The 251,983-nt window shown below is 47.0% G+C and overlaps 4 protein-coding genes and 3 long non-coding RNA genes across 13 annotated transcripts; 4 read left to right on the top strand and 3 right to left on the bottom strand.

Annotated features, from left to right (window-relative positions):
• The first annotated feature begins 51,096 nt into the window (after positions 1-51,096).
• On the top strand, positions 51,097-74,885 carry GPR20 (G protein-coupled receptor 20). 2 transcript variants are annotated; one of them, XM_040547380.1, is made up of 2 exons: positions 51,097-51,188; positions 73,538-74,885. In XM_040547380.1, the coding sequence occupies exon 2, from the start codon at positions 73,553-73,555 to the stop codon at positions 74,618-74,620; it is 1,068 nt and encodes a 355-aa protein (XP_040403314.1). In that variant the 5' UTR covers positions 51,097-51,188; positions 73,538-73,552; the 3' UTR covers positions 74,621-74,885. The 2 variants fall into 2 exon arrangements, with proteins under 2 accessions (XP_040403314.1, XP_040403313.1); XM_040547379.1 differs by lacking the exon at positions 51,097-51,188 and adding an exon at positions 62,437-62,817.
• A 10,326-nt stretch (positions 74,886-85,211) lies between these two features.
• LOC121065004 lies at positions 85,212-104,029 on the bottom strand. Of its 3 annotated transcripts, XR_005816860.1 has the most exons (5): positions 103,496-104,029; positions 103,241-103,337; positions 87,991-88,318; positions 86,221-86,367; positions 85,212-85,569 (listed from the first exon to the last, which is right to left on the bottom strand). It is a non-coding gene; the product is annotated as an uncharacterized LOC121065004 (long non-coding RNA). The 3 variants fall into 3 exon arrangements; XR_005816859.1 differs by lacking the exons at positions 85,212-85,569; positions 86,221-86,367 and having other exon boundaries at positions 86,386-88,318; XR_005816858.1 differs by lacking the exons at positions 85,212-85,569; positions 86,221-86,367; positions 87,991-88,318 and adding an exon at positions 100,059-101,851.
• Positions 104,030-109,406: 5,377 nt separating this feature from the next.
• On the top strand, positions 109,407-112,446 carry LOC121065003. The gene is made up of 3 exons (XR_005816857.1): positions 109,407-109,817; positions 111,104-111,276; positions 112,098-112,446. It is a non-coding gene; the product is annotated as an uncharacterized LOC121065003 (long non-coding RNA).
• An 8,199-nt stretch (positions 112,447-120,645) lies between these two features.
• On the top strand, positions 120,646-202,833 carry SLC45A4 (solute carrier family 45 member 4). Of its 4 annotated transcripts, XM_040547374.1 has the most exons (10): positions 142,291-142,495; positions 159,847-160,039; positions 162,736-162,962; positions 169,540-170,168; positions 190,194-190,382; positions 192,372-192,551; positions 193,919-194,994; positions 195,093-195,192; positions 196,004-196,215; positions 197,020-202,833. In XM_040547374.1, the coding sequence occupies exons 4-10, from the start codon at positions 169,925-169,927 to the stop codon at positions 197,380-197,382; spliced, it is 2,364 nt and encodes a 787-aa protein (XP_040403308.1). In that variant the 5' UTR covers positions 142,291-142,495; positions 159,847-160,039; positions 162,736-162,962; positions 169,540-169,924; the 3' UTR covers positions 197,383-202,833. The 4 variants fall into 4 exon arrangements, with proteins under 4 accessions (XP_040403312.1, XP_040403309.1, XP_040403308.1 ...); XM_040547377.1 differs by lacking the exon at positions 159,847-160,039; XM_040547378.1 differs by lacking the exons at positions 142,291-142,495; positions 159,847-160,039; positions 162,736-162,962 and adding an exon at positions 120,646-121,384.
• LOC121065002 lies at positions 120,699-125,120 on the bottom strand. Its single transcript, XR_005816856.1, has 2 exons — positions 123,887-125,120; positions 120,699-121,856 (listed from the first exon to the last, which is right to left on the bottom strand). It is a non-coding gene; the product is annotated as an uncharacterized LOC121065002 (long non-coding RNA).
• Positions 202,834-205,304: 2,471 nt separating the features above from the next.
• Positions 205,305-242,974, bottom strand: DENND3 (DENN domain containing 3). Its single transcript, XM_040547373.1, has 23 exons — positions 242,780-242,974; positions 237,612-237,888; positions 236,718-236,833; positions 236,087-236,226; positions 230,289-230,400; positions 229,249-229,368; positions 227,985-228,203; positions 227,280-227,401; positions 226,654-226,809; positions 224,438-224,534; positions 221,062-221,165; positions 220,568-220,749; positions 219,598-220,119; positions 218,113-218,375; positions 217,400-217,570; positions 216,340-216,469; positions 215,778-215,885; positions 214,016-214,155; positions 212,602-212,762; positions 211,261-211,394; positions 210,376-210,491; positions 210,107-210,244; positions 205,305-207,613 (listed from the first exon to the last, which is right to left on the bottom strand). Exons 1-23 carry the CDS (start codon positions 242,861-242,863, stop codon positions 207,413-207,415), a joined length of 3,813 nt encoding a protein of 1,270 aa, XP_040403307.1. The 5' UTR covers positions 242,864-242,974; the 3' UTR covers positions 205,305-207,412.
• A 77-nt stretch (positions 242,975-243,051) lies between these two features.
• On the top strand, positions 243,052-251,305 carry LOC121065181 (protein NYNRIN-like). The gene is made up of 4 exons (XM_040547783.1): positions 243,052-243,082; positions 244,089-244,231; positions 247,122-248,907; positions 249,133-251,305. The coding sequence occupies exons 1-3, from the start codon at positions 243,052-243,054 to the stop codon at positions 248,103-248,105; spliced, it is 1,158 nt and encodes a 385-aa protein (XP_040403717.1). The 3' UTR covers positions 248,106-248,907; positions 249,133-251,305.
• The last annotated feature ends 678 nt before the right edge of the window (positions 251,306-251,983 follow it).

The following is a 251,983-nucleotide window of genomic DNA, read 5'->3' as shown; positions in this document are numbered from 1 at the left end:
CACACACATGCCCTGATCCAGTGCCTAGCATGTCTCAGCTGATGGAGTTGGACAAATGCTGTTGCTACTGATGCTTAAAGGTCCAGAGATGCCTTATCCCATATAGAAAGATCTGGCTTCACGGCAAGGCTGTAGGGTAGCAAAGCTGACCACCTGATGGTGCTGGTTGAGACCCCAAAGGACCATAGCTACTAAGCCATACTGTGCAAAACCCTTCAGGTCACCTGTGCAGCGAGTAGCCCTTGTACCAGAAACACCAAATACTTGGATCAATGATGACTGGCCTCTCTGGGCCCTATAAAGAAGCAGCAATGGGAGGAACCAGCTCCCAAATAACCATCACCCACCTGCATGACCTGGCATGGGTTGGGAGCCTGGGCAGGGACTGCAGCTGGAGATGTGGTGGCTGCTTCTCCCTTTCTTCTTCTCCCATTATAGACCAGTTGAACAGCTAAATCTACTGGGTGGAGAGCAGCCACTGCGACTGAAGGCTTGAGGCAGCATCTTCCAGTTGAGCAACACCAGTTGTGTTGACCTCAGTCCACCCAGGAAGGCAGACTGGGTGGACTGGTCAGCACACCATCAAAGAGGAGACAGGCTGGATGTCTGGGCAGGCTGTCTGCTGGCAAGAAGAGGACTTTTGCAGGGAGGCCATGGTGTCCAAGCCCTTGGAGGAGTTTAAGAACAGAGCTTGTGTTTTGCCCCATCCAAGTTCAGGACAGGAGGATGACCTCCGCTATGTGATTTTTATCCCAAGCCATGCTAATGCTCTGGGGTCAGCTGTGGTCAGCCCAGCTCCTCTCCAGGCTCAGGACACAATGAACAAATTAAAACTGCTGAGATAACTGAGCTAGGTATGACATGGGCACTCAGAGACGTGATGGGTACCTCAGCATTGCTGCAAGAACTGGAATGTGTTTTCTATGGGAAAATATCTTCCCTCGACTGGGAGAGGGAAAAGGCTGAAATGGTCAGGACTCGTAATGTTTTCTGCAGGACGGGCCTGCTTGGAAAGGAGCTTTGGAAGAGATTAAATGGGTTTTACATGCCCACTCTCACCATCCAGGCCCAACTCTAAACCTCTCAGCTATGCCCATGGGGACTCCTTGAGGAACCCAGTCACTATGATGTATCAGTTGAGCAGCAGAAGAGGTGGGCTTTAGAATCATAGACTCATTAAGGTTGGAAAAGACCTCCAAGATCATCTGGTCCAACCACCCCCCTACCACCACCGTCACCCATTAAACCATGTCCCCAAGCACCATGTCCAACCTTTCCTTGAACACCCCCAGAGACAGTGACTCCACCACCTCCCTGGGCAACCTGTCCCAATGCCTGACTGCTCTTTCCGAGAAGAAATGTCTCCTCATTTCTAACCTGAACCTCCCCTGGAGCAACTTGAGGCCATTCCCTCTAGTCCTATCACTGGTTACCTGTGAGAAGAGGCCGACCCCCAGCTCCCCACACCTTCCTTTCAGGTAGCTGTAGAGAGCAATAAGGTCTCCCCTGAGCCTCCTCTTCTCCAGACTAAACAACCCCAGTTCCCTCAGCTGCTCCTCACAGGACTTGTGCTCCAGGCCCTTCACCAGCTTTGTAGCCCTGCTCTGGACCACTATATCTCAGCAGGGCCAGCAGGCCCAGGAAAAGTTTTGACCCTCTCCAGTGAGTGCTGTGCTCTGCAAAGCTCTGCAAAGGGCAAACCCCCACTGGCCTCAGCCCCAGTTAGGGCAGGGAGCACAGGCCCGGGGCTCACTGCACAGGAAGCTGCTGCAAGGTGGGTGCTGACATTACTACTTCAAGGAGTGTCATCAGTTTTCCTTACACTTCCACTGCCAGACTGATGGCTCAGAATTGGTCTTGATGATTGAACTGTTTGAAACAGGGCTTGTAAGGACCATTTGTCCACCTCTCTGCCCCAATAATCTGAATCCAGGGATTGATTACACCCCACAGAGCATGAGAGCTCCCAACATCACCACGTTCCTACAAGGCCAGTAACAACAGCAGGTAAAGGAAAGACATTCTGAAGAAATTCTTCACTCAGAGGAAGGTGAGGCATGGGAATAGGTGCCCAGAGAGGTTGTGGATGCCCCATCCCTGGAGATGTCAAAGGCCAGGCTGGATGAGGCCTTGGGCAACCTGATCTAGTGGGTGGCATCCTTGCCTATGGCAGGGGGTTGGAACTAGATGATCTTTAGCATCCCTTCCAACCCAAGCCATCCTAGGATTCTAAGCAGTATGTCCAGTAGACCACAGCTCAACCTTTGTTGGACACATGAGAGTCCACCTAGAAGAGACACTGCTCACACCTCACCCATGTAAGACCTGCTCAGTGCTTCACCATGGGCAGAGACCAGCCATGGGGAACAAAACCAGGCTTTGCTCATGAAACCAGCTGGGTTTTCCACTCTGCCCCCCATGGCCAAGGCAGGAAGGCAAAGACTGGAGGCTCCATGGAGGCCAAGGAACAGGAGTTTGCAAGAACAGACTGGTAAGGAAGGAAGGCTGACGCTAATTGTGTGAGCTCCTGAGTAATTACAGGGGTTTGGGTGGGGTAAGCAAGGAAGGGGGGAGGAAAGTCCCCTTGCACTGCTGTAGGCTCAGGGAGACTTTTCAGCAAGATACCAGCTTGCAAGAAGGGAGAATTGCAGGTCAGATCACACCGGGGCACTGTAGCCAAAGATGTCCTTGGTTCGCCCCAGCGCTTCCCAAGCGCTCTGCAAGGCAGATCTTTATCTCCCCACCCGCTTTGAACCAGGCAGCTGCAAGGGGCACTGCCTCCAGGTTTGTGCAATAAGCAACTGGGCCTTCAATCAGCCTAATTGCTGCCTTGCCTCCCCACCAGAAGGGCCAGGGGGACTTCTTGAATGCAAGCATGTGTGCTGGAGGAACACCCGCCCGCGCTCCTGCCCGTACATGCTGTCTCCTACCTGCCTGCATTCCTCCTCGCCCTCCGTCGCCAAAAATCATGCACCCCTTTGCAGGCCAGCCCCCAACTCTGCTCCAGGCCAGGCTGGTGCCTCTCCATGCACCCGTCCTCAAGAAGAGCACGACAGAAGCCCAGCAAATTGGGGTGTTTGGAAGGGTCTGGGTTGGTCACTCGTGGGTCCTGGCATCTCTTCCCAACTCGCACCTCCTCGGTGGAGGAGTGGGTACCTGTGAGCCTACCAAAACCACATATCTCAGAGCCTTCAGTCATGCCAGAACCAAAATCAGTGAGATCCAGCCAGCTCAAGGTGGGCATCCATCGCGTGGTCTCATCCCCAACTCTCCAGTCAGCAGATATCAAGTCAAGAGTCGATACTGGAGACTCGTGAGGGACCAAACTCTTGCAGACATCCAGCTCACATGGAGACCCACTGTGGAGACCCGCAAAGCCTTGGGAGATGGCCGATCACTCTAAATTCACTCCATCAACATTATTAACCCATGTCAGAAAGCCAGCTCTCAGCAGAGCCATGGAGGAAAAAGCAGCAGAGACTTCAGTGAAGTCCAGGTTCATGAAACTGGGTAAAAAATGCTTCATGAGGGCCACTTTGGTCCCCGTTTGCAGCACACTGAGCTGTGACAAACCTCCCCTTGTTTTTTTCAGAGTGTTATTGGATATCAAAGCCAACACCACCTTCTCTTGGGCATAACACCTCTCTCACTGCTTCCATCAAACTGCTCGGGGTTTGCAACATCTCCACCTGAGGACATGGAGCTGTCTGCAAAGGGACTTCCAACAACAACACCAACAGCATCGGGGAGAGGCTGTGAGGTGATGGCAGGCTGTGGGGGAGAAGGTCCCACATCTCCCTGGGGTCTGGAGAGCTTTGTGGGGCCGGGGCATGTATCAGGCACAGGAGGATGGGAGGTGCTGCCCCACTTGCACTGTGGTATCTGGAAACTCCCGTGTTCCTAAGGACAAAAATGTAGGGCAGATCTTGGGTTGGGAAGAAAATTAAAATGTTCTCAAGAAATGCAGCTAAAAAGTCAAGTGAGAAATTAAGTGCTGCTTGGCAAAGGTACAGGGACTTGGATCGCTGGAGGTGGGTTTTGCCCTGGGAGCTTTCCCTGCAAACAGAGCAAGGAGGGGAAAGAGAAATGCTTTGCCCGGACACATGCCACCAGCCCCACGCTTCAGAAGGGATTTTTGCAAATCGCTGCTCCTTGATGTGACCATGCCAGGGAATCATGCTGCCCTGCTCACTGGGCAGGACCTGAGGGCAGAGAACTCATTTCAACCATCAGGGAGAGAAAATATTTGAGTGGCAGGAGGAGAAGAGGCTTGCACGGAGCCTGGAAAGGGCTGAGTCATTTGCTGACGGTGTCAGCAGCCAAGGAGAAAGCGCCGCTGCCAAACAGCCACCTGGATCTGTGTCAGAGCATCCTTAAAAAAATTATAATAAAAATTTAAACTGACAGCCTCTCCCGCATCCCGACGGAGAGCTACATGTGCAGCCAGGGAGTTCCCTGCAGAAAGCAGCGGCGGTAGAAAATGCCTATCCCTGGCTGCAGGTGCTGGTTTCTGTTGCAACACCTCCCTTGGGGTTTGCAGAGCAGGGGAGGCTGCGCGGCTCTCCCACAGGAACCGGGCAGCCTCCAGGGACGTGTCACGGCCAAGCCGGGGCTCGGGCCAAGGACCGGGGGTGGGAGATAATTAGAGACCTGCCAGCTGGGTGCCGGGAGAAGCACGATGCGAGGGCTGCCTCCTCTGCCTCGTGGGGATAACCGTGGCGCTGGAAGCAGTGCTGACTTCAGCCCGGGACCGATTCACGGTGGGTGATAGAGGGCAGGGATTTGGGCTCAAGGCACTGAGAGGGGTCTTGATTTTGGTGTGTGGATGCTCAGCACCCTGAAGCAGGGCTGTAATCAAGAGGGATCATATGAAAACTCACTGGGTGCTGCCAAATGCCAAGGGCAAAGGTCTTGGTGCTCCTTATGAGTTTTAAACCTTCCACATGTGCTAACTGGAAGGAGATAACTCAACTTGGCAGTGCAGAAAACATCCAAAACCAGCCAAAAAACAGCCTGCTGTGACAGCTGTATCTACCCCACCTGTAGCCAAGTGGCCCAGACACGAAGTGAGGCTGAGTCCTTGTGGGTGCAGCTCTGCAGCCCGTTCATCTGCACTCTCCATCCTGGGAGGGTCTCAGGACAAAGCCCTGAGCAGCCTGGGATGACCCCAATAGCTGACCCTGCTTTGATCAGGAGGCTGGGCTGGGGTCCTTTCCAGCCTGGGCTATCCAGTGGTCCCACGGTAATCCCAACAGAGAAAAAAATATCTTACAGCTTATAGGATGCAAAGCTGCAACAGACTCCAGAGAGATATTCCTCTTGGGACATGCACCTTCTCCTGAAGCTGTGACTGTCTCCTCCAACACCTTGTTTTAGGGTCAAGGCATCCCCAGCTGTAGAGGGGCCTATGTCCAAACTTCATGCTCCCCACAAACACAATTCACCAACAATTATGAAGGCCCATCTAATATGACTTTCTGCACAGCATGGTCCATGAAACAGCTTTACCAAGCCCAGAAAGCTGCATTTGGCTGTGGAGAGAAACGCAGTTTTTCTGTGATCATCATGGCCCAAGGTATGGGCAAACATTTGGTGAGCTGCAGCAGCCTGGTGGGATGTCCAAGTCCTCAGCCTCTCACTGTTACCTTCAGCATCCTCTATGGAGAGCAGACACCAGACCCAAACATTGCACTCAATCCCAGACACCATCCAAAACAGATAAATCACTTTCCTACATGCACCCCGTACTCAACCTCTCATCTGTTTTGAGTTGAGGAAGTTTTTCTCCTAAGATGCAGGTTTACCAAATGCAAAGCTCTGCAGAAAGATGTCTGGCTCCATCAGCTGTTCCCACACGATCCATCGTGCCATCAACAAGGCTGAGCTGCACACCTCAATCCCTCCAGCCCCTGCTGGGGTCCCTTTCCCCAGGGATAAACCTTTTCTGCCTGGCTGGGCTGAACTCTGCATCCAAATGACCACTCCCTGTGGCTATCTGTCCACACCGCTCCACTATTTTTAATCCCTTCCCGTCTTCACCAGGAGCAATTTAGGGTTCATTTCCAGCATGCTGGTGGGAAATACTGCGTGGCTTTGGATTTACCTCAGAAGAAACAGATCCAGTCATTAACGACTCCCCATTGATCACCGCTTTTTGAGATCTGTCAGTTGGCCAATGCTTAGCTCATTTCACATGTGCTCTATTGATGTTGCGTGGGGCTTTTTTCCCTCCCCTGCAATGCCATGTTGTACAAATCAAACATTTTACAAGCATATTGCACATCCAGTAACGTTTATAAACCAATCTTATGATCTAAAAGAACAAAATCAAGTTGGTACAACGAGACCTTTTTGATATAAAACCACATTGACTGGCATTTTTTATATTACTGTTCTCTATGTTTTTATGAATCAGATCCTAGATCAGACTGTTATTATTAACCATCAGCCTGTTATTATTAGTCTGACATCACTCCTAGACGTGTCTGGCCCGTAAAGGCAGCTGAGCTGTTCAGCAGGCTCCCGAGGCTTAGCACCACATTAGTATGGGTCCTAGAGACTGAGAGGAGATGCTGGGCTGCTCATCAAAGCCTTTGCATCTCCCATGGAGCTGAGCTTCAGTCTTGCTCAGGTTGAGCTTCAAGCAGCTGCTCTTTGTCCAAGAATGGGTTTCCTTATTGCGTGCTGAAGTTTTTTGGGAAGCCCAGGTAGGAAGTAGGTGCAATTTGGCTAGGCTCACAGGGGCTCACAGCATCCCCCTGTGGCTTTGTAGAGCTGCCAAAGAGAGGAGGTGGTGGTGGTGGAGAGATGCTCCAGGTGCAGCTGGGTGATGCTGCAAAGCCCTTTCTGGGTGTTAGCAGCATGCAGTGGGCTCTGACCCACAGGCTGCAGGATGGCAAGGATCGGGATGGACTCTAGGGTCGGACACGATGCTGGAGGAGGCCACCCCTTCCCTGAGAAGCTCAGGAAGACATCAGTCCATAAAAGAAGATGTCCCAGGTTTTGGACCCAAGACCGAGACAGATCCTAGTGCCCAGTCCCACTGCTGTCTTGGTGCCTGCACACACCCCATTTTTCTCTTCTCCTCCAGCAAAATCATCTACAACATTAAAAAGCAGCCGGCACAAAGAGCCAGCTGCCCACCCATGCTCTCAGCCTGCCACCAGGGTAGAGAATCAGCGTCCTTAAGGACACAGCCTTGAACAAAAGCCAGGGAATAAACCCAAAACAAGTTCCTCTGCAGCCTGACCTTTTATTGTCCACACAGGGCTGCCAAACCAAACTGCGCCGCGGGGCCCTCCCGCTCCTTGCAAGCTCAGCCCAGATTCCTCCCACCGAGGCTCGCGGGGACTCCCCGGGTGTGAGGAAGACAATGGGGGGGGGGGGGAAGACAATGGGGGGATCCTCGGGGTGGGCAGACAATAGCCGGGGCGGGTCGCTTCCTCTGCCTCCATCCAGGGAGGGGGTCCAAGGGGGCTGGGACCTGCAGCTCCCAGCAAACGGGAAGGTGAAAGCAGATGCTGTCTTTGGGGTTGACCGCGCCAGGAGGATGCAGTGGGTTTAATTTTCTTCCCTCTGGGGTCTGTTTGGGTCACATCGAAAAAATAAATATAATTGTCCCCCTATGAAAGTCTGGTGCTGGAAGGAAAGCTTAGCTCTGGGCTGTGCTCACCCCAGAAAATCAATTCCTAGCTTTGCTTTTGCTGCCCTGCATTTTTCTCCATCACTGCCCCGCTCGGCTTGCGAGCTTCTGAGGACACGAGCAGAGTTCAAGCAGCCAAGGAGCTTGGGGGGACAAACCCTGCTCCCCCCGCCCACGAGCACGCAGCCAGGGCTTGTCCACATCAGTCGGAGCCGGCTGCCTCCAATTAGCAGCGGGTGATAAATCTGGAGCAGGGAGATGACAACCCAGCAAGATGAATCCAAGCGTCCTGCCTTTTCAGTTCTCTTCTGCTCATCATCACATGGCTGGGTTTACCCATTCCTGATGGACTAACCGAACAGGGAACCTGGTTTGTGTCCTCCCACCAGGCAGCAGAGCACTCTCAGCATCACTTGTCCTGCTGTTAGTGGAAGGAGATGCCAGAAGTGTCCCCTGTTAGCCCATGGATGGGCTCAGTCCAGCATGGACACACAGTGCCAGGCATGGGACCCTACTCCGAACCCACTTTGGCTTGGTGGACAGTTTGGGTGAGAAACCACCTGGTCCCATGGTCTCCTTCAACATCAGGCTGGTGCAATCACAGGCATGATTTGCAGAGGATGTGGGCAGCCAAGAGAGGTGATTCCCAACTTTATTCCCTTGTCCAGCCCAGAACAGGAGAGCTGGGAGCCCTGAAAGCCAGAGTGACGTTCATGATGCCGCATGGAGACCCCCACCATGAGGAGCTGTCAGTGAAAGCCCTGGCACCACCGTGACACATGGGAGCCTGGGACAGGGCACCCCAAAACATCACTGCCGTGCGTTTCCAGCAGGAGAGCTGCTGGCATGGGATCAAGGGGAGAGGAAGAGCTTTGGCCAAGCAGACAGGGCGGGGTGGCCCAGCACTGCCCTTCCAGCCCTCCCCGGCTTCTCCCGGCTCAAGGAGCTCCACCCCAGCTCATGTGGAGGCCTGGCTCGGGGCTCAGACCGTTTTTTGGTTTTTTTTTTGCCCCGTGGTTTTAGGGAGGCTTCGCCCTGATCCTACCAAGCAGAGGAAGGTTCCCCTCAATGCCATGCTCCCCAAGGGCAGTGGCTGCTTTTCCCCTGAAAATCTGGAGGGAACATAATCTCCTTGAGGGCTTTTCAGCCTCAGCGTCATTTGGGTTGAAACTGCCCAGGATGATTCACATAAATCTTGCTTCTTTAGGAAAACAAGGGAAAAAAAAAAAAGCCGGGGTGTGGTGTAAAAGCAGCTCGCTGTGCCAGCAGCATCCCTGCTGGGTTTGCTAAGCCTTCTCTGGTGGTTTGCAACCCAGCTCTGCGACTGGCTCTTTTGCGAGGCTATAAACCATCCTTGTGACTGGCATGGCTTTGGGGACTGCTAGCCCCGGGAGTGATGGAGAGCAGTGTCTGCTCTGCAGACCTCTGCAAACTGCTCCATCAGAGCCCAGCCTTGCTATGAATTCATTCCCCCCAAGGAAAAAGGGGACTCATGACCATTTCTCAGCTCTGCTCCCCCTAAACAAAGTGTGCACCTCAGCAGAGAGTTTCATCCCACAGCCTTGCATTTGGTTTATGGTGCATTTCCCATTGTGCCAGCCTTTATTGCAGGGAAAAGAAAAACTGGGAGCGGATGTAGGAAATGCAGCCCTAGGGCTTGGGTCGAGACCAGGGTGGGATGAGTGGTGCGGTGGGGAGAAGAGGAGGAGAACCTCATGGGACGTGGTTCACAGTGATGCCCGGCTCCATCCGGAGACACCTCGTTCAGGACTGGAGGCTTGTGGAGGCACTGCAGATCCTGCCAGCAACCCAGAGAGGCAAAAATCATCATTAGTTGGAGCAGGAGGCAGCGGGTGAGGGAATGGATGTAGAGCTGGTAAAGCCTGGAGGTGTGGGGTGTAGCTTTGAGCAGCTGCTGATCTGCCAGCAGATCACTTCTCCTCTTATGGAGCAGCCCAGCTCCTGTTTTGGGGCAAAAGCTGCCATTTGGCTGTGCTGGGGCAGCGCCTGGCAAGGTGGGGACAGCAGCAGAGCTGTGACATGGGGCACGAGTAGGAAAAAACCGCTCGTCCAGCCATTGTTCCCCCAGCCCAACGTGGAGCTGGCCAAGCACGGTGCATCAATGCCCTCTTCAGGAGCCATGCCGGCACCATCACACCCTGCAAGGATGGGGCTGAGGACTGCAGGGCTTTCTCCCCATCCTGGATGGCCAGGGCATGGCCTTAAGGCAAAGCTCCCTGGGCTGGAAGAGAGAGAATCGAAAGAGGGAGGCAGAAGGGATGCAATTCCTCACGTGCCAAATTCATTTCCACTTCTTTCCTTCCTCAGCAGAAAAGGGTTGGGAAAATAAAATAAAAATTTAAAAAAATTAAAAAAAAAATAAAGGACAAACAGAAAATAATTTTAAAAAAGACCAAAACCACACAGATTTTTGCAGCTCCAAATGGTGTGGATTGTCCTTGGACATATTTTGTAGGGTCTACCCAAGGCCAACCCAATCATCTCCAAAGTGGGCCAGGTGAGCAAGCATATTAGCAAGTTGGCAGCTCTCCCTCATGAGTTTCTTTAAAAAGGAAATTGATAGGATTAATTGTATGCTAATTAAGCATGCCAAACAACCACCGGTGAGACCTGCCACCGTCTTGTGCTGTCATGAAACACAAGAGCCGTAAAACAGGTCCATGACTCCGAGTGGGAGTAACGACAACACGGGGTTTGCCCTGCTCCGGCACCGCAGACCCAGCCCAACCCTTCTGCAAGAACAAAACACGCATTGCAAAACTTTTTTGAGCTGAAATATTTCTGCAGTTTGCTCTCCTGCAAGCATATCTCATCCAAGCTGCAGCTGGTGTGGTGTCCTTGGGGCTCAGTGATGTCCCACAAGCCTGGGGTGGCTTTAGGCAGAAGCAGATTTGGCTTGAGGACTGGTACTGAATGGCACGGGGCTGTCTCGGCACAGTGCCCTCCACATCTCCTGCCTTTCCTGGCTCAGGTGGGTGCCAGTGGCCCAAACCATGGCTCTGGGACGTAGAGGTGAGGCAGATTGATTTGGTTTGGGGTCTGTATCTTAATCCCATAATCTGGATGCTCCTGGGAGGCTTTCTCTGCTTTATCCATTGCAAGTTGATACCTTGTGTTTATAGGTAGCAATCTGAGGTGTTTGCTTATTGGGCTATTAATGGGAATAGATTAATGAAGAGCAGGTGTTGGAATAGTTGTTTCAAGTCTGTTTTCTTTGGGTAAACAGAAAAGGTTGAGTGTCTTCATCACTGGATCCACCAGGTTTGGGTTCCCTGTTTTCTCGGACTAAGCTAACAAAAATTTTCAGACTGGGGCTCAGATTCAGCACAGCATTCAGCCATGTGCTCAAATCTCCTTGGCCTCCGTGGCACTTCACTGCAGCCTTGTGCAGTTTGCTAAATTTGAGGACCTTGGGTTTTTTGGATAACAAAGATAACATGTCTGTGCCATTGCCATGCTAAGGGTCACCAAGTCATATTGCTGGCTAGCACCAAGCTCTTCATCACTTTATTCTCTCTGTAAGTGGTACAATAACTTATAAGAGGATTTTTACCTGTTTTTATGTGTAAAAAGTCGTATGTCCCTTCCATGAGGCTGGTGGAGCAGCAGCAAGCAAGCCATGCTGATCTCTTTTATTAAGCAAGACTCAGGCCTGCCTCAGCCTGTTGGCCAGCTGGCGTTTCAGCTGAGAAATGATGAGAGGTGGCTTCCTGCAGAGAAGGGTTCAAGATCTGAGGCATGACTTCGGTGGCCTATGTCCCATTTGGTGCTCATGTGACACAAGTGAAGAGCACCTGCCCCCCTGGAATTGTCCAGGTCTGAATACCAGGACATCTTCAATAGACGACCAAGTGCCCAGGGAACCTGTGGACCACGCTATAGCTGCTGAAGGCCAAATAGTCTCTCCAACGTGATGTGTGCCCAAATAAATCAAGTATTTCTGGAACAGTTCACCATCATTCATATTTACAGGTGAAACACAGCTTGTGTCCGTAACGTTAATGTCTCTTTGTGTCCTGGACAGTGGTTGTGTCCAGCCTGCCCATTGGGAATGCTGTCTGTCCCACATACACTTGGAAATAAGTGGGGAGAATTGCGGGACTGCTGAGTCAAGAGCATGCTAGGGACTCTTTTAACAGCTTAACATCCCATTCATCTCCCAGGCAGCTCCTAGCACTCTTTCATTTCTTAGTAAGGATGTAACCGAGGATGTTGGGGAGCCCACTGATAATTGTTATTTCTCCAATATCCTTCCAGCCAGGCACTTCACACTGGAAGTGGAGTGATAGTTTGGAGGCTGGAGGACAGAGCCAGCATGGCCATGCTGAGGCCATTTGCCATGCCCAAGGGATGCCACTTATTCTCATCCACTATTTAAAACACGTGGCAGTAAGATTTGGAGAAGATTGTCATCTGTCTGTGGAGCTTCTCCCATCCCAGGGAAGTGATCACACTCTAGAGGTGCAATCCAGACCTCCAGCAAGCATTGGCTTTCTTCTGTAGGATTCGTCTCATTTTCTAGCCAAGGAAAAGGGGTTCTAACATATCTCCTCCCCTCTCCCAGGAAAAGATACTTGTCCACACCACTGAAGTCACTTTTCTCCAACACAGGGTGGCCACATCCTAGTTGCAGCTCTTGCTAAATCCTAAACCATGCTAGGGAGAAATATGCTGGGTGCCTCAGCACAACTCAGGACCCATTCTGTTGTTCACCAGGGTGGATGGTCAAGCACCAGTGCTCAGGACTGTTCCTAGGTGCTGTTTATTTAGCTAATGTATGTGGACCTGGAGCCTCCTAGAGGGATGATACTAAGTCTCCCTGCCACAACAGACCGTGGTCATTTGCTGCTGCTGTCCTTCACCCCCAGCTCTGTGTCCTGTTATCTGAACCATGTTCTTCACTCCTGGAAAAGGAGGTGGTCAGGAGCCTCTGGGTCAGGAAGGCTGGGATGTCTGGGGAACAAGACAGGAGAGGGGTTGTGAATCCTGATTTTCTACCCTCCTGTCCCAGGGCTGTACATGGCTGAGTTTCTAGGCTGCAGTTTACAAGGGCGAGAGAAGGAAATGCCCTGAAGTGGCACCTGGGACTGCTGTTTGGTCTGTGTTCTGTTTTTCACACCCAACATGAAGCAGCATCTCCAGGACTTTCTCCAGGACACCAAGACGGGGTTAACCCAGCTGATTTTCAGGCCAACAAAACCTTCTGATTGCCCAGTGCCAGCTGGCTGAATCTATCTTCCTCTTGCTGTCCTAAGACTTCCCAGTTCCTTCTCCACCTCTGCTGCACCCAGTGTGCTCGGAAGGAGCAAGCACTGTCCCTCTGCTTTGGCTTTTGTCCCCTGCAGATTGGCATCCACCTGGGAGATGAAACCTCTTACATTGTGCGCTCGTTTCTTTTTCCTTGCTCTTGCACTCCCTCTGCCGTCCCAAATGATCTATTGACACAGAAATGCTGGTGCCAGAGCTAAAAAACGCAGGGTGTTTCTGTATAACAGAAAATGAACCCGTTAATCTGAATTGGAGCTTACCTGTCGTTCAGGAAAAACGGAGTGAGAAATGGAGATGTGACAAGTACAGCCCCAAAATGGGAGGTTCAACTTGAGGAAGGACTTCTTCAAAACCCCAAATTTCCCCCCATGGAATCCCCCATCTCTGGACAAGCTCAAAAGCAGTGGCAGCTTTTTCAGTGGTCCAAGAGCCCATCTGTGGGGTTGTCTGAGCTAGCACTGAGCTCCCTTTTCTCTCTAGCAGTGACCATAGCAGGGGCAGAGGATCATGAGATAATCCAAGCTGAGAAGGACCTCAGACAGGTCTGCAGTCCAACCTGCTGTCAAAGCAGAGTCAGCTACAAGGCTCAGCCCAGGTTGCTCAGGGCTTTCTTCAGTCTGGTCCTGAAAACCTCCAAGGTGGGGGGGACGACACAACCTCTCCTCGTGTCCATCTGTCTTCACAATCCAACTCGATCTAGCAGATCTCTTAGGCTCCGTGGTTTGGGGCTGGCACAGCCGAAGCTGTATCAGGCTGAGGACACTCCTGCACATCTGCCTTTCTCATCACTAAAACTAAGTCCTTCTGGGTGCAGAAGAGGAGCTCAGCTGAACCTCTGGAAACAAGCAAGTGCCAGGGTCTAGAAAGCAAAGCTGCCTGGTACACTCTTATATTAGCAGGTGGGGCCATCAGGACCCATTTCCCACCACTAATAGATGCGCCATCAGCAGAGAAAACGGACATGAGCTTATATCAATGCCAGCAGCTTTCCCGTTCAGCTTGCAACTTGAGGAGCTTCACCATCTGAGGACCCTTTGCATGGCATCATCCCCCAAATTCCTCTGCCACAGGGACCCCAGACTGAGGTGAGGTGGTTCCCAGACAGGTGAGAGATGGTGGCCAGGCTCAGAGGGCCAGGAGGCAGCTCTCCACCCCTCCATCTCTCTCTTAGCAGCCCAAAGCTACTGTCTTCTGCTCCTTTTTCCTCTCCCAGTCTTGCAGTGATGGCTCAGGTCATGGTGGCTCTCAGGAGCCCAAGGGGTGCAGTAGAAGACAAGGCAGGAAGGGGACAGGTGGGATTTCCTTTCCAAACCATGGCCAAGGCAGTGACATGTGTCTGTCTTTTATCCACGCTCCTCTCTCTTGGTCCTTTGGAATGGACTTCTTGGCTCTACCACCACGTTGGGCACCCATCCCTTCAAAAACAGGCCCAAAATAAGAAGCCTCATAGTTCAGCTCTGGAGGCAAGCTCTGGAGGCCAGAAGAAACATAACCCCCAGAGGCTCAGTTAACCTTTCCCCAAACCGCTTTGCCTTTCAAAGCCAAAAAGATGAGAACTAATGGGGCTGCTGGGAAACGAGGGAGAGCACGGAGTTGCTCTGCGTGTCCTTCTGAAGGTCCCAAAAGGAAAAGGTCTCTGACAAGGAGTTTATTTTCATTAAAAATGACAGGCCCAGCTCAACCACTCAAATAAACAAAGCAAGTCTGTAGAACAGCAAGTGCAAAAGGTCCTGGGTTATTTATAAAGGGCTTTTAAGTATATTAGGCCTAACACCAAGATAAATCAACCCTGCTAGGATTCCAGAGGCATATCACATGTGGCTCTAGCTGTTGTCAGCTTTGTGCCGGAATATATTTAGCGGGCTGCTATCTTCCAAATCTTCCCTGCTTTTTCCCTAGGGACTCCGCTTTGAAAACTAATACATTGAGACCAAACACAAGTTCCCGTGGTCAGTCACATATTGACCAGCTCAAATCCTTCAGAAGCATTCAGTTGCAATTGCGTTCAACAGGTATTTTGCTGCCCAGCATGTTGCAGAACAGCAAAGGATCTTGTTCAAGACCAGGTTTGCTCGGTCTGGCTGGCATCAACAGGTTGGTTTTTATTTTCTGTGGTAGGCTACTTAGTTTAGAGGGTCTTCAACTTCTAACACGGTCAACCCACGTTCAAATAAATCTGAGGGATTACTTCGCAGCTGGCCATAATGAAGATGAGGATGCTTGGGGTCTTGTGGGAGTTGTTGAAACGACCAGTTTTGTATGGTGGGATGACATGGCATGTCCTCAGCTGTGCAGAGCAGAAGAGGGTTTCAGCTGGAGATTGACCATTCATGTGTCTACATGTAGGTGCCTACTGCCTTCTAGGGGTGCAATTCAGTGTCCTGTCAGCTGTTTCATACTGTATGAGATATTCCCACTGACCTCCAACTGCCACAATGGCAGGATGTGGGTGTCCTATGGCTCCCATACCATATCTGGCCTTTTCTACATATCTCTCAGGTATCCTGAGGCACCTCAAACTGTACCAGATGTCTAAGCAACTGGATTGTTCTCTGTATGTCCCAGAAACTTGGGTGAAACTTGTCCCATATAGTGCCTTGCAAAGTATGGCTAGGGATAGTCGCATTTCTAACTATTGGCATTAATTCCTCCCAACCTCATTTGGAAAGGACTCCCCATCAGGGAAGGGGACTTTGGGGGGAGAGGAATAATATCCTAGAGCTATGTTCAGACGGGTGCCCAACTTTGGGACACCAGTTTCCCTGCCAAAAAACAGTTGCTTGTGCACCTCTGTTGGAGCAGTCTGGACAGTTGGATTCTCTCTTCCAGAAGATGTAGGACAGGTTTTTTATCTTTGTTTGATGATGAGGCCAGAGTGTGTGTGACTGCCTGGGAAAGTGATGACGTTCTTTCAACATTGCAACACCAGCATCGTCGATAAGATTCAAGAAAACGAGCGGAGAGAGGGAAGTACTTGGTTTGGGGAACACTAGTGGAATCCTTTGGATTTGCTTTTTGATGCCACATACCTCATCTGTTTTCAATTTATTGAAATTAACTGCAGTTTAAAAACACCCAGTAACTGCCTAATTGGTTTGAACTAACTGACTACATACAACCCAGAAGATACCAGCTGGTGACCCCTGCCTTTCTGAAATGGCTGTGGGAATTGTCTGCAGGAACAATTGCTCAGCAGGGAAAGCAAGCTTTGCAAAATCAGGCTTCACTGTGAGAAAAAGATGTGGTTTTGTTCAAGTTAATTCCAAATTTTGTTATTAGTTTGATTTTTTTTCTTCCCGGAAAACTCAATTCAAGTATCCTGCTTTGGGTTAGTTTAGTGCCAGACATCTGCTTTTAACTTTGTGCCACGACACACAGCGTGGCAGCAAACCTCTTGCTTCAGCTGAGCTATGCTGGGGTTGCCCAAGAACAAAGCTCTCCCCTTTAGCCAGACAAGAAGCAGATGAAAGAACTGAGGAGATTGGGGAAAATTAAAATTTGGCCGTCTCATCTAGGGACTTCTGTAGCTTTTTGCCACCATGGATGGGAAATAACACTGTTTTTCCAGAGTTTCACTCAGCATTCCTAGCAGCCATCTTAAAGATGACTGTCAGCCAAATTTTACCAACATCACAGACTCAAACATTCCCTATAAAAGACAGGGGTCTGGCCTCCATTGCCAATCACTTTTCTTTCTTTCCTCCATCCCTGCACTTAGCACTTGTAATTTGATGCTCCCGGTATTTCTGAGGGGGAAGTCAGTCTGGAAAATGTCAAGGACCAAGATGATGTCCCCTTGAGCCATTCAGCCCAGCATTGCTGGGCTGGTACCATCAATACCAGCACTGCTCTGACCAGCTATAAAATCCCAGGCAAGTGTTTTCACTCTGGGACTGCTCAGAGTCGGTTAATTCCTGGAAACTTGCACCAGATGGCGGTGCCAGCCCATCTCCGACTTCATCTCTTAAATAACTACAAAGGCAAGCTCTGCAGTTTCCTGAATTGGTGGGGTTTGTGCTGGTTGCTGATGCCTCGTGGAACACCCGGGCCATGCAGATGTCCCACTGCAATGGTCCATGCTAAGGTGGACCTTCTTCGGCACCACTGTCTGCTCTGTCTTCCCAATATCCTGGGAGAAATTAGATACATACATACATACATACATACATGGAAGAGAAATTAGATAGATAGACAGATAGATAAATAGATGATTGAATGATTGATTGATAGATAGATAGATAGATAATTACATAGAAAATTACAAAGAGAAGAGAGAAGAGAGAGAAGAGAAGAGAAGAGAAGAGAAGAGAAGAGAAGAGAAGAGAAGAGAAGAGAAGAGAAGAGAAGAGAAGAGAAGAGAGAAGAGAAGAGAAGATAGAGAGAAGAGAAGAGAGAAGAAGAGAGAAGAAGAGAAGAGAGAGAGAAGAGAAGAGAGAGAGAAGAGAAGAGAGAGAGAATAGAAGAGAGAGAGAAGAGAAGAGAGAGAGAAGAGAAGAGAGAGAGAAGAGAAGAGAAGAGAAGAGAAGAGAAGAGAAGAGAAGAGAAGAAGAAAACCTCTGAAATACTGTCCTGAAAAGCAGCAGCCAGCGAGCCAGGGCTGGCCCGGTTGTCACACTGGGGATATATAAATTGCACCATATAGAATGAAATACATAACTCCCCAGCCTGATCCTTCTCTGCCCAGCATTTTAAGCTTATTATTTCCACTTGAGCAACACTGGGAATGTGATTTATCTGGTCAGAGAGGAGCCTGGCTTCCCCCCCACCCAAAGGTGTCTCTGGGTAGAGGCAGGGAGAAGATGAGGAAACCAGTCTGGCCTCACTGGGACATGGCTTTTGCCATTTCCCACAGCAGTAATGAGCACCTGCTCTGTGTCATGGTGATTTAAAAGCTCTGGTTGCAGCCAACAGAAATTTCAATCCCTCATTTGCCCCTGCAAGCACAACCTGATCCCAGGGGAATTCTGCATCGGAATGAAAATGTGTCCTAACGTTAATGTGTGCAAAGGTTTAGAGAGGCTGTCAAACAACCCCTGATCACTCATTGTTTAGCAGTTATGTATCCAAGCTACATAAATCAGTAACAGAGCACACTGGGAATTTGTCCACCTTTTTCTTCTGGAAACCCTCAAGGAATTTAGGCATGATGTAACTGAGGACCCTGCTCATCTTTCCAGCCTGTCTCCAGGTGGTGCCAACCCTCTGCAGGATGGGATGAGCACCATCTGAGCAGGGAAAGAGTTCAGGGAAGGACCACAGAGGGCAGGATGCAGGCAGCTTGGAGATGGGTACTTGCCCAGTGCCATGCCTCCTGCTCTATTTAATGGGGCAGGTAATAAAATGGTTTCCTTGTTCTCAGAACTTCTGAAGAAATTCTGACTGAAAAGGAAAAAAAAAAAAAAAAAAAAGAACTTGTTGAGTTTTTCACAGAAAATTAGAGTGAATGATGCAGATTCAACTTCTTTTTCTTGGCCAGCCCATAAGCAGGTCACTGACATGCCCTATGACAGCTACAGCTCTGCATCACTCTCATCCAACTCGACTACCCAACTTCCAACCACAATATTTACCCCCACTATTGCCTAATCGTGGGCTGGAAGGCTGCCAACCCTGTTCAAGGGCTCAAAGCCAGAGCAGGTTGCTCAGAGGCCTAACTGGTTAAACTTTGAACATCTCTAAGGCTGGAGATGCTGCAGGCTGTCTGGGCACCTATCCCAGTGCTTAACCACTCTCAGGGGAAACTTTTTTTTCAAGATTTCTCATTGGAAATTCCTTTGCTGACACTTGGGCTTGTTGCCTCTTGCACCTTTGAGACAAGATTGGCTCCAGCTTTTTTCTAAGTCCCCTTTAGGCATCAGAAGCCTCTTAAGTGCAAAATAAAGGAGAATAATCAATTTCCCTGACCTGCTGGCTATGTCCTTGCTGAAACAGCCCAGTATGTGGTTCATCTTCATTACTGCAAGGGTGCATGGCTGACTCCCATCTGTGTTGATTTGCTCCATTTTGTTAAGAGCCAGTGTTCACTGGTGCAGGGATTTGAAGTTCCCTCTGCTATAGGATTTCTTATCCATCAGGCTCAAATAAAACTGTGTACAGCATCCCTTCTTCTCTGGCTTTGACCACAGATTCAGTGTGGGACCTGAGAAAATTTTCTCAGCTAAGGTTTCATTCAAAATGTTTTGTTCCATGGAAAGGCTCAGTTTCAAATAAACCAGCATTTTTTGATGAAAAAAAAAAAAATAACCAGAAAGCATTTCAATCAGTTCTAGACAATTTTATTAATATCTACCTCAAAAGAGACACTCACGGAAGAGTTTTTCTTCATTACCATGATTTTTGGGAAAGGCTCTGGACTTTCAGGTTGTAACCAGAGACCATCTTTCTGATGTAGAAATATGACATGAAAGGTTTGGGCTTGATGATTTTATTGTGTCTGTCTTTATTTCACTAAGAGATTTAGCATTGACCTTCCTTAGTTTTGCTGAAAAAAAAAAAAACCACTCCTGGATTCAAAAGAATATTTACTGCAATCTCTAAATTCTTCATAACAGAGAAAAGAGTTTGAATCCTTAATAAAGTCTTCCTTCCTCCCAGTATCATTCATTCACTGGATAAAGGTAGGCTAAAACAAACATAAATGACTGGTAAAGACAGAAATTTCAGTGATTAAAATATGATTCTCCCATTTGTGTGCCACATAACTTCCTTGATTCTTAGGATACCGTTTCTCAACCTCTCCAGTTCAGTCTGAATGACCCCTGATGGCAAACAAAGCCAGCCTTTACCGTGAATAAAGGTTGCAGGACTTTGGAAACAAAATATTCTGACAGGCATGGATGGTTCCTCTGATGCCCCCAGTTTGTGGATCAGCTGTTCGTCAGAGCCCTGGTTGGATAAAGTTCCTTCTGCCTGAGCTCCTGTCATACTGCAATGGTTGTGTCTGTTGTCCAGCCCTGCTCCTATGTCAAACATTTGTCCATGTGCTCTGCATTTCTGCCTGGAAGGTTGTCACTCCCTGCTTTCCTCAACAGCAGAATAAACATCCCCCTTTGGAAAAGGCTTGATGATTAGGAGCAGAGCAAAGCTGACAGCCTGTGTTGCCTTCAGGGTTGTTCCTAGTCCTTTCCTAAGGAGGACATTGCATGGAGCTCATTCTTTAAGCAGACGTGAAACCCTTTTGGGCATGGGTTTATGGCAAAATACTGATTAGTGCCTGTTGTATGGAAGAAGCATATGTTCAGCCTGGAGTGGTCAGAAAGCTAAAAGGGAAGAGTTCAACTTGAGGCCACTTGAGCAATTACTGGCAAAAACACCTCTTATTTTTGTTGAAGCTTCTTATGTGTTTACTCCTCGGAAAACCAGATTGCCTGAGGAAAAAAAGAAGAAAAAAAAGAAAAAAGAAAAAAAAAACGTGAGCATCATTTGACTTTTGAAAGAGAATAAATGAGAAAACAACGTGCATTTCATCTGGCACATGTCCACATCCAGCTCCCAATCCATTGTGTGCTTTGTGCTGCAGAAACACTGCCATTGCAGAGGTGGAGGTCCTCAAATTAGGACCAGCAAGGGCAAAGCACGGCACACATGGCTAAAAGCAAATGACTGCTGACTGCTAACCATGCCAGAACCCAACTTGCACCCAAAGAGAGTAAGGCAAAGGTTTTGATGCCAACGGAAGGAAAGGCCTTTTCTTCTATGTGATGCATATAATAAACTTGTGGGACTTGTCACAGGATGTCATGGGGGCCAACATTATGAACGGGTTCACAAAGAATTTCTTCAAACTCATGGAGAATTTCAGCAGGACAACTTAGCACAGTGATCTGCCTTCAACTTCTGCCTTAACAAGCCCCTAAAATACCGATTAACAAAGGCAGAGCCTATCAAGTATGTTACTCTAGGCACCTGTGTTTCTCTCAGCCCAAACATCTGCTCTGCTGTCAGAAGCATCATACTGAGATGCATGACAGAGACTGTCATTTATTGCCCAGTGTAGCAAGGAAAGACTGGGGGTTAATGAGATAATCCTTTATTTCACAGGCTGTGGAGGGCAGATTTTCAGCTGCTGTTAATCAGCCTAGCTTCCTACTTATCTGTGAGGCTCTGGAGATTTACACCTGCCAAGGATCTGGCCCTGTTTGTCTTTTTCAGACATGATAGGACAAGAGTTTCCAGCATGCCCTCAAGAGCTCTCTTTGCACTGCAGAGGGTCCTAGCAAAGCCCTTGAGGCTTGCTGGAGGTGACCAGAGGAGTTTCCCCTTGTCCCTTCAGAACTGCCTTCAGCAGGGAGAGAAGGATTTCTTAGAAGTGCCTCAAGAACAGCTAGTCTGGGAGGTTTTCAGTGCAGCATGGGCTTTTCTTAGCAATGAACAATGTCCACCTCTTGGGATCCATCAGACATTTGAACCTTGGGTGGCTGGGCGGAGGTATACATCATATCTGTTAAACTAAACATGGTAATGTAAGCCAATCCTCAAAAACCAATGCAGAAGCATTATTTTTCCAGCAGGAAAAAATATATAAAAATAAAAAATCACACATAGGCAGCACAATAGGGGCGGCTATTTGGCAGCCCCCACCCGTTCTCATGGGACCAGCCTATCTGGTCCTAAAGGAATTGCCACCATCTCGTAACATTATAAAGTTTCTTTCCCTGTAAGTTGCTAAATAAACTTTTCTAATAACTACAATGTGAACTGATCCCAGCTGCTCAGAAGACAGATGGCCGTATCGCAGATCAGTATCAGACCCTGACGTAACACTCGAGAGCTTTGCCTCCCCTGGTTCCCACCCCTTATGATATCCTATTTCACAAGAGTAGTTGCTAGCAATCCCCAGCCAACAGCTCAGAGGCTGGAAATGATATGTGGAGACGAGCTCTGCTCCTGCTCTGAAGGATTTACACCAGCTGGCTGAGTTGCTGTAGGCAACCAGAGAGAAGTGTTGCCTCCCGATGATATTAATGGGGCTGGGAAGTTTTGAGGTTCCTGTTGGTTGACACAGAGTCAGCCTGGGGTGGGGGCAGCCCATAAAGAACAGGTGATTTCAGCCCCATTTCTGCTGGGTTAATTACCTGCAGAGCTCATGTCAGCTACCAAAAGCTTTGGGATGAACGGCTTGGGACTTATTGTCCTCTGAGACCGAAATACCACATTGCTGCTAAAGGCTGTGCTTTCCACAAAGCATTGGCAGGGCAGTATGAAGAGGATGCTGTGAGGAAGGCATTCTGTGCAGCTGTAGGTGTCAGGGCTTTATTTTTGCCTGTGATAACACAATTTGCCTGCGTGCCAAGGTAAAACCTATCAGCTGGTCCTTTGTTGTGTTAAATCAAAGACAGTCAGTGGGCCTTAATGGAAGTGTTATGCTCCCAGCAAGCTTCATGTGGGACTTCCTCCTTCAGTTCATCAGCTGCAGCCTATCAGTCAGCCTCGCAGGGGTCTTCCAGGGGTCTGTCCCACAGAGGACAGCCAAAGGTCTGGCTCCGTCTTCCATCTCCCACCAGAGCCAGCAGTCACCTAGGAAAGTGAGTACAAACAGGGACAAACTGCAGTACAACTCCCCCAAAATATTCCCACTTCAGTCAGAATAGTTATATTTCTCCCTAAGGATCCTAACTGTATTCTCCTTGAATGGATTCATCCAGGCATAGGAAACCTTTTCTGCATTTACAAAACCCTGTGGCATGGAGATCCATGTTCAACTGCACTTTTGGTGAGGAAGGAGCTGCAACCAGGACCACTTTAAATATGAGACAGTTCTTGCTGTTTCCAGAAGGACAAGCCTCTCAGCCCTCAGGAAATGGTGTTAGTTTTATGTATTTTCTGTGCCAAAAGGCACCAAATAAATCCTTAGGATCTAGGATTTCTTAGGAAGGTCTTCTGGGTGTCTCATCTGCCCAGAGGTGATGCTGGGCATCACTCAGGGCACATGGGGAAGGCTGAGCCACAGCAGGCCCATTGGCACTGCAGGGAAATACCTGCTAGAGGATGCTCTAAAGCACCACATCTGCATGAGACAGAGTTGTAAATGTCTACATCAAGAGCATGGCCCACACTATATGGCATTTCAGCTTCCCTTCACTCCAGACTGGTGAATCCCACGCCACCTGGCCACATGCACCAGCCAAAACGCAGATATCAGTGGCACAGACACTAAAACCTCTTCCTGCCCACCCATATGTGTTCATGGCCAAGCAGCTGGACGAGTCTATTCCATGAGCTCAAGTAACAGAGATGTATTTGGGAACTAAACATCCTGCAGTCCAGAAGGGGCTGCCAAAAGAAAAAGTTTCCTTCCTTGCTTCAAATCCTACAGGCTTTTTGCAGCTGGAGACATCCCAGGGTCTTGCTGTTGTTTGTTAGCCTGCTCTCCTTGCCCCCAGCAGATGGATGCATCTCTGAGGTAGCACAGGTCAGGGGTACAAGTATATGGACCCCCTGAAAACCCAGTGCTTAATACCTGGAGACTCTACCCCTTGTCCCCAGTGCCAGCTCTGAAGTCCATTTGCTTTGTGATCACAGAAGCTTTCGTTCCCATTTTCGTACCTCTGGCAGCACCTCCTTTCCTAGGCGTGCTTTGCGGCCCTCACCCATAGAAGTCCTCTTCCATAGAAAGGAGGGCACTGGGTCAAGCCTATGTGGAGAATTCAGGTGCCCTGGCACCTGGCCTGGTTTTCAGCATCAATTTAATTCACTGCACCAAAAGAAAACTCACCATGACACTGTCCACAGCTCTCCAATATCATCCAATTTTTTCTTTAATGTATATACAAAAGCACTTTACCTCCGTGTGGGCTTTACCAGCCTTGTGCCCTGCAAAGTGCTCAGAGTAGCCCCCAGAAAGGTGGAGGCCATTTAATAAGAGACCTTTAATGTATTAACCTTCTCTTCCCGACCATTTAACAAGACACATTTAATGCATTAACCTTCTCTTCCTGACCTGCTTGTGCCAACCCTGCGGTGGTTTCCTACCCAGTCCCAGCAGCTGATGGGTCCTGGTGCAGCCCAGCCCCCCTTCCCAAATGCAAAACCCTGCAGATACCCCTCTTCTTCAATATTAAAGAGGAAAAACCCTTCCTTGCGGACATAGCCAGGACTTTTGGTGACCCTGGGAGGCACCTCGGCAGCCCGCTGGGTCCAGCCACTGTCCCACCAGCATGGGCGTGAGCTCCCCCAAGGGGAAGGAGACCGAGGTGCCAAGGGATATTGCTGCACTGACAGCTGGATTTACACTTTCTCCATCTGGGCCAGACGTCACTTCTCACAGCTCATTGCTCTGCTTTGTGTCCAGCACTGCTTCTCCCTCCCTCCCCTCCCTTTATGTATAGATATTTTATTGCAAACACTCCGGTTTTTACGACCGGATTTTTCACGCTCTGGCCCACTTCCCCCATCAATTCTTTTGTCACTTTTACTGTCAGCTGCTCCTGGATAAAAATAACAAGAAGGGCCAGGTTTTGTGAGCCTGTCTGCGTGCTCATGGGAATCTACAGAGAACAAGGGGAAAATTATTCTGAATAACCAGGCTATCTGTCAGGAGAAGCAGTTGCTGATAATAATAGGCTGGTGGATTGTAACTTACGATTTAATTGAAATGCTGCTCTATTCTTCTTTGAGGTCCTCTTGCTGGGTGTCCATTAGTTCACCCCAGCCTGAACTGGGAGCCAAGAACTGCCGCTGTAATTCCCAGCGAGACCCTGCTGCCTTCAGAGCTGTGCTTTGCCCTGCTCCCACCCAACCATGAGACCAACCTGCACCTCTCCCAGGCCATCTCTAGCAACCAATGTGAAATACATCAGCATATAAAGCCAAATCCAGAGGAAAATTCATCCTTTCCCTGGTTGACAGATGCAGAGCAGGAGGGTTTCATTAGCAAAGGGAAAACCTCCCAAGCAGCAGAGGACAGCTGGTTCTCCTTGGCTCGGTCTGTTCTTGCTGCACTTTGTGAGATTTGCAGCAAAGAAACCCAAATAATCCCTAAATACACAGTCGGAGCAGCTAATGCTGGTTTTCATCCTCCACAGAATAACCATACCACAGTTCTCCCACCAGGAAATTTGCATGCAGCCACCTTGCCTTGGATGTAAGGAGAGTTTAGCAGTCCAGACATGCTTAGATCATTCCCATTGAGCTCAAGGGAATAGAAAATTCCCTGACACTGGTGAATTTACTGTTGTAGACATAGGTAGCGAGTTGGCATTGCAGCTTCTGTCCTTCTGACCTGAGCATTACTCAAACTATGCTTTGTAGGACTGTTCTTACGGGACCAGAAGAGTTACAACCCAGAACTTTGCTGCTGTTTTTGTTTACTTACTACAAAAAAAAAAAAAAAAAAAAAAAAAAAAAAGCCACCATAACTTATTCTTCAAAGCAGTTCCCAATTGAAAATCTGTTTTCTTCTGTGTCCAAGAGAGCTCCGTCTCCCTGCTTGTCCTCCTCACCCAAAGCTGTGCTCCTGGCTTTCTACTTACACCCCAGCCCCAGCTCCAAGACACCTTCTCCCAGCCTGCACCTTTCTGTGCTTCCACCTTCTCCTCTTCTCACTGTTTATATTCCTCCCCAAAAGCTTTCTTTTAACCTTTTCACAACAGAGAGGATGTTCTGCCAGCCCCCCACCACGTGTGGGACACCAGTCCCAAAGCCAGCCTGACCTCCCCAGCATGGCAACGAGGACAGTACCATCCCAGAAGCCATGCTGAGATTTCAGTGAGATCCCAAGACATGGAGATAGATTTCTACAAAAGGTTTCTCTTTCAGCAGATTGCCATTTTCTGATAGAAAGGAAGCCAGCTCTTGTGAAAAGCAACCTGGACACCGCTGCTCCAAGAACAGCACGAACAAAATTCATTTCACTTCACTGCAAGCACCCAGCAGCTAGGCACTAAATCTGTGTCCATTGTTTGAGCTTCTTCTCTTGTTAGTATCTGAACAGACCATCCCGTGCGTATTGTAGCTGAGTCTTTTAAGGTGTTAAATATTTCTGATAAAAACAGTTTCCTATAAAGATGGGAGACCCTCCTTTAAATTTATGACTATCTGCCAGGTAATATGAGCTATAGTAAGTAAGTGAAGGCTAAATTTCTCATCGCTCCTTGCAGGGAAAGAAAGTCTTGGTTTATAGGATTATTTTTTTCCTTGAAAGAGATGCTTAGGAACAATTTCTCAGTGCTTTTTCACAAGCACAGAAGGTGCTGTAGCAGCTCATAAATACCTGGATAATGCAGTAGTTCATCTCCAGGGGTATAACTTTCATTTATATTGCACACTAAACAAATATACTAAAGTTGCACTTTTTTTTTCATTCATATTAATTAGGCTGAGAGCATCACAGAGAGAATGACACAATTGTGATTCTAATTGGCAGGAAAGCACAGTTTCCAAGTTAACAGGAAAAAAAATTTCCTGTCCAAATTGGATTCAAATCAGTATATGTATATTTTTTCATTTCCTGGAAACTGGAAGCTTTCCAAACATGGAGCACACCCATTGGAATTGGCATTTTATCAGTTCCACAGCCAGTAGCATCAAAACAGAAATTGATACCAGTTGCACTGCGTTGCCGCAGGCAGCACCCACGTTCCCCTGCTCCTGGGGTTAATCGCTGTGTGAATGCAACCAGGGCTTGAAAAACAGCAGGTTCAAGAGTTCCTGGCCCATAATCCTGGGCAGGTTCCACTGAAGTCCAACCTTGGACTCAGTTAAATCTCTTTAAACCCAAGCTTTTTTCAAACAGAGAATTTCATGTTTTCTGAATTAGCATTTTCCCATGACCCTTTTACTTTACGAAAAAAAGAAACAAGCAACGCACGATAATCTCAGTGGGTCTGACTGCAATTGTTGGTCTTTCATATGCCTATCCTTGATTTTACACCACCATCTCTACAACCTCTCCTACCCAAGCAAGGGCCAAGCATGCATAATATAATCACATAACTAGTAAAAGTAGTTCAAGTCAGAGACAGCCTGGAAACAGGAGATAAAACCACAGATTAAAAATAACTTCAACCCAGATGGAGTCAAGGTTGAAAGCATATTAGCAGTTTTCAGGTAAATATGTTACAGAATATATACACCACAAAGTATTACAAACATTGGGAATTCACTATAAGTTTAAATTTAAAGAAATGCAAACGTTAATATAAAGAAATGTGAAGGTAGGATAACCAAAAATATTAACTCTGCCCTGTAGAAAGTCTCCACAAAACCCATTTCATTATGATAGGCGCTCTAGTTCTATTTTTCAGTCATCAGATGGATTGAGCTGCCCAAGGTCACGTTAGATATTTTCACTTTCCTCCTTAGTGATGCTTTTCATACAAAATTAACAAACAAACGTCAAGAGCTTTAAAAAAGTGGTTTTGCAAAAGTACGTGTAGGCAGTGGAATTTTCTTGCAATAACAGTCTTATGGCTGGAGTTGTTTAAATGTAGATGAGGCACTTGAGAATGAAACAAAGAGAGAATCCCGTTCTGCTCCTGCCAGGGCATGTGGACAGGATGACCTAACAAGTCTTTCCCATCTGTCATCCCCGTGGTTCTCTGAGAAATTAAATCCCAGGAGACCCCAGGGCCTGATCCTGAGAGGTGAACCCAGCAGACTAGACTTCACCCTACTTAGATTTACTATAAATAAGCTTGTGTCGGGGCCAATTCCTGGCATTTGCCTCTTTCTCAGTCCTTTCAGTCAGCCCCTCTTGGCATTTAATGATGTGATTTTTCCAGCAAAGTATGGATTGCTTTCACTTCCATGTTTTTCCCAGCTGTCTGACTCAGAAATGTGGGCTGTCTTGGTTAAATCTGGGGTGCCAACGCTAGAGAAATGGGCAAAGATGTCAATAAATAAATAAATAAATAGAACAGGCCTAATTTTGCAAATATTTGTGCAAAGGAAAAAATGAATCTGGATCTGACATGTCTACCCTCTTGCTGAGTGTATAGTAAGCATGCCAACGGATGAGTTTTCTGGCAAGAAACTTGGTATAAAGAGAATACACTAAGTGAATTCTCAAAAATATTTCAGGAGGGTTAATTTTCATTGCGCAACCCTTATTCTAAATGCCATTAATCTCATCAAAGATCAAAAACATTACTATGTAATCTGTGTACCCTACAAAAAGTTAACCAGACATGCAACTGTCAGTAACTGAAAAATATTTACTACAAGTAGATGAAAAATAATATCCAATAATTTGTACAATCAAGAAAACCTTCATTCCCTAGGGGACAAATTGAAAACAGAAGAGGAGACTAGATTCCTGGAATGTGTTATTTGACTGAATTACGTTCTCAGCATTATTTTTTTTTTTTTTTTTTTTTTTTTTTTTGTATGTGCCATCCAATCTGGGAAAAGCATTTGACAATATTTTAAAGCTGGTAACAATTGTTGGTGGGAAACTACTCATTTGACTGAAATCAGCCATTTTCTGTCAAACCAGGAGTTTACACATGAACTTTCTATTTTCCATATAATAATTTTAGCCAGAAAAAATGCCCTGGAACAGACATTTCAGTCAATCTCATGGAAATTAGCAATTAAATCCAGAGTGAATTGCTGAGAATTTGGAAATTATTTGCATTCAGCTTTCAAACACCGATAAAAATGGAATTTAAAATAGAATAAAAATTGTATAATGTTTACAAAAAAATTACCTTTTTTCAAGTGCACATCTGGGGGCAGAGGTGTCCTTTCTAGTCCAGAAAAACACCTTCACTATGTGCTGGCACTGCTAGCAAGATCAACAGCAATGTTGACGCCAACATGCTGTATCCTCTGACTAGGAGATACAGGAATCCACCACCCCCAAGGTTACACCTCAGTGCCCTGGATTCCTTCTCCTTCATACTCCACTGGGTCAGATATCATCAAGGTATCAACGGTCGAAAAATCCAGCTGAACAAAAAGATGGCATCTGAGAAAAACAAGAGCTTTCAAGTGTAATAAAGTTCATATGCACACAGAGATATTATATTTTTTAAATAAAATAAATAAAAAAGTTGTGGACGGGCCTTTTTCCCAACCATACATAGGTCTGAACCCTGGCCAGGACTTCCCACATCTCTTCCGTATGAACTGGTTCTGGTGCAGAAGTGTCATATTTTATAGTCCTCCATCCCCACAAGTCAATAACAAATAGCTTGATCAGCCCAAATTCAGTCCAGAAATTCAGCCCAGCTTCTTGTCACCTCAGCACGAGATATAAAGGACTTCTGGTGTAAAGAGGGGTGATTTTCTTCTTCTGGTCTATTCACTGGTTTCCATTTGCCAAGTTCTGTCTACTTTCCACAGGGCCACTGTCCATGGAAAAGGCGATGAATACATGGGCACAGCGTACTGCTGTTTGGAAGGGCCAACGAACATCACATGGATCAGAAATTAAGATGTCAAAAAAAGGTAGACCTGGTGTCCTGACAGATGGTAAAGACCTGGGGACATTCCTGGCTCTCTGTACCCTTCCCGTAATGGATAGTTTTGTGTCCATCTTGGACAGCACCACATCATGCATCCAAAAAGAAGACAATAAAAAGACTGTCCTCCATGTCCTGGTGTGCCAATACTCAGTATCCCCAACCCTCCACCCAGACCTGTAAATGGAAGGCTGAGTTCTCTCTGTTGGCAAAGCAAGGTATTTTATTCCCAGGTCCACAGTCAAATTTCTCAGTACTTCATGGCTAGACCATGCCCTCGACTTCCACCCAGCCTGAGTGGGCTTTGGGAGCTGGCAGCTCATTACAGAAATCATCCATAATAAGCAGATCAATAAACAGCAATGATGAGAAACTCATTTGTGGAGAAGGCCAAGGCCACACTGGGGAATGACTGCATATAAGGAGGAGACAACTGCATGGTCCTCATCTTCCTCCCATTGACCTGGAGGGCAGGCACAGAAGCATAGACATCTCAACACAGTCCTAGACAAGCCATCACAGGGAATATACGGTGCTGCCCAGCACTCCCAAGCCAAGCTATTGTGGACCTGGTGTCCACAATGGCAATGACATGAGTCACGTCTTCAGTCTAGTCTTGCCCTTCCCAAAGCAACCAGTTCCAAGAGGGAGAAACTGATATCCACTTATGTGAGTCTTGAGAAAAGCAGAAGACTGTGAATAGGCAGCAATGGTAGAAGGAATTAAGGCTACTCTGTGCTTGCTAGCTTCATTCCTCTGCACCCATTCTTCTAGCCAATAATGGAGACTACGCCTCTTCAAAGGAAGATCATGCTCCTATCTCAGCCAGTGGCAAAATGCCCAGCAATTTTAGCGAGAGCAAAACAAAGACTTGTGGAAAAAAAAAAAAGAAAAAAGAAAAAAAAAAGAAAAAAAAAAAAAGGGGGGAGCAAATTCACGCTTGCCATAAATGTGCTTGTGTGCCGGCTTTCTATCTGCAAAGGCTTTGTGTGAGCTCACCTCGTCCCCATCACCTCCAGCCGTCAGCCTGCGCGTGGGTGGTCAGGGCAGCGCTCACCGCAGGGCGAGCGTATATCAAGGAGCGATGATATCAACAAGCCGCCCAGCACCAGAGCTCTGCCCTGCTCAGGAGGGGTGGTCCCACGTGCTGAGATCTCCCATGTTGGGTAGTGCTCAGGAGGTGCACACAAACAGTGCCAGCCCATCGTGCCAGAACCAGGAGGAGAAAGATGAAGGAATTCAGGCTGGAAGCTTCCCAGCATTGCCATGCAGCTTCGTCTTCCAATGTTTGCTCATTCTCTGTCGATTTCAGAGCCTGTGCACATTGCTACCCTAACTCAGCGTTAAGCCGTGCTGCTGACACTGTGCAGAGGAAAGTGATGGTGTTGGGGATTTGGATATTATTTCAACATACAGCCTTGCTCCGATTCTTTATTGCCCAGGTAAGGGAATAGAGCCCAGGCTCCAAGGCAGCCTGCCAGGCAAGGGTCCTGGAGTCTCCAGCTCTGAGCAGTTCACCCGATGAAACACCTTGAATGTCCACCAACATGCTGCTCTGCTCAGAAGCCCCCACAATAATCACCAGAGTAATGTGGCAGGAAGCAGGCTGACATCCACTGGAGGCTACCTTGATAGGAGCTAGGACACGTCAGCCCCATGGGATACTCCCAGGTATGGGAGGGTGTGGACTATAATCCCATCTGACATGTAAGGGTAATTATTCTTCATTTTCCTTTCTCATCACCTAGGTAATTAGCCCAGTGGGGCAGAAATGGCTTCTCACCTTTTCTAGTGGCAAAACCTCTCCTGGAAACTACACAGAGTAAATCAGCACACAATAGTTTCCAACAGACTTGAGATTCAACAATTTTCTTGGCAACATTTGAAACTTTTTCCTTTTTTTTTTTTTTTCCCAAGGTCTTGACAGGCTCTAGGGGGAAAGAGGAAGAAATATTTTTTAAAATGAAAGAGAAGCACAGGTGCAACATGAGCCCTCATGTTACTGAGCTGTGGCTGTCAGAAGTGTTAGGGCATTGGATTCTCAGGCATTCATCTCCAACTCTCTTGTATAAACAAAAGTCTAAACAGCCGAGCAAAGGCTTTATGTCCTAGGGAATTTAGCATTTTTCTACAGTGCTCTTCACAGGGAAAGAATGCAGCTCCAGAGATGGACAATTTGCTTTAAACCATCCTCACAGTTGACGTCATCATGGTTAAACTAAGCAATTCTGGGGCCAATAATGACAAAAAGGGCAAATTCTTCTTTGAACAGTTACTCCAAGAGCTATCCCACCTGCTCTGAGGGCAAACCAAGCTCCTGCCCAGATGACCAGAGGGCTCTTTGGAAAGCAGAAAAGACCCTGAGATGGCCACAGCGACCTGGCTGATCACCCATATTTTCACAAGAGTCCCACCATTCTTCTGCCCAACAGGGCAGAAGAACCCCAAGACGATTGTACTTAAGGCCATCTCTCCCACGTCATTTTGCAAAGTGCAGGGTACAAAAGAAAGCTGCATGGTGTGGCTGTGGGACCACAAGTAGATGCCAAAGATAAGGGCATTATTCTGAATAATGAACATATGTTGTGTTCTCTTATCCTAGATTAGTCCGAGAGGAATTAAAAGGGATTAAATAGTTTGTATTCTCCTCACTATCCTCCTGATTCATCTCCTAGGAGGCAGTACAGGCTGAGATTCCCTCCAGATTGTGACACATAAACGTAGCTGCTCCCATGTACGTTTAGTGTCTGAGTTTCCACCAAAGTCACTGCAGATGAGCCAATGGCACCTACAGTTCAACCCATCCCATTCTACAGAAGATACCCAGCTTGGTATGGATTCATTTTCCTGAAAGGAGATATCCAGAAATGCCTGAGATGCCCAAGGGCATTTAAGATGTCCACATGAAGCTGGTGTAGATAAGAAAGAGGGTCCTTTTCAAATGAGGAGGTATTTAGATAATTGAATCCCATCCACAGCTTCCCCATAGTAGTCGATGACATTGACATATCAGGTAGCCAGATATGTCCTCAGGCTACCTGGATGTTCTCCTCAGCATCTGGTCTTTGGGAATGATCTAAATTTCTTGCTGATGCCAAACAAAGTGTTGGCAATGAAAATGTCACCTTCTCTAGGCAAATGTCACTGTCTGTTCAGACTCTGCATACTGCCTCCCGTAATAATGATGCCTTCTGCTCTAATCTCTGTGCTTTCAAGCCTGCAAGCTACCTGCTTAGTGCAAAGGTATTAATTCAGATATCCAGAACATATTAAACCATAGTGGGAAGGCCTCCACAAAGATCATTTAACATTAAAGATTAGAAAAAAAATAATCATTTAAGCAGAAAAGTGTCCCTGTATGTTCCAATGGGTTTTCATTTGAAGCAGCCTGGATATTCTCTCACCTCTCTGAAGACACCCCAGAAGAATCACCATTCTCCACCTCAATGACGTTCTATATTTATACAACCCCTTCATCTCCAGAGTTCAGAAATGTTTTTTGTATACCAGTCTTCTTTGCATTTAAGAACCATTTCCCACCTAATTCTTTCAGTGCCTTTACCTGCGTTGGTGGGACCTCCATTCAAACTATGATCATCATGCTTGCTACAGGCTTCTTTGTCCTAGAAGGCTACATTTGAAAGTCTATGCCTAATCTATCTCAAAAAGAATGACATCAAGAAAGGAGTGATGAGGCTGCCCAGCTGGCCGAACCCAAGCTCAGTATAATCTCAGCGCTATTGCAGCATCTCCATTTGGTGCAGATGTCTCTACACTGCCAATTCCTTGGGTATGGAAGCTGAGATGATAGCAAAAGCCATCCATATCCATTTTTTTCCACTAAAATAAGGGTTTCCTTGCCTGCATCCAAAATGTTTTCGTTCCCCAGCTCCGGTGCACCAAGCACTGCCTCTGGACACATCAGCCATCCCCTGGGACTAACAGGAGAACAAGCTGGGTGAGTCAGCATCCTGCCTCCAAGAGTGGACGCCCAAGAAAGAACATAGGCTTAGGACAAATATATTACAATATTTCCTTAAAACACTTCCCAGCATTCAACAGCCTGGGGGGTGGGAATTTCCCAGGTAAGAGGGATTTCTGCGTGTAGTCTTCAATGAATTTCTCTTCCAGACTTCTCCAGTCTCTTTATGAGCCTACACAAGCTTTCCCATCCATAGCCTCCTTAGCAAGGAGCTCTACAATTTTATGTTATGTGAACCAGCATTTCTTTTTGCTTGTCTTGAACTTGTCCCTTGGTAGCTTTTTTTGGTGTCCTCTAGTTCTTGCACTTCAGAGATTGTGAAGAGTCACCCCCCCAGCCTCCTCCTCTGTGCTGCTCAAGAGAAATATTGTCAGATGCCCCTTTACTCTTCACTTTTTCAGCCTGAGACTTCCTGAAATTGGGCAGCACTGCCTTTTCTCTCCAGAGCAGGTCAGCAGAGGGAGCTGCTGGTCTGAGCCCTTCCAGCAGCTCACGTCTCTGTGCGTGTCTCAGCTTCTAGCACTCAGTCTAAATATAAAACAATACCCATTGTTTCTCCCAGCTGCCTGTCTGCAAGTTTCAGGGGAATGCAATCAAATAGCCAATTAAGGCAATGCACTCAAAAGGAAGAATAGTGGTACTTAAGATAATGCTTTATTCTGAACAAAGGCAGATCTCAGGGCTTGTAGTAAGGCACCAGCCAAGGGAACGAGACAAGCAAGAAAAAAACTCCTGAGTCAGAATGACCCCTGGATCTTTCCATGTTTTAGGGAAGTTGTGTTCACCTGAAACATCAGAGCATGAAAGATTTTGCCTTGAATATCAGGTACTGTGGGGATTTGCAGGAACACAGCTTGTGTTTTGCTGGAAACTGTTTTTTAAGCCTTGGAGAAATCACCCGAGCTCTCCGTGCCGCCGTTTCTCCAAACACCTGGGCTTTGACCACCCTTACTGTAGGTGCCCAGGACAGGGAGCATTTCTTGCCATGGTGGTTAGAGGAGGCCTCAGCTGATGGGACCCATGTTAACTTTCCCACGTGTTCAGCTCAGAGGAAAAAAATAATCTGAAAATGTCTGAAAAGCTCAGTTTCCAGTGTATTCCCCTAGATACTAGCACATGTTTCTCCCAGAATTTTTCTGCAGAATGAGAGAACTTTGCCTTAGGGTGGAGGAAGCCAGCATCTGGTGGAGATTGCCCCAGGAGAGGTGATCTTCATGGGGTTTGCCACAAGACCCAGAGCACAGAAAGCACCAACTGCAAGTCCTGAGCTCCCCACGTGCCCTGAAGCTGAGCCTGGAGCTGCTGGCTGAAATGAGCTGAAGTGGAAGCCGAGTGCAGGAAAAGACCTAGGGGCCTGACAGCTTCCAGTCCTCCGGAAACTTCAGGGGGAAAAAAAGAAAAAATTAAAAAGTCTGGTTTTGGTCTGATTTGGAGCCAAACCAGCCCATAAAGAAAAAGAAAGAAATAATAAAAAAAAAATAAAAAAAAATAAAAAAGCCTTGATGACATTTCCCGTTAACCGGAAAGTCTGCTTTCTTTTCCAGCAAGCTCTCACTCCCCCATCACCTCTGGTTCTGGCATCCTCCAAAGCGCACGTGCTTTGGCTGGATTTTATTTGATCCTCAGCACAAAGAGGAGCCTCACGTCTTGTTTCTGGCAGCTGGATCCCACCACTGGGTAATTCTGTGGCTAAACTGTTTAAATAATGTTAATGGCTTTACAAATTCACTTTCAAAACAGCCCAAAGTGTAAAGCCAATGCAGCTGAAGCAGCATGCTGGGGCTTAGGCGTGTTTAGATAAGAGTGGGTGCAGTGTAAGCTTTCAGAGTGCTCCACACGAGCTATTCAAAAGCTGGGAACTGGGGACTTCTGCCTCTTCACTGCATCTCCTGGGCTCTGGTGGGGTAGTTTCTTACTACAGCGGGGCAAGATTTGAAAGCCAGTGCAGCGAGAGGCTTTGGGGGATTAGTATTTTTATTTTTCTTGGCAGCAGGATCCTGCTCTGTGGCAGGTGCCATTGGAGAAAACAACAGCAGCTCCATGTGTTTTTTATTTTTTTCCAGGTTCTTCAAAACAGCAATAAATAAAAAGAAAAAAAAATCAAAGGCTTAGCAGAGGGCGCTGAATTTATGATAGAAGCTCAGGCCTTAGCATGGGGCAAATCTGGCTCATGCCCACTTCTTTGAGGCCAAAATCGCAGTTGTCTGGAGCCAGGTCATGCTCTCAGCTTTTAGCCTGGACCTGCCCTGGCTCCCCGGCTGTTAAGGAGGAGGTTGGGAAATGCAGTGCGGCTGCTGGAGGTGGCAGGACTGAACCTAGGCAGAGTGCAAGCCACAGGGCTGCAAGCCCAGAAGGTGGAGGCAGGAGCATGGTGATGTGGGCAGCGCATTTCCAAACTCGGACCTTTCCTGGGTGCAGCACACAAAGCTGTCAGAAGAGACATAAGAACATATAAGAACATCAGAGCTCTCTGATATAAGAACATCTCTATAAGAACACCAGAGCTCTCCATGCTTCATGGTATCTGCACACCTACGACTCTCCAGGGCTTGCACAGGCTTTGCGTCCCCCACATGGGTCCTGCTGGTGCTGTGATAGTCCTAACAGCATCGCGCAGGATTATCCGTGCCTCGTAGCAGCCCATATTTCACAAGGGTCACACGCTGCTTCCACGTAACTGCAGCTGTGCTCAGTAATCTCCCCTGGACAAATAAAAATAGGCTGGGGCTGCGCGTGTGCTGTGATTTACATCGGGATAAATCAGCGGTTCTGCCCCAGTGGTCGGCTGTGTACCAGCAAAGTGAGATAAGGTCGGTACAGACCTTTGCAGCGTGCTGCAGGAGAGATTTAAAGTGTGTCAGCATGGCCAAACTCCATGTTATGTGTTTAGGAAACCAAACAAATTCAAAGGAAAAAATTAAGTGTGTGTTTTAATGATGGAGATGATAAACGACTAAAACTACAGTACAGGAAGGGGTGGATTCACTTCTTCTTGATGCCTTCAAGATAAATAGCTCCTCCCAAAATTGCTTTTGGGCGATTTACTGAGCAATGATGTAAAACACAGAGGCTGCGGAAGTCAGAAGAAGGTCTGCCAGCGGCTTCGAAGGTTTACAGTCTGGTTTTAGCCTTGATGAATGAGAGGGATCGAACAGGAAAGAGGGTTTGGGAAGAGAGACAATTTCGGGTCAGCGTGGAAGGAAAACCAGTCATATGATACCGTGGTGTTTGTGGGGACCACACTGCAGACGTTGGCCGTTGCAGGATTTGATGCCATGAGGTCAGGGCTGGCTGAGCTGGGGTCATGAGGACGAGGATCCCCCAGGTACTAAGCACAGGGCTCTGCATCCCACAGCATCATTATGGGATAATTTTGGCTGGAGGGGACCTCTAGGGTCCAACCTTAAAGCAGGGTCAGCTCTGGCCATCAGTACAGGTTGCTGTCCCCCAGGATGGGGACTGGGCAAGCTGTCTCCTTGCCAGCAGTGTTAGGGTCACCCTGCCCAAAGCACATGCAGAGGAGGCAGCCCAGGAAGGATGCGTGAAGGAGAGGAGCCATATTCACTGAAGCCAGACACAGGGGCTTTGCCCTTCCCACACCCTCATTCTCCAATTCCTCATGGCCTCCCTCAGGCCACAGGAGCCCCAGGGCACCTCTTGCTGCCATAGGGTGGCAGCTCTCGGCTCACTCTCTATGGCAAGGGTGCTCCCCTGCTAAGGCATGGGCAAGGGGCTGTGGTGTAGCAGCCTCTCTCAACAGGGGAATTCACAGAATCAGGATCACAAATCCCAAACTGGATGAGGCAGGAAGGTACCTCTGGAGCCATCTGGTCCAGCCCCTGCTCAAGCAGGGCCACCTCCAGCAGGGTGCCCAGGACCACGTCCTGGTGGCTTTTGAAGGTCTCCAAGGAGGAGACCCCACAACCTCTCTGGACAACCTGTGCCAGTGCTCAGCCACCCACACAGCACAGAAGTGCTGCCTGATGTTCAGAGGGAACCTCCTCAGCTCCGGTTTGTACCCATTGCCTCTGGCATTGCCTCTGGTCCTGGTGCTGGGCACCACTGGAAAGAGCCCAGCTCTTTGCAATGCACCTTCCCCCCACATACTGAAGGTAGCACTGAGCGCTGAGAAATGTGGCCGCAGGTTTTCTCCAGCCTCTCATTTGCTTCGTTCCAGGTGGCTGAAAGACTGCAGAGTCAGAGCGGGGAGGAACACAGATGGACAGACACCCATTTCCTTATGAAACCAGGCTAAAAATAGGGTGAGATCAGCCCTTGGAAGCCACCCGGTCCATCCTTTTGTGCCGAGTTGGAACCATTTCTACGAAAGCAATTGCGACAGAAACTATTTTAAGCGCCCTCCAGCTCCTCCCCGAGCAAGCTGGTTGCGTTTGTCCCCATCACCCTGCTCCCTTGTGTCACGGGGCATACCACAGGGCTGCCCGTGTCGTCCCACCACTCTCCTCCTCTCTCTGCTCCTGTTTCCAGACGTGTGCCAGACACACGGACTCTAAAACCCAGGGATTTGAGCTCTTACACCTCATCGACATCGGCCACTGAAGAAACGAGTCCCTCCTTAAGATTTTTTAAAAAAAGTAAACTGGATTAAAATTTCTGTTTATTCCACCTGTCTTATTATGGGTGATTTCTGCATCTTGACTTCATGGTTGATTTCTTTATTTCCATAGATTTCCCTAGGAGATGTTTTCCTACAGTGAAAGCCATCTGCTCGAGCCTTCCCTGCCTCCTCTGCACCAGATACACCCCGATTTCCCCAGCCTCCTCCTTCTGCTAAACATGAAATTGTTTCATCAGCCATATCCAAGGCAAGGAGGATCAAAGCTGATAACCCAGCAAGAGGAGGTTCTTCAACCCACACTCTCATGGGGGGTACATCCTTTGGAAATGCCATTCCTGCTCATTTCAAAATCCTTTTCCCAAACAGTCCCTGCCCTGGCAGCGGTGTCCACACTGTTTTTGGTCAGAAAGGTTGCCTTTCCCCTTTTCCTTCCTTTATCTCATTCTTCTTCTATTGACCAGCGATTCCAATGGATGTATAATCCAGATTAAGATGTTCATTATACTTTAATTGCAGCAAAATCAGAATTTCTTTTTTTGTTTTTATGCTGGGATATAAGGCATTCTCTTTTTGAAAATTAATTAATTAATTAATTAATTAATAACATTTATTTAGAGAGCAAAAATGCAATAAAATAGGAATAAAATAAAATATTAATAAATAATTGCAACCATGAAAGAGTGCAGTAGCTAAATCTCAGAGCTATTAGACCATGTGCTTTTTGCTGTCTGCACCCTTGATGGGAAGATTTTGATCTGTGATGATAATTCACTCCCTCAATGGCCCTTTCCTGCCCAACAATTTCCTGATGTGAGGATGTTGGTCCTGACTGCACCAGGCAGCTTGACAACAGTTTTGTTGCAGGCAGGGGAACTGAGAGACAGCAGATATGGCGAAGAGGGAATGGCAGTACTAGGAAGGCAATTCACAGAAACATTCTTCTGGCTGGTGAGAAGAGCACAGAAGGGAAAGCTCTCCAGGGACAGCAAAGCCCATGGAGGGGATACAAGATGATGCAGAGCTTCAGACACTTCAGCTCTCCCCAGACAACTGGTTCTCCTGAAAATAAAGACTAAAGTCAGGGAACACAAAGGGATAAACAAGTGTTGGGTAGTACTGAGCTGGGCAGAAATTCTGGAAGAGGAAAAACTAACGGATTGGAGATGAGAAGAACATCTAGCAGGCACGCACACAAATCCAGCAGGATGGCGGTTTGCTGAACAGTTGCCCTTCAGTTCTGTGTTTGCACTTTACAGGGGTGACAAGACAGAAAAGGGGACATCCAGCTCTCCCCCAGTGTCCCTGGTGCTCCAAGTGACAAAGCCACCCATCATTTCAGGCAAGGCTTGTCCATTCTTGATTCATGCTTTTTCTCACCCTGCTGGAACAAACGCCTTCTTCTGCCTGCTCTGCACCTATAGGACAACTCCACCATGTTCCCGCTTCTTCCTGTGCAATGCTGAGCATCCCCTGCCCTTCCCACTGAGCCACGGGGTCGCAGAATGGCTGAGGTCGGAAGGAACCTCTGGAGGCCATCTGGTCCAACTCCTGCTCACCTAGAGCAGCTTGCCAAAAACAACATCCAGACGGCTTTTGAAGATCTCTAAGGAATTGTGTCGTGGGGCTGCCCCACCAAGGAAACATTGCAAAGAGGAAGAAGAGGCTGAGCAAAAGGAAAAATGAACTGTAGCTTCCTGATCCAAACAGTAAAATGAACCAATTTGCTTTTTTTATTTTTTTACATTTCCTTCTTCATCCCTTTCTGTTTTGCTGCCCCCAACATTTTCCACTGCAATGTCTCCGTGTAGCTTTGAGCTGTGCTCATCCCAGCTACCTCCCCATAGGATAAGCCTTCCTCCCTCTCTGTGCAAAGCCAGCTCGTCCAGATCCCCAGGGGACTGAGGAGGGATGAAAGACACTACAGAAATCCCCAGGGCCCTGGCTACAGAGTCATGTTCCTGGAAGGAATGGGGGGGTTTAGCAGGGGTGATTCCTGTTTGCAGATCTCACACGCACAGCTGGACTTTGCAGTTTCTGAGACTTGGCTGCAAAACCCTGGATGTGATTTCAGATCCTACAGCCCTTGCTGCCTCCCCACATTGCTGTTCCTTTTCCCTGTCCCTGGCAGGTGAACAAGGAGAAGGTGACACATGTTGTCATAGGGTGATTATTGCTTTTGCTGCTCACATTTAACAGCCACATGTTTCCACTGACATTTATTTCAGATGACTTCCGTTTCTTCACAGGATGATCACGTCTCTCTGTGCGGAAAAAAAGCTGCCCTAAGTAACGAGCTTGTTCCATATGGGAAGGATCGGAAACAGCTCGAGTGGGGTTTCAAAATGCAGATTAAAATGATGGGCCGGAACTAGATCTTGGTTTTGGACGCACCATGAAAACATCAGCTCAGGTTTCGGCAGGCTGAAACTCAGAATTGAATAGCATGCCAGGATTTTTCAGGCTGGAAAAAGAGATGAGCAATAGGAGAGATGGGGGAGGTTTATAAAACCACAAAAGGGTAAGCGCAGGCTGACTTTTCGTGGCCTCTTTTAATGCAAAAACTAGGCCTTTAATCAAACCAACACGAGGAAGCTGCAAAGCAAACGCAAGGCAGTTCTTTGTGCAATGTGTGGTCAGACTGTAAAAATCCTCGCCACAGGACTCCGTGGGTGCTAAACGTTGCACGAGTCAACAGGACAGTAGGTCACGAAGAGAAGTCCACTGGGACTTGCTAAATATGTAAAACCCAGTGCAGCTCCAAAAACCTTCAGTGCACAAGTACTGGGTCAGGGAAAGAACTCAGAGGAAAAGCTTCAAGCATGTTTGCTGTTCTTATATGGTGTACGTACATACCATAGAGCTTTAATTCCCCTGTAAGCACAGAGGAGATGCAGAGGTCCCTCCAACCTGAACTACCCAAATACCCCATGACCTGGTGTTTATTTGCAGCCCTGGCTGGATTCCTCCATCACTTCCTTGGCAGTGGATTGGTCCAGCCCTACAGGGATAAGCTGACAGCAATGCAACAAAGCGTTTTGGTGCAACCCAATCACAAGTCCAACCTGTAAGCTTGTCCTGATGTCAACTGTATAGATCACATTTTGGTCCCTGGGATGACCCACTACAATTTAAATACCCTGTGCATCCTTCTGGCTGCAATGATGAGAGGTGAGACCAAAATGGGACGAAGACTGAGCTCCAGTGACATCGGGGTCCTGGGCAAGGTGGGTTCAACTGGCGACTTAAGGTACTCCCCACTTTTCCCCACTGGACACACAGGGAGAAGATCACATTTTCCGAGTGACCCACCCCTGCTGCCGATGCTCCCAAGCCTCGACTGTCACTCAACATCAATTAAATGCTCCCTTCCCTCCGAGCGTGTCTCTCTCCTGCTCCGCGCCCTCAAGTTCAGTCTTGCCTCCAGGGAATTGCAGCCCGACTCAGCTCTAACCAAAATAAACTATTCTGGCACGAGTCCCTGTTTTTCAAGACGTAGCTTTAAAATACTCAGCAGCAATTTTCCCCTTTCCTTGCTCTTGCAGGCAGCACGGGCTCGGTTGTGAGAGCTTCAAAGATTGTCACCTACAACACCACAGTGGCCCTGGCGTACCCATGTATTTATTTTCTCATATTTCCCTGGCTGATGGAGATTTAGAAGCTGAAAACAGATGAGATTTTCCATGGCTTGTAAACTTGTGGAAAAAATCAGAAAGACAAAGACAGCTTCGGGCTTCGAAGCTGTAAAACAACATTCAGCCCATGTGATTTTAAATGCTTTAGACTTTATATCAATATTGTTCTTCCGTCGGGGGGGGGGGGTAGGAAGAGGGACCCAGCTACCCCAACAGCAGGAGAAGTCTTTCAGAAACAACAACAAAACCACAGGCCTGGGTAATCCCTGTTAATAAAAACAAAGCTGCAGTGCAGATTGTATTTATAAGATGGAATCAGGCAAGTACTTTATTCCCATGGTGCTGTGAGACCAAAGGGATATCAGAGTGGTCGTGGACATATTTTGGAAGCTCCCCAAGTGCATCCTTTCGTTGTCTTCTCTTTTCTCTTTTAATTTGAAGGAACCAAGCCCCGAGTGCTATGATCTAGCCTGGATCTCCCACTCTGTCCCTCCTGTTATTTTAACTTTAGGCACAACAGTCCTTTGAAAAAGTGCCCCGTTCCCACTGCCTGGGAGCTATGGGAAAAAGCTATCTTGGTCCTATCAGGAATGTGCCTCGCCTCTGCCCTGCGGTTGTGCTGCCTTCGGAGAAACTGGTGTCACAAAGCAGTGTGGAAGGACAGGCCACGACTTTCCCTCGGAAGAGCTGGGGATGAGGGGGGACAAGTGGATCAGGCTGTGCTGTCCCTTGGCTCCTCAGAGCTGAAGGAAACTCAGTGAGACCTGGGTGGGTTTTTTTCCTGCTTCTTGGGATGGGAATGTTTCAGAGAAGTGGAAAGTTTAGGTCAATGTGCTGCAGGACTTTGGAAAACCCATGGCCTGGGGAGAAGCTGGAGGCCAAGTGAGATGCTGGAGAGCTAGAAATCTGCACATCAGCCACTGAATCAAGACCTTTCTGGCTGGTCTCTGCTAACTAGCTCTCCAGAGGCTATAAGGGGAGCTTAGAAACCTAATACACAAGGAGACATGGACATGGAGGCTCCTACATGTCTCAGTCCCCATCCATTGCTGAATCCCACCCCAGAGCTGGTGAGATGAATTCCCACCAACATGCCCAAAGGTTTTCATTGGGTCCACAGATATTACCCAGCAATAGCTGGGTGGGGAAGAGCAGGTTTTGTAGCTTGGACCTGCCTGACACAGCTTCTGGAAAGCTCATCTTTAAATCCAAAGGCTCAATCCTTTTAAAGGTGGAAGAGCTTAAGCCAGAAAAAAAGGAGCCCGACGAGCAAGTATTGACACCATGAAGTGTGCATCTTCCTGCCTTTCAGCCAGGAAGGTTGTTAAGCTGGAGGGTAATACATATAGAAAGGATATATGTGGCATTTCCAAAATAGATCCCCTACCCATGGAAAATGAGAGTGTCCTGCCCCAGATTCCCTAATAGAGCTGTAGGGAGTGACCAGGAGGGACATGCTGAGACATCTCAGAGGATGATCCTGTGCATTAGTTCAATCTTCCCAAACAGAGCCAAAATCTTTAACACTTCAGTGTCAAAAGCCACTGTCTCCCTCTCCCTCTCCCCTCTCCAACCATTTTACCATACAGAAGTGTCTCACACCATTCAACCTAACCCAGGGTATCTAAGAGGTCCACCTGGTGATGGCAGATTTAAGTCCCGTAGAAGCTGCAGGAGCAGCTTCTTTTGAACCAGCCAGGCAATATTCCCAAGGGCATCTCAAGTACCAGTACCATGCCTAACCAGCGTCTCATACCCCCAAATCCAGCATCTCTATCTGATTTATTGGCTCAGGTTGCAATGCCTGGCTGCTCAGGGTCCAGAATTGGGCAGGTCTTGCTTCCCTTGGTGTCCACAGCAAAATTCTCATTGACCTCAAAGGAGAGGACCAGAAGTCATAGACTTTGGTGATGGAAAATGCACAGACAGGTGAATATCACACACATACATAAAAAAACAGTTTACCCAAATTTCCTCTTAGCCACCGCCCCTTTCACCTCAGTCTCCTCCTCAAGCACGTGCATCCCAACCATGGTTGGGACTGCCAGCACCATTGCATTTGGCACCTGATGTGCAACCCTCAAGCACTGCCAGCTGTGTAAAATATGTTTGACTCCAGTCTGGAAACATGAGTGACCCAGAGAAAAGCTCTTCCCCCTCCAGCTGCAATTGAACAGGGCTGGTTAATCCTTTTGTAAGGGTGCTAGGCGAGCAGCCAGGCCTGCCCCTGGGGAAGCCATCCAAAACAGACTCATCCTCAAGCGATTCAGATTGTTCCTTTCAGTACTTTGGAAAAGGTTATCGGTCTTCTTGTTTCAGGCCAGAGCGGATTGATGGATAGGGGGGAGAAGGCAACATGCACTGTGCTCTGCCTCCTTCAGAGATGACTTTATCTGTTGAAGGCAGATAGAGATGTGTGATTCGGGACTGGCTAGTTGTTTGCCCTCTGCAGAAATCCATTTTCCACATGTGAAAAGAAGGTTTTGTGCTGCTCTGCAATATCTGACCACCTTGGGAGATGCCCTCAGGCTGGCCAAGCAGCCCAGCTCCATAGGATGGGGACTCCATAAAAAGCAAAGCAGGCGGTGAGTCAGGCACTTGGCATGCAGTACATTTACTCTGCAATAAATGCATTGGCCAGAGCACAAAACCCAGCTGAGTAAATGGCACATCCTAGAGCTGGGATTGTGCATGCTCTCCTTCCCACAGACATCCCCAAGATCATGCTGGTTTTTAGGCGCTGGACAAATTCTGGGTGAGAACTCCTCATCTTTACTGAGCTATCAAACCCAGGAGAGGAGGAGATGAGCAACAAGCCACAGGTAGACACTGACTCCTTCCACCCTCTCTTGGAGCCAGATACTCTCAGAGGGGTAGGATTTCCCTCGTTATTCAAGCATCCATGTCAGAGTGACTTCTGCTGATGTCAAGGCTGGTATAAGGCCATAGTGACCCTGTAGGAGAAGGGAAAAGCAGGAGGTTAGCTGGGAAGGACCAGAGTAAGCTGGTTCTGCAGCACAACCAGGCTCCACACCTGCTGATCCCTCCACTGTCTCCTCTGCCCACACCTGCTCCTGCCTTTTGTCCCTTTTGAGAGGCAATCCAGCAGCTGCACAGGTTCTGTGCATCCAGCATGTGGCCCTTCCACATGGAAGGAGATTTAAGACCTCTTCTGACTGAGCCATCAACTGAAACCAAGAGCAAAGCTGAGCTGAGCATCACTTACAAATAAATCCTTCCCAATAGTGTGGGGTTGGAAGAGTACTAATTAGATCAGAGAAGACACAAAACCCAGGTCATGGCAAATACAATCAAAACAGGAGGGCATGTTTATCACATCACAGCCCGCCCAAAGTGGTCAGAAGTAACCTTGGAAGACCTCAGAGCCAACACAAGACCCACTTTTGTTCACCAATGCTTGATAGAGTTTTGCCTCAGAGCTGTGCTGGCAGCCAAAGATAACTAACAGCATTGTTTTCCCATTAATCTGTGGCCCATTGGGTGCATGGAAGCAAAACAATACATTGCTGAGATCTCCTTACTTCCCCCTTTTTCACATTCCCTGTTATTTGCCAAAAGCCATCAATACAAACAAATCAATAACAGGCCTGTACTCACTTCCAGGAATGAAATGTGTGCCAGCTCCTAGGAAACTCCTATAGGAAAGACCTTGGCCTCGTTGCTCAAACACACAGAAAGGCTTTATAGGGTGTAAATTAACAAGCTATAAAATATATCAATGAACTAGTTATTCCTTAAACATTTTACTGCTTCCTTCTGTGTTAATACATCTTCTTTATGGGCTTGAGCCTGATGGGTACCACTATTATGTAAGTGGATGGAGAGAGTGTAGCACTTTTTCTATAGAGAGCATCGACCAGGCTTACACAACGCAGCCCCACCACAGGCTGGTACCACAGGGCAGATGGCATTGTTAGAGGTCAAGTGCACATCAGAAAAGAAGCATTTTCTGACTTCAAGAGGGTAGTGGCTCAAGGAACTGTGTCCTTCCCAACCAACAGCTTTGTGGTCATCTCCAGTCAACGTGAGCCCTGCTTCACCCTCCATGACCTTCCCACCAGTCATGGGCTCCCACGCTCTTTTTGGGCAGAAAGGCTGATCGGGGAACTGATCCAGCATGGGATTAAGCACTTTTTCATTCATCCAAGACCCTTTCACATCACTTCTCTGAGTCATTTCCCAAGCAGCCACTCCAGTATTTGCCTGGTGTAAACATGGCAGAGAAATGTGCAGCTGGGTGAAGGAGGGGGGACGCAATGACTACGGAGAGATGACCAACACAGGTGAAGGCAACAGGGGCTAATCCAAAACTGAACTGCTCACCCAGGGACAGAAGATGTGATTTCAGAGAGGGCCAACGTTTGTCACCACCATTTGTTCCCACCCTACTGCCTCCCATGGCAATGTGCTCCATCCACTCCAGAGCAAGTTCTTGTGGCTCAGCCCAAAAGGCAGTGAAAGTGGATTCTGCCAGGTTTTCTCTGGGGGACGTGGCCTACAGGCTGGAGAATAGTCAACCAGAAGTGGTAACTTTGCCATCAGAACCTCTTGAGCTTCTCTGTTCATATCTTTATTTGCTCCGTGCCAAAGCAGACAAGAAAAAAGTACATTTGCATCCACTTTTAGTCAATTTTTCATCATCAGAGGAAACTTTGTGTAATTCAGAATCAGGCTCAAAAGTGAAATTGTCTCTAGGAGCTCATTGCTTGCACCTAACTCATAGCATGTAATTGTTTTTGTGTATTCATACAAGAGCTTGACAGACCATTTTAAATTGGAACAGGCTCCCCAGGACAGTGTTCATGGCAACAAGCCCCCCAGAGTTCAAGAAGTGTTTGGACAATGCTCTCAGCCATGTGGTTTAATTTTTGGGTGCTCCTGTGTGGAGCTAGGGGTTGGACCAGATGATCCTTGTGGGTCCCTTCCATCTTGGGCTATTCTATGATTCAGGTCTTGGATGTTTTTTCACAAATGGCTTTGGGTAAATCTTTTACCCAAAATGAGAATTTCTGGAGAAGGCAAGGAAAAGCTACTACATGTCATGCAAAGACACATAAAGTTCCATGGCAGCTCCTGTATTCGTGTCACAGTACATGATATACAAATTGTAGATCACCTTCTATGGCTCATGTTGAATGCCCTGCATAGAAGCTGAAGGACCCAAAGGCAGAACTCCCACCAATTTTAACAGGAATAGAACTAAAAGATTAACTCCTTTGATTGAAACATTAATGTTCAAATTTTTTACACTCTCACTCCTTAACAAGGTGAGATTTACACTGCCAGGGAGTCTAGCTAACACCAGCCCAATAAAGTCCTGACTTTTCTTCTATCAGCTCTACTACTTTTCTTAAAACAAGCGTGTTATTTTCTTTCCAAACATCTCAGCTCATTCCAGCTAAAAATCTTTGAGTTCACTTCACCCTTAGAGCAAGCTGGCCAAGGAAAAAGGAGGACACTTTTAATGAGGGCAGAGCTAGTAGGGCTTGAGTTGGTGATGCTGGAAATTAAAGGCAATAGCTATTCTCCCCCCTTTTTCTGCTCTGGCATAGATAAATCCCCAAATGTCAAAGTTCAGCATTTATTAGATAGCAAATGCACTTTACTTCTCAAACTCACTTTAAGTAGCCAAGGTGCTAGTGCATAAATAGCCAGCCTTGCATCAAAGTGGTGTTCCCATGGTAGACAGCTTAAGCTAGCTCTTGTCAAGGTTGGGAACAGTTGCACGCCGGAGAAGCTGGTGTTGGCGTTGCTGCTGTGCCACGGGGCACCCATCTCACTGCACTGCGAGGATGGGAGCCAGTAGTTCCCTCAAGAACAAAACCTCCTCCATCAAAGGTTAAACCATGGAAAATTCCCAAGTACTAGATCATCTGCCATTCGCAAATCAGGCAGTTAGTTATGCGTGTACTTCTCTAGTCACTTGAACTAGGACCTCTGTGAGTTGTCCTGTTGACTAATGGAAAGTTAAGCCTTCAGGGTTCTGAAGGCTGGGCCACTGAGCCTTAAAACTGCTGTGTTGTGCCAGTTTGTCTGAGACACTTTGGGCAGTACAGAACATTGTTTTCGGTTTATTATTTTTATTTTTAATCTTAATTTTAGCTGGAATAGAAGAGCAAAATGATGGAAGAAATGTAGCAACAGTATTTGAAACAAGCATGGAATTTTACACAGGACAGAGCTCCCAGAAATAGCTCTGAAACAGACTGCTTTAAAAAAATAAAAAATAAAAATAAAAATAAAAGATTTTATTGGTGTTAGAAGGGTGATTTCTCAGGGCTCTATTTACTGAGACAAGCCTAGAAGGGAGGGAACATGTATTGCTGCACAAGGGAAAGCAAGACACGTGCCATTACACAACCAGGAAGCGCATGAGACCAGGCTCTCCATGATACATCCTGTTTAGACAGCGGCACTGCTGTCCTGTGTGTCCACTTAGCAAAATTCTTTTGTAGATCCAAATGAAAGACTCCTGAAGATCTGCTCAGCTTTGATGTGGCCGTTGTTATTTTGGAGAATGGAAGGTTAAAAATGCAGGTTGGTTGCAATTTGCTACTTCACTTGCTCACTGAGAAAGGAAAAAATAAATCCAGGTACCTGCTGTTCCGTTTTCATTGTTGCAGGTAAACTCCTTCAATATGTTTTCTTGTTTCCCTGGATCTGGGCTACCACCTAAATTTCTGCAAAATGAGAAAGGAGAGAAAGGAAAAGCTCCTAGGGAAATGAGAACAGACTGAGCTCCTTCCATGGTTACAGTGAACCCCTTTCACAGGGGTCTGTTAAAAAGGAAAGCAAAGAAAATGCCACCTCTAAGCACAACCTTCAGCTCAGATGAAAATGCACCAGGAGAAATAATAAACACTGGCAAGGCCCCAGACTGGCCATTATGTTTTATGAGCTGTCATTTCCCTTATTGATGGACCAGCTCGGAAACACAAAAAGCTGCTTTTGCAAGGCAAGAGGAAAAAACACCTTAGAAAATCCAGAACTGAGGCCCGGCATGGTTAGGGTACCACAGGGTCATGGAAGAGAGGTCATGGCAGTCCCCTCTCTAGTGAACTTTAAACTATTTCTTGAAAATAAGACCCTGAATATATACCTCCAGAGTTAACAAAGCAAGGACTGCAACACAGGTGTTCAGCAAGAGTTTCCTAACTATGAGGCTTGAAAGAGAAGAAACCCCAAATCCCTGCCATCCTCAAGAACAACCACAGTTCTCTTTCAACCCAACACCTTCAGGGTCATAAGTTCTTCCTGAAGAACACTTCGCACCCTTCAAAAGCTGTGAAAGACTCTAAAAATCCCTGCCAGGTAAATGGAGGGTTAATATTACTGCTACCTAGGAGGTTATCGCTAAAATGGGACTCCTGCCCAAGCGTGATGGCTTATGGGCATACCTCAACTGTGATGGGTTCTTCGGAGCTAGATGGTCTTCCTTCTTTTGTTCAGGAGGTCCATTTGTAGTAAAAACCTATAAATAAGCTGATAGGTCAGGAGACAGAATGAAAAAGGGCCACTGCTGGGTCATTTAATGTATAGACTAATACATGTTCACTTGATCTGCCGTGTAAACCTCAACTGTTCAAGTTTATCATTCACTGCCAAAAATGCTATTACAGCAGCTTGAGATTTCAAAGACAGCTATATTCCTGTTTCTGACTGACCTTTGGATGGATTTTTTAACTCGGAAAAAAAGAAAAAACAAAAAACACTTTATGTGTTCTCAAATGGAGCTTAAAAGGTTTAACACATTTCTAAGTATAGACATGGTGATTTATGAGGGCCTCTTTTTCTGGTTTTTATAAGACTGTCTTTCTCCAGCAAAGAACGATATATTGGTTCAGACAAGAACACCGGGAATCTTTAAGACTTTAATATTTATGACATAAAGCGTGTGATCCAATGGGCAACAAACTGGACTTATTATTTGGCTCAGCCATGGGTGTGCTGAGCAACCCAAGAGCTTCCCCTCTCTGTGTCTCTTATTCTCAGGAGTGGTGGTACACAGGGACAGAAAATATTTTCTCACTGGCTGGTTTTCAGTACAACCTAATCATTTGGTGGTACCAGACGAGATTTCCTTTCCCAAATTCCCTTCTCCCTGCAAAGTTTTGTCACTGCAGTTTCCAAGGGTTGGCTAGCCCAATTAAGTTTTTATCACAAGGTGCTTGGGGCTGTTCTAGTTCATACAGACTAATCTCAACACCTGCCCCCAAAAGCTTACCATTTAGGGTTTGTGCATCGTGGTATCACCCAGACGATCAAATAGCAGATGACAGACCAGTTGTGTAAGAGCTGGACAAGTGCATCATAGAAAGGTATGATGCAAAAAGATCCCGAACCCAAAAAGAGCACAGGTTTAATTGCGGTTGTGCAACAATAAAGGGCAAGCTCCAAATTCACCTTCAGGTGTGGCTCTAACATCTGAGTGCTCGAGTGCTTGCATCACACCACCCAAGTGAATGAGCACTCATGAATCTAAGAGAAAACTACCAGCATTAACGGTATGAAAGCCTTACGTTAGAATTCCTGGAAGCAGCTTGGCCACGCAAATAAATCTGGCTCAGCTCCCGGGCAGAAAGGAGCCCTAAACAGAGGTGTGATTAATCTGCTGTGAATAATTCAGCATTAACGATCGCACTCACAGGTTCCAGTTTCCGCTGGTGACCTCCAAATCCTCCAAATCTCTCACAGACCTTGGTCTTGTGCATGTCCCATGCACGTGTCCATGCACACGTCCACTGCACGGAGCAGGAGGAAGTATGTGCACGCCACGTGGCAGAAATCTCAAGATGAATTCTGAGCCCTAATTGGAGAGAGTGAGATCTCCCCAGGAGATGAGTATTCTCCAGCCTTCTGAGGGTCTGCAGAGAGGTGAGTTATTCAGGTGTTGAACCTGAACACAAGAAGCTGTGACGTGTAAATGCGTAAAAGGCTGACCTGCATGTGTACACAGGTACATTCAGGTGCACACATCTACAACTTCATGGCGCATGAAGCCCACATCTTTAAGGCCACCCTTGGTGATGGGCAAAGCAACCCAAATCTGCACCTCCTCTTCCCTTGGAGACAGACAGAGCCTTGGCCCAAGCATGGAGGCAGCAAAACTGGGTGGCTGTGTCCATGTGGCATTGGGCAGGGGGCCAGACACCCCTTGGTCCCTCTGCACTGCCTCCATCCCTCTCCCTTGAACCAGCACATGGGGCTGAACGGCTGGAGGGAGAAGGCAGGGTTTTGCTGGTGCAGGTAAGGAAGAAAGCAGCTCTCTGCACAGATCCAAGGGCCATGCCTCCAAACATCCCCATGTCCAGGTGGTGACCAACACATGGGGCCAGCTTGGCCTGGAGAAGCACCCTTTCATCTACCACAAGCCCCTAAAACTGCCTACATCACGAAAACTCACCTCCAGCTCATCTTCGCTCCTCTCCCTCCCCAGCCCTCCCCTCCACCCTGAAGACATCCTTTGACCAAAAGGAGCCGCGGAGGCTAGGAAAGACACTGACGTCAATGTAAAAGTAAACCAAAGAGGTCTGGTTCCTGTATCGCTGTGCCGGGCTGAGCGCTGGAGAGCAAGCACGCTGTCGCTCGGTCGAGGAATCCGGGAGCAGGCTCAGCAGCTGAGCTTTCTCATCCAAGCTCTGTAAGTACCGGCGGGGACGTGCAGCGAGGGGGAGAGGGAGGGAGATTTACCAGCTGCAGCTCGGGAAGGCAGCCCTGGCTGGGCTGAGAGTTTGGAGGCAAGCAGATTGGGATGGGAGTCCTTGCAAGCTGGGGCAGGAGCAAAAAGCACATGGGTTTGGGTGCTGTTGGCTCCACGCGGATGGGAACGGGGCTGGTGAGGAGCATCTCCTAACGAGCATCCCCTGATGAGCATCTCCTGAGGAGCACCTCCTACATTGGGTACTGCAGGGGAAGGGGAGGGCTGGAGAGTTTCATGCTGGTGCAATGGAAGAGGGAGTCTCATTGAGGGCGATGTGGGTGAACTGGTGCAGGTGAAAGCCAAATTTGTGCTGGTCCACCTTCTAGCCAGGTACATGTGCATGAGGATGCACATTTGACGTGTATAAAGCAGGCTGCAGGCTGTGCTATCTGAGACATTCTGTGTGAAAAAAAAATTAATATTTCTGGTGTATCTCCCCATTCTGACTACCTCTGTCAAGTCCAGCTATGTATACACGTACATATCTTGCAGATGTCCCTGTGTAGGGATGCAGAGCTAGACACAAAGCTTTTACACTCAGATGAAAAAGTGAGAGAGGGCTCAAAATAAACTTTGCAATATACCATTAGGAAGCAGGAAACTTTCCCCAGGAAAATGGTATGGAAAGCACCCTTGCTTTGGATGTTCTTGAATGGGGGAAGCAGCTGGTGGGTGAGAGGGATGAATGGTCCCGCGCGCAGCTGGCCAAGACGTGTCTGGCTGCAGTACATCATATAGAGAGCACCTCCTGTCGTGTACACAAACCATAGTCAGTGGCGGAGTGTGATGAATTGGAAATGCAGCTCTTTGGACCCATTTCAGCTGTGTTTTGGTAACACGAGGCGCCTTCTTTCCTACAATTTCTCGCATGCCAGGGCCAATTTCTCTCCTTCAGCAAAAAGCTGTCCCTTTTCCTGAAATGGCTGCTCCTCCAGCAAAGCTGAAACTACCCCATTCAAAAGTAAAAGGCAGTGGGCATAAAAGTTTAATCCCTATTACATGTGCCTGACAGTCCCAATTGAAAACCGCTGGGGCAAATGCTTCTGTCATCCAATATTAGATGCAAAAGGCTGCATCTCAGCTCCTGCTGCAAGCCCTGAGCAGAGCTGGAAGAAAACTAGAATGCCGTGTAAAAAAAGAGGCAGAAATGCCCACCACCTCCATGTCACAGCATCCAAAGGCACTGCCTTCAGTGGGAAACTCTTTAGTAAGAAAAGACAGTTTTCTGTCTCCTTTGCCTGCAGAAATCTCTGCCAACCCACAAAAGGGACAGCAAATCTCCTTCTTCCCCCCTCTCTTCTTACAAGGACACATGGCCACTTACTGTATTTATTAATTAATTAATAATTTCAGCACATTTTTCCTAACTCCATTTGAGACTCCTTTGCCTTCCCCTCGTGTGCTGAGACAAAACACAGGGAGGGAGCCATCTCTTCCCTCCCTACGGAGCGCAAAGGCGCCGAAAGTGCCCTACAAGTCTTCCTTCCCCTGTTTTGAAGAAGGAGGCAAAGGCCAAGGAAGGAATTGTACATGAAACATCCCTCACGGCACGTTCTCCCGCAGGCATTGGAATGGGGGAGGCTGCTGAACAGAGCAATAAATCCCACCCTTTGCACATACAACGCCACCGTGGTGCTGCTCCCCCATGTGTGCACCGCAGCCCTCCGAGCACAGGGGTACACCCTGGGGTGCTGCTGTTCCTGCAGGGACATGGGGCTGTCCCCCATGTCCCCCTGTGTCCCCCTTCGGGGGGGGGGAAGACCAAATCCTGCACCCCAGCTAGTCAGAAGGGAGGTTGGCTGTCTGCATTTTAACAGGATGGAGACATGTAGATGGAGATTTTCAGCAGGCAGGTGCTCAGCACATTTGGGGAAACCTCACCCTTTAAGGAGATGCAAGCCCCAGCATCTAAAAATGCAGACATCCGAATTCCCAAGCCTTTTTTAAAGCGGGAGCCAGAACTCCCCCATGGGAGTAATACTCAGACAAACACACTCAGACAAACGCACAAAGCACACATTACTTGGACTTTTCTTTACACCAGGGCAGGTTTCTTTACATGCCCGGGTGTTGGGTTTAAGGGGAGGTAAAACCATGTATCACCTAAATGTGCATCTTAACGAACCTCCTGTAACATCTAAGGTCAGGTCTACAGCCCCATCTGAGGAACATCTGCTGCTTCTTAGCAAGCCCTTCCACAAATATTGTAAGGATCCTGACACCTCTATTTGCTCTCTCTTTGACCTCCCCTCCAGTTTTCATTCTTGCATTTTAATTTGTGGCATTTCACTCAAAACAACCAATTAAGGCTACCCACAGAGAGAAAATCCTATTCGGTGCTTAGCAGAGAAACTCTCCCCTTCCAGTAGGTCCTAGGAAGACACAGAAGAGTCCAGCCATGCTTGACAAAGCCCAGAGGTCGAAGAAGTTGTGCTGAGGTGAGGGGTGAAGAGAAAGGTGTGAAGCTTTGGGGCAGATGGGTCTGGGCTGAGCTGGGCTGTGACACCAAATTGACATCACCTGTTGGGATGACACTAACCAGGGGCACTGCTGTTCGATCTCAACATGATATTTACGGGGATCAATATGCCATTAGTGTGTAGACCCAGGGGACTGAATTCTTTATTGCTTCTTATACATAATCCATAAAAGATGTGCAAGTCATCTATCACAGCCTCAAAGCGACCATTGTCACACAACAGAAAGGGTGACCTCTTCCAGTTCACTACAAAAGGATTTACTGGCAAATGTCCCCTCCTCTTCACGGCTCCAGCCACCTGCTCTGCAAATCCCTGCCAGAAAGCTGGGGCTCTGGGACATGCCCTAAAGCCACCAAACGTGGGATATGGCTCCTGGTGCAGCAGCCAAGCTGATGGCACCCATCACTGAGCGCACTCGGGTTGCCAATTCTCTCTGTAGGACACCCGGAGAGATGGATTTGGGTCTCCCTGGGGAGCTGCCCCATAGAGGAGCTGTCACAAGTAGGCTTTGGCCTCGTTGATGAGGCTGGGGAGGTTTGCTGAAGTTCTCTGCTTCGTCCAGGACACCAAGGGCCTCATCTGGCAGGACGCAGAGGGGAAACTGGGTGGTTGCAGCCGGGGTTCACCTGCTTGCACTTGCAGAGTCGCAGTCCCCCAGAAGGCAGGCTGTCTCCTTTTCCCCTGCTCGAATAAGCCAAGCAATACATCTCCAGGAAAAATCCAGGCTGCCAAGGCACGTCACGCTGTCTTCAGCCACCAGTTATGTAGATAAATTGATTGTCGTGAGAGTGACGAAGCAGCGCAGCAAACAAACTTGCAGGAGCACGGCAGCCCGTTTTTCACACGCCAGGCTCAGGACTTCCTGCAGCTTTGATCAAACACACCAAATTGTCTGCAGACTGCATTTGTTTTAGAGACAGACTTGGGAGCTGAAGCAAGTCAGCAAGGGGCAGAGCTTTCTAAGACACTGATCACATTCGTGCAGTGCTGTGCAGGGTGAATTGAGCAGGTATCGATCGTGGGGCAAGCTCGCACAGGGCAGGGTTGCATGGAGCAGGATTGCACAAGGAAAAGCACAGGGAAACACGCTGCCCCCGAGCTACCCCTTCTCCCACCACCCCCAAATGGATCCAGAAATGCTGGGAGAGGTGCACAGGCTTTGCATATCCTACCCGGTCTCAGCCACATGGACTCAGCTGTCACGTCCCGTGAAGCCACCAAGCGGCAGGCACCTCAGAGGATGCCCAGGACTGAAATAGCAAGGAGCAGACATCAGGAGCCAGAGTCACTGGTGGGGAGAGGAAGGGGAGTCATGCTGCTTCCAGACCCTGCCTAGATTAGGGATGTCTCATAACCAGGGCTGCTCGCCTCCCACTCACCGCGGTATTAAGTTCGCCCAAAGAACCGGAGCTGCTAAGACACCAGCAGCAATAAATCCCGACGGTGTGATTCCTCGTGAGCAGCTTACCTAGGAAAGTGCCTGATTATTTTACACATGTTGATTTATTGTTACACTCAGGAGGGCTTGAGCCACCACTTCTTGCCCAAGGGAGCTCAGCCGTGGAGCTCAGCATCTCGACTCATGTTATTGGGACTGATAAACGACTGGCCATGATCGGATGGCATATCTAAAAATACAGGGCCTGCGGTTTATTTTTCTTGGAAAATGGAAAGACACCCAAAGAAGCACAGCCCAATTTAGCAACCACAGCAGGCTGGATTTTTGCTTTAAAGAAGCCAGCAGAATGTGCCCGTAAGGAGGAGACGTTTAGGTTGTGGTAGAGCCATGGGATTCACCTGCAGAGCCTTTTCCAATGCACATACCCATTCATTAGCCCATTTAACACTATTTATTACATCTAGTAGTGCTTTTCTAGGATAAAATCCTTCCAGGCGATGCAGAGCCACAGGGCATGGGTGCCAAATGGCACTTTGCAGCACCACCTAAAATAACAAAGACAGATGCTATGAGTAACAAGATGATGTTATGGAGAGGAACGATTCAGCAGTGACAGGTTGAGCTTTTGCTCCTGATAAAAAATTAACTCTGAGGCCAAAAACACGAACTGGAGATCTTCCATACACCCTACCACCCATTGCCTCAATGAGTTGAAGACCTCCTTGATAACTGGTAGTGATGACCTGTTCCTGTCCATAACCTCATCCAAAGCAGAGAAAACATTCCCCAAAATTTCCACCTGACCTGGGTCCACTGCAGGTCCCCCATGCCGCCTGTGAGGGATGAAATCCTATAGCAATCCTATCGCAAAACCCACCAACAGGACCAAGAGCACCTGCTGGATTCTGCTGTCTATCCATGGGTTTTCAAGAGAAAAACTGACTATGCTGGCATTGTAGTTTCTTGCAAGGAACTCATATCACATACTAATTTCGTCCTTCACTTCCTGAAAAATTAGCAGGAAAAGGGTATTTCTGCACCTCATTCTTAGAGGGGCCATTTCGATAATAGGGAAACTGAGGCACCTTCACAGACAGCAGCTTTCTCCCCGACAAGGCCCCTTGCACAGAGCTTGCTGTGGGAGCAGGGCCCGCCTGCAGGGACAGGAGCTGTAATTCCAAACAGCTGAAAACACAAAGGGAAAAAAAAATAAAAACTCCAAAATAACAGGCAAAAAAAATCAGCAAATGTACCGGTTTCTTCCAGAGGCAGCAATTTTAGGAATCACTTGTAACCGAGCAGCAGCGGGGTTGGGTGTTTTGTTTTGTTTTGTTTTGTTTTGTTTTCCAAATGGGGCCCTTTCTTTTCTTCATGTTCCTATAGGGTTTTTCATCCCCGTGGAATTTCCTACCATAATCCACCAGATTTATGCTGCCCTGTTTCGGACCACAGCATCACTGAGCTCCGCGTGCCTCTAACAAAAGGCAGCTCTTCGCAATCTCCACAAAGCAGGCGAACAAAGGGGATGGGAGAAGAGGATTAGCATGGCTTCAGCTTGCAGAGAAAAAAGAGCAGGGAGGGGATGTGATTTTCTGTAAAAGCCTTTTGGGGAGCAAGGAGCCAAAGAGCAGATTTTCTGACTCGCAGGCGTCCTGCCTCCTGGTTGCTGTGACTCTGCATGGCACAGGGGCATGGGCTCGGCTGCTTGCACAGCAAAGGAGCCCAGCATTGAGCAGATGGTACTGGCAGCATCTGCTAAATCGGAGCAGGTGGAGGTACCAGATGGGTCCCCTAAGGTCCCTGCTGCTTGCTTGCCGTGTGTTTGTGAATGTCCTCTCCATCCTCTGCACTCCGCCTCTACGGGCTCGGCTTGGGTTCACCGAATGCTGGAGTTGGGAAGGGACCTCTGGGACCATCTGGTCCAGCCCCTGCTCCAGCAGGGTGCCCAGGACCACGTCCTGGTGGCTTTTGAAGGTTTCCAAGGAGGAGACTCCAAAACCCCTCTGGAATACCACTTCCAGAGCTTGGTTTGAGGTTTTCTGGCTCAGCCCTACCATGCCGTGTTTCCCCCTACCCCAAACACAAGAGCAGAGCACCGAGAGCTGCTTGGGGACTCTGTTGACCACCCTGAAGCTACAGCCCCATGCAGCCAAGCCCAGTGTCTTCCTGATTCCTTCTCTATAGGCCTGGAGCCAGAGCTGGGCAAGAGCTACTCCGCCGGGCCCATCCCTGACCTTCTGGAGCACGTGTGCCCAAGTGATGCCAAAGCCCTGGCTGCCTGCGTAGCTTTCCCCTCCAAGCTCCCGTGTCCCTGTGCGCCCAGCGACAAACAAATCCAGCAGGGATTGCTTTGCTGGGAATGGGGAGAGCTCCGCGGTGAGGTTGTGACACTGGACGTTGTGTTCTTGGCAATTAGGTCCTGAAACTTTGAAAAAAATAGCAAGGAAGAAAAAATAAAATGCAAGAAGAAGTGGCTGCTGGCCAGAGCTGGGTTGGGGGGACATAAAGGTTAGAGGGAGACCTTGCAAGGGACCCCAAATGGTGATGGATAGCAAGGGGTGGTTGAGATGTGACGTGCTTTGTTGGGTTGCTGAAGTGTCTCTCCAGCTCTTTTTGCTGGTGCCTTGACTGAGGATCCATGCCACAAACCTCACTGGTGTGACAGTGGGGGTGGTCTGGGCAGACTGGGCTGGAAAAGGGGATCCTGACCCCTCACAGGGTATGTCTATAGCAGGACAGGGCACATCCAGCTCTACACCCCTTGTCATGCAATAAATGGACACAGGCAGGACCGATGTACTCCACACCAGTCATTTGGGACAGACCTTGGGGTCACCCGGAGAAGCGGCTCGCTCCTTGTGCCCTGCAGACGCCTTCACATTTTTCAGCTCAGCAAAAATGCCACGGCCAGGGGAGAGAAACGCAGGGGGAGGAAATGCTCAGAAAAGTCAGTTCCTAAAAATGCAGCAGGCAGGCAGGAAACGGGCTCTTGCATACTTTCTCCCCCATGCCTGACTCACCCACTGGGAGCCATGGACATCATTTGGGAACCACTTTTCTTTCCCTGTTCCTCATCAAATGGACAAAGCACGGCTGCATCCCGTCAGCAGAAGCCCCCATACGGTCACTGTCTGATCTCCCTCCCTGTGTAAACATGCCGATGGGGAGCCTGTTTGGAGGCTAAGGGTCCTTCTGGCCTTTGCTGTGCCCTGAGGATGCTGAGTGACAGCCCAGCAGGTGCTGGGAAGTGCCTGTGATTTCAGAGCAGTGCCTTGGCAGGAAAAAACGACTGCTGTCTGCTGAGCCTCTTAGGTCAGGTAGGTACAGCTGCCTCTGGGCCCTGCTGAGAGGTAATTATAGGGGCAGCTGGATCATCTTTTATAGCTCACCGCAGCCTCTGTTGCTCATGCTGAGAGTCAGGCAGTGGGATGCTGAACGTGATGAGGGGAAGCGGTTGGACGTCCTCCCCCTCTGGGCAGAAAAAGCTCAGGTTTCCCTGCTCTTTTAGTGTTTGTGCCCCAACTTTGCAGGAGAGCGACAAGTTCTGGGAGACAAAAGATCCGCCTTCACAACCCACCCTACTGCCTTTCCTAAGCTGGTGCTTGGGACCTACAAGGTCGGTGTGATTTCTCCTCCTGCACTGGTGATGGAGCAGGAAGGAGGGAAGGTCACAGGCTCGAGCAAGGAGCAACCCCAAGCCCCAAGCCCCTGCGCGATCTGCTGGTTCTACCCAAGCAGCCATGTCTGCCACTGGGTTGCTGCACCCATCCCTGATGGGATCAGTTTTGACTCAAAATGAATAAATGGAGCTCAGCAGGGACAAATCTTGAGCTCCTTCCCATGCCTGCCCACAAGGTTTCCCACCCTTGTGCACAAGCAGGGCCAGAGCTGGATACGGGATGAAGTCAGGGTTTCTTCCTGGCTCTCCTCAGCCCCACCAAATCAGTCTGGCTACAAGTTGTCCCCACCAAATAGCTGCTTCTCTCCACTATTCTCACTGCTGGGGTGTGGGAGGGCAGTAGAAGTTAGGGCAGGTGCTTTCATCCACCAGGCAGGAGCTCAGCACCTGTCGGACCCCGCTCAGCTCCATGAGGCTCTGCAGCAGGGCTGGGACAGAAGCCAGCCTTTTGTTCCTCGTCCTTTGACAACGTTCCCACACTGCTGTCCAAGGCTTTCCTTCCAGGGGAAGGGAACGCATGTCCGACTCGTTAATGGCAATGAAGTGCGATGGAGTTGACCAAGCCCCTCTGCAAAGAAGGATGTTCCTAGTCTCAGTGTCCGCAGATTTTACCCTAAACCAAATGTTGTGTGGTTTACGAGAGGAGTTGGGGAGGGTAAAATGGATGTAAGCTGTCTTCCATGCTGTTAACTTTTCCTGCTGTGGTAAAGGATTTACTCACGTGGCAGGGAGCAGACCACATCCATGTCATTTCTTCATCAACCCTGCACCTCCATCAGCTGGGCAACCTCCCCTGAAAGCAGCCTTCTGAGGATAGGCTTGTGTTTATGACATTCCCTTTTCCCATTTCCCTTTCAGGTTCTCCTGCCACCTGGTGCAGGAGTGAGACAGTGGACAAACATTTCATGAACACCTGTGTTGGTGGAAAAATGGGAAATTGCTCAAGAGAGGTGGGCTATGGGCAGGCGAGGTCATGTTCTCTGAAGCAGTTAATCAAAAGAGCTTTCCCAGACCACTTAGTGAAGATCCCACTCTTCTTGTGTCCTCCATGCAGTGAGGATCCTATCCTTCAGTATCTCCATGAAGTCATGACCCTAAATAAAGGCTCCTCAACTTTTTGGGCTCTATTGCATCAGGTCTGGGTCCAGGGCCTACTTGGGTAGAAGCTCTCCTTCAGCACTGAAGAAAAGAATGAATTTCTGAGGATCTGTTCATTCTAACAGAGGCTAAATTCAACATCCCAACAAAAACAGGCATGTTCAGACATGTTCATCTCCACTGCTATGGGATTGCTAGCAGTTATTATGGGCCAGCAGCACTCTCCCATACCCTGACTATTGTTATCCCAAGTGCTAATTTCAGCTGATCCAATACCTTCTTCCACTTACACCCTCGAGGCATCCACTGCAATATTTAATATTGTTGCATTTTCTTGGAGGTCTTTTACAACCTTAATGTTTCTATGATTCTATGATATTGAGCCAACAAGCTTGAAAATTTTCCACTTACTAAAGCTTCCCTTTTTTTCTGCTTTCCCCCCTCCCTTCGGGAGCATGATGAACGTCTGAAAATTGAGAGATGATGGAAGCTCTTCATTCATCAGCTACGGTTACAACTCCTCCCGAAGCTGAGTGTGGGAACCGTGTCTGGGCCAAAGCGTGGCCCAGAACCCGGACGGACCTCCTCCACCTTAACAGCAGCATCTGCTTCCCGATAAGGCATGCTCTGCACTATCTCAGGCACAACTTGAAACTTTGCAGCTGTTGCCACTCCAAGTCTAGCTCTAAATTCAGCAAGGAGGGAGAGGCTGGGATAGTGGGGGAGTGCGGGGCACTCGTTATCCTGTGCACAAGGGATGGGAAGAAAGCTCTCGTGCATCACACAGGAGAACACAACTAAATTGGTCCTCACTTAGGAAGGGCCAGGAAGTCCCAGAGCGGGTGAACAGAGCATAGCTATCAATACCTCATCCTGGAGAAAAGTCTCCTTGCTTTTTTCAGTCTCGTATTTGTAACTCTAGAGCTGTTCCCTAAATATATCAGGTTTGTTGACACACTAGTAGGAAATTAAGCATTTGCTACCATAGGCAATAAGAACAATAGGGTCCAAGTTCACCCTCCCCACCCAACACTGGTTGGTTTCTTCTCTTTCTTTGTTCATCTTGCTCAGCTCCCAAGAATGAAGGAAGTGAAGGCAATTTTATTAGCCAGAGATGATTCACGGAGGCCTTCCAATCACACTTGCTTTCCAAGTCATAAGGAAGTGAAAAGCAGATGAGATCCCAGGCACGTGCCTGAGCTCGAGGTCAGTCGTGAAAGGCTGGGATGCCTGCATCAGGGAGCACGTAAAGTCAAGGGGGATGTTCCTGAAACTGGGGGAAGAATCTGCCCCTCATTCTGAGGAAACTCAAAATAGAAAATCAATGAAATAATCAGACAAAAGAGATCATCTCAGACTTCCTGGGAAAGATCCAAGGGTGAAAAACTAATTCCAGAAAATGAGGTCAACCTTCTCTAATATCCATAGCTACTGTTTGTGCTCCAGCGAGACACGCATGTGTGGAGTTTACCTCTCCTCTATTTATGGATTTGCCCTCTTGACCTGGAATTCAATGCCTCTCAGTTGATCTTGTTGTGTTGTGCCGGGCCATATCCTGCCTGTTTGTTGTGTTGGCACCAGTGTGGTCTTTATCTAAATGGTGCGGGAAGACAGCAGCCCAGGGCTGGCACTAAATTCCTATCCATTCTCCCTGTCCTTCTAAATAACTACATTTCATGAAATGTTTTGCTTCGTTGTTTTTTTCTGCCTTTTTTTCCCAAAAGGGACCCCTAAACCTCCTGTAAAGCCTCGTGGAAATAACATCCGTGCATCTTTGACGCCTAACCCTCAGAAGATGGCTTTTTTTTGGTACCTAGTTTAGACCAGAAAACATCCCATCATGAGGAGGGGTCAGGGATTTGGGAGATTTGGGTCCTTACAGTATTGGTCAACAGAGACATCTCAAAAGCTGGTCCAGTCATATGCCTTGAGCCCATCTCAGCAAGGTGACACTTCATTACGTTGTGCCCAATCTCACCTCTTCTCCTGCAGCCAAGGGTGAAGGAAAACTCAGCTCCGGGATCTGATGCCTACAGTGACTCTAGCACCAGAAGGAGAGGGCTGTGTGAGGATGGAAAAATGTGCTGGGGAACCTTAGGCTGTCTATTTGCACCCTCAAATAGCCTCCACTCAGCCAGTTCAACCTAGTCCACAGGCAGATCTGATCAACCCCTCTCTCAAATGACTGCAGCCAGAAGTCACCAAGGCATGCAAAGTCACCCTTCATCTCCCTCTGCCAGGTCCTTTCTTAAGGTCTGGACAGCTGGGCTGGCTCAAAGCACAGCCCAGGCATTGTGTCTTCAGTCTAGCACCTTCCTGCGAGTGCCAGGGATGTTTCAGTCTAATCCCAGCTCATGTAGAGAAGTCAAAAAGAGAGGTATTTCCCTCCCGTGTCACACAGTGGTGGCTCGGTGAATTTGCAGTGGCCTTGAGCTGACTGAATGCTCAGCAAGGAGATTTTGTTCCCACAGAGACATAGGAAAAAAGACCTGGGGAGGGGACAGAGTGGGCAGCAACGTCACTATTAGTTCACTAGAGATGTTCAGGCATTAGCACAGCGAGGAAGGCTGGAGCCCTCTTTAGCGTTTCCAACACTTCATAAATTTCAGAGAGATTTAGGGCAAGGAGCCAGATGTTCAGGGAGAAATTCTGAACACTAAAAGACAAGTGGAAATATTTTTTTTTTTTTGGTAGTGTGTATTTTTTCCCATTAGTTGCAAGGCTATATTTAGAAGAGGGGGGGGAGACAGAGAGCGCACAAGAGAGATTAGGCATTTCTTCATGTTCTGTAGTCACTCCAGTTGTTCTGCTTGTAGGAACAGATGTCTCTTTCCTGGGGTGATAGCAGTCAGGTCCACGAGGAAATTTTCTTACCAGCAGCTCCTCTAACGTAGAAGGGAGATCGGGCCAGAGGTAAGTCAGTCCATCGTGGAGGAATAGACCAGCAGATGTTTTGGGATGTCGGTCCCAAACGGGGGAGTGAGTGATCAGGGAGGTGGCAGCGAGGGGGCCAGGAGGGAGTTGCTGAAGATGTGACCCCAAGCCTGGAAATTGTGGTTATCATGGCACGGAGCCCCAGCAGGGCGAGGTGGAAAGGGCACCTTGTCGAATACGTGGACAAGCTACTCGTAGAGCTCATGGCTCTGCCCTTGCTGCAGGTGTGGAAGGTCACCAGAAGGTTCTTGGGCTGCACCATAGGGCTGCTCTGGGCTGCAAGGGGTTTTCTGCATCGTGAGCTTCCCATTGTGGGGTTTTGAGGCTGTGCCATGATATTTGTGTGTTTTCCGAGGAGATGGGGGGTGATGAAAGGCATGCAAAGGTGCTGGTTTCCCCCCAGTGAAGAGTACTATGCTAGCCCTTGTGAAAGTGGGGGGCTGTTTTGTTTGTGTCTGCATAATGAAATTTGGGGAAAATAAATTTGTGAAGATTTTTGAAGCCAGGAGAGGAGTCAGCGCATTGCCTGGATCGGGGGACTGGGAATGTTTTATCTCTGGCTGTGCAGAAGGGTGCAAGTTCAGCTCTAGGAAAGATGCTGTTTTCTTTCTCTGAATCATCTTGCTGGGTCAGCCTAAGGAGAAGCAGATTCTCTCCAAGATCCTTAACAGACTTCTTCAGAAATGCTCTCTGCTTTCATAGCAACACACCCTTCAACACCTCAATGTTTTTCCAGTTTAATCCAGAATTTGCAAACCCCTTAAGGCACTGGGTGGGGAGCTGTCTGCGCAGCGCAGTGACGTACATGCCTAGGGAGGGAAACCACAGCAGCCAGTCCCCAAAGGGTTAAGATCTGGTAATCCATCCTGGGATTCCTCAAAAAAATGTCTGCTCTCTGGGTTAATCATGGCTCCGTGCCTCAGTTTCCCCCCTCAGCCAAGGGAGCAGCACGGCTTGAAGTGAGCATTGGGCTGCAGAGGTGCATCTGTGCTGGGCTGGTCTGCTGCTCATGGGGAGGTGCGAGCACACCGAATTTTCCATCAGTCCCTTATCCCCACCTGTATTTGTGTCACCTCCATTACTCCGTGGGTGTTCAGCTTGGCTTTTTCTGTCCCGGACCATACAAAGCCGCAGGTACTGCCCCATGGCAAAATTCTGCTGCTACTCTTCCCCAGCATCCTGCTCAGGCTTCTTGCCACGGGACAGAGCCAGCAGGCAACGGGAGGCAGAAAGAGGGAAAAGTATTCATAGATAGCTAAATTTGCAATTAAAAACTTCCTTTTCAAAAACAAGGGGTAGATCACAGGCCTGACGTCGCTCAGTTTAAACTCCCATCATGGTTTTGTACATGCCTGTGAAGTTCCTGGATGTGCCTATATGGTAATTCTCACTGCAGGGCTCTCCTTGGACACAGCCAGGACAGCTTTTATTCCAAACTGACATTTCTAGCGCTGTGTCCCAGCTACCCTTGAAATGCTAGATGGATTACTCTAATCCCCCTAAAAATCAAATGCATTTCTCTTGTACTGTTGCAGCCTCCCAAGAAGACAGGCACAGATCCATCTCTACTGGCTAGACCTACAAAACTCCAAGCCCATTAGCTTCTTTCCAGATTTAGCTTTAAAAAGAATTTTAAAACTTCTTGGAAGTTTTTTGTGTTTTTTTTTTTCCCAAAAAACGATGTACTTTCCCCTGCTACTATACTAGTCCACTAAGGACAGAGAGGGATCCGAGCAAGAAGTCATGCTCTGATTTCTCTTACAGAGCTAAAAATGCTCAGTACCTGCTGCAGAGATGTCAGACCATGCTCCCTCATGACAGATGGCACTTGGTAGTAGCCTTGGCGAGCTACAAGATATTGATCTTTGCAGTGCTAAGAGCATGATTTATGAGGCATTCACCAAAACACAGCAATTCTGTCACTCCAAGGCCAAGATCTGGTAAAGCAGAAAAGAGGGATGTGAAATATGCTACGGTATCCTTAAGTTGTTGTAGACATCCAAATGTTGTCCTAAGACGTCTGGACAAGAAGGAATGTCCTCAAATTGCACGAGGGGAGGTTCAGGTTGGAAATTAGGATAAAATTATTCTCAGAAAGAGCAGTCAGGCATTGGGACGGGTTGCCCAGGGAGGTGGTGGCGTCACCATCCCTGGGGGTGTTCAAGGAAAGGTTGGACGTGGTGCTTAGGGACATGGTTTAGTGGGTGACGTTGGTGGTAAGGGGATGGTTGGCCAGATGATCTTGGAGGTCTTTTCCAACCTTAATGATTTTATGAGTCTATGATTAGCACTTCTAAGGTGACTTGTACAAGCAAGCTTTGTAAGAGACGTGCTGAAGGACCTCTGGTTGCACACCACTGCTGGGTGCACGTGTGTGGGTCTGGAGAGGTAGGGGACCTGCAGCTTGTATGAACAATCCCACTTTGTTCACTTGTACCTGTACGTTTGCGCTCCTTCTTTCAAAGTCTGAGGCATTAGTGCTGCAAATGGGCACAGAGGAGGTATAAGCTGTGCAGAACTCCGCCAGCATGTGAATTTCCTGCTCTGTGTATCTTTGGGAGCCTCATTCCATATTTTCCATGCATGCTCAGATCAGGGTTAGGGGAGAACCATGCATATCTGTCAGGTTTAAAACAGATTGTCTCTGGGGTGTCCCAGACGGGCCATTCATCACCTGGTGTTAAGCAGCCAAATGCAGAGAGCAGACAAATCGAGCCAAGAAGCCTCCCTCCTAGTCACTTTGCTCTGGGAAGAAGAGGAATGTGGTTGTGTTCCCCCTCCTCTAACCAGCAGGGATCTTTCATCAGCTTGGATGACCTGTTGGACTAAATCACTGAGCAGGTACCCACAGGCTACTGCTTGTCCCCAGCAGAACCAGGCAGCTCACAGAGGACCTGATTTTGCCCATGGTTTTTTTAGGAAGCGTGGGGTACACCCGTGTGCACAAACAGCATTGAACACAACAGGGTGGGGTAGAAATATCACAGAATATCATAGAATCATTAAGGTTGGAGAAGACCTCCAAGATCATCTGGTCTAACCATCACCCTACCACCAATGTCTAAACCATATCCCTAAGCACCAGGTCCAACCTTTCCAATCAAATCACAACTCATGGCAACACCCACTGCCCATCCATAGCAGGGCATTGGAGGTGGAGGAACACATCTGGTCTTGCTGGGCTCATCAGACAGGAGGCAAATGGCTCAACAGCATCACAGGATTGCCAACTAGCATTGCATTACGGGGCCTAAAGGACAGCATCTGGCCATGCCTGGGTCAGGAGATTCAAACTTTTTCTCCAGCCAGATGGAAATCTGATTCTCAAGAGCAACTAGAGAGCTGCAAAAGTCAAGGGCAGTCAAGATGTGGCTGAGTGGTGCTGGCACCAGGCAACCAGCTACCATCTATCCACAGCCAGGCTGGTTCTGCCATAAGGAATATATGATTTGTTGTAAATCTGAAAATATTTAATTCCAGGCAAAAAAAAAAAAAAAAAATAAGAGGCAAGCAAAGCACTCTAAAAGAAGACATTCAGTCCTGTTTGCAATGTTTTGATGCCAAAGCAAATGTGAATTTGCAAGGAAGAAGACCTAAATGAAAGGATGTGTGGTGGAGAGTGCTAGTAAACTCCTTGCAGGTTCATAATATAGGAAACAAAGGTAATCTGGCCATGCTCAGTGCCTAGTTGTGTGTTTGTTGGCTCTGGCTTCCTCCGTCTTCCCAGCATTTTTCAATCTGTTGGCTAATTTCAACCAAAATTTGGCAGCAGGGAAAGATCACCTCAATTTTCAGGATATTAGGCAGCAATGAGAGGAGAAAGTTAAACAAGTGCCGGAGCCAAGGGAATAACTGGAACGTGAATGCTCATTAAGGCGGCCGGGTGTCCACATGGGAAAAAGCTATTAATAAGCATCTCAAACAGAGGAAAGCTTTCGTCCAACCCTTTGAGCCACTGCAAGGCACGAAACCATGAGAAAGCAGGTGTCATTTCATCCGACCCTCACAGAGCCGTGTGTTTTGTGTCTCCAAAGCGCCTTTTAGTTCCACAGCCTCAGAGGAGGAGGAATAATCCTACCCTGGACTGGGTTTGACAGTTTTCAACTGCAATTCCCCCACAGCCAGGTGTTTCATACACTCCGTCCAGCCACCCTCAGACCAGGGGGTTCATCAATGCCCAGGAACCAAGTGAGAGCAGAGATGTGATGCCCTCAAATACGGGATCCTCCCCACCCTGGGAATAGCCCCATTTCTGCTTTGGGGTGGGATCTTTCTCCTCCAGACATCAGCTCACAGCCTGGGGGCTAGATGGGAACCAGCTTTTCCCTGTTGGCAGCTGGATTCGTTCTCTTTCTCTCCCTTTCTCCCTCCGTTCCCACTGTCAGCAAACCCACCCTCCCCAGGCTGACAGAATGAGCCCTACCATGTATAGGGCAAGGTCCTCAACATGCACAAAAACACCATATTTGGCCAGTTTGAGCCCGAGTTGAGTGAGAGCTTGCCAGAAGGAGAATCAGACAATTTAAACCGAAGGAGAGTGAGTTTAACCCTTCGTATATAAATAGGATGATAAATCACCTAGGGAACTTTAAACACGGAGAGGCTGCAAAGCTAAACACATGCTGCTGCCATGCCAAGGTTAGCAGGCAGGACAGGGTGAGGGGGACAGGGGGATGACGGAGGAGCCGGTTTGCCTGGTCAGATGGTCAGATTCAGGACAGGGAGATGAGGAAAGCTGAAGCTGTTTATACTAAACAACGCTTGCTCTCACTTACTAATGTCCTTTTCATCTTTCCCATCCCAGTGCGTGGCTCTCTGGTTCTCTCTCTGTATGCAGAGATGCTATCTGCACACACCAATAAATAACCCTTTTGGAGAGTGGTTAGGACAAACCTCCACTGCATGACCTGCCTTTTCTTTTGTATCCCGTTATTTGAATTGCTGAGCTAGATCCAAAAGTCCTCCGGGTCAAGGAAGCAACTCCTGTTGATTTCAGCGAGCAGGGAGTGAGGCTTAGGGCTGATGCAGAGCTAAAAGTCGGGTGGAAAGAAATAAAGGATGGCCAAGGATATCCTCCCGGGGCATATGTAGCACTGAGCTGCCCGTGCAAAGTGAACAAGAGGGACGCCAAGCAGCAAGCGAGCAAGACAAGAGGCAGCAGGTCCTGCTTTCAGCACAGAGACCATCTGTTTCCTATTTGGCCCAAGAACGATGGAATTGGTTGCGTCATGCAATGAAGAAAAAGTATTTCAGAGCAGGTCCCTGTCTCCCAGTGCTGAGCAGGGACCTTTATCAGAACGAGGGAAGCCAGGTCAACCTCCAGTCTCCATCCCTCCCCTTATCCCGTTCCTACCCAGATGCCTGCTGTACTTTTAAGGAAATGCTACTCACGGCCAGCCAGACAAAATCCAGCCTGAGAGGTATAATATAACAGCACAAGCTAACTGGCGCATCCAGACAGCACTCCGATGGGAGGATATTCACCCATCATGGACTTTGCAGACTGCCAGCTCCATGGAACAGGGATTGCATGGAAATCTGCAGAGCTGCAAGCTGATTTAGGCATGGAGAAGTCCAGCTCCAATCTCTCTGGGCATTTTAGGAAACAGGGTGGCACAAGGGTTATCAACTCTGCTAGAAAAGATGACTACAGTTCTTGGAGCTCTTCATGAGTTCATGCTAGAGCTGCAAGCCACAAATAGGTACCATAGCAAAAAGACGTTTTTGGAGGCTGCAAAGCTTCTCATGTGCTTATCCATGACCTTCACTGACTACTCCTTGGTTATGCATAGTTGAACTGACCCCACTTTAACACCTGCATAAGTATTTCTGATGGCCGAGACAGGGAGACCTGGTTGGGGTAGTTTTGGGTTCAGAAATGCAGGGAAGGGGGCAGAATTGGAAACCTTTGGAAATGTTCATTTTTCCTCAGACACGAGGTCACACTGCCTTTCTGTTCAGCCTGCTGCAAAATGGGGCAATGTACCTTTGTCAAGGGCTTGGAGACCCAGAATGGAAAAATGCTTAGTAGCTGTTAACCAAGGGTTTGGTCCAGCTCCATCTCATTAAAAGCACTCAGAAGAATGCTGTTGCTTTGCCAGTCAAGCTCTCCATCCTTGCTGTTTGTGAGCAATCCCACAAAAAAAGGTAAAAGGCCATTCACCCGAACATCCATCAGCAACAATTTGATTAGAGGAAGACTTTTCCCCCTGCAGCCCAAGATCAGCTTTTCCATCGCTTGTCAGTGAGGAAATCTTCAGAATTACTTACATTTGTTAGGGTTTCTTTCATGTAACTGCTTGTATTGTGAGCCCAGGCGGGGCAGCAATAGAGTAAGAAGAGACATCAGCTCTAACACGGCTCCTCCGTTACAATTTGGCAAAGTGCTGCCTGTTATTCTTTTGGGTGATTACAATATCTGGAGTTTATTTCACTGCACATGGAGCTCAGTGGAAGAGGGGACTATTTAAGCCAGCACACTGTATGTGCTGATGATTTTCATTTCTGTGTACGGGCAGTACTCTTAGGGGATACTTTCCTATTAGGCTAAAGTGCCCTACATACCTCAATAGCATTGTGAGGATGGGGCACATCTGAAGGCAATTCAAGTTACTTATTTCACTGAAGCAGGAAAAGAAAAATGAAAGATGAATATCAGGTGCTCCTGAAAAGGGATCTGAGACTGAGGAAAAAGCTTGCAGAATATGCAAGCTACCAGCAAGAAGTAAAATCAGAGCAAACAGCCAATGCCTTACAATTACAATAGGAAGACAAATGCACACGCAAGTCAATACCCACGAGTGCCTCCTAAGGGGTGGGATGGGTGATTTTGTCTTCTCCCCTTGCTCACCTACCTGTATGAACACAGATATACAAGCTCATGCTGCGCTCGAGAGGCAATGGAGTCTTTATTTCCTCTTTTGCAAGGTTGCAGTGGCTTCAGCAGCTCTCCCCGTGACAGCATCTGCAAAGGGAAGCCTGGGAGCAGATCCAGGCATCTGCTGGTTTCAGTTTGTGTTTGTAATTAAAGAGCCACACAAACAAACAGAGCAGATCAGATGGTGAGAATATTAGAAAATCATGAGAAAATGGGCCAACTTTCTACATCCCTCCCATGCGTCTTTCTCAGGTGCCACACTTCGCGATTCCACTGCCTTCAGCCAGTCTTGGGTCCAGTTTTTCCTTTTATTTGCCATCAGCATCCTTGGCACAAAATCAAAAGAGACAAGACTTTTCCCCAGGAGCCTACAGGCTCAGTCAGACCCAGACAAAATAACGTGAACACGTGTGCGACGTTGGCTGCTGCTGGAGTTCAGTGCAGGGGGAGGTAACCCAGCCATTCCCAAAACACGTTCCAACATCTGGTTGCTGATGGAGATGTCCTAAGTGCAAAAGTGGACAGAAGTCAGGGCTGTTCCTCTTTTCCCAGCAGTTCTTTGGGACTTCTGACACCAGGCTTCAGGATCTCAGTCCTGCAGAATAATTTGGGACTGGGTTTGATTTCAGGAGGGTTTTTATGATTGAGCATCAGCCATTCCAACGGGCAACCCAGAGGCATGGATTTGAGCAGCTACCTAAACATGACAAATTGCCATTTGCTTATAAACATCCTCCCAAGTTCAAGGATACTAAAACCCAGCTTTTCTTTTTCACCACCTCCACCGACTAGATGAGAGGCAAGAAGAAACTAGGGCAGCCACCAGACCCCAGGCTGGCTGACCTCATGATGGCAAAGTCAATTCTGCAAACATCTCCAGAGGGAGCTTGATGGCAGACCTAAATTCTTAGTCCTAATCTCTGTTTTTTCTCAACAAATAGTCTGCTTTAAGATCACCTCAGTGAATGATAAAGAAAAAACACAATTGTCTATGACATCCCATGAGGACTCTTCATTGAAGGGCTGACCATTTACCAAACACGCTTCTTTCCCAACCCTCTCCCAGGTGAGAAGGAGCAGGAAAGCAGACTCCCCTTGGCCATTCAGTCCTCCCCAGAAGTTTGCCTGCTCATATCCTGACTCTATTCATCAGCACAGGATCAGAACTTCTCTGCTGGAAAAGACCTGGGCATTACACAAATCCAGGCTGGGTGGAGAATGGATTGAGAGCAGCCCTGAGGAGAAGGTCTTGGGGGTCTTGACTGATGAAAAAATCAGCTTGAGCCGGCAATGTGTGCTTGCAGACCAGAAAACCAACCATATCCTGGGCTGCATCAAAAGCAGCATGGCCAGCAGGGTGAGGGAGGGGATTGTCCCCTTCTGTTCTGCTCTTGTGAGGCTCCACCTGGAGCCTGCATTCAGCTCTGAGGCCCCCAGCATAAGGAGGACATAGACCTGTTGGAGCAAGTCCAGATGAGAGACAAGAGGATGATCAGAGGGCTGGAGCACCTCTCCTATGGAGAGAATGAAAGAGTTGGGGTTGTTCAGCTTGGTGAAAGCTCCAGGGAGACCTTACAGCAGCCTGCCAGTACCTACAGGGGGCCTACAGGAAACCTGCAGAGGGACTCTTTGTCAGGGAGTGTAGTGATAGGACAAGGGGGAATGGGTAGGTTTAGATTAGACATTAGGAAGAAATTCTTCACTCAGAGGGTGGTGAGGCACTGGCACAGGCTGCCCAGAGAAGCTGTGGATGCCCCATCCCTGGAGGTGCTCAAGGCCAGGCTGGATGGGGCTTTGGGCAACCTGGGCTGGTGGGAGGTGTTTCTGCTTATGGCAGGGGGGTAGAACTAGGTGGTCTTTAAGGTCCCTTCCAACCCAAACCATTCTGTGATTCTATGATTATAGTGGATTTTAAGCTGGAAAAAAAGCCAGCGAGAAGTGCGTTCTTACTGCAGACAAGGCAAAGTGAAGACAGTGCTACATCAGGAGGATCATGCTCAGCAGATCGAGGGGACATATTACCTCCAACAATTCAGCACTGGTGAGGTGTCCAGCTTGGTTCCACTCTGTTCAGGGGAAAGCTGAAAGACAGCAGAGGGTTACCAGATGGGAGGAACCAAGGACGGCCTGGGGCTGACCAGCTGGAAAGCAGCTGTGCAGAAGACTTGGGGTCCTGGTGGACACCTAGATGCACATGAGCCAGCAATAAACCCTTGTGACAACACCCTTAGTGTTGCCTTAGGAGGAACATTCCCAGGAGGTCAAGGGAGATGATCCATCTCCTCTGCTCAGCACTCAAGAGAGCGATGTCCAGCCCAAGGAATTCCAGATAGCAGGACTTTGTGATTCATTAGCCCAGAAAACAAGCTCTTGGTGGCTGGCCACCAACAGCCTGAAACCTCTCGCAGGCAACAGGACACCCTCAGGTCATCCTCCTGATCCCCAGAAGCAGCAAAAAGGATTAGTGCAGATAGGAAATCAGCTGCCAAAGGATGTGGCAGGCTTGGAGGAGCTTGATATCAGGACCCCCTTAGCATCTCAAGCCCTCCCCATTGAGACACACAGCCCAGGCACACCGCAGTTCCTGCGAGCCCTGGGAGATGTGTTTGCGGCTCCTTGTCTCCTCGCCCTTCCGCACTTGGCTCTTCGGTAACAGGGATTTCAAACCCTCATAACTCAAGTCTTTCAGCATCATTCTCTGCTGATTCAAGCTGATTTTTTTAACCTCACAGTCCTGCTCAGCTGCTTTGAGATATTCCAGACATTTTTCAACCATTTATTTTTATTGAAACCAGCCAAGTCTCTGTATATATTGGGCTTTTTTTTATCTTTTTAATATACAAATCAGTTTAAAATAGTGTGTAAGTCAGGAATGATTTGCAAATTAAACTGTCAGACCCTGGCAGGAGTGGTGGCTGACACCCTTGGTTGAAATTTCCCGGCTGCTGTTGCTGTGAGTGCAGATCTCTAGAAAATGCCACACAACCTGCTTTCGTTTTCCTGGAAACTTCAGCCACCCTTTGCTTTTAGGAAAGTCTCACCATTCCTGAAGATGCTGCTGCATGTAACTCTCTAATGGGATCACCTGGTTAAGAGAAGGAATGGGATATTTTAGGAGTCAGAGGGTGGGGCTTTGGTTGTGCTGATAGCTTGGGCAAATGTTTTCTGCTTGCCAGCACTATCCTGCTCCCATGGGAGGGCAGAGAGAGGCCCCATTTAGGAAGAAACTGCTCCCATGAAGAAAGAACTCAAAAGATGAGTGCCTTATTCAGGAAGTAAGACTTGGTAGGACTCTCATACTGGTCTGAACCTCCCTCCCACAGCAGCAAATGGACTGTGCATCAGTGCACCCTGCTTACCCTCAGCAACCCCATCCACTTCTCCGGGCCATTGGCCATGTGGCCGGCCCAAGTATGACCCAAACCCCTCAATTTCCCTTCTCCTCTCTGCCCCCCTTGGCACAGTTCACTTCTCTCTCCTTGCTCAGGTCTTAAATCCGGTTTTGAACAGAGCAGGGGAAGAGCAACTTGAAGTGGGGATTGCACTGTTTTGGGATTCCCCAAAACACCCTTGAAGTGGGGATCGCACGTCTTCCCCAAAACACTGGAACCACCGGAAGACAGCAGATATAAAAGCAGGTATTTTCCTAGCAGGTACCAACCTGCCACTTAGTGTACTGACTGATAAGCTGCCTAGAGAGTACAGCAATACATATAATTACTGAGGATGTGCAAATACATTGGTTAAAACGTTCTCAGGACAAGATTCTGAGCCTTGAGCTGTGATATATCCATCAATAACCCTCTGTTTCTTTTGTTCCAGCTTGCTGAGAAGGCAATGACCATGCCGACCTCCTCCACCCAACTGCCAGCTCTTGGCCATATCAATGCCACCCAGCAACCCAACTCCAGCATCTACTTGTTCTCCATGTTCATCCACCCTGACAAAGACCTGTACAGAGAATTTTACAGCCTATCGATTGCCCTGATGGTGGTCAATGCCATCATTTTCCTGGTGGGTGTCGTGCTGAACAGCTTGGCACTGTATGTATTCTGCTTCCGTACCAAGACAAAAACCACCTCTGTTATTTACACCATCAACTTGATTGTTACTGATCTCTTGGTGGGCTTCTCCTTGCCCGTCCGGCTCATCATGTTCTACAGTGCAGGGGACTGCCTGCATTGTTCTTTGGTTCATATCTTTGGCTACTTTGTCAACATGTACTGTAGCATACTCTTCTTGACCTGCATCTGTGTTGACCGCTACCTGGCGATCGTACAGGTGGAGGCCTCACGTAAATGGAGGAACCCCACCTGTGCCAAGGGGATCTGTGTCTTCATCTGGATCTTTGCTACCGTAGTGACTTTCTCCATCCTCACCACGGCAATACAGTTTGCCCAGTGCTGCCTCTCCAAGATTCTGGTCCTGATGGTCTGTGAGTACTTCTTCCCCCTCATCATAATCATCTTCTTCACTGCCAGGATTATGTGTGCTCTCTCCAAGCCCAGCCTCATGCACCAGAGCCGGGAGAGGAGAATGAGGGCTGTGCAACTCCTTATCACTGTCCTCATTATCTTCATGATCTGTTTCACTCCTTTCCATGTGCGACAGGTAGCCATCTCCATCAACTCCAACATGTCCCATAAAGTCAGCCTCCTCGTCTACCACGTGACGGTGACTCTGAGCAGCCTCAACAGCTGCATGGACCCTATTGTCTACTGCTTTGTCACCAACAACTTCCAGTCAACCATGAAAAACATCTTCAGGAAAACCGAGCCAGAGCAAGCCAACGTGGACATTCTGGCCACAAACAAGAACTCCAAGGGTTCCAACGCAATCATCGCATTCTCCAACACAATAGGAAGCCCTGTGAGCTTGCCGTCACCAAGCAGTGTCCAGATCTAACCTACTTCCAAGGGGACTTGCTGCAGGAAGCCGGCGTAATGATGCTGGAACATTGCTAGGGTGCATTGTACCATTGCCTGACATCTTTTTTTAGGGTGAGGTTCAGAATGACCGTGGCGGAATTTATTCCTCAGAAACATTGTGGTCTGTTTGCAAAATAGAACTTGCAGTGTGGTTAGTACCAATACAAAAGAGAGATTATTAATTACTGTTCCCAACAGGAATGTTTTCTTTGTATTTTAATACAGACATTTTGCTAGCAACGAATTCCTTACTGTGGTTTTCTTTTCCTGTTTGACATTGTAATGATGACTACGAGTCCTATTATGACTTAGAAAGCACTAAATCCCTCTGTTTTCTATGAAAGCTTTCAGGTCTCGAGCATGTGCTTAAGAGTAAAGGGTAAAAGTGATGTTTCCAGAACTATTCAAGATTTTCAATGCCAATGGAGCGGGGCAGAATTATTCTAACCCACCTATCCCCAGTAACTACTCAGTTGTTTCTGAAAAAAGTCTGAACTTTCTCAGGGGAGAGATTGTGAAGTCAAGCTGTAATGTCTCCTCTCACAATTTAAGCTAAAAGAAAAAAATATATGTGGGTGTGTATGTTTTCATGCACATTTTCTGGGCTTGGGGAGAGGTTAAGGATATGTTCCACCTTTATTTGGATCCCTAAATCCCCTAAATTGCAGAGGAGCATACAAAAAAAGCTGTGAAAACGAATGTGCTTTCCAGCAAACTCTGCTGCTCAGCTCTCTCTCCCTGAAGAACAGCCAAGATGAAAAGCAGAACCAGACTGTGATGCTATACTACCCGTGTCTGAGTTTTCTTCCTGGCACATTGTGAAACCAGTGCTCGCAGTCCTAATTCCCTCTATCGGTTCATCCACTCAGTCATTTAAAGGCTGATGCTTCCAGGGACAGAAAAAGATTCCATCTCAAGCATCCAGGTCAAAACTCACCCCAGCATAAAGCCCCTAGGATGATTTAGGAGCCATGTTTGAAAGGTATGTGGGGATATGGATGCCAGGAAATTCTGTCCACAATAGTGGGTAAATGTCCTCATTTGGACTTTACCAATTAAACAATGCCAATACTAAAATTATCCTAGGAAAAGAGCAAAGCCTGCAGCGTGAATGGCTATAACGTTTGTTGCTGCTCCATTTCTCCTCACTGTCATGGCTACTCCCCCTCCATCTGGAAGGCTACTCTGAAGTCATCAAGTCTACTGAAAGGAGTGACCCTGACCTCCACATTGCCTGGATCCCCAGGGATATAACAGGCACCCAGACACTGCCTGCATGTGCAGGCACTTTCGTGCATATGTCTCTTAACCCTGCATCAACGAGTGCCCAGGGAAGGATTCAGCTGCCGAAAAGCCCATAACTAGTGCCATGGTAGGTATGATAGCGTGTCCACACTACTCCAGCTCCTGCTGCACAAAACCGTGGTTCTCCTGCAAGTCCTGCACAGTGCCAACAGTCTTATCCTGGTGGTGGAGTCACTGTCCCTGGGGGTGTTCAAGGAAAGGTTGGACATGGTGCTTAGGGACACGGTTTAGCGGGTGACATTGGTGGTAGGGTGATGGTTGGACCAGATGATCTTGGAGGTCTTTTCCAATGTGAATGATTTTATGACCCTCAAGTATCCCAGAGCACTCCCCAGGCACAGACACTTCTGCCTGGACAGCTGAGTCCTGTGCCTGAAATAAAATTATATATCTACAATCTTCAAATGGGCAGTGCTCACTCAGTTGCCGAGGGACCTGCAGGCGTCCCCTCGAGGATCAGCATGACACGGTCAGCTTCAGCTGGACCATTAACTCGGGCTCTAGTGGGTCCTGGGGCACAGCTTGTCACTACTGGGGATGTGACTTGTCTGAAGGCCTCCTGAGCAATGCAGGTGACTTAGTGCCCTTTAGCAAAGGGACCTCTATTCCTCTGAAGAGGAGAAGAGGACTTTTCCTTTCCTAGAGGTTGGGATGGCAGCCACCAACACAGTGGTACATCCCATGGGATGTAAGACTGTTATCCTGGCTGTTGCTTCCCGTTCTAGACATGGCCATGGTGAGTATTCCCATGGTACTCTGTTTTCCTTTTGCCTCTTCTATTTCTTTATTCATCTGCAAATTACTGACTTTGATGAGGCACCTAACAGCCAAGGTCACCTTCTTGGCAGGTCTCCGACAAATGATGCTTCAGCACACACAGATTAGGTTCTCGCTTCTTGGCCGTGCTAGCCACTTCGCATTTCTGCCACCATTTTCCACCAGCCCCTCATTTTGAGAAAATATGCTCCAAGGATCTGCACTTCCATGCAGACCCCCAAAACTCATGCCCACCAACCCACAACGTGCTCTCAGACCGTGTTCTCATTACAGCTAACTTGTTTGTAATGAAAATGTGCCTCATGTATACAGAGCTGTTAACACTACTGCCTTTTGCCAAGACTATTTCAGAGAAACGGGAGCAAAAGTGCAGGCTCGGTGCATAGCTTATTCTAGGTTCTTTGTTCCAACAAGCTACAATTTCACACCTCCCTTTCTTCTGCTATCAGCGGGGTTTTTGCCATATACAGAAATGCTTTAACATCTTTCTCAGTGCAGTTGTTTCTTTGTGGCCAGTATAAAACCTCCGAGATTATTTGCTTAGATGTTTAAGTTCCTAAACAGTGTCTCAGCTGAATCTCTCTTTCTGCTGTAAACTTAACTTTCAGTAGGCTGAATTCCCTTAACTTTCAGTGTATTATTCACTCCCCATAAGACCCATCTGACACTGAATAATTCTCTTTACTTGGTAAAGCCTGTTGCTTTATCTAGAGCTTTCAATGGTCCTTCTTCCATTTCCTCCCAACTCCAAAGCAGGATCAGGTCTTTTATCAAGAACACAGTCTCCAAAAACTGGCAAGCTGCTAAATCATTCACAAACTAGCCTATTTTATTAGTGACTTTTTGTGCTCTCCGTTTAATCCATATTGTTTACACATGTCATTTTTCCTCAGGGTGCAGCACTTGCCAAACTTCTGTCCTAGTTAGAGTCAGAATTTTCTGCTCAGGGTACGATGCTGAAAATCAGTACCAAAAATATGGCTATCATAGGAAATAAGCTTCCAATAGCACAGGTTTGTTGGGCTCATTCCACTTGGCAGTTCCCGTCGCTGCTGAAGTCCCTTTCAGTTCTCTCCCAAATTTCTCTAGGCTGGGGCCAAGTCTCTTGCCCCTTATCCTCTCTATCCGTCTGCTCAGGTCTCATCTTTGGTTGCCTCCCTGGTATCAGGTTGCTCAGAGGGGTTGTGGAGTCACCTCCTTGGAGACCTTCAAAAGCCACCAAGACGTGGTCCTGGGCTCCCTGCTGGAGGTGGCCCAGCTTGAGCAGGGGCTGGACCAGATGGACCCAGAGGTCCCTTCCCCCCTCAACCAGTCTGGGGTTCTGCGATCACCAACAGGATTGCAATAGTCCTGTTCCTACCCCAACCTGCCCTTCCTCTGATGAGAGCAGCACATCAGAAGCTGCACAAGATACAATAGGAAAGCCTCCACAGGCACCGTGAGTAATGCCATGCACCATTAAATACACTCAGAGGCTGCGAAGGCAGAGCATCTACAAGACGGCTTTTGCAGGGCGAGCTTTTATGTTGAGTATTTGAAGATTTAGATGCCGAATGCCCAACGATTTCAAACAAAATCAGACACTTAACAGCCTTTGAGAATCTGAGTCATTAGCCAAAGGCTGAAATATTAATAGGGTTGGATGGCATTGCATAGCATGCTATCACCGCCAAGTCTGTGGCAGACAGAATACAGTGTTCCCTAAAGAGCTTAACAGCAATAAAGAGTTCTGTAAAAAGCTCCAGCCTTTCAGGGGAATTACATCGTTCATTCCCCTTTGATGTACCGTAGTTCTCTTGCACATCTCAAATCCTATGAAGTGAATTAGAAATATCCTCTTCTACCAGCTGCCCAGAGGCTAGGGAAAAAAAAAAAAAAAAAAAAAAAAGATACTGTGCAAAATCTTACATGTGTTTTTTGGGGTCTCAGTCGTTCCTGGGACAAAAGATCTCTGTTAATAGCAAGCTCGCCTGCTTGAGTCACTGATGTCTGTAGAGGTGCAGAATAGCCAGCCCTAGGTCACAGTGCAAACACAGCTGGGCCCAGCAATGATGAAAATCTGCAATTTCGTGCCAGAAAAGGAGCCCCTGCCTCCACACGTGGGTTTGTCTGCCAGATCGCCTTCCTCCTGGGCTCTGAGCAAGCTCTGCCCCTGCTCCACAACCGCCTTTGTAACTGCAAAGGGGAACCAGCACAGCGGTGCTTGAAGGCGATTTCTTCCCTCCTGTTCACCCCTCTGGGTTTTGTTGCCCCTCAGATGTGAGCACAAGAGTCTCGTTAGTCCTCCAAATCAGCATTACTGAGTATTGATAGCAGGTGCAAGCCTGACTTACAGGAAGGCTCAGGGAAGTGGAATTGCCCATATTACAGCTAACCAGCACGTGCTGCCTGCATTGATGATGTCCTTGTTGGCTGCCTCCCTCCAGATGTAAGGCAGGAGTCACCCAGAAGGATCTGGGAGGAGAAGGCAGGTCTGATGCTCACAGCTAATCCAGGGCAGGGCAAGATGAGGACAACATCACAGACGAACCAGAGCCCCAGACAAAGAATTAACAGAGGAAGGAAAGGAGAGGGCGATGATGGGTTAAACAAGTGAAGCTCAGTAGAGGGGGGGGCTGGTGAGAACAAGGATGAGGAAGCTAATGAAGGGAAAGTGGCCAGGGAACGCGGGGAACTGATATTCAGCATAGGATGACACAAAAAAACTAGGGAGGGCTTGACTTGCTTTTCCCCATCAGGGCATCGCTAGTCCTGAAACAGGAGCTCTGGGGAGGATTCCAGTGCTTGGATCAGAGCTGGAAGACTCCCATTTAAGGAAGAAAAAGCCTAAAAGCAGAGCACTGTGCCCTCTTCCCAAGGTGAGGCCCAACAAAGGGACAAAAGTGATCTCCCCGCAGCGGTCTGAGCTGTTCTGTTCTTGGGGTAGAGGACAGGTTGGGCTCCCGTGTGCTGGGAAAGATGAAGAGGGCTTTTGTCCCCCACACCCATGGAAAAAGGGTGCAGGGGGTACAGGCAGGGACCTGGTATGCCACGTGTGCCCATGGGCTAGTAGCAGCATCCATCTCGTATACTGGTTAAGCGATGAGCAGGATTGCCAAGGGAAGTGCTGGGTGACACTTCTGCTGGGTGGTGCCACCTGGAATACCACCATCACAGCACGTCTCGTGCCCCACGGGGCATCCCAGGCACAGGCAGAGTGGGATATTGCAGCAGGTCCAAGACCATGGGAAACGAGTGGTCACGTCACCATAGTACCTCAGTGCTCTGCAGGGGGTACTGTTTGTCTACCGGGGATCTGATGGGGAAACAAGGGAGAATATCCCCTGCAATATTCCCTCCCCATCTCTCTGATCCCTTCTTCACCCTGTGCAATTCCTTCTCCTCAAGTCCCCAGCCTGCTCCATCCTGTTCCCTCCTGCCTTTTGCCCTGTCCTGCATGTCCCCAGGTCTCCAGGCATTACCCAGAGATCAGACCCCAGCTCTGCCAGCCTGTCTTTTTCCACAACAGGACATGTAGCCACAAGTCAGCTGCTAAGGTGTGCAGGCTCTTTTTTTCCTCTGCTGACTGCTGGCCTTCCATATAGTCATAAACACAGCAGTTCAATACCAAGCTGAGACGAGGACATTGGACCAGCAGAGTCCTTTACCCTGGGTGAAGAACAGGCTTCGCCCAGGTCTGGCTCCATCCCTCCCCTATACCCAGCAGATGCTACAAAAAGCACCCAAACTTCACTGGCAGAGACATGAAATTTCCTAAGCATTTTTGCAATCTGCCAGTGCTGGCAGGATATCAAGGCCTTAATTCACAAGACTATCCTTCTTCAGGCTGTTTGACTGTAGCGTCAGAGCTCAGATTAATTTAGGTACGGGTTTGATTTCTATCACAAGTGATTTTACTTTTCTTTCACAGCCATATGTAGAGCTAACTGCTCAACACAGGGCTGCCCTTTCCAGCTCCCCATGCATCAGAAAAGAGCATCTCAGATTAAATAAAGCCAAGTTTATGTGTAGGAGAAACCTTCACCTCATGGCAGTCTCAGCAAAAACTCGCAGAAAGGAGCTTCTACCACCCCAACCAGAAAGTAAGTAGCCCTCTCCCAGCTCCAGTCCCCTTCTTATATTTGCCTTATTAAACCCACGTCTTCATATTAGGAAGGGCAGAGTGCTGTCCGTCACCTTTCAACACCAGGCCACAGAAAAGCAAAGGTAAACATTTGCCATTGATGTTTAGATTAAATTCTATTAACAGTGGGAAATTAAACTACTGGCAGCCCTTTCTGGTCTGCTTTCCTCGTTGTCTTGACAATGTAAGGCTGCCTTGGCAACAGCTCACCAAAAAATGGAACATGTCTAGGACCTCAAGGAGAAATGTAACAATGGGATAAGGTGGGGAAGCACGTGTACTGGGTTTACATGGCAAGGTTTTGGTAGCAGGAGGGCTGATGGTGTGGTCTCTGTGAGAAGAGCCCAGAAGTTGCCCCATGTTAGATCAGAGCCAGCTCCAAAAGGGACCTGCCACTGACTAGAGCCGAGCCATGAGTGACATTGGTTGGGCCTCTGGGAAAGCAGAGGTAAAAAAGGGAAAAAATAAAAACAAAAAACTGCTGCACAACAGCAGCTGGGAGAGAGAGGAGTGAGGAAATGTGGAGAGAAGCAGCCCTGCAGCCGCAAGATGAGTGTAGCAGGGGGGCAGGAGATGCTCCAGGCACGCAGCAGCAGTTCCCCTGTGGCCTGTGGAGAGGCCCCTGGTGGAGCAGGCTGTCCCCCTGCAGCCCATGGGTCCCACGTGGAGCAGATCTCCACGCTGCAGCCCGTGGAGGAGCCCCCTGTGGAGCAGGTGGATGTGGCCTGGAGGAGGCCGCGGCCCATGGAGAGCCCCCGCAGGAGCAGGGGGCCTGCAGGGAGCTGCCGCCCGTGGGGGACCCGTGCTGGAGCAGTTTGCTCCTGACAGATGGACCCTGTGGTACGGAGCAGTGTGGGAGCAGTTCTTGAAGAGCTGTTGCCTGTGGGCAGCCCATGCCATGAAGGAGCTGTGGAGATGAAGCATCAGGAACTGACTGCAGCGCCCATTCCCCTGCGCTGCTTGGGGGGAGGAGGTGGAAGAAAGTGAATGGAGGGGGGAAGGTGTTTTTAGTTGGTTTTGAGTTTCTCATTGCTCTAGTCTGCTTGTCACAGGCTATAAATTTCATTAATCTCCCTACACTGAGTCTGTTTTGCCCGTGATGGTAATTGTTGAGTGATCTCCCTGTCCTTATCTCAACCCTTGAGCCCTTCCCATCGTATTTTCTCCCCCTTTCCCTTTGAGGAGGGGGAGTGAGAGAGCAGCTGTGGTGGAGCTCAGCTGCCCAGCTGGGTAAAACCACCTCAGCACCTGACTTGCACCTGTGGTAATAAAGCTGAATGGGGCATGAATTGCTGATTTTCTTTGAGTGTTGTGCTCTTGACTACAAGATGTGATCAAGTAGGTATGTGACAGCATGTAAGCCTCTTGTAAGGAAGAAATGGAGTCACTTCAGAGAGTTTTCTGGAGAGTTCACTTGAAGCTTATTGTAGATAAATGTGGGTAGAGGTCAGAATAGACTGCAGTGCTATGCCTTGATGGGCGAATGTGATCCAGTTTGGTTCCTTTATGGGTCATGAGGGGATGTATATGCAAACACCAGCTGACAGCCATGTAGAGATGTACAATGCACCATGAATGGGCAGATCTGCTGGAATAGGTTTTATTTTGTCAAAAGGTCAATCGAGAGCTCTAATCCAAACATCTCCTTCTCCAGCCATGTCACCTCCGCTCTTTTCAGTGGGCAGAGCCAAAGAGCAAGCACTAGTCTGAGCTCCAGCCCCACAAGAGGCATTTTTTGAGAATTCCTCTCCTCTCTCCCTTGCAGCAGACCCTTAGTATTCTCCTTGGTACCTCAGTAAACCCTAACAGGACTTTCTTGACATGACTTTAAAGCAACCAAGCAAAATTTCCTTTACCTGGTTAAAGCACTTGGCCTCAAAATACTACCCAAGATTTTACTCGCAGTGGCTTTACTTCCATCTTCTCCAAAAGCAGATGTTTAAAACAGGCCTAGAAATGATTGTTCATCTCTACAGGGGAAGAAAAGATTGCTGCAAGTCAGTTATACAGATTCCCCCAAGAGATTTGCCCAGGGGAAGTCCATAACAGAGCAGGGCATGGAACAAAAGCCTTGGGCCGGAGCCCAGAAGTTGGCTCATCCTTCCTTTGATCTCACAGGCAGCACCTCTCCAGCCAGAGAAGGACCCCTATAAATTCATTCATGAGGCTCGTTAGACAGCAGCGTACACCAAAGCCCTGTATCCAGCCCCTTGACGTTTTGGAGAGCTCAGACACTGCCCAAATCCCGGCTCCCAAGGGCAGGCCTCTCTTGATTGATATTATTTAGAGTTGGAAATGCCATCCTGCCAGCACCACTTGGAAAACACGGCGGTGCTCAAGACGCTGGTACAGACGGACTCCTCCATACAGCTGCCCGTTTGCAGCACATGTGGTGGGAATCTGTTGATAGGCTCTTGACAGAAGTTATGGTTTGTTTATCTGGTAGCTTTACTTTGTGCCTCCTACCCAACCCGGAAACCCTTCCTCTTCTAACCTCTTGGCCTGCTATTATATACAAACCAGTCTACACGATAATTTTGGTAACCATGTTTCATCCTATGACAAACACTGCATAAAGCAAACAAATCAGTATTGTCATAATTAAAGCAAATTATTGGATGGCTTATCTATACAATCCTAACAGTTCTGCCACTGCTAACACCGTACCTGGCCTGCAGAGGTTTCAGCAAGTACTGGAGGGTATATAAATCCACGCAACATCAAAATTAGGCACAAAAGCCCTGCTGCCTCCCACAGTTGACAGGACTTGGAAGCCTCCAGGAGTTCTTCTCAAGGTTACTGCATGCCTACCAGAGACGAGAAAGCCTCATGCAATCATCCCAGCATCAGCCCTTTTAAACTTAAACCCCTTTTTAGGGTTTCTTTAGGGGTTTTTAAGCCCTTTTTTAGACAATCCTCCAGTTTTGCTCCAACATTTCTCTGACGTTTACAAAAGATAAAGCACCTCCTTTGTCTCTGCAGCGTCACATTCCAACCACAGACATTTGCTTTGTCTTTGTCTAACAGATTACTACACCCCACAATGCCAGATTTTTTTTTCTTTGTCCCAGCAAAGGTATTTGTAAACAGCAATGCATTCCTGCATTCCAAAAAAAATTAAATGACCCTGTCTCTTCCTATGAGGCATACTTCCACGGTCAGACTTTCTGGTGGCTGCCTTCTGAGCCTCTTCAGATGCTTCAGCTGCCTTTTCCAGGTAGGGGCATCAGTGAAAGATGGAGATGAGGGACAGATGGGTGTTAGTCCCCCAATTGACTTAATTTTTGTTTAATCTTTCCTTTATACGAGGGTGATACAGACACCGAGGGACACAGCTGGCACTCAAGGACCACAGGAGCATGGTGTATCCCTACCCACCACCCAGAGCTCCATGTCTGCCAGCACCAACGTGTATCCCTGACATTTACAGCATCTTTTCAGCCCCTACACTACCTGGCCAGTCCTGCTCTGCAAAGCCCACGTTCTCTGCATTTGGCAGCCACGAGTGCAGCTCTTCCAAGCCCACGAGGACTGCGGAGGGCTGTTCTCTGCATGTCATCTCTACAGCTGCCATGTTTAATGCCAGCAGGAGCAGCTGCCAGGACAGGGGATGCGGGTGTGCTACTTGCAACATGGTGTTGGTGATCAATAGAGCAGCTATTTGTCCTGCAAGCTCCTGGGGGCAAGAAAAATCAATTGGTTCTGCCAAGAGTATCTTGTAGGGTCACTTGATAGCAATGCTGAATAAGGGAGAAAGAGAGGAAAAGGGAGAGACACACAAAGCAGGGCAGGAGAGCTGCACAGAGGCACAGGTGTGCAGAGCAAGCATGACTGGTGATGTATCCTGTGTGTGTGTGCAGTTATAATGGGGTGATGGAGAAACAGGGCAAGGAGCCTGGCAGAGACAGCTGCAGGCAGGGAAATCCTCTCATCTGTGTAAGGCAGCAGGAGCCTGTGGGTTGTTAAATACACCAGCAAATTCCTGCTCTGTGATGTAAATCAGACATCACCCAAACCCAGGTCCAGAATCCACTGGCAGCCAGGGAGGATTTCAGTGAAGGGTTTGTGGTCTGTCCTGGACTGTTCCTGGAAGTCTTTCCCACCTGCTCCAGCTGCGTGCTGCAGTTGGTGCCTTCAAAAGAAAAAGCACTCCTGGTCCCCTGCCCTGGGGTTTGAGAGAGCTGAACAACTGGCTGAACACCTGAGGACCCCGGCACCTTGAGAAGCCCTGATTAAAGCAAGGTTAATGCAAGCCCAAAGGGGCAGGAGATCTCTTCATGCTCTCTCCAGCCTCCTCAAGGACACAATTTGCTTCCCATTCATGGCAGGGTGATTTTCCTCCGCAATCAGCAAAACACCTCTATGGATTAAATACGCTTTAATAGCTCTCCAGAGGAGCCTCTTTGACCACCTAGTGGAGCATAAAATCACAGGAAACAGCCTGGAGAATAGAAAAAGCTGTCAGGACACAGCCATAAATATTCTATTGCTTCTTTTTAGGCTTTTAGGCTTCAGCCTAGGAAGTGGCTCATCTCTCCTGCCAGGAACAGAGGACTCAGCACTGGGCAGGATCTGGCCCTGGGCGTTACATCAGAACAGGACTCCCATGCATCTCGGGCCCCTCCATCGTTCCAGGTTCTCACAGCCCATTTCAGTTGGGACATACGCAGTTAATTTTTCCACCAGTCCTGGTCTGTTTCTCCTCCAAGGATCAAGCAGAGCTGTGGGAGCAAGGAACTGTGATTTTCTGCCTTGTCCCCATAAGTCATAGTAACACTGCCACTTGTGCCATTAAGACCTACTCCCTCTGTGCCCTAAAAGGTGCTCAGCTGGGCCATGCCCAGTCCCAGAGCAGTCAGCACAAACGGCAGGGTTGGCTCGCTCTGGAGTAGGATTTTGACCCACATTTTAAATGAATACATTGAAAAATACACATATCTTTCAGCCAACGTGGGGAAGGGCACAGGGCCATGGCAAGCACACAGTGAGACGAAGGGCCAAGGCCAGGCAGGCTTACCACGGCTAAGCATTGAACCTCTCCACTCATATTCCTCCCAGTCTGCCCAGATCCCGACAAGCTTTTTTTCTGCCTTATTAGCAGCATTACAGCCATTCTACAATTTCTTCTCAAGCCTTACTCACACCACTGTGCCCAGTGTCAGTCAGTGAACCAGAAACCAGCCCTTCCCACACAGAGGTGAGATCCTAAATCTATCCTACAGCTATCATCTGACATGCCAGCAGCCACCGAGGGACTGTCACAGGAGCTGTCCCCCAGCATTCCCTTCCCAGGCTTTCTGGAGCAGCTCAGAGCAGTCCCGCACCAATTTTATTATGTTTAAGGAACTTTCCCAAGGCCACCTACGACTCACTTGCTCAGTCCAGGTGGCTGGTATCCTTGTTTTGCAGGAATTTTTCCATTTTCTCGTGTCTCTTCCCTTCCCACGGGAACAGGATGCCCGGACGATGAGATGCTGCGTGGTATTCTTCGCTCACATGAGCAGTTCTGGTTACATACACTGTTTAGGGAAATTTTATAAACACAACCAGCAGGTTTAAGGATTTTTTTATTTCAATTAAACACTTGGGGATAACAAAATGCCAAACTCCTAGAAAAGCATTAGTAAATCAGTAGATTTAAACCAGGTCAAGGAAAAATATTTTTTTTCCTTGGAAATCCTTTTTAGCTCTGTAAAATGCCACAGGGTGGGAAGAGGGAGGTTTGCTAAATTTCCCCAAAAGACTTCGCTGACCCACAACCATCTCTGCTGCATTGCACTGCTGCAAGGCAGGGAGGATCTGCCTCCACTACTGCTTTCTACAGCTTTTTTGGATACTCTGCAGCAGAGGGATTTCAACAAACAGCAAAGGCTCACAGCGCAGGCACAGAGAAAGGCTCCCAGACTGTGGCAGTGGTTTAAGAGGGCTGACACTGCCAGCCAAGTAGTGACCAAACCAAGCACTGCCCTCTGCTGAACACAGTCCGAAGTCCCCACAGAGATCCCAAAGATCCAGCTGGCCAGAAAATTAGGGCTGAAATCGTATTTTGCTGGGAGGATGGAGAAAAACGACCCCCTCCTATATTAGATCGTGAATTTCTCCTTCAAGTCTTCTGCCAAAGTCCTATATTTTGTGGCTTTCATGTCAAATCCCTGCTACAGGGTTGCATCTCTACAGTGCATTTAAATACACATCACTACGTAAGGCTGCTATTTTGTGCTCACCATCAAACTTGTTTGGTATTGATACCTTTCCACCAGCCATGCTGATTAAGGATTTTGGCAAGAGTATCAGAAAGAGAGAAAAGTTTCTGATGAGAATTACCACAGAAGTGCATCCAAACAGGTAAAGACACAGGGAACATACTACATTTGAGAGGAATCACCCACCGAAAGTGATATCTAAGGGAATTTGTGAAGTCTCCATCAAAATAAGACAAGCCTGGTTATCCTTCTCAAAGGCACACCAAGATCTAGCCATGGGGAGGAGGTGAAGTCTCTGGCCCCATTCAGTTGAAGGCCAGACTAGGTAACTGCAGTAACCTCCTTCAACTTCAGAACGCCAGTCGTTCTCTTGTCTGACATACTTTGGGCTGTTTCCCTCATTGAAAGAGCCTGAGGAGCTTAGAGGGTGATCTCATGCACACCTTCATGTGCTGGACCCCACAGAAACCACTGGTGGGTTCTTCCATCCCTGAGCTCCAGCCCACTGCTGGCAAAGGACCACACATAGCCAAGGACAAGAAGAATTCTTGTCCACCACCCGCAGCTTTTTGTACACCTATGCTGAGACCACCTGTCCCCAAAGCTCTGATGGTGAGGGGTTAGTCACCAGTGCCCCCAGAATGGATTGGGTGCTTGCTTCACACACTGCAATTTAGAGTAGGGCAGCCAAGCCCCAGGGCACAGCACACACAGATTCCTAAGGATTCATTTATTAAGGCTGCCAGCTAGGACTACCCTTGGCACCATCACTTGATTTATAACACACTTCTCAAACCAGCCCAGCCAGCCTGGAGCCAGGAAAGGAGCTGAGACCCAACAGCACAGCTCCGTGCCCTCCTTCTGGGACTGATCCTCTCTGGCTGCTGAAAGCAGAGATTTTCCCATCCAGCCACCAGACTGGTCCTGCTCCCACCTTACCCCAGGTGCCTTGGGCTGTGCCTTGCCACCACTGGTTTAGCAGCACCATGCCATTTAGCTGAGCTGGGCTGGTCTTTCAGCGTCCTTGTGGCCTCTTCTCTGGACACACAGTGCAAGAAGTGCCTGAGAGCTCCCTTGTCTTACCACCCTGGAGACCCCAGGGTTACAGACTGGTAACACACAGGGTTACAGACTGATGGACACCTCCTTATTCCACTGGTGGGCTTCCCTGACATTTCAGAGACATCAGCCCATGCTTGATGCCCTCTGGAGTTCCGACATTTTCTAAGAGATTGCTGCAGTTGGTCCCCCATGCTGCTTTTAGCTGCTGAAAGAAAAAAAAATGTCAGAGCTTGTGGGAAATCATATTTAACACAGCACCAGGTGAAGGAAAATAAATGTTAGCCCCTACGTAGAAGGAGGATGGAGGCAGAAGGTTGCGCATCTCTCCTCAGGGCTCTTCAGCATTTGCTGAAAGGGGTCTCTCTGCCATTTGCCGGAGAAGCTGGCTTTGCCAACGCAACCCACACACAACACTTTTCATGCTAAACTCCCACGCCAGACCCTATATCCAGACCTGGGCAGCCTCCTTCTCCCCAGGATGCGTCCCCCACAGCTATGGTGGCACCCATTAACAAGACCTCACCAAGACACCACAGACCCAGGACCCCGCCCATGAGCCAAATCGTTCTCCCTCCTAAATGTCCTCAGCTCTTGCCCATGTCCTCAGCCAGAACCCATCCCACTCTCCACACCATATTTCTGGTGCAGTTTTAACGGCGCTGCTGAGCCTTGGTTCAGAGAGCAGGATCTGCCCCCAGACACCTCAGCCTGAGGCGGGCATGGCCGTGCTCACGTCCACGGGCACTGAGAGCTGGGAATCTGATTTCTGGACCTTGCCACCGGGACTCACGAAAGGAAGGCAGCAGGCTTCCCTGCCCCGGCGCCATGGGGGAAGCTGAGGGGAGAAGGGAGACGGGAAGAAGGAGATGGGAGAGAGGGAGATGGGAGAGCCGCCGCCCGCCATGGCCGCAAGATGGCGCTGCGGGAAAGGCCGAGGGCAGCCATCCCGCCGGCGATGGGGGGATCCTCAGTGACAGGAATGCCGGCCCCTCGGTGGCAGGGCTCAAACATGGTCCCCACATGGTGGCAGGGCTCAGACTCTGTCACCTCAGAGGCAGGCCCCCAGCTCAGCCCCTCGGTGGCAGGGCTCTGACCCCTTCTCTTCGGTAGCAAGGCTCAGCCCCTATCCTCTCCCACTGCCCACGGTCAGGCATGGAGCCTTGGCAAGGTCTTGACAGCCATGGGCAAGGGGACAGCCACTTTGTTCTCCCCTTCCCTCAGCAAGGGAGTGGACTCAGGAATGGGGGAGCCCAAAGGTTGCTCTGAGCACCCCCTGCTCCCCTCCATTTGAGAGGTGAGGGACGGGGACACACCGCTCCTCTTCACCCACTTCGGCACATAACACAGCCAAGGTTTGGCCCCATGCTCTCAGCCATTTTGGGTATCAAACCGCCCCAAAAGCTCCCAAAAGCAGTGGCAGCCAGGCTTATGTCAAGGTCAAGGCGGGAATTGTCTCCGGGTGATGCCGTGCAGGGGCAGCCCCTCTAGCTAAGCACGTGGAAGGGATGCAGCCCTGTGACAGACCCTGCTTGTCTTTGGGGGATGCTGGCATCTTTACAAGAAAAGTTCCCCTGTTCTTGCCATGGGATACTGTTGCATAGGTGACCCTGGCATAGTCCTGGGATAACTCTTCCCACTAGAAGTCCTTCCTCTTTAACTCCCTCTGGCCCTGATTCAGTCTAAATGACTCCATTTGTCTTGCAGGTACATGGGGAATCACTGTGTCCTGCCTTGCCTGCCAGGCTGCATTCAGCGTCTTAGACATACCTGGCTAGAGCTGTTTTAAGGCTCTGAGGCTCTCATCCACCCCAGGGACAAGTGGTCTAAGCCCAGGCCTCCAAATGAAGTGCAGTTAGTATATGGCCTGGGTGCACAACAGGACCCAGGACTTGGAAATGCTCTGGGTATCACAGACAGCATGTGTGGGAACCCCTCAGCTCCAGGGAAAACCTGCACACCCTGCATTACGCTCTAGCAGTTTCCTGTCTGAAGCTGTTTTATTTGTCATCTTCTGGGATTGCTAGTAAATCAGGGGAAAATAAAGCTGTGACTTATCCCTTCCATTCTCAGACACAAAGTACTCCTTCACTGGGAATTTCCTTTGGGTTGCCAAGTCACTACAGAAGGAAAAGGAAAGGTTCTGATGGAAATAAGTCACCACAAATCAATCCTGTGAACCACTTGCTTTGGAGTGCATCTCCAGACCAGACTATCTAAGTCGCTTTGTGCATTTTCCCCAGGCACTATGTATGTCTGAAAGAGCCCAAAGAAGCCCTATTCAAAGTTTTGCTCCACTACCACCCTCCATGTGCAGCACAAAACACAGTACAGTGTCCCAAGCAGTTCTCATCAAGGAGACGCTTGAAATACAAAGGACTAAAAGCCTCCAAGGACCATATGCTATTGCAAAAAGGCAGGAGACAGCAAGTGTCTTGCCAAGGTCATGGGTCCCTGTCAAATGATGTCACCCTCTGCATTACAGAGAAGGAAGGACCCAGCCCAGTTCCTCTCTGACGTTAGGTCTTACTCTGGGATAAATTTTGGGGGTGTGGACCATTCAGAACATTTCTCTCTCCTTCTAAAAGCAAAAGTGGAGTGCTTGCCCTCCCCCACAACCAGCTATTTTTACTTGGGCTTGTCCCGAGTGGTCACAGGGAAGGGAGAGAAAAGAGCCCCCAAAATAAATCAAACCCAAAGCCAGGTTCTGCATTAAGGAGGAAAGGTTTCCTCCCTCCTAGCAGAAACCCTGAAACATGGGAACAATTCAACACGGTGAAAACAGCATGTAGCATGTAGCTGAGAACAGTAAAGAGCATTCCCCTTCCAATGCCCTCGTGTGGATATCAACAAATCCCACACCCTCATCCAGATGCTTCACCTCTGCCTGTGGGAGGCACCTCTCCTGTGCAGACCCTTCCTCTGCGTCACCTGTCTGCACACTGAAACAGGTTTCGTGCCTGTTTTTGGAAACCTTTTCTAATGTACTACTGAGGCTTACTAATATTATCGTCCCTCTCAAGCCAAAGATGTTCACGTCCAGTATATCCCCATTTGATCCTCCACCAATGCTATCTTTTAGCATAAATACCTCTCATATCCTGATGTGCTTACAAAGAGCATCTTTCAGCCCTGGTTGACCAAGTGGTCCATATGCTCTTCTCACAAAATAGATCCCCCATTTCCCTGGTCATCCAAGGGACAGTCCAAGCTCCCTGAGACTGTGTGCAACACTCTGGGAACCAGCTGGTAACCCCCGATGCTTAATTCCTCCTTGGTTTCCCTTAGGCATAGAGATTTTCATGTCTTAGAATGCAGCAAGGGAGCAAATATTTCTATTATCTCCTTTCTCCCTCTGATTGTACATGCCTCTCCCCATGACACATAGCCTGCTGCAAGGCCATGAGGCATCCATATGCTGGGAACATTTTATGACGTTCCTTTCCTAATCCATTTGAACCCTAACAATTTGACAGGTCAGGCAAACCTAACAGGTTTTGCTACCAGCTGGCGGAGCAGAACAGAAGAGCTCATCCCTCTTTAAGTAGGACCCAAAGGACCAGGAGGCCATCCCAGCCTCCAGCCCTGTGAAATGCACAATTTGGTGGGCTGCTCAGGGAGACAATCACCAGTAATCCCGGAGCCTTCCCTATAATTCACACTCCTTCAGACAGGGCACGTAACTTGCCTGTGATTCATCTCATCCTCGGGCAAGCTGCCACAAAGGAAGAACATTCAAAATGGCCCACGATGACTCTCCATTGCTTCGCTCCAAATAAAACAAGAGAAGCAGAGGCAGCTGCAGAGCCTATTTCAAAACACAGAGCCACGGCGAAATGGTGACACAGCAATTCACCCAAGCCCAAAACACTGCAAGGCTCTGACATAAGCAGCCTTTTTTACAACCCAACCTACAGAGGTGGGGGAGCTCGCCTGGCTGGTGATTTGATCTGTTTCTGAGTGACAAGTCAATGGAGAAAAATGTGGTGATGCATCGCAGTCAGAGACAGTTGCATGCAGCAGCCAGGCAACTCCAGAAATTGACCCTTTTCCCTTTTAAGTAATTTTTGTATCCTGGAGATCGCTTCTATTCTGTAGAAAGAGAAGCCCCCAGCCTTACAGAAGAAGTTTATACTCCAAGGAGGAAGTTCAGTGAGTGACTACATCTAGCTGAATAACCATACGGAGAAATGATACTGCTTTGGCACGGCAGTCCTGGGGCTCTTTATATCCTCCACCCTAAAACATCACCCTGCTCTTCTAGATCTTACTGTTTTCTAAGCATTCTTGCTTAAACCACATTAAACCTGCATGTTGATACTGAGAGTCAGAATTAAAACAAACAGGTTTCTATGTAGCTTCATCCACTTTGACCTGGTTTAATACGCACACTTTAAGTTCGCCCCTTTGGGTAGTCCTGTTTAGCTTGGAAAGTTGGCTCTGCAGGAATGAGCTCCCCAGCAATGGATCTGTGTTAGTTCTTTGTTCCAAACCACAGTTTTCTCTGTGCTTTAGTTTAGTATGGTTTTAGAAGTGGAAGTTCTGAAAACCCCAGTGGGAAGGGTTAACGTGGCTCGTATTTGTAGGGTGCTATCTACATCCTAGCTGGAGATGATTTCAACATAAGCGTTGCCTGTATCTACCCTCCCCTGCATTTGCTGACATGGGATCAGCCTAATCCTCTTCCCAATCACACCCATCTGGTGAGCTGAGCCTAACCCTTTAGATCTGAGCTGATACCAAAGACATCGTACGGGAGGGCAGAGAGACACGTGGAGCAGAGCACATACAGCTACACCCATCCAGGGAAAGGAGCCGGCACAAGCCGGCAAGAACGGAATGAATGGGGCAGGGCTGTTGGTTAGATAGGGTGTCCTCAGAGGCTGTGGGGTTTAATGGCAAGTCTCAGACCATGGCGACTGAAAAGAGGTGGAGAGTGCTAACAGCTCGAACAGTGGTCGAGTAGGTGCTCAGCCTTCATTCCAGCCTCTGTACGGAGAGAAACGGGGTACAAATGTCAGCCCCTTTGCTCCCCGAGGAGCCAACACCCAAGTCAATCTCGTCAGCGGAGGATGACCCCAGCCATGGACAGGAAGAGGACAAGGTACAAGTGCATCCCAAATAATCTTTCCTGCTGACAGTGCAGGAGCCAGCAATGCATAACGGTGTGCACGTAGGTAACTGCCAAAACAGAAAGCATGGTGGATGTCTTCAGGTGGACTATCAAGCACTTGAAGGGAAGCTCACAGTAAGGCAGAAGGAGCTACTGTATTTTTTTTAAGTGTAAATTGTGCCCTTGCTTGTGTGTATAGATCCAGTTCCCCATGGGCTGGAAACCTCACGTTCTCAGGAACTTGCAAGCTGATTGTATCATCATAAAAGCCCAGTCCTCATTAAACCAAGCAGGTGCTCGGTTTGAAGGAAGCCGTTGTGCGCTCATCTTAAGACACCAACTTCTCCAAGGTGCTTTCAGTTGTGGTGGTTTGCTTGGAGAGTCCCCCCATCCTAGTTCTGGGAGAAGGTTCAAGTCCGCCCAAGGTTGTAACCAATCAGCGAAATTAGCAGCGGCTTCATCTCAGTTAACCTCAAATTGCCTATGTCTACACAGACGCACCTTGAAGCAATTGAGCTCAAGCTTTTCCTTGGCACCGGATCAAGCACCATAAATTTGCATTTGAGTTTTAGCTCGCACTGCACATAAAGTTTATCCAGGCAACAGGCACACATGAGCATTTACGAGCTGCTTCCCTTCCTTCTTCCTATTTCCACAGAAAATTGCTGAGGAGTGTTCCTGATGGCCTTTTGAAGCACAAGTGGTCAAAATATATCGGTATGGTATTTATAGGCTGTTGAGGCAGTAGAAATAAAAATAAGAACCTGCTACTTTGCTGCAAAGCTCAGGTTCGGTCTACAACAACACGTGCTGTTTGCAAGCACCTCCACACACAGCACAAGACCTTATCTGTGCAGAGGTTATGTTCATGTAACAAGTGGTCAGTATAGCAGGGGGCAATACATGCAAAATGTTCCCATCACCATCACCGTTCCCAGCATTTGGAGGCATGGAGGTCATCGTGGATGCATTTGTGCACCCAGCTTTGGCCACAGTCCCATTGCCTTCCCCACCAGGAGAAGCAGGCAGATGGAAAAATCACCCTGGGAATTGCAGCTCGGTGCAGGGCAGGAGCTGCTGATGCAATTTGTTTGTATGAACTTTGCTTTTGGGATTGTCCCGCGTTGCATCACGATGTCGAGAAGAGCCTGATGGCCCGTGTGGCCTGCTAGATCTGATTCAACCACCGAAGCTTGCAAAGACCTTGAGGTTTTTTGCAGATCAGCACAAACCATTTTATGGTGTTTTTTTGGTCGTCGGGAGCGTAGCCATTGTATTGCAAGATGCAAACCTCGCTCTACCTGATATAATTTGACCCAACTGCAGGTCCATGGAGGCAGCTGAGACCAGCCAAAGCACAGAACAATTCTTGCTCTGTGCTGCCAAGGATGGAGCCTGCTGAAGATCACTCTCTGAGTTTGCTCTGTGGACTCTCTGCCCTCATTAAAGCAAAAAGAGGTCTTCTCTCAGTGCCTGTTTCCAGCCCCTAAGACCAGGAATCACATCTTTGCCCTTGCTGCCATTGTAGCAGTTACCACAGAGCATTAGGAGCATCCCTTCTCTGGAGGAGTGGGGCATGAGTGAGAACACGTCCACGCATTTTTGCACTCACTACCTGACTATTATGAGGTCTTTTATGTTCCACAGGCCACGAACCATCCCGTTATCATCAGCCATAAAGCAGTTCGATCCAGCAGCACAAACACTGGTCTGCAGGTGTTTCTGGCAGGGGATGGACTGGGGAGGGCAGATCGTACAAAGAAATGAATTAATGGTTAACATTCAGGGAGGCTTTTTGCACGTAAATAGCAGTGTCAGCAACTCTTTATTCTTGCAAAATGTAGCTGCAGATGTACTGTGGCCAAGATCTCTTCTATAGTGCCCTAAAACTGGCAGCAATAGGGTGCTGGGATGTGTACCTGTAAAAAAGCATGCATGGAAAGTCAAAGAGCCTTAATGCAGCCAGACAGACACGTGCCAGGTGCTCCCCTTTATCTCCAGGACTTTGCCTTGTTGTTCCATTCTTCACCCCACAAAGCCCTGCAGAAGGACAGCCTTGCCTTCACCAGCAACATGTTACAAAACCTCAGAAAGGTTGCAAGGCCCCGAGGCCTCTTTGGGAGCTGGAGGAACACAGGCCAAAGGCGGATGTCTGTGCACGTGGGGAACAAGTTGTGCTGAGAGCTTCCAGCCTTCAGTCTCCTCCTGTGGGGATAACACCCGCTGAGCACATTTGTCCCTGCACGTGAATGATGTCTGGAGGAGGTTGGCTGAAATCTGGCGTGGAGGAGAGCACAAGCTGAGCTGCAGCAGGTGCCTGCTCAGCCACCAGCCAGCCAAAATCCTCTTTTGTCTCCCCTTGAAAAACGGTGATGAGATTCCCCCTCAACCTCTTGTGAAGGTAGGGAAACACTGGGGGGTCTTGGCAAAAGACTCAGTGAGATTTCTGGGACTTGCTTAGCTAGCCCACACATCTGTAGCTGGACTGCGTTTCTCAGGTCAAAAGGAGAGGCTAGGTTTTCTTGACATGTGTGAGGCTTAAAATTCACAGTTCCCTTCATCGTTTCTGGTTCTTTAGAATCATAGATTCATAGAATATCCCGGGTTGGAAGGGACCCATAAGGATCATCAAGTCCAACTCCTGCATTAGCACTTTGGAAAAATCCTTCTCTGCTCCACTTCTCCTTTCCATCTGAAAGTGTTCACTCTTGGATCCAGGTGCTGTGATGTGACTTGGATGCTGTCAAGAAATAACGGACTGCCCTGCTAAAATGACAACGGGTCCCTTGCTTTTAAAACACAAGTCATTGGTATTGATATATATGGCAATAACAATATTATTGTATTCTGGTTCCATCCCTCTTTAATCTGATTTCTTCCCCACTGCCCTGGACATAGACACTTGCAGATGTAATGCTGCTCTCCCATCTTCTGATAAATCCTCCCACACACAGCTACCCTCATAGATCATTGCAAGGGTGTTTTTTTTTTCTCTCTCTTTTTTTCCTTTCAAACCATTAAGACGTGAAACAATTTTTACGTCCATCACTGCTTCTAATTTTCAGACTATTTTCCGTGGCTGCCTCGAAAGACGAGAGAAAGCCGACAGCCCAGGACCGCTCCCGTAGCTGCTGTCTGGTCGCCCAGCCTGTGGCCGTCCCCATTGATTTCACAGCAGAGACCAAACGGGAGGATGGAAAAAAAAGACACAATCATAAAAACTTCCAGAGACTCGCTCCCTTCTCTAGCACCTTCCCAGACCACAGCAGTTATTACTATGACCAGCGTAAGAGTCAGGCAGAGGCATCTAGAAAAAAAATGTGTCTCCAAACCCTTCAAAAGCCCTCTGCAACATCGCTGCCTGGCCAAGCTCTCATTGCACCCTGGGCCAGGAAGGGCTGCAGTGATGTACTGGTTCTCTAACAGATATAAAACACGCGTTGCCTAATGCCAGCTCTTTTCCCTTGGCCTGCTTGTAAGAAAAGATATCAGAGTCACTCAGTCCTCACCTGGCCCCACAGTCAGTGCAGGGAAGACGCTTTTCCCTTGCAAAAGCAACACGACCATATCAGCTGAAATAATACCTGCAGGGTTTAAGCATCTGGTGCTACACTTTATGAAAATGCTGGGCCAGACTCTGGTATAAGTGGATATAGCACCACCTAAGTTGTTTAAGCTGCAGTAAATGAGAAAGGATCAGGATTCTTTGCCTCTGGTGCATCCCTGCATGTGTTGTGACTTAGTAAGTAATAGCTAAGAAAAACATTGAGTCTCCCAGCCTCGGTGCTGTGCGGAATATCGAAGTTATTTCACCAGGAGTGCAATAACATGACTTTCCCCGTCCTTCATAATCATAAAAATGTCCTCACCTCCCACAGCCAGGGAAACGGCGAAGTCATTTATCCCCTAAATTACACCGAAGTCAACAGAAGCCGCAGAGTCCTTGTTTTACCCGACGTGCCACTTGGAAAGGAGCAACGTGAGAGCCTCTGTCATGGTAACTGCTCGTCCCTAGCAGACGAGCTGTCTCCAGGCCTCTCCGATTACATCTTTACCGTTATAATTCACATCCTGCACCTATCAGCGATAAGGTCGATAGCAGCAAGTACAATGGGAGCTGCTGAGAACTCTGTTGTTGCACATGCTCCCGCCGACACTCGCTGTGCTACAGAGACCAAAAATAACTTCCTGGTCTCCCAGAGCGGCACGGAAAATATTTCCCTGTATTTTCTGGGTTATGGATAACTTCCCTTCTTTAGGTTTATGGTAGCTGTTCCTCCAGGATAGCTGAACACAAATATCCCTTGGGGGCATGTGCCATTTTCCCCTGCACTCTGCAGAAGTGCTCTCACCCCAGAGACCTTCACGCCCTCTTTACAAGGGCAGAAAATCACTATCCTTTCTCTGTCTTTTATGCTTACGAAGCATTTACTCAATATTTCTCCTTTTCTTTCTTTTTTTTTTCAACATCCTCAGCTTTATCTTCTTACTAGAAATCTCCTAATACTTTTATGTGAGCTCTCAGTGCGTGCTCATAGCAGAGAGCAGCAACACTGCTTGTGCCCTCTGTTGTTACTCTAAATTAAATATATGCAACCCCTGAAACTCCCAGAGGCTCTTCTAATTTTTTAAGCAAGAAAAGGAAAAAAAAAGTGTTCCAGGAGCTCCAATTCTTCCCCCAGAGCAACCACATCTGCAATTGCTAAACAGCACCAGAGCAATGGACCACGAAAATCAGGGTTTGCCCCGTATTTTAGGCAGGGAGTGGTTTCTTATGGGATAAGTTGTGTCCTCACTGCTTAGACTTTGTGGGTTTGTTTCTTTCTACTCCAGGAGCTTTCTATCAGCTGCTGTTATTGACATAAATTAGAGTTAACCCAGGCAGGGACTTTCTCCCTCTTTCCTCTTAATAACATCCCCTGTTCTTATCTTTCGTCTGATGCATGAAAATTATCAGAAAAAAAAAAAAAAAAAAAAGAAAAAAAAAGAAAAAAAACATTACTTCTACTCAAGCACTCCAGCTTTTTTGCTTCTCCCTCCCACTTTTCCCATTTCTTCCCATGCTATCTCTGACTGCCTTTGTATTGCTTTGAGCTCCAGCGGCGAATGCAGAGATCGTCCCTGTGTGCTGGCATGGTCTGTTCTGCTTAAAAGTTCTCAAATTATCCTTGGTGGTCTGCAATTTGTTTCCAATGCACAGTTGTAAACTCCAGAACTGCAGTGAGAAGGGGTAGGAACAGGATGTGAGAGTCTGGCCAGGTTGAGAGTGAGCAGAAAAGGGTATCCAGGGGCCTTTGTGAAGGTCAAGTCCTGTAGATAAGCCACCATATCATAAAAGCCATTAGCACTAATTGTTTTTCCAGCAGGAATCCCTGTCCCTTTTCCACCGTGTATATGAAAATACAACTCATACACACAAGGGGTGAACCTAGAACTGCTATTGCAGTCACATCTGGACGCCTCAGCAGCCAGAAAGGCCCCATAGTGATATCTTACATGGATACACATCGTAAGTCCTGACCCCAAGTAGGATAAACAGGCAGAGCAGAGCAGGAACAGGCAAATTTATTACTCCACTGGCCACGGAGAGGGATTCCTTTGCTGGGGCTGATTGGTCTGGCTGTCCCCAGACTCCCGGAACAGCACATGAACTCCTGCATTTTCACGGATGCTAAAGGCTTTGACATTCCCTGATCCAGCTGCAAAAAACACCAGCTTTTTTGACAGTGTGGTAATGACTCATTGTCAGAGCAAACATCTGTGTCTCATCTAACATATGGTGCAGCACAAAAAGGGACCGCGTTATTCTGTAAGGAAACCAACAATGACCTGCTGATCAGGCCAAGAGGAGGCAGGCTTCAAGCTGGTTTGCACTGCTCTGCAGTCTCCAGAGCACCATTAATACGTACAGGGACGTGAGGGACCTGGAACCAGTACTGCATACCCTTTTCTGACCTCATACACAGCATCCAAGTCAGAGCTGTTGAACACCAGAACTTGTGAGCAGCCAGCTGCCTGGGGAAGCAAGCCCAGATGTACTAGGAAGGGCTGGGTTTTGTAGGGCGGGAGTAGGATCTCCTTTAAAAGGTAAATTTCCCAACAAACACTTGGACTTCAAGAAGTTCAAGAAGCTTTGCATGCCTAATTCTGCCTGTCCCTGTGAGCTCAGGCCAGACACATGAAGTCAGCCATGGGGTGGCAATTCTCTCTGGGGGCTGGGAGCCTGGATATCATGCTGACGTGGTTATTTAGCCTCTGGGTACCTCCTGCTCAAGGCCCTGGCTTTACACTGAGCAAGCTGGCCTCAGGTCCCCAGTGTCACCAAAGTCACTGGCCAGCATCTGTTAGGGAAAACTGAGCATCCTACTATATTGTCACCAACATGGCACCCCCTAGGCCCAGCCTCGTGCTCCCTGCAAGGACTGCTATGGGGGGTCAGACCAGGTTACTCAGGGCTTTACTCAACCCGGTCTCCAAAACCTCAAAGGATGGAGACTGCACATCTGGTCCCCCTGCTTATCTTGTCCTCATGGGGAAAAGTCAGCCTGACAAGGTCGGACCTACCCTCCAAAAACTGAGTGTTTATGTACTTTTTGATGTACTTTTGATGTCCTGTCTCGTCTGTCCAGACCAAAAGTTGATCTGGGGGGTCCCAGTGAGCAAACCCCTGGCTCCTTACCCCATCAGCCACAGGTAGCCCCAGTTTGTTGAACATAGGGGCTGCAGAGCCACTGGATTTCAGCCCATAACACCTGCACCCAGGACCGAGGAAGACTGGCAAGACCCTGTACATTGGGTCTAGAGACATCAAACATGAGGCTAAAAGAGTCCGGTGTTGTATTTGCTTCCTCTACTCATTGCCAGCCTGCTCCTGTCTTTCCAAGAGCTCTAATTCCCCTGCCTGACAGCTTCCTTTTATTAGCAGTGGATCTCCCCTTCCTTTGAGGCAGCCAGAGTCACAACGCTGCAGGCCAAACCAGAGCTTCCATTCCCCAGGACGTGCTTGTTTGGTGGCTTGGCCTCCTGATCCAGGCTCTGAAGGAAGGATGAAGCAGAAGCTCCTGCTTCAAAAGGTGCCTCCACACCACCAACAGAAGGATCTTGGTGGTCACAGCTTTCAAAGGGACCTAGAGAGGTCTGACTCAGCTACTGCTGCTGGGTAAAAAACAGCCCAGAGGAAAGGGGAAACCAGCTTCTGGTTGCAGAATCTGTGTGGGGCTGGACACTTCTGCTTTCACACAGGCGTGCCATGAGGTGGTTCACGTCGCTCACTCACACGTCAGTAGGCCCAATGCAGGCCCAACACAGCCAGGGGTCTCCCTCAGGGGGTTTGGTGGACACTGAGGAGACCAGGAACATCTTTCCAGGGAACTGCCTGGTGTTTGCTACTTCAGCTCTAACAAGGCCCAGCTGGTGTGAGGTGCTCCAAGTGAGAGACCGGAAAGCTCCCCAGACTGCTGGAGGCCTGGGTTGGTTTACGAGTGAGACGCATGGCCCTGGGGAACATAAGGACTTCTGAAAATCCAGCAGAGCACTTCAGCCTTGATTTCCAGCTCCTGCTTCTGAAAGCCTTGCTTTGGAGTCTTCAGGCTGGGATGTCCCAACACCTGGCCACCACCGAGCCCATGAAGATTGCCATGGAGAAATCTCCCTCCTTCCCTCCCAGCCAGCCCCACAAGTGCTGCCCAAAGTTTCAGGCAGTGATTTTGGGCCCTGCACCACCGTCTCTCCCAGCACACATCCCCTCACCTGCATCCCGACAGCCTTCTCTTCCTTAACTCCAAGCCCCATCTGCTGTCTGGACCAAACCCATAACAGCGTACATGGATCTGTGGCCATTTCTCACCCCCTATGGGTGGCCCACCAATACCATGAGGCAGCTGACTTCACACCAACCTCCTCCCACAGCTTTGTCCTCCACCCCAAGCCAGGTCCCCCACTAAACCCACCTTCTACTCCCTCCTTCTTCTCTCCTCAAACCAAGACCCCAACCCTTAGCTTCTGCTCTGCACCTCTGTGGCCCTGTCCTCCTCAAGCGGGGCCTTCCCTACACCCATCCAATAAATCTCACCAGCCTTCTTTTTCCTTCCCATGACTTGTACCTCCTCCATAGCCCAGCCCATAGTTGTTTTGGAGCCAACCCACCCCACTGCAGGGAACCATTTGGTTTACTCCTGTTCTCTTATGGGATCAGATGTGACAGCAATGAACACAACAGAAAAGCTGTCACTAGGGGCAATGTACGGAGACTGGACTTCAGATCTAATGACTTAGAATCATTTCATGTGTTAATCATTCTTCTTTGTTGTTCTTTATCCAAGTTGAAGCTAAATCTTAATCTCCTTAATCTCACTATTTCCATGTGAAAGGTCTCCGGGCAATGTGGGAGATAAACTCATATATTTCTCTTAGAAGTTGTGTCAAGGAGCACGACGGGAAGATCCGCATAGGCAGGATTTTTTTAGCAACAGTCCCCGAGGGTGCGAAAGCCGTGTTCTTTTTTCAAACCTGATTAATTCTGCATCACTTGGGCACATTACAGACACCATTTTCTTGAAGTCTACAACGTATTCCCTGGGCCACAGCTGCTGCTTCTGCCACTGCTTGCTATTTCTGGAGTGATTGCATCTGACAAATAGCAATGGGAGAGATTTCAGCAATGACTCAGAGGCAAAGGCAATTCCACATCCAATTTTACATCCAATGAAAGCTTTTCACTGGCTGCAGACATGTGAATGAATGAGGCTTCTTCCTGCCCCAAAAGTCTCTTGGGATCTTATTGAATGTCACATCTCAAGCTATGGGCACTCCATCGCCCTTCAGCTTTTCTCCTTTCCAGGCACAAGGGACAATGACTGTCAAGCCCTCATGAAATTTCTTGGGTTTCTCCCCGTTTAGTGACAATGTGCTGGGTTCGGATGTACTCTTTTGCCCTCTGGAGGAGCTGCCAGTGCTGGGTCTCTCCATACTGTCCCACTTCTGTGAGTCACCAGGATTTACTCACTGCCATTCGTCTCCAAGTCCGAGTGTCTTGTGACAATGCACAAAGATGTGCTGAGATTTTGTCAATTTGCTCATCTAAGGGCCATTTACACCTGCCATTTGTGCAGCCCTTCTGCTGTGGGTCCCTTCTGGTGCTTCCACATCGATCTTCATCCATTCTCCATTCTTGCCAATCTCAACATTTCCATCAGAACATCAAGCAGGGTCAGCAGGGACAGGCACAGCAGTGACTGCTCTGCCACCTGCAGGACCCTTTGCCCTTCTAATGTAGACCTAGAGAGCCCTTGTCCTCCCCTATAGGTAAAGTTGCCCTGTTATCCCATCCCTGCTAGTTCTCCACCTCTGCTTCTGCTTCTGGAACCAAGGAGCATCACCCATATCGCATAGCACAGTAACAGAGTCCCACACCAGACTGTGTCTGCAATCCCAGCAAACCACGTGGACAGGAGCTGCTGTTTCTCCAAGATTTTAGTTTGCAGAATTTGGATTTGTTCCACATTAGAGCAATACTCCAAATGTTTTGGCTCTTTTTTCCATAGAGGAAAATTAATGTGGCAGGTGACGTAGAGGAAGATGGAAGGGGGATTTCTTTTTTTTTTTTTTTTTTTTATTTGAGGCTCAGTTTTAATGGCCTAACTTTGTGTTAAAACACCAGTATTTCACAAGTTGCAAACAGCCTTCTCAAAATACAGAGTCAAAAAAAAAAATCTATGAGAAATACTAAATCTCAGCTTTTCTCTGTCATGAGAAAGTGGCTGAAACCCCCCAGCTCCAGGAAACCCATACTTTGCAGTGGAGACATATTGACCCCCCAAGGGCATATTGACCCCCCAAGAGGAAAATCTGCATATATCTGCAAATATTCCTTATATTCTTGCCATAATTCCCAAACTTGAAATTACACATTTGTTCATCGCTTCCACTTCTAGAATTTTCCCATTCTGTGACTTTTTTCTCGCTTCAGGAAAAGCCTTGAGCACCTTCACAGAGAGATGTGCAGCAGGTCACTCTTACCTCCTGTGGTCTGAGTCAGGCTGAGCCTTCTCCTCGTGGCTTTGTGAAAGTAACGTGACTCACAACACCGAATCACTGCCCTCCGATTCCAGGAGGACTAATAGCAGAAAAGGTAATTAGCACGTTGGAGGATCAACAGTAATTACTGGTATGTATTAACACCTACTATTACCATCATTGTTATTAATATCAATAATGGTATGAGAGTAATTGTTGTGATTCTTGTGGCAATTAGAAGAGTAATTTTGTTATTACTGTTATTTTGTGCCTGTAGCCCTGAAGCACCTCGGAGTCCTTGCCATGAGAAGAGCTGGCCGCGATGGCGCCAGCCCCAAAGCCAAAGCCAAGAGGCAGCGTGGGGAGATGCTGAAATGGAGATGAAGGAGGTGGGGACGCGAGATGGTGTCATCAGCACACGGGCATGAGCAAACAGGTGCTAACGTGCCAGCTGAGGAGTCAGGCGATCCAGAGGCGTTCCCCATCTCCACCACAACCTTCCCTGTGTGACATCAAAGGAGGCGTTTGGAATGCCATCGGGGAAAGGAGGCAGCTGCAGGTTATGGTGCTTAATTGTAGGTGTCTCCATGGGTGTAGGTGCCTGAGCTCACTTTACAGCCACCAGGGACCAGATCGGAGCTGCCAGTGGAGACTAATAAGCGATTTAACTGACTGAGTGTACAGCTAACCCACCTGCCTAAACATAAGCACGATAGACATCAATTATATCGATAAAAACAGAAGAGTTCAGTTTGGTGGTAAAGCCATGATGCTCAGCTCCTGATTTAAGTTACAGTGGGTAAAGCCATGATGCTCAGCTCCTGATTTAAGTTACAGTGCTGGGCTCCCACCTGAATCTAGTTTTTATTCATCTCTGGATGTAAGATCTCCAAATGGGTGAGCCAAACACTATATATATATATGTGTGTTCTGCATAGCTCACATGGTTCTGTCCTCTCTCGGCTGCAAAATGAAAATAACTTGCTGTGCCTGGGCCTCTCTCTCCAGAATTTAAGAAGTCACAGAGGAAAAGATATTCATATCGGTTCAGCAATCCAGCAGAGCCAAGAAACAGTTGTACTGTCATAAGCGAGAAGAAAAACAAAATGTGATGGAGGCTCAAAAGCAGAGGAACAAGGAGGGGAATTTCTTAAGCCAGTTTCACCACAAAAAAAAAAAAAAAAAAAAAAACAGCATCTTGTTAAATGGTACCCTGTTGCTGCCTGCCTGGACAGTGGTGTCCTCCTCCTCCCAACGTCTCCTCTAACCTGAATTATCCTGGGACTGCAGAATCCTACAACAAACCCCAGACGTCCCCCTATGAATGTTGTGCCCACCAGCACAACCTCATGGCAGGAAGGGTGCTCTAAGGGGCAGGGGTTTTTTGCTTCCAGGATAATGGCATATGTGTGTCCTTTGTTCATATTTTCTCCATGCCAGGGGTGCTGGAGGGCCCTGTCCTGCCTACCAACCCCAGGTTGGCCTGGGCAGACCTGGCGCTGAGGCAGGGTGGCCAGGGCACAGCACCACCTCGATCCAACCACGCAGCAGAGCCAGAGCATTATCTTTGGTCCCTCTCCAGCAGGTTGCTGACCTTCCCGCTTCTGAACAGGCCTTTGGACAAGAAAACACACGATCAGTATTTCATCCAGGCCCTCCCTTCACAGCAGGACAGACAGCAGGGCAGACAGCCCCATCTTTCCACAGCGCCATGAGCTGGGTGCGAGGCACACAACACAAAGCTCCCGCCTGTTTGTATCGCCGATGCTTGCTAGATGGAGCCCACGATTTCCTCCTCCTGGCCCCGGGCCACGGAAGGACTCCATGTTATTCAGCTCCCTGTTTAATCATTTACAGCAAGGTGGGACGGGCACCATGCTGCCAAGGCGAGGTGACACCCCCAGGAGCCCCAGCCCACCCATCACTGCCTCTGCAGCCCCACACCAAGCTGAGCAGGGGGCTCACCCCCAACCACAGCAGAGCCTTCCAGGAGGGCTGGGTTATTCGGAGTGGTCCGCATCCAGCCACCTAGCTCCAAGGTGACACCACTCTGCGCCTACGTGACCAACACCCAGTTCCTCACCCTCCCCACCCAAGGAGAAATTAACCCACGGCGAGGCTCCCCGTCACACCCTGGGAGCCTGGTCGTTACCTGGTGACCTGCTAACAAACATATTCCCCACACCATGATGCCGTGAGCACTCTGAGCCCCCAAAAGGGTGCCAGAGGGCATCCAGGTCTCTTTGCGGGGTCAGGAGCATCTCTGCACTCCTCATCCCCAGTGCCATGCGCTGGGGGCATTCGCATCTCTGAATGGTCTTGTGCTCTTAGGAGAGCTTTGCAGGACAGATAGCGGCTGGCGTAATATAACAACAGCGGTAGCCTTCTGATGTGGTGGAGAGCTGCCACAGCATTAATTCACCGGTGTTTTGCACTGAGGAGCACTCTGCAGCACGTCCCGTGGTGACGCAGCTCGGGGAGCTCTGCGCGTGCCGCTCACCGAATGCTGCGCTCACGGCCCCAAAGTCCCAAGCACCCTAAAGGGTGTGGGAATGAGGGCATCAGTAAGACATAAACAGGAAGAGTGAGAGAAATCTGTGTGTCACCGCTGGGAGGGCCTTGTTTCCGAAGTAACTGGGTGGATCCTCAAGCCTCTGGGAAGGACACCAAGAGGTGACCTCCTCCTTCCCTCCGCCCCAAGGCAAGAGCAAGTGTGCCTGAACCTGTCCTGAGTGCTCTCAGCTTAACCTGCCCCTGAAACATCCCAGGCCACAACATTCGCTGGCCCCAGCTCTGCCAAAGCTCTGCCTCAGTTTCTCCACCTGTAAAAGGAGGAATTTGCAAGTGGATCCATTGCTGGGTTATCGGAGAGGCAGTGGGGAGGTGAGCCTCTGGCTGATGCTTGATGATTTGCAGCCATTTGATGAAAAGCAAGAAATACACACAAAATATTGTGTACTTAGGGCTGTTGACACCTGCTGAGGTGGGTGTGACACAGCTACAAAGTGCTGTCAGTCTCATGATGGTCCAGGTGTGCACACACGTGCTTGTTTGGTTCTTCTTGTGCTCCTCCAAGCACAAAGGGAGCATTTGCCTTACAGAGCAGTTCCCAGTGCAGGGACTGTGGCCAGATTTCCAAGGGACACCATGTACCTCCTTTTAACTGCAGTTTGAAAGAAGCTTTTTTTATTTTTATTATTATTGTTGCTGTTGTTATTCTATTGGGCTTGGAAAATGGTGTGAATCACAGTGCTAGACTTCCTAAAAAAAAGTCAACATTTGGTCGATTGGGCCAGCATCCTACTTCAGCAAGGAGAGTGGCAAAAATATTACTATTTTTGTCCAACATTGCATATATCTGGTGCCTGTGTGAGCACTGGACTGCAAATACAGCCAAACGTGTGCTTTAAAAAGGGAAGCATTTTTATGGCACTAATTGCAACACCCTCAATCTTTGAATCCTACTCTTTGCAGGACATCATGGGCTTCCAAAGCTGCGTAATGTGGGTCCAGGTCAAGACCAATTCAGCACTTTGCCTGAAGCAATAACTCTCAATCCTGTGCAAAATCATGCCATCAGCTTGAGCTTGAATATTCATGTTGTACCAGACAGGCTCTGTGTGCAGCAGACATCCCAGAGAGCCTCACAGCTGTACCAGCCCACTGCGGAGACACTGCAGGGTCTGCCCAGGATCTATAGGTTCCTGGTGTGATTCTCCACCACCCCATATTAAAAACAAGGACTTATTCCTGAGAACAGAGACAGCTAGGAACTTCTTCTCAAATTTGGACAATAGTTCTGGCTCCTGCAGAGCAGGAGATCAAACTTACTTAGCTGAAGTTGGTTCAATGCCCCATATGTTATTGTGTTCCCAATTTAGCTCTGAAGTCACTGCTCCAGTCACTACTTAGAACACTAAACCTGTGTCATTAAATCATCTCGGAGCCCTCTGGGGAACAGTTAAGACTCAGGATGGCCTCTTGGTATTACTGTGCAATTTAGCTGGGTTCAAATCCTGTTAGCTGAGAAATATGATGAAAATGTATCCAGGAGACCGGTGCTCAGCAATACAGCTTCTATTCTTGACAGATGCACAAGCCCAACTTTCCACTGTTAGTAATTGCTGAAGACTCGGACCTCGTGATTTATCCAAGGCTCTTAAAAGCTTGATATTTGCTGTTCTTCCGGCGCGGAAATGTGAAGTTTAAATATAAAACCTGCCTCAAAAAGTTGTGTGCCATCCAATCGGCCAGCAGGTTTCCTACAGATGATAGTGCACTGATCCTGGCATAATCCAATGTTTCATAAATGTCTTAAAAGATTAACGCATCATTTTCTGCTCAAATGACAGAGGAGAATCACATCTCTGCAGAGTAAACACTGGCAACAGTCTTGCATAAGAGCCAGCAATTCTGCTAAAATTCTCCTCTGCACTTCCTTACAAGGGCAATTACATAATCAGAAACCTGTATCTATCAAAAGCAATCCTCTTCATTAAACAAGATGCTCTGGTAAATGCACAAGTGCACGCTGAATGGGAAGGAAGGGAAGGTAGCCGGACTGCATCACCTGGCTGGCTTGCAGAGAGGATTTTAACCTTTGAACGACTCATCCCTGCCTATTTTCTTTTGTTTATTATCCAGATCCAGCACTAGGAGAATGCGTCTGGCTGCACCAAGACCCCTTGAATCCCCATCTTGCAAGGCTCGGTGCTTACAGACTTGCACATGTTCCATCCTTCTCTGTAAAAGACAAGAATTGTAGATGCAAAGGGGCACAGAAAGACTCAACAACTCAAAGAAGACCTGTGGATGCAGAACAGCCAAAGAAACCTCACAGGTTCTTTGTTGAACCTTTGAGGAACTAAAAATTTTCTACAGATTCACTACTCACTGTCCCGCTCAGCCGAGCTCCCTTAGGAACACGTCCTGCCCCTCTCTCTGCCAGAGTCCCTTAGTTTCTAGTTTCTCCTAAGTCTCCAGATGCATAAATTAGGGCAATTAGTGCTTAAATCTTAAGGTGAGTGCAGACAGTAATGGGCATCTGCACTTCAGCTTTTCATCTAGACCCCACACCATCCATGGGGAGACACCACCTAGGATGAGATGTCCCAGTCATTCCTGTTTCTCTCGACTTTCATGGGTGAATCTGCCACAACCTGCCACAGCCCTGTCATTTCTCTGCATTTATTCTGCAAACAGACACAGCAACGGACACCATTAGCACAATCTCCAGATACAGATAAGCAGCTGTCTCAGGACAAATGTCATTTACAGCCATATACTTGCCCTGAAGAGCCATATCCAGGTATAAAATCACCAGATACGCTAATTAGCCTGCTAAAAGTTCTCTGCTGTGTTGATAACAAGAGTTCCGGGGAAAGCCTGGCTCTAACTCAGCTTTCTGCCTTACAGGAAAGCCGTGCCCTCACCGGATTTTCCTCTTGAGCTGGTGACACGGGCTAGGACTGTCCTTGGGAAAGATAAGGCCAAATTGTGCAGGAGCCCTGAGGATGCCCATCTGGGTTTGGGAAGGGCTTCACATCTCAGTTCTTACTGCCTCATCGTGGTGCACCTGGATGGGGAAAATAAGGGACAAAAGGACTCAGAGAATCATAGGATGGCTTGGGTTGGAAGGGACCTTAAAGATCATTCTACTCCAACCCCCTGCCATGGGCAGGGACACCTCCCACCAGCCCAGGTTGCCCAAAGCCCCATCCAGCCTGGCCTTGAGCACCTCCAGGGATGGGGCATCCACAGCTTCTCTGGGCAGCCTGTGCCAGGGCCTCACCACCCTCTGAGTGAAGAATTGCTTCCTAACCTCTAATATAAATCTATCCTCTTTTAGTTTAAGACCATTCCCCCTTGTCCTATTATATCTACCCAAGTAGAGAGTCCCTCTCCATTATTTTTATAAGCCCCCTTTTGGTACTGGAAGGCCACAGTGAGATCTCCCTGGAGCCTTCTCTTCCGTAGGCCGAACTTCCCCAGCTCCCTCAGCCTGTCTCCACAGGAGAGGTGCTCCAGCCCTCTGATCGTCTTTGTAGCACTCCTTTGGACCTGCTCTAACAGATCCATGACTTTCTTGTGCTGGGGGCCCCAGACCTGGACACAGGGCTCCAGGTGGGGCCTCACAAGGACAGAGCAGAGGGGGACAATCACCTCCCTCCCCTGCTGCCCACCCCTCTGGTGATGCAGTTGGCCTTCTGGGCTGCAAGCACACACTGCTGGCTCATGTAGAGCCTTTCACCCACCAAAACCCCCAAGTCCTTCCCTGCTGGGCTGCTCTCCACCAGTTCTTCTCCCAGCCTGTACTCCAGGACTGGATTTACCACACGCAGCCTCCCCTAAGGCAGCCGAGCGAGGGATGTAATTCACTGAAGTGCCTTCTCTCAGCAGGAGAGACCTTCCTGACTGCTGCTAACGAAATTGCAGGAAACAATATTTTCCTGCTCAGCCCTGGCAAGCGAACAGCACAGAAGGGACGTTTTTGGCAGCGTTCCTCTGAGAGAGCAAAAGATAACGCGATGACTGGGTGAAGGCAAGTGGGAAGCAAAGAGAAGGAGGCCACGATGGTAAGGTCAGTCTGAGACAGCCCGGGGCAGTGTCGGGAGCTGGAAAGGGAAGGGAGGCGAGCACGAGGAGGAGGAGGAGGGAGGAAGAAATGGGACAGCGACAGAGAGGCAGGAGGTAGACAGGGAGTGCCTGCCTGAGGCTTCCTATAGGGACCATCTCCCATACAGAGCAAAGGTATGAAACCAGATGGATTTCGTTCAGACCTTTATTTCTGAAAAGATCCCACGTTACATTCAGGCTGATCCAGTAGTGATCTGACAGTCCCATGTTTTCCTTCACTGCTATTCATTGCTTTCCATGCAGACCCCTTAAGTTTCAAGGCTAAAAGGATGGAACCTCCCACCACTGCCAACCACCCAAGCTCAATTTGGCCAGTAAATAAATTCCCCCCTCTGAAGCTGCACCTGCTTCTCATGGGCGACAAAAAGGAGTTGATATAAGCAGCATGGAGACATACCAAGGAGGATACTGCTGTGGTCCACCCTCCTCTCACCCAGGCACGAAGCCATCCTCCTGCACTGGCAGTTTTGGTGCTGTAGCAGTTCATCCTATCCAGAGCTTCCAGAGAGGGGAACTACAAGACCAGGAAGCATTGGCAGAGGATCTGGCGAACTCTTCAAATCCTTCACTGCAGTGGACAAGCTGTCCTTGGAGAAGTGGAGCTATGAAGCCTATTTTTTTAGAGACTGGAGGTTTTTAAAGGATGGGTTTGGAGATTTTGAGAGACTTCTCTGGGGAGAATGTAGTGCAATCATAGCGCTGTATTTCCAGTATTGGAGACACCAAAAGAGACCTTTCCTCCATCCAGTAACTGGTATTTGCAAAATCGGCAGGAGTTTTGATACCTAAGGTCTTCAGCCCTTCGTCTGACCTGGTTGAAACAGGTGAAGGATTCAAAGGCCTGAATGAGCAAAGGGAGAAAAGCATGTAAGAGAAGGCAAAACGTTATTAGCTTTGAATCTCCAGCAAACTGAAATCAACATCCTTAGCTATTGCCTGTGACATGCATTAGGTATTTCTGGATCTGACCATGAAAAGTTCTGAAAAGGTGACTCAGTCGTTTCAGTTTAAACTTTGTATTTTCAGGAAAAACACACTGAGAGGAGGAGAGTGAACACCGGGCAATTGTCTGATTAATTTTTTGACATACGTTCACACGGGCAGTTGTGCAGTCAATAGACTCATCAAAAGCATGTTTTAAAGCCAAGCATGAGGTTGGTGGGATAAAACAAAGATTTTACTGGAAAGCATTAGTGCTGGAACTAAAAACCTGTCGTGGTCTGCCTCTAGGATCTCTGCAGCTTGTCTTCCCAATGGGAGAGAGCAACCAGGAAACAGCGGCGGGGTTAAAGAGCAGAGCTCAAAGAAGAGAAAGGTTGGGAAGCAACCACTCATAGAGTACTCGGAGGACAAACCTGTTCTAGGAAGCCACTTCCAAATACTCTAGAATGAGAGTTAAAAAGGTAAAAAGGCTCTTAAGATCAATTAGTCTTTGCAAATGATCCCCTGCGATTGAGTTTCTGTGGGCCAGAGGAAGGTAGCACACGGGTTACGGTGGGAAGCGGGCACCTCTGCATCCTTCTGAGGCTCAGCAGGGTGAGCATCATGCTGGGACGGTAGAATTGTCAGAGCCTGCACCAGGAGGAAGAAAAAAAATCAAGGAAAACTGCTGATGTTACTGCCAAGGGGATTGAAAAGCTGAACTGCCTTAGAGCAGGTCACTTCCAGAGCACTTGAAAACTGCCTTCAAATTATCCGGTCAAATGAGCGTTAGATAAGCAGAGGCTCTTTTTGGGCCTTCAGGGGAATTCAGACAAGAGGGTTATTCAGCAGCTGGGTGATTACGAAAACTTTCTGAGGCAGGTGGGGGATAAATCATTGCTGCCAACCCAAGACTCAGCTGGGAGGGTGGCTGAGGAAAGCTGTGGGGCTGAGCTGGGGCAGGCTCCTTCCTGACCAGCTACCAGATCCCCAAGCTTTTTGAGGAAGCTGATTGCAAAAAGAGGTGGTTTTTTTTTTTTTTTTGCTTGGGTTCTTTTTCAGCCAGGTTTCCTATGTGGCTAGGAAATCCCCTTATGCAGTCACTGTGCCTGTCTGTTCCTCCCCTCCTGCCCAACAGTTTTCACCCCACCAGCAACAACCCCGGGGCTTGCAGAAGCACAAGGAGAGGTTGTCCTAGGCGTGCTGTGAAAACGGGCGGGCAAATACAGCGAGGTGTTTGGGATCTAAGGGCTTGAGCAAAGTGCCACGGGGTCACTGTCCCTCTGTCCCTTCCGTAATACAGAGGACCAGCCTGTAGAAAAGCTGGGGGATGTTCACCCTCCAACACACTTCGGGTTGTGGAGATGGATGGAGGATATTCCTGTCTGGGGACCATCTCAGCCCACCAGCAGCCAGGGCTAAGCCTGCTCAGGGACACACTGAGGTTGTGCACAGCAAAGGGACCTGGAGAGCACCACGTCTGTGGTCTGGCAGAGGACTGTCAGAGGAGATGGAGATGAAGACGGCTGGCAGACAGGAGTCTGGCTTCTGCCAGTGAGTCACTGCAGAGCTGGGCAAGCTGCACGTCCTCTTGTGCCTCCGGTGCTGGCAAAAAAATATAGGATACAGATCTGTCTCCATGTTGGGCTCTGAAATTCTCCAAAGGAGGCAGAGGAGGGAGGCAGGGTATGTGTGCTAGCCATCGCCTTTTGATCCCTAAAAATGGAAAGTGCTTGGTTTGTCCTGCAGCCAGCAGTTAGTGGTGCCATGTAAATCAGCAGATGATGAGTCGAAGTCTATCAGCAAGGTTAGTGAAGGACACTGGAGTCACTGTTTCCCCTTCTCTTCCCTCTCCCCTCCTTGTCATAACAAAGATCTCCTTCTGTCCTTCTCTTCCCTACAGAATAAGTTAGGTCTGGCCATCTCCAGCTCAATCTCCTGCTCCAAGAAGGGTCATCAGAGTTAGGCCAGGAGCCTGCTGGGTGAATTTTGAGTATCTCCAGGGGTGGAGATAGCACAGGGGTGTTTTGTGTGGCTGCACCAGACATAAGAAATGGCGGGGGAAGGGCTACACAAATGGCACGTGCTGATGGCACCTAGGGGCGCAAGGCAGCAAGGTCCCAGCAGATCTACGTGCACTGTCTCAGGACAGCTGGGCTGGGAGACAGAGCAGTGAGTAAATCCTGGTGACTCACTGCCACAGGACAGGGTGGAGAGACCCAGCAGCTCCTCCAGGGGACAAAAAAAAAAAAGTATATGAAGCCAGCAAATTGTCACCCACCTAGGAGGAAGCCAGGAGACATGAGCAAGACTCAGTAGATGGCATCTCCTTGTTCTCCACAGAGAATCCTGGACAGGCAGCTTGGACACCAGTGCCAAACTGGTGGGCACACATCTCTTGGTGCTCGTGGATGTGAAGGTGAGAATGCAATGAGTGACACCAGTTTAGTTTTGGGGTTTGGTTTAAAGTTAAACCACCTTCCCTACTACAAGGTCTCGCGCTGTGCATTACTGTATTGACACAACATCATTTCCTACAGCTGCAGCTTCTGTTTGTCGCCTCATCCTTTCACTGTGCACATTGGAGAAGAAACTGACTGCCTTTTCTACAGCCTCCTCTTAAATAGTAGAAGACAGCAAGTGCATGCCCCTGAGCATTGGCTTTTCCAGGCTGGTCAAACCCATCTGCCTCAGCCTCTCCCCATACGTCTTGTGCTGTCACACAGAATCACAGAATCACAGAATCATCCAGGTTGGAAGAGACCTCCAAGATCACCGAGTCCAACCTCTGACCTAACACTAACAAGTCCTCCACTAAACCATATCACTAAGCTCAACATCTAAACGTCTCTTAAAGACCTCCAGGGATGGTGACTCAACCACTTCCCTGGGCAGCCCATTCCAATGCCTAACAACCCTTTCGGTAAAGAAGTTCTTCCTAATATCCAACCTAAACCTCCCCTGGCGCAACTTTAGCCCATTCCCCCTCATCCTATGGATGTCTCCACTGGACTTAAAACAGTTTGTTGTTCCCTCTTTTACTGGGGGACCCAAAACTGACCACAGTGCTCCACATAGAGGAGGATCATCACTTCCCTCAACCTGCTGGCTCTGCAACGGACGTGCAGGAGAACACCAACTGCCATCAAATTCAGTAACGGTTGAATCAAAGCCATCTCAGAAGACCCTGACAGTTCTGCTCTCCCTCCCCGTACCATGTCTTTGGAAATCTCATCTGAGAATGAGCCTATGGATACCTCTCGTTACTTAGCAAGTGTCTCCCTGCAGGAGCAGCAAGAACAAGCTGTTGCATCTTGAACAGCAAAGCTTTAAGTATTTGCTGATGCGAACTAACATGCCACTCTCCATTTAGATTCGTATGTCCACTCTGTTCTGTCTGATAAATTGCCTCCCATGTAGAATTAGAGAGTCACAGGATGGTTTGGGTTGGAAGGGACCTTAAATATCATTTTACTCCAACCCCTGCCATGGGCAGGGACACCTCCCACCAGCCCAGGTTGCCCAAAGCCCCATCCAGCCTGGCCTTGAGCACCTCCAGGGATGGGGCATCCACAGCTTCTCTGGGCAGCCTGTGCCAGGGCCTCATCTTTTGCCCCATGAGCAAAACTGATTAGGAGCAAACCTAGGAGAAATGAACAACAGACACCTCCTGCCGGCTTGGAGATGAAAGGGTGCTTTCAAATCACTAAGAAAACATGATTTTTTAAAAAATGTTCCAAAGCAGGAGCCTAATTGAGCTTTTAATCACACTCTCACCCCTCCAGGCTCCATTGGCATGTTATTCCCCTGGCTGATAGAGCTCCTCGTAGACCAGAAGCGAGAGCAGGAGGTTGTGAGACAGGACGCCTGGGCTGCCCTGAGGTCTGCCCCCAACCTGCTGTGGGAAACGAGTCTCAGCCCTGCTCCTGATGGGCTGCGCTGGCAGATTTGGAGGCCGAGGGTTTGCCTGCGAGGTGGTTTTATGCAGCATGCGTCACTGCAGCTGTGGTTTCCACCGCACTTATCGTTACGGCACCGTAACGCTTCCCTGTCTTACAGAAGTGTCAGGAAGATTAGTTGATGTTTGCTCAGCGCTGGACAGATGCGAGGAGAGGGGAAAGGTCCCCTGCCAGCTCTTCCTTCTCGCTGAGCAAATGTCATTCTCTCTGATGATGTTTTCAAGCCCTGCCAGTATCCCTCTGCTTGCCTTTACCTCCTCCCCTCTGGTGGCCCTTGCAGACCAAGGTCCCAGAGCAGAGTTTCTCCCGCCCAGCACAGCAGGAACCTTCTCATGGGAAACATCAGGGCTCTTAAAAAACCCTTCTTCTTTCTCACCCCTTGCTTTCCTACCGAGTCTGTGTCCTCCTATCCCTCCTGCTTTGTGGCCACACGCTGTGTGGGGCTGGTAGGAAGCGCTGGACAGACCAAGTGGAACCAAGCCGGTCCCTCCTGCACCTCCATGAGGGCAGGAGTCTGCTGAATTATTACTCATGGAACAAAGGAAGAAATCCCATTTTATGTGCCCCTGCTCTGGCCCCGCTTCTCTCTCTCTTTGCTGCCATCACATCGCAATGGATTCGTCCCCGGGAAAGAGAGGCAGGTTAGCTCTGAATCAGCTCTGTGGTCCCACAGAACCCAACGCCAAAAATCTGGGAAAAAAAAATGCAAAACTCTGCATTGCTCCCAGCAGGATGAGCTGATGCCAAGTGCTGAGCCCCTGGATTGGGGCTGTGATGGCTCTCTGAGGCTCTGCTGTGTGTCAGCCCAGGGCAGGAGCACCCCAAGAGCAGAGGGTTTGGAGAGGGATATGAAAGCAGCAGCATTGCTTCAGGGACAGCAACACACCTGGGAAAAAGGCAGGGGAATGAATGCACTTGCTTCCAGCGTAAGAAGGGCATTTGGGTTGATGCCAACCTCAGGACAGGCAGAAAAAAAGCAACCCACCAGCAAAAGCCCCCTCAGTGAGGCATTCCTGTAGTCCTGGGAGGGAAATTCATGAAGCCTTGACCCATGTGTGTTTTTTTTTTAAACCTTATCCTTTAAAATAACCAAAAATAGGAGAGCCAGAAGAGGCAGGAATCTCAGCAGCTGAGGAGACCCACACTTTGAAAGCATCCTAAAACCCTTCCCCGGAGATACCTGCTGGCTTGACCATCCATCCAAGAGTCTCTGCTGAGGCTTTTGCCTCTCTTGCTTTTGCCAAGCTTCCCAGCTTCGATGGAGGACAACAGTACGAGATGTTGAGGCAAATTTATGGAGCAGGTCAAGACATCCATCTCTTGTGCGCGAAGCCCAGCCTCTGGGTATTGCAACCCGCAGGATCACAAATCCCAAACTGCTTGGGGTGGGAAGGGACCTCTGGGGCCATCTGGTCCAGGCCCTGCTCAAGCAGGGCCACCTCCAGCAGGGTGCCCAGGACCACGTCTTGGTGGCTTTTGAAGGTCTCCAAGGAGGAGACTCCACAACCCCTCTGGGCAGCCTGTGCCAGCACTCAGCCACCCGCAGAGGAACAAAGTGCTTCGTGACGTTCAGACATAAACCAAGTCCATTCACCAGGCCTTGCAGCGCAGCCAACTGAGGCAGTAAATCAGGCTTCTGCTTTGAAGAGGAAAAGCATTTTTGCAACGGACCAAGGTGCCCGGCCAGGGTTTGCTAACAAGCACGGGAGCAGTTGCCATGGTAGGAGGAAAATCTCTGGGCTGATTAGGATTAAACATTGGCTTCCCAAAGACCAAACAGAGGTGGCCCTGCTTGAGCAGGGGCTGGACCAGGTGGCCCCAGAGGTCCCTTCCCACCCCAACCAGTCTGTGGCTCTGGGATTTTGTAAGCAGAGCTCCCAGCTCTCCATTTAATAAAGCCACAAGGTTTCTCAGATGACTCTGGCAAGGAGGCCCCATGACCAGCTGCTGTTTCTCAGAGCTGTGGGGCTTAAGGCACACGGGGCATCCAGAGCTAAGCAATCTGCCCTCTTGCAGAACTCAGCGCTGACCATCTCCGCCAAGCCCACAGCTTGCCTTTGAGCAGTAATTTTGCTGCTTTGAGTTCAGCGATTTCCAGCAACGGGGAACCTCCTGTCCACCAGCTACCCCAGGTGGCTGCCTGCAGTGGTTCGCAGCCTCCGCTGGTTAAAAACAGGAGGTTTTTGAACATATCCAGCCTCTGCTCCAGCTGGCTGGACGTGGTCAGGTTTTCACAGCGTGGCTGGAGCCTCGTTCACCCCTTGGCACCTCTTTGCACTGACCGCATCCAGGTCAGCTGTGGATGCTAACAGCTGGATATATTTTTATTACAGCTCAACATCACGTCTCTAGCACACACAATTTCAGTGGTCCTGGTAATGCCAGCACTAACAGCACTGACAGCCTTTGGCATGACCTCAGACAAAGCCCTAACCCCAATTTCCTTCCCGCGCATCCCCATGGCCGTGTCCTCGCTGCTCTGGTTATCTCACGCTGTTTTCTGCTTTAAGCCAGACCTCCTCCCCGGCGCTCGGTGCTGTCAGAGAAGCCACCTCGCCTTTCAGCTGCCGGTTTCTTGGGCATCCAAGGTAGGGCAGCTGCTGCCAGGTGGGACACGGCAGGATCCCAAAGCGGTGGGAAAGCTGCAGGGATGAGCCACGCAACGCCTGGGCTATCTCGAGAGGAGCGAGAGAGGGAAAGCTAGCGTGTGAGATCTGACAGGCTCATAACAAACCCAGCTGGCTGGCACACACACCGAACCCAAAACACCCCGGGCCACCCCCCTCCCACCCTCCTGATACCATCACACCCCTCCGCGTTTAATTAAAAAAGGATTAAAGCCGGCTGCAAGGACGTGGGCGATGGCTGAGGTCAGGGGGTGCCTTGCGAACAGGCGCCAAGCCCCGCAGCTGGTGCTGGGCCACTGGGCTGCCTGCTGGCGACGCTGACTTCTCCAAAACCTGGGAAGGTCTCAGCTGAGAGCCAGGCACCGCATCCGGGCTGTTTTTTTCTTACAGAGCTGCTCCGGGATGAGAGCTGCAGGGAAAGGGTCAAATTAGTGGTGCAGGAGCCCACAGGGGATGCTCACACTGCTGGTAAGGGCGAGCAGGACGGGGACACATCTCCGCTGGCCCTTCCTGAGGCTCGTGTTTGGCTGTGTGTCCTTCCAGAGCTCACGTCCCACCCCCGGGAGCCCCATGCAACCATCACGGCCCCGTCTGTGAGGTTCAGCTCAGGCAAGCAGCTCTGTCGCAACACCACAGGGCTGCTCCAGCCCGCTCCCCAGTTCCCAAAGTGGGATTTTTTCACCAGGCAGAGCTCAGAGGTTTTCTTCCAGCCAGGCACACACCGGTCCTTCCCAGATCCAGGCTCATGAAAAGCCCTGGGAAGGTGTCCATGGATGGGGCACAGTACCAAGGAGCCCCCAACTCCCCTCGCTGGAGGGGCATTCCCTAACCGTGATGGGAGATGGCTGGAAGTCACCTCCACAGTGGGGTTAACCTGGGTTTGAAGTCTTAATGTCAGAGAATTTCACCTTCAGGAGAGTGACTTATTCTCAGGAAGATGGAGAAAAACTTAGTTAGAAGTTTATTAGAATGTCCTGGGTTAGAAGGGACCCACAAGGATCATTGACTGCGACTCCTGGGTCTGCACAGGACCACCCAAAAATCAGACCATGTGTCTGAGAGCGATGGGACGTGGTGTGTGGTGGCAGGAGAACAGATGTCTCGGGTTGGTGGATGGACTCTACCACAGTGATGTCCCCACTGGGAGCCCTGGGCCTCTTGGTTTGTATCACTGCAGAGAACTTATCTGGAGGACACGAGCGGGTCAGCAGCTTGGTGCCTCGTCCAAGTTGTGACACAGGGCCAGGCCTCGCAGGTTGGACAGGCCAGTCCCTGGCATGTCAGTCCTCCCGGTTTGACCTGACACAGTCACACATCCCCTAAAGCATTTCGGCTCAGCCCCAAACCCAGACCTTCTGCAGTGCCTTGGCCATAACAAGCCTGAAGAGCCCAGCAGAGTCCTGGTGGCCTTTTAAGCTCTTCCTAATAGGATTTAATAGAATCACAGAATAGGATCATTAAGGTTGGAAAAGACCTCCAAGATCATCTGGTCCAACCACCCCCCTACCACCAATGTCACCCACTAAACCATGTCCCTAAGCACCACGTCCAACCTTTCCTTGAACACCCCCAGGGACAGTGACTCCACCACTTCCCTGGGCAACCCCTCCCAATGCCTGACTGCTCCTTCCGAGAAGAAATGTCTCCTCATTTCCAACCTGAACCTCCCCTGGCACAACTTGAGGCCATTCCCTCTAGTCCTATCACTATCTGCAAGAAGAGGCCGACCCCCAGCTCCCCACACCTTCCTTTCAGGTAGTTGCAGAGAACAATAAGGTCTCCCCTGAGCCTTCTCTTCTCCAGACTAAACACCCCCAGTTCCCTCAGCTGCTCCTCACAGGACTTGTGCTCCAGGCCCTTCACCGGCTTCGTAGACCTGCTCTGGACACGCTCCAGGGCCTCGATGTCCTTCTTGTAGTGAGGGGCCCAAAGCCGAACACAGCACTCGAGGTGCGGCCTCACCAGAGCAAAGTACAAGGGGACGATCACCTCCCTGGCCCTGCTGGCCGCACTATTCCTGATACAAGCCAGGACGTCAGTGGCCTTCTTGGCCACCTGGACACACTGTGGGCTCACGTTCAGGCAAGCATTGATCAGCACCCCCAAATCCTTTTCCCCTGTACAGCTTTCCAGCCACTCTTCCCCTTCCCACCCGTGGAGAACTCAACTTTTAGGTCCTTTAAAAGCCCCCAGTCCCAACAGCCTCATTAATTGCTGCCGTCCCCGTGGTGCTGTCACCCAGCCTTGGAAAGAGCTCTCCCTCCCTCCACACCTCTCACCTGCCAGAGCCCAGCTGACTCACCCGCTCCGCCTCGGGCAACCCACGCAGCCACCAATGATGATTGAATTACCTAACGATTAAGCAGGGCCTTAAATCTTTGCAGCACTTAACGTGTATTGACTAATTAACCCGAGCACCTATCTGAGGTAGGTTAGGTTCAGTCTTGCAGGCGAACATGCCCACGGCTGCCTCCTGGGTTGAAGGCAGAGCCACCATTTTGTCCCCATGGGACCTGCGTGGCACTGCCCCTATAGGGCCCGCCGGGACGTCAAGGGGTCACAGGGCCCATAAGACCATGTCCCTAGCCCAGGGTTCTTTCAAAGCCTGACCTTGACTGGGCTTTTCTCCCACATTTTCTGTCTTCTCAGGGAGGGCAGGGTTCAGGTTCACCAAGCTATGGGCATCCCACAAGCAGTCAGGTGCCTCTGGCTCTGCCTGGTTCCCAACCCCACAAGACTCGGGGCCTGATCCTGAGTGAACAATTAACCTTCTTCCTCCAATGCATCTGCTTTTCACCCAGGTGAGGGTAAAAGAAAATGCCCTGCAGGTTCCCAACCATCAGCTAAGGCCAACATTAAGCCTGCCTTGGTCCCCCTGTACTGATGAGTACAGGATCCCCCAGCACAAGGACAGACACCCCAGCTGTAGGCGACCCCATTTGACTTCCTGACACCAAAAGGTTCAGTCCCTGCTCCAGCCATGTGGTGCCCATAACAGCAAGGAAGGGGTTTGAGCCAAAAGTGTCAGCGTGCAGGTTGCAAAGGTATCTCCACAGCTTATAAGGGACAAGGGACACCCTTCCCGTGTCCTCCATCTCACGCTGCTGAGGACAGGGCTCTTGTCTGCGCTGCGGGTACACCATTTCCTTGCTTTTTTAACAGGGAGAAGAGAAACTTCCACCCTCACCGTGAAATCCACCCCAGAAAATCCAGAGTCCTAAAGCAGAGGAACTTGTAGACTAACACTTTACCTCTGGGTCATAAACCATCACATACATTAGGAGGATTTTTTATTTTTTTATTTTTTCTCTTTCCTGAATATGTGCTGATCTCACTCATCTGGGGAAAAGCACGCCGTGTTCTCAGCCAGGCTCTACCTGGCAAGCTGCACACGCTGTGACAGAGGGAGCGAACTTCTGAGCAAGCTCTGCAGTGGCTGCTGCCGGGCTTCTTGTGGTTTCCTTCTGGAGCGAGAGCTTGGCTTCTTCACCTGGCCTTCTGGAGAGAGATGAAGGGTAAGTCAGCAAATCAGCTCCACGCACTGCGAGCATCCTCTGCTTTCAGCCATCGCACAGATTAGCTCGGGTCGGGATTTGCCGCTAGCTGGGCGAGAAAACGTCTGCAGGCTTCCCCCCCATCTCCCGGGGAGCAAGCAAATGCTTTAAAAGCGTGCTGCATGCAGGCACGGAAATCAACGGGGAACGCTCCTGATGCTATTTTAAATGTCGACACAAAACCGCTAGCTAGCAACACTGAATCCGGCAGGGCTGCAGAAAGCCAGGAGCAGTAGCAGCACAGGCACCGGCTGCCTGCCCGTGCAGCAGGGAAGCATTTGCACCGACGCGTGGGCTGCTCGGCGGGTCTGCTTCGTCGGTGTGTCTCCTCCCGACGCCGCCGTGGCGTTGACATGTCGGCTTCTGGATGCCTCGGCGTCCCGCAGGCAGCTCCGGGGTTAAAAATGATCCGCAGCTAAGCCGTCCAAAGGGATCCGCGCTGCCACCCATGTGAGTGCCGGTGGAAGTTTGCATGCGAGGCTCCAAGGGGGGGATGCAGCTCTCGGCGGCGGGGTGACTGATGAAAAACATCGTGGTTTGCCCCCGGAGAGGGTGGGGGAAAAGGGCACGCTGCAGGCTCGCCGCATCCGCTGGGTGCTGCTGAAGGCAGCGCGTGAGATTAAAGGTGGCATCTGAGAGTAAAGATAGCGCAGCGGCTCCCAGACTAAAAATAAAGGATATTGCAGAGCTGGCTGCCGCAGGAAACGTCCCCTCGGTAAAGCACTTGGAAGGAGAAGAGCAATTCTGTGGCTGCTGCTGCAGGTCTTTTCGCGGGGTTAATTTGGGGTGAGGATGTTTGCTGGCGGTTAAATGATGCAGCCTGGGAGGCTGGTTGAAGATGCAGAATTACCAGACTGGGCTGCTGTTCGGAAATGGCACGATCACCTCAAGACAGGGGAGCACAGATCGGTTTGATCTCGTCCTAGAAAAAAATATATCTATATGCTTTTTAAAGATAAGGCCCATTTTGCAAAGCCCAGACACCACGGTGATGGGCACGACCGAAAGCAGCTCTTTGGACTGGCGGCTGAGTGCCAGGCCTCTGCAGAAATGCTGCTTGTGCAAGCAAAACTGCTGCCGGAGGAAAAAGCTCAGTCGCTGGGGAGCTTCTTGTGCGTGGGTGCATGTCTGCGTTTGGGGGGGAGGAGGTGAGAAATGCTCCCCGTCCCCCCAGCTTACTCTGCAGGCGGTCAAATACAATGGTTTTGCTCTAGCTGTGATGTCGGGTACGATGCAGGGCCGTGCTTTTAGCAGGAGAAACCCACCCGGGTTTAACGTGATGGTTATTTCTGGTGCTTTCAGTGCTTATAGCCTTGGGAATTTCATAGCTATAACCGGAGCCTATTTCTGAAAAGCTGGTGTCAGAGGCCCGTTGCTGCTACTGATGGATGAGGATTGATTCCCCTGATGGAGGGATCGATCCTGCGTGGTCATTACGAGCTCCAGCCACGGGTCCCACCTCCTCTCTGCCTTCCCTGGTTCACATCTCTGTTCCCTGTTTTTGGGGATGAAAGTTGGGGAAATGAGTCCTCCAGAATTAGTTTTTTGGTGTGAGCTCCAGGGAGCAGGGGGTAGAAGTAAACTGCAGTGGTTCCCAGGGGAGCCGGCATGGAAAGGAGCCCGAGAGCAGGGAGCTGGTGCCATGGGCAGAGCTGAGCAAGAAGGAGGTGGGAAGGACGGGGCAGAGGCACAGCCCCTTGGGTGGCATTTGTGTGTGCTGGCAGTGCTTCTGGGGACGGAGGGGACATGGGGAGGGACGGGAACACACACTCATTTTGTGCTTTTGCAAGGAAAGGGACCTTTGCTCCTTCCCTTCTTCTCCATTAAATTTCGCATGGCAACCCCTGCTGTAGCTTTCCTTACAGAGGGGAGAGCACAGTCGCTGTGAAGACTGGTGTCTGAGAGCAGCAGGCAAGGAGCTTAAAGCTCAAGCTTCATCCTGCAGACCTTCAATCCACCCTAAAATCCCAGTGGCTGCTTCAGGACTGATCATCACCAAAATATTCAGCTGCGTAAGGGCACTTCCTCCACAGAAGTAGCAGCCTGTCCTGGATTGCTACTTCATTGCCTTTCACGACATAGTTTTTTTTTTGCACTAAATTTACGGTCTGTATTTTTTTATTTAACGCAGCCGAGGACAAAGGGTCCTTTATACCGAGCAACCATCTTAAAATGTGCCTATTAAACCTCGCCCTGTGAAACCGTAGGGGTTGAGTGCTGCAGGCTCTGGTAGCGATGGCCCCGATGTTTCTTGTCCTTAAGATTACAGGAACTGAGCTCAGAACAATGTTGTCATTGTCAGAAAGGCTGGAGGGACGGAGGAAGTACGGCAAGACTGGCACACGAGGGAAGGCCTGCAGCTCTCCGACTGCCAGGAGACCTTCCTGGTGTCTTCGCCCAGAAAGGTTGTGGGGTTTCCTTCTTGGAGATCTTCAAAAGCCACCAGGACATGGTCCTGGGCACCCTGCTGGAGGTGGCCCTGCTTGAGCAGGGGCTGGGTCAGATGGCCCCAGAGGTCCCTTCCCACCCCAACTGCTCTGGGACTCTGTGATTAATGATCCGGATGACCAGGAAAATCTTCATCCACCTCTGAAGCACAGCCACTGCTTTGCTTGGCAGGGATTGGCAACCTCCACATATTCTGCCACGGAATTGGGCGTAGTGTTTTAGCCCTGCCGTCCACCCACCTTCCCACTGTGATTTATTCCGGGTGCTGAAAGTGACCAAGCACCACAAACAAACTCCTCCTGGATGAGCAGCTTTCCTGGACTGGTACCCACAGAGTGCCTCTGCCTGCCCTGAAGTCATCCGCAAGCTGGTCTGAGATGGATCCAGACCCCCAAGGGACCAAGGTGAGGGCAAACATTTCCAACATCCCAGAGCAATAGGAATTATAACACACACAAAACAAACACCTTGCTAGCAGCTGCACGCATGCACGAAAACACTGACCTGAACAGCAGCCAGATCGTGTTTTTTTTTTCTGAGAATGCCCCATTCTTGAGCAACTTTTCCAGTACATCCCACGCAAAGAGGTTTTCCTTGAACGCCACATGGGAGCATTTACCACCTTGTGCCAGGTTGTTTTCTTTTCTAATTGTGTAAGGGCTGGGAGGGCTCCCACGTATCACCTGGTGTCTCTGTCCTGGCTGAGACACCCTGAGCGAGGCGTCCTCGGGGTGCTCGGGGACCAAAATCCAGCCAGGTTTCCCTGCCCCTACTTGATGTGTGTAGTTCTGCTGAAGTCACAGGATCCCAGACCGGTTGAGGTGGGAAGGGACCTCTGGGCCCACCTAGTCCAACCCCTCCCTGCTCAAGCAGGGCCACCTAGAAGAGGTTGCCCATCAAGGCAAGCCAAGACATGATCCCAGCTTTCCACAAAAGCCTCGGGCTTTCATTTTGGCACGTACATGCGGGTCTATTAAGGTATCATCCTTCCTCTTCTCGTCACGGGAACAGCCCTCCTGGGACGGGCACGTTGACTCTTCCAGGTTCACATGCACTGCAGAAGCAGTGTTGATGCTCAGGCTCCCTCAACACTAGCATTGGCTATTACTGTCTGGGATATTTTGCTTAATTAGCTAAATTTTTGGTTGTCAAAGAGCCACGGAGGGAACAAGGACAGTGTCTTTAGGGTTGTGGGTATACCTTAAGTCCCACATACTTCCCAACTGGCCCAGTGTAGGCTGTGCTTACTCTGAGTTTTATCTACTGTGAAAAAAATAAGTTTTTAAGGCCTTATTTGACCTCATTTATCAACTTTGGCCACATGAACTGGCCCACACAGTCTCCACTTGCCCACAGGATGCAAAGACGAGCCAGGATATACGCCTTAATGGGTAAAAGAGGATAGTTTGCCCCTGCTGAGTTGACCCCAAATATAGGATCCCAAATATCTATCAAATCATGTATGATGTATCACCGTACTTCATGATTAGCTATGAGTGTTGGACATGCAATATTTATTCCTAACTAAGGGAATGAAATGGTCAGACTCTCCCATCCCACATGGGAGAGCTGCAGGGTTATTTCTAGGGGAGCTGCTCTGCTCCTTGGCAGACACTTCTCATTGATCCAAACTTGAAATCCCATCAGGTCCCTCATTTCTGCATGCAGGAGGGAGAGAGAGGCCAAAGAAGCACTGTCTGCCCTGCCTGTCTGCCTCTTGGTACCCTGTACATTGGGCTGACTTGAAAATCAGGAGAAAAAATTGCATTAATTCATGAGAATCTAGTGAAAATTTCCCCCATGTTGTCTCATTCAGTAAAAACAAACTAACAAACAAACAAAAACAGTATTATAGTTCTTCTTTGACCAAATTAGATCATTTTGAAAAGTCCATTAATTGTAAAACCCCAACCCTCCCCCAGATAAAAAGGCATGGGATATACAAAATTTGTTTTCCCCAGTTTTCTTATCCAAATTTGATCTTCAGTTTGTTTGGCCATGATGAATATTTGCCTTTAATATTTCGCAAATAAACAAATTTTGAGCCCCAATCAAACAAAAATGTGAGAAGAAACGGAATATTTTCCTTTATTTGTAATGTAACACACCACACAGTGCTCAGAAATGCCTAGGGAAACCTCTGCTTCATGGTGCAGTTTTATGAGGGAGAGAAGTAAACCCTGTAGTGATGCAAAGGCAGACTGATCCTCGTCCCCGTGCGATGCTGGAGGCAGGCTGAGCAACATCCTTTATATGTTCTTTTAGATCTATTTTGGGGTATTCGACATGAGTAGCTAATCATTAGGCACAGGACAAGCTTCTGGCTGGGATCACGACCACATTGTGAGCTGGGGACTCCTGCGTTTGAGTCCTGTGTTAATGAACACAGAGCAAATAAACACTCGTTTGGAGAAGAGGCTGAGCTAGTTTGTGGGCCGGGGGGCCATGTAGAGGATGCAGAGGATCCTGCCAGAGGATTCAGTGTGCTTTGATGGGGAGGAGAGGGAGTTTCAGATCACAGTTACCTCACAGACAGTCACAGAGAAAACAACGATCAACACACTAAGAAAAATGCAGGTTAAATTTGATTTAGCAACCTGAAAAAAAAAAAAAAAAACAGGAGCAGTGCTGCACAAGCGGGGATTAGCATGCTTATGCCCGAAAGCTAAGTGGCCTGAGGAGTGAAGAAACATCATTAACTGGTAATATTCTCCTCAGTTCTCAACTAGACAATCTAGACATCCCAAATCTCTGAATTTTCCTCTTCAGAAAGCGGCACTGGGCTGCAGAGCCGCCTGCCCTCAGGAAGCTTTGGCAGCCACAGCGGGGAGGCTCTCGGTGCTGACGGCCTTGGCAGCCATTTTGACACGTCCATTGTGCGGGCGGGTTCGCGGACCCAAGGAGAACAGTGGCCTCTTCTGCGAGCGGGCGGGAGCTGTGGCTCTCCACACGTTGCGCCGGGACTCGGCGGCACAAAGGCCTGCGAGCAAGGGAGCCGGGGCCACATCGGCTCTTTGTGCAAAGGCCGGGCAGACACATCCAGGTCATTCGCTCCAGACGGCATTCACGGCCTGCAGTTTTTGTCATCCTCCAGTTGGCCCGAGGGGAGCTCGGTGCCTTGGCAGCAGCCCTGCCGCTGTCCCCCGGGTCCCTGGAGCATGGCCGGAGCGTGTGGTGGCTCGGGCACTTGGGAAGAGGCCACCACGTCCTGCTTGGATGTGAGGTGCCTCACGCACAGGGCGCACGGCCACGGCGCCTCTCGGGTTCATTTGGGCACAAAGCTCGTTCCTCACCAGCTGAGGAGACATCCAAGGACAGGATTTAGCTGCGGCTCACCGTCTCCTTCCTTCTCCTTGATCCTTGTACTGCTTTTGGCTGGGATAGTTAATTCCTAAGAGGCATAGATGCATAAGGGAATGAAGCGAAGGTCATCCATGGCCAAGTCCTTAGTTATCTCTCTCCATGCCTTGGTGGAGTCCAGCATTCAAGCTTTGGGAAGTGTTTGGAAATGGATAAATGAGCAGGAAAGGCAGTATTTTGGCAGCTGTGAAAAGGAGAGGCAAGCTTTATCCTTTGCTCTGAGGTTTCCCTCGGCTCCCAGGCTTTAGACACTGAGGCGCAGGGGTTGGCAGAGCGCAAGGAGGGAGACTTGGCCACGCTTCTTGGGCTGACAGGAGGGACTGTGCTGGAGGAAACAACGGCTTGATGATGGCTTTCACATTCACAGGGCAACTCATGGCCGTGTGTGCCTTCTGTGTGCTCATTCTTGTGGCATTTTTAGTAGATGCACCTTTGAGAGGGAAAGAAAATGAGTGCAATATCCTGTTCTTCCAGCAAACCCTGCCTTTTGTTTATGAGGCCAGCTGTCTGTCTCAGAAAAGATTTTTGTTCACAATCCTGGAGAGAGAGATGAAAATTCAGGATCAGCTGCAAAAGATCAACTTGCTGCAGCAAACCCAACACCCTCTGCACCAGCCGAGAGAGCGGGATCTTTGCTTGTGTTGTTTCTACACAACCAATCAATTGAAACCAGTCAATGAAACGCTGTGGGTTAGCATGGTCCTGCAGGCTGGTGGGGCGGCCAGAGCTGAGGGCAGGCTGGAACCAGCACGCACGGTGACGCACACAAACACATTGTCATCTGGTGAGACCCCAGGTCCTCCTGCTGGTTCATCTTGGTTCTCCAAAAGGAAAGGCCCATCCAGCGCAATCGTCGTGGATTCAGGCCTGCTTTGCGGCTGAAATTTTGTCTTCCCACAGCTTCCGTGACTCACTCTGCCCTGTTCTCCTCCTCCCTCTTTATTTCTTTTTCATGTTTCCTTTATTCCCTCCTCTAGCTTCTGATGGGGTCGCACAGGCCTCTGTGTTTGATTCTCTTCCCAGGGATCACTCATCCACATGAGCAAATTCAGCCACCTCTCTCTGCTGCTAAGAGCATCTTTCTATTCCTGACCAAACCTTCTGATTCCTTCTGCCCTACATACCATCTTAGCCTCTCCTGCATCTTCCCATGGGTGCCTAATTAATATTTAAAGGTCAGCCTGGCTAAAAAAGTTGTGGATATCCCCTTCCTCCTAAGCCTTCTCCCTAAACCTTCTCACAACACAGCGAACAATACGACATGTTATCTGCCACACCAACGCAGCTCCTGGATGCCAGCTCCACTTCCCACCTCTCTTTCCATGGTCCGTGCATTTTGGCTGGCATTAAACCTTGTGAACTTTCTCCAGCCCTGCAAGTAAATCTCTTGCATATCTCCTCCTTCCTCTGTTACCAAGCTACTTTCCATGTGCCCTGATAGTGCTTCGCTCTTACCCATCCAGGATCCTTCCTGCAAGGTGGTTGATGACCCATGGCTTCAGTGTTAAGAAGCATTTGGACAATGCCCTCAATAATGTCCTCTAACTCCTGGTTAGCCCTGAAGTGGCCAGGCAGTTGGACTTGATCTTTGTAGGTCCCTTCCAACAGAACTTTTCCACCCTAGAACAGACGTTTCTCCTAACCTCTCCTTTTTGTCTTCCATAAATAACCCCAGGATAGCCCTTCCAGCCCCTGGCAGAAGCCCATCTTTGCTCCCTAACATCCGCACCCACCACACTGACAAACATGACGTTCTTTCCCCGTGATCCCGTTTGCCTGAGCCCATCCATTCTCCGATGTCTCAATCCTGGAACGGCAAACACCAGGAGTCATTGCGCAGCACAGCTTAGCCCAGCTGCAGCTTCTTGTCCTATGGCAACAGAAACCAGGAATAATAACAGCAAGGTGATGACTCATTAAAACCAATAACCTCAATAATTAGGCTTGCTTAACTTTTCCAATTGTATAAACAACTGAAAATAAATAAATAAATAAATCTTATACTTTTATACGTACACATTTTTAATATACAAGATATTTTACTTGTCCAGCTCGTCACATAGAAATTTGCAATTTCGGGCACTTGTCTCAGGTCTGATTTCCTCTCAACCCAACAGCAATCCTAAAGAGTGAGTTGAAATGCTTGCTTTGCCCAATTCTTTTAGTCCTAGAGGCTTCCCAGCACCTCTCTGCTTCTGAGCAAGAAAGAGCCCAGCTGCAGCGGTGCCTTGGTGCTGACAACCCTTCAGCTGCCATTGCTACGGGGGAAATAAAAAAAAAAAGAAGGCAGAACTGTCCAAGTTTTGAGTTCCTGAAAAATCTGTTTAAATCAGGTCAGGAAAAGCTGTGTTAGAGTCTGGATGCAAAATCCTCTCCAGCTCTGATGCTCGGTGGGTGCATCTCTGCCATCCTCCTCCCATGGGTGCAGCCTCTTCCCTTCTACCCTGCTGCCTGCCCCTCTCTAAATAACCCTTGTCTGCTCATTTCTCTGGATGGAGGCAGAGAAGGAGGCACAAACCACGACAGGACCTGTCTGTGGGATAGGAGAGGCTCTCTGTAGGATAGGGGAGGCTGTCTGTGGGACAAGGAGCCATCAGGCAGAGGAAGCTGAGGATTGAACCTTGGAGAAGGCACCTGAGGGGAAAATGGGCAGCTGAGACCCCAGCAGGGTCTCAGGGTCTCAGCAGGGTCTTCTCCAGCACTGGGGAAGCCTTAGTGTAGACAAGACCTCAGAGCACTCAGGAACTTCACCTCCGGGCTGTCAAACCTGCCCCATAGTGCTCACACCCCCCAAAAACCCCAATGAGTACAATAATGCGGTGTTAAACAGAACAAGTGTTTATGGAGAGAGACCAGCTCGCTCTGCTGCACAGAGCTGCATGTCCTGGAGTCCCTTTTGATGTAAATGTGTGAAATTACACGTTTATTGCAAGGCTCAAATGTAGCCATGGCAACGTGATTATCAAACTGTTCCATATGGAAGTGCAAATCCATACGGGTTTCTGGCTGTTGAGATTAAACTTCCAGGGACAGGGCTCTATATACACCAAGCTCAGGCTCTCCATGTCCAAAAGGAGTCGGCTCCGGCTTTGGACCAAGATATTTTCTTTTCTTTTTTTTTTTGCATCCAAATTGTCTTCTTTCAGCTGGGCTCATCACCAAGCAGATGCAGCCGAGCTGCTAAAGGAGCCGGTACCATCAGCAGAGAGGCAGCACCATGCGCCTTTCTGCTCTTTTACGGAGTTAAAAACTTTACAAAAACTCCTTTGCTCAACCCCTCAAAGCCTCTGCGCCTCCGAAGAGGAGCCTCAAGTGGTTCAGGCTGCACCTTGAGCAATCGTCAGGCTGTCTTCGTGATTTACCACGTGAGCAAACAGGCTGAGCAGCCAGCGGCACCGTGCTCGGGGCATTCCCCCACCCACGGCACACTCATGTGACAGCGATCTGGTGACATCCCAGGGGGACGAGCAAAGCTGGCAGGCTGTCACCATTCCAGCCTCCGAGCCCTGAGCTTGCTGGCCCTTCCTCACAAGCTGGGCACCCCGATTAATCTTCCGCAGCCACCAGCTCGGGGCTGAGCCACAATATTATGAGCAGGAAAAGTCCAGAGGATGTTTCAGAGGGGTTGTGGATCCCCATCCCTGGAGATCTTCAAAAAGCCACCAGGACGTGGTCCTGGGCACCCTCCTGGAGGTGGCCCTGCCTGAGCAGGGGCTGGAGCAGATGGCCCCAGAGGTCCCTTCCCACCCCAACCAGTCTGGGATTCTGCGATATTTGGGGCAGGAGCCTCTGCAATCCCTCTGTACACAACAGAAAAGTGGATACCTCCACAACAGCGAGGTGATCGTCTTCCTTGCACACCTAAAATACCCAATGTCAACGCCCCCAAGCTGTCACGTAGGAATTCCTGGGATGGCTCCCTCGGTACGGTGTTCCTATAGTTAATTAACCTCTGATCCTCATTTCCAGCAGGAACATCTCGTGTTTCTGTCTCCAGCCAACGACTCGCGCAGCTCTTTGTCCAATAATTTAGGCAGCCTGCTAAAACCTGGCACCTGCTGCTGCAGCAGGTATTTCTGGGGACTGATCAAATCCCTTTCAACCTTCCCTCCTGCGAGCCAAACATGTCAGAGCTCCAGCACGCTCCTGTTTCCAAACCCACTTCCCACATACATCAACTGTCCTCCTCGGGTTCCTGCTCTGCAGTGGGAGGTTTTGTAGCAGAACCTCTTCACTTTTCCTCGGAGACTATTTTAAGGAAAGGTTTCGCAGGATATTTTTTGGTTGAATGTGTACAGCGTGTTGTCAGTAAAGACAGCCTTTTCTCGGTGACGAATACGATTTTGGAAAGAAAAATACTGTTTCTTAATAAAAAAAAAAAAAAAAGGTGAATCACCCCCAAGCTGTTTTAGAAAATTAATAGAAACTATTGCAGCGCTAAGTGGTGTTACCCAAATAAATTTGGGTAGGAGCTCCTGCCTGTGGCCACGCAGATATGGGGAGTTGTGCATATATGGACCTGCCATTCCTGGCTGCAGACTGAGCATCTGATTTTGGGTTAGCTGGGAATTATGGATAAAATAAAGGCACCAAAACCCTGCCTGATGCAACGCCCGCGATGCAGGAGCATCAGTGTGCTGTCGAAGCACCCAAGCCATGCCACGCGGCATCTGCTCCCCAAACTCAGTCTCTGCTGCCGGAGGAAAGCCCTCTGAGAGGGGAGGCGAAGCTGTTATCTGCATCCTCTCCGCCCCGTGTAAGCCCCTTGACCTCCGTAACCGGAGAATACCAACGGGAGCGCTGGAGCCTGAAGTGGCTGCGAGCCATTTTCTTTATTGCTCGACGAGTGGATGCAATCTGCAGGCACCGAGCGAGTCAAGAGCTTTCCGCTCCTCGCAGAAATGAGTACGCCGAGCGGCCGGCCTCGGCTAACTGCTTTTATGAATGGACTTGGAAATAACAGATGCTGCGAAGCTGTTGCTAAGAAGCATTTCTTTTTTTTTTTTTTTTTTGCCTGCTGCCATGAATGCTCCGGCCAACGCAAGCCCCGGTGTCCCGAGCGCTGCGCAGCCCCCAAAAACGAGGAAGTGGGCAGGGAGAGAAAAGGTTCCCGCTCTGCTCTCAGCCTGCACCGCGTTGAGCAATTATCCAGCCCCGTATCTGCAATTATTTCTGGCAAGGTTTCTTCACCTCATGGGAGACTTCTGGAATAACACCGCGCTCTTCTAGGGAGTGTCAGCCATCAGGCGAACGTGCCTTCCAGAAGCGATTTTTATTTTTTTTGTTTAAATATGTAAGTAATTGTTTCTTTAGTGTTTGGTCTTTGCCTTTTAGTGACTCACACTTCTACCTTGTCGGCTTTCAACACGGGCCCTGCCCTCCCTCGCAGTGCTACAATCCTCCCAGCTCTCACCCACGGCGCCAGGTCACCCAGGGTGAAATGGTGAAAGACGAGAAGCTCTCTCCTGCCCGCGCCGGCCAGATGTTCAGCTCACGGGGGGCTGCTTTTGGGGGGCTGCAGGGGCTACGTGCGCTGCAGCAAGCAGGCAGAAGAAAAAAAAATAGGTGTAGGCAACGCCTCCGATAGATGTAAATAGAGGTTGGTCTGTGGTTTGGGATTTGGACGAATCCAGATGCATTTTCACGGAGACAGCGACAGGCTCTGATCCCCGGCACGGCTACTGTGCCAAGCGTCTCCTTTCTGTTCCAGCCTCCTGCGGCGCAAAAGTGCTCTTCAAAATAAAGAGACAGAAAGCTTAAACGTTCATAAAACTACTGCTTTAGCTTTTAATCTCGGTGAAAAAAAAAAAAAAAAAAAATGACCCCACCTTTCAGGAAGGGCTGTTTTTCTTTTTTTTGGTTTGGTTTGGTTTGGTTTGGTTTGTGTGTGTAAATTTTCTCCCTTCGCTCCTCTCCAAAAAAGAAAAAGAAAGAAAGAAAAAGAAAAGAAAAGAAAAATCAACTTGAGGCGGAGAGCAATTATGGAAAATTTCAGGCTCAATGGTTAAAGCGTGGCCAACTTGTAAAGTAATTGGAAACACAAGGAGAGAAAGGGAAGTGTTTGGCAACATGAGTACCATGCCTTGGGATGAAAGGTGCTGTGTGAGTGGAGGATTCTTTTTTATTGCAAGCCCTCCTCTCTCTGATATGTTAATTGTGTTTTGCCTGATCCCTTGACAGTTCATTAATTTTTTTGTCCAATTGCAGGCTGCGGAGGGCAGATAAATTTCAGGCTATTATGGGAACACCCTAGAAGTTTGTACAGAAAGGAAACTCTCTGTTTCCTGTATCATCCTTCTGGGGATCTTGAAAGAGCTCACAAAAAACACTTAAGCAAACTTTCTTTGCTGGAAAACGGAAGGAAAGGAAACTGTGAACAAGCAAACAACACTCAGTTCCATGAGACAAGAGATACTCGTAGGTCATTAGAGAGAAAGTAAAGGCGATGACTGCAACGGCGCCACCCCCACGCAGAAACTGTCGGAGGGTTTTCTGAAAAGAACGGGAATGTCTGCAGCTGCGCAGCATTTCTGATCTGTAAAAGGGTAAATGACGCAAAGCACCAGTGGGATGGGGGGGCGGGATATCCATCCCAGCAACGCGTGAAGTCCTTTCGAAGTTTTTGTGAGGTTCAAGTAAATGAGCTGGAAATGCTCACGGATCACCCGAGTAGCTTCGCTTTCCTCCTGGCGTTAACAGCACAGTCGGCAGAGGTCTGTTACCACCAGCTCTGAATTTTTTGCTACATAGATATTGAAAGCAAAGGTCGGAACAGCTGAAAGTTTTCCTGGGGCTGGCTTCAAGTGCAGAATTCACACGGAGCTCAGAGGGCTGGGCCAAGCACAACTTCAGGTGTGTGAATGTATCCTCCATCTCCAAGCCAAAGAAACACTGGGAACGACGATTTACGGGCTTGTCCCTGTCTCTGGATTTCAAGCCACTTTCCTAAGGACGTGAGGTTGGCATGTTCTCATGAACTGCTGTCCCCCCTCGTGATAACTTTAACACTTCTGGGTTTCAGCTGCACTTCAGAGGGACATCAAAATCACAGGGCAGCTGAAACTCTAGGAATTCGTTCAAATAAGCGCTTAGATCTGCAGGGGGCTCATTTGGAACGCTGATTTTGTGGAATTCTTTTTGCGTACATGCACATGGTGGAGAGACCTTCTATCTGCTTAAACCCCAGGAAAACGTCTGCTTGAATTTTGCAGTCAACAACAAGACACAGACCTGTAAGAAGAAGTGGTTTAGGGGAGCTCTTGGCTAGCAGCAAGCGGAGCAGGCTGGGAGGAAGGGAGCGAAAGGGAAGCAGTAGCAGCAGCTCTCATTTCTGGGAAGTAAAGCTCAAAACAAACCAGAGGGGGTGACGGAAAGCTGATATCCCCTACAAAACACGTGTGCCCCTCTCAGAAGAGGAAGAGTCCAGCAGGTCTCTGGTTTGAGGCGGACAGATAGATGATAAGAGCTGGTGTCTGCTCCGTACCTGTTGTAGAGTTCAAGAGCGGATTTCTGTCTCCAAGGGTGCTGACTGGCAGTTTTTGAAAGGCATTTATGAAAATCTCAATTGTGAAAACATTTTTTCTGGCGGATTCTGTATCGCTCGCTTCTGGTCTGACCAAAACCACTAAGAGGAGAAAGGAAGAGAGAGGAAAATATATGAAACTTTTGCCAGCTGGAAGAAAATATCTCGCTCAAATTCAGAGCAACCCATTCAGGCCAGTTCTTGTCTAATTGCGATTGGGGAGGGCCACTTTTGCAGAAATAAAGCTGATTACTTGATGGGAAAAATCGAAACTCCTCAAAACCATTTCTGCTGGTCTGTTCTCAAAGTTCTGCACAGCAACACTGCTTCCCCGGGGAGCTCGTTAAAATACCCCCATTGCTCTCATTGCTAAGAATTCCTCTCCTCTCAGTTTTATTAACTTCTTCATCTTGTGCCACAACCTCGTCTGCTCCGGATGTCGCCAGTAATCTCCACTCAGAACCTTCTGAGGTTCTGTCTCTATAGCATCAACACCCCCATCCTTTCTACCCTCAAACTAAGAGCGCTACCAGCTCTGCATGCGCTTGTGTGTGTGGGGAGGGAAATTTTTTAATTTTTCTGTGTTCTGGCCCAGGTAAGCGCCAAGATGTCCTTTGGGAGAGCATCCGTCTGCACCCAGCATCCGACTGCACCCCGCAGACGCTGACAGGCCAGAAGAAAGGGCTGAGACCCATGTAGGGAGGAAGGATTTTTACTTCTACCCTGAAATACTTAGAAAATATTCCCTGCTGTGTTTGATTCACTAATTATAGAAGAAAAAAGTCAAGGGGACAAAACTTTTGGTCCTACCAATGCAGTCCTGGGTCTCTGAGGTACTTACTTTAGGAATTTAGCTGCCAGACTCCTTTTACAAGTCAAGGAACAAGGTGCTGAACTGATAGGATTGCCCAAATAAGAACAGCATCGGGGAAGGATGTCTCTGTTACCTTCCTGGTTCGTTTGCTGTTGGCAATGCTCTAAAAAAAGAGCAACGGCACCTCTGGGTCCCCCTCCAGCAGGCTGTGTGGTGGCTCTAGGATGATCCGGGAAGCGTACAAGGAAAATGATGAAATTGCTCAGAAGAAGCTGGGAAACGCAGCTGGTTTTATAGGGGTCAAAAGTGAGAACGGGAGCGTGACTTCCCCTGGGAGAGAAAATACTATGTGAAAGGGTCTGACCGTTATCTGCCAGCCTCCGCAGGCTGAAATGAGGTTTAGCAACCGCGGCGTGAGTCAATGTGCGCAGTTTATCCAGCAGAAACCTGCCCACTTTTTATGTTGGGTTTCCCACCAAATTGGCTAGACACACGGACTAATCCTGAGCATATACAACGAGCAGATGAAAGGAGAGGAACAGAAGAACCCCTTTTGAGAGCAGATAGATTTTAAATCATTGTCACTGCGAAGTGAAGCTAGAGCTCAAGAACAGCAGCGTGCGGTCTCCACACTGTAGGTAGAGGGATTCCCCCAAATAAACATTACTTGAAAATTCACGACTGGGGTGATAGTCAGTTCTAGGGAAAAGGAAAAATAATAACACAATTTTTTGGAGCAAATTACAGAATTTGTGAGTTTGACATTTTCCACCCACCTTCTAGGGGAGACTTGCTTAAAAGAACCTTTAAAAAAAAATCAGTGTTTTGCTGAGGATTTTAGTTTCCACTCCAAACAACTGTGGACTTTGGAAATGCATTTCATTTTTTTCCTCTAAGTTTAAAATGGCTTTAATATGAAACACTTCAGGGTCCGCAGTTGTTTGGCTGTGTTTGGAAATTCAAGTAATTAGAATAAAAAATATTCGCCCAAGTCGTTTCAGTTTCTCCGTCACAACTACGACAACAGCATGCTCCAGGTTATTCTTGAAACCTGGATTGCTTAAGTCATTTAAATAGATTTCTATTTCAGAAACAAAATGAGAGCCAAGAATTTCACAATTAAAAGCTCGAGGGCTATAAAACTTGGCTTCACCTAAGACTCTTAACATTGTTTTTATTATCTTAATCACTAGGTTCTTTACATACTAATTTTCCATCCCATTGCCAACCAGTGCCAATCCAGCTCGCTTTTCCATCACCCAGGTGAGCGTTACTCATGTTTTCAGGGGAATGTAAAAAAAAAACGATGAATATAGTCGGTACAACCCGGTCTATTTTTGTGACTGCTCACAGACCTCCGCTAACACTGAGTCACGGCTAGAGAAGTCATTAGCTTCGGTGGATGCCTTGAGTTGTTCCCCAGGATTCTCCAAAAACACAGAAAACGCCGGTGCTTTTCCACGTGCCGTTTTCATGACACAGGGCTGAACAATTTGAAATCCTGCCTATGCTGGGACCCAGAATATTGCAAACACTGATTAGGTACGGTACCGATTAGGCAAGGGGAGAGATGAGATAAGTCACACCGTGTGGTTGTAACAGGCCTTAGCAGAACAAAGAGCAAAAGCAAGACCTCCAGGAAGGCTCCAGAGGTTTCAGGTCCCACCTCGGCGATCAAAACAGACGTGCCCAATAACACCTGCGTGCTTTTGATTCAGCTGTAGCTAAAAGGCTGCAAGACAAGAAGGAGGAATGAGTAAGGATAAACAATCTGTTAACTAAAAGTCCTGGCTTAGTGTCTCGAGCTATAGGCTCGGCATCTGTGTCGTGACCAGATAAAACACGACATTTTATTCTGCGCTGAACTACCCGAACTGGCATCACCTATAAATAAGTTAAACCCCCGAAAGGTTGTTTTGTTATGAGAAAGGACTAGGGAACAGAGAGATCCCTCAGGTGAGGCTTCGGTTGGGACCTATCTCAGTCGGCTTTGCAGCACACTGCAGGAGCCTGCTCAGGGAGAAAATTAGCACAGCTCCCTGGTCCGGTCTTTTTTCTGTATTCACTGGTGTGAATGGGCAGTAATTCTGGCCAGCTTTCACCAGGGTAAAGCTAAAGTGAATGAGGTCACTTGGAAATCATCTCAGACTTAACCAACCTCCTGTATGCCAGGCTTTGGTTCAAGGTTTTTGGTTCTTCGCAAACCTAATGCGATGAAAATGTATCCGCTTTTCAATTTGGCAAAAATAGAGAGAGACCAAAGCACAAATATCCCAGTGCAGCGATGGAAACCTCATAAACATCATCGTCATGGTTTAATGTGAGACAGCTCGGAAGGAATACTGACTAATCGCCGCTCATTGCCCAAGAGGAAAGAAACAGAAAGAGAAAATAACTTTAAAAAGGGAGGTTTCTGGTCTCTCCCTTGCGAGGGAAGAAGTGGCTGAACTGACCAAGTCCTGCAGCTCTCAAATGTTGTCCAGCAGCCACTGTTCTTGAAGGCCAGACAAGTAAATTCCCCATCAACTGCAAATTGCACTGGAGTTTAATGCCTCGCAGTTTTATTGTGCAGATAATTATAGAGCACATAAATTCAAAAGGCAGGATAATTTTGCAGCTGCTAATACCGATTTTAGCTGTGCAAACCCGGAAAATAAGTCTCATTCTTCAAGGCATTCTCCAGGAGACCTCACAAGCAGCAGCAGCAGCAGCAGCAGCAGCAATAACACATCTTAGGGTCTCGTATCGGCATCTTAGCCAATGCACCTTGAGACCCGACCATCAGCCATTTATTCTCCAAACGGGGATGGTTTGGGGAGGTTTAGATCCTGCTCCTGCTCCAGGTTTAGGCACAGAGACCCACAAGTGCTCTGCCGCGTTTGCTTAGGACCGTTGACATTGCTCTGGGGTGACACGAGCCAAACTTTTGGGGACAAGGCAGGGCAAAGGGCTGGATTGTGCTCTGTAGCCGCAGGTGCTGTCCAAAGCTATCCGGATCTAAAAATTCAAGCTCGAAGCCAAGTTTGGCTACCACGGGCGATCTCAACTGACCAGAAGAAGTGCCTGTCTGGGTCCCCGTCGCACATCCTGCTGTCCGTGAGACCTTCTTGTGACTTGTCTGAGTCCAGACAAAAAAATCTTTGGTTGGCTTGGCACAAGTTGACGGCTTTTATCTGATAAGCAGAAATTAGAATTATATCTCAATGCTTTTAGGCAGAAAAAAAAAAAAAAAAGCATCAAGGGACATGGGCCATTTTATACAGCCATTTCAAGTTCCAGCTTAATGACAGCGTATGTTGGGGAAGGGTGGGAAGAAGGAAAAACAACAGTTTCAAGCTCAGGGCGCTGTTTTCCCATCAGAAATGAATCAAACACCCTTTGTGAGAGATACCCGAGGGATAAGCTACAAGCCAAACGTGTGAAAGTTGAGGCTCATTTTTCATGTCCTGTTTACGAGTGTCCTGGCTGGGAGACATCAGCTGGGCTTCGGAGGGCTCGGCTTTGCTTCAAGCCTCGCCTCAGGTCTCCTAAACCCACGGGCGCTCCCAGTCAGGAGGCACCTCTAAGAGCCGCCTGTGTCACACGCCATGAAGGCTGAACGCCAGCCAAAACAACCCCGTGGGCTTTTGTCCACCGGGGATGACGAATTACCTTTTTTTAAAGTCCAGGTTTTCAAAGGATTGAGGAGCAGCGGCAGCCGCCCGAGGTTGGGATAATCTAGGAATCCCTGCCTTTCACATAAAGCAATTCGCACCAGATCTGAACGCTGGCAAACAGTCAACTAAATCCATTATCGCACGATAACATTTCATTAATTCCTAAGCAGCTGTCCTCTGCTCCCTTACCCCTTCCATCACACAAACATTTCTTTAACTGTCTGAGGGAGGGGAGAGGGAGGATCAGACGCAGCCTTGTAAAATTCCTTCAGCCCGCTTTGCCTGCGGCAAGTTATTTCTTTTGACACGCATGTAAAATAATATCGGGGGTGTTGTTTGTTTGGCTTGGCTGCTTGGCAAATTTTCATAACAATTTTGTAAGCCAAAAGTACCTGCGAAACGGAGTAGGGAGTACTCACGGCAGCTTGTTGACGATCCTGGTTAATTAACACAGCTCATTAAATAGAGGAGACCCCTTGCCCCGATTTCTATGCCAGGACAGAGGGCATCATGTAGGGAGCTGCATGGCTTTTAGGGCAGGATATTGCTCTCCAGAGGTCCCACATATTTTCTGGAAAATCCTCGGGTACTGCATGCGAAACAAACCAGTGGAAGCAAGAATCCTGTGAGAGATGAGAGCCTGAGGGGGTTCGCCAGCTATGCGACCCACAAAATGGAAACCAAAGCACTGTAAGGGTCACTAGGGAGATTTTAAGGTCATTTTTGGATGTTTTCTTTATGGTGGGCTCCAGCTAAAGTGCTTCAGGCTGCTCTGCATTGCCAAGGGAGAAATAAGCTTGAGGAACAAGATTCACAAAAACCGCCCCGTTGAGCAGGGACCCGCTAAAGGTAGACCATAACAAACGCTGGGGAGGGGAACATGTCCCAAAACTCATTCTTAACTCCTATTTAGGGTCTTTTCTCTCAGCCCCACAAACATCAGACCCTCTGCTGTGCCTGGACCTCAGCTCCGTGTCCTGACGGACATGGCTGTGCCCAGCGCGCATCCACGGATCCCTCGGCATCAGCAAGAGGAGAAATTTCATTTCTCCCCTGCCAAGACTCGAGGATGTGTTTATTTATTATGGATTAAATATTTGAAGTTGAATAAGAACCTCAGAGAGAAGAGGTGGGTCTGCTTCCTCGGATTTTTTTTTTCCACCCCCTCACTCTCTTTATAACAATTTGGATTTTTTTAAAGTAAAATATTTGCTTTATGGAAAATTACCCTTTCTGGCTCTGGGCTCAGCTAGTGGCTGACAATTAACAACTCTCAAGCAAAAATCACATGAGGAAATAAAATGGAGAAATATCTGGACACGTCTGGACACGTCTGGACACTGCCTGAACACGTCTAAAATGTCAGGGTGAGGAAAGGACCAAGCTTTGCTACCATGGCAGGCAAGAAAAGGACAAAAAAAAAAAAAAAAGGGTATTTTCCTCAGGTATTTTAAAGTGAGGTGCCAAAACATCAGGTAGCCTGTGTTGCCACAATTTATGGAGAACAAGAAGCACATTTGGGATGTTTTAACTACACGCACAACTTCAGATTCCTGTTTGGTGCTTCCAGTTGTGTTTGCATCTCAGATAATTTGCACTGAAATCACCAAGGTCTTTTCCCTCACCACAAGCCATTAAACTTCTCCACTCCTACCCATATAGGCAAATTTTGTGTCTTCTGTGGAACCAGCTTTCATGTTTTATTAATGCACTTTCAGCTGAGACATAATGAATGTTGTTTTCCTGTCAGGAGGAGGTGTTACACTAAGCTGCTATCGGTGTGGTAGCTTTATCTTTACCACGTGCATAATTAACACAACTATTTCGCTGCTTTTTTTTTTCAGAAATGTAATAATGTCATTATAGTTTTTATATACATCAATAGTACATCAAAAAAACAACAACCCTTCCTTGAACAGACTTTGGGAGTCCTCACCAGGGGATGGTTAATTCAGCAAGTTGTATAGGATTGTGGTTACGCATGCTTTTTAGTCCTTGGCCTGAATTAGCCTAAAAACAAAGATATATTGAAAGTAGTGTTCTAGAATAAAAGATTAACTCAGGTTTTTGTTTCTTTAGGGTATGTAATCATAGTAATTTTGCTCGACTCAAAATTAATATTGCTTTTTAGTAGCGTATAGATGTACGCTGTTCTTTCATTCTGCCTTCTGTGGTTTTCCTTTTTCTTTTCTGAAGTCTGGTATGCTTTGTGGTTTATTCATGAACTGCAGAGAAAGAAGTTCACAAGAAAAAAAAAATGTTTTGGAATATATACTTAATGGAATGGCAAGAAACAGAAAGCAATTACACTTACATGATATAACGTGCATTTTTACAGGCCACTAACATGCAACTTTATGCATCTCTAGTTTATGTAAGTAAAGAAAATTAAATATTACCCTGCCCAATGCAATTGGCACAGTTAAGGCTAGATGTCAATAATTTCAATTTAAAAATACATGCCTGTGTAGGTTTAAAAAGAAATTTTAGGGCAAATTTGCATGGGGTTTATAGGATGTGGCAGGAACTTCAACATCTTGGGGTTTTCTATTCATGATAAAGGAAAACTTTGGAATGTGGTGTGTGGAAAACATTGGAGATTTGGTGTGTGTAAAACTTTGGAGATGTGTGTGGAAAACATTGGAGATGTGGTGTGTGGAAAGCTTTGGAAATCTGGAGTGTGTAAAACTTTGGAAATTTGGTGTGTGTAAAACTGGAGATCTGGAGGGTGAAAAAAATTAGAAATTTGGTGTGTGGAAAACATTGGAGATTTGGTGTGTGGAAAACTGGAAATTTGAGGTGTGGAAAACTTTGGAGATGTGTGTGGAAAACACTGGAGATCTGGTGTATGTAAAACTTTGGAAATTTGGTGTGTGGAAAACTCTGGAAGTTTGGTGTGTGGAAAACTTTGGAGATCTGGTGTGTGGAAAACATTGCAGATTTGGTGTGTGGAAAACATTGGAGATTTGGTGTGTAGAAAACTGGAAATCTGGAGTGTGGAAGGCTCTGGAAATTTGGTGTGTGTAAAACTTTGGAATTTGGTGTGCGGAAAACTTTGGATATACGGAGTATAGAAAACAATGAAAATCTGAAGTGTTTGCAGCATACCAGGCAGGGAAGGGACTGTGCCCCAGCACTTGTGTTTGGGTGACCGAGGGTCGCTTGCCATGGCAGGCAGCAGGGCACAACTCTCCCTCCCGGGGGACACCCCATGGCACCGCGGCTCGTCTGAGGAAAACACCCGGAGCCACGGCCGGGCCTGGCGGCCGCCTCCTTCCACCCCCGTCCGGCTCCCCGCCGGCCTGAGGAGGCAGAGCGGCGAAAATGGCCGCTACACCTGCTCCAACCCCCCCCCCCCCCGCTTCCCGCCTCCGCCATCTCCCTCAGGTGGCAGCGCCCCTGCGGGGGGCGAGGGGCCACCCCGTAGGCCGCCATCACGTCTCCCTAGCAACACTCCCCCCACCACCATTTTTTTGGGGGGAAAAACGAGATCACGCCTCTCTATACATATTCATGAGGCCGGTGGCGAGGAGGGGGGCGTGGAGGGGGCGGAAGCGGAAGCGGGAGCGGGGTTCCGAGGAGCCCGGTATAAAGCGGCCGCCGGTGCCCGCTCGTGTCGCCGTGAGGGAGCTGAGCCCTTCCTCCTCCTTCTCCTCTTCCTCCTCCTTCTCCTCCTCCTTCCCCCCCCACCCTCCCCGCCGCGGGCGCCTCCCCCGCCACACGGAGCTGGTCCCGGGTGCAGGGGGGAGAGCAGGGGGCAGGTAAGGGGGTTTGGGGGGGGATATTTTTTGGCGGGAGGATAAGGGGGTCTTGAGGGGAATGGTGGGCTGTGGTGTGAGGGAGGGGGGTGAGGAGGGTTTGAGGGTTTGGGGTGAGGGATGTGTGGGGTCGTGAGATGGAAGAAGGTGGGATAAGGTAGATATGGGGCCACGAAGGCGAGGAAGGGTTGGGGGGTTTGGGGTGAGGGGTGTGTATAGCTCTGGAGGAGAAAAAAGGTGGGATGAGGGGATAAGGGACCAGGAGGGGATGGGGTGATGGTGTAGGGCTGTGAGGGGGGATGTGGAGGTGAGGGAGGGTTGGGGGGTTTGGGGTGAGGGATGTGTGGGGTTGTGAAAGGGAAGAAGGTGGGATAAGGCAGATATGGGGCTGTTAATGTGCAGAAAGGTTGTGGGATTTGGGGTGAGGAATGTGTAGGGCTGTAGAGGGGAAGAAGATGGGGTGAGAGGTTAGGATGAGGTGGGTATGGCACTGGGAGTGTTGGGGTGATGGAGAGAGAGGGCTGTGAAGGTGGGGTGAGGGGAGATACGGAACTGTGAAGGTGAGGAAGGATTTTGGGAGGGATTTGGGGTAATGATGTGGGTTTGTGAAGTGGAAGAAGGTGGGATAAGGCAGATAATGGGACCATGAAGGTGAGGAAGGGCTGGGAGATCTGGGGTGAGGGACCTGTGGGGCTGTGAAAGTGGGGTGAAGGGTTGGGGAGCTGTGAGGTGAGGATTTGGGGTGAGGGACATAGGAGACCATGAAGGTGAGGAACAGCTGGGGAAGTCTTGGGGGTGTGGAGATGTGGGGCTGTGAAGGTAAGGAAACTGTGGGAGAAAGGTGTGTAACTGGATATAGGGGAAGGTGGAGAAGCTTTGGGGTGAAGGAGGTGCTGTGGGGGTGAGGCACTAGGGGGTGAAGGGGATGGGGAGCTTTTCAGTGAGAGAGATGAGAGGCTGCAGAGGGAGGAGAAGAGTGAGAAAATGGGGCAGGGGTTGAGGTGAGGGAGCTGTGGGGATGGAAAAGGGATGAGCCCCATGGTAATGGGCTGGGGGAGCTGTGGGGCTGCCTGAGCCAGATGGGGTGAAATGCTTGGAGATGATGGGGTGGGTGGTAGGATGAGGAAGGTGGGGTTGGAGAGGCTCAATTGGGGTGCCTAGGGTAGAGCAACGAGTCCTGCCGAGGTGAGGATGGGACGAAAAGAGGTGGCCGTGGGATTCTGCTGGGAGACAAGGGACCAAAGATGGAAATCAGCTTAGCCTTTCAGGCTATTAAACTTGACTAGTCTGCCATTGGAATAATTCCATGTTTAATCTGTAAGCTGATCTCGGCATGCGCCACCAAACAGTGAGGGCTAACCTAGGCTGCTGTGGTGGCTGGAGAGTCCTGGGGGGAGGAAGAAGAAATTACTTTGCACTTAACTCATAAATCTCCCCCCGAAAGCTGCAGTTTTCCTCGAGATCGTTATCAGTGATTTGCAGCTCTGAGCTGCCCTCATTCTGCACCTGCTAGCTGTGCTAAAATTGGTTTTGACCTTGAAAAATACCCTCCCTTTGGGGCAGTTTTCCACTGTGGTGGGTCCTGTGAAGGCTGGCATCCTTTAGTTTGTGTGTAGGGCAGGAAGAGACCCAGCCAGGGCTCTGACTGGATGCAGCGGGTGAGTCAGTGTGGCTGGAGCTTGGCCCCTGCAGCTAATCGCGAGTGGGAAGGGTAAGAAGAGACGCTGCAGGATGGTGGAGGTTGGACGGAGGAGGTGATTTTGCTCGGAAAGGTGGTGTGTTACTAGATGCACAGCACTGAAAGCACAGAGGGAAAACCGCGGTGTTTGGGGAATTCATGGGAAGAAATCTCTCTGTTACAGTGTGTTTCTTTCTTGCTCTGTAAGAGCTGCTCCTATATGATCTGCGTCATGTTCTGCTGCCTCGGATCAGGCAGTGCTACTGAAATATTTAAGGAAATATGGCTTGAGCTGGCACTTGAGCTCAAAGAGCTGGTGGATACTCGCTGTTTCCCTGTAGGACTCGAGCTTTTCTGTAAATATCTGGCAGCAGTGCTTGATGATGTGATCGCTCTGACACTTCTACTGCTTAAATGCTGAACCTGCGTAGCTCGTGCCTGCTTTTTTCCCCTGTACCAGGATTGTAAAAGATGAGGTTTTCCTCATTTGGTTTGTTTAATGATTATACTGGATTGATGAAATGTTCCACAGGCCTAAGTGCTCCCTTCCTAAAGAAGGAAGAGCAGTTTCGGGTAACAGATTAAGGTATTTAGTTGACACTCTGGCTATAAATGCTTCCAGAAGTACCTTTTCACCTTAGGCTTGGAAAGGTAATGCTGTCATAAGCTGCTCAAACTGCATCCAGGTCTGTCTGAGATGCTCTTGGACATCACTCTGAGCTCCTCTCTGTCAAAGGCAGTGGCTTGGAAGTGAGAGCTTCACGCTGTATGTACAAAATTGGGTATTTAAGGGGGTTATCACAACAAAATAACTTCATTTCCATGATGTAGAGGATGGGATCAGTGAACGTATGTTTTGGGCTAGCTCCTTGTGATGTTGGAGGCCAGCTCATGAGTTGGCTCATGCCTCACTGGGCGAGGAAAAGATAGCAGGTCTTATGCTTAATTCTGTACAACCGAGGCATTTTCAGTAAAACTGAAAGCGTGCGTTCCTATAGATAACGCTCTTGTGTAACGTGTTAACTCCCAAAAAGCAGCAGGTTCCTGCAGGAGTGGGTTTTTCAAGGGAGTGAGCAGCGTCTGCTGCTGTGATCTCGTTTGGGTGCTGGGGGGGGGGCTCCTCGCAGTCGAAAGCAAAACTCAGAGCTGAGATGTTCTGAGCAGTTCAGTTTCTGTACACTTAACACTTACATCCTCCCTTGCCAGCTGAAAGCAGTGCAACGTATCCTGTAGATATCCTTTATTAGTGGTGCTTAGACTTAGCTGTTGAACTTCCTGCTTCTGTGTCACGTTATGACAAAATTCGTAAATTGAAGCAACTGCCTTTCTTCTAGGACGGGCTCTGAGGAGCTTAGAGGCTGAATTTGGACCCGTCTCGCGAGTCTGTGACCTCAGAGGTTAATTACCTTTAAATTCACTCCAGTCTTGGCTTCAGTGACCGCTAGAAAGTAAGGCCTTGGTAATTTAATATGGCTCTGCTTGTCTGCTGAGGCTGGAATGTGTGGACTCCGCCGCTATCCCTGTATGAACTTGTTTTTCAACGGGTCGTTCCTAAAAGCTGGGAGAATAGGAACGTTGGGCAGTGTTTCCTCAGCGAAACTGCAGCTAAGGATCGAAAAGCTTTGATGTCAAAATGTTCAGTCAGCAACGCAGCTTAGGAAGCATGTTTGTGCCTAGGTGGGAGCTGCTGGCAGCCGACCTAGCTGCCATGAAGTGAGCAGAGCTGTGGACAGAATTGCTTCCAACGCTGCTGCGCTTCCAGCAGACGCTAATTTAAGTCGTAAACAGTTCCTATGCTGACTTTTGTCTAGCTTCGTCTTCAAATTCTGCCGTCGTTCTCAGTGGGACGCATCGTGGCTTCAAGCTTCAATTCCTGGAGCCGCTAGCCGGCTGCTTGCACGTACTGCTGGCACCTCTCCTTCCACGCTGGGCGAAATCCCGCACGTCTCCCATCACGCGAAGCAGCAGCTGGCGGTTCTTTCGGGGCTTAGCTAGCGGTCTGGTACTGCTAACAGCAGGCCACCCCGAAATACTTGCACTGAACGATCAAGCAGCGTGTGTTGGGCAAGAGCGCGCTCGCAGGGGTGTCATCGCGCTTCAGATTTAAAAAGGGAAAAAAAAGCTTCGCTTGTGGTTCAGTCTGACTTTAACCAGATGGGCGGTGTAAAAGCCTGCAGAAAAGAGGCAGAGCTCCTTGGATTGAAGCGGGGCTCGCCGGCTGATCTGCCAGGAGAGCCGCTGTGGATGCAGCAAGGCAGTTGGGTGATGGAGGGGGGAGTGTTAGCAGCTAGCAAACCGACAGCATGAAAAACTGCCGTGCTGCTTTTGGGTCTCAAAGGCTCACTCCCGTGACCTTCACCTGTGTGACTGGCGAAGCCCCAGGCTGTGCCCTGCTTCTGCTCTAGGCAGGAGGGTCAACAAAACACCTTTTGGTGGTGGTATAGCCTCCTGTGCTGTTGTTTCCGCTAGAGAAGGCTTAAACTGAGAACTTCTTCTGCCAGGACTCCCAGTCCTTCAGTGTGCAGCGTTCTGCCAGCCTCACGAGACGGCTTTCATTCAGGAGTGGTGAGCTTGGCCACAGCGAGTGCGGTGGCTGTCACTTGGCTGGATTTACCAGCACTAAGCAGATATTAGCGCTTGAAACAATGCTCTGCTTCAGCAGTGTTACTCCTACCCAGTAACTGTCTGAATCAATGAACTTCCTAGCGGGGAACTCCTGCGTCTCACAGAAACACAAAACGTGAGCGGTTCCGGCAAATCCAGCTGCCAGGAAGCTGAAGCGGAACATCTGCAGCCAGCACGAGTGACACCACGTGTGGGGCTGGGGCTTCGTTTTGGGACTCGCCCTCCAGACGGGCTGCCCCGGCCAGCCCAGGAAGGGAGCTGGAAGCAGACGCTTAAGCTGGGGAGGTGCGTGCTGTGAGCTAAGGGCTTTACGTGCTCTCGGTAAGCTGCTGCTGGTCAGATGACAGCTTTACAGGCGGCAGCTTATCAGCTACCCACACATCTCGCATTTGGGTCGCAGCCCTACTCACGGCGTGTCCAGTAACCGCCCAAAACTTCAGCTGGTGCAGGATATTCCGTCCTCCTGCTGGGGCTGAGTGGCTCTTGACCCCTCGAGCTCAACAGTTAGTGATATCGTCAATAAAGGGGTTATTCTGTTATGCTCCTATATCGTAGTCCTCTTCTCTGGGTGGGGGGGATGAAGTACTCTGCATTGAAAAGAGCTGAGTTCATCCTGTCCCATCTCAGCTCAGACAGAAGTTGCATCAAGTTAAATGCTGAATTTTGGGCGTCACAGCAATCCCTTGGGAGGTTTTGTGCCCTGGCACGCGGTGGCTTAGCCAAAGCCCCCTCGTGTTGGCGCTCCCAAGGGCTGGGAAGTCATTTAGAGCCTAGCTGGCATTTGTTATTGGAACAGCCTGGGATAAGCAGCCAGGTTTTCTCATCGAACTCGTTCTTGGCCGGGACGCCAGGCTATCGTTTGGTAATAATTTGGTTTGGCGTGGGAGCCGCTGCTGACCTCGGGCTCGCTCTCCTGGCGTGTGCTCTGCTCGAGCACGAACCTCGAGGTGGGGGTGACGGGAAGCCTGTCTCAACACGGTAATAAAACTAAAAAAAAAATGCAGTTCAAGCTGGGGGAGACTCGCTTTCCAGCACTTCCATCCTGTGCGCTATTAATATTGAACCATCCCCTTCAGCTGGCTTGATGCTGCGAGGTGTGACTTTGTCCTCCTTGTATGAGGACGGACAAATCTGGGGCTCTCCAGCTGTGGGAAGAGACCTTCCAAGAGCAAAATTCAGTTATTTGTTGCTACTCAGGTAGCAAGGCGCGGAAAGACAGGAGGTAAACAGCTCTTCTTGGCCCTAAAGAACAGATTGAAGGCGCTTTTAAAAAATCTTAGCGGTGTGTAAACAGCAAGAGGAAAGCATCACCCCCGAGTTGTTTTGATAAACTGTCTCTGAAGTGGTGTTCTGGGCTCGCAAGGCTGGTGATCTTAGAGCAGAGAGCCCAGTTCCTCATCTTGTTTTAAATGAGAGCTCTGATGTTTTCCTAACTGAAATTGAAACCAGCGTTATGCTGACCCTGCATATTTTCAGTCCTCCGCTGGCTGGCCCGCGCTACTTCTGCATGCAGCATACTCCGTTTATTTTGGAGGCTCGAAAACAAGCCGTTATCGCCCTTCGGTGCCAGATAAATAAATGATCTCAGTGGGGGCCGAACCCGCAGCTCTCTTCGGACAAAAACACGTCACGCTTAGCTCCTGCCTCCTGGCCTTGAGGATGCGATCGCTCTTCCTGGACGGCGGCCAGGGAGCGGTGCCTTACCCCGAGGAGCGGTGACTGCAGCGCCGTCAGATTTCTGTGCCACTTAATTTCCGAGCATCGCTCGCACGCGGTGAGCGATCCGCTAGAATACGCTTTGTCTGTCCGCTGTTTAACCCACAGCTTGCCTGTCAATCAGCAGGGCCTAGAAATGAGTTGACGAGACGAGCGAAGTCTCAGTGCTGGCTTTCTGCTTCCAGGTAACGAGACAGGGATTTATTTATTTTTTTTAGCGGGGTGGGAGAAGGCGTGCGTGCAGGGTAAAAATACTTCTCCCCTTTTACGAGGGGGATATCTGAGCAAGGACGCTGGCCTGTGCAGCCTGGCCCTGGGCGCTCCCCGGGGAGCGATTTGGCAGTGTGAACTGTTGCTCCTCGGAGCAGTGTGGCCGGCCAGCTAATTCCCAGGAGCTCAAAAAATAACCCAAAACAAATGCACAGCTAGCTTTAACGCTGACACATCTCGCACACACGTCCCGCTCGCTGTCTGAAACGTAGCTGGGCGAACTGGCACTTGATGTAGGTTTGTTCTTGCGTTTTCTTGGCTCTTGTTCTGCTTCTAACTAACGTGCAGAGAGGGAGAAGGGTTATGCTTCTTGGTGCAGGAGTTACCCTGGTCGTTTCCAGCATGGTGGCACTTGTGCGGCTCAGGCTGCCGTTCGCGTTGGTCATCACAGCTTAAGTCAAAGCACTTCACTTCTTCAGTGAGCTGAGAAAAAGAATGGCCTGACGGTGATCTGCACCCTTCGTGCTCCTACAGATATTGCAGGTAGCTGCTGGAGAAGTGGCATTCCCAGGCTGCTTGGGGTGGGAAGGGACCTCTGGGGCCGTCTGCTCCAGCCCCTGCTCAAGCAGGGCCACCTCCAGCAGGGTGCCCAGGACCATGTCCTGGTGGCTTTTGAATTTCCTCCAAGAAGGAGACCCCCCAACCCCTCTGGACAACCTGTGCCAGTGCTCAGCCGCCTATGAAGTACCCTTACCCTTCTCAGCACCTTGCTGGCTCACGTTCAGCCTGGTGCCCACCAGGACCCCAGGTCCCTTCCTGCAGCACTGCTTCCCAGCTGGGTGGCCCCAGCACGTCCTGGGGTTGTTCCCCCCCCGGTGCAGGACTTCACATTTCTCCTTGTTGGACTTAGACTCTTCTGAGCCCACCTCTTCAGCCTTGAGGTCCCTCTGGAAACCCACTGAACCAGATAAGCTGTTTGCGTGACAATTTGGGATGCCTTTTGACCCTATAGTACTAGTGGGATCTCATCTTCTTTGTGAGCATATGGGCTGGAGTGGAGCACTAGATAAAAGCTGTGGCCTTTACTGTGTTCTCCAGTAGCCCCCAGATAAGCTGTGCAATAAAAAGGTTTGGGTTCCCGTCCAGTAATTATTATGCCTGCACCTTCCACAGATGCCCAATGCCTGCTCATTTAGCAGACTTTGGGAAAAAAAAATACCTTTTTTAATTGCAAACCGCTGGAACTCGGGTTCATCAGTCCACAACCTCTTGGTTCATTCCGGCAGCCCAACGCTGCACAGCATTTCCCGGAGCTGCGCTTAGCAGCTTTCTTTTCCTCATTAACTAGGCTCCTAAATTAACACCCTCTAAAGAAATCAGCTCCAGTTCTGTGTTAGGGCTGGTTACTGAATAACTGATTGTAATTAATGTCGAGATTTATCACTGGGACAATAATAGCCACACTGTTCCCCGAACTTCAGGCTCTTTCAGAAGCTTTTGGTCAACAGGCTCCTTGTCTGGGTGGCTCTGGAAGGAGCCTGTGTAGGTATTTCTGAGTATCTGATGGGATCCTTCACTGAGCTGACACTAAACTGCCTCGATTATGGATCGTAACCTCGTTCTGCCTGCTAGGATTTTAACAACTGGTGCGTCCCTGACGGCCTGCACGGATCTCTCAAGTTGTAGAGGCTTTCCCTCTGACAGCTCCAGGCTGGTAAGCGGCCCTTGGTCAAACATCTGCACCAGAGAAAGCTTTAAGTCCCTCCGTGGCAATTACTGGGCTGAGACTTAACACCCAGCATAGCTTACGGAAGGCAAATTCTTCAAGTGAGCGGGGAATGAGGCTTTAGCGTTCTGTGGAGAGACGGAATAACGCGGTGTTCCTGCGAAACAGGGTGAGGAAGCTGCTGCAGTTCCGCGTTAACCATTTGCGGTACAACTTAATTTAGGGGGGAAAAAAAAAAAACAATTCTGACTTAAAGATAAGTGATCGAGGGGGGTGTTGGTCATAGCTCCCTAGCCTTTAATCCTCAGGGTGGAGTCCGACATCGGTGTGTTTACGTCCTTCGGCGCGGTGCGATGCGCTGCCTGCCCGCAGTTTCAAGGAGCGTGGTCGGGGTGGAAGTATGGGCAGATGAAAGCCACACCGTTGTTTATCTCCAGCGGCAGCCTGCAGTTCATTAATATTGCATCCACCCCTAACTTGGAAAATGAGAGGAAGCCTGCCAGTGGCAAATATTAAATGAAAACCAGTTCTTTATTTTTTGCTTCAGTGGCTGCCCAGCGTCCCTTCTAGTTCTTACCTGGTGGTTATGCAAGGGCCGTTAAAATGCTTCATGTTCTTGCTCCCCATCGATGCAGGGATTAAATAACTTCCTTTATTATAATTTTCTGGGTAATTGCAACATCTTTTCAAATAAGAACGCTGGCTGATTCTTTCAGTGAATTAAGGTTTTTAAAACCTAGGTTGAGAACAAACCAGGAAGCCAAGGCTGGGAACTTCTCGACCCCACCCTATCTGATAAAGCAAGCGAGAGCCCAAAACTTTTCTTCATCAACTTGTTAGCATCACAGGACAAATTGGAGCTCTGTAAGGTGCTAGCAACTAAGACTAAAGCTGTTTAAATCGTTTTTGCATCTACAAAGGTTTAAGCCTGATGTTGCCACCCTTTCAACCCCCCAGGAAAGAGTGGGGAGTTGAAAAGAGAAGGCTTTCAGACCAGTGAATAACTCTCTAATTATACGTATATTTGAGCGTGTAGTTTGTTAGATATTCATTCCTAATCTTTGTGATAAGGTTAGGCGCAGAGGGGAGCTGCTGACTGTGCAGGGGAAGCCTGGCGCTCTTCTGATCCGTTACACGAAGAGTTTTGCTCGCGGTGTGTGTGGGGAGGATGCGCTCGGAGTGACAGACAAGTGTCACCGTTAGCGATCTAACGGGATTCGAAGCACGGCTGTGGGGCTGCCAACACTTCTGAAATCAGCTGAATCACACCAAATGGTAGGCACAGCTGCTGCTAATGGCAGGGAGCTGCTGCAGTCTGGTGTTTTGCACCACGAAAAACTTCAATAATTGAGAGCCTGGGTAGGGCTAACCAGCAAGTGGGAAGTATTTGCCCAGGGGTTCGGGATTTTCAGCGCTGCGTTTCTCTTCCATGTGGCCAGAGTGAATAACCTGGTGCTTATCCTGAATGACCTGGGACTTATCCTGGCAGCTGCTTCATGTGCAAGGCCCTTCGCTCAGCCTGTGGCCATCCCGAGGCTCAGCTCCCTCGCCGTGCAGCTTGGTGGTGTGACAGCAAAGCCCCATCTGCTTCCTTCCTAATTCCAAGGGAAGGAGAAGGTGGGGGATTGGGGATACAGCTGGGGGATCCTCCAAAAGATGCCGGAGGACGACTTTGTCAAAACTAGCTGGCATTTCTGCTGCCTCTGTCAAATCGAAGTCGATTTGAATTGGTTTTAACCCTGTAACGATGAGCGAAGTGATGGCTGTGCTTTCTTCTGGACTTGAGCAGCCGCTGTGACATTAGCTTCCTGGGCAGGAGACAGGCTACATCTCTGCCACCAGTCATTGTGATGTTTCAAAGCTGACACAGCCCCGAGCAGTGCCTTTCAGATCATCCTGGGGGAGAAGGAGGTGGCCGAGACAGATGAGGAATAGACAGGCTCTGGAAAGCTGCCTACATAAGGAGTTTTGCGCACCTTGGTGGGACCGGTACGCACAAACCTGTACTGACAGCTGCTAGAAAAGCCTGCTGCAGTAAAAGGCATCGCTGGTCAGTTAATTTATGTTGTCAGGCTAGAATTAATGACTCCTTCAACGAGCAAAGATGACTGTATTTTGGAAAGCTCGTTGAAATTAATTTAGGTGCCTGCCTTGTTAGTGGGAACAGGTTTGCTGTGCAAACCCTTACCTTTCTTTCCCCTGGAAGCTAACCCAGATTATTTGTGATCTCCAGAGCTAATTCCTTGCTCTTTATCCCAGTCGGCGACAGCTCAGAAGCTGTTCCCAAAAATGCCCAGGGTGGCAAAAGCTTTTTAGGGCCAACACAATAGTGCATTGAAGAGATGGAGCAAAGAACCAAGGGTGTATTTGTCTTCTTGCTTCCCTCGTACACACACAGGATTGCTTCCAAGGTTATGCAGAAGGAGAGCCGCAAACATTGTGTCAGGAAAGATGAGTCTGAAGGCTTTCAGAGATTTGTTTGGAACAGTGCTGTGCGGCAAGACTGTGCGCCTGTAATTCCTAATAAAGGAGGCCCTAATTACCGTAATGTTTTCCTTAGTCACTTCACAGTTAGAATCACTTTTGTAAATGGAGATGCTCTATCATAATCTGAAGAGGACGGACTATTCCAGTCCAGCTTTGAGCTAGGATGCACTGACTGTGGTGAATAAATAACACCAGCTCTTGGTTTGGTAGCCCTCTAGAGAAACAAATGCTGTTTCCAAAGACTCTTTTCACTTTGCAAGCATTAACTTCATCTTCTTACTGACGTGTAGATCGCATCACTAGCTTGTAGCAGTGAGAATAAAGGAGTCTTTTTAGTGTGCTTGAGTTCCTTGGGTTTGGCCCATTCCTTGAACTGATCACGTTTAATAGTAAAGCATGCTAGAGGGCACGTACATGTGTTCAGTTTATTTTCCATACAGCGAAGAAATCCGGGCTCAGGTCTCTCAAATCCCTACCCAGATGGCTGGTTGTTCCCGGTGTCTATCCCTGAATAAACCAGAGTCTGTTTTGGTTGTGCTGAGCGCGCTCTCCTCTTCTCTGGATGTCGTCACGGCATACCGAACCCGTAAAGCTCCTGTCTCTGCTAATTTTAGTTCCGTGTTTCGAAAGCTGATAACGCTTGTAAAGTTTTGTGCTCCCTGTGAGTGAAGGTCTGAGCCTGACTGAAGCTTATCGTTATAGGACAAGCATTCTTTCATCAGGAAAATACCGGGCGCAATGGCACGCTTGATTTTCCACCCTGTTTCTCCAGGCTTTGTGTATGAGTGGTAAGACGAGGGCAAGCTGCCTGGGGCCTCAAAAGAAGGTGGGCTAAGACTTCTCCCTAGCCAAAAGTCTTCTGGGTTATCTGCAGTCAGAGCAACTAGAGCTTGTAAACGTCAGAAGAACTTTACGGACAACATATGAATTTTCTTGCCGGATTTATTTAAATGTCACCAGTAAAGCACCCATCCTGTCAACACTACTTATTTTTTTCCCCTCATAAACCCATAACTAGTTATCTTCTGCCTCTTTACTCCGATTAAGCTACGCCAAGCTCCCTACAACTTGACTGAAAACCAAAACACGAGCTCAGGGCAGTAACGTGTCACACCATGGCTGTTAATGCAGCACCGTGACTTGGGAATCGAAGTATCTTCTGTCTTAAAAATGTAAACCAAAATGAAGTAACCTTTTGAACTATCTCTGTTGTTCTGTACGATGACTTGTACTTCTTCAGAGCTGCCCCCTTTTTTCCAGATAGCAGAAGGGTGTCCAACTTAAAAAAAACTTCTTCTAGAAGAGCAAAAAGTTATTACAGGATAATAAATGCCTTTCACTTCAAGGAGATAACAGGGAAGTGGTGCCCCTGTTTTGTCTATTAAATTTTGGCTGCTCTACAAAGCAGCATTAGGAAATTTCAAGTCTATTTAGGCTCTTAAAGCCTAAAACGTTTGAGTATATATTATGCGTAACTGCGCATTGCTTCAATCAAATCTTAGTCCTCCCTGACATCTGGCAGGTCATTGTTCAAACAGTAAACACATCAGTTTATTGCATAAGCTGGTACTGTAATTGGAAAAGTAAAATGACTAAGCAGAGTTCTCAGTGAAGCTGCCAAAATAAAATAGTCCAGAAGGACGAGCTACTTTTTTGTTAAAATAAGCTTGAACGGCCATGAAATTCTTTACCCTGAGGGCTTTCCTCATTTCGACAAGTGACTAAGACCTAAAATGTCAAATACCTCCGTGTGCTGACCAGTAACTTTCGTCAACTTTAAGATCTTTGTTAGCCAAATGCTAACTGTACTTTCTTGTCTACAAGCTGCAAGGACTGAAGAATTTTTCTCCTGAATTTCCTTGTGTTAAATATCGGGGCACGCAGCTGCAACATGCAGCACGAGGGGAAAGTCTGCGCCTTTGCAGCTGGTAGGAAGGTAGGAAGTTGTGTGTCCTCGCAACTGGATGGGTAAGGATTGCGAGGAGCAATCTCAGCTTGCAGAGCCACAGGAAAGCTATCAACGAGTGTGGTAAGGAAGGAGTAAACCTGCTCTGCCTTTCTCATGAGAGATAACAACACTTCTGATACCGATAGCACGTGGAGAATGTGCTGTAATCTTCCCGGTCGCAGCTTAGGCCAATTTCCTCTTCTCTGAAGAAGAGATCGCTTAGTGCTGCCTTTTCAACACATTTTGCATTTGAATCTTATGGTCAGGTCTTTGTTTAAACGAGGCGAATAATTCCATGCCCTTCCGCCTTAGTCATGTCTCCTGGCTCTCCCCCTGGCTTTTTCTAGTTGGCTGGCATCTGTTTAGGTACGGCGTGCTTTGGGCACCGAAGCGTTCAAGATGAATGTTGTTTTACTGGACGAGGAGTCATTAGTCACGCGAGGTGATCCTCGCCTCCAGGAGCACACTAGGACAGAAGCAGGAGTATCTGTTTTCAACAGGAGACTCACTTGGGTTCCACTTCTCTGCTATAACCCACAGACCTTGAAAAATCCGCGATCCCGCCTTCAGTGAACTGTGCTGGCACGAAGAGTGTTTGAATGAACACTTGCTGGTTTTTCATTTTTAATTTCAGACTGGCCTCTGCAGTTCTTGCAGATCTGTTCAATAATTCAGTGCAATAAGTGATACTTCTGGACCAGCACAGGAAGACTCCCGAAATCCTCGTTAGAAATACTCTTGTGGAGTCAGCCACGCTTCCTAGCAAAAGATGTGGAAGTTGGTATACTGTTCTAGAAAGGCCGGTGAAATCCTTCATCAGTGCTAGTTTAACGAAACCTTCCTGTGTTTCTGAATAGGAGACTGTCTGTGGAAAACCTCAAGTGACCAAATTCAGGCAATCCTTGTTGTTTAGGGTCAATTCTAAAAGTCGAACAAACTCGAGAAGGCCTATGGCAGGCTATCCAAAATGCCAAAGTACTTGTAAGAGGGTTTTTTTTAGAAACTGTAGGCAAAATTAACGTCACCGCAGTCTGACCGGGGTCGGACAAGGGGTAAACTAAAAGAGGGTAGGTTTAGGTTAGATATAAGGGAGAAATTCTTCACTCAGAGGGTGGTGAGGCCCTGGCACAGGCTGCCCAGAGAAGCTGTGGATGCCCCGTCCCTGGAGGTGCTCAAGGCCGGGCTGGATGGGGCTTTGGGCAACCTGGGCTGGTGGGAGGTGTCCCTGCCCATGGCAGGGGGCTGGAATTAGATAATTTTCAAGGTCCCTTCCAACCCAAACCTGTTCTGTGATCTCTGCCAGTCACTCAAAGCTCACTCACTTTTTTGGTTTGATGCCCGCTTTCATAGCCATATGCTTTCAGCAGCTGTGACGCGTTCTATGCTTAGCACATGCACATCACCGTATCGAGGTAACAGCTCGGTCTGCTCTGTGAACACCAAAGCAACGACGTAGCTAAGTGTATACATATAAACTTAGCAAAATTGTTCCTTAATAATAGTTCCATCAAACTTCCTCGTATAAGCATCCCGTAAACAATTAGTAAACAGGCCCAATACAGTGAAATAATTCAAGGAAAAATGCTCTGTCCCGTCTCAACTTAGTGTTGTATAAATGCACTTAGCTGGTTCAGATGCTGGAGAAAGGAATCCTGCAAGTGTTAACTATTTTCATTGGAACTGGGTTGGAAGCCAAGCCGCTATCTTGTACCAGAATAAACTGATAAGAGAAAATACTCGGTTAAAAGTAGAACAGTCCTTTAAAGAAATAGACTGAAGACCCAAAACTCTTTTGAAAAGCTGAGAGTAGGTAATATTCAGTAGTCGTCCAGGTAATTGGCTTTGGTTTTGCAGCTTCAGCGCATTCCTTTGTTCTAGGAGTAATGACTGTCCTGCTGGTTTCCCCCGCAGATGTAAGCCCATGATTTCCTCTGTACCGCAGAAATAAGGCGTCCCTTTCTGAAACCGACCCGGTCAGAAATGCCTGGCAGCTTCGACTGGGCGCACCTGCGCTCACGTCATCCTGTGTGTGTCCTCTGCATGCGATTTGTGCTGCTCCTTGCTCAGGCTGCTGCCATTTTTTACATGTGGGTGGTTGTCATCTCCTGGAAGATTACCACCGAGTTGATTTTGAATGGAAAATCAGCATGTTATAGCAAGCGGAAGCCACCAAGAGGTGAAGTGATCAGAGGAGTGATAAGGGAGATCAGAGAGATCTAGAATACCCTGAGATCAGGCTCAGCTTTCTAAAGGAGCTGGGAGAATTAACATCCATCGCACTTGTAGGATCAGAGAACATAAAGCAATGGAAGCTTCGAGCAAAGAGCTGAATATCCTAGCTCCTGGTATCCCCGTTCCCAACAGCTTCTGCTGAACCACAGAAAAAGGTGAAATCAGAGCAAAGGGGAGAGGCTAAAAAATCTTGTACCAGCAATTCTTCCACCACGTGAGCAGAGCTGGAGCCAGGCTGCATGAGAGTGGTGCAAGGTGAGGAAAAGTCAGGTGAGGAAAAGTACAATAAAGGTGTGGGGATGAGAGAAGCTGAATGGAGAGCTATTTAAACTATCTTTAGGAAGCCCGCTCTATTAACTTAGGTGCCTGTGAGACTAATCTTAAAGACTCCTGAGAGCAGGGCACTGCTGTTTGTGTTTATGCTTCAAATCAACACTCACCAGACTTCACTTGCTGCTCCAAGCTGTGGTTAGTACGTATTTTAAACATGTAAAGGAAATACTGAAATCTTTCATCTATAGATGCTTGTCCACTTTGGGGATCCTGAATGTGATTTGTAGCCCTTACTTAACACTGAACGTATACTCAGACTATGGAGTCCCTTTTATTTCCTGCGGATGGCTTACACTAACTGCCGTGTGCACTTTGAGGTCTTTTTAAACAATAAAAGCACAAAACGAGGCCTGTTTTGTCTGTGGTTAGGTTACTGCTTCTCTCCCCTTCTCACAACTGAGTTTCCCACTTGCTCTGAGACTTCAGGCTCTATCCAGGGTGCCAATGAATAAAATCGTTGCTCGACCTGACTCTATTGAAGGCATCTCTGTATCGGGGAGCCGATGCATTTCTGAGGATATTAGATAACTGGCAGGATAACCTGGCAAGTCAGCTGTTGCACTTTATTGCCTTGCTTTTGTGTGCTGAAATTTTAGCATTTCCCTGATGATCCTGCTTGCTTTCCCCGTGCGCTGCTTTCAGTGCCTGCAAGTTTTAAAGCAGCTCTGCCCACCTCCTGAAGCACTCGTGATATTATCTGACCACAAATTCATTCTGCCTCTGAGAACGAACTGGAAGGGCACTCGAGCTGGTATGCAATTAGCTGTGCATAAAGAAGCAACCGCTAGATTAGCTTTGTTTTCTAAACAATCAGTCGTGCTTGCAGAGGCCGAACTTTTCATTTCCATGTTCTTTATGCCAGCAAGCCTGCGTCTAGAAAATGACTCAAGTGCAATCACTGTGAGTTTTACAAGTGAATTAACGTTGGCTATGACCTGTTGACCTCAAAGACCCCTTTTATGCAAAGAACCTCGTAGAAGAAACCTGAATAATCCAATAGAAACTGCACAACTGCATTTTTTACTCATGAACGTTCGAGAAAAGATGCTTTAGTTTGCATAAGACTGATTCCCTGAGGATGTTTCAGGTAATTTTAGGTTACATATCTGATAGTAAACTCCAAGAGTAATACTTGTAAGCGACTAGGTGCTTTTCAATCAGCATTTGCTGACAGAGCACGATCAAATTGAAGGTGACAGGAGTAAACCCCGCCTGGGAGGTAGATGTACTTTGATTTTTACCTGCCGAAGGTGACCGTCAGCTGTGAGATCTGCCCTAGTGATGGCACCAGTACAACAGCAGACCATAGAAGCACCTCAACCTCAAGTCTCATCCCATGGGGGTCTGGATGTCTGCTGCTTAAAGCGACGTGGAGGCTGAAACTTGTGCATCCTCTAAGAGGAGAGTGGCCGACAGTTATTCCCAAATTAGGTAAAAACGCCAAAATCTGACCAGCCTTTGCCAAGTGTTTCGTAGCTCTGCAAAGTCACAAGTGGAAGAGGTCTGCATGCCCCAAATATTTCCCCGCTAGCAGGTCTTCAGGCATTGCATCCAACTGCCAAGCCTCTTATTATTGCAGCGTGCATGTCGGTAAATGTCTTATCTCGCCAGTGCTAACGGGGTTAGAGCTTGGCAAAAGCCACGACTGAAATAGCATTTGTTCGTAGTTGAAAATCAAAATATGTTGGTAGCAAGCTGCTCTTAAACGCGGCCACCAGCTCTCTGCTGGGCTGCTTATAAACCAGCTGTCTAAATCCTGTGACTTGCAGTAAATTTGTCTAAAACAGATGGTTTGTAAATGCATCGTATTGGTCAAAATGTTGTCTGTTCACGAGCTCCTAGGAAGTGTAATTCTTAAGTGGTGTATTTCATGTACAATTATGCTTAAAATTGAATATTAAAATACTGCTGGTGGAAGTTCTTACAGTGTTCCTAGGTGCTGGAGATGTGGTCTGAAATCAGTGTGGTCGTGCAACCCTTCTAAGCACTGATTAATCCATTTTATGGGCAGGACAGCCGCCTTCTGGTATTCTTAAGATTTATTAATTCGATTAATTATCGGCGCTAAGAAGGGACTCGGAATATTGGTCCTTTATCTTATGCCTTACTTAAAATATACCGGCTACGCATCGCTGCTAGGACAGATAAAATGTTTATTTAAATAGTTCAGAAACTAAATGGAATAGCTGACCTTTATAGCCGTGAACATAAACACGTCTGGTGTTCGAGACGGTCTGAAAAAGCAGAGCAGGAATCTGCTCAAGTGATGGAGCCGCACTTTTGGCGGAGTGCGCGTCCTCAAAACTTGGTTCTGGTCACTGGTGTTTCAGAGGGGAGATGCTGAAGGTGTCAGTAAGAAATAAAATTCCTGTTAAAATACCTTTATTCTTTTCTTTCAGCGTAAGAGCAGTCAGCTTCGTTTCACGTGGGGCAAATAAAATGGTCTAGGAGCCCTTGATGAAAGGAACCTATGCAAACATTTTGGGGTGAGGACGAGGCAGAAGGGAAGGCATTATTTATTTGCACTGACGAGAGGCAGACTGTTTCTAGCAGTCGTGCTGAATCAGTGCTGGCTCAAACGGCAGGTTCCAGGTATGATTTAAACAGTTCCTTCTGAATTACCAGCCTGTGAAAACTGTGAAAACTCACAGTTTGGTCTGTGAGTTCATTTGAAAAAGGCAAAATGATAATATGCAGTGCGAGATGATATGAGCGGTTATATTTAGTTGTTTACAACCTCTTCGGAGGATCTGAGATGTGAGAAACTCTCTTCTGAGTTGTTTTGCTTTTCCTCCGAGGGAGTAATTATTTCCTCAGAATTAGGGAAACGTAGCCAGAACGTAACTTCTCCATCTTCGTTGGAGGGTGGACAAAATTCCGTGGATGCTTTCAAAAGCTCAACTTTAACAGAGCTTTCTGAGTCTGAATGATGGTAATGCATTTAGGGACTGCTAATTGGAGATAATTCCAATGAATTAGACTTTGCAGATGTTAATGATATGCTAGGGGACGTCAACTTAGGAAGATCTATGCTCTGTTCTTTTTTGTCTTGATCTGTTGAATAGCTTCTGTAATTGTCTGATACATCTTCTGGCAGTATTTGGGTTTCTTAAGCATTTACAGCCTGAGGAATCCAGTTGGTACAGCCTGTGAGTTTTCAGAGCAACGAGTATAATTAGCTCAAATGCCAGCGCACGAAAATAAAGGCAGTATTGTGCCCTTCACCGTAGGTGCGGTAACATCTGCAGGGAATATCTACCATTGCCAGTCCGGCTTGGCTATTTCCGATGGATGAATATTCATGCAAAACACTAGTCCCAGCCTCTTGTAGAAAGCATCGCTCATTCCGGGGAGTAATTTGCCAATGGTTGCACTGATGTAATTCATTTCCCTCACTGCAAGCAGGAGGACAGCCCTGGTCAAAGACCTTGCGAGAAAGTGCTAGTGGCAACGATGTCCTGATAGTTAGGATTGCACTCGCACCGCCAGCCGTGCTGGGTTGGACACCGTCCTGCCCTCTGCAGGAAGGTAAGATTGCTCCAGTTAATCCACTTAGCGACACGTCGAGATGTTCCCTGATGATAGCCTTACGGTTGTTTTCCTCCATTGCCCTGCCTCGTTGAGACAGGGGGGGATGAATCAGTTCTGCCCCGATGGAAGATAACTCTCGCGTTCGACGTGGTTTACAACTTGAGGATCGTTCCACTTGAGCTGGACCATACTTACCCCACGCCAAAGTTTGCCTGGGCTTACCTGACCAAGTTAATGCTTTTCCTTCGTTAAAGTTTGCATTTTCACAGCAGCATGGTTTGCACAACACCGTGTTTGATGGAGGGATCTCCATCCCAGCGAGTTTCTGATGACCAAACTGTTACTTCTCACTTTTGAATGCGCTCAGTGCTCGCTGTCTTGCCCTTAACCTTCATCTAATTTCGAGGGTAGATCCTGCCACTTGGAGATCCAAGATTAAGGCATGGTTTTGTGTGAAACTGCTTCAAGTTTTCCACTAGTTCGGAAGGTTTCTCTGCTGTTATTTGTGCCCATGCCTTCTTAGCAGTGTACTTGTTTAATATATCGCTATTAATACACTTCAGGCTAACAGGAGCGCACACAAAATATTTTTTTTGGTTTGTTTGTTTGTTTGCTTTTAGCGGTAAAGCCAAAAGGAAGTTTAATCAGATAATGGTACCTCCCCTGTTTAAGAAAATGAAGTATTTCCTAGTAAAAACAGCAGCGGCAGTGATTTAACAATGTAATCTGATCTAATATTAGTAACAGGCTGTGCCTTCAGGGAGCAGTATAACATCCAATCCACCGAATAAAGTCTGTCTCGCATTAAATTCTGGATCCTTCTTGAAAAGATGGCTTCCCAGAATTGGTTCAGCAACTTCATAAAAAGCCGTGCTTCCCTTCGTTTTTTAGGTTTACCACCGGCAGGGCTGGAGTCGGGCACTCGTTTAGGTCAGGTTTTAATAATTTCTGGCATTTTGTATACATACCAAGGAAAGGGTGCAATAATTAATCCTGAACCCTTTCAAGATGAAGCCACACACACTTTTGCTCTTATTTCATCTGGGTTTCTTGGGGGAGTCGGGGATGTCAGAGTATGGCCTCGAAATTGGGAGAGCTGCCAGAACCCTTTGCTTTCCCTAGATAAGTGTATTTTCCAAAAGTTACGGCCTTTTTCCTTTTCTCCTTTTTTCCTTGTCTCCTTTTCTCCTTTTTTCCTTGTCTCCTTTTCTCCTTTTTTCCTTTCCTTTCCCCTGTCCCCTGTCCCCTGTCCCCTGTCCCCTGTCCCCTGTCCCCTGTCCCCTTTCCCCTTTCCCCTTTCCCCTGTCCCCGTCTCAGTTCTCAACACAAACTTGCTCCAGATCTCATCCCAGTCTCCTCTCGGTGTCAGCTGTAGGGTTGCTTAGGCACGATCTCCTTGTAAAACAAGCCGGTTTACGCTGTTTGGATTCGATGGCTCTGATTACCTGCCTGATGGATTAAATGTTAGGACATGTCAAACGCGGTTCTTTATTGCACCCAGTTAGCCTTAACCTTTTTCCTTTGGCAGGCTTTTCGCGATTCGGAACAGGTTAGTCCTGTTTAATGTAAAATCAGAGGTTGACTTTCGGTGTCAGGAGAAGTGTTGCTCACATACGGGGCTGTTAAGTAACATGTGGTGTAACTGCGTTAAAAAAAAATTGGTGAACGAGCCCAGCCTTCCCCTCCTGTTAGGGTTAGCGCAGTTCTGTTTTTAGAAAGCAGCGCCTGAAAACCCTTCTGTGTTTGCATTTAACTAGGTGAGGAGTCCTAATGGGAATTTAATCAGCCACGGGGCTGTAATTGCTGCCTTTTTGAACCGAAGGCCTCGTGACTCGGTTACGCGCTGGTGCTTCTAGAAGGGTGCAGGATTTTTGCTTGTAAACGTTTGCGAAGGAGCAGCGCAGGACGATGGAAGGATCCAGCCCCCTTGCACAACGCCAGCAGAGCTCTTGAGTGCGTTTGTCCAGCAGGGTCAGAAATTCAGGTACGTTTTCTAGCTGCTTTTCATCCTCCTACCGCGGCCGAACACTCGAGCCTTGGTATGGGCCAGAGAAACTTCCCCTGTGGCCAGTTCTGTTACTATAAACAGCTGCTAATAATTAGCAACAGAGCCACAAAACACCCGGGCAGAAAATAGCTGCCTGTTGGCTAAGCGAGTGGCATTCTGCCTTGCACCTCTCAAGTACTGCGAGGCAGAATAAATGCCGGCACTGGCGGCTGAAGATCCTCCTTCCGAGGAGGAGGAGCGTGGAGCTGAGCAGGTGAGTCTGCTTTTTGACCTTGCTGCTGCAGGGATCTGCCGACAGCTTCTTTGCACCCTGGGAGCTGCAGTTTCACACTGGGTTTGGGTGGGAACAACCCAAATTGTTACTTCTAGCTGTTGCTATCGCTCCCATCCCCTGATGTGTTGGTGTGGAGCCACGCAGCCAGGTAAAACCAACCTGAGCCACGCAGCCAGGTAATACCGACCTGACTTTGTTAAAGATACGTTGATCTTTCTGGCTGTGCTTTTGTCAGGTTGGTTTTTAACCTAGACCAGCTTCATAAATGCTCGTGGGGTTGTGCAGGAAGGGGTGGGAGTAAGGAAGAAAAGGAAGAACAGAGTGCTGCTTTTAGAGGAAGTACTTGTTTATGCTAACTCGAAGTGATTGAGAAACCTATAGCATAAGCAGCGTGAGAGGCTGGCTGTGTATTTTATGTATGCCTTCAAGAGCAGCAGATTGCAAAGCCAAAGTTCCCTTGCTAGTGAAGCTGGCTGTCCCAGCAGAACGGATTGCTGGTAAATGTGAAGCTGTGCTCAGGTTCGTGCTGCGGGGAAGTCGCTGTCTGCTTTCAGCAGCTGCTACCCCAGGGCTGGCTACCAGGCCTGTGGCAGATCCATAGAACACGGGGCTGGTGAGGGAGCCACCTGTTTCGGTACGAAGTCGTCTGGATCCCTCTCCTGGAACCGTTTTTGATGTTCTGAGAAGCAGTAAGTCTGTGTGAGGTGGCATAGCCGTGGTTGCAGAAGGATGAGGGACGGTCTTTGGTAGCTGCCCTTTCCCAGCACCGCGCTACTGCTCTGCTGGTGTGGTAGCGGACTGGAGCTCCAAATGCCAGCAGTTTCCTTGGACAACCGCCATTCTCCTCTTTAAAAAGGCACGGGCCCAAACAATGCATCATCCTGCAAGCCGGTCAAATGCTGAAGCAGAACCGAGTCTCCTTTTTGCATTTAATCAGAGAAGGAATAATAAATGATGTTTGTCTCCAGCGCAGAGGTGGAAGTGTTCAGCCAAACGTCTATTTAGTCTGAGGAAAAGCCAGATGCACTCAGAACGCCTTGCTTTCCAGTGCTAACATTAAAGCTGTACTTAAAGCATTCGAGATAACTTTTCAGGAGATGGCCAGGTTACTGGAAACTTGAGCATAAACCAACTTGACAAGTAAATGGGATGACTGGGCAATCGGAGGCTTGCTAGCCTAACATAATTCCCAGGCTGATTAGTGTGGCTAGCAGTGCGTGTGTCCATGGGGTGTGCTCCTTGAAGAAGTGAAAGAGGGTAACGTGCAAGATCCTGGAAGGAAGGAAGGCTTCTCATGTTAGACTGGCAGCTTCTGGGCTCTTTTTTGAGTCAAACACTTGGATATTTTGTGAAATATGCTTACCTTGGTTTTCTGTTGTTCTTGCTTTTCTCGGTGTCATGCACAATGTTACGGTAGGATCTGCTAGTGATTCAATGACAGCTGTGGCCAGAAACATTAAAACCTAATTAAATTCTCTAACAACTGATTTTTACCTATTTTCCCTGGGAAGTTACCGATGAACAATGGAAAGACAGGGGCATTGGTAAGCAAGGGTGGCTCAAGGCATCTCTTCATCCTTTGTTCCAGCGTCAAGAAGATGAAACTTCGTAAACTGCAGTCTTTGTTTGAGACAGGACGTGTACTGCAAACAAGTCCTGGGTAGCAAAATGCAGCGCTTCGCTACCATTTGTCAAACGACACGAGGAGGCTTTGATCAGCCTGCGTGCTTACGTGGGAAGGCAAGTAGGGATAAGGGAAGAGGCAGGTCTTGGAGAGAGATCAGTGGCTGAAGTTATTGCAAGGCACTTGGAAAGCGAGGATGAGCAGTGGGTTGTTTGCCTCGGCTCATCCCCCAGCTTATTCCTTCAGGCATTACAGTGTTTGCACAGAACGCTATAATATTTTCCATCCTTTTCAGTGTGCCCATTCGAATTTTTCTTAGGCCATGCTTCTTTTTCCCTTAAGGACTTCAAGACTCTGTAACTAGCGCACACAATTTCAGTTTTCTCGTGGTGTCCACTTAAACCTTGGCCAGTAGATGCAGTTATTGCTGCTTAATAAAGTGTGTGTGCGATCACCTGAAATGTGCTGCGTGCATCGTAGCTTAATTAAGGTCACAGGCTTTGGCACTGGCTCAGAATATCTCGTTGCTCGTAGAACGGTACATTCCTGTTCCTTGTAAGCAAGAGATATCTGGAAACGTGTTAAAAATAGTTCAGTCTTAAAAGATTCGGGCAGGACTGCTGTTAACCCCCGTTTATGCTCTATTCTGGGACCGATGGGTGTAGTGCCCATCACCTGATCTCCAGACGATGGTGTCACGGATGTGAAAACACTGCTGGTCGACCTCTGAGTCCTCGGCAACGCCGGGAAATGTGAGAGAAGTCATTTGCCCGAGGCGTTGCGTAATTACCTAGCGTGCTTCTCCTATCTTAGTGGTCATTCGAGAAAACAAAACCACGGAACTGCGTGGGCCACAAGTAAGGCCCATATAACTATTCCTCTTCTTTGGAAACCCAAGAGAAGGCAGTAATTTTCCTCGATGATTCACCCGCCTGCGAGCAGGACCTATTTGAGGCGCGGGATTACGGTGGGATCGCCTTGTCAAGCTCGTAACGTGCTGTTCTGTGCCTCGCCTCGTCGTGCTACGACTCATGCCTGGATGGGAGAGAGTACAGATTTAACAGATTAGAAGAGATCTGAGCAGCTTTTGTAAAATTTTGCTCGCAGGTTAGTTCTCGGAGTTGCCTGATTCATTGGGATGTTAACCTCCCCTTTCTTGTTTGTACCATGTGCAGTAGGGCCGGAGGTCAAAGTAAAGCATGCAGTCAGGTTGAAGAAGAGCTGGTGTCATCAAATCTCCTCCACTATACGCTTTACAAGTGTGCATATTTCTGCATTTAAGCTTCTGCTCGTACCCCGCCTCTGTACAGTGCCCGACATTAACCCCTTTGTCAGGCCGAGACACTTTGTTCTACTTTCTTACTCTTTGTGAGTCATGAAAACGCCTTTTAAAGCGTTAGGGAAAGTACACTGAGAGCGCGTGGCAGATGGGGTACGTGGTCTCGTCTTCCTAACACACATTTTTAAGTTACTTTGGGTGCTGCGTGCCCTGATGTACCTGCACTGCTTGAATGATAGGTAAAAGGTAAGCCTAATTCATCGTTTCTCTTTATTTTTAACCTTTTTTTATTATTTTTAGAAAGGAAAATATCACAGGACTGTTTCTTTCTCTCTAAAATGAAGCCTTTCAACCTCAGGAGGAAAGGGAGTTTGCTGTATTACAAATTCCCATTGATATTCAAAACTACAGTCAAAACTATGTTGTCAATTAAATTTTGGCTTTACCGGCCAACAAAGGTGAAAACAAAAAAATATTTGTGCTAGATACACACATGGAAGTGTGCCCTCTTTACTATTTTAATCCAACTCCTGTTTAGACGCCATTTAATTTAGATTTGGAGTTCTTTGCTACGTAAAAGCTTCTGTAATATTTACTTCCAGCAGGTAAATGAATTTGCCTGCCTTTTTGATAAGGAAGAACGCCGCCGTTCGAACTTGCCAAATTCAAAATGAGCTTGGGAAAAGAATCTGCCTGTAAGATGAGTCTGAACACAGCCTCCAGGGCTTACAAAAGGACTGGAAGACCTTCCGGAGAGGCTGTTGCCCTCCAGCTCGTGTGCTAGACGTGCGCTTGGAGTCAGATGAAAGTGCCGCAGGGAGACGAGCGTTACACTCACCACAAAATTGGCATAATGGACCGGCAATTCTGTGTTACTTCAGATAAAACCCGTCCATTGTGCCTCCCGCTACTGCACTTGAAGACTGCGACCGCTTTTTCTGGCGTGCTTAAAATCTACTGCTCTTTTTATCTGTGTCAATTACAGCTTCAGTCTGCCTCCATCCATCATCCATTATTCCTGTCTCTTAAATTACCCGATCGCTCCCCATCGTCTCCTGCTTCGAGCAGAGCTTCTCCAGCCCTCCCTTAAGAGCCTAAATCTGAGACCTCCTCTTTTGTCCTCCCTCTTTATCCATCCCGGTGACAAATGCTCCCAGCCCGCCGTCAGCCTGCTTGCGTATTCAGGCAGCCCCAGTGCATCGTATAAAATGTTCTGGTATGATGAACTGCCTTCCTGCCCTGCAACTACCTTGTAAAAGAGGTGTTGGGGGGAAACTGAGTCAAATCCCTCCCGGACGGTGACGCGAGGGGACGTTGAGCCTAAGAGAAAGCTCTGGGCTTTAAAGCCATCTAGTGCAGGAGCGTTATCAGTGACCTTAGCCTGTAACACGACGTGCTTGTTCTGAGAGATTTCCAAGTAGTAAGAGCTGATATGTAAACATTAAATTCTACTGAATGCAATTTTGCCTGCCTGCCAGCAATTAAGCGTTTTATTACTGTAATTAAAATAATCGCTCCTGCCCCGGAACCTGTACTCTCTAGGTTTTATTCACCCAGGCCTTCTGTTACGATAAGCGTGTGTGTGTTCTGTGGTTGTGTTTTGGTGGCGGTGCTGTTTGGTGTGTTGTTGTTTTTTTTATTACGCAGTACTTGATTTTGTATTTGTGATAAACTAATCGCTATTCGAGCAGCGAGCTGAAACCTCAGACGCTAGAGCAAGGTAAGAGAATCCCATCCCTTTCCTTCCTGCCGCGAGTTCAACACGCTGCTATTTAGTGGGCAAATGAACTCTGCCACACGCAGAACGTAGCAAATCCAAACAGTGATGGAAAGAAAACGCTTCATGGAAACACGGAGCTTACGAAGAACTTGAACAAGTTCCTGTGTTTGCCATGATTCAGTGACCCTGGGCACTGCATCTCAGCTCCTCCTTTTCGTACCGAATGGGTGCAGAAATGCTTTCTTGAGACCTTTTTGTTGTGAACTATTTATTACTTGTAGATTAAAACATTGGAACTTAAAACTTAGGTAAAATAACCTATAGCACTTAGTTATTTTAACTTCTCTCACGTGATTTGACTAGCTCAAAAGGAAATTATAGGAGTGAGTTGTTACTGAGGTGACCAAAACTGAGACTTCAAGTAATTTGGGGAAGTCTGGGACGAGACAAAACCCAGACCAAAAAAAAAAAAAAGATGCTTTTGGCTGGAAGAAGAGAAGCACTGAAGAAGATGTTCCCTTGCTGCACGTGTAGAACAGTGTGTTGGGGTCACGAGGAAGCAGAGTTGCTGCTGTGCTGCTTTAAACCCCAGACGTGTCATCTCCTTCTTAGGGCTGACTTTTAGGTTCGGTGCCTAATGGTCTGATTTACACTAGAGCCCGCAAAGAGGTTTGCAGCCGCAACTGGAAGGGCTGGGTACTTGTTGGGGTCTGGCAGCGTGGAACCATAGCCCTAGAGGTTTTGTCCTGGGATAAGGCTCCTTCTGAAATGCTTTTTCATTCTCCCAAGTGAACATTTGGTTGATGTGGTGCTGTATGTAAGGCACAAAGGAAGGGGAAGGACAGGAGAAGCCTGTCTTACCTGGCTGGGATATATTTCACGAATAATGTACAGTGCACCAACAACGTATATTGCACCGTTATTTCTTAATTAATTCGCTAGTCTCATAGGATAAGAGGCTGAAATGCTCAGGTGTGCGCAGAAAGTGAAGATGGTTGCGCATGCCATATAGATCTCGTTAAAAGTTTAAATATTTAAATGCCAGTCTTCAAAGTTACGTGCCTGATAGCTTATTTCTGCTTGTGTTGGCTTGAGGAATATCTTCAGTCTAAACCGGTCTGAATTTACACGGTGATGAACTTCTCTGCCAGGCCGTGCAATCGATTTGCTAGTGTTAGGGAAGTCCAGAGGAGCTGTGGGCTCTCAGATGTTCCTGCAAAGTAGCTGGCAACTTCCAAAAGTCCGACCTGGGCTGTCTGTGAGTAAATGGCAGCCTATGAATCACCTTCCTGGCATAGTGCTGGAATATCCCACGCTGTTTCTGAGATGGAACCTGCCTTAAATTTCCCAGCATCTGTTAGTCTGGTGCTGGCTGTGCTGAGGGTCTCAGACACCGGTATGTATTCTTCGGTGGCTTCGTCTAGGACCACAAACTGGATGAATTTAGGAGCTCAGATAAGCATCGTTTAACGTGAGGAACAACTGCATTTCACTGGCAAGTCCAGGGGTAGGAGGGATCGTGGAATAAAAGACCCTACAGGAGGCAGGGACAATGGAAAGCATTAAGCAGGAAATAGGGTATATGGTTAAAGGGGGGGGACACAATATCCTGAAAAAATGCTATTGAAATTTTTAAATGCTTGCTTTTTGTTGCAGATTAATCAGCCACTCGATGGGGATTAACAGTGGAGCACCTCTTTGTGTCGCCTTTCCACCTCTCTGTAGCAAGAATAACAACTTCAGCACTTCTTCAATAATAATTATGAAACTGGTATTAACTGAATGGCAATTATGGATTTTTAACTCTAACTCTCAGTAAACCAGCAAGCCATATGTTGAAATTCCTACCAAATAGCTTTTCGTCCTTGACGTCTCGTATCTGTACAAGAAGTTGCAAGATTCCTGTTTGTACAAGAGGAATATAAGCGTTTACTTGCCTGAGGAACAGAAGCTGAAAGAGAAGACACCCTGACTTGTTTGTGGAGTTATGGTAGTATTATTTATATAGATATAACAAAGATATATATATATATATATTTTTATGGTAATGAAAATGGCTCCCCAGAATGCTGACTCGGAATCTATGCAAGTTCAAGACCTACCTGTGGCACAGCTTCAGAAACCAGAAACCAAGGAGAATGAAAGCAGAGAGGAGACCATTAGTGAAGGGTCCATAGACCGGATACCGATCCGCCTGTGGGTGATGCATGGTGCAGTCATGTTTGGCAGGGAATTTTGTTACGCCATGGAGACGGCTTTGGTAACGCCTGTTTTGTTACAAATCGGTAAGTGAGTCTCGTTTCTCTTCAGCAAAACTTTATACCTAAATTCTCTGTGAAGTCAGAGGAAAAAGGGAGTGGGAGCTGATAACTTAAAAATGCAGATGGTAGAAAACGGGTTATGTTTTTTTTCATTCTTGGCTGTGCCACAGATTGAGTTGTGTGACCATGTTTAAGTGGGGAGGATTTTCTGTCTGCATTCACCTTGTCTAATACTGCTTTGCTCCATAAAAGTTTAACCTGGTATAAGTTTTGAGTTCATGTGTAAAACTAGCACCCTCAAAAGCTTCCAAAATTCTGCGTTAAAAGGTAGGTATCCTTGACACCAGAAACTTCAGGCTATAAAGGACTGCAGTGAAGCTTTTTCAGAAATGCTTCAGGTGACAGTACTTCAGAATAACTAGATGTTTAATTTAGCTTTTCCAACTATTAATGCAATGTTACATTCATTTCAAACCACTAGTGAGTGTTGTGTTATATGGTTGATGTGCTTTGTTTATAATTAACTACACAACTGCTATGGATAAGCCATGATACAAATAGCTTTAGAAAAAATGAGGGAGAAAGGGGAATTGGAATAGGAGTAGGTTACGGTAAATTTTGTGGTGAGTACTATAGTTAGGTGTCCAATAATCTGCTTGCAGCATAAACGATATCTGGTATTACCTTATCAAATTCAGAAAATCATGTTCTCTATCAGATACCAGAAAATATTCCATGAAAGTGAATGGAGACACTGCAGCGAGCACGGCTCCACGCGAATAAATCAATCGTGTGTGCACACCGTGTAAATGTGTATGCAATATAGGCGTGTGACATCTTTGCTAATGTTTGCTTTGGCTTATACAAGCAGCCGTGCCTTACAGCACGCTCGGTTGTGGCCAAACAGAAGCACCCAGCCAAGTCCCTAAATACTGCTCAATGAATGTTTTTCAACATTGTTTAAAAAAATTCAAGGTTAGCGTTTGAGATGAAGCATTTGTATTTTATTTGAGATGACCAAAGAGCATCAGAGATTGAATGTGCGAGCATGCAATGTACAAATCCCTTCCTCCTTGCAGTTATAAAAATGTGTTTTCAGATGAAATTACTGGTGGGTTTACTTTGTATTAACAGATGGGTCGATCACCAGTACAAGAGCCGTTAGAGATCCTTAGGGGTTATTCCTCCTCCAGGCTTTCCTGAAAATGTTCATTCTCAGAGCTCATCATCCTCTTTGGATATATTATTGACATAGTTAAAATAGATTATAAAAGTATTATAACGTATTATTGATATACATTATACATGCTATAAATATATTTAGCTCCTCTGAATAGGAGCTTTCTGCTCAACCCGACTGGCTGAATAAAACACATGCAAAGTTCATCTAGGAATATTTATAATGGCTGTAACTTCTTTCAGGATTTTGGGGGTTTGGATAAGTCAAGATTCACAGATTCAAAATATTTAAATTGTATCAGGAGCCTAGGTTTAGTTACTGTCTACCGTGACTACAAAATACTTGCATCCTGCTCTGCATGGAGGAGACCCCCAGTTTTGTAAGTGACCTCTACTTTTTTTTCTTGCTTGTGCTGGCACTTGGATGTTTAAATGTATAGCTGGCTGAGCTGCCTTTACCTTCCCAAACGATTAAGGTCAGACAGTATAAACAAACCATCCTCTTAATTACTGATCACTCTCCTGGTTTACAGTTCTTTTGCGAGCTCTTCTAGCAGATCTGTTTCCTCCAGATAATTGAAAAATCTCTCTTCTCTTCCTTCCCTAACCCCAGTGATCACCAGAACATTGGGATTTGGGGGAAGGGGAAGGAAGAAAAGAGCTCTAATGTCTAGAAAAGCTGGCAAATGGGGATGCAGTGATGGTGTTGAGTGCTGTATAGATGAGAAGTGGAGGTAGCTGGTTATAAATGTGAGCATTTGGGGAATGAACTGAAATTCTCAGTGCTCTTGCTCGTGTTCTCTTAGCAGAGCACTAAACATCGTTGGATGCACTGAAGGGTTAAGTTATTCACGGGTGACTTATCTCCTGTTTTGTAATTACCTCTTACATGCTTCTGTTTACCTTTATCAACCCCAACATCTGTCTGCCTCAACGCGAGCTCTATTTCTGCCTCGGTGGAGGGGGCTGCAGGGAGCTGTTTGACTGCCGTAATATTCCCTCTGCTTCTTGTTCTGGTGAAAGCAGCGCTCGGTTCTTTGCTCCCTGAGATCCGTTTGGCTTGAGAAACTTTCCGAGAGGTGGCAGCTGGAGAAGCGTGGCGATGCAACCAACTAAAAGAAAACAAAATCGCTCAAAATAAACCAAAAAACCAGAAGCCTTTTGGCTGTGCAAGGCAGACTCCTCCTTACAGCTGTACGTTAAATCTGAAGCTTTCTGGTTTGTACTCGCGTTCCTCATCTCAAAGAAAACCTTTGCTCCCCGAAACACTCTGAGATTCTTATCTGATGCCATGGTTAAAGCCTTAGACATGTTAGCATGGTGTTAGACGCTTTGTGCTTGCAGATATTTGACTTCCCTGTTTGTGTACCCTAAACCAGAGGTGGAGCTACCATCTGGCCGATCAACCACCTGTCCTAACCACCCTGAGACTTCAGCAGCTGAAGGAGGTGCTCCCTTGGCGTAGTCCCTTTCCAGTTCAGCCCTGGTTGGATTGTCAGCGTGTTTGAATTCCAACAAGTTCTCAATTCCTTACAAAAGAGCTAAAGGTAGAGGTGGGAGCTGCTCGACTCGAAGGATACTGTGAATTCGAAAGCTCTGGAAGCCCCTGAATGCCGTACGCCTGCCAAAATACGTTCAGATTTGTGACTTTAATCTTCGTCTTTATTGCTGTGCTTAGATTGATGTTACATTGCCTTTTCAGAAACGCAGCTACAAATTGGTGGCAGTCTTGTCATAAACGGGTTTTAGTAGCTTAGCAACAGGAACAAGACAAATGCGTCTCCCAGGTTTTTTTTATTCTAACGTGTTCTTTGATTTCCTGCTATCTGCAGCTCAAGAGTTCAAAATTAAGCAGGTAACTTGTTGAGGATAATTTGGAGGACACAAAACTACGCCCGGTAGGAGAACTGGCAGGGCGACTCCAGGTGAAATGATAATAGGTGGCCCTTCTGTAAGTTTTAACCTCTAAAAACCTTCGTTAACCTTTATTTGGAGGCCTATTGAGGCAGCAGTTCTCCCAACCAGTGTTAAAACTTCACAAAAAAGCAAGTGGCAGCTCCTTCAGCACACCGGGTATAGTTGTACGGGTCAGTCCAAGGTGGTTTTGGAGGAGCTGAAAGATTTTGTGTTACAATTTAGGATATTCTCTGCATTAGCCCTGACTTACACCAGCTACTGTTTGCTTCCTCTGCGACATTTCCATATTATAAATTCCGTAAGAGCACGAGGAGGTTTTGTCTTCTGAAACATCTGGCCCATAATGCTGTTATCTGTGAGAGGGAATTAGAATCCCCGCTATTGTTAATGAGGGAAGAAAATAGACTGTCACGTAGTAACCTGGCTTCTAAGGATTAAATCTCCAAATCTACTGCCAGTTCATAATGGTTCGTGGAAAATTTGGATGCGGTTGGGAAATGGTTTTGCAAGGGATTTGTTGTGAATAAAGGTGAGGAGAAGGTAAGGACTGGCCTGGCATAAAAACTTGGAGAAATCTGTGTTCTGGGGCTTGGGGTGGCTCCTACCTTCAGGAGGATTTGCCGTGCAGCAAATGAATAGCGGTGACGCAAACATAGAGGTTAAATTTTATATTTAATACGATGAAAGCTTCGCCAGACCTTTCCTGTTGCTTCAAAGGCTCTTTCCAGTGCTGTTGAGTGTTTTATGAATAGTTAATAGGCAGAGAAGTGACTGTCAGCACCAGAGCTGTTCCTCATTCCCCTGCATAAATTATTAAGGAGATTACACCAGTGCTTTAGGAAGAAACAATGTGCATTTACATACGGAAAAACACAAACATGCCTTGCTTACCTTTACAACGCCACTTCAATCTAGGGCTGTTTCTCTGTTAAAAAGTATTTTATTTACAGTTTTTCTCCTAAGGAGTACATCAAATGAGTGGTTTTGTAGAAGGAGTCACTGAAGTGCATCAGGTCTGGTACTGATTTTTACGTATTTCACGTGAGTGCCCGTCTGTGATGGCATTCGTTGTGCTGGAGAGTTAATGGGCTCTTGGAGTAAACGGTAGCTGGTCCGGCATTAAATATTGAAGCAGTTGGTTTTAAGCTTAACCCTGACCATGTGTCTTTTCAGGCAGGACCACGAGGGAATAGTATTTCTGGAAACGGAGTATTTCGGTGCTAATTAATAGATTCTGGTACAAAGAAAGGCTGAGCTAAGCAGAGCAGAACACAATAGGTTGGTTTGCTTTGGAAAAGCAATAATTTCTCTCATTATGTGCTCTCACACCAGCAGAATACTGTCGTTGCTGCTGTCTCACACATGTGGGACAGCTGTTTGGGGCTTTGGGCTGTCGGTTCTCAGCGAAATTTCCTTCTCAGCTCTTATGACTAAGTGCTTTATCAGCCCAAAGCTTAGCAGGCCGTGCTCAAAGGGTCTTGAAATGGAGTTCACGTGGGCTTGCCAGGATGGGAAAAGTGTGTTAAGCAATAATAGAAATTGCTGATCCTGAGAAATCTCAACGTGGTAGCCGAGAAGTGTCCGTCCTAAGCAGATTTAATATTCTGGGGTGAACTTTTAGCATGAAGTAGCTGGTCTCCCCCTTGAAATTCAGCGTTGATACCTGTCTGAGAAGAATGCGTGTAGGTAAAGAGGAGATTATGGAGACGTATTTAGCAACCAAGCATGAAATGTTAAAGATAAGTTAGCCTGTAGGTATGGTTCTTCAAAGGAATTAAAGTTATCAATTGCTGACTCAATTCAGCGTGGAAGGGGATAGTCTTCCACGGCTAAGCTTGAGATCAAAGGCAATCTAAAAACCTTAAAGACCTGGTGGGGGAGAGGGAAACAAAGGGATTGGATGAGCTTTTAGAGGCTGCCTATAATTCAAGTGAAAAAAGGCTGACTGGCTGGAAAACCTCGCAGATGGAGGAGCCTCTTCAACATAAAAGCAGCACTGGCTATTTATTTCAGCTTGTCTCTCCTCTGCCAGAGAATTATTTTAAGGGTGTAAAGGATATACATACGTACAGCTGTCCATGAATCTGTGTCTTACCATTTGCCTTACCTTGCCTTACCAGGAAGAAACTGTCCAGGTTGCCCTTTGACTCTCCAAGTTAATTTTTTTCTAAATTCCAGCTGCATCTGGGCTCCTGGGCGCAGTTGCATTTGGTGCTGAGAGCGAATTGCAGGATCCGAGTTCCGCCTTGGAAGAGTTAATGGCTTGAGAGCTGACCTGGGGGACTGTACCACAGCTGACCTCAGGGCAAGAATTGAATTTACAGTGGCTCCAGAAGACTTAGACCAGTAAAGGCTTAATTGAATACGCTTTCCAGCCTTGGTAGCTTTGAAGATACTGTCTTTAAGACCACATAAAGTTTGAATTCGGATCTCAAGCGGTGGAAAGGATAAAACAGCAAATGTTGTGCCTTTGAGGCTAACTGCGCTATAAAACCTCCCACCCATCATTTGTTAGTTATTGACTAATTTTATGTCTGCTAAGGCGTTGTGTAATACTAATTTTACTGTACTTTAAACCAAAAATCAAGTCAATGAGGCTTTCATATCATATATCACTTTTCTCTTACATAAAACACCTCTTGGCTTGGAATCCGCGGCTGCACAGTTCTTGAACACTTAGTCTTTAGGAGAAGGTTTGGTTAGGGATTCATTTAAGGCACTGTTGAAAAAAAACAAAAAGGTGCAATTCTCCAAGATGAGAACACTTTGAATCCTCGGAAGTTTTCCTTTTGAGCAGCTTGAGGGCTGAGGGTAGTGCGAGTAACCATATAGCACATGCAAGAAACAGATGCGAGAACTGCGGGCAGATAGAGAAATCACAACGTGCAAGACAAAGCAAATTGCACGACAATGCACGCTGTCAGCTCTCATGAGAGGATGGAGATTTAAAAGCAGTTCTCAATTTTGTTGCCATTTCTGTTCTTCAAATCCATTTTTTTTCCTGACACTTTAGGCTGTGTGTTGTGGGAAGGGCTCAAGGCCTCCAAAAACGATCACCCCTGAAGAAGGGAATGGATATTTCTTCCCTCCTGTAACTGCTTCTAAATCTTTCCTGTTCAGCACACTGGCTTTTTTTTTTTTTTTTTATCTTGACTAGCCAAGGTTTAAGAGAGGTTAAACTTTCTGGAATGATGTACGAGGACTTTGACAGCTGTGTTGTCCTTTCCCAAACCTCTCCTGCTTCCAGCAGGTCCAGCAAAGCAGCAGAGATAAGGACCAGCTAACACCACCACGAAAACTCAGCAGGTTGTGGGACTATACTGAAATGTAAGCAGAATTTTGGGGGGGTTAATTAGAAAATACTGGGTGAAATTCAGTTTTCTTTCAGTCTTTTGTCCCTGTGCTTCCTACTTCTCTCCTGCGTTGGGTCGTTGGGAGTTCTTCCCTGCCACCCATCGTGTTGGTGCAGGCCAGATGTGCGCTAAAATCAAGTGGTTTTACCCTCACTGCCTCAGCCCTTCGTCTTAGCCCGCCTTCCACCCACGTCTGCTGTCAGCCAAATTTGCCAAAGCCCTCAGCTTTTCATACTTCTGTCCAAATACACCTCAAGACGTTGGGGGAAGCCTCAAATACACGTGCAGTGCACACAGGAATGGCTTTCACAGCAGGACCTGAGCCTTGCCTCTCTGTCCAGAGCCTGAATTTGGCCCTCACTTGTGACTTAGAGGTAACTTTGCAGTGGTCACACGATAGTGCTTCTGGGCTCTTTATTTAAGGCAGGCAATTGCCCGTTTTTTACTTGGAAAGAAACCTTTTGACTCTTTGGATGGGGTGGTGGCGGTGCAGATCCGAGGTTGGCGCACCTAGCTCTTAAACCTCAAATCGAGGGGCTTCTGTTCAGCGTGGGTTGTGAAACAGGGTAGGGAAAGGGGAAAGGCTGCGTACTCCTTAACGAACAGGAGGCTTACTTTTCAAGGAAATAAAATTAAGGCCGCTTTTGAAATGAAAAGAATGTCAGCGGGCCGCTGCCAAATCACGGAATGCTTTAATAAAGCTCGCTGCAAGAGGATTGTCAAAGCTGCAACCCCTTAAGCCTCTATTCTGCTCCGAGTCTCCTGTGTGCTTGTTGCAACAGCATTTCTGCCGCGATGCACCCTCTGGGACTCCCTTTTAATCGGCCTTTTTTAACCAAACGACAGTTGAGAAGGGTTCAGATATGCTTCCTGCAGGCTATTCTGCAAGAAATTATTGGAGAGGTTTGGAGCTGCTGATTGTTTGGTGCTGAGATTGAAAGCGAGTCCGTTTAATTAAACACGGAAAAATCAAGTCACGGCTTTTATTCCCGTGGGCTTTTGGAGAAACCCCCGATAGCTCCTGTCCTTCTATAATCATATTCCCGTATGAAGTCTGAAGGTGAGGCCTTGTAAATGGCTGTGGTATCGCTGTAGCATCTCTCTCGCCTGTCCCTGCTCACATTGAATCTTCAGAAATGGTTTGCAGGTTGGGCTCGAGGAGCTTCTAATCCCCTTCCCAAGCAAGGCTGCATTTCCCTACGCAGTGCCGACCTGGAGAGCAGGAGCTGCACCCAGATCCGTGGGCAGGATCAGGCCCTACGGCTGTCTTGTTCAATCCTCAGCATCACCTTCATCTTTGGCAAGCGTCTCAAAGTAAGGTTGCTTTCAATCTGCTGCTAAATTTTGTACGCCTTCTGTTGGGATCACCTCAGACCTGGCTTTCTGCCCTGCTCTGGATCCCGATTTCTGGCCTCTCTGGCACAAGTGATAAACCGAGCTGGACCATTTTCTGCGTGTTCTTGTGTATGGGCTGTTTGGAAACGTGAATTTCCTCCTTTTATCACTTGTCCTGCCCTGTAAACAATGGTCTTTCAAAAATTCAGTCTATCAGAACTGAGCCCAGCACCCCCCCCAGCCAGGATAATCTGCAAATTCCAAAAATATCCTGCTGGCTTTAACTGAGCTCTCGGTCTGGAGGTGTTCAATACCTCCTATAAATGTTATACGAGGTGTTCAGTACCTCCTATAAATGTTGTATCTGGCCACTTCCAGAAACTTTTTTATTTCTTTGCAGAGTGGAGATGAAGTCCACGCACTTCAGAGCTTACGGCCAGAAAATTCATGTTAAATTAGACGTTTTAAAATTAGGGTTAAACGTGGATGCTCTAGGAGGAACCTAAAGGCAACAAAACGCCCCCGGTACTCAGACAAATGATTTTTAGGGGCATGGACGGGTCGTTGCGGGATCCGCTGTGTTTTCCTTGCCTGATTTGGGAAGCCAGGCGTCGCGGCTCGCCAAGCCAGGCATTTTCTGGCAGGGAAGAGTCATTACAGGCATACCTGCTGCCTGACACGGGCTGCATCAGGTGACTTTAAAATGGTTGTTTATCCTGCTTTGGTACGGATTAGACAAATTCTGTAGCGATGGGCTGCCCCTGCAGCCTCGAAAACATCTGATCTTGTATTTTGTTTCAAGGTAGGAACACAAATGAAGAGCAGATGCACTGGGCTCTGCTCCTGCTTTTCCCCCTTGAGTTCTTTTTTCCGTGGAACGTGACAAAAATAGGCTTTTGGTGTCAGTTTATCACCTCTGTAGTTGTTCTGCACCGTACCTGCCTCTTTAGGAGAAAAAAAAATGTTTATTTAAAGGGGTTAGGGGACCACTTAGGGGATATATTCCTCATATCAGTGCAGCTGAAGAAGTGCATGGGGGAGCTTTAAAGATATTTGGGGCAGAGGAGAATAAGATGTAATCGGTTAAAAAGCTGAGGTTGGCTCTTCTTCTGTGATTTAATTAAGAGTGCTTTAATAACTGCTCCCCGCTTCACTGAGGTGCTGAAAATCATGGCTTAAAACTCCTGTGCCAGGGCTCCAGCAGTTCAGAGGTCCAGAGGCTGAGGAGGTAAGTGAAGAGGAAGGTTATTTTTCCGTGCTGATGTAGCAGAAATGAATTTTCAAAGGTTTTTAAGCTGGAACCTTCCCGGGAAGGGGGCTTGGAACAGCTTTGTAAGGTACGAAAGGATTTCTGAATTCAATCCTAAAAAATGAGTCGGGTTTCCATGGTTCAGGACTACACGATGCTGTGTTGGTGGGTACCCCCGTAACTCGGACGTGTCACATTCATCGGTTCAAACGACGACAAAAAGCTCGTGAGCCCAGTGATGTAAGGTGCAACAGCTTCTCCCAGCCTGATAGAAACGTGCGTCGCAGTTTGGAAATGAGCTCTGCTCTGCTTTATCCCTGCTGGGGCCTAATTCTTGCACGTTGGGAAAGGAAATGTTTGGTGCCTTCGTGGAGAGTTGTTTAACTTCGGAGGAATCGTTTTTACGGGTGGATCTGTCATCCCACGCATAGCCGCACTGATTGAAACGTAACGTGCAAAAAATGGTTGCATGTAAAAAAAAAAAAAAAAAGAATTAAAGTCTGCAGTACGAAGACTTTTCGTCCTGGGTCAATACATTTTGTCCCAAGCCATCAATCTCAGTTATTTGGTGAAAAGTGCCTCCGTGGATCTCGTTGTCCTTCGTACAGGAATGCAGGCAGAATAATTTTGGAAAAGCTCAGAATTTCGGAGCCGCAGCGAGCAGGTTTATCTGGCGGGGAGCTGGGGCTCTCGTTCTGCTCCAATTACCCAAATTTCCTGTCTTCAGCTTCAAGCTACGGCCCTTGGAGCTGAAAATCCTGAGATGGAGATGTCTTTTTTATAGCTATAGTTTGGAAGGCTTGGACGTGAACGCAGCTATGCATTTAAATCTCTCTGGTACGTGTGCAGAGTGCGTTTCGGTTGTGTTAATGTTCAAGCCAAAACATGCAAGTTTATAGGAGAAGGCATTTCGGAAAGTCTGAGGCAGGCTGTATAAACACCAGCGCTGTCTTTGCCGTCGGCCCCCCTCATTTTTTTTCTGGGAGGATGGCTTTCTCTAGCCCCCTACCCAAAAGGCAGGCAGTCGGTGTGATGAATACCTAGAGAGGGGGGCGATCCCGCTTCTTTTTCGGGGGAAAAAAAAAAAAAGGTGACTTGATTAAAATGCTCCGTGTGACAGCCCTGTTAGCAGCCTTGGTTCGTCTAGAGCTCGTGAAAACAGCCGGGGAACGGCGGTGTGCTCCCGCAGCGATGCTCTGACTCAGGGAGAAACCATCCCTCCGGCCCGAAACCTGCGGCTCGCTTGCTGAAGCCAACGGGCAGAGCACTAATGGGATTTCTCTTTCCCTCAATACGGCTACACGAGGAATTAACCTCAATAAAGGCAGCGGCGTGGAGGAATGTAGCTCCTCTGGAGGAGCTTAGCGTGGGTTCTTTTCCAGATTCCTCTTTTTTTTCTTCCTCAATCTGTAACGAAGGAGAAGAAGCCGGGGCGTTCATCGATACGCCCGATTCGGCGGCGTTTTTAAAACGTGAAAGAACTTAAAGGGAGTCCCGAGGCCTTCAGAAAGGGCAGGAGGCTGGAAGAATAGCTGCCAGAATGCAAAGGTTAAGCAAGATACCTGTAACGTTTGTTAGCTCTCGTGTTTCCTTAGCTCTAGGGCAGTGACCAAAGGAGCTGCCCGCGCTGCTTGAGGCCCGTAGGAGGACCACGCGAACGCGATCCCAGCTGAAATTCGGAGAGAACTGCCTGGCCAGGTGCTCAGGGGGGTGTCAGGCCAAAAGCCACCTTCCTGAGTCAGCCTTTTCCAAGCGTGTAGCCTAAAAACCAGGCTGGTTTTCCTCAATGTGCAAAGGCAAGCTGGTTTTTGCTCACTTGCCCTATTTAATGCACGCACACAGGATTTGGGATGTCCTGGCCGCGCTCTTCACCTTACCGTGGCTCGCTGTTGTTAATCGTGCTTCTGCCTCCCATCAGGCTGAGTAAGAGCAATGCAGAAGGGCAGCCAAGGCTTCCCCTAGACCAAAACCCCATGGAGCAGCTGCTGGGCTGCCCCCACCCCGCTACCAGCAGCCCCGTGGCCGGCAGGACCCCGTTAAGCCAGCCAGATGTGGTTGGAAAATTGCTCTTAGTCATTAACCAGATTATTAGGGGGCGTCCCTGGGTGGCGCAGAGATTTCAGAGTTAACACTTGGGGTTTGGCGCTAGGTGGAGGGGAAAGAATAGGGTTTTTTAACACTGCTTTGGGGTTAGGTTCGGTACAGCGGCGTCATGGTCATACCCCAGGGTATTAATGCGTTAATCACTGCAACAAAAGCTCCACTGTGGGTAACAGAGCAGGCCCGCACGTTGGTGCTGAAGGATTTTATGTTGTCTACGTAAATCTGTTGGGTTTGGGGATTGTGGAGTGCGCTGGAGCTGTAGAGTTTAGAGTGCGTTCGAGCTGAAGTGCCTTTGTTTATAAACGTACCGGTATTTCTGAAGCAGTGACGGGAAAGTATCGAGCCCGGGACAAACTGGGCTGCTGCATGTCTTCAGGCGACGCGTGTCATTGGGGCTGCTGCGTGCTCCCGCAGCAAGACGGAGCGCTGCAGCCTTACGTAACGCCAGCACGAGTGGGGCAGCGGGCACAGCTCACGCGTTTTAATTGCGGCCCCTAAACGAGGATCGGCGTGGCAAAACAGCTTGCTGATCGGGGCATTCCCGTCCGGGTTTGCAGACCTGGTGTCGTTGCTCGGGACCTTTCAGTCCTGCGTCTGCAGCTGGCGGCAGGAGGCAGCGTTTCAGCCTGGGAATAAGCAGGGTGACGTTGTGGAGTTAGCCTCGGGTGCTTGCGCGGGTATGTAGGGATAAAGGGGTACAACCTACATCTCGCAGGCACTCCAGAGGAAGCTCTCAGCTTTTTTTTCTTGATTTAAACATCTCTGTTACATCCCCAGAGCTGCTCTTCGCTGGAAGTTAGAAGGCAATGTTTTTATTCCTGCTGGTTCAGCACGCTGGGAGTTGCATCGGTTTTAATCGGTGCTCCACTTCAGCGCATTAAGCACTGGGATGCAGATTTATTGTTAGTGTCGATGCGATATAGTTCTAAATATTGGTTAATGAGTGACAGAGGAAGGCAAGATGAAAACAAGTTGCCCAAGAGCCAAAAAAGATGGCACAGGTAATCTGGAAAACTCCAGTGAATTGGTTCTAGCAGTTGATTTTTACTCTAATAAAAAAATCGACAACAGAAATCGATTCTTGGGTCTTTCCATCAAAGAATTCAAGCATATAATAAATGTTGCCTTTCATTTCTCCTCTTCAGCAGCAGTAGGGGTAGCTAATGTTGGCACCTGTGTTTATTAGCTGTCTCCTGAGATATTGGTTGAGAAAGCAGAAAGTTGGGTTGTTTCAGTGGCAGTAAGCTGGAAGTAATCTTCTACCTGAATTACTGCAGGTTACTGCTGTGGAAGTAGGCTAGTAGGAGGTTTAGAGACGTAGAAATAAATAAATAAAGCCTTAAAAGCTTTCCTTGGCAGCCTTTATGATCGCGCTAAAAGGAAAACCCCATTTTCCTGCCTGCAGATCAGCGCTCGTGTTCCTTCTCTGATGCTTCGGCCCTCAGCTGTTCCCAGGCTATTGCTTCCCCTCTCCCCCTTTCACGCGTACCTTTGGCTCGCTCCTCTTAACACATGCTTCTCTTCCCTGACGCAGCACTATAAACCTTGGCTATAAAGTAGAAATGGTCAGGGAAGCCACGTAAACCTTGCCCCACCTTTGGCAGAACGGCGGTGCAGCAGCAGAGCCTCACGAAACACCGACGGCTCCCCCGCTTGCCAAAGAAGACGTGGGGAGGACAGCTGCGGGAGGCTGAGAAGCAACAGTTGAACTGAGACAGAAAATGGGAAACCGGGATGATTGAAATCCTTTAAGAGGCCTGTCACTTATTTCCTTAATCCCATTCTTCAGAAGGGTCGTTTGACCCAGCGTGGTTGCTGCTGGCTGCACCAAAAGGCACGATGAGTGCGTCAGGAGGGCGTAGAGCTTGAAAACACCTCCAGGACTCTGTGAAACACCACGCTGTGTTTCGGACCAAAGCTGCTCGGTTGTTTGGGTTGTGTTTAGGAAGCTCCTGGTCCGGCTGTGGGCACGGCGTGTAGCCAGGGGTGTCAGGCACAGCCTCTCGTCATCCTTGCCAAATTCTCCAAGTTGTTTCTGCTGTCAGAGCGTGACTTCTTTACACCCGCCTACGAAGGAAATTTAAAGTCTGAAATCCACGCTTTAAGGAAATGCCGGGCAGATCTTCCAGCATCTGAAGCAGTTTCATCCTTTTAATATCCCTGCTAATTATTTGTTCATCTATCTCGGGCTAGATCCAGCTTTTCTCTGTAGCCTTGTCCTTACGACACAGAGCAACTAAAGCAGAAACGTGAGTGCATTTCAGAGGCAGGAATCTGCTGTAAAAGTGTTTGGATATCATGGTGAGGAGTGTGGGGGGTCCCTGCCCTGCATTCAGGGCCCAGCCACTTTTTCTGGTGGCTTTGGAGATCATTATCTATATTTTACCCTGGGGTACCAGTCCCTCAAAATACTGTGCCTTTTATATCCTCGTAATACCCCTTTTAATGATTTTTTTCTCTTGGTTATCGCTGCCTTCTCTCCCCCGGCTGTCAATAACCCACCCAAACAGCGGCAGCATGCTTGAACCATCGCTCCCACAGCCCGCAGCTGATTCCTCGTTCTCACCTGGCCTCGCTTCGTGTCGCCAGGAGCAATCCCAGACCCTTCGGAGCGAAGGAGAGGACGGACTTCTTGCAGCTGGGCGATGCTTCGTGCTCCGGAAAAGTATGTTCAGAATGCAGAGCGCACGTCCTGCTGCCCATAAGATGCATGTAACGTGCTGACAGCTCGTGAAAGCTGCAGACTGGGCAGAAGGGCTCGTGTTTGACAGCCGCAAGAAGAATTTCAGGATGGAAATCTTACCAGCGCGAAGATCTAAGCCACGGTTTCGATACCGTTCCTGTTTTACGTTCTGCTTATTGCCACGGGTCATCTCTGAGACCCTGAGCAAACACAAGCTGCCTGACAGCTCGATAGGCTGGGGTTTTTACGGAGAAAGCAAACGGCGATTAAAAAGCTCGTGGTGGCGGGTTTGTTCTGAGCTCTTCCACCTGCACGTGGAAGTTGAAATGAGCCCTGTGGTCGCGCACACTGCCCACTGTAATTTTTCTCCAGCATCCTCGTGCTGCTGGCAGCTTGCTCAGGGCACAAGATACCGTGACATCAGGGGTGCAGACTGGGGGCTCTCTCTTCTCGTACGGCATCAGGCTGTGATTGCAAGGAGTTGTCAAAAGCAGTTCCTTCTTAAAAGCTTGTACTTCCAGCTCTGGCAGCTGTTCAAATCGCGGTAATGGGCACCAGGAGAAATGACTCTGCTCTCTCCCACCCCTTCCCTCTTGCTCAGAGTTTCTCTTCCAGCCCAGAAGCTACAAGGCGGCTCCTCAGGGGTGCTGTAACATCAGGGGACGTGTTCGCTGTGCTGCAGGGTCGTGGTCAGACCACCAGTCAAGTCCCTCCCAGTGCACTGCTCCAGTATGTACTGGTCCAGGTATGGCTTCACAAGGGTTTGTGATTCAAGCTCATGGTGGTACAGTGCTCAGAAGAGGCAGGCAGCTCATTTTCAGTTTCTCAGGGGGATCCCAAGCATGAGATAGCTCAGTATTTGTATTTTAAAGGTTAGGGAGCAGACATCAGCTTGCGTTTCTGAAATGATCGCAGCCCTATTCCGAAATCCCTGTTCCTCATATAGATACTCCAAAATGCCCGAGTTTGCACTGTTTTCTCCAAATCTGCTGCAACAAGACGAAGAGCAGATACTGAGGCTCCGACTCTTTCGCAGCTTTTTGACAAGCATTGATCTTTGCTGGCTGCGTTCTTTAAAAATACAGCCTAAACAGAGCAGCTTGCGGAGGGAATACATTTCAAACAGATCAATGCACGGTATTTTTAGCAACACGCCGTATTTTACAGGGGGATGAAGCTGCAGAATACAAAGTATTTACGTGCAGGGCCCGACAGCTTCTTGTGGTAGCCCAGAAACTTGGACGGTGTTTGCTTTTAGGCGCATAAACAAGTCTCTAGGTGATGATTTCTGACGAGTGAAACCAGGCGCTTAGCATCCTATTCCCATATCAGATCTTATTGTTAAGCTTATAAAGAACTATTTTTCCCCCAATAGAACTTATCAAAAAGAGGTTTTGAATAGAAAGCCCTGCATGGGACTTAATCTTTCTTCCACGGAGCCCGTGACCTCACGCAGCCCTCAGCCCGCTGGTGACACAGTGAGCATTTCCTGTGAACCGTGAGCAGTGCTGGTCCCACTATTGTTGGGCACTTTTTTTTTGTCTGGGAAAAAACAAACCCTTATTTACTAGAAGCCAGTGTCCTGTTTGTTTGTAGCTGGCTGGGAAATGCCATATTACAAGGGTCTCAGTGGCTGCCGGCGCTGCTAACAGAAGCTGTTGTTGTGTTTTGCTCTTTTTCTCACTGATTTCTATGAGACTTCGGAGTCCGACTTGTGACCTGCTCCGGATCCAGTTCACGGCACAAACGCTAACCTTGTTTATCCAATCTGCTTTTGTCCTCCTCGGTGTTTCCTCAGATTAGCTGTCAGTAAAATGCTAAATAATAATCCTGCAGTTGCTATTCCTCCCCCTTTTTCCCCCCGAGAGGCCGCGTCGCTGCTTTTCCAAGCTGGCGCACGGTCAAGCTGCTACCTGGCAAGGCAAACGCATCGGTGGAAAATTCCAGGCAAAATAAAGGAACAGCATTGCACTGGTAATGGGATGCAGCTGCTCTGGCCTTCGGGTCCTCCTGCAAGCCTCCTCTAAAAGCGTTGGCTGCGGGATTCTTCCCTTGGCCGTCCGAAATCGGCCCCAGCCCAGTGGGAGCCTGTTCCAGGTGGGTACAGCAGCTCCCAGCAGCTGGGACGTTTTACGTTTGGCTGCGGCGAGGCCGTCGTGTCGATGTCAGGCCTGCTGGGCCTTGAAATCTCATCCAAACCGGCGTCTGTACATCTGTGGTGCGCATCAGAGGCTGGATGCTGCCTCCTGGCACGGCACCGCGGCCAAGGGTTATTTAAATCCGTGCTGCGTCGGAGTCCCTGCCGCTAGATGGGGTATCAGGAGGAACTTCTTGGTGTTAAAATGTTCCCTTTATGTCTTCGTTTCAGCTCGTCGTCTTGGATGCCTTCTTAACTGTCTTCCCGTTTAAAAATGTTGTATGAAATGGTCAAGTTGTGTAGGGAAGGTATAGCACATACGTACACGGAGAAAGGAACCATTAGGATGTGTAATTCCCTTCCTCAGCTGCCCAGCACCCTTCACAGACGATTTCTCTAAAGTTTCATTGACAGAGCTCCTTCTTGTGAGGCTGCAATCTAACTTTCGGAAGACATCCACATATATATTCATTTATATTTAAGTATTTCCATGTCCAGTCCCCGTATTTATTTTATTTCTGCTGTCAAATCATGGACACCGACATAAATATGGTTGCGGTGCACGTAGCCATTGAAGGTACTAAAACCTCTTTTAAGGAAAGTGGTTTGGCTTTGGATTTCTCCTTGTCTGTCTGGAACTTTGTCATTTATATCAAAACATCCAGCACTAACGCAACCCTACTACTGAAACGATGACGGTGCTGTACACTCTGCCAGTAGGATTATATCTATAAGGTGTGTTTTGAAGCCTCACATCATGGTGAGACTGCTTGAGAAAGCTCTTTCTTGGAAGACCCGTGGTAGGTAGGACTCTGTGAGCTCAACAAATGTTCGATTTCCCATCACCAAAGCAGGGTGCAGACATCAGAGGCAACACCTAAATCTATACGGAGAGAAGAGGCTTCTCTTGGCACAGAGCATCACGGTTCAGACCTCTGCGTGATACAGAGCAGAGGTTTGATTCACAGGGTAGACTACGTCTTCTTGATAGCACATCTCAGCTCTAATAGAGAGAAAAGAAATGCAAAAGTGAGCTTTTGGTAACTAACTTTCCTGCCCATCGGTAAAACGATTGCTTTGTTCGGTTGCTCATATATGCAGGTGAGCAGGCTGGTGCATGAGGTTCCAGAAGTTGTTATAGAGCTTTGCTGCTCAAGCGAGAGAAAAATGTTGAGAAAATCGAGCAAGAGAAAAGAGAAAAATGGTCCTGAGCAATCCGGGTACAACCGGTGGGAACTGCTCCTCCATGAAAGTTATCCCTTTCCTGTTTATTTGGGGGAGCAGGGAAAGCTCCTGCAAGACAGAATTTTAGGAATTCTGCTTGGTTTGGGGCTAATGGTTCTTGTAGAGATTTTTATCACAGCCTCTTTTTCCAAAGATAGACGTTTTGGCTGCTAAAGAGTAGTTCAATAAACAAATCCAAAGTGGTTTGTGTAAGGCAGGATCTCCAAACATCACGTGCTTGGATAAGTGTCCTTATTTCCCTTCCATAAAAACTACCATACATCCCTAGCTCAATTTTGAAATCCTTGAGATCTGCATCTTTTGCAAGCCATTATCAATGCAAATATTTGGATTTAGGCTTTTATTTATAACCGATGCTAGGAAGATCACCCTTTTCCATCAGCGAAGATGAAGCCTTCTCAAGAAAGCACTTGAGTCTCTCTCCCCTGACTCACAGAGGCTACGATGAGTTTCCACGTTTCGGCGTGTAACAGAGGTTGGGTAAAAGCCCTTTTTTCCTTTTATTTACTGCTCTGTAAAATCAGAACGCAGGCTTTAAGCTGCTTTGGAGTTATTACATGTAAAGTTGACCTTGAAAGTACTGAAGTCAGAGTAATGGTAGCAGTAAAAATCCCTGGGTTTTGATAATCTTGGGCCATTCTTATGCCAGCTGGTGAGCTGTGGCTATACAGCATGCACCAAGCAGCTAGCTTTCCGATTTAGAAGTGTGCAGTTTTTGCAGTCGAAGGAAAAGTATTTGTAAACAGGTCCTAATTGTGTGCAGAAGTGATCATTTCAGACGGATTAAGGTAGCGTTTCGAGAACTTTTTTGGTTTTTTCACCCTAAATAAATCACAGCCTACTCGGCATTTAGTTTTGCGTGCCCTGAGCTAAACGCATCCTCTTTTCCATGTTAATTTTCTTTGGAGCGAGCCCCCTTGTGTGTGCCCGTACAGGCCTACGCAGGCGGCAGCCTCCTGGAGCAGGTGAGGTGCTGGTTAAACACACGCTGCCCAACTAAAATCCCAGGGAAGTGGACAATTTCTCTGCTTCTCTTCGGGCTGCTGGCTCGCTGACAGGCACCAGCGAGCAGGATAGTGCTCGTACGAACCCAGACTTTTCCCAGGGATCTCAAACCTGGTGCAAAAGGAGCCAATAGCTGTACGGTAAGTGCTGATGGGCAGGGTTGGTCTCGGGCACAGCCCTGCGGCAAAGGAAGGCGGCTACACCAGGATGCTCACCCCATTCCCCAGGGGCATGGTGCCAAGGGTGTGTTTGGTCCAAAAGCGCAGGTTGTGCAGGTTTGGAAAAGGCAACTCTTCCAATAACTCTGCACTCATCATTGCAGCCATCGAGTTACATCACATAGACCCTGGCGTCAAACCTCGATTCTGAATCCTGATGGTGAAATTGGTTTTTAATGGTAGCTTCTCAGCAAAAACTTGTGTTTTTTTTTTCCTGTAATGTAAGTACTGTATCACCGCAGTCTCGGGAAAACCTGCTTTAGCTAGCGGAGGAAGTCAGCATCGTTAGTCAGGATTTGATGGCACTTTAAGTAACAGGAGATCAGACTTCCAAACTTGCAGCCTGGGCTATTCCGGACGGGGATTGGTGTAATCCCGCTGGCAGCAGGTGCCTGAGGACGCAGAACGGAGCACGAGGGGCAGGTCGATGCCCCCAGCGAAGGTCAGACACTGCTCACACAGCGTCTGGCTCTCAATTATAAATGATTTTCCTTCGGAGGATCAAGACACCGAGCTTGTTGGTCTTGGCATTCGCTGGGCTGCCAGCGACTGATTGTTTCGGTTGCAACGCTTTGCTAAAGAGCACGTCGGAGGGGTTACCTGACCTGTGCTGATAAGCTCAGATGGGGACAGATGGCAAAAAAAAGACCTGAGCACATCTCTTCTGGACCAGCCTGCCATCTGCAGGCCGCTGCTTTCCGTGCTGGAGAGGTGTAAAGCAGAGCTTTTTGGTTTCCTTCTCCTCCCACACAGCTCTCCTTCTCCAAAACTTATTATTTGTGATATTATTTTTTTCCCTAGGTAAATATTACATGGTAAGTCCAGTCTGTTTCCGTCTGATGCTATGAATAATTCCCTGGGTTCTGAAAAAAATAAAAATAAAGCAAGGATATTAGAGACAAGCAAGCTTCTTCAGCTGATCTCTGCATTTTAATGAATAATTATTTCTCCTTCCATTGTCCATCGATCAATTCTATCATAAGCAAACATTTAAAAATTTCCTTAAAAATGGGAAATTGCTCATGACAGCCAAATTCTGCCCATCATCCTCAGTCCATTCAATCTTTAATAACTCTTTAAGGCAGTGGCCTTGGATGTGCAGTGCTGCTGTGATGTTTGGCTGCTGCTGGACGTTAGAAGCCCTGGTGAGCCAGGGACGTGTGTACAGCCAGCTTGCTTCCAAGCATCCCAAAAATCTTTGGTTTTATCGTCTGTGGATGTACCGAGGATGCAGCAAAGCAATCAGGCTTCTACATGGCAAATCTTGGCTGCTGCTCCTTTACAGAGGCACTCCCTGCTAAAATCCTAACAAAAAAATGAGCGTGTTTAGCAAAATTCAGCAAAAGTGGGATTTTGGGGCACTGATTCAAACCTGGTGTAATCTAGCCTGATTAGTCCCCCCTTCCTTTTTATTTTAAACTTCTATTTCAATAGCTTAAATATACTTATTGTTGTGTTTTTTAACCATTGTTAAGAAATCTTACCGGAGTCGTGCGTTTAGGAACAAATGTAAGTAAACCAAAGATCAGTTGACAATTTTATAATGTAGAACAAAATGTCCTGCACAAGGTCAAATGTCTGCTGCGTACCACGTAACCTTTAAATCCTTTTTGTCTTTGTTCCAGGTCTTCCTGAGCAATACTACAGCCTCACTTGGTTCCTTAGCCCTATCCTGGGCTTGATCTTCACTCCGCTTATAGGTTCAGCTAGTGACCGCTGCACGCTGAGCTGGGGCCGCCGGCGGCCTTTTATCCTCGCTCTCTCCATTGGTGTCCTCTTTGGAGTTGCACTTTTCCTTAATGGCTCTGTTATAGGTAAATAACGGGGAAAACACCTGCATGTATCTCCTGCTAACGTAGCTGCTGTAAGATTTTTATGTAAGAAGTTACTATAACGATAAGCAGTCGAATAATTCAGTGTTAAAGTCATTAGAAATCTGTGCAACGCCACATTTGAGCTGCCCACCCGAAACATTTTTACTTACTCCAAAGTCAGAGCTGTGCTAAGTGTTGTACAACAGGAGCTGTAAGGGTCGATGCAGAGTTATTCACGCAGCGGCTGCCAGCAGAATGTTTGCAGTCGCCGAGATGAATTTCGGCGATCCTTGACATGGGAAAATTGTAGCAACCTGTTCACAGGGAAATGTTTCCTGTTGTGATCCGTTTTCCCTTTAATGCATATCTGGCAACACATCCTGTTTCCAGCATTATTTCAAAAATTATCTTTTCACTTTTTCTTGTGCTTTTCTTAGACCCGGTATTGAAAAAGTCCAGAGCACAGTTAATATTTGTTTATCAAAAACGATGTGGGAAAATAATTTTTCCTGAGCCCCCATCAAAGCTGGTAAAAATAGTTCTCCTTGAACATAGTTTACTACAGAACCTAATCTCCAATCTAAGATTCTTTTGTAAATTTAGTGTAAGAGAGGTGACAGCGAGTACATTTGGGAAATGTTTACATTGTGATGCAAATGAAAGGAACTTAACACCTAATAATATCCTCTTGGCTCTCTTTTTTTGGGGGGGGTTAGGTACAGCTCTATTGTGAAAAGGTTGTACTAATTGAGGGAAGTGAGCGGAACATTGCCTTGGCTCAGCACGTTAGCTTTTCAAAGCCAGATTGGGTTGACATACGAAGCTTTTCAGTTTTCTGCAAATTGCAGTGGACAAACTGTTCAGATGAACAAGGTTTAGCTTGTTTTTTGAATTTACCCAAGCAATAAATATCAATTATTTGAATTGCTCTCGTATGGTACCAGTTTTGCTTCGTTGTTGTGTCACCAAGGCTTACTCCTCCAGCTCCAGATGTAGGCAAAATACTAGACGGCAGCCCTATTGCAAGATTTTAATTGACAAGGAGCTCTTATTTCCTCACCTTGGCTTAGGGCTGAGGCCATTCATACTGGCAAGCAAATCTTTTATAGGTTTATATTGAAGTTTCTCACCTTCTAATAAATCAGCACAAAATACAGTTTTTGACTTTTCTCCTATTCTTCCTTACACAATAGTACAGTCTATGGCATAGCTTTCTAGAAAACCCACGTGTTTCAGATACCCAGAGCTACTTTTGCTCAGTGAAACTTCTTTAAGCACAGAGGTCGTTGCAGTGCACTGCGAAAGTGATCCGTGTTCGTTAGGCATCCGTTCCTGGGATGTTGTTGTGGTAGATTTTGAGAGAATAACCCCTTCTGAAAAGCACTGCGAACACTGCCGTGCCTCTCCCAAGGGAGCCTGGAGCAACCTCAGCAGAAGTGAGCCACGTCCCATGGTCTTCTCCAGACCTCTTCCGTAGCCAGCTCATCTCTCTCCACAGCCATCTTCGTCATTTCCCCAAAAATTTTAACACTCCTGCATGTCTAACAACTAAATCTCTCAGATTCAAGTAATTCATGCCTTTGTCAATGATTAGTTTTGTCAAAAATTCTCTGGCAATAGATGAGGTTTGTCATTCTGCTTTTGGATGCTCTCCTCTCTCACCGTGGCTGTCTTTTATAAGAGCAGCCTTCAGCCTTTGGAGGAAAATACACGAGGAACACGAAATAATCTCCAATGCTAGCAAAGCGTTGAGACACTTTAAAAATAGCATTTTGAAAAATAAATGTCAGCCTTCCAAGTGTAAAAACATAATCTTCTGCCCCAGACCTTCCATGAAGCTGTGCCAGAGAGATAAAATTGCCAGTTTATTCTGCAAAGGAATGTTTCCAGTAAGTGTGCTGGCCACCTTTCTCTTGAGATTAACCTTGCTCTTTTGTAGTGTTTGCTTTTGGGCTGACGTGCTCAGATTCCTCTGCTGTTCTCCCTCAGGTCTGGCTATTGGCGACGTCCCGGACAAGCAGCCCATCGGTATAGTTCTCACGGTGCTTGGCGTTGTGGTGCTGGACTTCTGCGCCGATGCAACGGAAGGGCCAATTCGGGCATACCTGTTGGACGTGGTGGACAGTGAAGAACAAGATATGGCCCTGAACATCCATGCCTTTTCAGCTGGTATGTGGCTACTTGGTGTGGTCTTGGCAGCTGTCAGCTCTTCCTGATGACCGAGTTTTGGCTGAATTGATTTTTCCTGAATTCACTGCTTGTTTTTTCATACTTTACCACTGCCACTTCCTTACTAGTATTGAAGCTCATAGTGCAGCTGTCTTGGAGGAAATACCCATATGGAACCCCGGGCAGAGAATAGAAAAATTACTTACAGAATCAGAGAATTGTAGGGGTTGGAAGGGACCTCAAGAGATCATCGGGTCCAACCCCCCTGCCAAAGCAGGTTCCCTAGAGCAGGTTGCCCAGGTAGGCGTCCAGACGGGCCTTGAATATCTCCAGAGATGGAGACTCCACAACCTCCCTGGGCAGCTCATTCCAGTGCTCCGTCACCCTCACCGTGAAGAAGTTCTCTTGCATGTTGGCGCAGAGCTTCCTGTGCTCCATTTTGTGGCCATTGCCCCTTGTCCTGTCCCCACAAACCACTGAAAAGAGGTTGGCCAAATCCCTCTGTCTCCCACACTTAAGATACTTGTAAACATTGATAAGATTCCCTCTCAGTCTTCTCTTCCCAAGGCTGAACGGGGTATGAAAGATAAGTGCAAAGAGCACGTACCTTGTGGCATAAAGCAACAAGGTGGTGGTTAGCATTATAAAATTTTTAAACCACTTGGTTAAAATTAGGACTTTCAGCATTTGTTGCTATATGATGAATAGACAAAACTGAGCAGAAGCAAACTGGAGCTATTCTGTTACTTAAACGTAGGTTTAAGTTCTTTTCCCCAGGTGCTTTACTTGTTAGTGAACCTTGTATGCATAGACCTGTTGAGAAAAGGGCAGTAACCTACAAACTGAGGAGCAGAGTCACTGCTGCACCTTTCAGCAGCAGTACATGCTCACTCAAAGACATGAATCTGAAGACGTATCCTCCAAACACTTGCAGTCCTTCCTTTATTTACCATTTTTCCCCAAACAGGCACCCTTCAGGCACCGCATCCCTTTTGAGGCTAAGGGAGCAACAGCCTTTCTCCCATACAGTAGCATCTGTACAGCCCCAAAAAACATAGCTTTGCACAAAAGCATCGTGTTTATTTACTCCTCCATGTCTTTATGGATGCGTGGAAACTGTAAGGGCAGCAGAAATTAGTCCTGCAGCCCTCAGGTTGTCCAGAGCTAGAGTATATCCATGTGTCCCAAAGAAGGCATTTTACCAAAGAAATAGCCGTATCTGTCATTTCATTACATTGTGAACCAAAAACCAAAGAAATTTTCATTTAAGTTTTGTTGAAGTTGTCTGATGAAAGCAACTTGTCTGTCAGGTTTAATGTGCTTTTTTGGCCGTGCGTATTGACATAACTCCGTTTTCTCTTCCACAGGCCTCGGAGGAGCAATCGGTTATATGTTAGGAGGGCTGGACTGGACACAGACCTTCTTGGGTGTTATTTTTAAATCTCAAGAGCAAGTCCTTTTCTTCTTCGCAGCCATTATTTTCTCAGTCTCCGTTGCTCTCCACCTTTTTAGCATTGAAGAAGAGCAATATAACCCTCAGCAGGACAGGATTGACGACGAAGGAGACACCCTTTCTAGTGTCAAATTCAGCGGCAGCCTCCCCCCTCTGAATCGGCTGAATGTGATCAGCGAGGAGGAGCCGTACGGAGCCTCGATGTTCCACGACGAGGTTCAGTCCGAGCACGATCTCAGCATGGAGTTCCTTGAGGTGAACATTGTGAGGAGTAAGAGCGATTCCGTGCTGCACATGCCCGACGCCACTTTGGAAATCGAATCAGAGCTGCTCTTCCTGCATGACATCGAACCCTCCATTTTTCAGGACGCTTCGTATCCAAACACTCCCCACAACACCAGCCAAGAGATGATGAAGTCCAAACTGAACCACCTCTCTCCTTTCCTCAGGGACAATGAGAAGGAGGAGGAAATGTTGCTTGATAATCGCTTAAATGAAGACAAAGTCCCAAACGTGAACGGCTCCCTGCGAAAAGAGTTCCTCAACGGCCACGCTCGAATAGGCATGAAGCAGTCCAGCACTTCCAACTCCATGCGGAGGCGGAGGCACATGTTCTACCGGCAGCCCTCCTACACCTTCTCCTACTACGGCAAAATCGGCTCTCACCGCTATCGCTTCCGTCGAGCCAACGCCATCGTCTTGATAAAGTCCTCGCGCAGCATGAACGACATCTACGACATGCAGAAGCGGCAGCGGCAGAGGTACCGGCACAGGAACCAGAGCGGCACGACAAACTCAAGCGGAGACACCGAGAGCGAGGAGGGGGAAACTGAAACCACTGTCAGGCTCTTGTGGTTGTCGATGCTGAAGATGCCAAAGGAGCTGCTGAGACTGTGCGTTTGTCACCTCTTAACGTGGTTCTCGATCATCGCTGAAGCTGTGTTCTACACGGATTTCATGGGCCAGGTCATCTTTCAGGGCGATCCAAAGGTAAGAGAGGAGTTGCCGTTTGCAGACCTGCTTGGAGCTGATGGTTTCTGAGGTGTGCTCATCAAAAGAAAATGTCTTTGTGTTTGCGTTTGGTGCAGGCCCCTTCCAATTCAACGGAGTTACATGCCTACAACGCGGGAGTTCAGATGGGGTGCTGGGGACTGGTGATTTATGCTGCTACTGCTGCCGTTTGTTCAGGTAAGAGACTGCACAACCAGACGCTGGAATGCACCTCGTCGATGTACTGCAAGATAAAAATGGTTTTGCTTCAGTTAGCATCTGAAGCATTAAATGGCATTTAGCTACTCATCGGGAAACTAAAATTTTGCTTGTTAGAAGATTCAAGCATATATAAAAAGGGTTTTCCAAAGACTGTTTTAAAATGAAAATTATATATTTCTGAAAGTCTCTTTCTTGCTTTCTCGTGACAATGTAGGCTTGGAATACAGGCTCTGAAATTGAGAGCTTCTGACAGACTTAAATCCTGCCTTTTACAGCCCACGTGCAGGCACACCTGCACCGATCAGTACCATGGGGCTGCCTCTTTGTTGAGACGTGTCAAATCGAAGTTCAGGCAGGGAACTTGTGTCTGAACACAAACTGAAATGCGGCTGAAAACTTCAATCATCTGAGCATTTCATCTAGCAAATGCGCTTGCATTAGAAACAGCTCTGTGCTCAGAGTACAGTTGCATCGATGGCGTTTAATAAAGAGATAACATTAATGAATGGACTTCCACAGAGTGGACCGTGGTATGATTGAGTTTCACGTTATTGAATTCTGCTGCAGACTTGTAGCAGGGCTTTAGGCAAGTCCCTGAGCTCATTAGTTCCTCTCTGAAGCAGGAATACGTCCTTTTCCCGGTGAGGGCTGAGCAGCGATGCTAAGCCTTGCCAAATACGCAGTGAGCATCCAAATCTTAAACAGCATATCGAGCTGCCACGGCCATGTCAATACCATGAAACCTCACCAAGTGAGCTGGTGTTTGTTTTATTCTTGATCTTTGCAGCCTTGTTGCAGAAATACTTGGACAACTACGACCTTAGCATAAAGGTGATCTACATCCTGGGCACACTGGGTTTTTCTCTTGGCACTGCAGTGATGGCTATGTTCCCCAACGTGTACGTCACCATGATAATGATCAGCACGATGGGAATAGTCTCCATGAGTATCTCCTACTGCCCCTACGCGCTTCTGGGACAATACCATGATATTAAAGAGGTATGTGGAATACTTTGATCAAGGTGGAGCATTCACGCTTCTCCGAAGATCAATGACAAAGGAGATTTACCAAATCCAGTTATTTGAGATACCTGCTTTGATGGGACATGTGCAAAAGCAGAGATTCATCCTTGATAGTAAACAGCAAGAGCTGCTCCTTAGGTCAGGTGGAATTTAACGTGAAGTGGGCTCAGCGGGGTCATGATTGCTTTATCCAGTGCTGAAATATGAAAGGATTTGCGTGCACGTGGTAGATAAAGAGAGAGAAAATAATAATTGGAGTATTTATTATATACATGGTGGTCGCCACTGTTAGGGTAGCATTAGTTAGGTTCTTGGCAGTCTTAGATCTTGAGGTGAGTCTGGACCTGCAGCTCAGGGTCTGGGGAGATGTAAGGCAAACTGATGCTGCTGGAAATGAGGACAGCTTTACTGCCCAGTTTTTAGCACTGTGACACTTGGATTACAGATTACACGAGGATTATTTATCGTAACACGTTTCTATGCTGGGATTGGAAGGGAGATTCCTTTTTAAAATCACAGAAATAATTTTCAGCAACAGTTCCGTGTAGATTTTTTTTTACGAAAGGTAATCCTGGAGCCAAAGTCACGCTAGGAGTGCCACAGTAAATATCTACCTTGGGGTAAGATGAGGAGGCTTTGATAAGGAGATAAGGAATTTGTTGCTTTGGACATGGCATAAAGTTGACCACATGGATGAGAGATTCGAGGAAGATACCAGTCTTTAAATATTTGATTTCCTGCTTTGCTTTGCCTCCTGACATGTTTCTTGTATTTTCCCAGTACATTCACCACAGCCCTGGGAACTCCAAGCGAGGATTTGGCATAGACTGTGCTATTCTGTCGTGTCAGGTTTACATCTCCCAGATCCTCGTGGCCTCCGCCCTTGGCGGCGTGGTGGATGTGGTTGGCACGGTCAGAGTCATTCCCATGGTGGCTTCGGTGGGATCCTTCCTGGGGTTTTTGACAGCCACCTTCTTGGTGATATACCCCGAAGTCAACGAAGAGCCGAAGGAAGAGCAGAAAGGACTGGGTCCTCCAGAGACCACCGAGGGCAGCAGCACGAGCGCGGAGAAGCCGACCGTACTGAAGCTCACGCGCAAGGGCACCGCCGCGTCGGAGCTGGAGAGCGAGTCAGCCGTGTGAGGCCGCCGCTTGTTCACCACATTCCAGGGAGTGCAGGTGCAGGATCAAGAACTCTTTCTTTTTTTTTTTTTTTTTCCCAGGAAAACAAATTAGGATCTTCACTACTTGTAGCTAAAGTTGCAGAAGAAAAGGCAGTTTCATGCAAAAATGTAAATGAAATTCTGTAGTCCTTAATATAGGTTTGAACAGGTAGCTATGATGCTAATTGCTTTCTCTACAACTTAGAAATGCCATTTCTGAACACTTTTTTATTGCGAATACATTTAGGTTTCAAATAAGTTTTATTAATCTGCATGAGACTCACAGTGTATGCGATTAGCAGTTAGAAATATTAAGTTTTCGGCTGTTTTTAAACTAACTGAAAATGGAAGCTATCTCGACTTATAGTCTCTTGCCTTTTTTTGTCTGAACATTTCAGATTTCACTAGTGCGGTAGCTGAATCAAACGCTTAGACACCTTGATCAGTTTTTTTCAGGAGCGTATTATTGGTCTGACAGCTACAGTTCTTTAACATTAATTTTAGATTTCATATTTTCGTTAGTGCAATTACTACAGAATAGTTTTATTTTCAAGAAGAAAAGAAAAAAAGCAATTGCTGCGGTTTCTAAGAAACTGCTGTGAGTCCTTTTAGTCATGCTGTTCAACAACTACTCCCACGTCTGCTGCTTGTCCCAGGCGGGTGGCGTTGGGTGCGTGATGTGAACCATGGCGGCTGGGAGAGGTGGTCGGCACTCGCAGGCTTTTGTCACGAGTGCTGAGCTTTGTGAATGTCATTGGAATACGCTGTGACAATTTCTTGCTGGGAGTTTCGTGTGCCGGTGAGCTCTGGGGTGTTCTTGGCGTTTAAAGCTGATCGTCTCTGGATGAAGCTGCCGTGGGGGAGGGTGTCTCTGGGGTCAGCTTCGTGGGATGGGGCGTGCGAATTCTCACTTGTGGGGAAAGGAAAGCCGTTGCTTAATTGCACTTTTTCTGATCCTTTAACCTCCCGGCTGGGAACGCAGCAGCGGGGGTAAGGGCACAGCGTCAGTACAACAACGAAGGCCTACCTCTGTAACTTTATGGCATAGTCTGGTTGTGTAAAAATCTGTGTCAGAAACAGTTTTTAGGCCTTAAAATCCAATCCACTAGCATGTGTTGCTGTTCCAGTCCGTGTGTCGGAGGACTTGTAGGCTGGAGCTCTCCGTCAGCGCAACCTCCGTGCCCCCTTCCTTGATTCAGGACGTAGCTGCAGTGCAAAGACATTTGCTGTGAAGAGCTTAAAAGAGTTGTGCTAATCCGATTTAAAATCTGATTTGGATCGCTGGCAGTTCCCCAGTCCATGGGCAGACAAAGCTCAGAGATCCGGCAGCCATTTAAAGCAACTTCAGAACCCGAACTTCCATCTGTCGTCTTCTGAGAAGTGTTTGTGATGCTATTTACCCATTTTCGCATGGACCTACAGGCTGCAGTCAATCCGTGTGCTAAACAGACAAATCACGCAGCTCATCGTAAGATTCCTGCTGCCTCAAACTTCTTATACTACAGTACTTTAAAAATGCATGTGGAAATCATGCTGCAATATAGTCAGTCAAAAGAAAAAAGGTATATATTTCCAAATGAAAAGCAGTTTTTAATAAATTACTTGAATTGTCGATGTATTTAAGAAATGGATGTTTTGGTATATTTGAAGTCGACGTGCAGTCTTGGCTGGCATCACTGACGAATTCCCGGTGGCATACGGTGTGGTTTTCAGCTGAAGGCTTTCGGTCGGTGCCGACGTCCTTATGCTGTCAAGGGTGACGATGTCGTTTTCAGGCTGGCGAAATTGTCGAGCACTAAGTACATGTAATCGCACAGGACTTCTATTTTTTTTCAAATGTCTCAAAAAGTCTTTTTTTTTTCTTTAAGGTGTTTTTTTTGTTGTCTTTTTTTATTTAGAACACATACTGTGAACTGTGTTCGGACAGGGGAATAGTACTACTGAAAAATACAAGACCTTACTGAAGAAATCAGTCGTGAGAAACACTTTAACTGAACTTCTGCCGTGAATTTTATCATCTCAATTACATTTAATATATTCTGGTGATATTCCTATATAACAGAGATGCGTGTTGTATTTCACCCTATAACTGGCATTCATGTAAAATACAAACTGAGTTAGACGTTTTAAAGTGGCTTTAATATTTTATTTTTAAAACTTCTTGAAGATTCTGCTTTTGGTTCAGTGAACACTGTCGAGTACTCCTTATTTCAGTCTCTATTTCTCAGAAGGTTCTTCTACGCTTTGAAAACCTGCATCTTCTGGTCAGTGCCAGCCTTACCCCGTTTCCCCGCCAGTCGTGGTTTCGGTGATTGTGAATGTAGCTTCAGCCCGGCGTTGCTCCACGCAGCACCTTTGTAAGCCAAGATTTCTTTCACAGCGCGGCCGAGCTCACCGAGGTCCAACAGGGAGATGCTGAAGCTCCCTCTCGCTGCACGTCCTGCAGAGGGAACGCAAAACAGTTTTGGGGGGGGAGGTCACGCGCTTTTATTTAGCTTTCTCAGTCGGGGCAAGCAGTGAGGAGAGAGAACGACATTTCCAGCCCGGGGGGGTTCAGTCGCAGGCAGAGCAGGGCCGGTTTGTCCCAGCCAGCGTTTTGCTGAGCCTCGTTTCAAAGAATCGGACGTTAAAAGGCAGATTTGGGATTGTTTATGGGGTTCTTTAATTACCGTTCACAACGCATAAATACGCACACCGCTTTGTAGCAGGAAGCTCTATTTCACTGCCCTCTAAAGCCAAAGGAAATAATTATCCATTGTAAACAGGCTGAAGTATTTGTAGTATTGCCAGAAGAATTAACTGGGGGCAGCCCCTGCCAAAGTATCTCCTTCTGTACCTCGGCCAGCCCGTGAAACCACCGCGCTGACTTCCAGCACGCTCGCCAGCGATGGTTTCTGACGTCTTTCAGAGTAATGCTTTTTCTGGAATTTATGAGAGTTTTCTTCCTAGCCCCGGCACTGCTCAGGGTAGAGTGGGCACTCGTTTGTGTCTAGATGTGTCCCTTACCTTTATTTTGATACAGAAAAGATGGGTTTTGTCACAATTAAAGGTAAACTAGTATGATTTTATGTCTTTATTGCAGAAGAGAGAGTTGAGGGGTCTTTTTTTTAATTCCTGGTGATAGTAAGTGTCATTTTTTGTTTGCGGGTAGTACTGTACGAGCTCGTCCCGCGTGCTCCGTGTCTTAGGACCTTCATGCAGTCGTCTGAGGTGCAGTGTTTTCCTTCCGAGTTGCTCTATACTGTAAACAATTGCAATGGATTTTGCTGCAGTCTTTCTGACCTGGAACACCTCTGCATCAGGCACCGTTAGCTCTCAGTTTCTCGAGTGTTTCGTGAGGACTTTGTGGTCGGTGAGCTGCACGGGTAGGAATATCTACGGGGAGGCAGAGAAGCTCAAACCGATCCGCTCAGCAAGGCGTAGCAAGGGTTTTGCACCGCTGGGTTATCGCAAGAGTCCAGTCGGGTCTGAACTGTTTGCGGCTGGCAATTTGAGATTCCAGAAGCAATAATTTCTTCGGAATGTTTCCCTTCCTGCTGGTTAGATGACGTTCATAGAGATTTATTACCTACATAGCCTTTTCAGAACACGACTCTGGTCGTTTGCGAGCGCTGGCAATAAGCAGTCACGGAAAGATGTGGGTTGTTCATCATCAGGAGGGAGGAAGCCAGTAAATCCAGCAGAGGTTAGCGCTCCCTGAAACACGCGGTGTCCTTTTCCCCTTGCCTCGGGAGCCCAAGGCGACGCCGGTTCAGTCTCTGCGACGAATTCTAGTTCGATCCCCGAGAGTTTTTTTAGGTGCGTGCGTGCGTGCGTGTGTCGGTGTTGTGTGTACCTGCATATACACACCGGTCGGGCCAAAATACCGTGGGTGGTTGTGCTCTTCGTCACTGTACTCAGCAAGGTTTTCAACTGAGTTCTTCCAGGTTTTCCCTCGTCCTTGCCTGCTGCGCGACGAGCTCAGCTGTACGTATATATCTTATTTAAATCACTAAGTAAACTCCTGCATGATATTCCAAGCACATGTAGCAGCTTCGGCATCTGAAGTATCTATTGTGAAAGAGAAGTTGGTTTTCTTTGCAGCTGTTTTGTCCTCGTTTCCTTTTCATAGGCCAAATAAATGTTAATGAACACCAAATGTTGCACAGAAATGTTGTTAATGACTGTGTAGAAGAAATACCAAATTTTATTTTTCTTTGCAGAAACTTTTATGGTTACAGAGAGTCCTCTAGCTGTTATTCTTAAACGACAAAGCTGAACGTTTGTAAAGCGCGTTGAAAGTGGTCATTTTAACCAGGGGAGCTACCCAAAGTTTTCTGTTTCTCATGTTGCATCCAGAACAAGCGCTGCGCAGAGGCGAGCTGCAGCAGCTCAGCTGCCAGCCGCCGTTTTGTTTCGGAGCTCAGCAGCCTGGCCAGTTAGAAATGGTGTTAGATAATAACCAAGGGGCTCAGGCTTTCAGCCTCGCACAGGGAAACACGGGCACTCTGACGTTGACTGAAATTACGGCAGTTTACTGGCAAATATTTCCCCCCCAAAAAAAGAGAGTATTTTCAAGTTTCTTCTCAAATTCAAATTTCTTCTCAAACCACAAGGCTTTTGGTGCGGTTGTGACCTGCTAAAGCTTTACGGAAAAGCCAGGACACGGGTTCCCTTCGGCATGCTCTGCCACGTTGTTCTGAAATTTCAGAAGTTTCAGAAATTTCGGCGTTGTGGGTGGAGCTCTAGGAGCGTTGCCTTGCTCAGCCAGGCATCGCCTGCACCTATTCAATCCTCAGCGATAGCCAAATTGTAGTAAATAGCCCCAAAACCAGGAAGACTTCTCTCTTACCGCATTGGCAGTTCCCGATGATTATTTTCTTTCTGATGTAACATGAACACTAAGCCCTTTTGGTAGCCAAATGACCAGCTTCTTTTAAATGCCTCATATTAATAGAAAGCTGCATATAGGCATCTCATAGCGGAAAAAAATAAAAAGAGAATATTTAGTTCCTTTGTGAACTGGCCATATGACAACTACTTTTTTATCAACTTATTAAGTTGGGGCACTATAATAGCTCTTGCTGAGTTTAGCAATGTTTATAAGCATGTGTTAAACACATAATGTTAAGTTTTATGAGGAAAAAGGGATAAAGAAAAGTAATGTCACAGATGAATGTTTGAGTGCATAGACGGCATAACGTATGTATGTTTTTTATTTCTACACTGTTGAGCTTACTTTCTGTTTTAAGGTCAAAAAACAAAAAGATTTGTTGCATGAGAACTGTTTTATTGTGTTCTGCACTTTCTGTTCTTTTTGTATAATCTCGATTTTTTTTCATTTACGCATAGAAAACAAAAAAAAAATCAATTTAGAGATATTCTACTTCACAAGACGTTGTGTTCCAATCCGTTGTTCTGAAGTTCGATCTTAATAAACATTTCAGTAAGAGTTTGGGGCTCGCGTTCCTGCGTTGTTTGTAGGGGGCTCGGGTGGGGGCACTTTTTTTGTGACACAGTTCACGTTTGGGTGTAGGAGGAAGGGAATACACACGGAAGAGCAACGTGCTGCAGCCTGGGAGAGGTGCACGCCTGTTTTTTTTGCTGGTTGCTCTCAATGCTTTGCATTCCCAGGCAAAGGCGAGGGGTGGCAGCCACCTGCTAAGCCAGCAAATGCCAGTGCTGAGAGCGCTGCAAGGGCAGAGGAGTTCAGGGACAGCTTCCTCCCTCCTTTACCTGCACGGCAGCCTCTCCTCTGCTTTTACTGTGGTGTGAGACCCTCGGCCCAGGGGGGAATGGGATCGTTTCTGCAGAAAAAAGGGTCAGGCTTTACTCTGAAACGAACCATAAGCAGTCTCCAAAAACAACAGCTCACATCCAAGCTAATTAATCCCTCGTGCTCTGCGGGTGACAATAGGGGAATGCTGGAGGGACGTCTGTCTCAGATGACATACGCCAGCTGGCAGGGTTAAACCTGCAGCACGAAGATGTCAGCTTTCCCACTTGGATTCCCAGCAGTTTACTCGATGGATTTGGTCTGTGACTTCTCCTGAAGGAACTTCTCCAGGAGCAGCAGCAGCAGCAGCTCAGAAAACGTGATGCCCGTGCAGCGTTTGGTTCATTTTCGTCCTCCCTCCCTGTCCTCGCCTGCTGTCATTAAAACCGAGGAGGCCAAAGGGAGGCGAAAGCAGCGAAGAAACAAACTCAGCCTCGTGGGTGTCTCACGGCGTGGGGACAAGGGTGCGTCAAAGGGAGGAGGGGGGCTCGGGGCACCAAAAAGGGGCGGGGGGAGCCACCCAGCAGGGACCAGGCCCTAAAGGGGCTGCAGCGATGAGCAGCGAGTTACAGCAGGAAAAAGTGGGCCAAAACCTGGGGCCAAGGGTGGTGGGCAGTGGGGAAAGCCAGGTACCTGCAGGGAATCCTGCAGCCTCCATCCAGCACGCCCTACCTTATCCTCAGCCCCCCCAAACGGCCTCTGACCTGGTCACAGACAGGATCCCCAGCAAAGCCGTGCAGCCAGACAGCCACCACGAGGTGTGTTGTGTCCTCAGGAGGTCGTGGTGGGGATGCTGGCAAGGCAAGCGGGCTCTTCAGCCACCCGGAGGGGCGCAGCAGCTGAAATGATGCAGAGAAGCCAGAGGTAAGCAAGCCGCGGCAGCGGTGAGATGACGGTTTCTGCTTTTTCACTACAGAAAGTGACAGAAAGGGGTCACTCAGTAGGGAACAGGGCCTACCCCTGCGCACAGACACACACCGGTCCGTGACTGTGGGCTGAAGGCCGAGGCAGAGGCTGTTTCCTCACTGCACGGCCCCATCGGGGAAATCGCAGCCAGCACAAGCCGGAGCGGCTTTCCAGGCAGCTCCCGTCTCCGCAGTTCCTGTGGGTTACTTCCAGAAGCAAATGCTGCCATCCCTCGGCTTGACTAATCAACTGCAGGAAGGAACAGCCCAAAAGTTAACCTTGTTCTGCAGCCGGCTTCCAAGAAACGGGGAATATTTCCAAGAGGTAGAAGAGGTGGCACAGGAAAACTCGGGGTGGGGGCGAACCCAGCTTGAAGGCTTCACATCACAGCTGACCAGCCCCAGCAGCAGCTCAGCACAGGGCTAAAGAGCCACTGAGTGTGTCCCTGCCGCATCTCTGCTCCTCAGAGGGGCATCCTAGAGCTCAGAAGGTCTCCACGTCCCCTCAGGCAGGCAGTTACTCGGTGTTAAGCTGAACGGAGACAGGCAGCGAGGAGCCAAAGCCTCTCTGGGCAAGTGAGAACAGAGATATCACCTGTCTGTAATACAGGCTGCAGCACCTCTTTCTGGTTTAATCAATAATTTATTTATAAAAAGTTATAAAACTTCGGTTTTTGATTTGTGTAGCAACCGCTAAACGCTGTTTTGAGGCGAAGACAATCTCAGGTAGAACATAAAACTCTCCCCACTGCTTGGCAGCTTGTTTTGAACCCCTGATCAAAAGCAATCTGCTTTTGACTTGAAAGGCTCAGCAAAAGGTTTACAAAAACCAAGCATTTAAGCACTAAAAGGGCCAACGCCGTGTTGAGTGTTACATGAACACAGCCAGACGGCGGTCTCACCTCAAACAGCTTACCCCAGGGTGAAACAGCTGGCAAGAGATGAGCAAAGCCCACACAAACTGAGGGGCAGCATCAGTCAGCAGGTCCAGCGCGGGCTGCCCACCACCGACTCGCATCGTGGCAAAGAGCAGCTCTGAGGACAACTGGGCTGAGGGTCCCTCTCCCTGAGCCTCCCCCCCCATCACTACAAGAACAAGCAGGCTGAAAACCAAGCAAAACCCCAGCGCCTTGGTCGTGCAGGTCCACGTCCACGACCGCAGTGCTGGAGCAAATCAGAAATAGTAAGAAAACACATACCTGAGCTTCCTCATCGTACCAGGAGAGATAAAGTGACGTGGCATTGTGCTGCAAGTCAGCTGAACGGACATTGCTGCTGCTCCTGGGGAGGGCTTATTTTTCCCGAAGGATCTGGGCAACTCGTGGTTTTGCCCACTGTGTTAAACGTCTTTCCTACAAGCCTGTGTTCAGCAGCCGTAGCAACAGAGGGTGTCAAAGAGAGCGGTGCTTGGAAAAGGAGACATCGAGTCAGTAAGCCATGCTGCTGTTCAACAAATACACCGGACTCTGCTATCAGTCAGAGAATTTACTAGCATAAAAGTATTTTTGCCATCTGACGTTTAGATAAGTTGGGTGTGAACCAGCTGAGAAGCAAAACCAGGTTTAGAGTCCTGCAGGGCTGAGAGCACAGGCAATGCCAGGCAGGTTGCTGTAGCTGGGGACATCTCCACAACTGAGAATTGCACTAGCAGCTCGTGTGCCTTCGTACACAGAAACCTTTTAATTCAGTAAATAATTCATGTCACTTACCACCAGCAGCCAGGCCAGTGCCTGGGGAGGAAATAAGGAACCTGAAAGTTACAGATGAGGGGCTCAATAAAGGGCACATTAGCAGCAGAAGCTGTTTTTAGAAGGAGAATATGTAGAGAGGAACACACAGAGACGATGCAAGTCAATGCTAAAAATCATTCTTGTATCATGTACCAAGTTACACAGGAAAAAGAACAAGATATAAAGACAGCCTGGAGTATCTATATAGTGTTTAATATACTTAAATTGAAAAAAAAATACTAAAAAGATAAAATTACAATTGCCATCACATGATAAAACCTTTTGTCAGTACATTGAAAGAGTCAGAAGTATTACATGAAGTACATTTGCGGTAGTTTACACTTCACCGTTTCAGTTTACATTTGTTAAAAAAGTAGCAGCCCATTTTTTCCTTCTATTTACAATAATTTAAATATTGTATTCCACTTTATTGATACAAATAAAATTATTCTGCAAAGATTTATTGTTTTACTTGAAGATGATTTTGTCACCAGTGGGAAAAAAAAACTCAGGAAGAGATCAGGGAATGCTGCTTGAAAGAATCCCTTAGACTGCGATCTGATGGTGCCCACTCCAGTAACTGAGGAGTAGTTTGATGACTTTGCAGAACTTTAAAATAAAATTAAATTAAATTAAGCAGGTTCTCCATTAAATAACAGCAGCTCCTCTGCTTACAGAAATGGTGACTGAAGAGAGGGCTGGCAGGGATTCGTCTGCACAGCAACCAAAAAGGTTGCTTCCAAAAGAAAGTATAATATACTTTCTTTCAATAAACTGATAATAATAAACTGCTGCATGTATTAAGTGCTTCAAAGAAAAAAAAAATCAGTTTCACAAAGTGTTACGAGTATCAACTGCATTGTTTTTACAGGAAGAACGGGTTTAAGAAGTAAAACGTTATGGAGACTACCCAAGTATCTTGCTTTACCAGCAGGAAGCTTTCAGTGCTATCAGGGAGAGCCTGCCTGTACCTACCTTTTAAATAACAGCACCATAAATATACACACGTGGTAACAGACAGTCCTCCTGCCTAAATCTGCCGGTTCAGAAAGGTACTGGGCATTTACAGTAACTCAATAAATCAAACACATTCGGGTGTTTTGTTTGGGGTCTTGTTGGTTTTTTGGAGGGATGGGGTTCTGTGTCGTTGCTTTGTGTTTTTGTGGGTTTTTTTTCCCCCTCCAGTGAACATTTCCAGCTATTACAGGCTGTAAAGACATTTGTTTGTTTGTTTTTAAGGTAGTCCATGCATCGCTGAGAACGAGCTCCTGTGGAATCACCGAGCTTATCCTCCGCTAGCTTTGGCTCACTCAGTGCAGCCTGCATCACAGGGTCTGGCCTCCAGCTCTGATCCTTCACACCAAAATAAGGTAAGTTTAAAGCCAGCGGCCCCGCTGTTCACATTTCCATTTCTGTATCAAACGTGCAGGTGCAATACAAGGTGCAAGGAGAGATTCACTTCTGGTCTGATTTTCTACAACAATGTAGCTCCTAAAAATAACTCAATAAATACAAAAATAACACTGACGGGTGGTTGAAATAGATGCAAAATGCTACAGTAAACAAAGCCTGAGGTCTTCACTTCTTCCAGCACAGGCAGACGTATTTTGAAAAGCTGAACTATTCAACCTTCCAAATTGCAATTTTCCCTTCCTCCTTTCCAGCACCACTGAGGACGTATCTGTCCTCTGCCGAGCAAAGTGCCCTTACTGTGTCGGCGTGACCAACCAACTCTTTCTCCACGGTCTTCTTCTCAGCGCTGATCACGTAGATCTTCCCTTTGGTTTTGCCTTGTGATGTTCCGCTGCTGCCGACCCACAACTGGAAGAAAAATGTAACAAAACAATATTTTTTGTTATATTTTGTTCTAGGACACAGTCGAGACAGGTGTTTTGCTTGCCATGACAATAAAGTGAGGGTTCTCTCTTGCTAAGCTGGAAGAAGGGAACACTGAGAAATCTCCTTTATATGTATTTGTTGGAGTTCATGGCTTCCCCTACAAAGAAAGGGGTCCTGAAGAGTATCGTTAAGAAAAATAAAATAATCAGACTAATGAGTCTGACTTCCATCCCTGGAAAGACAGCAGAGATCATCACAGAGAATACAATCACCGAGTAAATGAAGAAATTCCTACTGGTGGTGAGCATTAATACACAATATTTTTCAAGATTATCCATTGGGAGCAAGTCGGCTGGGCTTCTGTAAGAGGGAAAACTGCCTCAGTGTCCTGCTGGAGGTCCAGGAGAGCGTTAGTGCCCATGTGGACGGAATGGAGTGCAAGGATTTTGATTCTTCAAGAAGCTCTTGACTTGTCTTTGGTTCCACAGACACGGTACAGACAGAAGGGGTCATTTCACTGCTGTATAAACCTCAGTCTGCTCCCATCTTGAGTGCTATGAGCAGTTCTGGTCACGCAGTGCAAGGACACAGAAGATCCAGGGAAGGGTAACTAAAACTATCAAGGACAACGTGCTGCTGTCATAAATGAAGATTTAAAAAGCCAGGACTCCTTAGTCTGGAGAGAAGGCAGCTAAGGAGAGATCAGATTAAGCTTTACCAAAAAAAAAAATCACAAGAGTGCAGATGAGAATGTAGAAGGAGAATGTAGAACTATTTTTCAACAAATCCCACAACTAGAGAAGTAAGGGACCCATGTGGAAACCAGAAAGAGTTTAGTTTCATGCAGAAGAAAGCACTTCTCTTTACACAGCTGTCAGTGAAATTCCGGAACCTGCTGCTACAGGAAGCTGCAGAACCAGCAAATTCAGGATGGAATCCGATTTACAGAAATCGGATCCAAAAATAGATAGAACTGAGGAAGAGGTATACCCTTTTTTTTTTGTTGTTGTTTAGTACCCCTAAACAAGACCCAGGGACAGTGAGTGAGTTTAAGGGGAGCAGACTGAAGGTAGAGGCCAGGTCCTTGTAAATTCCTTGCGTGGCGTTGTTATTGCCTCTGTCAGACCCAGAACGCAGGGTCAGATGTACGTGGTCCAACCCGGTACAAAACAGCCGTAGCAGTCTTGTGCACAGCTTTGCACGAGGTAAGCACTCCCCGTTGTGTATTAATGCTCACCGCCAGTAAGGATTTCCTTGTAAAGAGTGCTTAGGCACTGGGACAGGCTGCCCAGGGAAGTGGTGGAGTCCCCGTCCCTGGTGGTATTTGAGAGATGTGTGGATGTGGTGCTCAGGGACATGGTTTAGTGGTGGACTTGGAGTGTTGGCTGATGGTTGGACTTAAAGAAAGAGCATGGCTTGTTTTTAATTAAAGCACCTAAAAGCAATCCCGTGGCAGAGAACCCCAACAATACGTTGTTAGCCTTTACCAGGCGACAAGTTAATTCTCCTAACTGCAGTGCTGTGAGGAAGAGGAGCGTGGGTGCTCCGGGCACAGCGACAAGCTTGGACAACAGAGGCAGGCTGGAAGATGGTGTATTGAACGCTTAGGGTCAGGAGATGGATCACGCAGGGATATTTTCCCGTTGTTTCTTTTAACTCAATGTTAGTTAAGGTGGAGTTGAGTGAGGAATGAGCGACAGAGAAAAGGAGCAAAGTTCTAAGTAGAGTAAGAGAGAGCTTAATTACTTTGGCTTTCCAAACAATCCTCTAATTTACAGGTCAGCTCTTCTCATTTCAGATCACAAACCGAGCCAAGGGCACAGAAAGCTTCCCTGCTCCATGAGGCACTCCGTGAAAAAAGTCATTTTACAGGAAGGCAGTATGGAAAATCTGAGGGGGGGGAAGCTTTTTCCCCCCAATAGATATATACTAACCATTTATTTGTGCGTTAAATGTAAACCTGTCCGTGTGGTATCACTACTACAGCTACTGACACTACTCAAACAGCAGGTACGCAGCCTGAAGCGGCAGGGACACAGGACAGCTAGGCGGGAAGCTGTTAGCTCCACTGGTCTCTGTCGAGTTAAGCATGCGGTAACTAAACAAGGAAAAGGTCGTCTACAAAACTAGGCATGCTAATTGGCGTTTATTGCTTGTCTATTAACCTTTTCCAAGGCTCAGTTGCAGGAGCCTTTAGATTAAATATCAAGGGACCTAAACCTTCAGTTTCTACAGTTCTCTGAAAACGTTAATGGCTACTAAAAGCCACCATGCATTTAATCACTGATGACACACATTTTGGGGTACAGTCATAGCAGTTAGTTGTGTTGGGCTCCGATTTCAAAGAAGAATTAATGTTTCAAAGCAGCACGCGTGCAGACACCCTGCAAAGTAGCTAACAGCCCAAGAGAGTTGCAAACAAACAAAACTTAAGTAAAGAATTCTACAAGTAAGAACAGCCCAAATGTCTCTCACCTGGTTTTTCACTTGTATCATACAGGTAATCTCAGAGCAATCCTGAAGATGAATTTTTTGGGGCACGCTTGTGAAGTCTTTGGTGTTCCAGATATACAGGTCACTGCTCCCTGAATAAGATGCCCACACTTCGTTTCTCTAAAGGACAGAAAGTTGTGTTTAACAGCACTGCTGACAGGAAGCATAACGTGAGGAATAACTATATTTTTGCCTGTAACACCACATAACATGGTGTGGAGACAGCACGATTAACAATTTAAATTTAATACCTCAGGAAAGAGCTGGAAGCAGAGGAAATATGAATGCAAATCCTTCAGGTGATAATCAATTTTCATCTGTAGTCGAAATTCATAAGTTGACATTACGAGTATGCAACTTCCCGTACCTTCAATATGAAAGAGAAAGCGCTGTTAGCAGAAGTGCCTCCTCCTTCCACAGCCACAAACCATGGGGAAAACAGGCAAAATAAAACAGATGCGTCTAACAGCTGTCTTGTTTCCCAAGTCAACAGTGAAATCTTTGAGGTTGTTCTTCCTCTTTTTTATAGTACCTATTTTTTACATCTGTCCTTTCTCTAAACTCTGGTTACTATTCTGCAGCACAAACACCTGTTAAGTGTCCAAAAACAATGAGAGGAGAAAAAACAAACTCCGTTACATTAGGAGATCTAAAGGTGTATTAGGAGATAATCCTTTACCCAAACATAAATCCTGCCTTTATTTATCTAGACTTCTGCAGAGGGGCTGACAGGTTCAGGGCCAGAAGGCAGGTGTGAGGATTACCAAGTCAGACCAAAAACACAAAATCTAGCCAAAATATCAAATGCAATTTGCAAACATCATTGCCACTCTAGACTTTAAAAGGGCTTTCTCAAAGCTTTCCATTCCAATTTACAGGGAAGAGCAGACAAACAGGGTGTAGCAAGAAGTCACATCCTGCAGCGGGGGCAATACCTTTAGGAAAGATCCAAGCCAGCCAACTATGTAAGTGTTTTGGAAGCCTCACCTGCTGAAGACTGCTTAAACGGACCAAGTGGAAAGAATATCACATACAGAAAAGTCAGTGTTCGAGATTAATGGGTTGTTCTGCCTAATAAAACAGCGTATTGTGTGAAGATTAAAAAAAAAGGTTAATTGTTTGAGTAATGAACTTACAGCACCACAGCTGGTCGTTATGAAGTTTGATGGAAGTGAGGTTCTGGCAGGGCAGCTGAAATGCACGGTTAACTTTCAGAGTGCTGATGTTCCAAGCAATCACCGTTCCATCTAAGCTGCTCGAGTATGCTTCACTGTTGGTACAGATAAAAAATTAATAATAATAGCACAGTGTGCATTCATGTTCAAAGCAGAATTCATAAACAGAAGAGGCTTACTGGCAAAATAGCGTATTTTACACTAAGCCAAATTAACATTTTTCACTTCATAGACTGGAAGCCCAAGAGGCTTCAAAGCCAGACAAATCATTTTAGCAGTGAACACTCAGCCTCGTTCAATTATTTGAAACACTGACCAGAGCCATGAATGAACAAGAGCACGTCCATCCCATCATCCTATTCCCACCAAGATGCCTAAGGAAAAGACCTACACTTTCCTCCTTCCCTCACTACACCCTATATAGCTGGCTCTAGACAGCTGCGTTTTGTGTAGGCACTTTGCTCATCACAAGGGCTCTGGATCCCATTCTGAAGCGTCCAATTCGATCCTTGTAGTGAAAGTGTATTTAAGCAACCAACAGCGTTGCAGCCAAGCATCCATCTTTCAAGCTGCTTGTCTCCTCTTGGAACTGAAGTATTCTAGCACAGAGATATATTTTTGTCTTCTAAACATACGCTAAAGACTTTGTATCACTTGAAACGCTGCAGTATAATTCAGACCTCAAAGTGAACTAGAGCATCGATTACATCATGCTTGAGGAGTTAAGTGCAACAAAAACATCCCCTATAATCCTCCTGAACACTGTTGCCTGTTAAGATTTTTGATTAAGATTTTTGACACACATTCAGCTTGTCACTGACCAAACCCCCAGATCTCTTTCTGAGGGGCTGCTCTCCAGCCTCTCATCCCTCTGTCTGTACATATGTCCAGGGTAGCCCCTTCCCAGGTGCAGAATCTGACCCTTGCTCTTGTTAAACTTCAGATAGTTGGTGACTGCCCAGCCCCCTAATTTGTCCAGTTCTCTCTGTAAGGCTCTTTCCTTCCAACATCTCAGAAAATCAGCCACTGGTTTCCTCTCCACTCTTTTTCCTTGAGCAAAGTTAATTTTTTGGTTTTGCTTCAGTCGAATAATTAAGGCACCATACTGCATCACTTAGACCTTTAACTGGTCCTCTGCTCACTGCAGGCTGAAGTTGCCCAGACCGATGAATACTTTTCTAGCTACACAAAATGGCTTTTTATTTAACCACAGGAAGATTCTCCTTACATCCGTGACTCTTCCAGTCTTTCACTTTTGATTGTAAATGTATTTTAAGAGGAAAACAGTGTAATTAGATATACCTGGGTATCCCGTTCTTCTTCTCCACAACGATGTCTGTAATATCAGAACGATGATCATTTAGCTGCTTATTACACGACATACTGTGGGTGTTGATTATATAAATAATGGAGTCTTGAGAGCCGATCCACACTTGACTCTGTTCTACCATCACCATACAAGTCTGGGGAGAAAAAGCAGGATTAAATACAATTCAGAAGAACACTTTTGAATGTAACATGGAAAAATGCTGCGTTAAGAGTTACAGTAATTACCATAAAACTGTAACAAGATCAAGACTCAGCACTCCAGTATTCTATCCTTTGCTCTGCTGGAGAAGAGGGGGGAGAGAGAGAAAGAAAGAGAGAGAGAGAAGGGACAGATCTCTGCCGAGTTTAACCTTCAGTAATTAGGATTAATAATGTATCTTGGTTATTGACTCAAAGCCGTGTTTCCTGGCTTACACAGAGTAAAAGTTACAGATGGTGCCAGGGGAAACCACAGAGGTTAGTGTATTTCTGTCCTCTGGATTAGAAGCTGCACTAGCCATCTGATATAAACATACTTCCCACTTTAGTTAGAAGTGGTGCCTCTGAAAATATCATTACTGTCTCTGGAACATCCTTCCCCCATTCAGAAACTTTTAATTTCTCTCCCTCCCAAGTCCCGTAAGTTCCAAACTTCCCTCCTCTTCTCCAGAACATGATGGCATCCAACTCCTCCCCTAAATTTCTACTTTTCTACTTGTTTCTACTTTTCCTCCACCCCCAGCCCCTCACCATCAGCTTTACTTTTCCCTTTCTCCCACATTTATCCACAAAGATGTTTCTCAACTTCCATGCAAGTCCCCTGTCCAAATCCTTTGCTGTTGTTTGCTTTCTTCTGCACGTTTTTCACTCAGTCCCAAACCTGATTTCTCTCTCCCTGTTGTTATCCTCTCCCTTTCAAGTTACTTGTTTCAAGTCAAGCATCTCCTTAATCTGTTGTTAGAGTCATCTTCTTTTTGACTGTTCTCTCTCTTACGAAATCATCCACTGGTTTCCTTGCACCAGTTTCCAGTTCTTCAGAACAGTTGACTTTCTGTGTACTCTTCAGGCTCTCCTCAACTTCTCTTTATGCAGATTCTCTCCACTCAAGCTGTTTCAAAGCAGCCTCCCTGCCCCAAGAGCCCACGCCACTAGCCCAGCACACCTGACCAACACTCAATCCATCACTTCCTACCAGTTGAGTTGTTTCAGTATAAATCCATTTCCTCCCCTCTCCCTTTTCCTTAAAAGCTTCCATTTCTCCAAGCTGACCGTAGGACAAACAACTTGAATGTCCTCCCACAACTTTTAATGAGTAACAGCGTGGCCTAGCCCACGATTCAGGGTCACACAGGTTCTAGCAACAGGAAAAGCAAGCTGAAGCAGCAGTCGCGATACGTGTTAGTCTCACCAGCCTGCAGCGGCCCATTCTGAAGCAGTGCTGTTGGATAGACCAGGTAGATGCATCAAAGACCACCACCTTCCCCTCGTTTAAAGCACACCAGAGTTTCGGGTGAGCACTGTCGGGTCTTTCTGTAGGGTCAAGATGCCCTAGAAACAAACCAGAGAAGAAAATAAACCACTTTTGGAGACATAGGGGAAAAACAGTATTAGGTTAGGCAGAGCAACTTTCTAACAAAATACACCTGTGTTCTGGCACTTATATCTCCAGTTGATGAATCCAATGACACAGTTCACGATGAATTTGTGCTCCTCATCTATCTGTTGAGCCCACCTGATGGCGTAATCTCTCACTTCGATGCTATTCGGAGCAGAGAGAATCTTTTTCACTGACGACTAAGTGCCTAGCTAACTGGGGTTGCAGGGAGGCTTTTAAGCCCTATGAAATAAAACTCATAAAGCCATTCATTCCATCTGCCCCAACGTGAGAGCTCCATTTAGAAGCTTCGCACTACAAAGAGAGAAAAGCACAACCGTGCCCTCACCACCACCACACACACAGTTCCTCCTGCCCGCTTCCTTAACTGTGAAATTGACTTTTGTCTCAAATTGCTCAAATATTAGGAATTAAACGTGAACTTGCATCAGAAGACTAGGAAGGTTATGAAGTTAACCCAGAATTAGTAGCTCCACTTCCCACATTCACACCCACTGTGAACAGCCTCAGACACATGCCTGTTTTTTTCTGTTTTTACATGTATGATCACATACTTTGTCTCTCACAGATCGCTGCCAGATGTCCTGCACTGTATAGATTTGCTTTTGAATTAGATCAGGATCTTGCAGCAAAGGAGGGTTATTTCTAGGACTTCTCCTTCGCTTTCTGGCTAAATGCATGCAGTGAGTGAGGCAGAAGTTAGGATCTCTAGGGAATTCTTAGTGCTTCCGAACCAGAACACCCGTGTAAGTCATTTAATCCAGAACTTCTCGTGTACCCTCACAGCACACTCCTCACTTCCAGACATCAAACCTGAGCTGCAAAGCTAAATTTATATTCAAGTCTCATTAAGAAGTGGAATATGACTGCTCTGAAAAATCAGATCCATGACAACCCAAATTAAGCATCTGAAATGATATGAGGCTTTTGTCCTTAACTTTTTTTTTCCCCAGCACGTTTTGAATCAGTGAGGTACAAATTTGCCAACTATCAAACTTTTGATACACTTTTTTTGATATACTTTTTGAAACATGATAAAGCATTCTTCAGGAGTGGACTTAAATCACGTGCAATGAATTAGACATGGGATCACACAGGATGCAGTGAGAGCCACAGGAATATCGATCTGTCTGGGATTTCAAGAGGTAGTACACTATTCCCTGCACTGTGGTTCCACAAAACACCCCCATATGACTCTGCTAGATGATAAAAAGGAACGGTGAATGAATATTGATCAATAGTGGAGCATCCTTCTTCCACTGCTCAATAAATGAGGTGGAACTCTTAAGGGGAAATCAGCGCATTAACACATAATTGAAGACTATTATAACACATATACACATAGGGAAGCAAATTACAACTTTGAAAGTATACCTTGGAGTATCTTAACATGCAATATTACTGTTCTGTTTTAATGATTTTTCTGTTTTAGTATTCTGTACGCAACCAAAGGCTGTCAGAATGTGAACAGAATCAGGCAGTCGTAATACCAGGTGCTGGGAGATAACCTGCTTTATAGGCTAATTAAAGCTAACAGAGAAATTCATCACCTCACCTGGCGTATAAAGCAAGACATCTATTGCCTGTGGAAACGTCTCACCAGCTGAGGGGTTGATCTTGTGCTTTAATGTCTCTGAGGTTGTTTTGGGCACCATCATGGGCACTGAAATAGAGTTGTGAAAGGTTACAAAGTGCATACTTAAGCCTGAAATAGATCTGTAATTCTTATGAAAGAATAATTCTGCACCACTTAGTAAAATTAAAATTATTATTTTTCATTTTTGTTTCTCTCTAACTTTAGCTGACCATGAAAGCCCAAACAGTATTTGTATGAATTCTGGTAAGAGAAGCACGCATATAACACCCAAGTAATAAAGAACTGAAACAAAAATCCAGCAGCCTATATGGATACAGACGTACAAACTAAGGCTGTGATGCATAGGAGCAAAATAAATAAATAAAGCTATTATTTAACAGACAATGGCTACCAAGTGCTATAGACTATCGTCATCTTATATTTCTGCACATAATGAGCTTGAAAAACATAATGTAAACAGAAGAAGCTGAGGCAGATGGTGAGACAAGAGCAGGCTTTGTGGTGTTGCTGTGTGACTGACCTTCATTTTTCATCCTGTCAAAATATGACAGTTTAGAGGCTGCGTATATGCTTTTGGAGGACTGCAGTGCACCAACCACAGCATCCATCAGGAGAACGTTTGTCAGCGCCTGCTGAATATACTGAGGATCCTAAAGACAAAAGTCTTATTGTAGTTTGACGTTATTTTCACAAGTCTCCACGTTCAACCATCACAGTGCACACCATGCTCAGCACAAGCGCCAGCTAGTTGCGTCCCTGGAGCACAGCCCATGCTAAGTGCAGTCAAACCCCATTTCAAACCCCACTCCTGCATCCCATTTCACCCCCAAGCAAGGGCACGGGGCAGGGAAACAAGAGCTACTTTTAACTCATTGCACCGAAAGAAGTATTTCAGGTCTGGCACAGTTCTGACTCAGGATGTGCAAACGAAACCACGTGAATTGCACTGATGGAAAACACGCAGCATGGACAGGATAGATTCCAGTTTTCAGCCTGGACCTCTCTGCACAGAAGAGAAGTGCGTTACTCTTGATCTCAGCTAAAACGATGCAAATCCTTCCTGGAGAAACACCAAGATACATTTGCACTATTAAACTCATCACTGATGAGGAATTTGGTATTTTAGACGGAAACCATGTTTGTGTGATCCTTTTTCTCAAGGTTTCTGTGGCAGAAGAAAGCATCGTGCCCTATTTATTCAAAGGGATCCACAACCACCAAGGTTCCAGCACAGCAAAAATCTTTCTATGTATTATACTTTTTAAGGGAAGCAAGGTGTAGGAAGCTTTCTTTTGGGACCAAAACTCTCATGTTTTAAGTTTAAACTATGAAACTATTTCCCAAACCGGTGACTAAACAAAAAGATCCAGGCTAATGGAACAGAAAAGATTAATTTTTAAACATAACTTCACTTTTTTTGGTAGTATTCTGGATGTACCATATCTAGAAGAAACATCAGAAACAACAGCTTATTACTTAGCTATCATGTGCAGAAACCTAGAAATTCCAAGACTGATACATGAATAATTTAGAACAGAGAAAACACGCCCTTATTCAGTTAGATATGCCCAAATTTATACCTTGTGATCGTCTGCCATTTTCTTCCCAGCCCACATTTCTTTCACTATCAGGTGCCAGAGATCACACTCTGTTTTAAGGTTAGCTTCGAAGACTTCTTTTTTAGATCTTGTTGCAATCCTCAGAGTAGGTATTTTCAAAAGAAGGAAAGCTACAGTTGTGACCTTCACATCCTGGAAAGAAAGAAAGCAAGGAAGATGTACCGCGCAGGCACGGGTGAGGTGCAGCACTCATTCTACAGGGCAACGTCCTCTATTTTAACTACAATTCATCATTTCCATTGCTCATACAACACCATTAAGCAGAGATGGTCGCTGATCAGGTTTTGTGAAAATGTTCATTTCCAACACCATCGCACAGGCTTCGTTATACAGAGGATACAGACTGGCTACCTGACACCACAGGCAAATTTAACACTCGTGTTTTTACACGCCTCTAGCTCTATACCCCACATGCCGTGCTTTGCATCTTTCTGTAAATCTAGAGGTTACAGGCTCCAGGTTTTTCTACCATGCCATCTTAGCACCCAGCACACATCAACCCTGCAATTCTTGGCCTGAAGACCCAGAATTTTATCCGATCTTTTGTAAGTTACTGATATCAGAGGTGTTTCCTACAACCCTTACTGAAACAGTCAGGTTGAGGCAAATCTCTTAGCAGAATGGAACGTGACTTGTGACCCAGGATCATGCAAGAGAAATTCCTTGATGCTCACCTCTATGTCCCTGAAAGCAGCAATGTGGACATAGCCAGGACGTCCTCCTTCAGTCAAAAGGAACAAGCGCTTTTGGGTCAGTGCTATTTTTCCTACACCGTAGTTAGTTTTAACTGAGCAAGACAACTTGTAGACACATTCGTTTTTATCTAGATGCTCTATTACTGCTGGTGGCAGATTCACTTCTTGAGCTTCTGCTTCAGTTTCTTTCCAGTAGTTGTAGAAATCTCTGAATGTTTCGGGATCAATTTGTTTCTGATGTCCTAAAAAAAAAAAAAGAAAAAAAAAATCAGGAAGCTGGTTACTGTGAGAAACTATTACACAGATTTAAACAGGAAGATAGCTTTAAAGATTCAGATTTAAAAGATTTAGATTTAAGATTTAAAGAAAAAAGATTTAAAGATTTAGAGATTAAGATTTGAAGATTTAGATTTTTTAATAAGATTTAAAAATTTAGATTTTTTTAAAAGTTAGATTTTTATCTAAATTTCAAATTGTGCTTTTAACAGCATAACGGGTAAACACAGTACAAAAAATACAAAAAAAAGGCCTGCAAAACAGTTCAGAGAAAATCCTTCCTGAGATAGAAAGATTCCTCTGTAATTAGCCTGTGTCCCTGGTTCCATGCTTCCTTCTATGGAGGGAAGCACTAAACACTGTACCATTATTTCTTTTCTTTAAATTCATGTCAAAAAAAGAAAGTCAGCCAATGGAAACGGATTTGTAGTTCCCTACTGAACTGAATATTTTTCATTATTACATTCCAGTTCTTTATCCTATACTGTGTTACTATGCTACATACTTAACAACCTGGGATAAAAGCTAGACTTACAGCAATTAAAGACTTCAGCAACAGTTATTCCAAATATTTAATTATTCTAAGAATTCAAGTGGGTTTGCAGGGCAGCAGAGTCAAACAAATTCTTGCTAGATGTATGCTACCTTTGGCTTCAGAAAGTCTTGCTACTTTGACCAACATTTAATCCTTTGTGGCACAAAATGTAACAGTTACTGCAGTAACTAGGTGCAGAAAGAACTGAATAGTGTTTTATAAAAGCACTCTCAAACTGTTTTTAGAAATCTGTCACAAGACTCAGATCTCATTCAGGAGATAAGAAAGTTCTCTCAAACATAGAAGTAACCTCTCCTTTTGCTACAATGACCATCCAAGAGGAATTTAATCTGTAGCTACTTGAATTTCGGAATTTGCTAGGTGCTTTTAACAGTCTGCCACCTTGCCAGGCTACCTAGTGATTTTGTAACAGAGTTATTTTCTGTTGGCAATTAGGACAGCCTTTTATTCACTTTACTCATCTAAGCCAAAGCAAAACTGCACATCATCAGATCACAAAACAAGCAAAACTAACCCATCTACACAATCTGGAAAACCGTACGCTGTGTGCATGTAAGTGGATTCCTTGTCTTTATTGTTAAATTGTCATTGTCTCAATGCAGATGATCCATAAAAATGCATTTTCTACCCACCTACTGTTAAGGCATCAAACAACCGATGTATAGTGTCTTTGTCTCTGACAATCCCAGATTCCTGGATTCGCTTCACAAAATCATCCAGTTGCATGTGTGTTTTTGGCAACGCAAAATTTTTTACGTGGTCATCTATTTTTGTAACTTCCCTTTGTTTTTCCATCACTCGACTTATCAGCCTCTTCAGCTCAGGCTTGCGGTCTGCTTGAAAACGCTCAGAAGGAGGCATGGTTTCCACAATCTTTCTTACAAGATCAGTAGGAAAAATTCTTAAGTCTGTTTTATCTAGGTTCTGAAAGTCAGAAAGTGCATTTAGTAGTTTCCCTTGCATCAAGCTAATAAGTCCCCGGAGGTAGAAGTACCTTGCCAGCAATGCTGACTTGTCAGGTGGTAAGGTATTTATAGCTTTGCTGAGATGGTTGAAGAATTCTGTATAGTAGGAGTGAACACACTGGTACATCAGAGGAAAGTGAATTTCTGGGATTTTGAAGGTACTGACTGATTTGGGGGGCATTTTCAGAGCTAAAAACAAAAAAAGAAGGTACACTGATTAGCGTAAGCAGCGAGTAAAAGTGTGACTATCTTCACAACCAGCAGTACTATAAATAATACAAAGAAATTCCAGTTGTGCTAAGGACACAAATGCGTTGTTTGCACATCCTCCTTATTATCAGAGTATTCCCTATTCTGATAATATCAGTAATAGAAAATATATAATATTTTAATTTGTATATTCATATTTAATATATACTTATATATATATATAGATATATATAATATATTCATATATAATATGATACATGCGTGTATATTTTATATATATATAAGCACAGATGGGCCCCAGCTCAAAGTGACCCAGCTCACCATTTCTTCCTAGCATCTGACCCTGTTTCTGTGGAAATCCTCAATGATGTCACCCATAAAGACAACAGAAAAGCCCCTGCATTCGTTTGACACATTCTTCCCTTACCAATGCCTGTTTCTACTCTTCGAAACGAGGAATTTCTAGGGGGGACTTCTGGCAGCTTGATATCTTGCAGATCAGGCATACTGATAACCATGCGCCTATTCATCATGGACTGTGAATTCATTTGTTTAGAAGCCATTTTCTCCGTAGTCATTCTTCTTGGGATACGAAACATCAAGTTTAATCTGAGAGAAACATTTTTAAATGTAATTAGTTTTACAACTCTGTATACATACACACTAAATGACTACTTGATTATTTTGTTGTTGTTTTACAGTATTAAATTACAATTATTGTGTTAATTTACAATTCCAACAGCCGTGACTGGACACATTTATATCACTCTTTCACAGCAAGCTTAATAAAACGGCCTATCAGTTAGTCACTATCTTATTCATAGATAACCTGATCTCATGCCAATAGTCAAAATAGAGTCACTTTTATCACTGACATCAAAATGAGGTTCAAAAACACAGTAAGAAATGAGAAAGCATCACCTGTCTTCTTCAGACTGGGTACTCAGCTCAAGTCGAGCAAAAGCATCCATCTTTCTATTCAAGCGGGCTTTAAGAAAAGAGTGAAACATGTAGGTCTCCAAAACCTGAGAGAGACAAACTGGTTAACTCTTGATCATTTACAGGTTGTATTAGCAGCATCTGTTGCTCGTTTTTATTAGCTTTGCTTATACAAAGCTGAGAACATTGATTTTAGCAGTCACAAAACCAAAAGTATTTCAACACAGAAACTTCAACACCAGAAGAACCAACTCAGCTTTCATTCACCTTCTGTACTTGCTTAGTGGCAAACCACAATCTCAGACCAACCTCGAAAAGACGGAAAGAAAAATAAAAAAGAGAAATACTGAGCATAACGGAGAGTTTTAGCTACTTAAGTGTAACAGTGTATTTTCTGCCTATAACAAAGTGATGCAGATACTGTCTATGGTTTGGAACAAGAAGTTTCTGGTGCTCTAATGTTACATAAAACTGCAAAGCTATCATTCCCACCATTTCAAATTAAAACAAGATGAAACCAGGACTTGAGGCGGCACAACACGTATAATTCTATAAGTGTTAGGACTAACACAGAGCAATTAGCATTGTTTGAAGTTAAACAATTCAGAAAACTGAGCTATTCAGAAAAATCCAATGCAAACTTCATCAGGAGAGTGTTATAACCAGGAATTATAACCATTCCTGTTATAACCAGGAATCCTGTCTTTGTGCTTATGCAACTTTTAGCTTTTAGAAAGTAACTGACACTAACAGAAAGACTGTTGTATCTTTTAACGTAACTAGAGAAATTACTTTAATTAATGCTTTATCACAGAGGCTTGGCTAAAGTACCCTTCTTAGTCTTGCAGTTACCGGGGGGGGAGGAGTTTATTGATCAGATAAGCATAAGCAATTCTGATTCATAAATCAGATTCGTAGTAAGTAATTCTGGTACTCTGAACTTAATGGAAACATTTTGCCAACTAATAGCCTCTTTGTACTCAGGATGCCTCCTATCTACCTATTTGCAATGCATCCTGCAAAAAGGTACCTACAGAAGCACTAAGATTTCTGCTTTCGGGTATTCTCCAGTAGATGGCGTATTTTCTTTCCAGTTCTACGTACAGGAGCTGACAAGCTGCAGGAACTGAGTCCTTCCTAATGGTTTTTAAAGATAATCAATCAAGATAACAGCAGATATCACTAGATACCATTAACACTACCGATAACACTAGATACCACTAGTAATTAGTCCATGTTTTGCTAATTTGTAAGATTTACTTGAAAGCAAACCTACCACTATGGTATTTTAGTATTTAAATGAGTCAACTGTTCAAAGGTCTTCTTAAATGTGCACCTGTTTTAAATTTCAACTCATGAAATTGCCACTCCTTCATTTATAGTGTTAGAAACTGCCATCGAAAATATTTCAGTTGTTTCTATTCATTTGAAATCCCAGTTAGAACATTTCCCCTAAATTTTTGGCCTGCTGACACATTAATAGGTTCTGCTTAATTTTTCCTTATTTAGTTTGGTTTTGAGAATGTTTGCCAGGTGCAAAGCAGTTACTCTGGAAAGCCAGTTGCCAAACTCCAAAGACAAAGGTAACTTTTGTAACTGTCATATGTATTCATGGAACATAATTAAAAGCAAATCTAAAACGGTAAATGCACTTTTTTATATACCTTGTTAAACCTTTGCTTTGACCCACAGCTTGCTAAACAAACTATAGTATCACTAAAAAAAAAGCACACAACTCTTATTATCTTTGAGAAGCTTAAATAAGAGCACAACATCTCACAGCAGGCAGGAATAAGAACCTACTTAATAAATTATCTGCTAGAAACTACTACGTAAATTGCATTAAAGGGTGCAAGAAACTGGGGAAGATGTCTTACATCTCTTCAGAAATTAGGTAACGACCACCGACACTCCAAGTTCTGGGCGACAGTCTTCCAATTAATTTTCATTTAATTAAGATACACTTTTATTTGGTTAATCCTGAGACTTGAAAAATCATCCGACTTTATAATTTTGGATTTTGGCTTGCTTTGTCACAACAGAATTCTCCTAAAACACTATAAATGGCTAGACACAAACCCTTAAAACACAAATTCTATTTCTCAGATACGTGACGGTTTAGTTTAATTACTTGAAGGTAAATATTAATTTAATTAGGTGTCAACAGCTTAATGAAAAATTAACTGCAAGGATAAAAACCTCAAACTTAGAGCTTCTGGGCAAAGCACCCCAACACTACAAGAAGCTCTGATGTAATCTGTCTATTCTTAGTCTCTCTTTCTCCCCCTGCTCCTTCCCTTCTTTCATTTTCACTTCCTTTCTCCTCACTTCCCCTCCTCACCCACAGGGTCTCCAGCCTTTGATGATCAGTGACAGCCTCACACCAAACAGAACAGCACCAAATCCTACAGCCTGGTGACCAAGACACTCTCTTTTTAATGAGGAGATCATACCCACCCCATTTCTTTAGGATATACATAGTCATTACAATAAAAGCATCCTCACGCACTGGCGTTGCACAATGAAAACGCCTGCAACCTCGCAGAAAGCTGCCTCACTGCACACACTGGGTAAAAACGGAGTCATTTGGGAGCTTCAGCAGAGGACCTAAATCATGCTTACGCTAACGGAAGGACCAAGCTGATCAGAACAGCAACAGAAGGAACTTGGGGCTTGTAAAGGCAAACTCCCCATGCCTATAGGGCTTTAAAATCAGGTATGTACCAATAAGCTGAGTTAGCAGGGGTGCTAGGAAAAACTAAGTGGGGATTTTAGGGTGTCCTTTAGCCTGAAGAGCTGTAGTTCTACCTACTGAGACCAACAAGAGACAAACCCTGTGCTCGGTGGGTGTGAGCAGCACGCTCTCGCCGTGCCACGCTGTAGGAAACGGGCTCGGGGCCTGCAGCCAAGCAGGCATCAGCAGCTCCATGCCCCACTGCTCAGGCTGCAGATAAGGCAGGTGCTTCAACTCGTGCCATTCAGGCTCTTCTGCCATGCTCACAGGCTTGCCCAAAATTGGTGTCCACACGTGGGCTTTGGTCCAAACAGTTTGGACAGGTGCCTGCGCTTAAAATGCAGTTTAGACGTAGCTTTACTGACCATCTGCCATAGGTTTATCGCACCCCTGGGGAATTACGTTTTATTTGCTCTGAAATTACGTAGTATCTTGCTCTCCAAAATGCTGCCTGCTATTTAATCTGTTTACAGTAAATAAAATAAATCCCATAAAGCGTTCTGTGAAAGCTGGTGAGTCAGGAACACTACACAGCCCAAACTGTGACCATTCCATTAATTTTTGGCATTAATCCTAAAGTAGGGATTAATAGCAGAATAACGACATATTTAACACTGAATTTACCTTTCTGTAAAACGGCTGGTCTCCCACTGCCCTTGTTTTCAGGAATTCTTCGCTGTTAAACACTCTGTGTTCATAATTCAGATGGTCTTTTACCTCCCTGGAAATAAAATAAATAGAAAGATAAATATGCTTGGGGATTTGTAAGTAAGTTGCCCTTTTGCAGCAGCAACCCACTGGTACTACTAGAATCATGCTGCAGTATCAGAAGGCAAATTCAATTTTACTGAACAAGCCTGAGCTACTGAATCACAGAAAAAATAGACTCTTGTAAGAAGCAAAACAGGCTACCTGCTGCCACTGCCATTTCCAATCAGCAAGGTCACTTACAGTCCATGGGATTAATTTCAGTAACCCCTGGAGGAGAATCTGTATATTTAAGTCACAATTTAGGCTCCAACCCTGAAATTGTGTTTTTATACAGGATCCCATACAACCTGCTGGAGGCACTATGAAGACAAGTGTACCTCTCCACATGGGCAATGTGGAATGTGTGATCTGGCTTCATATTATCCCACTGCATGACATCTGTAACATGCACATGAGACACTGATAATGTTTCGCTGCACTCTCAAACTCTGCTCCTAAACCCAGCACTAACTGACAACTCTTGTTGTGTCTGAAGAGAAAGAGTTATTGAAATAAGAGAGAAAGTGAGATGCAAAATCGATGTCGATTTTTAGTATATGCATGGCCACAGCAGGCAACAGAGGCTCTGTGCTATCCCTGAAAAACCAGACACCAGTTCTAACTTCTGTGTCCTAAAAACGAGACAGAACGAGCTGTTTCAGGAGCAGCATGTGTGTTTTTCAGGAATAAAAAGCTGTTCTTTGAACTCAAGCCCATGAGTAAGTTATTTAAGCTATAGATACGTGCTAGTGGCTAAAATCAGGGCTCCTTTTATCATTCTATCTTATTTCACCTATTCGTGCTGGATATTAAGAAATAATAAATTCCCATGAAAGCACATGAATGAAGAAAATAATTTGGTGAGCTAAAATCAAATATAAGCACAACTGGGGAATCTTATACCCATGCAGAGACCTGACAAAAGGCCACTACATCGCTCGTCTTTCACGTATGTGTTCAGAAAAACGGTAGTTAGTACAAGTACATAGTTCTATATCATTTATCGTGGTTTGCTTTAAACATGGAACCTCGTGCACACAGAAATACTACAGTGCTTCACTGGAGAGAGCAGCAACTGGCAGCACAATTGCATCAGAGATTTACTTTCCTTCATTCCTGGACGGTGGTAGACAGAGCATTAGAAGATAGAAGAAACAATGCTGAAAAAAAGAACAAAGAGAAAGTTTGAAGGAAAGGAGAAAGAAAGCAAGAAAAGAATCAACCCTTTTGCAAAAGGTTACTATCATCTCTTAAATACCAAAGCATCCGTTCATTTTTTTGTAGACAAGCATTTAGTGAGTTAAAGAGTTCGAGCTGCTCAGGCAGGAAAAGGCATTTCTTGTTCATCTTTATCTGGAACATATTGCTGCCAGACACTGAAATCCCCCAAATCCCACAGTGGCAGCACATCAGGTTTTAAATGTATTTTGTTTTCCGGATCCAGCTGTGCTCTCTGTAGTCTGTTTCCTCCACATCCAGCAGCTAATGTCCTTGCAGAGGGCCCAGCCATTTGTGTGACTGTTCTCTAAACTGACCCAACAAAAGCGAGGCAGCTAACAAAGCCCTGGCACCTGGGCTGTATAAATCAACCCAGCACCTCCTGACTGGAAGTGTCAGGAGCAGGCAGGTGAGCAGTTCCATAGCTGATCCACAGAGAGCTCCATCCCCAACAAGAGGCAGTGGGAAATGGCTGGGAACTTTCCCCTCTTTTTTTTAAGAGATGAGGGCTGCACTTCTCTTCCTGGAATCCTCACACAACAGACACGCAAGTCCAAAATTGGAACAGCTTCACCTAAGATGTCCTAGTAATGTGTATCACAAAATTGCTGGGATTGGAAGGGACCTCTGGAGGTCATCTGGTCCAACCCCCTGCTCAAGCAGGGCCACCTACAGCAGGTACTAGACGTATCCAAATACATTAATGATTGATATCCCAGCAGGCTGGCAGGACCTCCTTCTCATATCCCCTCACAAAACTTACAAGATTTGTCTATGAAATCGGACAAAATAAGAATATTTTCAGTGACACCTTAACCAGTACCATATGCTCTTGGAATAATAAAAAAAACAAAAATATTCTCTCCACTCACCTGAAAATATTAACAATTAACTGCAAAGTCATTTGCTGAACTTCTGTATTCAGCTTCTGCTGCCAAGCCCTTCTGCGCATTTGGAGTTCACCAAGATCTGTGCTGGCACGGAGATGGCACAGCTCTAGGTCATAATGCAGCCGAAGACCCTCCACTCTACAAAGAAAAGAAAAATAAACTTCAAGTTACACACTAACACCAATGTTTTCTTCCTATCTGTTAAAGGAAATGTTATTTAGCTCTCACAAGTTTTTTTTTTTTTTACCAAGTGCAAGACTGATTTACAAGCACTGACAAGCTAACAAGATTCCCGGAAGTCCTACTAGTACACGTACATCACAGTGCACTCAGTTTTCTGTATAAAGCACAGTAAACTTCAGAAAAAAATGCTTGTAATCAAAAACAAACCAGTGTTCTAGGTGTTGCAGCATAATATGGTTATGATTGTGACTGCTTAAAAGTTACTTGTATACAAATTAATTGAAACCTTCTATTTTCCTTCAAATGGCATTTTATATGAATTAAATAATATGAATTAATAATAAATAACACAAAATAAAAACATTAAAAAGAGAGCCCAACATGATTTACGCGCTATGATACACACTGTTTCAGTATCTTTTCACCTTTTTATGAAAGTTTCCGCGGCTTGTGCTGGAACATCTGGAATTTCAGGTTCTTCTTCATCCATTTTTGAACGTGCAATATTCCCATTATCAATATTAATTAGAATTAAATCTTCAGTTTCCTTTTTAACAGAAGAAAACAGAGAGACTGACAATGTATTTCTGTTTCTCCTTAATATACAAGAGTACTACCACCTACTAAAAGAGTGTTACTTAAATAAGAGTCTGAAAAATGATGACAAAAACAAACCTTCAGAATAACTGAGAAGTTATATACTTTATATAGCTGGTTTTTCTTTTTATTAAATAAATAACTCCATGACAGAGAACAGCAGCTCCATTAGAGTATTTTCAAGTGCATGCTGACCTCTTAACCCAGCTGCCTGGAAAAGGAATCTAATTCATCCCACACAACTCTTTAAGCAAAGATCTAAAGGGAAATCACTCGTACACAAACGACATGTAAATGGAAATTTTCCCCAGATGAAAAAGAAACTCCCAGAAGCCACGAACAAAGAAAATAAAGGTAAGGGATATAACAAGCAACTTATCCCAATAAGCCAATGGTCACACTAACATGACTCTTATTACTTTTAGTTTCTTCACTTCTCACGCACCTAAATAACAAAACCAAGTTTCTAGGTGAATCTGAAAGAAGGGAGGGAACACACACATGGGAACTGAACAGCAAGAACAGGAACATACCGTGCTAACTTCTTCAAAATGGTCGATATGACACCCCATCAGAAAAGATGTTGGGGCCATTACGAAATCCAGCATGTGACGAGACAGAATAGGCACAAAAGTGTGCTGCCACTGAAGAGGATGAAGGTATAACATAAAGCATTCAGCCACGAGAGTCAGCAGGGCCCAGTCAGAAGAGAAGAAAACAATTCTCTGCTCAGTCAAAATGCAGGTCAAAATCTGAAAACAACAAAATGCTAAGTGTTTACAAGGAGTTACATCTAGAACATACAACATATACACAAGTATTTCATCTGCTTGCAAAACAGCCTCACAAGTTCTGTTTTCTAAGAGATACCTTATATATTTTTAAAATTGAAGTAACATCCAACTTGTTGTTGCTACCAACATCCAAGCCATGGCACGTATTGGTTATCTCGCAAAGGTGAGGACACAAACTCCATGCTCCAGATGCACCAGTTGCAGAGGACCATTACGGATTTCTGATAGCTCCTTTCATAACATGCAGAAGTGGGTGGAAAAACGGGCGCATCAGAAAAAAAAAAGAAGCCAGTACCACCTCCCCTCTCAGGAGGTTTACAGACATGGATAGAGGTCTCCAACCTGAGCTTTTTAGAGAAAGTGACACCAGTACTGCTATAGATATTGAACAACCTAACTGAACTTTGAAGTCAGATCATACATTTAAGCAGAGTCAGATCGAGTAACCTACAAGGACACTTCAAATCAAAATTACTGGACAATTCTATGAAACCCTGAAAAAAATTCTTTGCAAATAGCTTCTTGTATTTTCTTGTCTTTCTATACCATTTACATTCTCTTTGCAAGAGTGCCAACTGTTACTAATCCATCCTACAGGTCCTTTTTTTTTTTTTTTTTTTTTTTTTTTTTTTTACACATGACAAGCGTTCTTATGAACCTTCTGAAAATGCATTTTATGAGAAATCAAAATAAAATCTGTCAGCTTGGGCATTTATATTTTAAAATGTATGCTTAAGAAATTTAGCACCTGTTGCTAAACTGCAGGAGAAATAAATCCAGTATGCCTTAATCTGGTCTTTAAGTAAGGAAATATCTTAAGAAGTATGGTTTATTATGCCATATTTTCCATATGCAGAACTAAGGCTATTCTGAATTGCTGGGTTTATGATGGTTTTTGGTAACTAAAACCTCTTGTGTTTTTTTTTTTTTGTTTGTTTGTTTTAAATACAAATTACCAGTACCATTAATCCCACATACAATTTAAAGTGTTGATGAGCTTTACCTGCAGCACCCGCTTTGGCTTGAAACACAGCAACGGAAGGTGAAGATCCAAGTCAATAACTGGACTGTCCGGGTCCTCTCGTGAAGGAATTATTATTTGAAGTGGTTTCATATTAAATACCTGTTACAACAGATGTTTTCTGTTTATTTCTTAATAAAAGCGTTCCCACACCACATTTAGCCCAGAATTTTAGTTCCAGCTACAAAGCATTAAGATGAACTAACAGCAAAAAGGCAGGTATTTGAGCATTGGAATAGAAACAGAGAGAAATATCAAAAGATATAATCTCTAGTTTGAAAGACTGACAGGGACTTTGTTTCCTTTCATTATCATAGGTTGCTTGCCCAAAAAAACTTTAAAAGAAAATACTTTTAAGACTTCTGAAACCTTCTTTGTTACAAGTATATTATAATGCAATTTATATCTGTACGTACAACTGGAAAATTCAAAGTCTTGTTAAAATTCATTTAGGAAACAGAAAAATTATGAACGTTATGTGAAGAAATCAAGCCAAACAAAATGGCCTCTTTCAGTGTTTCAAATATTCCACTTCAAATATCAGGGGGACAAATGCTGCATGTGCTGGATACCTTGGTACTTGGCAGCTGGTTTAGCCAATCACTCAATGTTCCACCCATGCTCTTTTTTCCTCTTCTCCAAACCCCTTATCCAAGGTTCAAGGAAATCAGCTAAGGAGAAGCACATGGCTGAAGCACTGCCTCCTTGGAAGCCATTTCCGGTAGATGAAAGATAACAACGTGCCCAAAATCAGACGCAAGACAGGGAACTCCCGCACTTTGGTCAAGTGACACAGTTATAGGATTTACTGGGGTTTATATATGTGTATTCAGCAAGACGGCAATGGGATACTGTACAGGTGAAAGGGAAATTTTGTTTCCCTTTTGACATCAGTTACGTATCAGCAGGTGAAATCTCTGATCTGACAGGAAAGAATTTTCTCTAATTTATACAAAGCACCATCCTAGAGCTTTATAACGTGTCACATGAAGATAATTAGGAAATTCAGCATCAGTAATTACCAAGTGCAGCGGTCCTGGTGGCGGGCTGGGTATTAAAAATAATTTTGCAGCAAATTCTTTTATGTGATCATCGACATCTAAATCCTTGAAAGGTCGCAGTTGCACCAGTAAGCTGAAATTAAATTATAGAAAAATATTTATAAATAATAACATATAAACATGAAAAAAGCTTTTTTGTTGACAACCTAGAATTAAGAGGCATTACTAGGAGCAATGAATCTATTACACCAGATAATTTGTTTCTAATTTATTGGATACTTTAGTGGCTCCATTTAATTTTAATGACGCTGCTGTGTCAGAAGCAGACCGGTATTTTGGTTTGGTTTTGTTTGTTTTACTTCCTTGCATAAAATAATGCTCCACATGTATCAGAGGATACAGCTGGCACACTTGGTCTCATGATGGCAAAACAAATCTAGAGGTGAGACGCAGCTTGAGGAAGGGGCTTATACAGATTGCTTCAAGAACAACACAGTGCCATTACGTCCATCCCATCCCAAGCACCAGACATCAGCTCTGAGATGGAAAACACTGTCACAAAAAAAGAGAAACTGTATATTAAAGAAAAAAATAAAAAACAGGCTAAACAGCAGAGGAATTTGAAGCAAGAACCATACTTAGTACAAGGCCTAGCCCTGCATGAACACCACTGTTTGTTACCGTTCCTACCCCCCAAAAGGACAAATGCAAAGTGTAAACTTGTCAAATATTGCTATTCCGGATCTGTATTACCTCAGCTGTTTCAAGGCCACACAGATCATGCAGTTTGCATTATATGCCACACCAACTCACATGCATTTAAACGTACACGGTATTAATACTGCAAACCAGGAAGTCCGACAGCATTCCTGGAACATAACTAAGACGCTACAAAATCTGCAATTTCAGCCTGATCTGTATGAGCAGAAATTAGGAACTTCATGTGGTTAATATTCTCCACTGTGGTTTTATTCTACTTTGTATCTTCTTTGAACTCTTGCAGAAAACTCGTTCTTGGGAAAGGAAGCAGTCTACAAAGCAACTGAGTAGCTCGAGGGATACATCAGAAGTCAGGACATCATATTTGTTTACAGAATGTAGATTCCTGAATCAAGACACACTGTTCTGTGTCACCAAGCTTTATAGCACGTTAGCAATAAGGAAGACATCTAGATTTACTAAATTCACCTTTGGAAGCTGCCTTGGGCTGAGTACTAGGCTGCAACACGTATCCCCCACAGTCCATCAGCTACCAGGGGCGTGGAGGCGGCAGGGGGAAAGGAATTTGGAAATTCTCAAAGAAATCCAGGCAGCAGAACCATTTTCAACATGCTGCCACACTTAGGCCACATCTAAGGTACCAAAAACAGCACCGGTAGACCCAAGAGCTTTTTGTTTGTTTGCTACTTTATTATTATTTGAGATTAAAAAGCATGTGGAGACACATCCAGTAAGTGTTACAAGAGAAACTACCTGACCCTGATGCTGCAAAGGAGCAGATGTACAAAAGGGGCTGTGAGAGCCTCCTGATCAGCACGCTGCACCCATCAGTGTAACAGCAGCTGGCAGCTCTACACTGCAAATGCCTGCTGAAATAAAGGAGGTAATCTCTGAGACATTAGAGAGGGAGCTAAGGAGTTTACACACCTTCCATTACCTCTATTAACTGCCCTCAAACAGATTTTTCAGAAAGCAAGACCACAGGAGGATAGGTGCTTTGTACTGCCTCGGTGCTGCGAGCTATTTGCACTTTTCTCAAGGCAGCTGAAGAGACTCCTGTGCAGGTTGGAAGATTTCTTGTTTGAATGGAACCTATTCATCCATCCAAGATGAGAGCTCGTCCAGAGGGAGATCACTGCCAGGGATATTTCACTTTGTGAGTGAAAGATCGTCATTACTATGACAAAAGTTTGGAAGTTCACTTTGCAGTTCAAAGCACCTACATGGATCTAACTTTTGATGCTGTGTTCTCATCTTTAGTTTGAGCCTGTTTTCCAGTTGTTATTTTTACTATATTTTGGCATTTGATAAAGATTAGGAGCCCGAGTTTTATCTAGAAATTCTTATGATGATAAAATACCTGAGGAATCTTCTAAACGAAAACAAATAACCACCCACCTATGCGCAATCCCCTGCACTGCAGGTCCTGCAGACAACGAGCTCTGCAGAACAGAGCTTTTTATTTTTGTATTTTCCCAGAAATCTCTTGCTGGGTCAGGATCCTGAACAGAAACAGAACCTACTTCAACATCAGCCCTTTATTAGGGATCACAAAGAGGATTTTTCCCACAGGTAATTACAGGACAGAGCTACACACTAGAAACAGGTGGTTTAAGGTCCACCAGCAAGTTTTTTCAAATCCCCAGGCTGGCAGAATGATAAATCAGCGAAAGCACCCAGAAGAGGGGTAAATGAACATAACTGCCTTTCTGCTTTACAGGCAAACTGCGACAAAATTTTGTAATGTTACAAAAAGCTGAAACAACCCCAGCTGCACAGGGAACTATGCTCAAAACAGATCACTGAGGTCTCGTTTACTATAATTGCTTATATTCCATTCAGAACTGCCACACATCCCAGCAACTAACTGTTTGATGCCCTATGAGGAAAAATAAATAGATCAGTAACACAACCAAAACCAAAAATATGTTACCTCTCCACTTCTTCCTCTCCTTCCACTCAACTCCACCCTGGCACAGTATGATACCTTTTTATAAAAAACAAAAAACCCCAAAGGGTAGACATTCTGATCTTATCTGTCCAATGGAGTCAAGGAAAGCACGTGGTGATCACGAGCTTTGAAACAAAAATAAAAATCCTGAAGAACACATGGAAGCGTAATCAGTTGAGTTTCCAGTTCAGCAGGAAAAGCCAGCACCGAATCGAGTTTTGCCACTTGCACTTCCCCTCTCCTTCCAGCTGCACACACACACTAGGATCTTACAGCCAGACGCAGCAGCGATACGGAAGGAGAGCTGTGCCACTAAATGGCAAATTCCCCCGCTATATGACCAGGACAACTTGCAGTTCTGCTACCCTGGAGAACTGCCATATAATTATTGACATATCTACAAGCCAATTAAAGCTTAGATGGCAGGTTAAAGATAAATCTGAACTGCCCTTAGAAACCAGTGCAGTTTAAAGGAAGAAGCCATCTAGAGTTACCTTGGAGGCTAATGCTTTAAGTGAGTGCAAAAAACGTGTTATGCATGATCAAGGCGGAAATATTTAATTATAATGTTTGAAATACCCAGCCAGAGGCAGAAGGTTGCATTTCTAAAGAGATGACTCCACCTGCAACTTTCTTTCCACACGTGCAGGACTCCACCTGCAAGCTGGTTCCTGTCTGCTCTGAACAAATACAGGAGACCTAGAAACGTTTCTGTAACCTCTGGAATTTTCCATGGCTTTCCTGAACATTTTCCCACTTCTCCCTTAGTGGACTATTTAAAAATGCTTTCCCAAACTGACTGCTTCATCCAGCTCAGAAGCATCTCACTTCAGAGAGGAAATGACTCATGAACATACCATATAAACCTCTGCTGAGCACCCTAACTACAAAACTGAGTCTACGCTATTTCCCAGCCTGTGGATAGCTAGAGAGTAGTATGGCCCTATATGGGCTGAGTTCAGGGAATAAAAGAAGCATGAAGCTGGACTGGGTTTATGTGGCAAGGTTTTGGTAGCAGGGAGCTGCAGGGGTGGCTTCTGTCTGGGGGGAGCTGCCGCCCGTGGGGGACCCGTGCTGGAGCAGTTTGCTCCTGGGGGATGGACCCCGTGGGACTGAGCCGTGTGGGAGCAGTTCCTGAAGAGCTGCTGCCTGTGGGCAGCCCCCGCAGGCTCAGTTCAGGAAGGACGGCATCCCGTGGGAGGGACCCCACCGGGAGCAGGGGCAGAGAGGGACCGTGAAGGAGCGGCAGAGACGAAACGCTATAGACTGACCACAGCCCCCATTCTCCATTCCCCTGCGCCCCTCAAGGCGATGAGGGAGAAGAGGGTGGATCGGGAGAAGGTGTTTTTAGTTTGCCTGTAGTTTCTCACTGCTCTAGCTTGTTAGTCATAGGCAATAAATGTCATTAATCTCCCTATGCTGAGTCTGCTTAGGCTGTCACAATAATTGGTGAGTGATCTCCCTGTCCTTATCTCAACCCTTGAGCCCTTCCCGTCGTATTTTCTCCCCCTTTCCCTTTGAGGAAGGGGAGTAAGAGAGCGGCTGTGGTGGAGCTTGGCTGCCCAGCTGGCTAAAACCACCACAGAAGCGTATTATAAAGGCCTGATAAATTGCAAAGCATCACTGCTCAGGTATACAGTTGTAACAGTTACACAGATTAGCATTTATTTGAGGTTTGGGACTATAAAAAGCAAATGAATCACCTCCTGCAGTACCAATGGCTGATGCAAATGACTAAAATGGAAGGACTGGAAAAAGTGATCAGGGCAGGAAAGGAGAAAGTGAAACAAAGATTTCCTTTCTCATTTACTGGTCATCTGGATTTTGCACTAGCCTGTGAATACCTGTTTCTACCATGTTGATGTCCCTCATCCACACTTAACCCCTTTATTAATGTTCTGAAAGTGACAGGACAGAGCTAGCATGAAAAACAGCAGTGGGTGTTTTCTACTTAAGGGCAGCCAAGAGTTACTCACTTCTGGTATCAAAGCTTTTTGAAGGAAACATCTGAATTACCAGGAAGGAAGGAACTGCTTTGTTCTTCCGGGACTCTCTTATCTAAACCAGGGAAAGCCAGCCTCTGCTACATTCAAGCCCACAGGGGAAACGACCAAGGTACAGAGTCCAGTTGGGAGGTAGCGATGCACCCACCGCACCCACGAAACACGCTGCTGCCTGCTCACCTGCCCAGCACACCAACAGCAGGCAGAAACAGGTTGGCAGACTCAAGCTGTGGCCTAAAACCCTAGTATTTTTCAGCTTACATATAAGAATATCACTTGCTGAAGCAAATCCCTGCAAAATGAAGACACCTGACGTCAAATTTGTCTCTACAAAGCCTGACTGAAATTTACTGAAAGGAATCTTCTACCTCTGCAAGCAAAGATTAGCCAGGAATGTCCACCACGCAGTGCCAGGCTCCCTCGTGCAAGGAGCTTTTAAGCCACTTCAGAAAAGCATACAGATTTTAACAGTTTAACAACAAAGCAACATACAGAGGTTATGACCTCAAAATAAGTTACTGAAGAAGATTGACTTACGTTCACTTATCTTTTAATCCATCTGCACTGCAGAGTTTGAGTGTTTCTGACCCATGAAGTACTCTAACGCTACAATTTTATCTCCTAGTTCTACGACAGCCAGGTAGCCACTGTACTGCCTCAATTAAATTGGATTATTTAGTTAAAATGTCATTAACTGCTTATTCATACATATATTCACGTTCTTGTGGCATTTGTGTGGCGCATAATAAAGAGGTCTTTGGCTTTTGAAGTGATTTTCAGCAGTGTGACAGAACTGCACTCATCCTTCTTCCAATGGAAAGCAAAACAAAAACCAAACAAACAAAAAAATCGCCACAAAGTCTGAGGCATCTGTTTCCTGCAAATTGTTATTCTTGTAGGCATACCAAGAATATCAAAGAAAACAAAGACGTCATCACATCTAAACATTAAATTCTTTAACATTTAGAACTTGTGTTTTCCTGCTGCCCAGGTAACATTCACCTCGTGTTTCTTCTCTTCCACTCCCTCCCATGTGATAGAATCTTAACTTAAACCTGTTTTAGCATTCTGCACGTTGTGGGAACTCATGTATGAAAACCTGCACGGTTATATCCAGCAGAAAGGCACAGGATAGCAAGCCTTACCATGAGAGACAATCCTTGAGGGCATTAAAATACGGGTATCTGGATATAACACAAATAGCAAGCGGTACAAAACAGTCCGACTTCTTCTCAGTCCGCGCAGATTCCCAGTGGGGCTGCCCGTTTGAGGAAATACAGCCACCCTACAAGGAAACTACAGATTAATGCGTTTATGTTAATCAGGAATTTGTGGCTGGTATTTTCTCAAGAGCCCAAGAGATATGATACCCAATGCCCTCTGCATTTTCAGGGGATTTGGATGCCTATCTCCCTTGAGCTCTTCAGAAAAATTTCAGCCTACAAGACTAAAAATACATATCACGAAGAATTTTAGCACAGAAGATGTTTAGAAAGAACAGAGGGCACAGCCTTCACAAAAAACGTGCCCAAGGGACAAGCTCTTAAATACTCAGTCAAAACTCCTGAAAAACCTGTTATGGATTTTAATCAGAGTACACTAGAACAGCAATGCATTAAATTACAGCAGCGTTACAAAGTATGATTTGTTCTGTATTCCTACTAAGAAAAAATATCTGTTAACTAATTGCAGAAATTAAACCCGGCGTTATTTTCCAAGCGTTTTATTTTATATCTTTTAATATGTTTCAATAAAGGCATGAGTTAAATAACATACTTGCATAGGCTGGTAGTACTGCGCAACAACACCGTATGTTCTGTTACCACAGACATCTGTGAAGACCAGGAAATGAATCTGGTCCTCTTTTGATTCAGAAGTTATATAAAGTCCTCCTGCAATGAAGACAGATTTATAAAAATATATATATATATATATGTATATGTATTTAAAATATATAATGATATATATATACACACAGTGACAAGTGCTTGAAAAGTGATTATTTATAACAAATATTGCACATTGCCACTTAATTTCAGGAGAAATGTGTCGTCTGAAGGGTTTAAAATGCACATATATAATCCAACCGATCTAAGGATTATTACGAAGGTTATAAGCCACACATTACTAAAGAAGCAAGAAATACTACACGATTATTTTGCATTTTAAATGGCAAAGTTCAATAGATGAGTTTTGTTCACTTCACTCCCCCTTCAAGGTATTTGTAAGGTCTGCAGTACTAATATGCACGTTAAAATTGCTGCAATTAAGCCTGGAGGAAATAGTCATTACTAACTTTATTGTTTATCTTAGAATACACTAATTAGGCTATCTTAATAGCAAATGAAAATTCAAAGAGTCATTTAAAAAAAAGGGGGGAAAAAAAGAAAACGTGCGTGTGTGCCCGTCCATTTAAGCCAAGATTCACCAGTAGTGGACAGGGATTTTCTGCTTCCCTCCCCTGCACCTGCTGCAGCTTCTTGTGCTAATGGGTCTTGTGCTAACGGGTCCGTCCCGCACAGCTCAGCCCTACTTTCATCACCGACCTGCTGACAAGCAGACACGGTTTTTGTACTGTGGAATTCACAAAGAGAGCGAAGACGATCGTATTATGGGTCATGAAATGCATATTAAAACAGTTCTCGTTTAGAAGTGAGACCCCTACGGTACCTGGGAAGCACAGCTGTGGCAAACCAATAAGATCAACGTCCTTTGGAACTGTAATGTCCTCGGTGTCGGGTGCTTTCTGCTCCCCGTTGACACTCTTGATGTTTTCAAACTTCGGTTTCTCTTTCTTCTTTCGGAAAGACCGACGTTTACTTCTGTTCAAGTTATTAGCGCTTGTATTAGCCATGTGAATATCATCTCTGCCGATAAACGGAGGCACGAATACAGAAAGAACTTCTGGATCAAGGGGAGAAAAATTTGCGGGTTTTCTTTGAGTGTCCTATAAAAAATAATAACAATAATGCGTTAAGTTGATACTCATTCTGCTAGGTTTTTTGAACCATTTTAACACGTTTTTCTCCCTGCTCCTAAAATTGTGGGTTGAGAATACACGTTTTCTCTTCCTAAATAATTCATTTTTCCTTCCAATTTCCCACTTTAAATAAATTAATGCAAGGGGAATAATCCGGTCGTTTTCAATCGGTAAAGAATCATTTTTCAACTTTCAAAAACATGCCTTATCAGTAATCCCTTTCACATAGGAAAACTAACAAATATCAAATAAGGTATTTCCTCCTTCCAAGCATTAGGATTAAACATAAGCTCTCTATAAAGTAGCAAAATAAACCAGGCAACAAATAAATGAAAGCAAACAAAATAAAGGAAGCAGAGCTGAACTGCCTGCATAAGTCTTTGTTCAATTTCAGGGAAAGTTATGTTTTGACTCAGAATAACATCCACAGGAGAAGGAGGAAGGTCCTTTCACAAAGCAACTTTATAAAGAGATTAAGAATGTGATTAAAAAGAAAAAAAAGTCGGTGTTATAATAAACACAATGTTAAGCTACTGTAAGACATGAAGCCATGATTTATTTTTTTTTTTACATATCCTGATGACTAATGGAACAGACATCCCAAGATGAAATTACAACATTTTATAGCAGGCAACTTCGTGAGGTACTACTGCACAGAGAGCCCTTGCTGCCTCGCTTTGAAAAACTGTGGGAAAAGTCCTCAGAAAAGGAGATTCCCTTCTACTTCAGAGAGCTTTTTGGATTCTTGACCATGCACCTGATATGAGTAGCTGCATTTTAACTACTTCACTGTAATTTTAATTCCTTTGGCAAGGCAAAAACAGCAAGTGAGAGTTTTGCTTAGCCAACAGATATTTGGAAACAGGAAAGGCAAGTCTCACTGTGGCTGACAAGCCTTTCCGTGTGCACTTTTTGCCAACCTTGAAGACAGACAAAGCATACACGCAGCTTCTTTTACCTTAAGGCACGATGCAACTATCACTTATATTTTAAATAATCCTTGAATACCAACGCTGGCCTCATTATTTGCCCCACTTTTTCAGGTAGCTGTAATACACAAGGCTCTGTTCACTGAAGCCCATCCTCCTCTGTCAAAATTTTGTAACAGAAAGTCTCAGCTTACACATTCCAGCTGATGAACCCACCAGCAGTCTTCTTCACGTGTGAAGCACCACAAGAAAAATGAGAAGGAATACTTACCTTCATGATATATTAGTTACTGGATTATAAGATCCACCATACTCTATAATAGCATACTTGGAAAAAAAATATTTCCATAAAAATAAGAAATAAAGAGTGTGGGGAAAAAAACACTATTATTTCATAGAACAGAGTCTGAAGTAGAAAGAAATAGAGGGGAAAAGACAAAAGTTCAGGTAAATATCCACTGAGATACTCAAAAGGTACAGCAAGGACTTTAAGAGCAACTTACAAATCGGGGTACTGAGTGCCATACCCCGCCAAGAACTTCAGGTGTCATTTTTCTTAGTTGGTGACTGACAACCAGAGAGAAATCTAACGCGATCCCTCTCAAAAAAATAAAACACAAACAGAAAAAAATCCACGCTGCTAAGCACTGCAGAAGGAAGTTAAGAATTAAGGCTTAGCCCTGAGGCTGTTGTGGTAGGGAAACACAGACCCACTCCAACATCAGCAATCTCAACTTGGCAGCTTTGCCCCGCAGAGCTTTTGATGGGAGGCTGCTTTGACAAGGCAATCCCCGACTTCCTCTGAAGGCATCTCTATGCTACAGAGCGCTGGATGGCAGCCAGCGATTTAACGGCCTCTCAGCCTAACAGCTCCTAACGTGGCAGGGCCTTGATGGCTGGGACTACAAGAGAGGCATTAGACACCAATTTGATTTTTATTTCTTTTCCCACAGAACAGCCTCGTCAGCGTTGTCGCTGGCTCAGTGACCCAGTTGTCAACAGCCAGATCAGTTTGTATTAATGTCTAAAGCCCAAGTCATATTTTCTTACCCTCTCAGTTCAGAGAACGAATAGGCAGCAACCCAACAACATCCACTTGTGTCTACTATTCTTTGAGCATTTCTTACTCTCTGCTTCTCCTGCCACTTCTCTGTTTCGGGATGCTTCTCTTCTGACTGTTGCATTTCACTACCAATGTCCTTGCGGCATACCTAGCTTCTTGTAAAGACTAGTGCCTTTTCTCTCCTGTAATTCTGCAAGATTCTTGAAGTCCGTGATCTTATTCCACTGCTATTTACCCATTATGTTCCTGTGATAACAGTGCCACATGCGACACAGATAAAAGAGACTTTTTTAAAAACAAAACAAACCAAACAAAAAAAAAAACAATGACCACACTGCTTTAGACAAAAACAAGAAGCAGAGTGTTGAAAACACAGAACGGAGCATCCTCTCAGCCGTGTGATCTCGACTATTTGGTGTCTCCTTGATGGCATTCTCCTCTTCCCATCGCTGAAGAAGTTAATTCCACCTCAGGTGTCACCAAAGAATTGGCTTCTTTAAGGAAGAACCGGGCAGGGAAAGGTATGAAGCGTCCCCTAGAGGAAGGGACCTCTGGAGGTGACAGCAATGATAACTTTGAAGTTAAATCAAGTTGCTCTGGGTCTCATCCAGCTGTTTCAGAAATCCATTGAGAAGCAGATTCTCCCAACTTGTGCTGCAGCCCTCAAGTAACTTAAACCACTTCTTCTGGTAGCCCTCCTGTTGGTCAGCAGCTGTCTGCATCAAGGTATCCAAAAGTGGGCCAGTATTTCATGTGTGAATGAGCACTGAGCTACAATAATAACAATAATCATCACTTACCTTCACCTACTAGCTATGGTCTTGATAACACAGGCCATTACCCGGCAGCTTTCACTACCACAAGCTCACACTGCTGACTAATATTCAATGTGATCACACCTGGCTGCTTCTGCACAACATGACACCTCACTTCCAGGAGGCCACTACAGAAAAAGTCCAAAAAAAACCTGGTTTGGTGGTGACGTCTGCTTTGGGATGGCCAGAAAGCACAACACAGCCATTAAAGAGCAACATCTGTAATACTAATGGCGGTGGGTAGATTTAAAACCCAACAATGATGGAGCCAATGGAAGATCCCAGATGCCTCACAGACTGCCGGGATGTCACACTCATCACTTTAAAACTCAGCTTTATATCTGGAAATCTTAGAGCAAAAATTATCTTGGCAATAAGGACAATTAATGGGTGACAGCCCAGAAGCTTCTGCGCAAAACTGTCTCTTTGTTCCCGGAATCCCCACTGACAACAGGTAAGTCTCTTAAAACTTCTCCTGTCTGGGGAGTGGTTTAAACATCATGCTCCCACTGACCTCATTGACTTTATTACTCCACGCTGCAATAAAGTTAATGCATAAACACAATTTCCAGACCAAGATCTGAAGCATTGACAAGGTTATCCTACTGTTATATCTGTAAATATCACCGGTTTTCATCCACATTTTATTATTCCTGTCAGAAGTTCTCTTCTTTCTGCACTCACTGGAATTACACAAAACATAGCCCAACATTTTCTCATGTAGATAGTGCTGTGGAAGGAAAAGGAAGTGGGATAAACCTACAAACTTTCCCCAAGATAACAATTATTCTGTGGTGTAACAGCTTGAAGAGATGTTACTGTAGTAACATCCACACCCATAGAGACTACTTTCCTTTCTGACATTGTGTTTTGTACTGTGAGCAAAAAGAGGATTCAAAGCACGTGATGTGATCAGAACAATGGAAAGGCTTTTTTTTTTTTTTCTTCAGCCAGTTTCCTATTTATTGTTCCACATGTTTTTGGAAGCAATGAGATCAAACTGAGTATACAACAGTGGATGAAAGTGAAAAGAAAATTCATCCCTTCTGGGCCTGCTCCTGAAGCAGATGCCAAAACAACACATACACACCGATTTCAAAAGCCTGGTGGTAACATTTATGGCATAACTACTTCCCCAATTTGAATGTATACATGAATGAGATCCTGGAATTTGAACCTCTCTTTAGCCACTATCACTTAAGAAGCTGACATCAGCAGAAACCGTCTCCTGAGTGAGTAAGCACCAATAACACGTTTAACAAAGCCTTTTTTATCTAACGCTATGAGAGCACACGGCCAAATCCAAGTTGAAGAAAGACAGCAGAGATCCATGGGACCAGGAGCTTGGCTTTCAGCATGTGCCAGCAGCACCACGGCTATTCCCACAGCCAGACAGCTTCGAGCAGAGCCATCAGCACATATCAACAAAGCAAAATTAACCAGAGGACTTTAATTGTTAACTCACATGTGCAGCGGCAGGTCACGAGCACGTTACAAATATTCTAGGCTGAGTCCAACCTATCGACTCCTGTTGCACCTGAATCAAACAGGTTGTAATTGGGAGCACTTAACGAGTCCAACCTTAACCTCAATACCAGGATTTTGACCTCTATGTTATCCTGAGGGTATTTATTCTTGTTTCTAGCTTTTTTTCCACCACAGATGGGAAATGGGATGTTAACCTGTAAAGGATACACGCTATTCAAGCATTTTGCTGTTCCAGCTTATATAAAGCCACTTTGCATCCTTCACCAAAGCCCAGACCTTCCAAAAAGCGTAATTACTTCACATTTTTGTAGAATTCTCCCTGCTGTTGACAGTCTCCTGTCAACTTTTCAAGCATTTCTGCTGCATCCGATGACAGCAAGAAGGCCACCCAGGTGCTTCACTCGCGTCAACACTTGGGGAGAGAAGCCCAAGGAGGGCAGAGAGGAGTTTGCCCGGCTCGGACATGAGGTAAAAGCCGGGGAAGAAGCTGCAGAGGCTGTCCCACGGAGGCTGCCCCACGGAGGCTGCCTCCCGCTCCCCCTCAGCCCGCCGACCCCCCTCACCTGCAGGAGCGCCCTCAGCCGCTCTTTGGGCACGCCGACCATCAGGCAGACCTCCAACAGGCCCGAGGGCAGCACGTCCTCCATGGCACAGCAGCACGGGGCGGCAGGGGACGGGAGGACGCGGCGCACCTCCGCCTTCCCTCAGCGCCGCCCGTCCCCTCCCCTCAGGCGGCCCCGGGGAGGCGCCGCTCCCTCAGGGGGCTCCGAGCCCTCCTCTCCCCTCAGGGAGTTCCGCTTTCTGATTGGTCGTTCTTCCCGTCGCTCTGAGGGATATGGCCAATCAGAGCCGCCTAAGGGAGTTAGGCGGGCTTTTCGGGGCGGGGCGTCGCTGCTTGTGACCGCCCCGGCTGGGGGGGGGTGTGGCCGCATGGCGCTTGGCCGGGCTCCTCCTCCGGGAAAGCTCCCGGGGAAGCCGCTCCCCGCCTCAGGGGTGTAAACTTTGATTGCAATCCTATTTGGGACTCAGTCATTTATTACAACTGGGGGCTCGTCCGGGATGGCTTTGGTTCCCGAATTCTGATTTGTTCTAGGAGAGGCGCCCCACCATTTGGTGGCTCCTGTTCGAGTCGGGTCGGGACTAACGCCATCTTGTACCTGAATAAAGGCAAGCAAAGAGTTTGGTTTGGTTTTTTATGAGCTCCCTTTGCCGGTTGCAGCACAATATTTTGCCCGTAGTTCTGCGCGCGAAGATCCGAACGAAGACGACGGAGTCGTGAGTATTTAAGGCGTGTACCGTTCGGTTGGGTGGGATCCGGTTGCCTGTGTGTGTGTGAGAGAGTGTGACTGAGACAGAACTTAGTTCCGAAGCGATTGTGGAGGTCTTCTAACCGCAGTTCCACTCTCCCGCGAGGGACTGGGCCGGTGAAGGACCGAAGCGATTCCTGTAGGATTCGTGGGTGGGTGCCAGGTCCTAAACCCCCTGCGGGACACTCTCACTGAGGTAACCAAGGGCTGTGGGAATTGCCATAGTAGAATTCCTAGGTGGGTCAGACAAAATCGAAGGCCAGGCACCAGAAGAAAGGGAGCAAATTACCAGACGTACCACCAGAAAGTCCATTAGGAATAATGATTAGAAATTGGAACGGTGGGGGCCCCAGAAAAGGAAAATGTAAATTAAAAGTGGTCCAGTATTGTATGATAGAATGGCCAAAGGAGCCTTTAAGACCACATGTCTTTTGGCCTGTTTTTGGATCCTTTGAAGACTGGATTTGCCAGGCCTTAAATATACATGTTAATTCAAAGGAACCTTTTAGCCAGGGGGAAAGTGATTGTGCAGGATTATGGATCAGGACTTCACCTCCTTTTCCAGCCTCAATATTTACACTAAAAGCAGACGAGAAGTTTGAAGAAGAAGAAGAAAAACCGGAAAAAGAAAAAGATGATGAATGGGAGCCATTGGATAACCTACCACCTCCATATCCTAACAGTCCACCTACCCCTCCGGTGGCTGTGGTATCTCCACCAGTACCACCGTTGCCCCTGCCTCTACCACCAACAGCACCGGAATTAGACCGATCTCCAGCTGCATGTACGAGAAGTAGGACTGCCGTATCTGAGGGAGCTTCTCTATATCCCTTAAGAGAGGTACCCCTCGGAGGCAATCAGGGAGGCATCAGGTTTGTGGCAGTCCCATTAAATACCACAGATGTAAGGAATTTCAAGAAAGAAATGGGGACCCTATTAGATGACCCCCTCGGAGTAGCTGAAAAATTGGATCAATTCCTAGGCCCTAATACTTATACCTGGGAAGAAATACAGTCCATTTTAGGGATCTTATTTACTGCTGAGGAAAGGGGAATAATTAGGCAAGCTGGAATGAGAATTTGGGAAAGACAGAATCAAGCAGGACCCCCGGGAGACCAAAAACGGCCAAATGTGGATCCCTACGGGGATCATCAACAACCCCAAGGAAGACAGAATATGGGGGATTTGAGAACATTAATCATACAGGGAATAAGGGAAGCGGTTCCCCGAGGGCAAAACATTAATAAAGCATTTAATGAACAACAAGGGAAAGATGAATCTCCAATAGAATGGTTGGAGAGATTAAGGAAAAGCCTACAAATGTATTCTGGAATTGACCCGAATATGTTGGCCGGAACCGCACTCCTTAGAACACAATTTGTAGCTAAATCCTGGGGGAACATAAGAAGGAAATTAGAAAAGCTGGAAGACTGGCAAGAGAGAGGATTAGGGAAGCACAGAAAGTATATGTTAGGAGAGATGAGGAAAAACAAAAAGCAAAAGCCAAAATCTTTGTAGCAGCAGTAAGAGAAAGTCAGGAAAAGACCCCGTCTGGAGAGAGGAGGAAAAAAGGAATAGAGAAAGCACCTAGGGGGCAGCCTTATTGAGAGAGATTCACAATTCCCGTCTGTTACTATTGCAACAAGAAGGGACGTATTCAGAGGAACTGTCGTAAGCGGGAACAAGATGAGAAAATATTCAAAGAAGAATAGGGGTGTCAGGGGCTATATCTTCTGGGGACTTCAACATCAACGGAGCCCTTGATAAAACTATTAATTGGTCCCCATAAAGAGGAAGTTTTATTTTTAGTGGACACAGGGGCTGAAAAATCCACTATTCAAAGACTTCCAAAAGGAATAGAAGAAGGGAAGAGTTACATGTCAGTAGCAGGGGCAAAAGGAGAGCCTTTTAAGGTACCTGTCTTGAAAGATGTAGAAATAGAAACAGAGAAGAAAATTTGTTTTAATGATTCACTTTTGCTCCCTGAAGCGGAATACAATTTATTAGGAAGGGATTTGATTTTGAGATTAAACTTGAGCATTCAAAGCCAGGGGCCAAGTTGCAGATTAAATTATACACTTTAACACAAAAGGATGAAGAAGTCATTAACCCTTCAGTATGGTATAAGGAGGGGGAAACTGGAAAGATAGAAATGGACCCCATAAATGTTCAAATAATGGATCCACATCGTCCAATTAGAATCAAACAAAGCCCTATACCAATGGAGGGTCAAAACGGATTAAAACTTGTAGTTGACAGACTTCTGGAAAAAGGAACTCTGGAACCATGTATGTCACCTCATAATACACCCATCCTCCCCGTAAAGAAATCGGATGGGTCATACAGGATGGTACAGGACCTGAGAGCTGTAAATCAGCGAACAATCACTAAATTCCCTGTGGTGGCAAATCTTTATACTTTACTAAGTCGTATATCTCCCAGACATACTTGGTATAGTGTAATAGATTTGCAAGGTGCTTTTTGGGCCTGCCCTCTGGATGAGGGATCCAGAGATTATTTTGCCTTTGAGTGGGAGGACCCCGAAACGGGACGAAAACAACAATTAAGATGGACTGTGCTCCGCAGGGGTTTACAGAGTCACCAAATCTATTTGGACAAACTTTAGAGAAAGTCTTACAAGATTTCACATTACCCAGGGAGGTAAAATTATTGCAATATGTGGGTGATCTATTAGTAGCGGGAGAAACTGAAGAGGGAACCCGAGAAGCTACTATTAAATTATTAAATTTTCTAGGAGAAAAGGGATTAAAAGTGTCTCAATCAAAGTTACAGTTTGTGGAACAGGAAGTTGAATACTTAGGACATTGGCTGAGTGAGGGAAGAAAGAAGTTAGATCCTGACAGGGTATCTGGGATCTTATCCTTAAGACCCCCACAACCTAAAAAGGAAATTCGGCAAATATTGGGATTATTAGGATATTGTAGACCATGGCTTGAAAGCTACAGTGAAAAGGTCAAATTCTTATATGAGAAATTAACTAATAACCAACTTAAGTGGTTCACAGAAGATGATCAGAAATTCGAGGAAATAAAAAGGGCATTAATACAAGCACCTGTATTGAGCCTCCCAGATCTGGAAAAACCTTTCTATCTCTTTGTGAACACATCAAACCAGACAGCATATGGAGTTCTTACTCAAGACTGGGCAGGGATTAAGAAACCCGTGGGGTATTGCTCTAAGTTACTTGATCCAGTAAGCAGAGGGTGGCCTGCTTGTCTCCAAGCTTTGGTCGCTACAGCATTATTAATAGAAGAAGTTAGGAAGATTACCTTTAGTGCTCCTTTAAAGGTGTATACTCCACACAATGTCAGAAGTGTCTTACAACAGAAAGCGGAAAAATGGTTAACGGATAGCCGGATCCTAAAGTATGAAGCAATACTAATTGACTCCCCTGACTTAGAACTGAGGGTAACCTCTGCTCAGAGTCCAGCACAATTTCTGTTCGGAAAACCGCCGGAGAAACTACAACGTAACTGTTTAGAGGTAATTGAGACCCAGACTAAAGTAAGGCCAGATTTAAGGGATACTGAGTTGGAGAAAGGAGGAGCACTGTTTGTAGATGGCTCCTCCCGAGTAGTGGAAGGAAAAAAGAAAATCAGGATATGCAATAATTAATAAGGACCTAGAACCTGTGGAATCAGGGCCTTTGAGCCCATCATGGTCAGCTCAGGCCTGCGAGCTGTATGCCCTATATAGGGCCCTGGAACTATTAAAGGGGAAAAGTGGGACTATATATACAGATTCTAAATATGCATATGGCGTGGTCCACACTTTTGGAAAAATTTGGGAAGAAAGAGGTTTAATTAATACTCAAGGGAGGAATCTTATACATCAAGAATTAGTAATAAAAATTTTAAGGGCATTAAGAGAACCAAAGGAGATAGCAGTGGTACATGTGAAAGGACACCAAAAGGGATTAGATTACCGAACCAGAGGAAATAATCTAGCAGATAAAGAAGCCCAGGAAGCAGCATTGAGGATTCAGGTCGCTAAAATCAATATAATACGGGAGGAAGAAAGGCGAGAGGGAGGAGAAAAGAAGTTTGCCCCTGAGGAACAAACAAAACTGGAGAAAATAGGGGCTGAGTTAGAACAAGGAAAATGGACACTGCCTGACGGGCGAGAGATATTGCCAAAAGCATACGCGAGGCAAATATTGGAACGCTTGCATACACAAACACATTGGGGTACAAAGGCGTTAAGTGATCATTTACTTGAACAATTTGGTTGCGTTGGGATTTTTGAAATAGCAAAGCAAATTACACAAGGTTGTTTAACTTGTCAGAAAATAAATAAGAAAGTGTTTCGACAAGCAGCCACGGGAGGGAGAAAAACAGCCTATAGACCTTTCGAGAAAGTACAAGTTGATTTCACTGAATTGCCTAAGGTAGGGAGGATAAAATATCTATTGGTAATAGTAGATCATTTAACACAGTGGGTAGAAGCTTATCCCGTAGCACAAGCTACAGCACAAACGGTGGTAAAAATTTTATTAGAACACTTAATACCTAGATATGGGATAATCCAGCACATTGATTCTGATCAGGGCACACACTTCTAAAATAATAAAATTATTACGTCAATCGTTAGGTATTCAGTGGGAATACCACACTCCGTGGCACCCACAAAGCTCAGGGAGAGTAGAAAGAATGAATCAAACAATAAAACAACAATTGGCTGAGTTAATGATTGAGACACAAATGCCCTGGACGAAATGCTTACCATTGGCACTTTTAAACATAAGAACTAAACCACACAGTGAGACTGGATTATCACCATATGAAATGTTGTATGGTATGCCTTATTCTCAAGGGATGCCTCTAGGGAACAACGTAGTTGAGGATCGTAGTATCCAGAAATATATAATTACCATTGGAAGGAGATTACAAGAGCTAAGAGAAATGGGGATGATGGCTCAAACACCACCTTTGGGATTTGCTATTCATAAGATACAACCGGGAGACAAGGTCTTAATAAAAACCTGGAGGGAAGAATCACTGAACCCCCGATGGGAGGGACCATACCTTGTTTTACTTACTACTGAAACAGCTGTGAGAACAGCAGAAAGGGGTTGGACCCCCGCATCCAGAGTAAAAGGACCAATAACTACCGAAGCCTGGAGGGTTGAGTCCACTCCTGGGGAACTGAAACTGAGACTAAGGAGGAGCTAATATTCTGGCAATGAGGTTCTGCATGAATTAAGGGCGCCGGATAAAGAGGATAAGTCTGAAGGGAGGAAAGGGAGAAGGCAAGACTGGGGCAGGACCCTCCACTGCGGTGTGTATGGTCCACTGAGGGAGGCAACCCCTATGGGTATTGACCGCCGAGGGACAGGGCCTCGACTGGACTTCTCCCGCACTAAGGTCACGTTGTCCTGAGAAAAGTAACATAAAGACCTTTTTTTAAAACCCATAATTGTGATTAGTTTTCCAGGAGCTGGATTACCCCGAGAGGCCGAATGGTAACACAAGCTCAAATCGACCCTGAAAGCGGGCCCAACCCCTTGATTGAAGGTGTTTCCCACACCCTCAAGATTGGATGGCACAAAAGGGTAAGAAATGCTATACTTCCTGGTATTGTTTTCACAGGGGCAACTGAGCCATGGGCAAGACTGGAGGAATAACTTCTTCACTCTGGGGGAGGAAGTGGCCAAGGCCTTTAACTTTAGTAACTGCTGGATTTGTGGAGGACCGGGGGGAACTGAAAGATGGCCCTGGGTAGCTGGCCCGGTCGAACCCAAGTGGTGGGTCAGTAATTTGAGTGAAGTTCTTAATGGGACACAATTTTGGAAGGAGGAAGGAGGCCCATAGCGATTGCACTCGTCAGCTCGGGGTATATACTGCTTAAACAGAACAGGAACGGTAGCGGTAGGAAAAAGCATTTGCAATTGGACTCTGTCTCCCGGATATGATTGTACCGATCCTGGATGTAGACCTAAACTGTACAGCACGTAGTGGGAGATGGAATGCCACACATGTCCAGCTGAGAAACGGGACTTGGCTGCAATGCTCATATAGGGAATTTTTTGGATCCGGATGTGAAACCGTGGCAAGAGCACAAGAGGGGAGACAATTTGACAGCCAGATCTTGAGCTGTCAGCGTGATAACACCACTAAGGAACAGCATGTGGTACGGGTCTATCGCTGGAGATGGCAGGATGAGAATGGGAGGCGAGTGTTCTTTAAACATTTCTGGTCAGCTCATAATATGACAGGCCTCCGAAGAGAACTTGATTGTAACTGTAAGTGGAAACCCAATGCGGGAGCTTGGAAGTGCGCATATACGAGTACAAACGGGGCAGACATTGTAACAGGACCGCTCGGTAACAAGGACACTCTGTATTTTCATGCTCCAAAAGGTAAAGAGGGATGGGATGGTCCTTTTCCAAACGGGACGTGGGCCCTAAAGGGACATTATTGGGTGTGTGGCAAACGTGCTTACAAGAGGCTACCCGGAAACTGGTCAGGAATATGCTATGTTGGGTACATAAGACCCGTGTTCTTTTTATTGTCACAAACACAAGGAAATTATTTAGGAATAAGATTATACGATTACCTGAACAGAATGAAACGATCTGTTGACGCTTCCTTAGCCGGGGGTAGTACCCAAAAATGGGGAGAGGATGAATGGCCTCCTGAAAGAATCATACAGCATTATGGACCAGCTACCTGGAACCCGAATGAGGTAGTATCGGGAGCCCGAGAACCTATTTATAATTTGAACCAAATAATTAGGTTGCAACAATCAAACAGCGACGGCCTTGGATCTTTTGGCTGATCGATCCACTCAGATGAGGAATGCTATCTTTCAACATAGAATGGTCTTAGACTATTTACTAGCAGAAGAAGGGGGAGTGTGTGGAAAACCGAACGATTGTAATTGTTGTTTACAAATTGATGATAATGGAAAAGCGGTTAAGCAGATAACAAAGGAAATTAGGAAGTTAGCCCACGTCCCAGTACAAACTTGGAAGGGTATGGATTGGGATTTGTTTTCATGGCTGCCCAGTGGACCATGGGTTAAGAGGATGTTATTTTTATTTGTATGTGGTGTAATGACGTTATTGTTTATACCGTGTATGATACCTTGCTTTACGTTGTTGATACGCCGAATAATAAATAGTACCCAATTTGTGGTGACTTCGGTAGAGAAGAAGGGTGATGTGTCAATAATGATGCTTAAGAAATGGACCCCCCGAGAACCGACAGATGAAATCCAGTCGTTACTAGCAAAGGTTGAAGAAGAGACATGATAATATTAAAAAGAAGATGGGGGATTGTAAGGAATGGTCCAGCAATTCGTGTCAGTAGAGGATTTGAAGGGTTAACATTGAGGCCCGGGTCTAGGGGTTAAGAGAACAAAGGGGTTTTCAAAAAAAAGAAAACTGCTGACTATTGCACGGGACGTTGCACAGGTCTCTGACATCCGGCCCAGAGGCTACCAAATCAGAAGGAAGGGGGAGCTGAAGGACGATTGAAGGACAAAGCCTGGGAGGAAGACTACGAGCCTTCAGCACGAGCGACCCCCGAGGGACCACCGGAGACTGATACGCAGGTGCCCTTGGGAGGGTTCGGATTCCAGAAACCAATTATAATAACCCTGCCATTTCTAGAGGTAGTAATGAATATGTATTAGCCTAGGAGCATAAAAACCAGCCGCCTGATGTAACGGGTGCGCATCTTGGTGGAGCGGAGACTCCCGGCGCACCCAGCGCTGTTTGCTTGCCTCTATTCGTTTAATAAATTATAAACTTTGATTGCAGTCCTGTTTGGGACTCAGTCATTTATTACAGGGGGAAGCTCCTTGTTTTATCCCGGGAGGAAACAAGCCGTTTTTTTCAGCCCTGAGGTGCCTCGAGGCTGCCGGCTTCCTCATAGAGGCGGGTGCAGTCAGCGCTGCGCTGAGCGGTGCCGCTTGCCTCATGTTTGCTCCAAGTGACTCAGCAGCAGTGCGTGGCTGCCGTTAAATAAGAGCCATTAAATACGAGCCTCGTTTATACAACTTGTCATAGTTTCGACGAACCGTAACCGCAGAGCGGGTTGCGGGCTGTGAGGTGTTTTCGCCTCACAGCAGCAGGGCCCTGGCTTCGAGCTGCCCACGCAAGCGAGGGGATAGCGAGGGGATTCCGTGGTTTTTTTTTCCAGCTCTGTAATCTACACAGATACTGAGTCACTCCACACGTGTTGGCTTGAATTGGCTTTCCCTGACAGAAATGTACGTCCTCTGGGACTGGCACATAATTTTATCAGACACTGCACGAGGTACCTGCAACTGCGGCAAGCAGTTTCTTTGAAACCGAAAGTGTAAGAGGTAAATCTACCACAGCCGTCAACCTCTTCGTGGTTTTTTCACGTTTTACACACAAAAAAAATCCCAGTAGAAGTGCCTTTTCGTGGAGATTTTATAATCTGATTTTTTGTTTTTTTTACAGTCACGTGT

The sequence above is a fragment of the Cygnus olor genome, chromosome 2, assembly GCF_009769625.2.
Source record: "Cygnus olor isolate bCygOlo1 chromosome 2, bCygOlo1.pri.v2, whole genome shotgun sequence".
In the NCBI taxonomy this organism is placed as follows: Eukaryota; Metazoa; Chordata; class Aves; order Anseriformes; family Anatidae; genus Cygnus; species Cygnus olor.
Note: the sequence above shows the minus strand (reverse complement) of the source record. Positions and strands in the feature narration are given on the sequence as shown.

What these genes read in the sequence shown, in the direction of transcription:
- GPR20 (XM_040547380.1), top strand. Translation starts at nt 73,553, where the DNA reads ATGACCATGCCGACCTCCTCCACCCAACTGCCAGCTCTTGGCCATATC.
- SLC45A4 (XM_040547378.1), top strand. Translation starts at nt 169,925, where the DNA reads ATGGTAATGAAAATGGCTCCCCAGAATGCTGACTCGGAATCTATGCAA. An exon ending in CCTTAATGGCTCTGTTATAG is followed by an intron (nt 190,383 to 192,371) that starts GTAAATAACGGG and finishes GTTCTCCCTCAG; the next exon opens with GTCTGGCTATTGGCGACGTC. An exon ending in TCTTTCAGGGCGATCCAAAG is followed by an intron (nt 194,995 to 195,092) that starts GTAAGAGAGGAG and finishes CGTTTGGTGCAG; the next exon opens with GCCCCTTCCAATTCAACGGA.
- DENND3 (XM_040547373.1), bottom strand. Translation starts at nt 242,863, where the DNA reads ATGGAGGACGTGCTGCCCTCGGGCCTGTTGGAGGTCTGCCTGATGGTC. An exon ending in AAGAGTAGAAACAGGCATTG is followed by an intron (nt 220,120 to 220,567) that starts GTAAGGGAAGAA and finishes TTTTGTTTTTAG; the next exon opens with CTCTGAAAATGCCCCCCAAA. An exon ending in TGTCTTGCTTTATACGCCAG is followed by an intron (nt 214,156 to 215,777) that starts GTGAGGTGATGA and finishes GTTTGTTTCTAG; the next exon opens with GGCATCTTGACCCTACAGAA.
- LOC121065181 (XM_040547783.1), top strand. Translation starts at nt 243,052, where the DNA reads ATGGCCAATCAGAGCCGCCTAAGGGAGTTAG. An exon ending in GAGCCGCCTAAGGGAGTTAG is followed by an intron (nt 243,083 to 244,088) that starts GCGGGCTTTTCG and finishes CTCCTTTTCCAG; the next exon opens with CCTCAATATTTACACTAAAA. An exon ending in CTACCCCTCCGGTGGCTGTG is followed by an intron (nt 244,232 to 247,121) that starts GTATCTCCACCA and finishes CCTCCCGAGTAG; the next exon opens with TGGAAGGAAAAAAGAAAATC.